This window comes from Columba livia, chromosome 2 (genome assembly GCF_036013475.1).
Source record: "Columba livia isolate bColLiv1 breed racing homer chromosome 2, bColLiv1.pat.W.v2, whole genome shotgun sequence".
NCBI lineage: Eukaryota > Metazoa > Chordata > Aves > Columbiformes > Columbidae > Columba > Columba livia.
The window spans coordinates 134,372,667-134,595,644 of NC_088603.1; the positions used below are offsets into that span (position 1 = coordinate 134,372,667).

The 222,978-nt window shown below is 37.7% G+C and overlaps 5 protein-coding genes across 34 annotated transcripts; 3 read left to right on the forward strand and 2 right to left on the reverse strand.

The window, feature by feature from the left end:
* Window positions 1-1,900: 1,900 nt before the first annotated feature.
* ATP6V0D2 (ATPase H+ transporting V0 subunit d2) lies at window positions 1,901-21,657 on the forward strand. Its single transcript, XM_005499467.4, has 8 exons — window positions 1,901-2,184; window positions 7,595-7,766; window positions 9,977-10,155; window positions 13,089-13,168; window positions 15,014-15,091; window positions 19,055-19,231; window positions 20,609-20,686; window positions 21,218-21,657. Exons 1-8 carry the CDS (start codon window positions 2,055-2,057, stop codon window positions 21,377-21,379), a joined length of 1,056 nt encoding a protein of 351 aa, XP_005499524.1. The 5' UTR covers window positions 1,901-2,054; the 3' UTR covers window positions 21,380-21,657.
* Window positions 21,658-43,646: 21,989 nt separating this feature from the next.
* WWP1 (WW domain containing E3 ubiquitin protein ligase 1) lies at window positions 43,647-101,066 on the forward strand. Of its 6 annotated transcripts, none has more exons than XM_065053910.1 (24): window positions 43,647-43,873; window positions 62,740-62,830; window positions 67,596-67,734; window positions 70,069-70,193; window positions 72,920-73,057; window positions 73,155-73,221; window positions 75,338-75,519; window positions 78,626-78,977; window positions 82,262-82,357; window positions 83,000-83,174; window positions 85,692-85,746; window positions 85,841-85,925; window positions 86,028-86,156; window positions 87,076-87,148; window positions 87,239-87,310; window positions 88,349-88,437; window positions 91,294-91,453; window positions 94,255-94,388; window positions 94,473-94,613; window positions 95,961-96,081; window positions 97,262-97,366; window positions 98,498-98,594; window positions 98,913-98,985; window positions 100,136-101,066. In XM_065053910.1, the coding sequence occupies exons 2-24, from the start codon at window positions 62,761-62,763 to the stop codon at window positions 100,233-100,235; spliced, it is 2,778 nt and encodes a 925-aa protein (XP_064909982.1). In that variant the 5' UTR covers window positions 43,647-43,873; window positions 62,740-62,760; the 3' UTR covers window positions 100,236-101,066. The 6 variants fall into 6 exon arrangements, with proteins under 6 accessions (XP_064909982.1, XP_064909983.1, XP_064909985.1 ...); XM_065053911.1 differs by having other exon boundaries at window positions 73,158-73,221; XM_065053913.1 differs by lacking the exons at window positions 72,920-73,057; window positions 73,155-73,221; window positions 75,338-75,519.
* Window positions 101,067-102,291: 1,225 nt separating this feature from the next.
* RMDN1 (regulator of microtubule dynamics 1) lies at window positions 102,292-118,113 on the reverse strand. 10 transcript variants are annotated; one of them, XR_010470656.1, is made up of 11 exons: window positions 117,577-118,113; window positions 116,775-116,886; window positions 114,059-114,146; window positions 112,159-112,318; window positions 111,404-111,493; window positions 110,709-110,764; window positions 108,561-108,648; window positions 107,355-107,385; window positions 105,324-105,457; window positions 103,843-104,002; window positions 102,292-103,271 (listed from the first exon to the last, which is right to left on the reverse strand). XR_010470656.1 is itself a non-coding variant. In XM_065053933.1 (10 exons), the coding sequence occupies exons 1-10, from the start codon at window positions 118,096-118,098 to the stop codon at window positions 103,233-103,235; spliced, it is 1,317 nt and encodes a 438-aa protein (XP_064910005.1). In that variant the 5' UTR covers window positions 118,099-118,113; the 3' UTR covers window positions 102,292-103,232. The 10 variants fall into 10 exon arrangements, 5 of the variants coding, with proteins under 5 accessions (XP_064910005.1, XP_064910004.1, XP_064910003.1 ...); XR_010470655.1 differs by having other exon boundaries at window positions 108,537-108,648; XR_010470658.1 differs by lacking the exon at window positions 108,561-108,648.
* Window positions 117,708-156,185, forward strand: CPNE3 (copine 3). 16 transcript variants are annotated; one of them, XM_065053917.1, is made up of 17 exons: window positions 117,708-117,849; window positions 124,284-124,423; window positions 125,001-125,180; window positions 126,343-126,417; window positions 126,872-126,943; window positions 127,704-127,787; window positions 129,353-129,442; window positions 132,887-132,985; window positions 135,666-135,752; window positions 136,354-136,413; window positions 137,340-137,473; window positions 137,921-137,975; window positions 138,063-138,114; window positions 138,748-138,881; window positions 141,077-141,313; window positions 154,629-154,739; window positions 155,672-156,185. In XM_065053917.1, the coding sequence occupies exons 2-17, from the start codon at window positions 124,292-124,294 to the stop codon at window positions 155,756-155,758; spliced, it is 1,689 nt and encodes a 562-aa protein (XP_064909989.1). In that variant the 5' UTR covers window positions 117,708-117,849; window positions 124,284-124,291; the 3' UTR covers window positions 155,759-156,185. The 16 variants fall into 16 exon arrangements, with proteins under 16 accessions (XP_064909989.1, XP_064909999.1, XP_064909988.1 ...); XM_065053916.1 differs by having other exon boundaries at window positions 117,713-117,857; window positions 124,282-124,423; XM_065053921.1 differs by having other exon boundaries at window positions 117,744-117,852; window positions 124,282-124,423.
* CNGB3 (cyclic nucleotide gated channel subunit beta 3) lies at window positions 148,580-212,078 on the reverse strand. Its single transcript, XM_065053936.1, has 18 exons — window positions 211,902-212,078; window positions 209,174-209,249; window positions 199,324-199,435; window positions 181,586-181,740; window positions 179,986-180,171; window positions 179,226-179,434; window positions 177,342-177,392; window positions 175,334-175,420; window positions 173,973-174,037; window positions 170,577-170,699; window positions 163,373-163,514; window positions 161,266-161,425; window positions 160,761-160,858; window positions 159,606-159,689; window positions 157,350-157,468; window positions 152,782-152,928; window positions 150,770-150,950; window positions 148,580-149,600 (listed from the first exon to the last, which is right to left on the reverse strand). Exons 1-18 carry the CDS (start codon window positions 212,052-212,054, stop codon window positions 149,358-149,360), a joined length of 2,391 nt encoding a protein of 796 aa, XP_064910008.1. The 5' UTR covers window positions 212,055-212,078; the 3' UTR covers window positions 148,580-149,357.
* Window positions 212,079-222,978: the final 10,900 nt, after the last annotated feature.

Below are 222,978 nucleotides of genomic sequence, written 5' to 3' on the forward strand. Positions count from 1 at the left end.
TCATCTGTCAATAAGGAAGTACTGGCAGTGGTCATGTATCCTGAAAAATCCCCTGGCTTTTGAAATGTCATCCACAAACTTATTCTGACAACTTCTGGCATGAGGAGCTGCTGAGCCCTGCTGGTATGCAAACTTGGGACACAAAACCAAATTGTTTGTCTTGGGGAGGGAGCTGTTTTATTTCTATTGTCTAATAGGCCTCATCTGTCTCATTCTTCTTTAGCTGGGTTAACTCTGCAGTGCTAAGAACTGGAAGCTTAATTTACAAGGAGCGAAGTTCAATACTCTAGGCACCATTTGAACTCTGAAGTAACTGCAGTTTGCATATCTGAGAATGTGATTTTTTATTTTTTTTTTTTCCCAAGGTCTAAATGCTGTCATTATTTCTGCTGCAGTCAGTTACAAGCATGACAATAACCAGCCTGAGACAATTTTAATTTGATCCCCAAGGTGCAGTAGTATTACTGCCTTTGCTGAGCCTGGCCTGACAGGTGGCTCATGGCTCATGGCCACTTCTTGCCCTTTGGAGGCTCCTGGCCAAGGAGGCAGCTAGCTGGTGACCTTCTCCCTAGAGGAGGTAGAGGGTGGCTACTTGGGCAGCAAACCCAGGCACCTCATACCTTGTTGTCTGGCCTACGAAGCCTTACCGTGGCCAGGAGTGAGGCAGTAGAGACAGGAATCATCTGGTGAGCACCAAGCTGTCACCAGTCTCTCTAGTCCCAGGATAGGGAACAGAGACTCATAGTCACAGCCTTATCCCCATGGCTGCCGAATCACAACTCTTACCGCAGCCACATTTCAGTGCAAGGGATCAATAGCAAAGCCAAGCTGCACGTCTTCTGCTGACACGATACACCAAACATTTTCGAAGCACTGAAAACTAAGTGCTGAGATGCAGATGGCACACAGCTGCTGTATTTTCTGTTACTGGTGTTGACCCTCCAACCAAGCAGCAGTCCTCAGACACCTCATTGCAACATTCCCGAGCTCCACTTAACTATGTGTCTAGATACCACCTAGTGTGCCATAAGGCTTGCCCTTCTAGAAAAGCTTGAAGGCATGTGTTGCATATGCCAGTGAATTTAGGGAGAAAAAGGACTTTTTGTGCTGATTGCAGAAACAGAGGCACTTTGAACTGTCAGCTTTGGGGCATCTAAATCTGAAAGGCAGCAGTCTTAACATTTCAGTATAAAAGTCACTGATAGATTTAGCAGTTTTGAGTTTAAATTGAATCAAAATCGGGAAGTCTTAAAAGGCTCTAAATACGCATTATTGAAATAGAGATTTATGTTTTTATAATTTTTATTTTTTAAGAGGAAAAATATGAATTATTTCCACATCTTAGAGAATTTAACCAGAGTATTTTCATTGGAACCTGGACAAACTATAGTCTTGAGTAAAGTTCCGGATACTCACTCCAAAGGCTAATGAAAGTCAAACCTTTCAAAGACCTTTCACCTATGGGCATGTTCTAATGTTCGCTGTAACTATTAGAAAAATCTTATGATTCCTATACATATTTATTGATAGAGATGTGCTGTAGAAAATATCCAGCAATCAAAAATGTTAAAAACCAAAAGGTATGTAGAGACACTAGAAAAAGTCCAAGTTTATTGAGCAGGCTCAACAGTCTAGTGCAGAAATATTTTTTCAATATGTATTCACAGATAACTTCCTGTTTATTTAAGAAATGCAAAAATGCTATCAAGCTTTGCAATATGCTTTCCCGTTTTCCAACAAGTACAGTGCAATCTTGCAAGCAATGGTTAAATCTTACACTTCCTTTTTGGCTTCTCTATCAACGATAATATGTTCATGTTCTGGCTCTAACAGGAGTGCGTTGGATTTGCTGGCTGGCTGTTGTGTAAGCATCAACTATATTGGAGCTACACTAGGAGTAAGAAACAGGAAGAAACCAGCTGGTGAAACACAATCATACGCTGGCAGGAAATATGTGACTATTTGTCACTCCTTCCCCAGAGAAGAAAAACAGTAGGTGGCAAATATTCAGTACCATCAAGTATCCAGCAGAGAGATTAAAACTCCTTTTCTCCATGCCGGGGTACTCAGAGTTTTACTTCAATGTGGACCATGGCTACTTGGAGGGTCTGGTCCGAGGCTTCAAAGCCGGGATCTTGACAAACGCAGACTATGTCAACTTAGCAGAGTGCGAGACACTAGAAGGTAAGTCTGCTGGTTTATTTTATTTAGGAAAAAATACTGTTTCTTAGACCTCTGAAGAAAGGAAGGTAAAAGACTAAAGTATTGAGAGCTTATCTTAAAAACAGAGATAAACCTGACACACTTTGAAGAACTGTTCTCATAATTAAGTTAATAGGTTCCATATAATTTACCCTAGGTTTGTACAGACTGTGATTTGCAAAGCAAGAGATGATGGGATTTTGTAGTTTACTGATAGAGTTTGGAAATCTCATCCACAGATTTCCTATGAAGGTCGATAACCTTCTCAAAGATTTTAACCTTGCTATAGAACTGTTCAGGTGTAGAAGTTTCATATCATTTCAGTTGGATAAAACAGTTCACAAAACCTTATTAAAAGGTTACCATTTGGCACTGAGTTTCTCTACAAAAGATATAATTTTAGTACTGTATTACTTCACAAGTTTTAGGGCAGTTGGGGACATTCTACTCACCAAGAGGAGAAAACTGGACTTCTCAAAGATAAAACTGAACTACTCTCAGGCTTAAGGGGAAAAAAAAAAAAAAAAAAGCAGCTTTTTTCAAGGTGACTTTGCCACAGCAATAAAGAGAACACAGGCTAGTTTCCAAAACAGCTTTCTGTGACCGAGACTGGTCACAGCCTGATGAAGACAGACTTGCACAAAGAATCATATGACACACCTATAGACTTCTGGCAGGAAAAAAATGCAACAGAAAAAAACCAAAACACCTTTCTAAAGGAACATAAAATTTATTTCCCTGACTCTAAATAAAAGCTATAATTGTACACTGAAATAATTTCTATAACATGCAGTATATTAGATTCATTTGGAAAAGGAACAAGGAGAAATAATAAGCTCCCTCTGTTTTAAACATTGTTTGCTTCATGTATGCAGTAACGGATTTTGTGAAACGAGCAGTGCAGAACCTGGTGATTCCCATATACAACCGAGTTTTGAGGCTATTAATATAATAACAACATACGTCTGGAAAAGGTTGAATGCCATTCATCTTGCAGGTTAAAACAGCTACATTTAATTAGATACATGTAGGTATTCACTTGTCAGCAGGATAAAGTTACAGTTAAAGAAGAGATTGTCAGTACAGCAAATGGGATCCAGAGACTATTCAGCTGAGTGCAGGTACCTACTTCAGCTGACAAGCTGGAGAGCTGTACCAGCTCTCCATTCCATACAATGGCAGTTTAGACACAGAGAACACATGTACACACTTACTCTGAGAATCAAAACCTATTCCTTATGTCAGCTGGGCAAAACCAACAGTTTCTGTAGCCTATTTGTACCAGCAGTTGTGATATATGTGACTTACACAATTAAATACACTTCCCTTTTTTATCTGTTAATCTATGTATCTTTCTCCATTGTAACATTTTCTACTTCTTTTAGACAGCGAACAGATTTCCACCGGTTATCTACCAAATGTATTATTTATAATGAAAATATGAGAAATATTACATTCATACCTGAGACTAAATAGACTTATCTCTATGCACATATAGGACGCTATAATATTGAACTTGCACCACAAGTGTACAGTGCACCAAAAATACAGACCCCTATTTCTAAAGTAAAAAATGCAGCTTTATGCATGCATTGTATCTTGTTTCCAATTAAAAGATCCAGCACGCGGATCTGTGCTATAGTACTATCACACTTGCCCAATAGTGCCTTCAGCTCATGTATTCACATTAAAAGGTAATAAATGTATCCCATTCTGTGGCATAGCACCAGACCACAAAAACTGGCCTAAGTAAAAAATATTATAAATATGCGAAAACAAACAAAGAGGAACAAAATCAAAACCACTCCAAGTAACACATAAACAGAATAAAAAAGATCTTTTAATTTCAAAGTGGTTTTTATATCTCTAGAAGGAAAACCATAATGTCAGTACAGAAGAACCACAAGAAAAACTGTAGGTTACTACTTTACATCTGCTTGGCAATCACGAAGTACAACAGTGAGAGGGAAAGAAAAAAGGGAGAATACAAATTGACATGATAACATTGTGTCCTGTCAATTCAGGGCCATACAGAGAGGAGAAGAGGCTTTCAGCTTAACTTGGACATCCTTTTGGGCTTGTTTGAATTATTATAACTTCCATGGAGCTTACTTGTGGAGTGCAACTCTGGCTGAAACCTCTGCTGCATGGCATGCTGCTAGTTTGGCCCAATGTCATCACCTGTTTCAGGGAAATGGGATCCCCAGAGAAACCCTGCTGACAGTCTTTGAGGAAGAATATGGGGAGGGAGGGGGTAAATTCAGTGCTTTATTCTTTTCTTGCTTTCTCGTGTGGTGGAAGGACTACTGCTCTCTACAAGGGGGACTAGCTCACAGAAGGAAAACCAGTCCAGCTCTGGTCCCACCAACATCGCTGAGATAAGTTCACACAAGTTGCCAGAGCCAGGACACTCCAGCAGGCAGTGGCTGAAATAACCGGTGGCAGCTGGCTACCAAAGTGAGGAGCCAGACAAGACACCATGTGCTTGGTGCCAAGAGACCAGGTCTTTGTTCAAGTTCTAGCAATGCTCCTTCTTTCTGATCAGCATTATTCCTGTCTTAACTGTGTTAATTTTAAACTAGTTTCCCTCTGCGCATTATTTCCCTTTAGACATACTGTTGTGTTTGTTTGCTGTTCCATTGTGAGTAAAATCATGTGATTTAAAATCACATTACTTAATGTCATACATTTCCTACATATGATTTTCTTGCATATAACTGTATGAGGAAATACATTACACGGATGGATGACAATAATACCAATAGCCAAAATACAGTAATTTTCTTTCCTAGGGATCTTGTGGACATGCTGAAAAGTTCAGGGTCTTGTGTAGGTCTCCAAGAGCCTGAGAAAAGGAGCAGCTACAATCACAAAGAAGTTTTGGTGAAAAGGAATGTCCAAAGTCCATGTAACACTCAGCCATCTACTCCTGCCAGGTCATCAGCTCACATTAGTATAATGGTAAAAGTGTCTGTGTTAGTCCCCAGGTCTTATTTATGCCAACAGCCAAGAGAAGACTATCATTTAAGACCAGCAGGGCAGTCTCCGAGCTGCACTGAGCTCTGTCATGGTGTGAACTCAGATCATTACATTCCTGGATGACTATTTTCTCAATTGTTTTGGCCAAGGCCATGAGATAGGGTTGAATATTGTTTCTTACATAGAATATGCCTGCTAGCATTTATTAAATTGTTTAGAAGAAATACTTCTCTAAAGTAGGCTGTGGAAGTGGTCATAAATCCAAAATTCCTGGGCATAGTATTTCTTGCATAACTTTTGAGAGCCAGGTGGAGCTATATAATGTGTTACAGCTAATATTTTTCATTACTTACTTTAGGGCATGGTTTCTGAAGCCACTCAGACAGACAGAGTATTGAGGAAGGTAACACAGTCTAGTCAAACTATTCTCAGTCAGTAGTTTTGGTTTCTGTTCATCTCATGATGATGTTAAACACATCTCAGAATGTTCAGTACTTGGGGCTGATATTTGGGTTTTGCAGTCTGCTTTAGGTCCTAAGCCCCTGAAAACCACTGTGTTCAGAATTCACTTAGGGAGTGTGACTCAAGGTAGGTATCAGTGGTTCATCTGAAACAGAATTGAGGAAAGCTGGCATTCAGCTCTCTGCATGTCATGAGGTAGTATTATCTGATCACACCATATGCCAAGTAGTTTTACCTTTGCAATAAAAAGAGTTTTCACATAAAATGTAGATGTGACATGAAAATATTAGTAATTTTTTTATAAGTCAGTTTACATACTTAAACTAATTTCTGGGCATAAATCTGCATTTTTACTTATATCTTAATATTTCTTACCTTTCTTACTTGAATTAAGTGGTTTTCCTTTTTCATATTATCTTTCTTCCTCCTGTGTGGAAACCTGTATTAAAACTACTACTACTTCCCGGTTTCTGACTCTGAACATTGAAAAACTTCTGCCTTCTTTTGTCAACGGTTTTGTGATGACCTATGTGGTTTTCAGAAGCAATTACTTTACAGTGGTAGTATAAATTCAGTCTGTTGCAGGACAATCTAGAGAAATGTTGACAGTTCCAGAGAACTAAGTGAGGCTGCCCTGTCCAAGGGTTTTTTGATGTAATGGGTAATGGGAGCTCGGGTGGCAGCCAACCTGCAGAGAAAACTCTGAGGGATATCTGTCTCAGGAAACTAGAGTCCTAGATGTAGGAGTCTGAATTCGCAATGTATTTTATTCATTCTTTTGCTTTACATCTCAGTGTAGGCAGCCTTATTACATTCTAAGGAAGTATATGCATGGGGAATTAAGAAACAGCAGCTGCCATACTGATAAATGCACACCTTGCTAACTGCATATTAACTTCCCTTACAGGTACACTTTCTTTTTTCAGTCAGTGGGAGTGTTGCTGTTTTTTTCAGATTTTATCTGGAAATCTAATCATTATGAATGCCCAAAACAAATATTTAATTTACAGTAGTTTTAATATAGCCTTTAAACATACTTAGGAAACATAGCAGGGGTTTTTCTAAAAGGAAATATTAAGCTGCTTTCAACACCAAGAACTGATTCAAATGTTTACTTTTGCCTCATGGTAGAAAATGCTGGGCAGAGGAAAATTATCAAATGAATTCTTTGATGCGACAAAAGCTTCTTTCAACTTTGTTGTTGTTGTCTAATTAACCTATTTTCCTCAGTTGTCAAGGTCAGGAGCTCAGATGGAATATGTCATGATAACCCAACTTTCTGGAACAGCTTCTTAGGATCTGGTAGCAGCAGCCATAAATCAGCCAAAGCCAAACCAGAAAGGCTGAGTGTGTAAATGTGCCCCTTCAACTGCTCCACGGCAGAAGCCATTTGGAGCCCTGAATCTGAGCCAGGCAGGATGTGTTCTCTTCTTCAGGCAGCCTGATAACATAAGATTATAGTCTTAGGTTACAGTCTGAGATGTAAATGCTTCATATGAAAATTTAATCTAAATAAAGATAAATGATGATTCTTATTGATGTATAACTGTCCACAGGAGTGCAGGAGACAAAACAACTGACCTATTATAATAGTGCAAATTAGTCAAAGAGAAATATTGAACAAACCTGAAAGGGAAGGGGCCTAGGACAACAGTAATTAACACTGTGCCCAGTGTGGCTGCAAATGAAAGCTGCTGGTGAAACTTCTGACAAAGGCATAGATTATTTGCGCTTTCCTATGGTATGCAGTAAGTCTTACTGGTAGAAGGCAGTACAAATTTGCATTAATTATGCATTTACTCTATATTAAACAATGCAAAAAACCTTTTCAATAGAGGATGATCACACCCTTGATATAAAAATATAATGTTAGAAATAATTTTTTAAAATTTGGTTTGTAAACAATATAATGTCAGTTTATTCTCATGATCTTCCTTGAATCTCATTCCAGATTTGAAGTTACATCTACAGACTACAGACTATGGCAACTTCCTGGCTAATGAAACTGGCCCTCTCACGATTTCCACCATTGATGATAAACTGAAAGCCAAACTTCTCACAGAATTTCATTACTTTAGAAACCATGCTTTTGAACCACTTGCCACTTTTCTGAATTTTATCACGTAAGTACTGTTACCACACAGCTTATATTATAGGCACAAAGCAAAAGCACAACTACAAGTTAAAACAGTGCAGATGCATTGTACTGGAATTTCTATTATGTTTCAAAAATGTCAAAATTACTTTGATACTGTAATATTTACATACTTTATTTGCTAATATATGTTCTGAAAATTTGTTTATGAAGAGCTGTTGCCTTTGCAACTACTTATTTTAAAGAATACAAGCAGGATTATTATTTTTTTTTTTTACAGTGGCAGGAGGAGCCGTAGAGTTTGAGAAAAATGGTTATTTTCTAATGTTATCCAAGCCAGAGAACTTGCAAAATATAACTTTGTGGGTATGACTAATGCAAGACGAGAAACTGGGGCTGTTTAGCCTGGAGAAAAGGAGGCTGAGGGGAGACCTTATCGCTCTCTACAACTACCTGAAAGGAGGTTGTAGCATGGAGGGTGTTGGTCTCTTCTGCCAAGTAACAAGCAACAGGACAAGAGCAAAGAGCCTCAAGTTGCATCAGGAAACATTTAGGTTGGATATTGGGAAAACTTTCTTCAATGAAAGGGTTGTCAGGCATTGGAACAGGCTGCCCAAGGACGTGGAGGAATCACCATCCCTGGAGGTGTTTAAAAGACATGTAGATGTGGTGCTTAGGGACATGGTTTAGGGGTGGACTTGGCAGTGACAAGTAACAGTTAGACTTCATGATCATAAAGGTCTTTTCCAACCAAAATACTTCTGATTCTATTACCAATTTTGTGATATACAGGGCAGTGACTTAATTCCCAGGCATGCAGCAAGTTCTAGAGTTTTTTGGAATAGGGAAAGACTACACATCATATACCTACCATACTTTTAATACCATTTGAACATTAAGAACGGAAGAACTTTATGTTGCAAGATACTTAAATCCAAGAGATGTTTGATGTCAGATGAAGCAGAAGTTCTTATCCCAATACAGTTATAAAAAGACAAAACTTTTGAATAAATACGTTTAAAAGGGATCTGCTTCATAACAGCATAACAACGTGTATTAGTGAAACACCACCAGGATATTTTACCTGTTTACTCCTGCTGATCTTATATTTTTAATATATTATAACAAGATCACTAGACTGTTCAGTTTACTTTCAAAGGAGTATTTTTATCATATCAGCAAAAGAGAGTAGATTTCTTTTCCAAGTGCAGTTTTAGGCTAAGATATCAACAGGACCTTAGAGACTGCCCTATGACAGCTGTGACCTAAGGCATATATTGTTTACATTATATGTGAAGATATATTATAAATGAAAATATTAAAATTATAGCAACCTTTTTCTCACACTGATTGACATGTCTGTGTACAAGTGTATGCACAAATTCTGCACACTGTTTTCTAGTAATGTAAACACTAATTTAAGATATTAACACAATTATTAAGTCATTGAACTACATTTCATCAGATACTTGAGCTCCCTCACAGATTTTGTGTGAGATCACATTAATCTCTATATGTCTCTAGCTGTGTTCTGAACCAACAATGCAAGCTGAAGACTGTAATCCTTGTTATAAGCAACCCACAGGAATAGTTTCCACATTTTCTAGTTATTGATAAGATTTTTATCAGCCTCTCTGACAGTAAGACAAGTAAGAAGCTTCTACAGAAAACTTCTACTGAAAACTTTTAGCAATGAAGAAGAAATCTGTGAGAACCTGTTCTTAGCTTCCTCATGGAAGAATGTTTAAAGATGTGTGAGAAGAAAGCCCTAAGACTGGTCCATCTGCATGAACTTTTAGTATCTAGCTTCCTACGCACTTCTCTGTCCAGCTGGTCTACAAGAAATAACAAAAACCAAAACTAGAGAAGTTGCTAGCTCAGGTGATTTACTTTTTGATACCATTCATTGTCACTTCTTACAGTGAATCTACATTTCACAACTGTTGTGGTTATCATATTCATGTTTCAGATTGCGCTTCTTTCAAACCGTCCCTTTCCCAAACTCAGTCGTGTTTAAAATCAGTACTGTGTGTTACCTACTTGCTATTTCAAAGCTTCTATTTGTTTTCAATAAATGAGACATTGATACAGAGAGAACATATAAACCTGCAAATACTGTGGTCATTTCTGACATTAGCATTATTAGTAATTTTCAAAATTCTTGGGTTTGTATTTTTTCAAAGGAAAGTTCATTATAAAGATAAGGTTCATTGCTTTTGCTTTTTCTTCCAAATATAGATACAGCTACATGATTGACAACGTAATTCTTTTAATAACTGGCACATTACATCAGCGGCCCATAGCTGAACTTGTTCCCAAGTGCCATCCACTGGGGAGTTTTGAGCAAATGGAAGCAGTCAGCATTGCCTCCAGCCCCACCGAGCTGTTCAATGCCATTTTGGTTGACACACCACTAGGTAGGAACACCAAATTATTTCTTATTTGCTTCCTGAAACTATTCATCCTGTATTCTTAAGGCTATCTCAGAGGGAATAACATGCTTTCTGCTGGATATGCTTTGTTTTGTTAACAAAAAACATGGAGTGTGGATCAAGCACTTTTGAAGTGGATTTTAGGACATTTTCTAGTAACATTTATTAACAGGTTCTATATCAACCTTGGGTAGCAGACACAAAGAAAACATTCTACTCAAGAAGTGTAATGGATATCTTTTGTACCCAAAGTAGCCACTGATTCAGAGCTTCTAGATTTTTATTTCAACAGCTGCATCTATAATTAAAAAATGTAAGAAATCTTGCCTATCTCCAGCTAAGGGTAAAGAAGAAGACAGTTACTAATGAATATTAGATGTTGTGGTAGAACCTGGATTCCCTCTTGGGCTTTGGGCATGATTCGAACACAGAATAAAAATCCTTATTTTGAAGAACTAAATCAAAAAGCAAACCAGTGAGGCTTGGGAATGTCACATTCTGCAATTGGGATGAAACTCTGCTTACTGTGCTGCAGCAGCCAACATGAACAAACAAAAGCTACCCAGCTGTGGGGCACCGCTGGGAAGGGTACTGAGAATAAAAGAGAACTGGATGGATTTAAGCATATATGAAACCACTGTGTGTTCTCGAGTACTGTGAGTGGGTTTGGGTTCTGCTTCTCCAGAAGACAATGTGGGCTGGCCCCAGACGGAAGCCAAACCCTCACTCAGCCTCCAGCAAGAAAAGGGGGGAAGAACAAGGGGGAAAAACAAGGAGCTTGTGGGTTGAGATCACTGACCACTTACTGCTGCAAGCAAAACAAATTAAACTTGGGGAAAATTGATTTATCTTTGATTAATACTTATGTATTTACTGATTCAGGCATTAGGAAACAAACAAACAAACAGAAAGAAACGAACATTTACATACTTTGGGGAAACACCTTTCCTCCCCCCTTTTCCACTGCTTCTCTCCAGGCTCCTCTCCTTTGCCCACTTGTTCTCACCACAGGTAACGCTCAGTCCCTGCGGAGAGGCAATGAGCAGTGCCAGGAAGAGATGGAGTTTACAGTCAGTGTGTGGTGGTTACACTCTGCTTCTCCTTCCTCCTCACACTTCCCTGCTCCACCGTGGGCTCTCCATGGGCTGTAGTTCCTGTCAGGAGTCTGCTCCAGTGTGGGTCCCAGCAGGGAGTACCTGCTCTGGCACAATTGAGCGGCTCCTCCTTTGCTGACCTTGGTGTTCCGTCTGCCGTTTCTCAAAGGGTTTTTTTCCCCCTCCTCCTCTCTGCATCCTGTGTTTTTTGCCCTTTCTTACATATATTTTCCCAGAGGTGCCACCTGCCTGGCTGGGGAGCTCAGTTGCGCCCTGTGGTGGGTCTGCTGGAGCTGGAACCAGCTGTGTCTGGCACAGGGCAGCCCCAGGCTCTCCTCACAGGAGCCGCTCTGCAGCTCCCGCTGCCAGCACCTGGGCACCCACACCCCATGCAGGGAAACCAGAGAAGGTCCAGAGCAGGACAGACAGTGTGAACAAGGAGATAGCGCTGCCACGTGCAGGCAGACTGAAAAGGCTGGACTGCAGTTTGGAGAGGACAAGGCTGAAGGGAAATGTGGACAGTGTTTGCAAAGTCCCGAGGGCAGTGGTTCGTCCACAGTGAGATACAAACTGTTGTTTACCAAGTCCTTTAGAAGACCAACCAATGATAAGACAAGTGGCAGTGGGTATAAACTGGAACACAGAAGGTTCCATTTAAATATGAGAAGAAACTTCTTCATGGTGAGGGTAACAGAGCACTGGAACAGGCTGCCCAGGGAGGTTGTGGAGTCTCCTACTCTGAAGACATTCAAAACCCGCCTGGGCACATTCCTGTGTAACCCCTGCTCTGGCAGGGGGATTGGACTAGATGATCTTCCGAGGTCCCTTCCAATCCCTAACAGTCTGTGATTCTGTGACCAAATCCCTGCAGAAAACTAATTTTAAACCAGGTGAAATAAAAGAGTCTTTCTACACAGCTGGTAGTAAATTTCCAGGAAGTTTTTTGCTAAACAACTTTGTAAAAGCAGAGAGTAGTTTCAGATCTTTAAAAATATGGGACAAATTCCTGTGCAATGAATCTACAAAGAGATACTAAAGGGAGCTGTCAGGGCTACAGCTTCCAATGTTCTTAATCCAAAATCCAAATTCTGAAAGAGTAGGGAGAAGACCACAAAACACAGACAGGCTCACGTGGCCTCTTTAAATACATCTTCCATTGCCACTGTTTGAGACAACATTCTCTGCTGCACAGCGCTGGTCTGCCCCGCTTGCATAGCTTAGGAACAGCGAAGGATTGGCATACTTGTATTAGTTATGAATATAGTATTTTTTAGCGATTCAGCTGCACAAATGAACTTCACCCTCTGCCTCTCTGTCCAAAAACTTGCTCTTTAGCCAGTCCTGCAGAGGACCTGGAAGCACAGATAGTCAAGGCCAAAGCTTGTGCCCCTGACTAGTTGCAACCCCCACTAGTTGCCTTTCCCCCACTAAAGAGAAAGAGGGAAAATAGGATTCTCCTTAACAGTTGCAGAATACCTGCATGATTTAAGACAAAAATTATCTTTCATGTTCCTCACTAGGAAATCTCCCTAATGCCCAAACCGTATACTTCAGAGGAGATTAGGGCTTTCATTAGCATTTCCCATCTGATTCTCTCTGGAGATGTGGACTCTGGCTGCAGCACTGATTGATTCCCTTCACAGCAGATTCTCATTAAAAAGGAGGGTCTAGGAGGTTAAAGGGAAAATCAAGAGGATTTCTCTTCCTTTCTTGTACAACAGAAACCTCAGATCCTTGCTCACACACTGGTGAATGGCAATAGACAAGAGATTTATATTATCAGCATGTAGATTTATACAGCAATATAATAAACTCTGCTTTCAGCTGCTTTCTTTCAAGACTGCTTGTCTGAAAACGACCTGGATGAAATGAACATTGAAATAATGCGCAACAAACTGTACAAGGCAAGTTCTTGCAACATAACTATAATACTTGGGGTTTTTCAAATTGTCTTGGAAAAGGAGGCTGGTATAATTAATCCTGTTTTATGGATGGGGAAACAGAAGCATGATGAGATAAAGCAAGCTGTCTAAGGTCACTTGGTTGATGACAAGTCCAGGAATCAAATCCAGCTCCTTTCATTTGTACTCGACTGTTTGGCGAGCATTCAAATTTTAGGTCTGCATCCAAATTCTAATTTAATATCTCATTAATGAAAATGCTTTAGATGTCAGGCTAATATCTGCATCCATTTGTTTATGAATAACTCAGTTATTCACCAAATGCCATGGAACTGTTAGCTCCTAAATGAACGTAGACAGGCTTTTGGCTAACATTTGTTTTTATTTATAAACTAGAGGTGTGATTTGGAAAGGTCTAACTGCTTTGCGTCTAGGTAACACTTTTTTTACTTAAGGGGTTTGTTTAATTTTCATTTTAAAATTATCTTTAGCATTGCTACAGCAAACTGCTGTAAAGATACGCATGTTAACATGTGCCTTGCATTTTCAAAGTACTTTACAAGTATTACCACACAAGTCAATACTTTTAGGATGGTTTATTTAAAGGCCATACATTTTTCATTCTATTAATGCTTCCTCCTGGCACATTCTCTCCAAATTCTTTGTTATCTTCATTTCACAGTGGATGCCCCAGACTGCAGGAAGTATTCTTACAGGGATCTGATCACACTAGGGGGAAAGAAAAAAATTCTTCTGTTTGCCTTTCAAATTATACTTATAAATTCCTGAGCCAATATTTGATTCTTAAACATTCTGCTACTTCCTCTCATTCAAAACAACATCAGTTATGCTAATGTAATTTTAATTATTTCACAGTACTACTAAACTAGACACTTATCCCATTTGATAACATACAGATTTTATTCCTATATCCATACATTTACACTTACTAAATCCATTCTTTTGTTTTTTCTTCTCACTCTTCTGAGTATCAAGGGATCATTCTGCAAACACTTGTAAATTATTAATAGATCCTTTCTTCTCTGCATCAGCTGTCAATGTGATCAATTCTGTTTCAGCTCTACTATCAGACAGCACTGTACAGAACCTAATGCATAATCCCATGCTGTAGATCCTCCTTGAGATGTCTCTACTAAGAATTCACTTACTTGCATTGTTAGTGACAGCTTCTTTTGACAAGATGGTGCGAAGTTGGTGCAAACACATTTTGATAACATAAATGTTCCCAGAGACAGTACTCTGGTGGATGGAGAGCTAAGGGAAACAACATCTCTGAGATATTTAGGGGCTTTCCTGCACAGGCATTTTGAAATGGGTGTGAAGGCCAGAATCCTTAATGGAACAGAGGACTCTGCAGACCAGTATTACAGAAGCTTTGTTTGCTGTTCTGTCCTAATCCAGGGTTTAGGCTAGAGCAGCAGGGATTAGTTTGTGTATCCTCATAGTGCTGGTGCAACAGCCGTGGCACATTCCCAAATCCCCTCCTCCACACTATAAAATCAGAGTTTCCATCAGCCATCTGCTTATTATGCAGTGGAAGGTCAATGGAGCTCAAGATGTTCCATCTTTAGAATGCAAAGAAAACATAATATTTGTCATATAACATTTTCGAAAACATTTCAACCCATGTTGTAGTAACAAGGCATTTGCATTTTAATATTTCAACTTTCAGTCCAGCAAAGTAATTAAGCACGTACTTGAATTTAAATTAATAGGTAGAATTATCAAAGTTGATGGAAGTGTTTAAAAATGAGGTTCATGACTATGTGCTGTTCTGGCCCAAGTCTTAAGTATAATTTAAAATATTTCTCTTCTTCTTTCATGTAGTCTTATCTTGAGGCATTTTATAAGTTTTGTGAAAAACAAGGTGGTACTACAGCAGAAATAATGAGACCTATTCTTGAGGTAAGAAAAATTCAGTCTTTGTACATAAAAGTACTCCATAATGTTTTCATTATTAGGTTACTTTCTTTTTTCCTGTTCCTTCTCTCTCCATTTGCAAAGTTACCTGCCAAATGTTTGCTTCTCCACTAAATAATCACTGTTTTTCTAAGATGTAGTGAAGACCTTATTCCAGGATGACTTTTACCTCTTGACTAGAGAAGCAGCCAGTCCATTACCAAGGAGGAGTTAGCCTCAGTTAATATTTTTCTATAACAGACAGCAGAACAAAATAAATGGTTCACTAATCTCAAACTGTTGCCCCTTAACATTTTTCTGCATTATGTATAAAAACCAAAAGGTGGATTGTTCTTACACCTCCTAGCTCAACATTAAATTTGAGATAGCTAAGGTCTGACATTACCATGTATTTACTAATCAATAATCTTTGAGCTTCATGGCACTGTTATGTTTGTTTATTCTCCTATTAAATAGAATAGTTGAAGTTAGAATTTAGTGACCTTTGGAAGTAGTGTCATACACAAAACTCCAACATACCGTGTTTTATTTTTTCTTAACTCAGAAAAGTTTAATATTTATTTTTCCCATTACATAAAAAAATTCCTAACGTCCTCCTCCCCAAAGCATGCCTGCAGCGTAGTGAATGATATTTTTGTATCTGTTATTGTAAAAGATGTAAAAGATGCAGAAATTTATACAATTTAGTTCTCAACATTCAGGTCCATTTTTTTTTTCACGTGGTTTGTCACAATTCTCTGCGGAGTTTGACAGCCAGATCACCCATTTGCTTCCACGAGTCTCTTCTTCTGAATAAGCAAAACTTACACTCTGGAAACTAAACAAAATTCACTGAGCTCTGATGATATTATGTGAAAAGTTTGCACTATAGGAGAGAGAAAATAACCATGGGAGCTCATCCCTAAAGAAAGAGTGAACCCAAATTATGTCTTATGGAACAATATCCTAAAAGGGAATGCAATTTCATATTTTATTTAACCCATTTATGTTCTAAAGAAAATATTCTTAGCCAAGTTAAACTGGACAGAATTTAAGTATTTCAACTATTATTTTCTGAAAAATAAAAATCAAGAGATTGGCTGGTGGGGGTAAACACATTTCCCACTGTTGATTCAGATTTTTCAGAAAGTTCATTTTTAGCTAAAAATTTATGCTGAGAGCAGACTACTTACAACACTAGCTTAAATATGTTGTAAAACTCTCTTAATGCCAGTGATAACAGTTCGGTCTGTTATAAGCTTCTTTAAAATCCCTACCTAACATCAATCATGTAGGAGAACAAACTTTTCTATAGCAGATTCAATTTTCTATAACATTTTAATGATCTGAAGACACACATAGAGCAGATTGCTAGTGGCTGAACTCACAAAAAGCCCAATTTTAATTATTCAAAACAATACTTGCTGTTTATTCTGTAATCTTATACGTAAGACTACTAACCTGATCCCATCAGAATGAGGCTGAGATATTTAGCTCCCCACCTCCTTGATCACCAGTCACAATACCAGCCTTCCACATTAAAAGCACTGACGATCTCTCTTCCACAATGGACAACAAACGTCGCATGTTTAACCCTGAATCTAGCAAGAAATGGCAGGACTGCACTGCGGCTGGTGCTGTGCCTGTTGTTAGGGCCATATGCTAATTCTGAGGTAGCTGACACACTACTTCAGTTTCCCAGGTGGAAACTGAAGCACTGGAACCTAAGTTGGGGAATGATCCATTAGAGAGTAATGTAGGGGAGAGGGACCTGGGGGTCCTGGTTGAGAGCAGGATGACCATGAGCCAGCACTGTGCCCTTGTGGCCAGGAAGGCCAATGGCATCCTGGGGTGTATTAGAAGGGGGATGGTTAGTAGGTCCAGAGAGGTTCTCCTTCCCCTCTACTCTGCCCTGGTGAAACTGCATCTGGAATATTGTGTCCAGTTCTGGGCCCCTCAGTTCCAGAAGGACAGGGAACTGCTGGAGAGAGTCCAGCGCAGGGCAACAAAGATGATTAAGGGAGTGGAGCATCTCCTTATCAGGAAAGACTGGGGGAGCTGGGTCTCTTTAGTTTGGAGAAGAGACTGAGGGATGACCTTATTAATGTTTACAAATATACAAAAGGTGAGTGTCATGAGGATGGAGCCAGGCTCTTTTTGGTGACAAACAATGGTAGGACAAGGGGCAATGGGTTTAAACTGGAACATAAGAGGTTCCACTTAAACTTGAGAAGAAACTTCTTCTTGATGAGGGTAACAGAACACTGGAACAGGCTGTCCAGGGAGGTTGTGGAGTCTTCTACTCTGGAGACATTCAAAACCCGCCTGGACACATTCCTGTGTAGCCTCATCTAGGTGTTCCTGCTCCGGCTGGGGGATTGGACTGGATGATCTTCCGAGGTCCCTTCCAGTCCCTAGCATTCTATGATTCTATGATTCTATGCACTTAGGAAATGCTTATCCTGGGACTCGACCTCTACCTGCAGCAAACGAATGGCCCAAGTCACCAAGTAACTGCCTTGTGGCTTTACTCACTGTGTGGAACCTCACGTGCCAATAATTAGATGGATTGAGAGTTCTTTATGGATGGGACTGATCCTGTGAAGTTTCTCAAATGGGGAGCCACCAGAAGTAGGCCCCAAACCTGCTGGCATACTTTTTTTTCCAACAAAATATTACAAATCTAACAGCTAGATTTTACATGGCTTTAACAAGTTCAAAAAATAAAGCATTTTTCCTTCCAAAACAGTTTCACTAGGGCTGATATACCTGTTCATATTAATGAGGCAAGAGAAATTTCACCCTGTTAGTCATTAGCTAGAAATCTTTTCAAGTACACTTATTTTCTTCTCATTATTTCTCTGTTGTTTATTCATTTCCCTTACTCTGAAGTCAGTGCCAGGGGGCAGCAGGGTCCCTGTTACACTGTGTTCCAACACACCGGAATAGGATCTATGAATATGTGCTTATCTGCTAAAGTTGTAGAACTGTGTTGCAACTGCAGACCTATTATTCAACAGAAAATAGTACCTTTCTGCTTAAACAGTTCAAAAATTCACAGCATGAGAAATTTTGTAAACTGCCTAAAATGTGCATATACTGTATACGCTTCACTTGGAAGATTTTCCTGCATAATCCCTGCAACTAGCAAGGGCTCTGCTGTTCTTACAACATGCAAGTAAATAATAAAGGACAGAAGAACAGATTTAAATCAGACAGAACTGAGTAACATTATTTTTATATACCATTACTTTTTTAATTCATACTGTAAGAATGGCAAGTGAAATTTTGCCTAGTACAAAAGAACAACCAGAGATCTAGATATTAGAATGACTTTCAGCCTACTGGTGCAGGGAAAACACAGATACTACAGCATCTAAACCTGGCAGAAGAAATATAGCCCTTGATTCCACATGTTAAAAATTAACTGCTATTTGAAACACTTGAAAAGTTTGACTTGGCAAGTAAATAGCCTCCTCTACCTTATTAAACTATCATTTTAAATACGCAAATTCAGAAACTATTATTTTTTTCATAATTCCCATTAGCCTTTACTCTCAACAGCACTCTGAGTTACCCCAGAGCAGTACTATTGATTCTTGGCCCTTTCCCATATTATTTATAGGAGTATTATTCCATAATTTCAGAAGGGTGTGTGATGAGATTTTTTGTTGTCAACGTCTGGGTAACTAGGGAAACGAGGAAGAAGCAGAGATGATATTTTTCAGTACAAAAATCACAGAAAAAAAAAGCTGTGCTTGCAAAACACCATTTGATTTTCTAGTTAAAGTTTAACAAGTAGTTGCAAATAAGGATTTACAATTTTTAAAATCAGGTGTTTCTAATGATCTGAAGCCCACCTTTTTTTAAGTTTCTATAGTTTAGCTTCCTGAAAATAAACATATCCTGGCCTTATTTTAGGATGAGATCTCTAATAACACCTCTTTATTCTTTGTTTTGCATACTAAGTTTGAGGCAGACAGACGTGCTTTTATCATCACCATCAATTCATTTGGCACTGAGCTGAGCAAAGATGACCGAGAGAAGCTGTATCCAACCTGTGGAAAACTGTATCCAGAAGGCTTACACCTGTTGGCCAATGCAGATGACTACGAGCAAGTGAAGGCTGTTGCAGATTGCTATGCGGTATGTAATCTAATTTCTTAAAACAAAAAGCCAAAATACAAATACTGAACATCTCTTGATGTCAGCAAACTTTTCAAGAGTATTCACATAAGATAAAAGCATTTCTGAGAGAGAAAAAAATCAGCAAAGGTACAAAAGAGGCTATAAAGATGTATATGGAATTAAAGGCCTTTGATATGAAGACATAAGATGTATTATTACCTTTTACAATACAAAGTTCCTCTCACAGTGATGTTTAAATATGACCAAATCACATTCTAGTAAACAAAACTTTTCTTACTTCATTAACCCTCCCCAAACTGAGTTTCACTTCACAGCTGCTCCCTCCAAGATTCTGGAGGAAAAGCATAAGTCATTTTAAAACGAGCTGACCAAACAATTCATGTCACAGGTGAGTGCAAACCTGATTTATTGCTAGTGTACCATCAGAATGTTGTTCTGAAAAATTTTCTCTAAATCACGGATTGAATCAAAGAAGTAGCTGAAGTTTTTAATACTGATGCTAATAGTGTTGTTATTAAAGATGAACCAATACTTGCTTTATGAACTAGCTGTGATACTCTGACTACCTGTAATATTTAAGTTACCTCCAAGTAGGTAAAGAAAACAAAATGATGTGTGGTCTACTGCTTTTCCCACAGAAGAAACAAAGCTGCAGATGCACATCTGTTCCTGTGCATAAGCAGAATGTTAGAAGCATGTGTCACTATGTCAGCGTGTTACAGAGCAAGTCTGTTCAAGTGATGGTGGGATAGTCAGATGAATTTGGGAACCATTGTACTAGACCTATACTGCACTGCTACTTTATAGGAAAAACAAAACAAGTACACAGAGAAGCAAATTACACAGAAATGTATGATGTAAGAAATGGAATCAAATGTATCTGTGCAGAATATTCCACAGGATGACATATCAGACTAATGGATTTAGATACAATATTAATGCAGATAAAGCAAATCCGGCTGACTACTGGAAATAAAATGAGCAGCCATGTGAGGATCAGAGTTCAGGGTCTTGGCTCCATTTACAGCTCTGGCTCTGACGGATGCTATTTGTACAAGAAGTTCAGTGCTCTCTGTCCAAAGGAGTGAAAGGTCATGTGTCATTCTACAATAAGTCTCTTTTAGTGCCTTTGGTAAATTACTTTAAGCTGTAGGAAGTGGCGGTAACAAATACAAGAACAAAAGTGATTTTTCTTTCTTTTGCTGACTATATGCTTTTAATTTTTGATTTGTGTAGAACTAGAATCTATACATGAGTTCTTCTATACAGAAAGATTGTTTAATGTAGATTAATTAATAAAGTAATGTCGGGTGTCTGTGCTACACAGAATGGAAAAGTACCTTATTTCCATCGAGTGGTTGTCTATGCTTTTAGGAATACAAGGCTGTGTTTGAAGGTGTAGGGAGTGGCACTGGAGAAAAGACATTGGAAGATGCATTTTTTGAACATGAGGTAAGAGCTTCTAACCTTAAAATATCCAAATGAAAGTTACCCACCTGGAATAACATTTAAAACAAGAATGAGGTATTAGGCTTTTGATTCTAGTATACTGCATCATTCAGCTTCATATTCAAGAACACAGTATTTCTATGGCTATCAACATTTGGCTGCATTAAATAGAGGAGATTTACCTTTTTAAATGAAATAAATCTCAGGATATTCTTCTGTAGACTAGTTATAGAACTGTCAGCCTTGATAGCCTATTCAAGAGCCATCTCACATAAACCACTTAATGAAATTTCTTTTGTATAGTCTTTGAAGAAGGTATTTCATCACTGTCCTTTACTTACCTTCAATGTTGCTATAGTCTATTACCAAAGTTAATCCAGAGATGACATTTCAATTATATCTATACTCAAAAGACTCCTAAATATAGTCATGGTTGCAAAGGTACGTAGAAATCTTGATCATAAAAGCAGTCTTACAAATCACATCTGCCTTCTTTAATAATTTATCATAACACTTGTTTCATCTTTTCCACAGGTAAAGCTGAATGTGCTTGCATTCAACAACCAGTTTCACTTCGGAGTATTCTATGCCTATGTAAAGTTAAAGGAACAAGAATGTAGGAATATTGTATGGATTGCTGAATGCATTTCTCAAAGACACAGAACAAAAATTAACAATTACATTCCAATTTTCTAAATCTGAGAATTTATAATCCTACAATGCCCAAAAATGATCCATTGTTTCATAGAAAAGAAGAAAAATCTTATTTCAAAAGCTAACTCTTATTAGATGTTTTAAATTGTATTAATGATCCTCCTTATATACACCAGTGTAAGAAAAAGTAATGTAATTAGAGATGCGAGTAGTTTATAAGGAAATATTTATGGGCTTATTCATAGTTTTTGATGACAGATTTGTTCCTCACTGTGTTGTTTTAATTTAATGGATCAATAAAAACTCCCTGTAAGGCCTCACATACCTACTCCTTCTCTTTTGTGGAAGCAAGCTTTATATCAATAATGTTTGAAAAGCTCTTTAATGGCTTAATTTTTAATTAATGGTTTTCTCAAAGGGACAACTAAAACACTACTTCTGTCTTACACTTATAGTCTTTTTCATGGCATACAAAATTGTATGAAGGACTCAATACACAAATAAGAGAGAAATTTTAGGGTTACTCTGAGATTCTCCTTAAGGAGATCTGCCTGAACCTTTCCAACCGCGACAGTTCTCTGCAGCTAAATGTAAATAAGTAACTTCATTTTAATGAAAAAGTTTTCCCGTATTCCTTTATGGTCACATGAGGAGCACCATACATTTCAAACAACGGGTGTCTGATCTGCTCCACAGCAATACAAATGTCTTCTCCCAGCACACCAAAGACACCATCTTCATGTAGGCTCCAGGAAGATTATGAAACTTGAATGAAAATACCAGCCAAGTCTGTATCGGTTTTGCATCAGACACAAACAACACCAGCTCTGAGCTATTTGAGGACCTGGCTAAGACTGGTAACTAAAAATAGAGCCAACAGTTGAAGCCAGATTGTAGCAGGACAAGATTAATTCTGCTGAAGAAAAAGGAAGGATTTTCAAAAGCAATCAACATTCTGCCTTCATACTCCATGAAAAAAGTGCCCTCTTATCTCTGAAAGAGGCCATAACTTAATTTTCTGCATGAGTCCTTAGTTTCAGGCTGCACAACAGCAAATTGCAATCTTCAACTGACTATGCCTCCAGTAATACGATACAGAAACAAAATCCATTTCCTGCTGAGTAGACAGAAGAATAAAATAAATCTGATGTCAACACCTCAGAGTTATGGAAAACATTCAGGCATCATGGTTTTAAGAACTGAGATATTTCTGTATAATATATACAAGTCCATACGCACACATACCTCAAAATTAGAAAATTTTACCATTTTTGCAGATAAAACCACACTTCCTAAATTATAAACATTGCAAAGGGTTCTATCCCAGATCATGTCATACTGATTTAATAGAGAATTAAGGAGATTTTTAATATTTTGCTTTACTGTGAATCATAGAGAATTACTTTAAAAACACTTTAAGAGAGTTTCCTTTAGAAATAATTCAGTAGGAATTTAGAAAAATTGACTAAAAAGAAATAAGTGTATCATAAAATAATACAACTCTTATCTCTATATTGAGGCTTCTTTGTTTAGTGGATCTAGTAATTCAGAAGAAAAAGAAAGAAAATAATTGAACTGTAAGATTTGTAGATTGCGATTTCATTTTGGCACGTGTAGATTCTTCCCTGCATTGCTTTTACTATCTTCCTTAATTTTACTTCTTAATTTGTATTCCCCAGTCTAATCTGTGACAAACACTTTCCAGTTCACACCCATATCACAAGCCATATCACAAACTGCAATATAGGGCCACATTCTCGAAAATTTGCATTTTTCTATATTTTTTAGTAATTGCATTTAAAAATTTTGCCGTGAGTGGAGGAACAGAAAAGTCATCTGCTCTGGGACACAGAAACTGAATTCATACAACTTAGCATAGTGCACAAATACTTCTTCTGTACTGATAAATCAAACCTCCCTACTAGAACAAAACGAATTAGCTGGATTTCTGCCAAGAATTTTCTGAAGTGATTTGAAGGGGAAAGAATCTGCTCTCCACCCTAAACCATTCTGTGCCAGGGAAGATATGCAGCTGTTATTGCTGCGGTCTCTGGATACTGTTGGCTCAGAACGAAATGAGCAGGAATTTCAGCTTACATGATTGTGTTGTCAGCAGAACTGGTCTCTAGACTATGGAAAGGACAGCAACAGTCCTGATTGATGCTTTTTTCAATTGATGCTTTTTTTCAAAACAACTTTCTAGATATTTGCCAACTAAGGACAGAATGTACTAGGCACCAATTATATTCAATTTAAGAATAAGCAAGAGAAGCAACAGACTAAGAAACTATTTAGGACTTTGAAGTTGCAAGTCCTCAAACACCTAACATTTTCTGTAAATAATATGATTTACATTACTCTCTTGTTAGTAAATTAGTCTCCATGGTGGTGTATAGATATATATACAAATATATATTAAAAATATGGTCATATATTCTCTCTAACAAGATCTTACAGTGGAATCCCAGATCACAGAATCACTACTACGAGCATCATTAACTTCTTAATTATAATGTCAGTTCATAGGATAGCGCACCATGAGGTGATGAGCTACTTTTCTTATTCTTCCTTACACCTCTGAAACAACAGGAACTTGTGTTCACACTTGTAAGTGGCTGCACCTATTCAGACAAATTTGTTCAATGTGATTATTCAGACTATGCCCTTTGACTGTGTCTTCCATCAGAGGTGAAAAGCAGGACCAGGAAAGAGCTTCTGGTGAACTCTGAGAGCTGTGAATCATCCCCATCGTTTGCTGTAGCTTAGGCTTGAAGTGGCTGCCGTCTGCTCTCAAACAGCAGAGCAGCAGAGAACTGTGGATGAACAGGGCTGAAGTGTTTCAAGCCCAGTCCCTCCTTCCTGCACAAAAGACAATTTGTGTCCATGTGAGGAACTGAAGATCTATTGAATGAATCATATCAGAACGTGGTCCTAAGACTAGCTCTGGACTCAGAGTCAGTTGACAACAGTAGACTCTCTTATTCTGGTTCTATCGATTCTAGCATGGCCTTCAAGTAGCACAAAAAAACAACCCAGTACCATACGTGGCTTATTCTGCACATTTATGGATATTAAAGCTTATATTGTACAACTTGATTGTCTTTCATACATGACAATAAGATGCTTTATGCTTTTACTAAGTATGCATAAATTACAGAGTATTTTTAACTCTTCAACAACTCAAGACCAAAACAGCAGATCCAAAGTATGTGAATGGAGTGATAGCTGGCAATCATTTGGATTTGCATCAGAATTATAAAGCTGTTAGCAAGAAGATCACTGTAATGATTTAAACAAGAGATAGGACAAAACCCAATGATGTGCTGTACAATTGGATTGCTTTACCAAAGACTGTGGAGAAATAGTGTAATATGAATCACAGAAAAAATAGATATGATAAATGACAATAATCCCCCTGAGGCAGCTAAAACAGTTTACATGACACAAAATCTCATCTCAAACGCACCGAAAATCACTCAATACATTGGGATATCTCCCAAATGATAAAGAGAAAATAAGAAATGGGATTTAAGAAACAGCAAGACAAACCTCTCAAAGAACCCATGTAAAAGTTTTCATATTGATGATACAAAGTGAGAAACATTTGACTGCTTGGAATCTATATTTATTGAGACTTCCAGTTTGAAAAAAAACCAACACAAAACAACCCACATAACTCAGCCGGCAGTGTTAATGCAAACATTCCAGATATGGAACACAGTCGCTGACAATCCCATCATAGTGTGCAAGCCAGAAATATGAACACCGTGTTTTCTATTTGTTTGGAACTTCTCCAGGAGTAAAAAGAAGAAAAACTAAATGCTCTGGAAGTATGCAAGAGATAACTGCAACAAATATAGGTCACAAGTCTACTGACAAGTGCATTTTTATTGCATAACTCATCTGTTAAAATGAAACTTCAAAGTTCTGTGTTGGTTGGAAGTTATAGGCCTGAAGCAATAACCTTAAAAAGTACAGTCTCGTAAGGAGGTGATTTTTGCAGAAATTCAGTTTTGGTTTTTTTGTGTGTGTATTTGTTTTGTGGTTTTGTTTTGTTTTACTCTGCCTTTGCAATTATTGTCTGTCATCAAATTACATAACCAGGGTGGCTCTCACCCTCGGGCATGGTGGAATCCCTTGTCACCGGTCCTTTAAAAAGCTTCTTTTTTTGCTGTCTTAATAGTGACATGTAGCAGCGGCATAATGCAGTGAAGAGGAAAATACAATACAAAACAGCACAGGTTATTTATTTTCAATAAAATACTAACAAGGTGAAATGAATGGTCACATTTTTGAAATGGAAGAAAATGGTCATTTCCACACAAAAGACCTTGTAACTTTGTTGCATGTGCCCCTTCTCACACTCAGCCCAGGTTGCTACCTGTTCTTCTCTGTCAGCTTTGGGACAGTGAGTGAAACCCTCACTGAGTTCTATTGTCCAGGTACAGAGATAGAGAACTCAGCAATGCTTTTAAGCATTACTTAACAAAAACAATCTATGGAAGTTCATTATGTGTTCTAACTTGCTACTTATAACATGTAACAGCAACTCAGACTAAGCTTGAAAAGGAGCAGGTAGAAGTTGCAAAGTCCTTGATAAGATAATGGCCATATTTTTTTGTTTTCCAGTCTGTAAAAACTAAATATTCTTGTTAGTATCATATTGAAAAGGCATACACTGTTTTGTGCCATATTGTTCTCTTAAACTTCTGCTTTGTTATATGCATAGATGTATAGACATATACATATGCATGGACTACCAAATTTTCTACTGAGTCACACACCAGCTAGAAACTGAGAGAGCCAACACCAGGCAAATCAATCTAAGACAAATTAAAAAATGTTGTTTCGCAACACTTTTTTTCCAATGAACATGTAAAGAACAATTGAAACATTTGAAAGATTTGTAATCACAGAATCACAGAATCACAGAATGTTAGGGGTTGGAAGGGACCTCGAAAGATCATCTTGTCCAATCCCCCTGCCAGAGCAGGAACACCTAGATGAGGTTACACAGGAATGAGTCCAAGTGGGTTTTGAATGTCTCCAGAGAAGGAGACTCCACAACCTCCCTGGGCAGCCTGTTCCAGTGTTTTGTTACCCTTACTGAGAAGAAGTTTCTTCTCATATTTAAGTGGAAACTCCTGTATTCCAGTTTGCACCCATTGCCCCTTGTCTTATCATTGGTTGTCACCGAGAAGAGCCTGGCTTCATCCTCGTGACACTCACCCTTTATATATTTGTAAACATTAATAAGGTCTCAGTCTCCTCCTCACTCTCCTCCTCAGTCCTCCTCAGTCTCCTCTTCTCCAAGCTAAAGAGACTCAGCTCCCTTAGCCTTTCCTCATAAGGGAGATGCTCCACTCCCTTAATCATCTTCCTTGCCCTGCGCTGGACTCTCTCCAGCAGTTCCCTGTCCTTCTGGAACTGAGGCGCCCAGAACTGGACGCAATATTCCAGGTGTGGTCTCACCAGGGCAGAGTAGAGGGGAAGGAGAACCTCTCTGGACCTACTAACCACCCCCCTTGTAATACACCCCAGGATGCCATTGGCCTTCCTGGCCACAAGGGCACAGTGCTGGCTCATGGTCATCCTGCTGTCCACCGGGACTCCCAGGTCCCTTTCCCCTACACTGCTCTCTAATAAGTCATTCCCCAGCTTATACTGGAACCTGGGTTGTTCCTGCCCAGGTGCAAGACTCTACAATTTCCCTTGTTATATTTCATTAAATTTTTCCCTGCCTAACTCTCCAGCCTGTCCAGGTCTTGCTGGATGGCAGCACAGCCTTCTGGCGTGTCAGCCACTCCTCCTAGCTTGGTGTCATCAGCAAACTTGCTGATAGTACACTTCTACTCCCTCATCCAAATTGTTGATGAATATATTGAATAATACAGGCCCCAGTACTGACCCCTGAGGCACTCCACTAGATACAGGCCTCCAATTAGACTCTGCCCCATTGACCATGACTCTCCGGCTTCTTCCCTTCAGCCAGTTCGCAGTCCACCTCACTACCTGATCCTCCAGACTGTATTCCCTCAGTTGAGCTGTGAGGATGCTGTGGGAGACTGTGTTAAATGCCTTACTGAAGTCAAGGTAGACCACATCCTCTGCCCTGCCATCATCTATCCACCTCGTTATATCTTCATAAAAGGCTATGAGGTTGGTCAAGCACAACTTCCCCTTGGTGAAGCCATGTTGACTGCCTCTAATGACCCTCTTATCCTTGATATGCCTTGAGATGGCACCAAGGATAAGTCATTACATTAGTTTCCCAGGGATGGATGTGAGGCTAAGCAAAGGAAACTTTTTGCATTTTCAACTACACTGATTAAGATCATTCCCTTCATACCATTCAGCACAAGAGGCAAATGAGAGCAATTAGATTACAGGCCTGACCTACACTCATAACAATTCTTTATACTTACAACAATACTTCAGTCAAGTTCACCTGAGCTCTATACCATTGTTGTTTACAACCTCTGACAGTGTTAACCAAAAAAACCCAAATAAGTTGGAGTATGGCAGAGTTTGGGACAAAAGCTGTCCTTTATCTGGACAAATCAAAAAACAAAGACAAGGAGGCCATATATTCTCTGGTCTTCATAAGGAAATTTGTTAAATTCCAAAAGCTGAAATTATTCTTTTTAAAATTCTCCCCCCTCAGCTAGAATTTTGATGCACATGGCTTAAGGAAATATATATATGTATATATATTTTATCAAAACATAGGATTGAACCATCATAACTGTTAACAAAACCGAAGTGTTTTATCTATCATCTGTTACATGAAGAGGGAGTACTAACACTGTTACAAATGTGCAGAAGCCCAAAGGAGCAAAAATAAAACAGATGAAGTTTATTTATAGCAAATATTATGACTTTCATAGACGTATGAAAACCACAAACAAATTCCAAATTACTCCAAACAATATGTTCTAAAATCAACTTATGGCACAAAATATTAACAAATGATTTAATAAAAGCATAGAAATACACCCAGTAAAAGGTACTGTAGATAATAGCCCACCTCTCTGCTCTTGCGCAAAAAAAATGACACTGATCCTACTGAATTCAGTGGGAACAGGATTAGAACCTCTGGGGTGAGTTGCTGTGTTCGTGTGAGTAGTATACACAAGGTTTATGAGAATAACCTCAACCTGTCTGTAAAGCTGCCCAGTGTAGCAGACTGCTGTACGGTGTCCTGCAGAAGCACTATGGTGTGAAGTAGTCAACCAGCACAAGCACTGTGCCCAGCACAGGGCACACAGCACTGAGCAGCTGACTGGAAAAGCTATCATTTTCTTAGAACCCTTAGAGGTATTGGTGTTGGTGGCTGCTGCTATCAACACCTTTGATCACACTTCTCTACCACTTCTCATTGGCAGGATACAGTAACTGAGAAGTTCTGCCAACACTATTATCACTATTTCCCTCCCTGGTCTTCATGAGCTACAATTAGGGCACTTGTGAGGAGGTGCATTTCAGTTCAGGATCAGAGATGTGACCACCTGACTAATTAAACAGACCTATTCAGTTTGGCATATACATTTGGGTCAGACTAGTTGATCTCCAGAGGTCCTTTCCAGCCCTAACCATACTGTGACTCTGTGATATTGAGAGCCAATCTCATGAACCATCCTCATCTTGCTCAATATAAGCACACAGACACCAAACAATGAAAGCCACTGAAACCAGTGAAAGCCACAGCTATTAAAGCATACTAGTAAAAGTGACTCCATAAAATCATGTCATGACTTCCATATCACAGCCTTATTTCTATCATTCTAATGCAAAGAGTCTATCATTTAAAGGTGTGAACTTTAATGTTTCTCTCTTAAAAAACAGTGGTAACAGTTTATAACCTCCACCATGAAACAGAGGCTATCAGTCTAAATGTGAACATATCAGTGTACCTTTTTCCTCCTATGGTTTTTAGATCAGTCCTTTCTATTGATTCATGACAAATAAGTTATAGTTTGTAGTTTATCTTAATCTCTCAGGACTTTATCATTACCAAAGCACAAGCCAAGTTTTGCATTACAACAAACCCTTGCCAAAAGTATTAACTCACTGATCAAAATGTTGGCCTTTCCAGTCAGAGCTACTCATTCCAATCACATGAGCACTAAATGCTATTTTATCTGTCTCTCAGCAAATCAAGTGCTTCATTGTATGAGCCTTCAAGAAGTGTGGGCCCGATCTTGAACAAACATTCTACCTAGCTGTCAGGTCTTGTCCTTGAAGTGGGCAGCTCCACATTTCTTGGAACTAAGTCAAAAAAAAAAAAAAAAAAAAAAATTAAGTTACCAAACCAGATTGCAACTATTCATTCAAGAACTTGGACTACTGTGAACTCTACAGCCCTGAACTGCATTTGAGACTCTGAAAGAAAATCACTGCTATGGGAAGATCCATATTGTTCTTCAATATCACCCAACAAATGGTATCAGACACGATTTGCCCCTACAGGAGAATTAAAGAGCACAGATTACTAGGCAAACTAAGCTCACTTGATGGTTCTACGGTTTAAAGGCAGAAAGTCAGGCAGTGAATTGCCATTTTGTGAGAAATAACAGACAGTAAATAAATGGCAGCTGAGAACAACAGAGAGACCTTCATTTTTGGGTGTAAAATATACAGATATTGTTTAATATCCCAGAGTATTTTTAAGCAAAACCCCTAACACTGTAGAGTTTACTGCACTTAGTGATAACTATGGCTATACACACTGGGAAGGGTGGGAACAAGAGTTTAAAGTAGCGACAACAACTAATGTTGAGGAAGACAATTCAATAAGCTAAATAGGTACCACCAAGGAGGTACAGGATCCACACATGTACAACCATAATCAGCATTACATTAATCATTATTAGGTTCAGTTTTAGCTGGCTGCTGCTTTTGTTTTAAATATTGAGATTAATAATATGGTGAACATACCTTCTGAGAGAAGGATAGAGGACAAAGTTGATCCAGCTCTCTGCCTTCTAACAGATTTAAACTACTGCAACAATTTTCTTCTACTTAGCCTCCATGTTCTTAGGTAATAAAAGTGATAATCTAGTTCCATATGAGTAATGATCCTCTGAAATGCTGTAGACAAAACATATTTACCAAACGAAACTTACTTGTATTCTAATGAAGTGATAGCAATTAAAATGTAGGAGCTTTCAAATATGTTCTACTCTTTGATTTTACTTACAAAATAGGTCAGGTAGGTAGCTATATAGGTATATTTTAATTGGTATTACAACGCCTATAGCTCTTAATCAAGATAATGAATCCCTTCACCCACTGTCAGAGTATACAATCCCAGAGCTAAAAACTGAATGACTGCCAAGTACATGGCCTCTTCACAGGGTGCCCTAACAAAAAGATTTATTTCAGCTCATGTGCTGTCTGGACAGCTTAAGCAACTCAAAGTGGATCCTGCAGACTGAGCGAAGAGATACATATTGCTGATCAACAGCAAATGCTGAGCGCAGGGCACAGCTATACTTCCCCGGAGCATAAGTGGGCTATCCAGTGCTGGAAGAGGAGGCTGCTCCCAACTACAGATGCCAACAACTGCATTAACTTATCAATTAAATCCCTCAGCAACCCTTGGGATTGGCCTCTGCTGCCAGAACCACTTATTTATCTATAGCCAACAGTGAAAGAGCTGAAATTAGTTTTGGCTTGCTGCTGAAGAACCCAGGCTCAATTAAATATCCTAACCTGAATAAGTTTAAGGCATGAACTCACAAGTCTGAGACACTGAAAAACAGCTGAAACTGGGCCCTGAAACCAACACATTTTAGGTCTCTAGACTTCTTGCAGATGTACAGAGTGACTCTGCATGACAGGAAATAACTTGGAATTGCACCAGCTCCTGCTCCTAAGTGAGTTCAAGCAAGACTTAGTAACTTGTTCAGACTGAGATAATATTGGGCAAAAGAGAGGCAGAAATCCAGCAAACCAACAGGAAAACTTTGAAATCAAGTGACAGGTGAATTTAGACATTTTGAAGAGTCAGAGACTGAATGAGGTTTGCTTGGAGCAATTTTAGAATCAATAGCTTCAAGCATGCCAGGATTCTGTTTTCAGTGCCAAAGTCCTAATTGGTTTAAGCCCTATAAACAAAACAGAGTGGAAAAATATTAACGCGTTAGTGCTGGCAGATCAAAGAACAGAGTGATTTCCCAAGGCCGCTTTGGCGAAAGACACAAGAACTGAGCACACATTTCTCAAGCCTTAGCCCAGCATTTCCATCAGAAGATTCTTTGTAAAAGATTTATTTCCCAAATAATCTCACCAATAGCGCACAGTTAACCTCCCCGAGAGTAGGTAAAATTATCATCAAAGAATAGCTACCCTGAAAAGACTCTCTGTTTTCTCTTTCATTGTGCTGAACAACCTAAACAAACTCAGTCTTTCCTTGTAGATCACATTTTCTAGATTGTCTGATAAAATCTGTTGGTTTGCTCTGGACTCTTTCCAATTAGTACACATCTTCTGAAGTGCACCAATTAAGATTAGCTTTGGGCACAGGACCAGGCACATTAACAAGAAAGATGATTATTAAAAAGCCTCTCAAAACATTTCAGTTTGTGCACTCATGAAGTACACAATATAAGTGAAAAGAAACATAAACAAAACCTTTCAGAAATATAAGTCTCCCAGAAGAGTTCTATCACCTACTCAAGGATGCTGGTAAACAAAGTCAGATTATTGCTCAGACAGTATTTGTATAATAGTCACAAAAAGAGCAAATAACTGACATTCTGGCAAAGTCACACAGCATCCAGAATGGGGACAATGATCTAATTCTGCTGAAAGAAAAATGGTTAGACAGTCTGTCTCTATGAAATCAGAAACTCAGAAATATACAGACCAATACTAAAACCTGTCATAAACCTGAAAAAGCAAAATTATGTAACATAATGGTACTCTGATACCAGTTCAGAACTGCCCAACTTTATAAAAATTTTGCTTGAAGACAGTATTGTATTTATCTCAAGTAATGTGTCTGAATGTGAGGGGGGAAAAAAAAGCTGTTTTTCAGGAAGTATTAGCCAACATATAGAAAGTTAACACTAACTGCAGTAGGATGATTTGTATAAGAGAAGCAGTAGTGCAGACCAAGTCATATTTTGTCCAAATGTGTTTGGGTGCAGCTTTTCCTTGTTAGGAAAAATGATGCTTTCATTCAGCTCAATGGCTTCTCTACCAGTAACATAGTAATTTATGAATCCTAACACAACTAATACCAAAACTTCAGGAAATAATCTATCAGTACCCTGTTACACCAACTTAATGGGGGTTTGGACAGTGCATGGTGCACGATATAGCTGCATGCCTGCTCTTCACAGTAAAGCAAAAACCAAACTTTTTTTTTTTGTCTTCTTAAAACAATAGCAAAGAATTTTTGCCTCCTCCCTGTTTTAGATACTCAGGTATTTATAGCCTATACAAAGACACAAGTTATCATTATCTATAATAACAAACACAATTAGGGTTGCTTTTTGTCACATTTACAATATCTTGTTTCCACTTTCTTCTAGGGTGAAAGCCATTTGAAATTAATTAATGACCTGCTACCAAGCTTTGTCTTACTCCCTTCCAAAAGCAGTGAAAAATTAAATTTATCATATTTTATGCCCTTGTTATCTCAAAGAGAATATTGTGTAAAAGCGAACTTAGAAATGTATGTAAAATAATGAAAGCATAAGACCTGATGAATTTAAAATAAACTAACCTCTCTGGCTTTTTAAAGCCTCGCTGGTTTTTGGAAGCTAGATGCTCAGGAATTCTACTACCTTGTCAGACAGAACTACATTAGTAAGAAAATGAGTCCTCTGGCAAAAACACAGAAAGAAAAAAAATCAGAGAAAAAAAATAAATATTAAAAGCAAAATTTAAAAAAACAAAACCACCCCGGCCACTGTTGCTGCACATCTTGATAACTTCTTATAGAAGACCTCGTGAAATTGTCAACATTTCATGCCACATCAGAAGAATTACAACCAGTCCGTTTACTGTCCAGGACTAAGTCAATTCGCATCCTCAGCATGTGAGTGACTGAACTCAATGGAAAAACTCCCCATGCAGAGTGACATTCCCTGATCCACTTTACACTTTCTCTACAATCTCCTAGCAGTGATTTTCATAAGTTGAGTGTTGGGTGTTGTGGTTTTTTGGTGTTTTGTGATTTTGTTTGTTTGTTTTAATTACAAGAGAAAAACAACAAAAATATTTTTGAAATTTAGAAGGCAGACTTTGAATTAAACCATGCAGAAAAATAATGTATTAAACTCTCACAGACCTTCCAGGACAGCAGTACAAGGAAACAGCCTTTTCATAACTGAAATACTGACAATGCTGAAGACCACAAGAGATTTTAATAACTGACCAACATGGGACAAAGAGTTAACTCCACTAACTAATGATTACAAAATAAACTCCTTCAAAAAGGTCACTTGATTTGAGTCTTCTGATTGGAGCCTATCCAGTTTTGTCAGTTACATTGGTTGCAATAAAACAGTGCTTGCAACTCAGTCTTGTTATCCATTATTAAAATGACATTAACATCCATTATTTTAATGATGTTATCCACCATTAAAAATTACAGTGAAACTTTAGAATCCTATTAAATATTAAAAAAATGTAACTTTTACACTAAACCTGTATGTTCAAGCTTTGCTTTTTTAAAGGAAAATATCTTCTCATCTCCATTACAATGTAATCCAGATTGACTGAAAATGTAATTACAACATCTTAGCTGTTGTCCAAGTCTTGCGTTTGCTGTTTGGCCACTCGTAGTGCAGGAAGCACAGCTGCTGAAAAAATAAAAGTAATACCTTGGAAACAGCAAATTCTAAGTATGTGGATCACTCGTATGCATAATGTTTTCGGAAAGAAATCTGATTCAATTACTACCAAGAGGCTAATGTAATTGAACAAGAACAGATTGCCATGGCTTTGCAGAAAGCCCAAACAGTTGTTTGCTATGAGCAATCTATTTCAGCATAATTCTGGATTATCTCTGCCTTAGAAGGGATATTACTTATGCAGAAATATATACACTTCCTTCTGCTTTTCTTATCATTTCCCTTTAAAATAGGGGCTAACCTTGAACCTTCATGAGTATATAAGATCACTTAGATGCAAGGCGAGTGACCATTAAAAAAATTACGGATCCAAATTCATATGGGTTCTCCCTTTGTTTCTATATGAATCTTTTACTCCTGTTTCATTGAGTTCAACTTCTATTAACATCACTCTCATTTATTTTCATTTTACTTTCATAAAATAAATACGAAAATAAACTTATATCCCAAGACAAATCAACAAAATTGGTCTGTGGCTTCTCTGAAAACAGCAAAGCTAGCTCTATGAAGTTAATGTGATACATCTTGGAAAAAAGGGGAGAAAATAAACAAACTTATATTTGAGAAATGGAAGTCAACCCTCTACTCCTGTATGTACTTTTTGATTTAATTCATAATAAAATCTATATCATTAGGGAACTTGGTCTTGCTAACTAACTTTTTAATATTATTATAGGGATTTAACAGAAGTTAGAATGTTTCAGCATTTTCAATTAAACTGTTATACATCAAAGCAATATTTGTCTTTTAATTCTAGACAGGAAAAATAACACACCTTAAAAAGAACTATAATGGTACATGTTTCATTGCCATATGCTATATATTGTTTCTCCCTCAGGAATAGTCAGAATCCTTAGCAGGAGTAATAGTAATAGTAGTAGTCGTAATAACAATAATAATAATGTATATGGACAGTAATTTTGCTGATTTGTGTTATTCCAAACAATCCATCTTCCATCACCTTTTTCTTTACAAACCTGCTTTCATTTTTCTCCTACCTGCCACCCTTTGAACATCAGAAAGCTGATGGGTAGTACTATTTTCTGAAAATAGGAACTATCCCTGAGGCCGTACTCATAAAGGAGACTTTTTGTGCACACTATCTCACATCAGTTCTGTAATTCACTCAGTGCCTGGTCGAGAGCCAAAGGAGAGGCCTACAGTTCACACACAGAGATGTGCAAGATAGGACTCACCCTTTAAAAACACAACAAAACAAATCTATTTGAGCTTATCTCCCACATCCATCTTCTACATACCTTTGCATATAGGAATCTATGCACTTGAAATTTCTGAGCTATATCTCTCTTCAAAGTCTTACATCAGATAGAGAAAGAGCTATAGAAAAATCTGTATTTTCTGAACTAAATGTCATGAGCTTTCACTCAGGGAAGAATCTCACATCCCTCCACTATACCACAAACAGCTGAGACTACAGCAGGAAATACTGACTTAGACTTCATTGAATTACTTGTGACATTGCCAACATTTGAGTGACCATGTCACAAACAGGCCCATCAAAGCAACCAATGTCACCTAGGTGAATGCAGAAGACAAAGGAAAGAGTATGTAAGAGCAGCTCTATTTCAAACATGTCTTGCAATTCCATCAATTTGTGCTAAAATTTTACATGTTAAATTGAATGTGCAGAACATGGAAGAAAAACTTCAACGCATTTTTAAATTAAAAAGCAACAGTATGCTGATTTCTACAGTTAACATGCAAGTGTTGTTCCATATTAATATGTAATTGGTTAAAACACTCCTGTATAAGTCATAAGAAAAAAAGTTTTTAAAATAGCAGTTTAAAAATATGAGTGCCTGCATGTAAGAATCCAAGAAATGTCAGGGGTAGGTCAGGAGAAAGCTGAGGTTCAAGATCTTCGTTTTTCCTAGAACAAAGGAAAGTCAAGTCAAGAGTTCTGCATAGAAATGCAACATGCCTGCCTTCTATCTTAAAGGAAGAGAGACCTCTCAGCTCTTAATTAACCACGAACATTATAACAACCACTGTAATATTAAGAGAAAAAATAAAGAGTTAAGTCTCAGAAAATACCAAGCTAAGATTCAGATTATTAGTTTTCCTGGTTAATGCTCAAAGCAAGAAAACACAAGAGTAACTTGCAGCTCAAACTGATGACTGACTGTGGTTCACTTAGGCCATGCTCTCACAAAGGATGAACATCCACTTGAGCATTTTCAGTTATGCTACCTAAATAGGGCAATAAAAGAAAAAGGACCTGTGGTCTCTAACAATAACCTTAATTCTCTGATTATAGTCTCTAGACCAGTCCATTCTCAACCTTTTTAACTGAAGGAACTCTTAACCTCTGGAAGGAAAACAAACTCAGAGATCATTTTGTGCTTACTGTGCTGAAGTAGACATAATGGCTTTCTTTTAGAGACAAATAAAAATAAAGATTAAAACCTTACCCTTATTTTTATTCTCCTCTTCCATTTTGCTTGTATGTATGGGAGCATATGGCTGTGTAGAAATTTCTGGTTTTGACTTGCTTTTTGAGCTCCCTTTTGATATTTTATTGGCCATCAATTATCCACAGACTATGGGCTGCATAGCATTGCTTTAGGTAGTGCTGCAATTAAATCACATCATTCAGTGAGTACTGGAACTAATGAAGCTTGGTCTCTTAAAGATTTGTTTTTCATGGTTGATTGGTGCCTAAGAATCCAAACTCCAGCTGAAGCCTTGTCTTATGGCAGGCATTTACAAGGGCTGCCTGGCTTACTGTTTACTCTTTCTCTCCCTGCTCCCCATTCTCCAGTGGTTAATAGTGAGCGATTTAATAATGTAGCTTTTTCTTTGTGTGTAGGCCTTCCAGGGAACATTTACAGAAGCTTTTTACTATACTCTGCCATCTATTTTCTCAAAGTTTGTAGGAATTTATCAGACTTTGTAAAACATGTTAGAAGTTGGCCACTGAATTCAAAAGTGTTATTATAGAGATGTAGGGGTAATTGGTCACTGAACACACACTCAGTAGATGTGTATCTTGCTTCCATATGAAGTGAGGCTAAAAGAATTCACCATATTCCAGCTTTCTTTTCCAAAACTCAGTTGTCCATTTATTGGGGAGAAAAAAATACAAAATCTTGCTACCTAAACATAAACAGAATGAAACAAACTGTTCCCCTCCCTTTACTTAAGTGCCCTCTCCATTTCTTATGCCTTCTAGACAATTCTTTCTTCCTTCAGCCCCAGACGGAGCTGCTATGCTCGCACACTCTCCTGATGCAAACCACTTCCTCCCACACACTGGGATCAGAGTCCCTCGCTCTCCATTACCTGTCTTCATACTCTGTGCCACACATCTAAGCCACACTCAGCCTCCTTATTATCTGCTCCCAACCTCACCCTGCCTCATCCCCGCTTCCCAGCCAGAAGTGCAGGCACGCTTCAAAACAGCAATCCTGCGTGCAGCAAGAGACTTCAAACAGTGGCTCAGCATTTATCTGCTAAAATTTCAAGAGAGAAGTGAATATACATTAATAAATGTCATGCTGTTGTCAGTGTGAAATCAGTACTTGATAAAAAAATAACTGTAGGCTTCATCTCCCTTTCAAATACATTCCAATAGGTTCATGTACAATCTGAATTTTCTGAGTTTAGAGATCTTCCAGTACCACACTTAAAACAAATGTTTTTGTTCATTACAACAGCAGATGAGATGTACTGGTTTGTAATTTTTTTTTTCCACAAAGTAAGACTTACATCCCGTGCTGCTGAGAGCGCACCAGAAATGACACCACTTTGACAAGTTGTTTTCATGGGTTTTTAGGATTTGGCACACAAATCTCTAGGTTTACATGCAAAAGTAATAAATGCATTGCTGATTCACCAGTACCTCAATACTTCTCCCAAGTAACAAGTGACAGGATGAGAGGAAATGGCCTCAAGTTGTGCCAGGGGAGGTTTAGATTGAACATTGGGAAAAGTTTATTCGTGGAAAGGGCTGTCAGGCACTGGAACAGGCTGCCCAGGGAAGTGGTGGAGTCACCATCCCTGGAGGTGTCTAAAAGATGTGTAGATGTGGCACTTAGGGACATGGTTTAGTGATAGTGCTAGGTTATGGCTGGACTCAATGATCTTGAGGGTGTCTTCCAACCAAAGTGATTCTACGATTCTAAGAATAGCATCTGAAAAGACGACAATGTCGAAGTATTGAAATAATTGTATTCTCAAAACACAGAGTCATATTGGAAGATGTTTGTACACAGCAAAATACATTTTATAGAACTGTCAGCAAAAGTCAATGGGCTTTAGCCCTCTCAATCATTTGCTCATCCTTTGAAGTTACAACTTTTGAAATAACACTTTTTGATCTAGGAAAAAGGTGTAGGAAGAAGATTCTCCTCATAATTCCAAATTTATAGAGAAAGAAACTAATATTGTATAAAACCAGAGCCATGCAATTTTACTGATTTCTACTAACTGGAGTCAAGACTTTGCAACTTGTCATTTTTGAATTTCTCCACAACGCTGTTAAAAAAACCTAATCATTTTAATGCAGACACCAAATCATTCCTAGGCGTCAAGTTAAATTAAGTGTGCCCAAGGTGATTACTGTATTACTGTTATGTATTATTTACACTGCTACATATGCAAAAATCCTCATGTTACAGACTAGAACCTTGTTGTGTCAAATATTGCATGCATGATAATAGAATGCATATCTCATAACTTAAATGAGATACAACATATGCACACCTCAGAGATGGGAGGAAATAGGAGACAGTAAATAACTGGAAGGTGCAGTACCCAAGTTCCTTAACCAGGGTAAAACTAGAAACTTCAAATTATACGTAGTAAAAACATTACTAAGGTAGGATTCTACTTAAGCATAACATAAAATAACCATATACCACCATAAGGACAAGCCACTGTCCCTTACTCATCATATAAATGAGGTATTTTGTAATGAGAATACATACTTCAGACGTAGTTTTACAGACACAACCATATATATGTATATAAATAAAACATACATGTAACTATATTCAGTCTGCCTTCTAGAACATAATAACCAGGGAATTAGAAAGAGAAATATGAGGAGACTGACAGAATGCCAACAGTGCAGACATTCTGTTGTTTCAGGCAGTGTTTATCATCCTGGAACAGGGACCAATATTGTGTATTGAAAAGCCATTGGTTTAAATGCCTGGACACTGTCGGGAAGAAGGACCAGAAACTAAAAGTTTCCAGCTGTTGTAGCTATGTTCCCTAATTGCTGAGTTGTCTGGCAATACTCTCTCATGCTACTTCAGCGTGCCTTTGTGAAGCTGCACAGAGCTGCCACAGGAGAGAGAATCCTAATCCCAAATCAAACAGCTCTTGTTGGTCATAGTCTGCCTCGAGGAGACTAGTGTGACACTAGGAGGGCACAGAACACAGGTTTTCTGGATGCCGAGTCCTCTAATCATTATGATATCATAGACCTGTTGATCACTGCTCCCATGTTTCCCTCTGCTTCTGTCCTTACAGCAATTTCTCTACTTTGTGCTGATTTGGGATTTTTTGTGTACTGGATATACCTGTAACTATGTCTCTCCGACCCACCCTGCCATGGAGGTGAGATGATCTACTGCCCACTGTCTGGTCCTCAAACAAACCAGGCATGAGTCAAGTACCAATTTGTTTGCTGCAATGAAGACATCACGTGCCCACTGCACATGCTTACAGACATTGAGTATATCCACTGGCAGGCTTGGGTGACTACATCTACAGGGTTTTGTGGCTTCTGCTCTTGAAGAGAGAAGAACTAAGTTCTACCTAAATCACACTTCAGGTGCCTAAATGCTTTTTTGAATATGGTCCAAAGAAGCTTATCCAAAAGTTTTCTTACTCTGTATGAATTTTGTAATAATAAATCTCCACATAAAAAATAATAATTCCCAGGGAAATCTTTACTTTCACTAGATACGGCTTTTTGGATTTTTCACAGTTGGAAGACTAGGGTTGCATAGGCAACCAACACAACCATTTGCATTTAAGACTTGTATGATAAAACTTTGCTTATTTCAAACAACGGAAACCACACATACAGACTAGTTCTACATGCCTTTGCTCAGGTAAAATCAGCTTGTATTTGAGTTTACTAAAGGCAGAAAGATTTGGTTTCAGCCTCATCTTTTACTACTGTGTTACTGTTAAGGAAGTTGAATTATTACACTTCACTTCTACTTTTCTACAGAGATTTTTAAACTATTCTGTAGCATGAGGGAATTATAGTTTAACATAAAGCTTTTGTAAGATATTTAAGAAATTAAAAAAGAGCAGAAATGCAAATAGATGGCATTGTATAGTAATTTTATGTGCTACTAGAGACATTAATTTATAGCTTTACTCATTCATTTCCTACTAAGATCTAGAAGAGTTATCCAGAAGTATAGTTTGAGCAAAACTACTGCTACTCACCTAGAGCTTCCAACTAAAGGCTAGCAGTGCTCACTGCCCATTCTCTGCACTAGTAACAATGACAAAAACACGCACTGAAACGGAATGGTACAATTCTAGCCAATGGACACTCCTGTCTTCTATAACCTAGATTTTGCAAAAAGCCCATCCTAAAATCCATGCTTATCAAACATACATTGATCAACTATACCAGAAAAGATCTATTAGTATCTAATGAAAACCTAGTGTATCCTGCAGTTTGTTTTAGTGACATGTATTCTGAATCTGAGTTCTCCAAAACTCTACTCACTTTGCAAGGAAAACAGGAAAAAAAAAAGTCTGAAATACACTCAAGGATATGCCATTAAAAACTTTCAATGGGCTCATAAATCACTATGTCAGGAATATTTTGTACAGATGCTACTTTTACATTTGTTTGAAATAAATCTTCATGCAGACTCTTTTGCAAAGTTCTAACTTTGATTGGTTTATGTTCTGATAAGTTTAGTGGCTTGTGAGACATTTCCTGAGGTTAACAGTGTATTTCAAGAGCAAAACTTGAATCAACGTGGCTACCAATCCTGCATTAATTCCTCCTGGCCTTGAGCACTGCATGCTAGAATCTGCAAGCTTTACTGGCCACAGCACAGTAAAAATAACGGGGGTTATCTGCAAAATGAAGAAAACTGTGTTTGTACTTTTTCACATACTTAACAAGTATAACTCTTGAGTATAACTTAAATGTTTTCAGCAAGTTTTCAGTGTATGGCTTCTAATTGTTATATATTTATTTATAACCTACTGTCCTAAAAGTAGTTGGAAAAATGCAAGAATCTTGAGGTTTTGTAAGACATTTAGAACCACAGTTGTGACATTAACAGACTTGTGACATTTTGCATTCATGAGTGTATCAAATGTCTTTTAAGAGGGAATAATACTTGGAATGTCACTGTTCCCCAGGGTGAGACAAATATATGACGAAGCTTGTTTTGAAACAGGGAGGAGACAAGCCAGAGAAGACTGTAACTTGTGTATTGTTTCAAGTCACTACACACTTTTCATACTTCATATGGCAAGAAAGAGGCACTTAGCAATTTTTTCACATATAAGCTATTAAGAAACATACTCATACTTTTCATGAAGTATCAGATTACTGATATTAGTAACAAGTAATGTCCAGGAATAAAGAAATTAATAACTTATGCGAAGAGCAGAGATTGAAATATTGCCATTTACACCTTTACCCACCCTTTGCTGCTGGGAATATACCGCATTCAGTCGAAAGTTCTTAAATATAAGTTTTCCCCATTAAAAAGTGTTCCTACCTGAAGGTACAGGTTTTTTTGTTTGTTTGTTTTTGTGGTGCCATGTTGTTCCCCCCCCCCCCTCCATTTCAACTAGATTGCTTTACATCAGATAAACAAAAAAGCACAAAAGAGAGATGGACCTTACTAGCATACTCTGGAAGTGCTACCAAAGGATTATTGAATTAGTCCCTTGGACTAATTACGTACCTAATTTTGGACAATCTCAGAACAAAAGCAGGACTGTAGTTTGAATGTCAGCTTAGTTGATGTACAGAAAACAGTATTTCTTGAATTCTGCAAATCAGATGGAAGACTGTAAACAGTCTTAATGCCCACGATGGATTTTGCAAGTGTACCGTTCACATGTTCTGTTACAACGGCTAACTGCAAATACTCAAACAGAGTTTTCAGGCACTTGTACTAGCATTACCAGCTAAGAGAAGACTAGTATTGTTTTCTTTCAGAAAAGTCTAATCTAAAATACTTTTGAACTACATATATTTCTTTCTTTTCCAAACTTGTAGTTTTACAATAGGTTTTCTATGAAGAATAGGTTGGAAAGCAGTGCTTTTAAGAGCTTCCTTTGTTTTCCTGAAGGAATTTACATGCCTAAATCAGATTGCTGGCCCTCATGTTGTTTTTTAAAAACAACAAAATACCAGACTTTGCTGGAAGTTGCTTCAGGGTCTCATACTGTAAGCTTTTGTTCCTTTCAATTAACAGTGGCGCTGGACTTTGAGACAAGCACTCAAAGGCCTTGTTTATGCACAAAAGCTCTTGCTACTGCTGCCTCTATGGCATTATATTGGATGGTAAGAAGCCAAAGCTTCATTAGTCTTCAACGTAAGGCACAACTTAATCCTCACGTTTGTGCATACAAGTACTTCTGGTATGTCAGTCTGTACGGAACGCCAATGCCCTTTTTAAGGGTGGGAAACGACACGCAGCCCCCTGCCCGCGGCGGGGCAGGTGTTCGTGCGCAGGAACCGGCGCTGCAGAGGCGGCCGGTCTGCCGCCCGTCCTCGTCAGCTGCTCCACCGCCGCCGCGGGGACCTGCCTCTGCCCCATGTCCGTGTGTCCCCCCAAGTGCGGGACAGCAGAAGTTACTCTGGGAGAGAGATCAGACAGCAGCGAAGGGGAACCAGCGGCACGGCCCCCCTGGCTCCGGAACGGGGCGACTGTTAGGGCGGCGGCGCAGTCTGCCGACAGGAGCCCTCCCTGCCTGCGCAGCCAGGGAGGGAGGCGGCTGGAGGAGACACCCCCCGCCTTTATCGCTTGCACACCACCCGGGTGTGCGGGCTGCCGGCGCCTCGGCCGTGGATCAGCTTTCTCGGGTGGGCAGTAACTGACACAAGCCTCCCTTATCCTGCCCACGCACGCTCTCCCCTACGGCCGGCGCCTCAGCTTTGGGCCCGGCCCCTCCTCCCCTTCCTCCGCAGAGGTTGATTCAGTCCGCTCAGCTCCTCTCCCCGCCACAACTCCCGAGTTGGTTCAACCCGGGGCAGGCGCTTAGGAATAAGCCCTGTCCCCTTTGAAGAGCGTCGGTTCAGGCTCCCCCTCTCCTTCCCACCGCCGCTGCGCACTGCCTGGCTCCGACTGGGCCCTCCCGCCCGGGCGGCGGCGACGGCGGCGGCAGCAGCAGCAGCTCCACAAGTTCCTGCTCCCCGTGCCCGGGGCGCGCGCGCGAGGCTGGCACGGCCGTTGGGGGCGCGCGGCGGGAGCGGCAGCGGCAGCAGCAGCAGCGGGAGCAGCAGCGGGAGCAGCGGGAGGGGAATTGTCGTGCCGGAGCCGCCGATGCCGCTGTGAGATGGCATCATCCTGCGCGGCGGCGGCGGCGGAGCGCGGCGCGGAGGGGTGAGGAGCCGCCGCGGCGGCGAGGAGGACGAGAAAAAGAAGAAAAAGGTGGGAGGAAGGAGAAGGAGGCGGCAGCAGCTGTGAGGCTGCGAGCCACGGTAAGGAAACAAAACAGGCTGTGCCGCAGCCGTCTCGCTTTGCGGTCTGGCCCGGCAGAGCCCGACCGGCCTGAGGAGAAAACGGCGACCGTTTTTCTCCCTCTTCGCCGCCGCTCGGTCGTGGGGAAGCGGGGGCGGCGAGGGCAGGGGGGTGGGCTCTGGACCGGTGCGAGCTGACCCTGTCACTGAGGGGCGGGGAGGAGGGGAATGGGCGTGGGGGCTAAAATGGCGAAGGGAGCTATAGGAGGGTCTCGGTCTCTCCAGCACTTCAGCTCGTCGCACCCCCTGGGCCCTGCTGTAGGGGATGGCGGCTGTTGCTTCTCCCCTTTCGCTGTCCCCGTTTGGTGACGGGAGGATTGCTGGGTTTCCCTGCCGTCTCCCTCCCTGGCTCATGTCTGGACAGGGCTGAGGGCCTCTCGGCCCACACCTGGCACGGGGAGGGGGTGTCGGGACTTGGGAGAGCCCGTGGAGGTGCGGGACGGGGTTGAAGGAGAGGGCGAGTGTCGCTGGTGTCCAGTGTCAGGCGAATAACCTTGTTTATTCCTGTCTGCGGCCTTTCGAGTGAGGGTGGCTGAGAGCTGAGTCCTGACCTGTGTCAATGCTGAGTGGATTGCAAGAGGCATTAGTGACTGGGAGTCAGCGAGGCAGTTCCAGGGCCGGCCCTTGCTTGGTTATCTGGGGGATCAAAGCAGAGGAGAAGGATATTGTTACGTTTCAGTTCACCTTCCTTTGGTGAAACAGGAGAGGGAGGAGGTGAAGAGCCGTTTCCTCACTACAATGAGCTGCTGTCACCCCTCACAATATGTGCAGTGTGCCTTCTCTCAAGAGGAGGGGGAGCACAGCAGGCTGGGAAGTCGTTACGGTTGTTGCTCAAGTTATACGTGTCTGCTAGTCTGTCTGGGTCCCCATAATGTGTGTTTTGCTGAGCAGGCTGTGAATTCAAGACCTCGAAAGACCTATTTATGTAATTTATCTTTGTTTATATTGTGGCAAAATGTTACAACTCAGTGGAAGTGTTTATTTACTTGTTTTTATTTGTGATGTCCTTTTTTTTTTTTTTTTTTTTTTGGAACAATACCAATTCCCATCCCAGTTTAACTAGGATAATCTAGCGCTGCTTCCAGAACTATAAATGTTTAAACTGTACATCCAAGAGAGAAAAGGACTTAACACTAACAATTTTAATGGGAGTTCTTCGGTGTTTGGGTGAAACTATAAAAAGAGCTTTTCATATTTCAGTTGTATTTTCACATGGCACCTGTGTCCTGTAGAAAATCATCAGAATATTTTGCATTAAAGAAACCCCAGGTTATGCAAGTTTAATAACATTGGCTTGCTAGATGATACTGAGTACAGGTGTCTGGCTTATATTTGGGCATATATGTGAAACACAGTATAGCCTTTGTAGTAATTAGACTGTCCCCTTAAAATTTGTATTCTAGTTTGATCCCATTGTGATATAGGAGCAAACTGAGTACTGGTGGGCTGTGATAATCCTTCACTAATTTGGGCTGTTGGGTGTTTCTTTCATTTTTGTATGCTGCTTTATCTGTGTCCATGTTGATCAATGTATAAACTGAATTATTCTCATTGATTTTAATACTAATAAAGATTAAAGAAATTCTACATAGAAAAAAAATCACATTTTTCATCCTTTTGAGAAAAATTTTAGAGTTGTAAAAGCACTGCTAGTTCTGTTGCTTTTCGTTTTCCTTCTTATCTTGCCATATAAAGTTGGAAATCTTGCTAAGCTGGAAATTGTGATAAGTTGGAATTTCTACTCAGTTTCCTGTTTTTTCTCTTAAAAGAATGTGTGTGGTGAAAGAGATTTCACCTGGTCTTTGGATACAAAGAAGAGTCGGGGGTAAGGAACTATGAGAGGAAGTTGGTATTGCATTCAGTTCATTCATGCTTCAGTATTCCTATGCCATTAAAACACTGGATTTGAAAACTAAGATACTGTAATAAAAAAAATAATTACCCAAGCTATGTTTATTATTTGGAAATGACTAGTATTTATGCACTTAGAGCAAACACTTGTTGATAGCTGTAAAGAAACACAACCTAAATCCGCCCCCCCCCAAGCCAAGTTCATCCTAGAATTTAGTTAGCTGAAATGTAGATAATTAAGTGAAAAGGCTTAGAGAAGGAGTGGATGGAGTGATAGGCAAAAAAAACCAAAAAACTTCCTGCAAACTGTGCTTTAAAGATTCTTGGAAGTTATTTTTGACTTGGTCAGAAAGACTTTCTTCATAAAAACTGAGCCAAAGGAGTGAAGTTACTGATAAACATGTCCTATCTTTTCAACTAGGTTAGTACTGCTCTTCTGCACAGTGTAATGTTCACTTCAATTAAAAAAAAATAAAAGAAGGCTTTCTAGCTCTGCATCAATTGCATAAAATTCAAAGTCATCAGAAAAGCAGCTGCTGTGTGCCTTCCTGTGTGAAAGTACATAAATTGGGGCAGGGTTCCTCAGTTTCTGTGGTAGTGTTGAATTAATCAAAATCCTGTTTTCTTTGCTGTACTAATTAAACTTGTTAACTAGAACTGCCAAACTCTTCCTTTGAATACTGAGTAAGGCAATGTGTAGTGGCATTCTTCAACATTGCTTTGGTATATGTACCAATGCAGATGTTAGGAGCTGGTTACACCCCAGTCCTTTAAAAGTTTGTTTTCGTTGCATCATGAGGCCAATTCCTTTCTCTGTAGGTGTCAGTTCAGATTTATCATAATTTGCTGATCTTCTGTAGTGACATAAAATAGTTACAGGTAAGGACCATTGGAAGTATCAGAGATCTCACCTCTCTTTACTTGAAGGAAAATTATATGGCTATAGAGAGAAGTCTCCTCTTCCTCATCAGCAGGAGTTAGAGTGTCCAGAAAAGGCATTCCAAAGGCTTGTAGAAAATATCAGATCTTATGAGTGGTGCACTCTCATGTTTTTTCCTACAGAACGGTGACATGGCATGGTTTTTGCTGAAAATTTACTACAATACCTTTTAAGAGGGAGTTTTTGTTTTTAAATGTTTTCTGTAAATAAAAAATTAAATGCTTCTTGGGGTATGTTTTAGCTGTGCTTGAGGACCTGATAGTTTAACCAGAAGCATGCTGAAGTTTAGTTCTGTTTTGCAACTATAGTGTTGCTTTACAGAGGAACATCAAAGATGCCAGGGAAGCTGTCAGAATTACAGTATATCGGAATTATTTACCTGTGAGGCTGCAGTGTGTTGATTTTAAATTTCTTAGCATTTCAGGGAAACCTTTATCCTCATATTACATGTCAGCCTTAGTAGCTACTATGCAGGTATGTAGTATGAAGCAATTAATCATTGCAGGTTTGCATGACTGTATACTGCTGTGGTTTTGATACAGCAGATATATGGCAAAACAACCTTTTTTTTTTTTTTTTTTTAATTTTAATTCCCTCTCCTCTTAGTCAGTGTTGAGGGTTTTGTAAGCTTGTAATCTAATGTATAGTTTGAAAGTTCAGTCTTGTCAAAAAAGTACTTTCAAAATCCTGTTTAAAGAGAATATGGATTTAAATTTAACTTGTAAGTTCTACTGACTTAAAAGAATAAACTAAAATTTACGTAGCTGGTTGTGTTACTTTATAATGGCTTTTGTCTAAAATAAGGTCTTTAATAAAAATTGGAGTGCAGCGTATGTTTTAAAAGGCAGATTACATTCTTGGGCTTTTGAAACTTTATTATTATTCACTGTTTTTCTTTTTGCTGGAATATGTTAGAGATGTTTATGTTCTGCTTTAAGTGACTGGAGTCTGAGCACACTTAAATGTAACTGTTTCAAAACCTGAAGATTTCTTAACATCCTCACTGTTAAGGATGTTAACTTGAAGTGATGTAACTGGTACAGCCAGTAGTATTTTGTAGTGAAATTCAGCCTCTGATGTCTAACACAAGGAATTATTCATTGGTTCAAATCACTTCAGAATAATTCTTTCAAATATAAGTGTCTGTTACTGAAAACAAAATAGGATGTTCTCTTGATTTGTCTTAGGTCTAAATGGTATTGAGAATACAAATGTATTTGTAACTGACCTTCCAAAGTAGTTCTAATGGCACAGAATTACTCCATCTACTTTTCTCTGTTAAGGTTTTAGAAAATCATTGTGGAGATGGAAGAAAACAATTTAAAAAATTATGAGAAGAGGATGTCACATTAAAAAAAAAAAAAAAAAAAACAGCAAAGTGATTTTGTTTTACACATTTAAGTATCTTCACCTTGCAGCCTGAAGTGGGCAGAAGAGAGCTCTTGGCTGTGCTGCTGTGAGTACAGACAAAAGTATAGAGAGTATGCTCTGTGGACGTTTCTAGTTACTGGGTTTCTAACTAAGATTTTTTTGTTATAAGCATTTAAACGGAGCAGAAGATTAGCATAAGAGTCCTTTAAAAGAGGAACAAATTAAGGATTTTATGTGTTCCTCGTAGGTGGGTGAAAAATATGAGAGAACTTTGGATAGTTGGTGCATTTCAAGATAGCTAGTGATTTCTCAGTGTAAATCAAATGAAAGGAGTAGTAGTTTTAGAATAGGGAAAAGTAAACAGGAAAGGCAAAATTCATAATCTGTAAAATTGCACAATATACTTGGGCATCAGAACTGAGAAAAAAGAACACATCTCTAGTTTTGAAACACAGGGCTCTGCTAGTTCTTGAGAAATTCAGTAAGTTGTGGTTTGTAAGCTTGAACTAAAACTGCTGAACAGATCAAGGTACAGTCATCTTAAAAACTGACCTTGTTTTTACTAACTGATATATTTGCATTAGCACTCTTTCATTTTCCTGTATACACAGTGACATTAAAGTATCTCTATGTAAACAAAACAGTTGAAAAGCAAAATAAGTGCTTAAGGGAAGCTAAATAGAAGATGAAGAGTAACAGGATTGCAAATCTTCCCTTTTCTCGTCATCTCAGGTTGGAAGTGTATAAGCTGCTTTTTCTAAAATTTCAGTTCCCTTCATTCTCGGCACTTTTTGTTTTCCACTTCCAGCTGCCTTCTTACACTGTTATCTTTTTAAAAATGGTCACTGTCTTACTGTAGTATCTGGAAAGATTTTGTGTTCGAAAAAAATGAAATAAAAAATGTATTTTGTGTTCTGGATGCAAATTACAAGGGTAGGAAAAAATAAATTAGTGTTGAAAAATATGATGGAAGACTGAAAATTGTGTGTCATTTCAAAAATAAAATAAATCTCTGACTCAATGCCTTGTGAGAGATTGCTGACAAAGCTATGTTGTCATGGGATAGTGAGTATTGTTAAGGGAATAGCTATGGGAAGAAAACTAGTTGGAGCCTTAGTTTGTAATATGACAAAAAGACTGCTACTAATGAACTGGCAAAATCTGTAGGTGGAGAAACTATTGAGTAATGGAGGTGGAAACTTCAGAGAGACATAACAGGGGCTAGTTTAGTATTTGGTAATGGGTACATTTTAGTGTTTACACAGGAGTTCTAAAGCATATTGGAAGGAGTAACTAGAACTATTCATCAAAATGGGCTGTAAATTAAGTATTTGGTAATAAGAGCCTGACATCATTGTGAATTACTCTATGAAAATGTCCCGTTAGGAATGGAATAAAAAAAAATGTTGGAATGTATTAAGAATATAACATAATAGCCTGCTTGCTATTTTTATATGAATTGCCTAAGTGAATTTGAAAACTGCTAAATGTTACCATTGTATGACAAGTGGTTCTGGGACTATGTGGAAACCTCCTAACTTCAGCTCTTTTACAAATGGACTGTTGTGTTTATTTGTTGTTTGTATTCCATCTTTCATCAGGAAAAAATAACTGATTCAGGAGTAAACTATTAGAATAGTACTGCTCCCGTGCAAATAAAATGGAAAATGTTGGGGTTTTTTAGCATGAAAAGAAGGGAGAAGAGGCCTCCAGCAGAGAACAACAGAACATTGACTAGAATTAGTAAATTTCAGCTTATGCTGAACAAGGAGATGTTAGACCACGCTTAGAAAAGTTGAGTAGGGTAGTCTATCAAGAAGTAATTTTTACAAGATTCAGTTGGGATTGGCTGATGTATGATTCAAAATAAGGAATAGATTGCTATACAGGCAAGGAGAAAATCCTTTGCTGTGTAATAGGAATTTTAATTGTACTTCAGTGCCTAAACTTGATGGTTAAATACTTCTTATGAGCAAGTTAGTGTACACAGCTCACTACAGCCTTTCTCAGCCTTTCTTGGTTTTTTATGTGGGTTTTTTTAAACTACTAGGCACAGCTTGTTTTCAGAGTTGGTTGATGTTTTTGTCTATTTTGAGTAAATCTATTATGCTGGTTGCTTCAATTTCAAAGCTTGGAAGGCCAAAAGAAATTAAAATAAATCTGTATTAGCAGAGATGTGCACTTTGGGCTTATTCTCCTACATGCTTAAAACTTTGTGTTTCAATCTCTCCCTGTTAATAGAGGGGAAGAAAGAACACTTTTCCAGATGTTTATTAACACTTCGCCCAGCTTAAAAGCTGATGGTTTCAAAGGTTGGTGTAGAAGATGTAGGAGTAGCATAAAGAATAAAACAGACAACGTCGTGATGCCACTGTTTATATCCACAGTGCTTTCCTATCTTGAGGGAATGCTTTGTTCATTTTTTAATCTTTTCCACTGTCCACCCTGTCTCAAAAGGCAGGTAGTAGAACTGGAGAAGGTGCAAAATAGGACAGCAAGGATTGACCAATTTATATGGAAGAATGACAGAATGACTAAGGATTCTTAATACTTTTCAAGCTGGAAGACCTGTGTGTTGACCATGTAATGCAAATGGAAGTTATATGGGTAAAGGATGCTAGAGATGTTTGTCTCTTTCTTCTTCTGTCTCTAGTATTGCCCTCAAAAGTTCCTTGAAAATCAACATGAATAAGGGAATAATTCTGAAAAGGTTGGATGACCTTTTCTGTGCTGTTTTTGTAGTCGCTTGGTTTCAAGGCACTGTTGCTCTCAAGCATTAGCTGTTATTGATTTTAGGTTATATAATTTAGTCTTTAGCTTTTCACCAGAAAGGATGCTGACCCTTGTGAGGGTATCTGCATTTCTCATGAACTCCATCTGTTCACCGAAATTAAAATAACTGATATTTCAAGCACTGTTTTACTGTAAAATTTAAGTAGTTTTCTTAGAGCCCATTGACTCATTTATAACATTGAGTTAATACAAAATGTATTGATGTGGTCCAATATTGATTCTTGAGAAGTCAAGCATTGGGCTTTTCTGTTAAGACTTGTGTTATTAATTTTCATGTGTTCAACTTGTCATTTTTGTGTAGTTAAATTCTGGAATCTGATTGATTCAGGTTAGAATTGTATTGGAAAATAATGAGTAGAATCAGGTAGCTCTTTGTTTTAAGTTTAAGAGGTGAGAATTTATCACCTGGAAGCCTTATTAAGGATCAGGTTGAATTCTTGAGCACTGTAGAGACAGAAGGGATATTTTTTTTAAAAATAAGTGACAGTGCTTGGGTGAGTGCTCTCAGGTAGTAATAGGTAAGTTCAGTGCAGTGTGTGATTTGAATTAGGACAGACATGTTTTAGTGTTATAACACTGCTGAGATTGACAGCTGGAAAGAGGCTTTCATAGCACATTTTAAAAAGCAAATATTCAGAGAAAAGAGAGTGAGAGCATGCAGTGAATTCTACTTATACCTCTTTGAGCTATTTTTTGAGATAGTTACTGAGGAGAGGTGGATCATGTCAAACCTCTTACTGATGAAAGATGTGCAAAGGCCCTTTCTACCACTTTAGCCCATAACACTGAATATAATAGTTTTTTCTTCCCCTTTTCTTTGAAATGTCATCTTCTACTGACTTATCAGAACAGTGGTGAGACTGGGAGACTATTTTGTTAGGCAGTATTAATGTATTTCCCATTATTGGTATTCTTTAATCATGGTTTCTTCATATCCCCATGAAAACAAGCGGAAAGGTGTAACAGAAACAGCACTCTTGGTTAATATCTTTAGTGTTGTTTTATATTCCTTTTGAATTTGTCAGTGTATTAATTTTGCTGTGACGGCAGTAGAGATGTGCTTAATGTAGTCATGGCTATTGTGACTAATAAGGTGCTGATGACAGGCGTGAATTCTTGTGAGTGGATTTTATAAGCTATCTGGGCACTCTTGGTGTGTGCTTAGGCTGCCTGCCTGTTCTGAAGCCAGTATTTCTCCATCTTCCATATTGTTAACGTAGAAATTATGTTTGATATGTAAGCACCTACATGAAAGTATAGTAAGGTTTTCTTTTTGAAGTGTAGGTGTACTAAAATCTGCCTGTATTTTAGAGATATATCTTAGTATGTTACTTTACATTGCTCTCGATCCAAGTATGATAAACAGTAATTTATACCAACCATTAGCATTATCCATAACAGAAGTCAATCTAGAGAGGCTAAAGACTAGTGTGTACTGGCATGTTATGTATTCTGGCAGACATGAAGGCTATTCAGTTGAATAATAAAATGAGGGAGAAAATATTCTTCCCTGATTTCTCGACACGTATCTTGGACTGTCAGCCTTTAACTACCGTTGTTCTGTTCAAGCAACTCGGAAGTTGTTTACTCCATTTTTTTTTCTCTGTGCATGTGATACTATCCGTAATACATGGAGAAGGCATTGTGATATGTTTCATTATTTGATATTGTGGTAGACCCTAGAAGCGTCATTGTGAGTAAGATTCGTGAGCAATGTGTACCCTAAATATTTTGCTGATAGGTTACTCTGTGAGCAGTAGTACTAGGCCTCATACAAATTCTTCTTACATCATCACAATCCTATTCTCCCTCTGCTGTTCTAGGTCTTTCTTTCTTGTAGTAAAAAAACACTATGCAGAGCTCCAGCTCAGACTGATTCAGAGCTGTGTCTGTGGTGATTGTGTAGCTTCTGAGCCAGGCAGCATGGGCAGCTCGAGTTCATGCTGCAGCCATTTGTACCTCCTGCATAACACTCTGATAAATATTTTTTTTAAAACTTATGTAGCTGTGCCATATTTTTTTTTTTCTTAGACCCTAATATGAGGCTGGCAATATGTTGTAGATGATGCATGGGTCAATAGTGCAGCATTGGAAAGTATGATCAGGAAATGTGTATGAAAAACAACAACAAAATGCAAAACAACAACCAAAAAACCCCCCAAAACCAAAGAATTAACAACAACAAAAAACCAAAACCAAACCCAACCAGAAAATGAAGTATTTTTTAATGTAGCTTGCTCTCCATGACAATATGAATGAACAAAGATTTATTTTCTGGGGTGAAGGGCTAGGAAGTGCATATAGGTTGGCTTAAGACCCTGTGGCCATCTTCAACAAGTATTGGTCCAGTGTTTTCTTTAGACCTCTTCTTACTATTAGTGCACTTAAAATAGACATTCTTGTTATCTGATACAGCACTGGCCTGTTCCAAAACTGATTGAGCTTTGGCCATTTGTGTCTTCTCCCTGCATAAATGAACCACAGCTCTCCAATCTTCCTGCGAAGCCTGACCTTGATTCCAGAGATTGTACAATTTCTTTTTCCTCTTGGGCTCCACGAGGAGTTCCCTATTCAGCCAAGCTGGTCTTCTGCTCTGCTTGCTTGACATACAGTGTACTGGAATTGCCTGCTCCTGTGGTTTTAAAAGGTGTTTCTTAAAAACTGGCCAGCACTTGTGGACTCCTGAGTCCTCAAAAGGAGATTCCCATGGTACTTGCCAAATAGCTCCCTGAATAACATTTGCTCTCTTGAAATTCAGGGTAGAAACTCTGCTGACCTTTTTTTCTCATTATAGAAAAAATTTTAAACTTGACAATTTTGTCATCACTGTGCCCAACACAGCCATCTACCATCACATTTCCCATGAATCCTTCTCTGTGCACTAGTAACAAGTCTAGGAGCATGTCTCCTAGTTGGCTCACTGAGTACTTGTGGCAAGAAGTTAGCTTCCATAAACTCCAAGGATTTCCCAGACTTACTGGTCATCACAGTATGATATTTCCAGTTGATGTCTGGGAAGCTGAAATCTCCAATAAGGACAAGGGCTGCCGATCCAGAGTTTTCTCCTAATTGCTTATAGAATAACTCATCAGTGCTTAGATCTTGGCTGGCCAATTGATGGTAGACACTCACTACATCTCCTTTGTTTTCCAGTCCCCTAATCCTCACCCAGATGCTCTCAACCACATCATCACTAACGGTAAGGGCTGTTCAATCAATTCCCCCCTTACATACAGTGCAGCTCCTCCACCTCACATGCCATGGGTATCCCTCCTGGACAGCCTGTAGCACTCCAGTCGCTGGACTCATTCCACCAAGTCTCTCTAATACCAGTGATATTATACCTCTGGGAACTGACCAGTGCTTCCAGTTCAAGACCTGTTCAGACAACGGTCTTAGATACGTAATTTAATGTTTAGGTTGCCCTTTGTGGAATCAGGAGTTGGACTCAATGGTTCCCCTGAGTCTCTTCAATCTCAGATGTTCTGTGATTTAACAAGAATGGCAGTTTGCTTTCCAGGTCAAGTCTGTAGGGCTGGCAACTAGGAACTTAGTTACAAAATATTTTCAGTGTATCATGGATGTTAAAGTATCTCTGGAGAAGCTGTTAGTTGTCAGGAAGAAATAATGGCTTGCCTTGCTGACAAGGCCTTATAGACCCTGAGGAGGAGACTGCTGAAGCTGAAATGCTTGTAATGTCAAAACAGATCCTAATGAAGCCACTGGTATATCTAGACACATGAGTATGTGCTGTGGGCTTGGTGAAAACATAAAAAATTAAATGCTACTCTCTCCCTTTTTTGGCTGGTCTGAAGATTCACTCCAAAAAGTATGTTGATGATAGCAGAAAGTATGAGGACTTTCTCATAGCTTTATTCTTCTTTGTTGTGTCAGAGTTGGATTTACTACTTAACGTTTTTGTTTGGTCCTTTTTCAGTCCTCTCAGCCTCAAGTAAATCCTTTATTTGGAGAATGCTTGTGAACTACTCATAGGTAAAGAACTGAAGGATATTGTCAGTTGAAAATGGTTTTGGTAGTGCTTTTTAGCTTAAACAGGAAGAAGCAAGACATTCTGCTGGCAGAAAAGGACCTGGGGGTTCTGGTGGTCACCAAGCTGAACATGAATCAGCAATGTGACTTTGTGGCAAAGAAGACGAGTGAGGTCTTGGGCTGCATTAGACAAAGAATTGTCAGCATGGTAAGGGAGGTGTTCCTTCCTTCTTATTCAGTGCTGGTGAAGCCACATCTGGAGTCCTGTGCCCAGTGCTGGGCTCCTCAGTACAAGAGGGACATGGACATATTGGAGAGAGTTCAACGAGCGGCCATGAAGAGGTCAGCACCTCTGAAGAAATGCTGAGAGAGCTGGAACTGGAGAGTTCAGCCTGGAGAAAACTCAGAGGGACCTCATCAATGTATATAAATACCTGAAGGGTAGGTGCAAAAAGGACAGATCTGGGCTCTTTTCAGTGGTGCCCAGTGACCAGCAGCAATGGGCACAAACTGAAACAAAGGAGATTTCCCTCTGAACATCAGGAAACACTTTTTCATTGTGAGATTGACTCAACACTGGCACAGCTTGCCCAGGTAGGTTGTGGAGTCTTCCACCTTGGAGATATTAGAAAGACGTCTGGACATAACCATGGCTCTAGGTGGCCCTGCTTGAGCAGGGATGTTGGACCAGACAACCTCCAGAGGTCTCCAACCTCAACCATTCTGTGACTTTGTGATTTGGTATTACAGAATCATAGACTTGTTTAGGTTGGGAAAGACCTTTAAGATCATCATATCCAACTGTTAACCTAGCACTGCCAAGTCCACCACTAAACCATGTTCATGACACATCTACATGTCTTTTAAATACCTCCAGAGGTGGTGATTCAGCCATTTCCCTGAGCAGTCTGTTTGACAACCCTTTGAGTGGAGAAGTTTTTCCCAATATCCAATCTCCTGGTGCAACTTGAGGCCATTTCCTCTTTTTCTGTCTCTTGATACATGGTAGAAGAGACGGACACCCACCACACTACAACCCCTTTCAGGTAGTTGTAGACAGCGATAAGGTCCCCCCAAGCGTCCTTTTCTCCAGGCTAAACAAACCCTGATCCTTTACCTGCTTCTTATGAGACTTGTGCTCCAGACCCTTCAGCAGCTTCATTGCCCTTCTCTGAACTCTCTCCAGCACCTCAGTGTGCCCAAAACTGAACACAGTATTTGGGGTGCAGCCTCACCAGTGCCAAGTACAGGGGTATGATTACTTCTCTAGTTCTGCTGACCATGCTATTTCTGATACAAGCCAGGATGCTGTTGGCCTTTTTGGCCACCTGGGCACACTGCTGGCTCATATTCAGCTGCCTGTCAAACAACACTCCCAGGTTCTTGTGACTGGCCGCCAACTGGATTTAACTCTACCACAAGTCTTTGAGCCTGGCCACCCAGCCAGTTTTTTACCCAGAAAAGAGTATGCCCATCCAAGCCATGAGCAGCCAGTTTCTCCAGAAGAATCCCGTGGGAAACAGTGCCAGATGCTTTACTAAAGTCCAGCTAAACAACATCCACAGCCTTTCCATCATCCATTAATGAGGTCACCTTGTCATAGGAGATGATGTTAGTCAAGCAAGACCATGCTGATTGGGCCTAATCACTTGAGTGTCCTGTAGATGCCATGTGATGGCACTCAAGATGATCTGCTCTATAACCTTCCTTGGCACTGAGGTTAGACTGACAGGCCTATAGTTCCCTGGCTCTTCCTTCCCACCTTTCTTGTAAAAGGGTGTCACATTTGCTGACCTTCAGTCAACTAGGACCTCCCAGTGAGCCAGGACTGCTGATAAATGATGAAACTTTTTTTTTTTTAATTGAATTTTATGGCAGTAGCCAGTTAAGTTTTAGGTGGGCTTTGGCCCTTATAATTTTCTCCCTGCATAACCTCATGATGTCCTTGTAGTCCTCCTGAGTTGCCTGCCCCTTCTTCCAAAGTTCATAAACTCTCTTCTTTTTCCAGAGTTCCATCAAAATTCTGTGTTCAACAAGGCTGGTCTTCTTCCCCTGTGATTTGTCTTTTGGTGCACAGGGACAGCCTGTTTCTGCACCTTTAAGATTTCCATCTTGAAGAATGTCCAGCCTTCTGAGACTCTTTTGCCCTTCAGAGCTCCCTCCAAAGGGACTTTGCCAACCAGGGTCCAAAACGGGCCAAAGTCTATTCCCCAGAAGTCCAAGGTAGGAGTTTTGTTGACCCCTCTACTTCACCAAGAACGGAAACTCTATCATTTCATGATCACTGTGCCAAATATGACCTCCAGCCATCACATCGCCCATAACTCCTCTGTTGTGAAACAACAGGTCTAGCGGGCACCTTCCCTAGTTGGCATTTTGAGATTTAGAAAAAAATTATTCACAGAGGTGTAAATTTATTGTTAACTACATTGTCTTCTATGAAACTGTTGATTCACATGAATTAGGAAATGATCCTTTGATTTCTGCAATAGAATACTGTGTCAGCCATCCTGTGGTTTTACTAGCATCTTATTTTGTCCTAATGGATCTGTAGTTACGCAAAATAATTTATAGAGCTGAAATAATACTAATTTTTAACATAATCTGTTTTAGGTGTTAATAAAGAGATTGTACTCTGGGTTGATGTAACAGTTATGTATGATGAGGATGGTTTGAACAGAAGTGTTATGATAATATGATCTTTATGTGGCTCTCGAGACTCTTTCTTAATTGATTTTTAATGTCCATACATGTTGAGGGGAGTGGGTTTGTATGTGTCAGTGAAATAGTTCTGAAAGTAAAGCTTCACTTCCTTTAGACCAATAATTTTTAACCTAGAAGTTGAATAGAAATGTAGTCATCTCATATTCAACGGTGGGTGGTACCTGTAGCCATTTTTGTAACTACAACATGGTGACTCTTATGTTGCTGCATGTAATCTTTTTAAGGTTATGTAGAGAAAACCTCAAAGGTTTTAACACTTAATCAACATGTTCAGTAGCCAAACGGGGCATTTATTTTGAGTAACAAAAAACAGGGCTTTAAGGCTGAGGGGAGAAAAAGTGTATGCATGATGCAAGAAAGCAGTTAACTAGTGCCCATAGGTCATAGTGCTCCCTTGCCGATGAATGGCTAGGGCTTGCATTATTTGAAATAAAACATTAAAATATTGTTTATGTAGAACAACCCAAAATCTTTCAGTGCTTCTTCACTACCTGTTTTTCTTTCTCAAATAGGCTTTCTTGCAAACTAGATCAAGAAAATACTGCTTTTGCTTTTGACAGCCCTCATTGTGAAAACTTTGCAATTCTCCTAATGAAAATCATCACTTCACTTTGTGTAATTGCCATACCGTTCTTTCCTTCACCAAGTTCAGACTTGCTTGGTTGAAATTTTGGTTATTTTTGGCCAGACGTAGTTTCTTCTGACTTGTAGAGACAGGAAGCTGTCAGTCCTTGAAACTTACTGTTTTTTAGTATTTGAAGAATTTCTAGTTGAAGAACTTTTAAAACTCTTTCTCAGTTTATGGAAAATTTTACTTCTAATAAAGTAAGAGAGTGATGGTATAATCCCAGCCTCGTGCAAGTCCGTCAGTCCCTCTGCTCTGTGACTTCTTTACTATTCCTGCTTAGTTTCATATAGTATATGCTTGGTCACTCTCTCTGCTGCAATCTTGCCCCCCAGAAACCTGTGATTTTTTTTGGGAATATGTATGTTAACACTATTCTTCTAATTCAGTAGCCTTTATTTTTGTTTTCTACGTGTTCCTGATATATTTATAGATAATGAGCAGATTTACTTCAGTCTTTATTAATTTCTAGACTGTTCTTTTGTTGTCTTTATTCTCCCAGTAGGGCTCTTCTTGTCCTATCCTTTTCTTGACTATGACAGTGAGTACTAACACCTTACACGAGGTCACTAATACTGTTTTTATCACTACTGTAAATGGTACATGTGATAAATAGGATTGTTGTCCTATGCTGTACTCACCCGCCACCCACGTGGCTGCATCATGGTAGTAATTTTCCTATCAAAGGCTCAGGGTCTAAGTGTTGGATTATGCTTCTCTTCTTCCATTGTACAGCAGTGTTTGTCATATACCCAGACCAGCCTTCAGGGAGTAATAGATATCCAAAGCTCTAGATAAGGTCCTTCATCTTGTACAATGTCACTTGGTGAACTTTTCTTCCTTAGGGCTTTGTTTACCTGGAAGAAAGACATGTTTGACTGGGATTGAGTGGGATTGAGTGTGCATCAGGCAGTGAAGACTTTTGTTTGTTGGTTTGTTTTCAATAAGACAGCTTTTTGGATCTTGAATGAAAGTTACAAACATCGTGATGTGAGCAGGCTCTCTCTTCTCCCTCCCAGGAGAACTAACGTGCATCAAGGCTGATTAGACAATAACCTATTAACTTCATTTACAAATTTCAGTAGCTGAGTTTGGATAGTTATTAATACAAGTAGAACAATAGGAGGAAAAACCCCAGTAAAAATAATAATAATTTGTCAGTTATAAAAGTATGTCTAAACTCATTTTTTTTTAATGTATGATTAGAAATAGATGGCAGATCTTGTTTTTTTGTTATGAATTTGAGTTAACTTGCCATGGAATTGATGGCATGTGTTGCTCCTTTGATGTCTTCTGTATCAGTGGCCTTCAAAGTGGGGTGTGCAAGACCATCCATTGACGTGTGGGAAGAAAATATTAGGATTTATGTTTTATCTGAAAAATAAGAAAAAAATTAAGCTCTGTTTAGGATACATATCGATGCTGGCATCTTCATTTGATCTGTATGTCAGATGCTTCCGTGTCATGTGTGGTTTGCGGGTGTCCTGAGGGCAGATCTGGTGTTCCACAATATGGGGGGGTTGGCAGACACAATAGCACCTTCACTTGTTCGTTCATTTTCAGTGTATTGCAAGGTGTGTAGTTTGTGTGCCTGGTTAGGTGGGATTATGAATTATAATATCTCATTTTGACTAAACTAACCCTCACAAAAATGGTCAAGTGGCTTAAAAAAAATCCTGCGAAGAGATAATGGATTGAAGGTAAAACAAATAATGTGCACACAAGTGAACAACAAGAACATGACAGAGCTGATACTTCTCCTACTCCTAGTATGAGCTCCTGGACAGCTGCATTACAAGGTAAAATCAGTGGCAATTAGATATGACAAGACATTGGCCAAAAATATCTGGGTTTATCAAGAAGGCTCTTTGAAATATGGATGTACATCTACTCTTGTTAAAGATGAACCTCACCCTAAGAGGATATTGTACCTGGAGATACCAGCTACTGATAATATGAAGCCATCACAATTAGCAAGGCATTTAAAAACTAAACATCCGGACCATGAAGACAAACCTCTACAGTTTTTTTCAGTCTTGCGATACTCAGTCCAGTACTTTACAAGATTTAGCTAAAGTTAATGATACATCTTTAGAAGCCTCTTTTAATATTTCTCAATAGCAAAAGATATAAAGCCACATACCATTGGAAAAACACTTGATCTTCCTGCAGCAGTAAAATTGTCTGAAATAATGCATGGAAAACAAAATGGTGACAAATTAAAATGCATTTCGTTGTTGGCAGATGCTGTTGGATGATGTCTGGAAAACACTGCCAAAAATTTGAAGAAATATATATTATAACAAATTATACAGTGTGAGCGGCTTACTATACAGCTGGCTGAAAGTATAGATGTGGTTAATGTGGCTCAGCTTATGGTAGTTGCTAGATTGATTCTGTGTTGATAATGAAATGTAAAGAAATACACAAAGAACTAAGTCACTAAGGAACGATGTACCAGAAAACACGCATTTTTAACAGTAAATAACTTCTTTAACTTTTTTTTTTTTTTTTTTTTTTTATGGAAAAACTATGCAAATATAACCACCGATTAAGTGCCTTCTTTGACTGAAATAGAGATTCCAGGGTAAGGTTGCAAGGAGAGCACCACACATGGAATTCATTCACTGCATCATGCATAGGCAAGCAACAAGGAAGTTGGAACCAGAAGTGCACAGTGCTGCAGGATGTCACCAATATGGTTAATTGTATGAAAACAAGAACTTTAAATAGTAGGATGTTTACAGTAATTTGTAATAGCATGGGGACTTAGAGGTTTGCTGGTTTATCACGGCAAAGTATGTAGAAGAATTGTAAAACTTAAAGATTAATTATGTGTTTTTTTTTCACAAAAATATGAGTGTTCTGAATTTGCTGACCTATAATGGTAAGCAGCTGTCAGGAGTATGCCAACTAACAGACATTTTCAAAAAAATAACCAACCTAATGTGTCAATTCAAGGTGAAGGTGACATTTTAACTATGAGCAAGAAGATGACCGCTTTTTGAAAGAAACTCGTGCTATGGAGAGAGCACTTTGAAAACAGATGTTTGGAAACCTTTCCATCATTATGTGATTTTGCTGCCAGCAGATATGTGTGTCATCTATAAAAACTTGTATCTGTATACTTAAACTTGGAAGCAGAATTTTTTCAGCTGTTTAAAAGTGTTCCAAATGAAGAGTTTCAGGAGGTTTTGAATACATTTGTTGAAAATTTAAGTATGCAACACCTTCCATTAGTTTGCAATAACAATGGATTGACATTGGAGGAGATGGAAATTTACTGGCCAAATTTCAAGAAAAACCTTTGCATAATTAGTGGATGGGGATGAAAAATGAATATCACAATTTAGTAAGTGCAGCCAGTGATGCACTTTCATTTGAATGTACATATCTTTGTAAATTGTCTTTTCTGGCTATGACTGCCATTAAAACCAAGTGTTGAACTGAATTTAGAATCAGGCTTTCAAATCACTGTATTACAAAGTGTTAAGCCAACATTTTAGAAATGATGAAGCATATTCAGTCACATGGCTCTCACAAAAAAACCCAATTTTTTTTTTTAGCAAGACCAAAAGTTTTATACTAATAAAAATTACATAAAAATACTGTTTATTTCATCTTTATCTCATACTTTCTAATTTCTGTTTTTATGTTTTATAATGTACTATATTAGTGCAGTGGTACTTAGACATAATTTATAAATAGGTATACATATATTGGGGTTCATACTCACATTTTTTGCTGATGTGCATGTTCAAAAAGATTTGGTGACAAATATTCAATAGTATTATTGATACCAGTTAATGTTCACATAATGTTTACATCATACAGATCATGGAAAACATTTTAAATGTACATAGTCTTTTCTCATGAAAAACAGTTGTCTGATAGAAACAGAGAATATTTCACTTCTAGTTTTGTGTCAGGAGGATGGGAGTAATGTTTGCATGTGCTTCAAGTGCAGGGATGCCCCAGCTGAGATCAGTCACCCTGTTTCAGTCACTGAATGATAAGATGGGATAGTCCTTGTAAAGTGCTTACTGTCTCAACAGATGAGGGAAGTGATTTGTGGGTAGACAAAACTGGTATAGAAAGCTGACTGCAAATCTAGGGATAGTATTCAAATGTTCTTTGTCCGAATCACTTCTGTTATTGCTTGAGTTTATTGTTCAGGGGACAGCTTGGTTTTTCAATCATGTAAGTGTTTCAGAGGTTTTGTTCATTTGAAGTTGTTGGTGCTTAGCTCGTCTAAAAATCAAACTATAAGCATATCTTCTGGAGACAGGAATATTGACATCACAGCTGATTCTTGTTTCTTGGTTTGCACAGTTCTAAACTATGTAAACAAATGCAAGTATTTAATTCCTTTTTTTTTTTTTTTTTTAAACTGGTGTTACAAAATAATGCAGTCTGCCATACGTAAGTAACATTTGGTAACTTACTAATTAGTTGAGCATTTTATTTAGTAGTTGTAACTAACATGCAGAGATAAGTACTTTTTAATAAGCTACCTTTGTGCTTTTCTTGTAGGCAAAAGCTTAAAACTCTGACATGGCCACAGCCTCACCAAGATCTGATACAAGTAACAACCATAATGGAAGATTACAGATGCAAGTAACAGGCAAGTAATGATGTGTATCATGGTGATTTTTATGGGAAAACATATTCTAAAAAAACAATCTTTGAAATGAATGTAAAATATGGATCAGTGTAGTTAATATTTTAATTAATAACCTGAATGTTACAGTAAAGAGTATGACTATAGTATATGTAGATGAATTGAAGCTAGTTAGAGGTTGTACAGTGAGTTAGGTAACGGTTAAATGATCTCCTCAAATTAGAATTAAAAAGAGATTCAGTACAACAGTAGGGACAAATGTAAAGAATTTTGCTTGGGAACAAATAATTTCTGGCAAAATTCTATAGAGGGAACATAGATTATTGAAATCGTACAAAGCACATGGGTGGTTGTAGTGAACCCCAAGCTGAAAATGGGTACAGTGTTATAGTAAAGCTGGAGAAGAACTAGAGGGGATCACAAAATTTGGCAGCCCTTCAAAAGATTAAGCTCTTTGTTTACATACCAGGTAAACATCTTTTGAGAATAACATAGGCGTTCAGTATTATCCTTAAGGCAGAAAGTTGTATTACACAGCCATATGGAATAATTTAGGTTAGAAGGGAAGTTCGGGGATTTCTTAGTCCACTGTTTTGCAGAAGGCAGGGCTGCCTTTGAAGTCTGATCAGGTTGCTCAGCAAATTGTCGAGTTGAATTTCGGGTATCTCAAAGACTGTAGATTACACAACTTTCCTGGGCAGCTGGTTCTGGTGATAAACCACATCACTGTGAAACTGTTTTCATTTTAATCCAATTGGAATTTACTATATTGTGTATTGCCTGCTTAATTTTTTCCTTTTGCTGCGCTGGTTCTCATAGTTTGAGGCAGAAATCAGCCATCGCACTATCTTCTAGAAGGGAAACACAGTGGACTGCAAGCAATTCTGGAAATTTCTGGTTGTGTTGGGGGCACCTTTTTCATTTTATCTTGAATTGACTATGTAGGCTAGGCATTCTGCTACTCGTGGGTAAGAACTGGTCAGGGGTGTGACAACTGGTGTCAGTCTGTGGTGCATTGACCCTGGCTGGATGCCACGTGCCCACCAAGCTGCTCTATCATTCCCCCTCCTCAACTGGACAGGGGAGAGAAAATATAATGAAACGCTCACGTGTCAAGATAAGGACAGGGAGATCACTCACTTGTTACCGTCATGGGCAAAACAAACTTGACTTAGGGAAAATTATTTTCATTTATTACCAATCAAATCAGAGTGGGATAATGAGAAATAAAAACTAAATCCTAAAACACCTTCCTGTCACCTCTCCCTTCTTCCCAGGCTCAACTTCACTCCTGATTTCTCTAGCTTCTCCCTGCCAGTGATGCAGGGAGTTGAGGAGAGCGGGTTGTAGTCGATTCATCACACATTGTCTCTGCTGCTCCTTTCTCCTCCAGGGGAGGACTCTTCACATTCTTGCGCTGTTCCAGCATAGGGTCCCTCCACAGGAGGCTGTCCTCCATTAACTTCTTCAATGTGAGTCCTCCCACAGACTGCAGTTCTTCACGAACTGCTGCAGTGTTGCTCCCTTCCATGGGGTGCCGTCCTTCAGGAACAGACTACTCCAGCACGGGTCTGCCATGGGGTCACAGGTCCTGCCAGCAAACCTGTTCCAGCCTGGGCTCCTTTCTCCATGGGGCCACAGGTCCTGCCAGGATCCTGCTCTAGTGTGGACTTCTACAGTGTCACATCCTCCTTTGGGCATCCACCTGCTCCAGTGTGGGGTCCTCCCCTGGCTGCAGGTGGATCTCTACTCCACTGTGGACTTCCATGGGCTGCAGGGGGACAGGCTGCCTCACCGTAGACTGCACCACAGGCTGCAGGGGAATCTCTTTGGTGCCTGGGGCACCTTCTCACCCTCCTTCCTCTCTTGCCTTGGTGTCTGCAGAGTTGTTTCTCTCACATGTTCTCATTCCTTTCTCCTGTTCCGCAGCAGTTTTTTCCCTTTCTCAAATATGTTATCTTAGAGGCACTACTACTTTCGCTGATGGGCTCAGCCTTGGCCAGCGGTGGGTCCATCGTGGAGCCAACTGGCTTTGGCTCTACCAGACATGGGGGAGGCTTCCAGCAGCTTCTCACAGCAGGCACCCCTGTACCCACCCCACTACCAAAACTTTGCCATACCAACCTGATACGCGGTCTTAGCTGCTCTTTCTGTGGGATGGCAGAACAGAACGAAGACTTGTAGCCTGAAGATAAACAAAATGCATCTAGGTAAACAAGTTTGATAGCTAATTATGACAGTGTTACAGTAGTTGAAAGTGCAAATGTTACCAGCAAGTAGTTAGTGTGGATAAATATATATACATATACATACATGTGCACACATACATTTATATGACTATTGTTTTACCATTGATAAATAACTTGAACTTTCCAGGGATCCTGAGAAGTCTGGGAACCCTGAAGTAAGAATTAGTGCATGAGCAAGAATATACAAAGGCTATCTTGAACAAAGTTTGACAAAAAAAAAAAAAAATTAAGATTAAAAACCCTGTATCTCAAGAAAGAAACGTCATGCTGCATGGCCCATAGATGAGAGAAGATAGATTGTTAGAGGGTCCCCCAAATGGATATTTTATCAATTAGATAAACTGATTAATGTTATACAAGGATGACATAACTTGATAACATGATGAATCATTGAAACTGGTAATAACTAGTAGCATAGATGAAGCCACCTCTAGACTGAATATATAACTGTAGTGAACTGAGTTACACAAATGTTCCGTTACTTCAGATCTGTGTATGCAGAAGTGATCATGTGATATCCTGTACTGTATTGCTCCTTATGTAACTAGTCTTGTATTTTTCTGGCACTGGAGCTTCTCTTGACTTGAAGAGATCTGGTTCAAGGATCAAAGTGGAAAAATCTGTACAATTTTTAGAATTACTTTTCTGAAGGTTTAGTTCCCTAACCAGTCTTTATTGCAAGATCAGAGGAACACTGGTGACACTACAGGGAATGAAGTGGGAGAGAGAGGAGTGTGGGACTGTAGTATTGCTGAGTTACATTGGTTTACACTCAGATTAGTTTATGCTGCTGTAGAATCTAGACTTATATTTCAAGAACTGTATTTTAAAAACACTTTTATAGAGGCAGTAAGTAATTTTATAGATAAGGAAATTCGTATGGAGTGGTAAGTGACTTGGTCAGATTTGGACAGTTACAGCATGTTGCTGACAAGTTTTGCCATCGGTATTTTTTTCAAATGTACTTGGCAAGATGTCTTGTCTTGTTAGTTCTTTTTGAAGTCTTTGCTAGTATTTGTTACTTCTGTTTTTTTTTAAAAGAAGTCCTAACCAAAAAGTGGTAGTAGTCTCCTTTCGTGCTTAGGGACTCAAAACTAAATAACTTCAAATGTAACAAGGTAAGAGGGGGGACTAAAGAGAAGCTTGAATATTGTGACTAAAGACCTATATGTTAACAAACGTTGTAGGTGCTTTTAGAAAACAAAATATGGAGGATAAAATGTGGAAGTAGTAAAGGTTGTTAAAGCTTAAAAACGTACCATGATTTCGGGTGAAAAAATACTTGTGTGGCATTATGTTTTTAGTCTTCTAAATTTAATCTTTCATTGTTATCAAGGCTGCAGTTCCCTTTTACAACATACGATGTATGACTTAGACTAGACTTTGCAAATAAAAGGGAGTTAAGTGCGTGCCCTTTAACTGAAATTCAGTAAAAGTCTGTGGGTAATATCTTTAAAATCTTGGATGGTTACATCCTACTATCTTATAAGTAACTAATGTATATGTCTTAGAATACTGTAATCCAGAAATACATGATGGAACCTTTTTTTTTTTGTCTTCCTTTCAGACAGTTTAGTTAACTTCCACTTATTTTTGAAATAGCAAGTACCATACAGAAAAGTAACAGGGAAAGATTATTTCAGCTTTGCTTTAGTTTGAAAGTGAAGGGAAAGAGAATCACACTGAAGTACAGGAGGAATGAGAGAGCCAGCAGGTAGGTACAGCTCTGAGTCCATCAGCATGGTCTTATGAAGACAACACCTGCCTGAAATAAAACTTAAAATGTTGTCAGCTAGGCTGCTGTTGGTCTTTATTGTGACTTCTTCAGCTGGATGAGGAAAGGGGAGAACAGATTTATGTTCAGGACACTGAGGACCTCAGCAGTGATTTGGAGATTCTTTGGTCACTTGCTATTTTTTAATTGTTGTATATTTAGCAGAAACTTTAAGTTCTTCTGCAAAGCTATTTAAATAGGGGAAATTTGAAACTTGATTTCTTACTTGTAACAAATTGATGTGTTAAACCACAAGTTGACCACATGGGTAATACTGGCAAGGAAATGAAGCTTTGCTATACAAGGACGTTTTGAAATAGGCCTCAACTGCATGTGCTTTCATAACTACATATAGTTAAAAAAAAAAATCTACCTGATAACCTCTCAGATATATCATACTTAGATATTTTTCAGTTAAGGGAAGAGTAGGAAGAGCAATGAGAAAAGAAGAAAGGAACTCACATGATTTTCAGTGTTTATCCTTAAAATAATTGTTGTGCTGTGTCTCCAAGCCATCCTGCCAGTACGTGGTGAAAAGAATATGTCATGTTTGTTTCAAATATCTGACAAAGTAGCTTTTGAAAATAAAAGCTACCATTTTAGCATTGACCTCTTTATGTTCAGCAGAAACAGAAAAGGTGAGGAACAACATTGCTATGCTCTGTTTCATACGTTGTGGAGGCAGTACATTTCCTGTTTTTCAGCAACTGTGTGCTGTTACAGATAAAGCAATGTATTTTATTAGTTTCTAGTGCCAAACTGAAACGGAAAAAGAATTGGTTTGGAACAACTTTCTACACGGAATTAACTGCAGATGGAGAAATTAAGAAAACAGCAAAATCAAGTAGTTCTTCAAATCCAAAATGGGATGAGCAGCTGACAGTGTAAGTAGATTTTTTTGGTTGTTTAATACTATTTATTAGGCAGACATTGCAGGCAAATATTTACTAAGCTTGGGTGCCTGCATAGTTTTCTGACTGCTTATGACTAAATGTAGACATATTATATTTATCTCAAATTATTTTTTTCTTCATTCTTACAGTATTTTGAGAATATTTTTTTTGTAGAAAGTGTTCCTTGCCTACAGTTTCTATACATGGTATACTCTTGATATTTGTTAGCACTGTGGGCTATTAAAGCTTAAGATGCCTCTCTAGAAGATGTTACTAATTGTAACCATGTCATTCTCAACTTTGAAAAAAATTTCAGCGGAGTGAATAGTATTTATGAGGAAGGTCACTTTTTCCTTTAAGTTTCCTAATGAAGGGATACACACAGGAAAACAGTTTATTGCAAAGTGACCTTGCAGTCTGTCCTAATATTTTACCATTTTAATCTTGTGATTTAATTTGGTTCAATTCTGCTACAGGTGTAGGTACACCTGAATAGGGTTCTATGAAGAACTGGCAATCTTACACTCTGCAATTGGCTAGAATGCATTATTATACAAGCAAGATTGTACTGTTTCATGTTTGGATCTGGAAACAGCAGAACTATTATCAAATGGCACTGAGCATGGGCCAGTATGTTTTACAGCATCTGACCTGTCTTTGTTCAGTAGCTGCCTTTATTATTAGTAGGAACCATGCCAGGTTCCTGTAACTGACAGAGCTGGAGACTGGGGAGTGGTGCAGCTTATGTAGCTTTGGGGAATTGTTTGCTTGGGTACACTTACTTGGTATGTACAGACCTGGGTTGAAGCAAGTAGGGTATTCCTGTGACACATTTCTCAATATTTCATGTTTAGTAGGGCTTAGTAGCCGTTTGCAGTACTGCAAAGGAGAATAATATAGTCTTGGACCTGGCAATGATTTCCAGGAGTTTTTACTAGCACAATTACAGATCTATCAGTATACTCACAGAAACTAGAGTTTCTCTTGAGGAGGCTGGTTTTATTTGGTGGGATTTGGTGAGCTGATAAAAATGAGGTAATTTGGGATGCACAGTACAGGCAAACAGACTCATTCCATCATCAGTCTTACTTAGGATCTTACTCTTATGTATATATGCAAGGTATTGTGGCCCCCTCTGGCTACTGGAATGATATAGTTGCTTCAGTTGCCCAGTCTATCTGAGGACAAGTGAACTCTGGCTTACCAAATTCCCCTCACTTCTAATGGGTCTGCATGAGCAAGAGCGATATATTCTCTGTCAGTAGGTGTTGTTTGTTTGTTTTAATTTTGTTTTTTAAGCTGGTCTTTTTGCAAGGCTTACATTAGAAGGCAGCCTGTTCAAAATGCAAAAATATATTTGCTCACTGGTTTCAGCAAAAGCGATCCATGTTGTTCAACATGTTCCAAGTGACTCTAAAGCGAGCCCTGTTTCTGGGAGGGTGGGGCTGTTTTTAGTATTGTTTTCATCAATGCTGATATAACTTTCTGTATTCAATAGTGACAGATATGTGGCCTCTGACTTTTTGCAGTATGGTCATCATACTCCAGTTTCACAGCCAGGAGCACTCTTGCAGTACTAGACCCTGTCCAAAAAACTTACTCTCCAGGACCTAGCATTGCTTCCCATTTTCCTTCTTGAGCAGGGGAGAGGTCACTGCCAAAGGTTATCATCATATTACTGTAATTGGGTCCTTTACCTTTCTGCTTCAGTCCAATTTTTACTTTAGCTTCATGATTTGATTTTGCCCTCTGATTGCTGTGAGCAGCAATGTTTTTTTTTTAATAAACCTGTGGATTCACAAATAATGTTTTATCAAAACTTTCATGGCAAACTGGCACCTATTACATGTGTTCTTCCTGCTTGCAAGTAGCTGATTGGTTGCTTTTTCATTTTTAAAAAAATATTTAATATTTTTCTTCCTAGTGACAGACAAATATACTTACTACCTTTTTCTCCACATTTAATAATTTGAGCTTTTAGTTAGAATTCTGGAATAGAGAGGAATAAGGGAAATGTATCTTTCATAAATATAGCCAAGTTTTATAGAACTGAGATCTGAGCTTAGTGTAGGTTATTTTGATACTCTTCAAATTCATTATGCTATCATAGTAATGCACTTTAAGTTTGATCTTAAGTATTAATATCATAGTGTTTGCAGTTCTTAGTTAAAAATTTCCCCTTGCAGCACAGAAACTTATTTCATTTAATTACTACCAAGAAATCCACTAAATTTGAGAAAGTGAATTAAGTTCAAATACTCCTAATAACAAAACCGAATACTTTAAAATCTGTATATATTTTTTTAAAATGTATTTTATGTGCAGGAATGTGACTCCACAGACTACGCTGGAATTTAGAGTGTGGAGCCATCACACTTTAAAAGCAGATGCTTTATTAGGAAGAGCCACTGTAGACTTGAGACAAGCTTTGGAAATACACAATAGAAAATGTAAGTTATCATGAAGGATATTTCGAGTGAAATAGAATTATTATTATTACTAATCTATATGTCAAACTGGCAACCAGACTACTAACTATATATGTAATTACAACTGATTTACAGTTGCTGTCTTTACTTGTCTCTTCTAGACATGTCTGTGCTATTGAGAGCAATTTAAATGGAACAATGGAATATCATAATTTTGAAACAAACATTAAAGTATGAGTTATGACAAATTAAGTAAAAGGGAAAGTGATTTAATACAATGCTTTGTGGCAAAATAATAACTAATTTGCTAGAAGATCTGTTTTATACTTGGTATAAAAAAGTCTAAACTTTCAGAAAAGCTGTTCATGTAATTTTTCATGTTCTTCTTCTGTGGAATCACTAGTAGAAAGGCTGGATTTTTTTCCCATCATAATTTATCTGCCCAGAGAGCAGTAGGAACCACTGGTTAGTGAAACAATTGGAAACTTCTTTTTAGTACATTAGTGATTGTTGTGTTCTATGTAACTGTTATTTTCATTGTCTTTAATGGAATTAAAAAGAGATCTTCTGTATCTAATTTGCCTTTTAATTTTTTTTTTTCATTAGTACAAGAAAATGGTGAATCCACACTTTAAATTCCACTCCAGAGTGGCAGTAGAATTCCAGCTAAACCAATCTTTAAAATTTCTCACAAGTTAGATAAACTAAAGAGCTCTGTTTAGGGAGGTGGGGGGAGGTGAGCTTTAGAAAAGCTTCATTTTTCTGGTACTTACAGAAAATTGAAACAGAATCCAAATTTGAGTGCAGTTTTTTTAAATTAAATTATAAAGATTCTGCCTAAGATTCCATAGTAAAACCAAAAAATTGCTTCTTTTTTTAAATAAGAAAAAGCAGTATCAGAAGAAACTGGCTTTTAATAATGATAGCCAAAAAATAGTTAATATTTTAACTATTCCTAACAAAATAGTAAATATTTTATTAGTCTCGATCCAGGGGATGTAGGATCCAACAAGTTAGCAAATTCTTTCAGGAAATAGTTGGCTGTGAGTTAGCTATACGTTGCACCAAAAGCAGTTTATGTGCAGTGTTTCTGATTTGGGCAAGTCAGCAGTTTGACACACGCTTGTTATCCAATAATTCAGTGTTAGGATAATCTGATTGGAATCCTTCAGTCATTCAGTTATTGAACACTTCTGTAAAATACTGCACTTGAAAGGTACTTTACTGAAGAAAATGTAAAGATGAAGTCCTCTAAATGCAGAAATTTCAGAATTAGTGCTGTTACTTTCTCCTGCTAAATACCACCAGTATTCGATTGCTGCCCATACCCCTCCCAGTTTTTTTGCCAGCTCAGCTGGAGTACAGCCACCTGCTGATCTGCTTTGGACAGATAACCTCTTAATATAACAGAAGCTAAACCAATCCCTCTTTGCAGAAATGATGAATTATAAATAAGTTAGTTTAACAGCTTGGTGATAGAGTTGTTTCTTCTTTGTCTTCTTTCAGGTAGTACCGTTTTCCAAAATGCAGATTGCTAAATCAATAATTCTGTAGACTTGGCAGCTTTGTGCTTGCTATGGCGATTTAAAGTACTTTGAAATCTGTGGTAATATAGCAGTGGGTGTCTGCTAGTAACTGCTGCCCAACTACACTGTTGAATCTGCTCTTTAAAGTTACAGCTTGGGAATATCTGGCAATAGCTTGTGGTAGCCTTCCCTGTTTCCATGTTTATTGTTCATTTATATTTGTTGAGAATGAAAAAAAATAAGGAAATGCTAGTTTAATACACAGAAGTGCACAGTGAGCTTTAACTTTAGCTTGGAATGCTGCCATATGGAGTGAAATATGGTGGTATATCTTGAAAAAGTAATCCTTCACTCTGACACCACAAATATGAAAAGGCCTTAACCATTTTAACCTGATGAATGTGAAGTCATAGCTGACTGGGTTTGGATTTATGACAGGTAGCTTTAACTACTGTACTAGTAACAGTTGATTTAGAGAGAATTACACAGTATTCACAGTGTGTTTTACCTCTGGATTATGTATGTCTCTCTACACATGTGTGCATTGCTTATCAGTCATATTGAAATCTTTTACTGCACCATGTACACCTTTTTTTATATATCACAATTATCTTGAAGTTTCTTTTGGTGAAAATAGTTTTTGATTTAAGTTTTGGTTGCTTGAGGTATCATCTGTTATTGCTTAATCCTTGGAGTTGGGATCAATGAAAATGTTAGTAAGGATTTACTAAAAATAATTTTAAATGAGGAAGTATTCTATGCAGTCTTTGCCTTTTTTTCTTCCTCAAAGTGTTGTTCTTTTCAGTGGTCTCTTAGAATTAGTTTTGGAAGATGATAGGAGGAAGTAACACAAGCTCTGGTTGTAGAATGAGGTTCCCTGTGACTTGCTATATTTGGGTGTGTAGTTCAGAAGTTGACTTTAAGCCTTCTCGTGTTATGTAAGTAGTGCATAATTTCAAAAGGGCTTAGTGGAAACAGCAAACCCGGGAAATCATTCACAACAAAGTGCTGAAACCACATGGATCTTATAGCATACCTATAGAACATAGGTTTTTCTGTGTTGATTTGAACCATCTGAACCTTTTTAACACTCAGTTTTGTACAACTGAATATGTGTCACATTTTCGTGCTGAAAGTCTCTTTTAATGTTGTTTAGAATTTAATGTTTCCTTTATCCCTTCTCTTCTTCTCTCCTCCTACCCACCCCAACTCCATTTTTAGTGGAGAAGGTGAAAGAACAGTTGAAACTCTCTTTGGAAAACAAGAGTGGCATGGTGCAAACAGGTGAACTCACAGTTGTGCTAGATGGTTTGGTTGTTGAACAAGAATCTCTTACAAATCTCAGTTCACCAGCAACCAGTAAGTTAAAGTAATTAAATCAGATGGTAATACTTTGATTAAGATTTCAAACAGATATAATAGAATATTTCTGTTGAATTTGTTTCTTACTGTTCAGTAGAAGTTCAGCAAAATGGCGAGGCTGTGCATGAAAGCAGAGATGCTTCAGCAGGAAGTACATCCAGGTTGGAATTTATTTTTGTGTTTTAAACTGTATGAAGCATATAGCAAATTTATCAGTTGAAATGTTTGGGTTATTTGTGTTTTAATTTTTTTGAAGGATTTTAATAGAATAGATTTTAACTGTCAAGCCCTAAATTATGTTACCACAGGTTAAAGAAACATTGCTTGTATGATAGTTATGTAATTTAGCTTGACAAGAGTGAATTATCTTCTTGCTCTGCTGATGGAGTCTACTCTCCACTACTTTATCATTGCCTCTTGGATGTTTAGCCCTCTGAACATAAAACTTAAACTGATTGGAAGTCTACTGAATGCTGCAGCAGAGATGAGGGGAACAGTGGTTAAGTGTGGTTTTGTGTATTTATTCCAATAATTTTCTTCTTCTGTTTAAGTACCATTTCTACTCGTGTCTACCTATTTGTTGCAACATACCCTCTGAATGGAAGGAAGAATTAGAAAAAGTCTAAATTACTTCCCCCTCACCCAGTTCCTTTTTAAGGTGGTGATCAGGAAGTTGTTTAAGAGACTTGTACTGAGTTTAGGAAGTAGTACTCAGAACAGAGAAAAAGGGTTTGCTTGCTTCAACCTGAAGAGGCAAAGAAAAGACTTTAGGATCAATTTAGAGCTTCATTCTTGGCTTCTCTACACCAGCTCAAGGACTGCCTGCAGAGAGCTAGGATTAGGTTGTTTGCACTCTCACCACTCAAACAGGTCAACATTCAGATCAGTTGAATGTTACTGGCCTGCTCATTTACCCTACAGTGAAACCCTTTCCATTTAAATTCTTGACACATCATGGACTGAAAAAAACAGAGTTGCTATGCAATTGAGTGTCAGGAAGACATTTGTCCTTGTATGCTCTACTTGATTCTTTTTTTGGATATATGGAGGTTTGTCTCTGTTCCCCCGTGGTTGCCTAGTATGATGGAGTGAGGGTAAAGAGTTACTTCTTATTTTTCTTTAGAAACGTTTGTGACTGTTGAAAGTGATTTGGAACACATCTGCATACCATTTTGAAACTTTAGTAACAATAATTTATTTTAATTCAAGTATTGTTGCTGGAGATGTGGCTTTTACTGGGATCTTGCTCTTGATGTTGGTATTTTGATTACAGGAGTTTTCCATACAATTATCCAGCAGCTTTGATTTACTGTTTTAAAATTAAGAGATGAAGAAAAGTTTTAAGGTAGCTTATGTGCATGTCATTAGGAAGCAAATAATGTTTGTAGTCTAGAGTTGAAAAGGGATAGAACTTTAATTCCGTTTATACTACTCCTTTGGAGTTGGGTAAGATAGCGTGGAAATGCTGCTTCTTCCTTTCTTATTCTTCAAAGTTGGACTTCTAACAATTCTCACATTTTTTGTCATCTGTTTAACTTGGTTTTAATTTTTAGCCTCTACTTCTTAAGAAGATGGAGAGTTAGCAATGAATGTAATTTTCACAATACTTGTCTCTGGTGGATAGCTTTAAGCATTTTGGGGTAGATTTAAGTGAAAACAGTGTAATTGAACAAGACCATTCACAAGCCCTTACAGTAGATTTATTTCCATGTGGCCTTATAAACACAGAGCTGCCTGTGTATATCTGTCCTTGTAATGTCCCATCCTGCCTATGTGCAGAGAAGCTCATCTTATTTTCCTTTTACTGAAGGAGAGTTTTGTTACTTTCATATGTTATAGTTAGAAGAATTTTTGGAGAAATGACAAACAGTACCAATTGTTCCACTTTCTTAATGAGAGAAAAAATGTTTTATTGCTCATAGCTGCTTTACAGAAGGTTCCTAAGGCAGTTTTGGAAGATGTGCCAGGTGCATCAGTCTGCCCAACTCAATTCTAATATGTCATTAGAAGTAAAAGATGGAGTGGAAATGGAAAATCTTCTCTGTTTTAAGTATCTGAAGTCCTCAAAACCAAAATTTTAGTTTTGTCCCTTAATTGTTATTGTCTTGCACTTGGCTGTTACTTAGGCTACAAACGTGGTGTTATAAGTTGTTGTGAATTTACTTCAGTTTCTTTATTTGTTTCTTTAGTGTGATTTAGTGTAGGGTTTGGTTTAGTTACATAACTGTTTAACATGTTGTTTGTAGTAAGCTAAAATGATCTCTTATTTTTACCAAGATCTGCTTGTGACATTTCTAATGGGATAGACAATCAAGTACCTTCCAACTCCGTAGTGCAGAATACTTTCTGTATAGAAGCTGTTAATGGAGACAGCACACCATCTCCTACTCATGTTGCAGCCAGACCCAAAAATACACCAGTACCAAAACCACTTGCAGCTCAGCCTGTCAACAGCACTGGTAAGAATGGGAGAGTTATGAGAACATGTTCCATAAGACTTTTTTATCTGGTTGAAATGTATCTGAAGTTGAGCCACTTTTCTATACAGTTTTGGTTGGATTTCAAAAATACTGAAAGGATGTTTCTGGGCTTGAATTTATAATCTTGTATGTCCACTTCTGTGAATTTTTCTGGAGTAGATCTATTCTTAAATGTACTAACTTTTGCACTTTCCCATCAGTTCTATGATGAAGAAATATGTAAAGCATCCAACATTTCCATTTCTGTGTCCCAGACAACTAAACTGTACTACTGATTGTCTGGAGGAAAAATCAGATTTCTTTCACAATTGATTTGACTGACTATAGTTAAAGTTTCTTTTGCTGTTAGATAAACCCAATTATTAGCGCTACCAAGGAGCTGTTGTGCTCTGGGTTGAGATGTGTTCCAGACTCTCCTTGCCTTCAATTTTTCCAAAAGGTATGCCTTTTCAAGACAGGTATTGGCAAATACTAAATTTAATTTTCCTCTTAAACATAAAAACTTTGATTATGACTACAAGTAAGATTAAGTACAGCAAAACAAATGAAAATAAAGTATTTTTTAATTTTTGTTCTTCTGGCAAAACTTTTCATCTAATAATGTCTGTGCTTTCTAAGCACTTTCTGCCTTTTCACAGCTGAGATTACAGTGATAGCAAAGGAAAAAGCCTTAAATAGAAATAGGCAAGCTGTTAATAAACAGTAGAACAGAGACTGTCAAACTTTCTGTAATAGAGTGGGAAGTGTGGGTATGGTGGGAAGATAGCAGAAACAATAATGAACTTGAAAAGATAATAATTAAATTAGGCCTTCTCTGAAGCTTTTGTGTGTGCAAATAACTTAAATTTCATTCCCCTCTCTTTTCAGTTGAAGTCCAGAGGGCATATATATTATTTAGGCATTGCTCCCTTTTTCTTCCATAGCAGAGAGATCTATTTGAAATCTGTATTAGGGTAGGGTAATTGCAAAAATAATTGATTTGTTCAAATAGTAATATTGATGAAATCTTCACTGAGTTTGCACTGAGGCACTCATATAACAGTTTTCCACTACTGTTCCAGTTGGAGACTTTTTTAAGGCAAGGCATAAAACAAGTCTCCAGCATTTGTTGATGACAAACTTTTTCCCCCCTCCAGTGTTCTGCTTAGCAGGATTGTAATTTCATGTGATGTTGCCAGAATTGCTGGTTTAGATCTAATTGGTGAGGTAATCAGCTGATGTAATGTTTTATAGATCTGTTTTGGAGATCAGCTTACTAAAAGAGCTGATGCTTTGTCAGTTATTTTGCTTCTAATTTTGTAATGTAATCCTATTCACTCTTTCATGTGGATGAATGAAAGTTTTTTTTCAATGAAAGCTGAAATTTCACTTTTTTTCCTGTTTAAATAAAATCGTTGCTAGTTAAAGCAAAAGTTTGAAGAAACTCTATCAGATTGTCTGTAGATATGATATTTTTAAATTCATGCTTTACATTTGCTTGCAATTGTAGGAAGTCTTGTCATGTCTTAATATAGGTAACCTGTCTTATGTGAGCTGGAAATAGTGATATATTACCCTGGAATAGTTGTGTTTCAAAAGCAATAACTTTACAGATTTTACAAATGCTGCTGCCAGTAAAATCATGCTTATCATTATGCATATCAAGAAAATATTTATGACCCTGTGGTAATTCCTTAAAGAAACTGACTTGCTAATTTAAATAAATTGCTGATGACTGTTCTATTGTTTGTAATTCTTTGACTTGCTTTTCTGACCATCTGAAAAAGCAAGAAATTCCTGACATTATATATATATTGCAAGTAGTAAGTAGAATCTAGCTATTTTTTATTTGTAAAAGCATTATACAGAATTAAATGAACTCTTCAAAATGATGGAACAGGATTTTATAGGTACTGGTTTAGGGTTAAATTTTGCAAATCTGTATTGATAAGGTTATAAGCGTAGAGCTATTGTACTGGCCTCAGTCCTTAGAATTGTAGGCTGATAGTGTGCAGTTAAAGAGAACATTACTGGTTCTACAAGTCTACACTGTGTATTATATTTAGTCTTGTAGAAAAATAGTTCCAACTCTAGTAGAGGTACAAGCTGATGAGTTTGAATAAAAATGTCACTGTTTTGTGTTGATTAGTAGTGGTGCAGAAAATGAAAGCTGTGAATGATGTTATGCTGCGTTTAGTAGGGCCTTGGCTTTTAGTGGGGGTCCTACTGGCTGCCATTCCTGATTTCGCTAAGGCCAGATGTTGTTGTCCTGAGATACCATTCTGTTAAGCTTTGCAGGTGATTGGTATTGATGTATTGTTGACCAAGTGGGCTTCAGAGTAATAAAGCCTTCTTAGCCCCTTTTTCCTGCTAAGTCCATGCCTGCTTTAAACCTTCAATGAAATTATGATTGCTTGAGTTGGACAACATTTGTATTGTTCTTTAAAAGACAGAAATGGATTTGATTCTTCTAGAATAATTTTCTTCAGTTATTGAACTACATAGATTATGTTAGCCAAATACTAATTTTTGTATTTTAATCCTGCTTTGGGAGGGGGATTTTTTTTTCTAAGTCACACACAGGTGTTTTGCTTCATTGTAGAGTTCTGTACCTCAGCTCTGAAAGGGTAATAAAAAAAAAATCACCTGTGTGAACTACCTCTTAGTTTTCCCTATTTCATGGAGTTATTTATCTCTTAATATTTTTCTTTCCTGTCATACTAATCAAGATTCTTTTTTGAACTTGATAGAAGTTCAGAGTTTCAAAGCAAATCAAGCAGTACTGTTTTCTAGTAAGCAGTTGGGTACCTTTTGCTAATCTCAAGATTAAGGTATAACATTAAATTGACCAAGATATGCGGAAACTAAGAAATTACCTTAGCAGGGAAGTATAGAGAATGCTTTGCAGACTGTAGGTTTTAATTACAGATTTGACTGAGGGAGGTACATTGCGACATTTTGTTATCTTAGACAAAAATGCTGCTTATAACATATAGGTGCGACTTAAACGTAATCCTTCCGTGTAGTTTACTCTAAAAGTTGGTAATTTGAAAAGTAAATCTCATCAGATTCTAATACACAAATGTTCTTACTTCCTATTTCTCAGTTAATGGCGAGTCATCTGCCTCTGCACCAGAAACTGGTAATTCTTCTGTCTCTGAGCCTCCAACAGGTTCAGTTGAAGCTCCCTCGTCTTCAGATTGCATTAACACTACAGAACCTCAGTCAACAACAGAAGCAACTGGTTGTTCTGAAAGCCACACTTCTGCATTACCTGGTGTGTCTGCTGAACTAGAACCTACAGTTGCAACAGACTGTGTGCAACCCAGTGCTAGAAACAGTACAGCAAATGCAGCAGATGCAGCAAAACCAAGGGAATCCTCCTCCACCTCAAGTGCATCTGCAGAACCTGTGAGACAGCAGCCTGGTAGTGCCAGTACAGAACCTTTGCCACCAGGGTATGTGGGCTTGAATTTAACGCTAAAATTATGTTTCATCTGAACGTGTATATAAAGAAACAAATGTAATTCTATACTGGGGTTGCCAGATGCAGGTCAGTTGACTGAGATGGGGTTATTTGATCTAAAATGTGGTTTGTGCTGCTGCTATAACTGATTTGCTGACATGGTATTGTGATCTGAATAGACAAACTCTTGGTCATTATGGACATGACGACTTTTCATTTGATATATTCAAACTTATTTGGGTCATAATCTTTTACTCCTTTGGTTCTTAAACTGTGAGAATGTAGTAGAGACCAAATACAGAGAACTAAAAATTAATAAAATAGTCTAGAAATACTTGTAGGTGCTTGCAGTGTGATGAGACCAGTAATGTTATAGATACACTTGAAATCTGTAATTTTTTTTTTTATCTCTGTGCTCAGAATAGCTAGAAACTTTTGATTCTTGTAGACTATTAGAAACCTCTTCTGTAGTCCTAAAGCTTAAATGCAAAATTAAAGATGTGCTTAAACATTAAATGAAAATATAGTACATACTCAAATATATATCTTAACATTAAGTGAAAGTATGTCTTCAGTAACTACCTGGAAACACTGACATTTCCTTAGTATTCTAAATTTTTAGTATTTTCTGAACGTAGAAATAATTTCTTAACTCGAAGTGTATGTACCTTGTGTCATTGTAGCTGATCTTTGAGGGGTCCTGTCTTTTACCTGCTCCCTCTGAAGGAGGTTCAGTAAATTATTGGTGACACTTGAGTTTCTGCAGTTGAATAAACATGAAAACAAGCATCTAAACAGATAGAAATATTGTATATATGTTGTTGGGAAAGAGTTACTTAGTTTTTAATTTTCAGATGCTTTGACAATGGAAGCTCTTTATAGGTGGGAATTCCTGTGGTCATCCCTGCTGTACACACACGTTTGCTTTTTAAATTAATTACAGGCTTTCCCATTGAGGACAAGGTCATGAATTCCAGGCATAGTGCACACTGTGGCCAAATGCATTTCTTCATCATTCCTCCCTGATCACATTTCCATGGTGTTTTTTTTATGGTTTGCTGCCACCCACCACCCCAAAATCTAATTGAATGTTCATTATGTTTAGCCCTGGTAATTCTGTACCATGCTGCTGCTCCTCCATATCTCCCAGTATCCTTAGCATTTAACGTCTTGAACTGCAGAAAGCATTTCGTAGGAGTTTTATAGATACTCTGTAATAGTAAGGAATTGCACATCAAATCCTGTGAGTAGCAGGCAAGGTGTTCTGCCTGTGTTTTTAGGAGCTAATAATTATGTATATATGAGAAATGAACATATATCTAATGCAAGCAAGGACTTCGACTTTTTGTCTGGTTTCTTTTATTGCATTTTGGCAGTTCTCAGCAGTATGAAATTTAAGTTGTTTGTAAAGTTTGGTCACAGAATCACAGAATGTTAGGGGTTGGAAGGGACCTTGGAAGATCATCTAGTCCAATCCCCCCCACCAGAGCAGGAACACCTAGATGAGGTTACACAGGAATGTGTCCAGGTGGGTTTTGAATGTCTCCAGAGAAGGAGACTCCACAACCTCCCTGGGCAGCCTGTTCCAGTGTTGTGTCACCCTCACTGAGAAGTTTCTTCTCATATTTAAGTGAAACCTTGTGTGTTCCAGTTTGCACCCATTGCCCCTTGTCTTATCATTGATTGTCACCGAGAAGAGCCTGGCTCCATCCTCGTGACACTCACCCTTTACATATTTATAAACATTAATGAGGTCTCCCCTCAGTCTGCTCTTCTCCAAGCTAGAGAGACCCAGTTCCCTCAGCCTTTCCTCTTAACAGAGATGCTCCACTCCCTTAATCACCTTTGTTGCCCTGTGCTGGACTCTCTCCAGCAGCTCCCTGTCCTTCTTGAACTGAGGGGCCCAGAACTGGACACAATATTCCACGTGTGGTCTCACCAGGGCAGAGTAGAGGGGAAGCAGGGCCTCTCTGGATCTACTAACCACCCCGCTTCTAACCCAGCCCAGGATGCCATTGGCCTTCCTGGCCATAAGGGCACAGTGCTGGCTCATGATCATCCTGCTGTCCACCAGGACCCCCAGGTCCCTTTCCCCTACACTGCTCTCTAATAGGTCATCTCCCAACTTATACTGGAACCTGGGGTTGTTCCTACCCAGATGCAAGACTCTACACTTGCCCGTGTTATATTTCGTTAAATTTTTCCCCACGCAACTCTCCAGCCTGTCCAGGTCCCGCTGGATGGCAGCACAGCCTTCTGGGGTGTCAGCCACTCCTCCCAGCTTGGTGTCATCAGCAAACTTGCTGATAGTGCACTCTATTCCCTCATCCAAGTAACTGATGAATATATGGAATAGTATTAGTCCCAGTACTGACCCTTGAGGCACTCCACTAGATACAGGCCTCCAACTGAACTCTGCCCCATTGACCACAACTCTCTGGCTTCTTTCCTTCAGTCAGTTCGCAGTCCACCTCACTACCCGATTGTCCAGACCACACTTCCTCAGTTTAGCTGTGAGGATGCTGTGGGAGACTCTGTCAAATGCTTTACCAGAATCAAGATAGACCACATCCACTTCTTTGCCATCATCTATCTACCTTGTTATGTCCTCATAAATGGCTATGCGGTTGGTGAAGCATTCCTTCCCCTTGGTGAAGCCATGTTGACTGCCCCCAATGATCCTTTTATCCTTTGGCCCTCTCTCCATGGTCAATGTAAGTCTGCTTTGCAACTAAAACTGAAGAAGTAATCCCCAGGGATATCAGAGGATTTACCAGGCTAGGAAACAGAAATGGAAAACCATCTGATGGTACACATCTCAGGTTCACTCTCAAAGATCCTGTTGTTTGTTGGATCTAGGAAACAGTGCTTCAAAATGTAAACTCCCTCTTGTTTTTGAGAGACACATTTACTCAGAAGCGCAAAGAATGCATCTCTAAGCACTTTTGGAATGAGGTTATTTTAGCATCCAGGCATTGAGCAGATAATTATTTGTCTTTGTTGTGAGATTACTTAGATAGAATTTTAAAACGGTTGTGAATATTGATGTGTGCTCATTTTATGTACGAAGTTCTTTAAATAAGTCTTTATGGTGACATCAGTTCAAGTAGGAAGTAACTGATAGGTATTCTAGTGTGAGTTTTCTTTGATATTTTAGAATGAGTTTTGCATCATAGTCTTTTCATTCAATACGAAGGTACTTCTTTGGCTTATTGAGAAATAAGCCCTAGGAAGTACTTTCTCTTTGACTTACGTGAAAGTCTTTCTGTCTTGAAGGTGGGAGCAAAGAAAGGATCCTCATGGTAGAACCTATTATGTTGATCACAACACACGAACAACAACATGGGAAAGACCACAGCCCTTACCTCCTGGGTAATGTAGATGTTTTTGATTTAAATATGATAAAGGTACTACGGTTTTGCTTATTTGTTTGGTACAGGAAAAATACTAGCTTTTTAAAACAGCTCGTTAGACCTGTTTTATACATCATATATTAATAAATTCTAGCTTTCATTTAATTTAGAATTATATCAATTGCAGCTATTTTATAGTAATGTTGGTACTGTATATTTTGCTTGTTCTGATCACTTGTTCAAATAGAGCAACTACATTACTTTTTTCTTCCTTTAAAACTTAAGCATTAAATAATGCACATTTGGCTACCTTTATTTAGGTGGCACTGCTAGGTTTAGGACACTGGTTCCAAACTTCATTTTTCCAGGCAGTGTTTTCTGTGAAGCCTGCCAACATTGCTTATGGTCACAGACATGTACAGAGTTAAAAATGAGGTGACAGAGAGCTGAGGATGCAATTGCTTGAGGGCTGTCTTTGCTCAATGTTATTGTCCTTTTATCAATAAAGTTGGGGAGTACTTTTGTGCACTTTAGAAATGAAAATAAAGCCTGTGACTCCAGTACTGAATTCAAGTACTGTCTAGGAATTTATCATGAAAAGAAAATTAGTTATGTAATATTACTGAAAAAATTAGCTCTTAACATTTGTGTTTCTTGAAAGCTGGGAAAGAAGAGTTGATGATCGTGGAAGAGTTTACTATGTGGACCACAACACGAGAACAACAACATGGCAGCGGCCAACAATGGAATCTGTCAGGAACTTTGAGCAGTGGCAATCTCAGCGGAATCAACTGCAGGGAGCTATGCAGCAGTTTAACCAACGATACCTCTATTCGGTAACTTTTACATAAAATTTAGAAATTAGTAGAGTGGTATAGGTGTACTTTTTGTTCTTTAACTTTTTCTAAAGTGATTTTATAACTATTAAACCACATGCATTGTGAGACATTTGGCATCAGTAATTCAGATTCTGATTCTGTTGAAAATGTGAACAAAAATTGTCCTTGGGGGCAAAAAGTACTTCCTTCCAAGTCTGTTCCCTAACTTGAGCCTTGTATACTGCATGATACTGAAGACTTTTAATTATAGTAGTAAGAGGTAAAACTAAAGCAGTCCATTAACTGAAAAGGAGAATATTATGAGTAGCTTCGAAGAGGATGTTTCTTGAGACACATTTTTTCCGTCCGTGGCTGCATAAATAGGATAGTTGCTTTTTCAGAGTTAAGAATGATGGTGCCTGCATGTCACTGTCACTCTAAACAGTCAATTTTAAGAATAGTGCTTGGTCTCTTAAAAAAAGGTCCAGTCCCAGAGACTTCATAAGTGATATGTAGCAAATCTGGAGTGTTCTAAGGAAGAAACCATTCAAGTACAAGTCTAAAACAGCGTCATTGGATTAGGACTTTGTGCATCCACAGACCTAACTTTGCTTTGAATTTGATGGACTTTATTCAGGTACCCCACTGAAGTAAAGGATGCTGCAGTATTCTTACGTTTAATAGTTCTCAGCGTCTCATTGTCTTAATTAGACATTGTATCTCATCACTAGCAATAGCAGAAACACACATTTTACACTGATTTTTCTTAACTGCTGGAGCTTTGCATCGAAGTCAGTTTATCTTATGGAATTAGAGTAAGGTAGAATGGTTGAGGTTGGAAGGAACCTCTGGAGGTCGTCTGGTCCAATCCCCTGCTCAAGCAGGACTGCCTAGAGCAGGCTGCCCAGGACCTTGTCCAGATGGCTTTTCAATATCTCTGAGGATGGAGACTCCACAGTCTCCCTGAGCAACCTGTATCAGAGCTTGGTCACCCTGACAGTGAAAAAGTGCTTCCTGATGTTCAGAGGGAACCTCCTGTGTTCCAGTGTGTGCCTGTTGCCTCTGGTCCTGTCACTGGACACCACTGGAAAGAGCCTGGCTTGGGGACAGGTGAATTAATACTTTTAATGAGTAAGATAATGTTTCGATTACATTGAACAGTAAAAACTAAGCTATCTGAAGGAAGAAGAATGGATAGGATATGGTTATTTTAGTTCCTTTTAATTTTACTTGAGTTCATATGTTGTACTCCTTTTGGTATTGAATCTGGCTCATCCCATGCCACTGCCTAGTGTTTCAGTGTGTTCTGTTAAATATCCATTAGCCAGCAGCCACACACAAATGCTTAGACCCTGTAAGAAGACCAGTTATTTGGCAGACAGCATTTTCAGTTGTGCATTATTCTTTATATATTCACCACACAGAAGTCTTTGGTTACAGGGTCATTGTGACTGTGCAGTTTGCAAAAGCAGAAAAGACTTAATTGCTTTTGCTGCTGAGGTAATAATTTTCTGCTCACATCTAGTAGCTGGTGGCTGGAACAAAGAGGCAGCTTGGTTTTAAGTGTAGCTATTGGCATTTTCTTCTGATCTTGCTATATTTCTGTTTCACAGGAAAAATATTGTAGCTTTTCTGCCTGAATTTTCTGTTGTAAACTCTTCAGTGGATTTGAGATTTTTGGATTGCATATCCTATTTAAAGCAGTATTAGTAGCAAGGTGATCCTTAAGATACTGTCTAGAAAATGTTGATTGGTTTCCGTAAAACAAAATTCCATTCTGCACAAAAACCCCCAACCAAAACCAAACCAAACAAACCATTTTAGTGTAAAAAAAAATTTGGGGGGGGGGAATGCTTTTAGTTATAAATCATACTATGGATCCTGCAGTTTGGGGGATTTCTACCTTTTACATTTTATTTTTCCCATGTTTTGTATTCTTGGGAGCTACTGTGGGACTTCTGCAAGGTTACAGTATGTTATGAGCTTAGTATGGTTTTACATAATAATTTAATCTGGGTTTTTTTTTGCTTTTACTGTATGTTGGTATAACTCCAACCATCCACATTTTTAATGAATGCAGCTGCTTTTGCAAAGAATGACAAAGTCTGAAAATAGCCAAACAGCCAGGGAAGATATCATGTATTGAGGAAGCAAAAAACCCTGTGTTGGCAGTAATCGCTGTGCTTGGAAATGTTTATTATGATAAAGCATGTTCTTAAGCAAGAACATTGTGCTTATCTGCTTATACGTGCTTCTGCAAAACTTCTATGAACTGTACATCTTGAAGACCGCTGACTCTCAAGTTCGCTATAGGAAGGAAAAGGGAGGGTGTGCTGGATTGGAAACAGTGGAGGCAAGAGCACAAATCATATCTTATTATAACACAATCTATGTTTCTTCACACAAACAGACTAAAAATGGCTTTTTTTTTTTTTTCTGGAGTGGATAGTGTTCAGAACTAGTGGTAATCTTAAAACATTGAGGAAATAAATAATAATATTTGGCCTAACTGTATGTCCTCCTGTTTTTAAATAGGCTTCAATGTTGTCAGCAGAAAATGATCCACTTGGGCCTTTACCACCAGGTTGGGGTAAGCTAATTAACTGTTGATTTCAGGAAGTGACAGTAACAGAAATGTGGAATGCAATTACTGTACAGTGTTTTTTCTCTTGTTTTTCCCCTAGAAAGGAGAGTGGATTCAAATGATAGGGTGTATTTTGTAAATCATAACACAAAAACAACACAGTGGGAAGATCCTCGAACTCAAGGGTAGGTGTGTATATTGACCGTGCAGTTAAAAAGATCTTGCTTAATTCTCATATGTCATGATATGGGGGGGGAAAAAAGCGCTGTCTGCGATTTCTTCTACAGTTTACAAAATGAAGACCCTCTTCCAGAGGGCTGGGAAATCCGTTATACCAGAGAAGGTGTCAGATACTTTGTTGACCATAATACAAGAACCACCACCTTCAATGATCCTCGTACTGGGAAATCTTCTGTGTAAGTGAGAAAATGTTTTTTAGCATTTTAATTTGTTTTAGTTTAATGATCCAGTCTTTTCATAGTAGGAAACAATCTATGAATCAAGCATTAAGTTATGAACAGATTGTTGTCTTGTAAATTTAATCTATTTTTAAGCTTTAGACGTCAGTTTATCTATGACATTGTTTGCTGTGTTGCTCTAAGGTTCAATAGTTTTTATACACTTTTCAAATACCAAGACTGTAATTGTTTTATAAATAGAGTGGGGAAGTGAGGTGAACATGAATATTGAACTAGTGTAACTAATAGTTAAATTTTTAAAGAAACAGCAAATTATTGTAATGAGTATTGCTTATAGTTATACACCTTCTAGCAACATCAATGTCTAAACAAAGTACTTCTAAACACTTTTCAACAATTTTACATGCAAAACTTTAAAAAAATGATTTAATCAGAAGTATTGACCCAATACTTCTGTGTCAGTTGTAAGGTCTTTTATGTAGGGTAGGGTTTACTTCTGCTGGTATGTTGATGCCTTTTAATTCAAAGAGCCTATAGAGTATTGTGCTAGAAATTCCTTCATAGTTCTACAAACAACTGAATTTATGAAGCCTAATTTGGCAGTAGCTGTCTTTCAGTGAAGGCAATAAATTAGAAGTCTCTTTAGTTGGCTTGCAGTTTTTACAAGAATGATAGGATTAGGAGTCCTCTAGACTTTCTTTTGAATTTGGTAAGCTGACTAGCATCTTAACCCCCAAAAATGGGGCGGGGCAGAAAGGAATGCTGTCTAACCAAACCATCTATTGCATTTTGTTTCTGGTCGTATCTTACAATAACGGTTTTTGTATATTTTTGAAATCCGCATGCTGTTGTTCAGCATTAAAAGTACTGTTTGGTGTCTGTATGGTTAATGTATCTCAAATATATTTCGTTACAGAAATAAAGGGCCACAGATTGCTTATGAGCGTAGCTTTAGATGGAAACTTGCTCATTTCCGTTACTTGTGTCAGGTACTGATTAAGTAATTATTTACTTTTTGAAATTGTTTGAATTTACATTTATGTGTGCTGCCTTTTAACATTATTGCCTTATGATTACAGTCCAATGCGCTGCCAAGTCATGTGAAAATCAATGTATCAAGACAGACTTTGTTTGAAGATTCCTTCCAGCAAGTAAGCCTACAAAGATTGTTGTGTTTGTTTATCAAAATAAAGCATAAGAACAAAAATGGTCATGGCCAGTTCAGACTAATGGTCCTTTAGACAGTCATCTTCCTCTGTTATTAACTAAAGGGGCATTCTTAGGGGAGACTGTAAGAACGGAAGTAATATATATAATACTTCTACCAAATGATCCTTCAGCTCCCACCTGTTTGCAATTTAAATGCTTTTTGAGCTTTATGTGATTTCTGGGTATTTAATAATCCTCAAGGTACTTCTGTCAGCTTGACTGTGCTTCTCTTCTGAACTTTTTGCATCTGCAGCATCCTGTGGTAAAGAGTTCCATAGCTTAACCACATTGCATACCATATTAACTTAACCACATTGGATTTGCTTTCCTGATCCTTGTGTGTGGTTATATACATTACAAAATGTTGTTTTCTCTGATTAAAACTGGTGTCCTGTTTGTCCTTCAAATGTTAAACCTGTGTAATTGAAACTTACAGTTCTTGGGCTGTTACCGTCTGCAGCCGTTGTATGTTCCTTCCTTCTTTCTTTGAACAATCAAAATTCTTGTCACTGTCACCACATAAAAGACCTCTTGGCAGAGATTCTCTATAGGTAAAAAAATACATTATTAATGAAAGTATATTACACTTATTTTGGATTGGAATAAATGACTTTTAGGTGATTTGCCTAAAACCAAAAATCTGTAACATGTCAAATGAAATGCCTTTTTGCCCGTTTTCCTTTAATGATAGAGATATACTTAAGATGTGTATAAGAACAGGGTGACCATATAGTGATACACTGTCCAGATGTGGTCTCCCTCTTGGTAGCAGTATGCTGCTCAAGGATTTTAAGTCCAAACTGGTGTTTTTGTGTGCAATCATTGACTGCATGATTTGTGAGTTAGTCTAATTCCGTGTCAAATCTGTGTAAACTTGACATATATGGCATTTCTGTATCAATTAAATCTGAATAAAAAAGAACAATTGTGTTGACAATGTATATTTTATAGCTTATTACAATTTTGGATTTTTTTCATAGATTATGGCATTAAAACCCTATGATTTGAGGAGAAGATTATATGTTATATTCAGAGGAGAAGAAGGATTGGATTATGGTGGCTTGGCAAGGTAAAAGAAATAAATTATTTTAAATACTTTTTATTTTTTATAGCACACTAACCTTGATTTCTAATGTCATTCTATTGGCAAAAAAGCTGGTTGCTTTTGCAGTCTGACCCTGGTTACCTCTTTAGCTCCCCTTAATGCATTAAAGAGGTGGAACTGGCAGCACTGGCTATTGTTATAGAGTGTAACCTTGCATTAGTGTAACTGTGTCTCAGTTGGTCAGTTCTTTGACAAAGATTGATGTTTAAATTGGTATTTTTTTATGTCTGTTAATTGCTCTAGACTGAGTTATTTCAGAAACTTTCTGTCAGAAAGTTCTACTTTCCTGAAAGTGGAGACTGTGGAAAAATAAAGTGGTTTGCTTATTTGGGAGACAACAAGCAAACACCAGACTGGGGCTGATATGAACAGAAAGGACCTAAACAAGAGGAGAGTAGCACAGGCAAGAAGCGACAGCAAACGAACAGACTAAGTAGGCTGTGCAGGAATGCGAAACAGCTGGACTACAAGAATCTAGAATCTGAGGTGGAACTCGGAGGCAAAAATCTGGTCACAGGAAAAACATAAACAAAGCGTGTTTTCTCTGTTGACCAAATAGAAGACAACCTCTGACTACTGCTGCCAGTGACTTGACTGAAATGTTGCTAGTAGGATGAAAATTTCAGTACTGCTGCAGCTCCAAGGTATTAGAAGTAGTCATAGGTAGTAGAATTATTCTTTTTGCCTGATTTAAAATGTAAAATAGTTCTCTTTTGGTTTTGTTCTGGTTCTGTGTATCTTGCTGTGTTAAAATGAAGTTAGTGAAAATGTGTAGGATTCGTAAGGAAGGAAGCTTGCTTCTGAATGTTGGGCTTCTTTAGATATGTAGGTGGTTGTGCTCCTGGATTACAATATCTGAAAACCTTTTGGGGGATGACTTCAGAGAGGAAACCAGTTTTTGCTTTGCCTGGGTTTTGTTTGCTTGGTGTCAATATCACGATGGCCGTAGGCAAGGGGATGAGGACCAGGAGAGTTCAAAGTAATCTGTTTCAGAGAAACAAAGTATTCCAAAGAAGTGATGTTAGAATAATTGAGCTGAAGTGTTAGTCACAGAAAATAGCAAAATAAATAATATATATTTTTTAAAAGTAGAATAATTTCATAGTTTTAGGAATAAGTCTTACTCAAGATTTTGTATGTTACGGTGAGAAGCAGCAAAGATCTCATTGTAACCTGAGCTGAGAATTCATTGAGAACATGGAATAAATGTTTGATTACTGACTTGATAATATAATACTGCATTAATACAAATAAAGCTGATGCACCTGATCTATCACGTCTCTCTCAGCCAATTAAACTCAGTGTTCTCTCCAGATTTTTACCTTGTGTTTAGCAGAACCCATCTGACACTGTGTCCTGTTGCTAGTTCTAGCTGTTGACATGAAAGATTCATTGCTTTTGCAAACTTGTTGATGACTGATATCTTCGATTCCTCCCTTTTTATCTGGCTTTGATCTAATTCAAGTGGCTATTAAATTTGATGCAGGGTTAAAATAATTGTCTCAGTGTAAAACTTGCGTAGAATGCTGTAAAGTATTCTCATACTTACTAAAGACACACAGAACCTCTTAGGGCAGGAGTAGTTATATTTATACAGTCCTAAAATTACATTTGGCCCTTCAAAGGCAACCACGAGGCTGATGTGGCCCCCAGAAAAAATGAGTCTGACACCCTTGCATTAGGGTTATTGTCTCCTGGCTGCCTTTCTCTGTTTGCTGTTTGTACTTGGCCTTTGGGTTGGAAGCGAGTTATCACAGTATCACAGTATGTTTGGGATTGGAAGGGACCTCAAAAGATCATCTAGTCCAATCCCCCAGTTGTAATGAATCATTATCCATGACTTGAGTTTCTTAGCACGGTTAAGAGAAACATGCCAGCAAACATCTAATTTCTATTTCCTGATGTCAGGTAAATATAGGGATAGAAAAGATACCTCTTAAATGTGACAGCTGAAAGGTGACAAGGATGGAATTCAGTCCCTGCAGTTATTATAGGATAGACTTTTAGCTTTTTTTTATAGCTTTTCACTAAGCTTGGTTGTTTAGTTCCAAGCACTCAGGCCCTGAAACAAAAAGCTCCTGAGTCTGTATGACTGCCTCTGAGGTCTCTGATTATATGCAAATTCTGTAAAGCAAAAAATATTCTAAAAATCAGCTGTTCTAACACTGAAATACCAGATTCTATTATTATTTCAGGTTAAACTGCATTGGAAACTGTGAAAGTGGTGAATAGCATGTATTAGTTAAACCTCAACAAAAAGTTTTCACATTGTTGTGTCCCGTGGGCTTAATTTGTTAAACCACACTACCTCAGTGTGTGCTCTGCTGACAGATTGGGAAAGCAAATATGTTATGCTGCGTTTTTTTGTTTGTTTGTTCTGTGTTACGTAAGGTTGTTTATAATAAACACTGCCCATGGAATAGTCTGTAATTTTTTTGAATAAAGATTTGAGTTTTATGCAGTAAAGCAGGCGTGAGGAGGATAAATACTGTATACTGGTTGAGGCAAGGACTCTGTATGCAAGAATGCTACTAACATGCAGCTAAAACCTGTGCTATGAGTATGTGTTCAAGGTCACAATCCTAACAATAGTTTCTAAACTTCGGAAACCATGACTTTCTAACATTGTTTATAATTATGATTTTTTGTATTTAAGAAGTATATAATGCCATATATTACTCTGTGATTCTATTACCACACTGTTTATATTATTCTTCTAAGTTTGCTTATATTTTGACCATTTTGCTAGCTACCTAAGGGAATGGTGATAAACATCTGTATTTGATGGTTTTTTTGTGTATACATGTGTTTTTTCCTTAGAGAATGGTTTTTCTTGCTTTCCCATGAAGTACTGAACCCTATGTACTGCCTATTTGAATATGCTGGCAAGAGCAACTATTGCCTGCAGATAAATCCAGCATCAACAATCAATCCTGACCATCTTTCATATTTCTGTTTCATTGGGCGCTTTATTGCCATGGTAGGTTAGATTTTTAAGGTTTTATTGTTTGCTGTAGCTATACATTTATTCCTGAACAGTGTTTGTTTTTACAGTTATTAAAGGTTATATTAATATCTTAGAAATGGAAGATTAAGCCACGTAAGGTTATTGAGCCAAAATATTCCTTGAGAATTAACTCTCTTACATGTGTTTCCTGGGATAGTGATAAAAGTTCATGATATTCAAGATAATATTTTATTTTTATCAATTGGGTGTGTGTGCTTCTGCAAACCACTGTTTGATGAGTGTCTGAATACTGATGCTCTGAAAAATGTGACTAGTATTTTGTGAAGAAGGCTTCTCAGTTAGATGTGGTATACCTTATTGTATTAGAAAAAAAAGAAGAGTTTGAAATGTTTTGCAGACACTATGAGCCTTAACTGAAACATACGTACATGGACACAAAGGTTGGATAATGAGGAGAGCAAGAACTGGCAGGGAACTGATTATCCGCCACCAGGGTTCACTTACACTAAAAGCTGCTGAGGCGTGTGGGATCATTTCCTCTTCTGGGATCACTAAGTCAGTTTTCTGTAGTGGACTCCTGCTCTGTCACATCTCGTTCCTCCCATGTAGTGATACAGTCATCTTTCCACATAATCATTGTGGTGTCTGTGGGTAGCCCTCAGCAGCATCCCTGAACATGGTGAACAGCAAAACCAAAAAGAGTAGATAAAAGTACATTTTGAGGTTGAAGAGACTGTCATCTTCTCTCCTATTGTTTAGGCTTTTTATATGAAATAAGTACAACCAAAGTGTAGCATGTATGGAAAAACACTTTTAGACTTCAAATAAATTAGGTTTGGGGGTTTACTTGGTTTTGCTTTTCTTATAGATACTTCTTGAGAAACAAATTTGTTCAGTTTTGATGATAACATCTCTGATTTCAAGGATTTTATGGCCAGGTTCCCCATTTCTGTGCCGCCATGAAAATTTATTTCATTGAGTTACAACTTTCAATAGGCTGCCAACTTTTTTATTTCTTTTAGAACCCTCAGCAAGCTATAGTGCCATATAGTGGGAAGATGTGATAAAGCCAATTAGTGCTAGAGCCAAATTCTGTTTATTTTAGTCAGTGAATTTTGATCTTGCACATAAAATAAATCCAAAATTGAAATCTTAGCTTTCAGAAAACTACTTCGTTAAAGTACAGATCATAGAATAGAACTTCATTAAAGTGTTTTATGTAATTAAAAGACAACCTTTTATTTCCTGAAGTATTTTTGTATTTTTATTTTAAATTCTCTAAGGGGTGCGGGTGCAGAGAGAGAGACCCTGTGTAACAGTGTCACTGTGGCCCATTGTAAGGTTTGAGTACGTTCATGGTTTGTAGTGGATGGTATTGCCTGCAGCACATCCCAGGGTACCTGCCAGTGGCTTGAAAGAGCTCAGGTAATAATGGAAATGGGAATAATTTTAAAGAGTCTAAATAGGCTTTTTAGGTGCAATTGTAGTTTTTGTTCTTCTCACAGTTCTAAAACAGTTGGGATTTCAGATCATAAAGACTTCTTTTGGTTTTAAGTACTGAAATAACCACAGACTGAAATGGGGCTAAACATAAAAAAATATGTATCTTACTTTGTAACAGAAAAGTATTAATTGAGGTTGGCCGAGGCAACCTTTATATTTTGCTGTAAGATTGTCATAGACATTAAATGAGATGATTGAAGAACCAAGTTTTGCAAAAAGCAGGAAATTGTATGGCTGGATGCTGCACTTGACATTTAATTTTTCCATTTCTATCAGCTTGCTCTCCCATGAGAAGTATAGGCTAGTTTAAAAATAACTACATGAACAAACAAATAAATAGCAGCCTCCGAGAGAACCTTTTTAAGCTCTCCCAAAGCAGAAGAAAATGCAAGCTAGAGAAAGCCCTTAGTGGGGAAACTAGAAAGTGGGGAAAAAGATGGAGCCTTGCCTTTTTCTGGAGGGAATAGGCTTCTATGGCTCTTCTGCTTATAGGATTTCAGCTCTAAGGAAAGGCAAGCAATTAATGCCATGCATAGCCTAGTTGAGGATGATTTTTAAGATGTATTTTAGTGAAGAAAGTGTAGCTGATAAGGAAAAAAATGTTTTCATAGTTATAGCTGTGCTCAGCTCTCAGATGCACTGAGTCAGTATCGAGGTGAACACTGTGTGTGTGATACTCTGCTTCAGTACTAGAAATTACCTTACACCCTCTGTACATGTGTGGTGAGACGAATGTGTCCATATTTTGCTTTTATTTTCAATTTCATTTTTGCAGCAGGAGGGAGGATCTCATTTCTCAGTTCTGTTACTCACCTATAGAAAATGTGATTCTCAGAGCTCTTTCCGAAGCAGTCCGTGGTTGTATTTTTAAACCTTTTTACCAGCTGCAGCAGCATTCTGTAAAGGGTGATTTTGCAGGATATATGTGTATAGTAAAAAATGGCAGTAGGATTCAAGTAGAATCAAATATTATGATCAAATGGGATCAAATAACACTCGTCTTATATATCTATTGACATAATAAAGAAGAAACCTAGTGATTTCCTCTTTTTTATAGACTTAATCCTTTTATGAAAAGCTTTTTCTAATAAAAAAAATTCTAATTTGTAATGTTAACATATATGTGGATAAATTCTGTCAATTAATAATTTTTTTTTCTTCCCATTTAATGTAATGTTTGGTTGTTTTAAAATACCAAGCCGCTACTGCTACATGGTGCTTTTTATTATTTGAAGGAGAAAGTCCAAAAATACTTCAATAATTCAGTAGTTCAATAAAAGCTAAACAGATTTGGTTTTTCTGTTCAACAGGCGTTGTTTCATGGGAAATTTATTGACACTGGTTTTTCTCTGCCTTTCTACAAACGAATGCTGAGCAAGAAACTTACTATTAAGGACCTAGAATCTATTGATACTGAATTTTACAACTCCTTAATTTGGATAAGGTTTGTAGATTATTTTCTTGTGTGTGAAGTTTTATGGATTTTTTTTTGTTTATATAGAAGTAATTGCATTTTTTTTTCTTTCAGGGATAATAACATTGAAGAATGTAACTTGGAAATGTACTTCTGTGTGGATATGGAGCTCTTAGGAAAAGTAACCTCACATGAGCTGAAGTCAGGAGGTTCAAATATCTTGGTAACTGAGGAGAACAAAGAAGAATATATTGGGTAGGAAGGTGTAAATGTTGACAAAAAAGTGTTCCATATTTCTTCTGTTGCTCTACTCTTTTTTTGACACAGTGCATGATTTTTTTTTTCCCTCCTATTACAATATAGTTCTTGTGACTATTCTTGAAATGATATCAATGATATCTAGGTACACTTTGCTATCTTGGTACACATGGTCTCTTGGTACATTTTGATCTCTCCTATTCCCCATTTCTCTCTTCCTCTATCTCCACTCTTTGCCCCACTCCAGAGGCAAAAAAACAGCCTGATAGACAGAAGATCAGAAGATGACCTCCCTTATTATTACATGTACTCGTAATGAGAGAACAGGTGACACTGAAAATGAGAAAACCTATTTTCAGTAACTTCAGGTAACCAGTGCAGGTGGAGGGAAGACATTTATTTGACAGAGGATTTCAAAATTGTTCAGAACTTTGCTGTCACTATGGAAACTGATTCAGGATAGTGGATAATATGGTGTGACTTAAACTACTTTTCTCTTTGTTCCGTTATGCTGCTCTTTCCTCCTTCTCTCTCACGGCCTTCATTTTTCTGAACCTGTTTTTCTGATCGATCTGTTCAGAGCAATCTCAAAAGCAGATTTTCACAGATCCTCTTCTGTGATACAGTGTATGTCCAGTGCTGCATATGAAGTTCCCACTTAAATTAGGAGTCTTCAGTTTCTCAGTGGAATAGTTTCTATAGTATATTTATTTCTTTATTTTATTCAGAAGTGGCTTGGCCATTTTAGTTGAAACTTAACAACTGTTACCTCTTTCTCCAAATCTCAGCACAAACCAGAAGCTAAAACCAGAAAATGACTGCTCTTTGTTGAAGCTGGAAATAGTCTTATGCTGGAAGTATTGGGCAATCATAGTTATAGGCATTATAAGCAACAGTATTTCTTATTATTCTCTGCCTACATAGTGTATTTTGCTCAAGAACAGAGTATTTTAAAATCACTGGAAATTTTTTTTCTGCCATTGAAACACTAGGTTTATGGATTTTTTGAGATAAAGCAAATTTTGCCATAACATAAGCATAATGCCTAAGTAGCATTATTTTCATGAAAAGGCTGCTGAATTTTGATCGTGAAAGGTTAATAATTTTTTTTTTAAAACTGGAATGGTAATCTTAGAATGTCTTGCTACTGTGACTTGTGTCTGGGTTTGGAGATTTGTGATATTAGTGTGGTAGGTCCCATATAGTCTATGGAATGATACAGTACTATATGTAAAATTGGAGGGAGTATTACCTCAGGGGAACAGACACACAATCATACATGTTTGAACTTCTTAATGTTGAGTGATAACTGATGTTTAATTGATGTTTATTTTTCCATCCCAGGCTAATGGCTGAGTGGCGATTTTCTCGGGGAGTTAGAGAACAAACCAAAGCTTTTCTGGATGGTTTTAATGAAGTTGTTCCTCTACAGTGGCTCCACTATTTTGATGAAAAGGAGCTGGAGGTGAGGTTTCTGTTCAACGTTTTTACCTTTTGCAAAGGTAATAGATACGGAATGATTACATGGATAGGTCAGCTTGAATCTCTCATCTGTGGCATGCTGTGTTTGACACCTTCTGGAACATGGAAAATTTAATAGGAGCAGTGGGCGTGAGTCATGGTGAAAAGCCAGTATCTCTATTGAACTGGTGTTTTGTCGTGTTCAGCAGTCCTGAATTCTAGACTCCACCTTCAGCATTCAAATATGCTTTGCAAGTTTTTGTGAAGGATAGGAGGTCAGAGACGGATATCTTAGTCATAGAAAACTTTTCCTTCTCTGGTAGATGGGTAGAATTACCTTGTAAGAGATGGCACAAAAGTTGGTTCTGATGTACAGTGATTGCTTAGTTTCACATTCATAGTCTAGGATAGGTTCTAGGGTTATTATACTGCAGGACAGAAAGCTGGAGGGACTAACAGTGTTTGAAACTGAATTGTGCAGATCCTGAATATGTAGCCCAAGAGCTGATAACAGGAATCGCTTGCATGCACCATGTTTATTTAACAATCAGCCTGAGCAGTGTTCACTTGTGATTTGGAGCAGGGATAAAAGGCTCTGTAGTGCTCGGCTTATTTATTTCTGTGGGACCTGCCAAAATTCCTTGTATATAATGACCGGTGTTCTGAAGTTAAATGGGAGTTTTTACTAAGCAAGCACTTTGATCTTCTTATTTAGTGTTCAGTTTTCTAGGACACTTTGCCTTTAGGACTTTAAGCTTTCATTGCCTCTTGTAATGAATGCTTTGAAGTCTTACACTTTGCAGTGTGTTTTAGCTTTACTAGCAGTAGCAGCAGTGTAGTAATCTTGGAATATGAGCAGGATTTTAATGGGAAAGGTAATATTCTGTTTAATAAAAAAAATTCTGTTATGGAAAAGGTATTTTATCATTGAATTATTAGTCAGAAGAAACTGAGTTTCTGGTATGCAGGCTTTCAGACCACTTAAATACATAAACAATTCTGGAGGAGTTCTGTAAACTTAGGATAAAGAAAGATCTAACTGTGGACTAAAATGAAAAAGTTACTAGTCTTTTTTTTGGAGCACGAACCTCCATTTTTGTTAGTGTGTCTCATACAAGATAAAAAATTAATGCTTAATTTATGAGTGTAGACGTATATTGTTAAGTAATCACTCTCTTTTCTAGGTTATGCTCTGTGGTATGCAAGAAGTTGATTTAGCAGACTGGCAGAGGAACACTGTTTATCGTCATTATACAAGGAATAGCAAGCAGATCATATGGTTCTGGCAGGTATGTTGAACAGTAAAATTTCTACCTTCTTTAGATTTTGGGTTGTTTTGTAACACGAATGATGTGTGGAGTGGAGGGATGCCTTCTGAACGAAGGTTCTTGCTGCTTCCTTCCTTTTTTCTTTCCAGAAAAGGAAAGGAGGATTAGGGAGCATACTGTAGGGTGGGAAGTGACAGACAGATACCTGCATTATACTTGGATGGTTGGGTCGTGAATAATTTTTCTATATCGAGTCCTTCTTATTGATTAAACAATGATAGAGGGTTTTTGTATTGTTAGCAGTGATCTAACTTCTAAATGTAGTACACCTGTATATCTGAAGTGCCACGTATTATTTATGATTATTGTTATATTAAATGTGCTGGTCTAGCACTGATTGATTATAACTCACATTTTAATGAAGTTAGCTAAGAATTATTTTTAGAAAAAAAACTCCAAAAATAATATACAGGCTCATAGTTTCTGTGAATTTCCCTAAAGAGAAATTACAGCTAGGCAGTTTTTGTCTTGTGATAAGTCACCACTTTAGAGATGCTTTTGACAAAGTTACAGTAAGAAAATGATGCAAATAATTTATTTCCTAGATCATTTATATTGCTAGAATAATGTACGGTCTGATTATATGATTTCTTTTAAAGAAGCTTGGTACTGAAAAAATCTTAACCAGAAGTTTAAGTAACTTGGATATAGTTTCAACATTTATAGAAAAAACATTAATCTTGTTATCCAGGTTTTTTTTGAGCCAAAATGCCAGTTCTATCGGTGCCCCCTCTCTTTTATTCCTCTTTCATTTCCCAGGGAATTTCCTCTCAAAGTGTTACAGCTGTTACAGGTGCTGTTTTCTCTCTCTGAGACACTCACATGGAGGGTTTACTTCAGTTTTGAGATCCCCAGAGCCTGTGGCATGGCTATTGCTGTGTTTAGTCAAAATGGCAATAGTCTTCATATAAAGCATTGGCATGATTCATGTTTCAGTGTAGAATAAAAAAGATAAAGATGCTTCTTATTTGGTGTTCCCAGCCTTCACATTTTGATAGTCAACAGTGCATATAATCTGAAATCACTGTCTTGTCCTTCCACCCCCAATTTTACTGAAATTGTTTGTTAAATAACTTGAATTTCTGTGCCTAGTTTGTAAAAGAAACAGACAACGAAGTTCGCATGCGGCTTCTGCAGTTTGTCACTGGCACTTGCAGATTACCACTGGGTGGATTTGCTGAACTCATGGGTAAGTAAAAGGTGACCAAAACTTTTATACTGTAACTGTTCCATTTGCAAATGAATCATGCTGAAAGTGCAAAGAGAGCAGGGGCTTCATGTACATCAGCGTGCATCTAGGAGGGATTTTTAGATCAGAAATCCTAAGAATATATCTATAAATGATGAGGAATTTAGCCCATTTGTATGAGAAGAATGTTCATGTAACATTGAGTAGCACTTAACAAGTGCTCTGCTGTATCTCAGTTCTATCTTATGTAATGTATATATCATGCGTGCTACTTAAAAGGAACATATTACACTTTTTTTTTTTTTAATCTTCCTCTAGGAAGCAATGGTCCTCAGAAATTCTGCATTGAAAAAGTTGGTAAGGAAACATGGTTACCAAGAAGTCACACTTGGTGAGTTGTTACATGTGAACTTTCTGTACCTTTAGTAATTCTCTCTTCTGGTCCTGCACTTACCAAATCAAATGAAATCTAATTTGAATCAGATCTCTATTTCCATCTTCAGCTTTTTTGATTGCTCTGACATGCCAGTATTGAAAACTTTTCTGTCTGCCCTGTTCTCAAATTTTGCTACTGCACTGTCTGCAGATCTGTCAGGAGGACAATATCATCCTTCTTGCATAGAACGGAGAGGTGTCTCCCTAATTCTTTCTTTTAGACAATATTAAATATTAGTAACTGAACAAAAATCATATTAGTATTAGGTATGTACAGTTATTAGATACACTTACTATGCAATAACATTATAAATGTATAGTCATGGGAGAAAGTAATGTGAAAGAAATCACAACAAATGTTGAAACCAAAGATGCTCAGCCAAGAATGCAGATAACTTCTCCCTGCCAGGCTTCAGACCTTTACTGTCTTGGCATTCCTGTGCCAAACTGGAACAACAGGTATATACTGTGTGCAAAGTGGGCACACCTTCCCTTGGCAACCTTGTGACAACACAATTAATCTACTTTTAAACTAATTCAAGGCATCCTTCATTTTACCATTTTCTCCTTTGGTGCTGTTTTTTCAAGTGATTATGGCAGGAGTTAAACCTCCCTCTTTGTCTAAGACGATTTTGAAGATGTGGAATGAAACAGAATTTCGGCAGAAGCCTTTTAGGGCAAAGCTTAGAGGGAAACGAAACAAAACACAATTATATCCAGGCATGTGTAGGAAGGAGAAAAATTCTTTTTTTTTCATGCTCTTGCTAGAATTTGGAGATGGATTAAGCTGGGATGACATTAAACTATATGGTGAACATCTCCTTTTCTGACTATTATAGTTCTCTTTATCTTGGGCTTTCTTTAGTCTTCAGAGGTTCTGGTTTTTATCTGATGTGATAAGTCTTTTGTTTCTTAACGTATTCCTCTCAAGTTTTGCCTGTTTTTACTGCTCATAGAAGTGTCAAGACAGTGAGATGCACTGATTGCTCTTTGTTTCTAATTGTTTGATCACAAGTTTTTTAACTTCTATTATGGCAGTTGAGTTCTGTAGCGTTTTACGTGGAATTTAGACATAAACCTAACATTTTTTCTTTTTTTCTGCTCAGTTTCAATCGTTTGGATTTGCCACCATATAAAAGCTACGAGCAACTGAAAGAGAAGCTGCTCTTTGCCATTGAAGAAACAGAGGGATTTGGTCAAGAGTAGAAGTAGCTTCTAGTCAAAAAGGAGATCTTGTGTAACAAAAGGCCCAGCCAACTAAAATTGCACACTTAATTGTATATAAGCTTTTTGTTCTGTACAGTGATCTTTCTGGAACTCTAAAAGTATAATTGTTCTCCGTTCTTCCACAAAGATATGCAAAACAGTTCAGCCTTTTCTACTTTTATTTATTGCCCTTACAAAAGACCAGAAAAACCCCTCATAAATTTTGAAAGCAGACAAGAGACTTATTTAAAATATATATTAAAAATATAAATATATATACTAATAGGCTCTAGTTTTATAGAGCTTTAAGTGTATGAAAAGTTGCAGCCATTTAAAAAGGCCTGGATTTGCTTTATCTTGGCTTTACTATTCAGAAAAAATGTTTAAACTGTTCTGTGTTCTCTCTGAAGAAACATCTCCAAGTTTGTTTTATTGCATGGCTGTTCTAAAAGGTGTTAAAGGCTTAGGCCAAACGTATCCTAAATATGTAGAAAGATGCTGCTGGTATTTGAGACGACAGAATATATTGTTCTGTCAGTTTAATTTTTTTAAATACGTAAATAGCTGATATATCCCTCTCTACTGATGTAGCCAAGGTCATGAATAAAGCCTTTACTACTTGCACAAGTCATGTACAATAAGATGAATGTGATTTAATGTTGAAAGAAATTGGTGCCACTGTTCTGACTTATTGTAGGAGCTGAACAGAATATTTTAATTCATTTGAGCAGCATTGAAATTTGTTTACATATTACCTTGGGTTATTACCACGAGGATGTTAGGTAATCTTAAAAGAGAAAATAATAATAAAAGAGAAACTATTACACATTCTCTTCTTGGTCTGGTGTCTTACAGGTTTCTTTTCTTTGTTTTTTCTTCCCCCTTTCAATCCACGATGTCCTTTTGCAGAGTATATTAATGTAAACTGAGATATAAGGGTATATAAAAGGTAATGTGAACTTTGCTGCTTTCTTTGATCATGCTCAGCAGTTATTTGATCTAGTAAACCCCAATAAAGTGAAAGTTACATAAGCTTTGCACAGATATATTCTTAAGTATTAAATACTCTCATTCCTCTTAAATTCTTACAGAAATTCAGATGTACCTGAATTAAATATGTCTAAAACCCGTCATTCATTTATGTAGGTCAAGTTTGTCCTAAGTGCACAATAATATAAAGCCATTTAAAAATTAGTTTTATTGGCATTGAGGGCATTTGCTGAACTGCGAATACGTGTTTAAAAAAAAACACACCATAAAATTTAATACCTTATTCTTGTGAATATTAAATGCTACTTTTAGCAAACCGTCCTTCCTTATTATACAGTAAAAACATGTTTAAAGTTACCATTTGTATTATGCTTTAAATAGTAACTGTGAATTTCATTACATTTAACTTATACAGAATTTTGTACACACATAAAAATGATTTCTTACAATGTGATTAAAAACACTCTGTAACATATCATATTGCACTGTTAAAAGTGTAGATGCAGAAAAAATAGCTATATCTGTTCATGTATCTTTCCAATACAGCAACTGAATTCTGCCAAAATTTTATTTTTCTACATACTGGATTCTTCTGCGGGTTTGTATTCAATATGCAGAGCTTATGTGGAGCTGTGAACCTGTACAGAACGTTGGCAACACCCGTAATGCTCTGGGCCCAAGAGATTGTGATCTTACAGGAACTTCTTGGAAGAGTTTCAAAAACTTCCCCCACTTTGAGGGCTTTTTGTACTTCACCAAATACCTTCTGCAAAACCATTTTCGTAAATATGGCACTAAATTAATTTCAAGTGCAAACCCACTTAAATTCTGACTTATGCTGGTTAGAATGGAGAAAGCTTTAAAAAAAAAATAAAAACCACAAAACCAAATGTGGAAAGGCTGGGCAACAGAAGTGCATGTGGCTTTCCTAAAAGACAATTAAGAGGGCTAAATGTCATAAACTTCATGAATTTGCACTAATGAATGACTTGGTGACCCACTACCAGCTGCTGAATTTTGTGAATCTGTGAGTAAGTGAACAAAACAATAATAAAAAAGACAGCACAAGAATGTACTTGCTTTATTGTTTTCCTAATTTTAGGTGTTTCTTAACTTCAATAGTTTGTCCTTAAAAAAAATACAACCTGAGAAAAAAACCCAACACAACAATTTGTTTCCTTTGGGGGAGGTGGGGAGGTGTGTGTACTGTGAATTTCAGTACTAACTGCATTGTTATCTTTTCTTTCCCCGTTTGCACTCCAGCTGTACTTGGACGCGGGGGAGGAAGACGGCAAGGGCTGGGGATCAGAGGGAACTGGTGAGATAACACTACCCGTGGTTCATGGTTTCTGTTTGTTACTGGAAGCAACTCACGTTGTCCAAACACCGAACAGTCTTCTCTTGGTACCTGGACAGGCTTTCTTGCAGGTGCTGTTTTCTGCAGCTGAAAAGGCACAGAAGATGCCTCTGCCACAAGGGCTACTGGAAGCAGTTTTGCATGTGGCAAATGTTTCTGTAGTGTATGAATGCAGAAAACTCGACGAATGTCTCTGGAACACTACATGTCATCCGCCCTGGGATTTCTGACATATCAAACTCTTCATTTTGATGATTTACCAATAGAAAAATAATTACTTCACCATAGTGGGGAAAAAAAAAATCTTCTAACTAGTTTGTGGTCTGAGGCTAGAATGAAAGCTCTAGATTGTATCTTGGCTGTGGATTTTTACTACTAACTTGGCATAGGTTTGGTTTGTTAGTCTGAGCAATTTTTGCCCTTCTTTACCTCTTCATATAGGTCCATGAAGCTCTTTATTCCCATGTAAATCAACAGACAGGATCACATGATGAAACATATCTTCCAACTGACAATTTAATTGAAGCATGATGGAGACAGCAAGTTTAGGCTGTACTTTTATTAACAGCTTCCATCAACCAAAGTAGTATTTGGGGTCTTCTTCCTATGCTGCTCAAACCTGAGGCACTGAATTCCCATTATCTTGTTTCTTATATAGAATTAAGCAACTCCAAAGCTTCTTTTTGTACCTGAAAGAAATGAATATAATAAAAGTGCCAGGTAGTTACAGGCACTTCTAGCAGAACTTACTATGCAAGCACCCAAATGTTTCACAGTTCTGTAAATTCAGAACCCTCCTAAGAGCAGTAAGTTTTCTTCCTGTAGTTCAAGATTTTCAACACATGAAACATGAATGGAAATAAAACCCCTTCAACCAGTGCCTTCACTGTAAATCACTTACTACATACAGTAGGTTTATTTGGGTTGAATGCAGATAAGCTCTTCATTTGCTGTAGTCCAATAGCAGCATGTAGTCAGTGGTCCTACATCTGACCATAACCAGCCAACCAAGGGTTTTCAAAATGCTGGACGTGGCTAAGGAAGTGTGAGAAGACTGTTTCTGAGTCTCTGTTTGTTTAGAAATTTCTGGCTAACGTCTAATAAAATTCAAATATGGCTCCTAACAGCTATATTGAAAAAACAAACAAACCCCAAGCAACAAACTTGTGGCCCTGAGAGAGCAAGCAGTGCAGACAATGTAAGCCAGATACCGCAGATATTAAGAGGTAAAAAATGTTTAGAAATCCTACTCATGCCTACCTCTGCCAAGGCAGAGACAAGAATTCCAATTTCTTTCCACAGGCCAGTTTCCTTCTTATTGGACTATCCAGCCTAGTGCCCAATGAATGTTGCATTTTACACATTCACTGAGGGAACAGAGAGAATTCCACCTCTCTCAGGTGAGCAGCTCTGGACTCCTCTAGGACACAAGGAAACAGATGTTTGTACCAGGAGCACTGCTGCAGCAGATAAGCAGTTTAACAACTTGGCTACTGCATATATATATATAAAAAAAAAATCACTCCCAAGGCCTTTTGTGTGGTTTCTAAAGAACAACAAGCTTTGTGATCACTGGCTTCACCTCTGCCTCTAGCTACTGCTGTAAGAAGAACTGACCATTCACATACATTCCTGCAAGCAGCCCTCCTTTAGGCTATTACATTCCTATACATTTTGCAAAGCACTGGAGGAACAGAACACTTACTCATAGTTCTACTGAAAGATGTTACTGAAGCAGCTTGCTTTTGGAAGAAACAGTTTGAGCATTACTAGAGCATCTATAGAGGAAACCCCGAGTACTGTTTTTGCTGAGGTGTGAAATGCAAAATCTTGGATATCAAAGTGTTTCTTACAATTAGGGCACTCAGAATGTCACAACACGTTTGTTTTTTTTCTCTAACAGTTAAAGCATGATCTCACACTGCAGTTTAATGCTAAGTGAATCAGAGATCAATCAAACATAAGAAAACTCAATTGGAAATCAGGCTTTGTTAGTCCTGATGTCAACAGGATTACTTATGACAGATAACTGCACCTGCTGTGGTTTATACTGAATACAGCATTAGGTCTGAACAAGTGTAATGGATTACAGTCCTGGACGTGCTCTCTATATGTTTAAGTAGTAAGGAGATGCCTACCCAGCAAAACCAGCATCCGTGAGAGCAGTTCAAAAGGGTCATTAAGTGCCTCGTGTCAGCTAGCAATAGAGATTTGCTGTCAAAGGTACGTTACTTCCATTTGTCTCAATTCAGATCATCTGCATCTCTCCCTCAGGGCCTGGAAGGACTGCAATGTCTGCAAGACTGCAATCTAGCAAGTTTTTGATACATCCATGCTTTTTTCTTCCTCTTGTTCATGTAGTTTTTAGCTCTTCCAATAGAATATTTGTACCTTTCCAGTTTTAGGTGTATGAAAAGTGAACCTGTGCTCACACTGACATAAGTTAGCTCAGGTGCCTGCCTTAACTTGAACACCACAGTTCAGGCTGGGTTGTTGTTAGGGCTACAAAAAACATCACAAAGAAGAAAGAACAATTCTCTATTAACAAAGTATTTCCACCTATTGTGTTCAGAGGTGGTTACAACATACTAGAATTTTTTGGCATCTGGCTGTGATCCTGGAGTACAAGTGCTGAACTACCAATTTATTGTCAGATAACTTCATAAAATATTCCACTGCCATGATGTCACACGTGTTAGTTACAGTATAGAATTGTACTGTTACAGTTCTTAACTCCCTACCTGTTTGTCCTCTTCTGTATGTGCTGGATAATCCTTCGCTTTACTTAACCACAGAAGTGCCAACTTTTTATTGTTTAACTTCAAGTATGTCTTCCCCAAATAGAGTAAATTTTTGCTGTAGAAATTTGGGTCTGCTGTATGGAGACAGGAGAAAAGCTTTGAATGATAATGAGCAGCATGCCATTAAAACCATGATACAGTGTCACAGCTGAAAAACTTATTTCAGAAAAGATTAATAGTATTTTTGCTTTGGATCAGAAGGAAGCAAATGTAAAACTTACATTTCCTAGATTTTGGTCTCAAAGACAGTTACATTAGCTAGCAGCTTGTTAATATATTAAATGAAACTAGATTCCTCACAAAGAGCAAAGTAGTGAGCTTAATGCGTAACAGCTTTGCTTTTCAAATTCTGTGCTTTTCTAGGCCCTGCAGGTGCAACAGGCAATGCAACCAGCTTAGTGAGTATTGGCAAAGAAATAACATGCATGTTTCCTAGCTTCTCACCATGCACACACGTACAGTAGCTTAGCTTTTGCTACACAGGAAGAAAACTTAAAACCACTGGTACCCACATTTCACTTAATTTTTAAGGAGGGATTTAAGAGTTGCTTTTATAAAGTTTGCTTTGGCTATCAAACAGTATTTAAGACTAGTGCTGCCCACTGTTCTTACTTATACCACAAGCTTTCTCTGCTGCTGGATCTAATGGCAGGATTCAAAATGCTGGTAATCCAATTTTGTACTTCTTGTGTGATAAATAAAAAAGTATGCAAAGATACGTAAATTCCTGGTTAAGAGCGTAGTTGGTAACTATAACAGAGGCTGACAGCAGCAGTACTGCCTGCTCCTGTCTCATCTTTTAGCAGGTGGACCCACTACCTGCTGTACTCCAGGGTATTCAATAGCTTCAATGAAAAGCTCCAACTATGCCCAAGATTGGCATATTACTCTATTAAAAATGGAGTAACATTACATGTACAAAGAAAGTAGATATGCAAATATGAACTATAATGATACTTTCAGAACACGCTGCACGCTACAACCTCCTTTCAGGTAGCCGTAGACAGCAATAAGGTCTCCTCCCCTCAGCCTCCTTTTCTCCAGGCTAAACAGCCCCAGCTCCCTCAGCTGCTCCTCATCAGACTTGTGCTCCAGGCCCCTCACCAGCTTCATTGCCCTTCTCTGAACTCTCTCCAGCACCTCAATGTCTTTCTTGTACTGAGGGGCCCAAAACCGAACATAGGATTTGAGGTGCAGCAAATTCCAGCAAGCAAAGTTCACAGCTGTGCAAAAGGATACAGAGCTTGCACCACTAACACCAGTCAAGAAAACCAGTAAAAGAAATTTATGTCAAATATAGGTAAATATATGGAGGTATTCTGGAGGCAAATTTTAAGATTAAGACCACCCCAGCTGCAATTGCACTGACAGCCAGGGGAAGATACACAATGAACTCTTCTTTAAACTCCAACAATACAACTATATACATATCTTTCACAGAACACTCTCTTCCTTTGTCTTTCTTTATCTTCCAGCTAGTCAGTTTTGCTTATAGCTTCCCTCTGGGACAAATAAAAGGTCCATAATTTCTTTTACATGTGGACAGTTTTACTGCCAGTTAGATGGGCACTCTGATCCAAGTACCTTCTGGAATAATAAAAAGTGTGCTTTCTCTGCTCTTCTATTTAGAATACAGAGGACTTTTGAACTTTAAGAAAATTTAGAAAAAGTGATATAAAATTCCCTTTTTTGCTTGCTTCCTCCACTGCATTCCAGTCAAATGCCTTGGGGAAGAGTACTTTGTACTAATAAAGGTACAAATTTCACTTTAACACTTATTCTGAAAAAAGACTCGCAATACACTCTAAGTGATAATAGCGATGAAACATTCCAGTTTAACAGTCTATTGTGTTGACTAGCACAAAAGGCTGATATGTTTATCAGCAGATGATCTGCTGTTACGAGAACACTAAAAGCTAGAGGTTTATTGCAAGTCATCAGTCAAAAAAAAAACCAAACCAGAAGTATTACCTTCCTCTGCCATATGGAAGTAACGCAGAGCCTGCAAAATATAAAGTTGTCTTCTTTAAAATGAAGAATAAACTGAACACAGTAGCCAAACTAAAGCTTTATGTACATGCTTAACCCAGCTGAAGGACTTCCTGTCCATGATCTTTCTTTCATTAATTCAGCATGCTACCTATGGGTCTTATTCAATGTACAATCAGATTTGACATCTTCTCAACAGAACTAGTACTTATTCAACTATTCCCCTGCCACCTTCTCCATAAGTACAGTATGTCGTATTTGCCAAATTGGATCATGTTTTTTCTGGTCTTTAAAATGTCAAGACCATTTTGAATTTTGTTTCTACCTTCCAGCATATCTACAGTTCCTTCCATCCAGTTCTCATGTATACATTCAATGAATGAAACAAATGTTATTATTTAGGTTATTATGTGGACAAATACTTCAGGGAGAACTGATTCCCACAGAGCACCAGCTGGTGCTTGAGGATAAACCTTTCCAAAATCCACACACACTTCTCAAGTACTTTTCCATCCTGAACATCAGAAATTTCAGTCCATTTCTACCTCTTCCTGATGTTACTACTGGGAAGGAGGATATTGCCAAAGACCTTAAAAGTGTGGGTGTATCTACAAAAGAGATTTTGTACTGAAACCGCAGAAGTCTTATCAGTATGGCTCAACTACAGATTCTGGGACACGTTTGCTTCTTCAGCCAGTTTAAGCATTGCAGAACTCAATGCTGGGACTGGCAGGATTCTGCAGTATTTGAAACTGTGTCTGACACTTTGTATTCTTTCAAGGGTAATTGTCAGCAAGACTTAAAATCTTGACATTCCATTAGAAAGTTTTATTTCTTTTTCAATCCGAGCTTAAACTGCTTTCTGTGTCACAGCAAGCAGCCTTGTGTAATTACTTGCTAGTGACTCCTGCCCCCACCACCTTAAAGAACAAAACATAGTGGGCCAGTTATTGGTCGATCTAAACAAACAAAGGTGATAACAGCTGCAGATAACAGCTGCAGCGAACTTTCCTATTACCAATTTAATGTCCCTCCCTCCCCATTATATTTTTTATTAATGACAGTTAAGGACTCCCAAGTCCATGTTTAATCCATAAGCAGAGGTCAGCTTTGTCAGGAAAATAAGTAGAAGACTATCAACAGCTTTGTGGGCGGAATAATAATCTGTGAAACATTTTCATATTGTACCTCTTCAAATGTGGAGGTTGGTGGTGTGGCAAATAGTGTTGCAGCTATTTTTCTTTGGTACCATGGCATTTCAGCAAAGGAGTAACACCTGGAGCAAAAGGAAACATTTGTGTACACCCTTCACATTTTCCTCGTTTCTAACATTCTCATATATTGGATGCGATAACTGTTGTGTCCAAGAGTCAAAACAACTCCAGCCACATGCAAGTTCCACAAGCAAGTTCTTAACAACTGTACAGCAAAACACCAAGATGTCTGAAGTTGCTGCATAGCTCTGCTAAAGAAGTTTTGATGTGTCTTTTAGTGGGAGCTGCTATTACATTATATGAAAGAAAATGCAGTTTTTAATGAAGAGACAGCTTTTGAGCTTGAATAGTTTTAACAACTCGTGTATTTGATATTGTTCTCACATATTTGCAAAACCAGGGCACAACTGAGTAACGTCATTGCCTTACCTCAAAATTACCTTGTTTTTCTCATTTATTAATATAAAGCAGATCTGCAGTACATTCCTGAAAGACTCTTATCTATAAGAATGAAAATAAACCCAAGAATCAAACTACTATGTTCTAGGCTAGGCCATTCTACACTGTTTTTTATCCACTGAATAACAAAGGTAATCAGTCACCAATCTTAGAGATGCTGAAAGGATTCAGCATTTGTTAAATATTTCAGATACAGAGAACATTCCAGGTGTAAACTTTAAACACTCTTCATTTTACTACCCTCCCACAATGAGTAGAAAAATATTCTTCACCGTGGAAAACAGAGCACTTGGGAAGAGGTGAAAAATAAATACATAAAATATGGAAGTGTTCAGAGGAGATGGGTGGCAGGGCATGGAATATCCAGGCTGAGTTGAAATTTAGCCATCAGATGTGCAGTATCAGAAATGCCTATAAAAGAGGTTCAACCCAGGATCGACTAGAAAGGAGAAAAATAGTCAAGAATTGGCTGATACCAAATTCCAGTTTCAGATGAAGACACTCTAAAATTCAATAATGTGTATATTTAAATATACAATATGGGGATAGTATAATGCCAAATGCAGTTATAATCTCCCATTTCTGATCATCTTTTCTTATTTTCCTTAGGAACAATGTCTTAAGCACTTTCCCGAACAGGCTTCCTATCTCAAAAGTGACTTTGAGGGTCATTTAGTTGGTGGCATACACTTCTGTTGAAAAATGTGGACTATTGCAATGGCTGAGTCATGTGGGAATCACAAGTGGATGCTGAAAAACTGAAGTAATTTTGTAAACTAGTAAAAAAAAATAAATCTGGAACAGCACATTGCAGTTTATTCTGATATTCAAAAGAATCCAGGAAAAAAATGAAAGAGAAAGCGGCTGTGGTTTTTAGTATTTTTTTTAAAGCTACAAATACATTGGCTTTATTTATTTTCAGTCTCTCAGACAGTAAAGATTTTCTGTAAAACAATGTAGTACCTTTGGTCTCTTTCAGACAAATAACCAGAAATGCTGCCTGGAGTCTCTCAGTAACACATAAAGATCTTGCTTTCAACCACCCCACTGCCACAGAATTCCCTGGTTAGTATGGAAAGTTGTACTTCCAGTCCCTTCGCCTGCTATGTAACAGTAATTCTTAGTACCAGTTTCACTGAGCTGTAAATTCTATTTCAGATATTTTTGTTACAGCATAATTATTTATAAGCTCCCTTTACTAAAATGTAACTTCTAAAATACAGTATCATGACAGATGATAATGGAAGTATTTTAGGAACACATCTCTTTCAATAGCTTTGCACAATACATAGACTGCACTGAGTTGCAGCAATCTCTGAAATTCAATGTAAATTCAGTGATTTGTCTCCTTTCATGTCAGTAGAACAAAATGAGTTATTATTCACATCTCTGATGTCTGCAATGGAAACATGTCTTCCAAATGAGCTTTTAATGGTTCCATACAGTAAAACAAATAAATCGAATGAAAAATTATTTTTCATCTTTCTGAACTGCGTAAGAACTACCAGCCAGACTTTTTCAAGGCATGGCGTCCTACATGTGTTCAATATGTTTTCACATTTGCATCAACTCATTCCAAGCATTTTTGCAATTCATGTAAGATGTTTTATATTCTGGCATTTTTCTTTACTACACGCTAACTTTTATTTGAAATACACCTTACCAAATGCCGATAAGATGAATTGTCGTTGCATCTTTTGGATTCAGTTCAACAGCTCTCTAGTGAGGGGGGAAAAAACACAAGATGTAATAAGTTGTTCTGCTACATTTGGATTAAAATACATTAAAAAAGTAGGCCTGTAATACTATTGTTCATTAAACCAGGTCAATGGTTCGTAGACTTTCAAGATGATACATTATTTATTCAGTGCACAACTGAATCGGCTCACCTCCAAAAAACTAAAGACACTGACAGATTTTTAAGTACTTCTGTTTAGTAGGTCATCAAGAGCTTCATGTGGGACTTGGCATGTTCACATTTTTATATAATTTCTGGTGATATAAAAACAGTAGCCCTTTATCTTCTCCAGTATTTGTTCTTCACTGCTATACAATCCACAGTTAAAAGGGTGGCCACACACTCATTTCTCAATAGCACAGTTATATTGCATCTAGTCCTAAGAGGTGTCAAAAGCACTTGGCTATTTCAAGGCTCTCTTTTACAGGGGTTTAGTTTACTGCAGGAGACCCTTTGTACTCCTTGTTTTGGGGGCATTCTGGACTATTACAATAACCCAAAAAATTAAGTATCACCAAGAAATTTGAACAGAAATACTCCTGGAAATTTTCGCAAAAGAATAGTTCACAACTCTCACACACTCTACCTACTGGACCCATTAATGCTTTCATATGCACTACCTCGAAGTGCTCTTTGATAATAAAGGCATTTCCAATTTTAGTCTTGATTCCTTCAAAATCTCCAACATCACTGAGGCAAATTCCATACCACTGTAATTCAAAGAACAAAAAGAAAACATTTAATAAAGCACTATAGTGCTTTATTAAATTACAGTAATTAAAAACAAACAAACAAAACAAAAACCAGCGGAACTGCCACCACCATTAAATGACAATAAGCAAGAAGCAGCTCAGGCTGCACCAGAGAAACACGCTCGTCTGCAAGCATAAGGGACTCGATCTCCTCTTCTTACCCGACACCAACACAACTGACTGCACTTTGTTACCTCTCTGCCTGTGAGAGAAGCAGCACAAAGAAAAAAAAAGGCACAGAACAAAGCCAGAGCCTGACATTTTTGCAGTGAAACTCTATAGAGCTATTAGCGTGCACAGAACAGCATGCGAAATGTGGGGCACGTACGACATTTTTTAGGCTACATTAGAGAAGGATGAGCTGATTACATCAGCTGTAATCAATCTAATTAGTCACCTCTTTCCATATTCCTGCACACATTTACCAGTTTCTGTTTCCTGTATACAGGAAATTTAGCTGCAAATGTCTGAACTCTGATCTTCCACGGAAGTTAGAAGTCTCACTCATTCTCAACTGCAAAGTGAAATTATGCTGAAGTTTGCCAAAACAGCGTAAGGACATTTGTTCCGGTTTCTACTGGCAGAAATCACAGAACGCATTTCAGTTATTTTGCTTGGCTCACCTTGTGTGCTGCAAAATTTGATTCATTCTTTTCAAGTGCCTTTTTTGTATACTCAAGGGCTTCATACGCCAGTTGTTTTCTCTGCTCTGCAGAAGTGCTGCTAAGCTGAGCAAGATCTCGTGATGCCCTCGCCAGCCGCCATAACAACTCTGCGTCATCACTAGTTACGAACAGAAACATAAACGTTTTAAAGCAATAATGGAAACAAATCAAGCAAAGTTCTTAAACCAGTCCTTCAAGACCTATCTCGGGTGGGCAATAATACAACAAAACGTGTGTCATTCTGTACAACCCAAAGGTAACAAAAAATAAAATCCCTCCATTATAGACTGTCTGACAATACCTTAGTTCTGCCATTCTGGTCTGTGAAGCAAACGCATCTGAAGGAAAGGACTTGGTTTTCTCAAAAAAAGATGCATATTGAGAAAACTGAACAGTACCACACCAGAAAGAAAACAAGAACTACTTCGTTCCTAGCTAGATGGTACTTTTTCCAGCATTCCACTGATTGGATAGTAATGTTTACTAGGAATGTTCAAAATATTATGGATCTTTTTCCCTATAATTTTATCTAAATAATGAAATTCTTCCTAGAGCAACAGTGAAAAAACATAGAATAGGAATACCATCACCACATAAAGCTGTAAATTTATATAGTTATTTATATCACTATACGAAATGGTGTGTGGTATGTTATAGCCAAAGATAAGAGATTTTAAGTTTTATTATTTTGTTAACATACTATTTTGAAACACTACTTGCACTTTACTAGACTTCTACCTAACTACCATTTTAATTTTGGCTTACTATTTTACTAGAGACTTTAATATTAAATTTTAATTTGAAAAGTCTTTCAGAGGTTCTGGCTGAGCCTTCCTCTCCTCCATTCAGTGGAATACTGAACTCAAAACTACCAGAAACCAAAAATATTTAAAAGCATACACAAGTAATTACTAAACTCAATATATCAATAAAAGCCAGTTTTCTTATCTGGAATAAAACTGAGTCACTGCTCATAGCACAGCAGTTCTGCTCTAATTAACACAGCAACACAGAACTAGCAGATTCAGTTTTCAGCCAAGTCACAAAAATATTAATTACTGCTACTGGAATCATTACTTGTCACAGAATAATAAGTATTGTTATAGACCTAGTAGCAAGTTAGCACCTTGCTTATGACACGGTATCTCTTACAGGCTAAGACCTTCATTTTAGCTTCCCAGGCATTATATTTGTGCCCCTGGCAAGAATGAGGGGGTGAGGGGTGGGGCAGGAAACAAACCAAAAAAACTTAAAACAATCTGAAAACTACTGAAAAGAACTGTTTATTTTTCCTCTAGAAATGTTCTAGGAGTGAGATGCCTTGTCTTCTCCAAAGCAACGGCCTCTTCAGTTTGCAATGCATTTTCTGCTTTTTCCTTAAGCAGCTTGTCCCACTTTGCTTATCAATAATGTTTTGTGCAGTTAAGACAGAACTACATGAGTAAATAACTTTTTTTGTTCAGACTCAAATCCTAACATCAGGCACATGAAAACAGAAAGAACAGCTGGTCAGCAATGAAAAAGAAATGAAACACTGACTCTCAAAAATTTTTCAAACAGATACTTTGATCTTTTAGTAATATGTAAACGTATGACGAGGTTTTGCATTGTATTTTAAAGGACTCTTAAAATAACAAAACAAGCAAAAACCCCTCCTTTGCAGGACTGAAAACCATGAGTGTTAACCCTCACCTTCTACAGCTACCAGTCCTTCCTTCATTCATTTTTCCATCAGGAGGAAAAAGAATCAAGTCGATGAAAGCAAGGTTTTGCAGCATACCACCAAGAGAACATTAATTGAAAAAATAGATACAGTAGAGCACAGAAGTCACAGCAATTTCTCAATGCAATCAAGTACCTATTTTTATGCTGAACCAGCAACCGATACAGCTTTTCAGTTTCTCCACTCCCATACAGGTAGTCTGCTTGCTCTATAACTTCTTCCACTTAAGAAGGAATTAAAATTGTGGAAACAGAAGAACAAATTACATGTAATTACAACATTATGGCACAAACAAAACATTTTAGAGCAAGACAACCTAGCTGATAGAAATTATGTAGTTCCATCATTCCAAACAACTTATATGCACAGCAGGATTGAACAAGCTACATTTACAACAAAAGAATAGGAAGAGTGATGAATACACACCTCTCTTGTGGAACTACAAAAGAGCTTTTAGCAACAGAGCTTTGGATGCTTCATGGATTTAACATTCAAAAGTGCCTTTCTCAATGCAGCAAACTACTAGAAGCAATTTGATTTCTTCGTAGTGGAAATGACAGAAAATTAAAAAAAAAAAAGAAAAATATGACTAGGAAAGCAACTGTAGTAGATATCTGAGGGTAATGAAGCCTCTTCATTACTTTCATTACTATACATACAGATTTAAAATATAATAATAATAATAATAAATTCCTCATTCTCAATATGGTTCCATAGTTTTGCCAGAATATGACTGCAGATTGAGTGGGTCCCATTATCTTCCTCAACAAGCCAAAACGAAACACTGCTCAAAGGTTTTCTGCTTGAAGTCTTTAAGATTTTCACAAACACAACTCTAAAAATATAGTTCGTCTACTGAAAACTTTAGGTGTTCAAGATACTAAAAGCAAGAATACTTTGAAAAATCAGAGTTGGCTTTCTAGGGTACCACTTTATGAACTAAGTGCCACTGTTCTTATGATACTTAAATTCTTTTTCTAGAGAACATTTAAAACGCTGTCAACAGAAATATGGGAGTATAATATTTCCACAACTGGTGGAATATGATAGTTTATAAATAAATGTAATATGTATATAGTACACAAAACAGCATTCCAGAAAAAGAAATATCAAACAATAAAGGCTTCAAACATGAGAACCGATTGAATTAGAAGGAAAAATACCCAAAAGGAAGCAGGTAGATAATTCTACTGAAGTACAGAACTGTACAGGAGGAGAACAAACTCCGAGCTTACTCTTCTGCCAATATTGAAACACAAAGAAATGAAAATAAATTGGAAAATAAAAAAAATTCAAAAGCCTTGTCTAGTTTGTTACAGAACTTATAGCTATGTTCGTTTTCTCTCTGGTATTACTCCTGGGTCTGTGATCAAACTTCTAAGTCCAAATATAAGCTCTACTCCCCTTCTTTGGAAAAATTGTGCTTATAAGCTTTCTTTTTCAAGTTATCTCCTGAATATGGTAGTCATGTTTCACAGCAGCACAGTTTTACTTGCAGAAGAAAAAAAACACAAAAGCCTTCTCTTCAACTTAAAAAGATTTTAGAATATAAATCACTGAAGATCAGGAGAGCATTCTAGATAATTTTTAATCCTGCCATCTCTAAATACCTTCCACCAACCATTGCAAAGATAAGATAAGATAACGGTCTACGTGGACTTTGGATTTTAGTGTCCAACATTAGCTTCATGGTACATTTCCAGTATTTCTCCAGTGAACTGTTAGGTTTGCCTGTTGAGACTCCCTGAACACTACTAGTGTATCTAATGACTAACTGCTTAGAACACACACTTCTGAACACATTTCCCACCAGGTGCTTTATGTAAATTATTGGACTTTTTAAGAGTATTTTTCAGGTATTTCATTTTTACTCTTATTTTCACCATTTCTACTACTAGCCTTGCGTAGACAGCACACTAACATTGCTATTCTTGGCATTGTAAATGCCAGATTCAAGTGAGAGCACTAAAAAAGACCAGAGCCAACTAAGTAGTGTTATTTATGGGAAATTTTCTTATTTGTGTACTGAATAGCTATCTTAAATTTATTCCGTGAAGCTTCTTCTACTACAGCAAATGAAACAGTTCCTTACCCATTCAAAAGTCTATTGTCCTAAGTTTTATTTCTACAAGCACAAACATCTAAAACGTTGTCTGAGACACGCAGAAACAAATAATCTAAAGTGACTACTACCTAATTTACACAGTAAGCACACATTTGAGTTAGACTCATTCTCCATTCAGTTAGACTTACTCTCAAAAACTCTTAATTTACCATGTGACAGACAAGTTCTAAGTCTTCCAGCTCCTCTCACAATCAGAATGCTTGCAGAGCATGTCTTCCAGTAGTGAGACTACCTTTATTCTGATCTTGAAAATGATAGTTTATCACTTGTTCTGTTCTTTTCTGGTAGGTAAAGCAAGGTTTTTCTTCCCCTTTTTCAGCGAAATGCAATCTCAGAGCTGTTCAACTAGGTTGAAAGGGAACAGCACTGTGCTCATATTGAAAATCTGAATTACAATTTCTAGAAAATGATTAAGGTTTGGTCTGAATCCCTAACTGAGCCACGTCTTTCTCGGAAAGAGTTATTTAAAGCTTAAGGAACAAGCTGGATATCACAGACCTTGTTATAACCTACACAGGATGAGCTACTAGATCTGCTTTCAGTCATGCTTGTTAAACTGCTACAAGACTACCCTGAAGCAATTCAAAAGCATCCCGCCAAGGAAGCACACTGCATGCAGTCGTGATGGAAAAAATTAAAAGCATTACACTACTTTCCTAAATCATTCTGCCACTAAAAATTTTCCCATTAAAATAACCTACGTACTGCAGAATTTGAAATAATTACCTTTGAAGCTTGCATGAACCTCAGCAAAGCCAGAAATCAGCTTGTGAGCTTCATAAACTAAAAAGGACCCTGCTGAGAGCACAACCCCCCTTTGAAGGCTTTTTCTAAGCACCTGCACGGGATCAGAAAACATGTATTAATAAACATCATTACGCTGAATTAAAAAAGTTTCTCTTGTTACTAACAACAGTTTTATTTCAGATTTCGAACAAAGGCTTTTCAAAGTTAAAACACTATGCCATCAGGAGGGTATTTTTTTTTCAACAGAGGCTCGTAATGGTGCTTTAAAATACAAACACAGCACTAGCCTGAAAATAAACCATAACTATGGAGCAAACAAGAGGTAAGAAGGAAACAAAATGCAAACTCGCCCTTTCCAAACGAGCACAGGGATGCCAACTTTTGCCAAAAGAAACCAGCCCTTCGCTAAGTCCGGCAGCGCCGGAGTCTCCACAGCTGCTCCCTCCACCGCCTCCCCCAGCGCCCGCCGGGCGGCCCCGGGCAGGTGAGCGGCGGGTACGCGACCGTGAGAAGCCCCTGACGGCGGCCGCGCTCCCGACGCCCTCAGAGAGGCAGCCCGGCTACCTCGCTCCCGCCGGCCCCGCGCCGGGCTCCGAGCCGCCCCCGGCCCCACGGGCCGCAAGTCGCGCCTCCCGCCTCCCGCCGGAGCAGCCTCCCCAGGCAGGCGGGGCCGCGGCAGAACGGTCGCGCCAGCACCAGCGCCGCCATGACAGCAGCCACCTCTAGCGAGCACCGGCACCGCCCTCCCCAGCGGAGGAACCGGTCCGTCCCTCAGCTTTACCCGGGCGGAGGGTGGAAACCGGAGCAACGACCGCCCGTTCCGCCCGCTGGCCCGCTGCCGCCCCGAGCGCCAGCCGTGGCGTGACCCCGGCACCCCGGCCACGCCTCGGCCCCGGCCAGGCCGCCAGCCCAGTGCGGGCGGGGGAGTGAGGGAGGCGGGCAGTCTGCGCATGCGCGCCTCTCTCGCGGCCGTCCCGGGCGGGGCGTGCCCGGTCAGCGTGGGCGTGGCCGCCGCGGGGCCAGGGTCGCAGGCGCGCTGTGCCCGGCCCGGCAGGTGAGCTGAGCTGAGCTGAGGTGCGGGGTCCGGCTGCGGGCTGCAGCGTGCAGCTGTGCGGGGTGGGGTGGGACGGGACGGGACGGGGCGTTGTCTGCGGGCGGGGCGGAGCAGAGCGCTCGGGGGCCCATCTCCTTTCCGTGCCTCAGGGGCGAGTCCTCCCCCCGTGCAGGGCGTGCGCCAACCCGTTTGCTGCGGGGTTCGCTCCCCCTCCGGCCCGGGGAGAAGGAGTTCATGTATCCCGCGCATCGTTCCTCTGGCTGCCGCCTCGTACGGTGAGAACCGTGCGGGGTGGGAGGCAGGGCCGGGCCGGGGCCGCCCCTCCCCGCTGCGGGCGACGGTTCGCGGCTGCCCCAACCGCCTCCTCTTGTGAAATGTCCCTTCGGGTGGCCGGGCCGCTCCCGCGCCCGGGACAGGCCGCGCTCTGCCGGGAGCCGGACACGAACTTGTGCAGGAATCGGTCGGCTGGTTCGCCGTCCCTCAGGTAGCCAAACTCGGTGAAGTTAAAAGGCTGTACCCGGAACGTTTAAATCCTGGGTGCCGGTCTCTGCGGTGGTGTAATGCGTCTCTGAAAAGTGCCCTCACCCTTTAGAAAGGAGGCTGTCAGATGTCATCATCATTCCTTAAAAAAACATACACTGTTCTTCCTGAGCTGCTGTTAGAGTGGGTTGTTGTATTTTCTTTCTTTACGGTTTCATGATATGTGTAAAACAAACCTTGACTGGTATGCGTGTTGTCATAATTTACTCTTCCACTAGGAAAAAAATGAAGGCTCTTCACTTTTGCTTCCATACGCATATCTTCAAAGTGCATTAAGTATTCTCAAGGTAATATGCACCGCCCCGCCTCCAAAACTTACATTTGTTTTCCTGAAAGTTCAAAAGATATTTCTGTGGTGGTAAAAAAAAAAAAAGTTTGTTTACTGAAAGTAATTAGAGTCAAACCTCATCCCAGATGTTTTTTTGTTTTCAGTTGAAGCTTTAGATTTTAACTTTATATATATATATAATCACAGATGTAAGATGTTTCAAAGGGTATGAAGAACACCAGCAAGCATTAGAAGAAAAAAAAAAAAGTAAGCAAGAAAGATGTGTAGAGGGGCAAGGGAAACCAGACAGAGTTGGGGTTTTCGTTTGGTTTTGGGTTTGTATTTTTTGTTTGTTTGGTATTTGTTTTTTTTTTTTGTTTGCTTTGTTTGGGAGGGTTTTTGTGTTTTGTTGTTGTTTTTTGGTTTGTTTTTTGTGCTTTTTTTTTCTTTCATTAATGGTGTTAGGGAGAATGCAGTGTTTTCCCAGCAACTATGTTTGTGTTAAATATCTCAGGATTGATCTATATAAATGCGTTATATGTGACTGTTAGACTAATTTTAGTTCAGCTGTTGAAAGCAAAAGTGCATTTCTGGTAGGTTGAGTAACTAAGCCATTATTAAATGTCATCTGCCAGAATTCCAAGGTAGCAGTGCTGTACCACGGTGTTTTTACAGCCTTGTGTTATGTTGAAGGTGTTACTGTTTCTCCAGAATTTAAGACTAGAGGGGAGCCATATTAGCTGCTTTGTACAAACAACAACAAAGATCCTTCTTTCAGGGGTAATACAACTAAAATCTCAACTCCACAGGTAGGCTAATGTTATTACTTGGGGTGGAGTTCAGTTTCTTTTTTGTCCTTTATTCTGATTTAGAGTCAGATGCTGTCATTACCATGGTTTCCTTTAGGGACAAAGTTAAGCAGTAAGATTTTATTTTTTTTTCTTTTTATTGTGTTTGTTTTTCAGTTAAAGTCAGGATCCTCTTATGACATAAATAATACACGGTTGAGTTAGTATTTGTAAGTATTAGTTTCTGTTAAACCCGACAAAGTTACTTCTGTTCTTGAATCGATTGGGCTAAGATTAATGATGGCCCCTTCTAGCATTGCATTTGAACTTGTGGGGCTTGTGGAAATGAGTAGACAGGAAGTAGAATTGTGGTGCTCTTTACTGTTTTATGTTTAATTTATTTGGTTTGTCTTGAATGTTTCTTTAGGTGAGATGCTGTTGCTCAGGTATTTAAAAATGGTATTATTAAGTATGTGGAGGATTTCTGAGTGTTGGAGTTTTGGGGCCGAGTTGCTGGGTCTGAGCTGTTGAAGACATAGCCTTAATGATTTGGATCGCTTGCTTCATACTTTCTTCTGTGGTTGAAAGAGGACTGTCTCCTGTAGATCCTTCCCATCCATCCCGTAGCTGGATTGAGTGCACATGTTCCCTCAGTGCTTTATCCAAGGCACAGTTAGGAGCCAGTTGAATTAGTTGTAGTGGTGGCAACTTGCTTCTGGTGCTTCTCACATCCAGGAGGGTTATTAGCAAGTCTTCATGGTAGGTGATTAGCATATGGCAATAATCTGATGATTCCAGGAAGCAGCGTGATTGCTCTGTGCCCATGTTCACAGCCACTGCCCAGATACATGCAGAGCATGTATGATGCCTTCCAGCACACTGAATGCAGAGCACAAGTAGCTGCTGCAGTACAGAATTCCAGGACAGCTGACTGGAGAGCTCTTCTTTGCCTATAGTAAGGTTTGAAATACATCTGGGCTATACTAAAGTGTAACTTTGTGATTGTTAGTTTGAAGTTAGTGTTATTTTTTATGCTGAGATGCAAAATGATATGCTGGACCATTGTGGGGTAGTGTTTTTATGTGTTTTTCTTAGGCAGCCTTTATCAGTGTAGGAAAACAGGTTTCTTAGGGCGTAAGCCACATTGGGAGCTTGTAAGCTGCTGATTTTGGTCTACTTACCTTACAGAACTATTATCTTATTGAAAAAAAAAAAATAATAGGACAAGAAAAAAGGAAATTTGGTCTTTGTTCTTAAAATGTTAAAGGGCTTTTCTTGCTGGACTTCTTAAATATCTAATTTATATTTTACTTTGTTTGCTAACAAAGGCTCCGAGTTTCCCTTAAATAATATTTACAGTGCCGCTGTCATGGACACATGAAACTGTTGGACAAGTTATGTATTTTGAGAGGAGCTGTAGTTCCTCAAAGGATATAAATTTGAGCTTGTTACTTTGATTGATATATGGGGATAACAGTTATCGGTTTTAATTTCCTTTCATTTCACGTTTTAACACTACTATTGAAGCTTTAGTGTTCTACCAAGAAACTCAGAGACAGACCTCTGAGTTATGTTAACCATGAACTCATTTTTAAGAACTGGTATTTGTAACCGTCAAGAGTTACAACATGCCAGACTTGAAATGGACTGTAGGAAGGATTAGTCTAAAACATGTGCTCACTTGCATCTTGTTGCTGCAGTAAAACACAGCAAGTTTTAGTGAGATACAAGTTTTTCTTTCTTCTGGATAATGTTAATTATGTAGAGTCAGTCAGTGGCTCTACACAGAGAAACTACAATGAAGAATACACCATTTAAGATACTATGTAAATTACATAATTGATAAATTGTTTTCTGTAAAGTAATTGACGTAAAAATACTTTGATAAAGCATATATGCAGGAAATACATTTTCTCTTTGATGAATCCTGTCTGCTTAAAAGAACTAAATTTTGAAGTCAGGAAATCTTAGTTTCTTAATTTTATTATTCAGGGCACAATATCTATCTTTTATAGTTTAGCTCACTTGGATCAAAACATCACCCAAAATGCTGAAAATCCTTTTGTGTGAGAAGGATGCGTTAAAGATATGCCTGAAGAGTGAACACACATATTCAGGAAAAAAAGGTCAATAGAAGGATATTTAGAAATGGGTTTTTCTAAGTCATCTTGTGAACAGGCATCCTAGAAGTCAAAATTAAGAGTTTCTGGTCTGTGCCGGGGGATTTTTTTTAAAGTAGAATTCCAATTATGTTCTTTGGTAATGTAACTTAATTTATTTCCATGTTGTCTGTCCAGGTTCATGGGAAATACTTAATAGTCCAAGAAAGATCAGACCACTTCTTGCATGTGGCACTTGCTTTTTCAGTCTGGCACATTTTACATAAAATGCTTAAGTGTAGCATTAAGGCGAAGATTAGCTGATCAGGAATAGACTTTATTAGCAAGTTCTGAAATGTTTCTCCTGCTTTTTCTGTGTCTGTCTGGGCCCTGAGGTAACTACAAAATATGGATTTTTGGTCTTAGTAGTTCACAGGAACTAGGAAATGTTCTGTGACAGCACAAGCTTACATTAGAGAAGGTTTGAGACTTGTGACCAAAGGCAGTGACACTAAAGCCAGCTATTCTAATAAAAAGGACTATTGAGCTGTCATCTGGCCCCACTCTGGTGTGCTTTACCTCACTTCATGGTATACCCTGCATGGAGGACAAACAGTTGATAGTTTGATAAAAGCAGAGGTTTTAATTGTATTTGGCCAATGGGGAGCATAGTTACTTTCATAACAATAACTAATTGAATAAATAAGTCTCTTGTTATGTGATGTAATTTCCTAGCAGTCAAGGCTCATCCCGCCAGAGACCAAACAATATCATCTGTCCATGTGAAGTTATTCCAGTGTTCCAAATGTGCAAGTAATCCAGTCATCTATCTAGAATATTGTGCAGGGGAGCAGCTTTTTTATTCTTCCTTTCTCTGTGTGTTAAAGGATGCTTTTTGCACAGCAACTCTTTTGCTAAATCTGCTCTTTTCCCACATTAGATGCATAGTGGGAGAGTCAGTGACATGTGGAGGAGGAGACGAAATGTGTCTCAATGCAAGTTTGAATTCTGTTGAATTTAGTGAAAACCCTTTCTACTTGCTGTTGCAGCATCGGTGGGTATTAAAGCATAATTTTGTTAGCAGAAAGTTGTTTTTCTGGAAACTGCAATTACGGAGTTGTGCACTGGTCTGCACTGGATTCTGTGGGCAAAGCCACTGACTGTTAATGAGCTCTGTCTGGCAGCCAGGAAAGCAATAGGGAATGGAAAATACCAGTATAAAAAGAGGACCAGAAAAAAGGGAGCAGACTACTTTTAAAAGGTACGCATTCCTAGCCTAAAAAACATTGGTTTAGAAACAATTTAAATACTTAGAACTTGGAGCTTCACTTCTTTCCTCAAGGACAGTGACTGAAACTTGGTTAAAGTCACGGGAGCAAGATACTCAAAGATGGAGTCATGTTTAGGTGTTTGGGAGGTGCAGGAGCATTTCCATTAATCTGACATTCTTCTTAACAATAATGGATGTTTAAGTGGCTCCTTTACAGATGATTTATATTTACTTCATTCTCCAAAAGGTCCATTTCTGAGATAGCAAGACAGAGGTGGAGAGTCAACATGTTAACTGTGTGTGTGGAATACAGGAAGCCTCAGGAAAATTCTCTCAGACCACAGTGTTTTCTTTCTCCTGTTTTCAGTTCATCGTTCTATTTCCCATCTTTCTTTTCCTTTTTACCTCTAAAAAAAGTTCTCCTGCAGCAAAAGTCATGTGAATGCAGTGAAAGGAAGAGAGATGGATTGGGTTAGGTATAGTTTCATATTCAAGTACACTATATGTGTATAATGCAAGTGAAGTGGCTAGAGAGAAGCAGATGCCTTCCTCATTCTGTTGACTGTCAAGGGCAATTGTACTGTAGAGGTTCACCTCCCGAAGAGGTGTTGGGAATAATCAACTGTATTCCCAAGGAGTATAATTATAGAGGGTTTTTTCTATACATAGAAAATAACTGCTGCTCAGACCTAATTAGACTTAGAAATAGATGTTATCCCAGAGTGGGGTTCATAATTGATAATGAAGTTGTCTCTGTAGTTTTCTAATATCTGCTCGCCTTTTCAGTTCCAGTGGAGAATGACTGAGATACTTAGGAGGAAATGTGAGAAAGCTTTCAGTTGTTCTTTTTTTAAATAAATCTCCAGAAAGAACACTTCCACCTAATTCTGGGTTGTTACTTGACTTCAGAGTTGTTTATCCTTATTATTTAAAATGGTAGTTGTTTTTTAGGATTTACTAAAGCATGATCACCTGTTCATCCATTAAGCTGCTTTTCCAATTCTGCCATCTTCATGGCTTCAGCATTTTGTTATAAAGATTTGGTGGAGGAGTATATCATATGATTTTTTTCCTTAGTCATTAAAATATTGTTAATATCTACATTATACGATACTGGAATTCATGTGCGTTTTACAAGATGTAATTTGAAGGTTGTGAAGTTTTATTGTCAGTAGTTCAAACCACCGTACTTTCTTTCTTGTGTATCCTGTTCCTCAAGCGTTCTAAGAAACCTGATCTTATGTGTGGATTTTGAAACAAAGTTTTACACCTATGCTACAAAGAATATGACAGTAATACAGTAACGTTGGTACATCATAAATCTTTAAATTTGCATTTGGAGCTTCAAATCTCTCTCCGGACAAGCTAATGATTCTAATGATCAGTCAGAGAATTAATGCATTGTGACAATCCCATTGTTTGCTTTATAGTCTATTTTTAAAATAATGATTTCTGTTGCTGCTTTCTAGATTAACAAATGGCGGCACAGTGTGTGACAAAGGTGGAGCTGACTATTTCCTGCACCAATCTCTTGGATAAAGATGTTGGATCCAAATCAGACCCGCTGTGTGTGCTTCTCCAGAACACAAGTGGTCAGCAGTGGTATGAGGTACAGTGTGATGCTTCTCCTAAATCTGCTAAAAACAGTCTAACTTGTTGGACCTTTTAAAACACTGTAGTGTACGATTTCATTAAAATATTTTAATTTTATGCCAGCACCTCTGAATACTTTTCTTTAAATTATATTACTTATACAGGTAGAATATTAATAATAGTTTTCTAATAAATTCTTACACCTGTCTGATGTTTAGCGGTTCCCCCAGCCATGTGTGGACCAACAGAAGAAGCCTTCCACATAAACACATAAAATATGCTTTTATAAATATAGCACTCCAAAACTAAGGTCTTATCCTGGATATGACATTTTACCATTTTTATGCTGGTCTTCTGTATGCAAGAGTAGATATTTCTCACCAGGAACAAAGAAAAACAGGTCCTCAAATATCTTTGACCTATAGCAGTGGATTTTGTAATACACTGTGGTCATTTATATTTCATGCAAGGTTTGTAGGAATATGTCTTTACCCTAAGAAGAACTTTTGAAAGTCTGTAATAGTATGTTGTTTGATTTGAGTACTTGTTTGGTTGGTGAAATATTGGATAAAGCGATATCTTTCTAAATGCAGGTTGATCGCACAGAAAGAGTTAAGAATTCCTTGAACCCAAAGTTTGCCAAGAAATTCCTAGTTGATTACTATTTTGAGCTTGTTCAGAAGTTTAAATTTGGAATATATGACATCGATAACAAAACTTTTGATCTGAGTGATGACGACTTCTTAGGAGAATTTGAGTGTACACTGGGACAAGTAAGTATGCAGCCTGATTTTCTTCAGAATTAAGAAAATATAAGTTAATGCAATTATTTTATCTTAAATTTATAACTATGTTGTATAGTAGGGGTACTTTTAAATTTAATAGGATTCCCTTCATTTGTTTTTTCAAGCCTCGGTTCAGTGTATATACATTTTATTTGCAAAAGGTCTTGAGATGATATCCTGAAATGTACTCTGAAATGGTAAATGTCTGGATTGCTGTCTGAAAGTAAGTGGACTGTCAGTGAGCAGAAAGTAGTAGTTGCTGTTTATTTACTCTGATACTCCTATTCTTATTTTTACGCTCTGTGGAAAGAGAATAGGTGTATAGCAACATGGGAGTGTTCCCAAGGGTCATGTTAACCTTGTAATTTGCTTTCCACTCAAGGCAAGCAGTGATTCTGGTTCTGCCTACTGTTGATTTCGCTTCCGTTTCCCTGTCAAATTCTGCTATTGGTGCTATCACAGTCAGGCAGCTTCTTTTTAACTTGTTCTTTCTGATAGATCCTTTGAAGGCATTTCTTCTCATGACAATCTTCTTGGGATTTTTCTTCCTTGTGTCTAAAGTCCTTTTATTTTAAGTGCATTATGAAGATGGAGGTGTTGGAAAATGAAATTCAGTAACAATTTAAAATTAATTATTCATTCTTAAAGTAAAGAAGGACCTGTAGAATGAGTTAGACATGCTTCTGGGAAAGCATTGCCTGAAGAGGATAAAATAAAATCAACTAGAAACAGTGCAGGGGGAGGCTGATGTTTGTTTGCATGACAGACATTGTGTTTGTACATCTGTTTGCTGAAGCCCTTTATAAAATGTAGCTTACATGTGTTTGAATGGTACATATGAAAAACTTCATAACAATTTGAGATTGAAACTTCAGGTGTTATGTTTGTCCATGTATGTGTATCATGTTACTATAAAACACTTTATTTCATATTGCTCCTGAAACTTTGCATCTGTTCATCTGCCTATGTATTTTAAAATTTTGAAGTATATCAGGTGTTACCTATTTATTTATAGGTGCTCAGGGGAAGTGAATGTAATGCTGTCATCTTCATGATGAAGGAAAAATTCCTAAAATTAAAATACCTCACTGTCTCATTCCTTCAAAAATTTGGGTTAATGACGCTTGATACTTAAATTTTGTCTTGGCAGATAGTTTCTAGCAGAACTCTAACAAAACCATTAGTACTTAAAAATGGCAGACCTGCTGGAAGAGGAAGTATTACGGTAAGACAATTAAGACAATAAATCTCTTCAGTGTTTATCCTTTAATATTTTAGGCGGATTTTTTTTTGTTTGTTAGTAGCTTGAACACAGTGTGTCTAAACTACGGCACTGCAAAAAGTATCTTGAAGCATTTTTTTCCCTCAATATTTCTTTGTCATCCAAAAGGGGAGCAGCCCACCGTCTGATTCTATAAGTTTAATTGCATCCATCAAAATAATTAGGGCATTGGATCTGCTACTATTTGGGCAGTATCTTTAATTGTCATTGTCATCACCTGGTGAATCCCAATGTCAAATCAAATTGTTCTTCCCTTCCCCCACCCAACTTTTAATGCTTCATTTGTGAGAAAACATGACTTTTTTAAATGGACCTGTCATAGGAGTGTTGTATATATAAGAAAACTATGTAGTTCCTGAATACAAAATGAGTTTTTTAATTTTCTTTGCCTGTCCAGATTACAGCAGAAGAAGTGAAGGATAACAGGGTGGTTATACTGGAAGTAGAAGCAAGGAAACTGGACAATAAGGTATTTAAGAACTTTCTGTCTCTTTGATAAAGTAGTAAAATCAGAATCTTGTCAAAGCAGGAAAAAACAAAATGTTTTTTCTTATTTTTTTCTGAAATAATTAAATCCATTAATATTTTTCTTACACAAAAAAGAAACTGAAGAAAAATTGCTTCAGAGTAACTTCATTGACTCTTTTGAAATGAAACATAACATGTTTCTAAATAAGAAAAGTGCATTGTAGGGATATTCTGTGAATAGCATGCTTCCATTTAAATGTAATATGCAATATTCAAACCAATGGATATACCAAATTATTAGTTCTTAGCGCTCTCAAATAAATGGTGAAGAGTGTACTTGGAGTGTATAAATCTGTTATGTTAAGTGTTTTTGGGCTTTTAAAACTTTTAAAAACAAACAAAAAAAAAGGATTTTTTTTTTTTTTTCCCGTTTGATTTAGTGGTGTTTTTTGAACTGGATGAAATCCTTAGTTTCCTAACTATCCGTCATAGTACTCTTTAGTATAAGTATTCTTTGGCTTGAACTGTCAGATATTACGTATGTGGACACTGCAGAAATTTTATCCTCAATTGACCGATATGCCCTGTTTTCTTCCACTCTTTCACAGGTTATAATATAGTCAGACTTTCATTTCTTCATCTAAAGCTTCGTGTTCCCTGATTATTTAGTGTTTTTGTTAATCTAAGTGTGTTTTAACTAGCTTTTAATAGAATTCATGCCACAGGCTGTTCTGGGATAATTACGTGTTCTTTAAATACAGGATTTTTTTGGAAAGTCAGATCCTTATCTGGAATTCCACAAGCAGACTGGAGATGGAAACTGGGTGATGGTTCACAGAACAGAGGTAGGATATTTTCAGTAAACAGCCTAGAGATTTAGGTTATTTGATTTGCAGTGTGTCACAGTGCCTGACAAGAATAAGAGAATGGTCTGGTAGTTGACATGCAGACCAGCTAGAAATCACCTCAGCTCTTCCGCTGATTTTTCTGATAGGATGAGAAGCCTGTCTTACTCTGATTTTTGTTTACGTCATCCTATTTTTAAAGGCAAAAACTTTTTCTTTTCCTTCCAAATATTGTGCACAGGGACGTGTGTCTCAGTGCTCCTCTGAGGTTAGAACTTGGGCGTTTCTGTGCCTATGTGGTCCTTATTTCAGTGTTACCTGGCTGTGCTGTTTGCTAATGAAGGTAATTATACCCAATGCTTGCACAGCAAGGGCAAGCCAAGGGTAGTGCTGAGTGAGGGGAAACGTGCAGCAGCAGCAGCAGCCGCCTTCCTTCCACCCAGGAGGAGGTTCCAAATGTCTCACAGTGGTGGAGGCTCAGGCTCTGGTCGCTGCTGAGATTCTGCGTGCAATCAGAGCGGTGACCGTGTTAATTTTGAAGCACAGATGTTGAAGAAGTACAAATCCTTTTTGTTTCAGATGTGTAAAACCTGTTTCTCTCATGAGGTAGTTCTTCTATGTAAAACATATCTTTTCTATGAGGATTACAGTTGTCTTCAATTGCAGTAATGGATCCAGAATTTACTGTTCCAGCCTGGAAATGTCTGGAGGATTAGATTTTTATGTTGCAGGTTTTAAAACCTTTTCATGTTATTAACTATTATTTACTGGTTTCATTTTCAAAAGAGAAATTTTTTTCTCTGCACTCCTACAGTGCTGGAAGTATAAGTGTTACTGTTACGAGTATGATTAAGTAAGTATTGCTTGTTACTTGCATTTTCTTGTGCCTTCTAAGATCATTATTTGGTGTATGGGTATATTACAGATACTTTCTAGTTAACAAATTCTGAAGATCCTTCAGTATTCTTAAATATCACTTATTGAGCATTCAGCTTGAGACACTGTGTGCAGCAGGGTCTTTCTTTTCCTTTGTGCATTGATTCTGCTTAACTATATAATGAATTTATTGAGGGAACATGTCCATAAGTAGAATGTCAGAATAAATATAAAGTGGAGTGAATTGCAATCTCTAGGGCACTGATATGTTAAGAAATTCTGGTGTAATCTTTTTCCATATCTTTTTGGTAAGTCACGCTTTTATATATATTTATGTGTATGTATATATGTCTGTGCTTTTTTTAAAAAAACCCAATACTTATGTAACAATAAAGAAATTTAACTTTTTGCAGTATAGGAGCTGAATGGTAAAGTAGATCATAGTGCAGTGTAGGAGGATAGGGAGTTGAAGGATGCCGTCTCTTTTGGGCAATAGTTCTGCATGTTAGGAATGTTTAGTTTGTTTATGTCCTGTATGTTTGGATTTGGATTGCAGGAAGGGAGTGACAGCAGCAGTAGTTAACTTAAAAAAATCATGGCGTGAGAGTATCACCAATTACAGTAACTACTTTCCACTCCTGTGAACAATACTTGTCTGACTCTGTTTGTTTGTTTGTTTGTTTTTACAGGTTATTAAAAACAACCTGAATCCTGTTTGGAGACCCTTCAAAATCTCTCTCAATTCTCTCTGTTACAGTGACATGGATAAGTCAATCAAGGTAGTGTATATGAAATGTGTGTATGAATCAACATGTGGAAAAAAGTAAGATATGTAATAAATGGGAGATATGCTATTCTAGTTATGGCCTCTTTTTTATTCTTATTTGAAAGTCACAGAAATATGCACGTGCTTTAGGAAAAAACAGTCTCAGGTTTGTGATGTGTTATCCAGTAAAAGATGGTCTTTAAAAGTCCGGGAAACCAGTTGATCATAAGTAGTTTTGAAATGTCCTCATTTAGATCATGCAGTTTTTAGTGTTGCATCAGCCATTATTGGTGGTGTTAAGATACTGTATAGTGAAGGATGCGTGGTAAAGGCTGCAGTATGCTTTGCTCTATGTTAAGGATCTTGTAATGTTTGGTTATGGGTGTAACAGGGAACACTAATTAAATTCTTGATATACTACCTGATACAATTAATTACGCTTAATAGACTAGCTGAGATAACAGATGTAGACCAGATATATGTTATGGATACTAGATGTAGCAACTTTTGTCCTCCAATGAAACTTGGTCAGAAAGTCAAGGTAACCTGTGAAGTGATAGTTTTACCAGGACTGTTTTTTAACTCTTTCTATCTTCAAATCTTACCTTGATTGAATTATGTTTAACTTCTACATGCTTTTCTTCAGGAATTCCCTTTAGGGGAAGTTAAACAACCAATCCAAGTGCCATTTATAAGCTATTATAAACATGTTAGGAACCTGGTACTTTAGCATTTAAGAAAAAAGCAAAAAAACAAACAAAACAAGCAAACAAAAAACCACAACCAAAATCAAATTAATCAAACCACTATACTTGCTGTTATTTCTCTAGGAAGGAAAAATAAGAGCATGATCTGCACGTGACAAGTTTTAGTCATATGACTTGAGGCAATACTGGAAAATGCTTAACAGCCACAGGGGTCTGGGTGTTAAAAGCACCTGTATAAATTTAAATACGTAATTATAGAGCTGACTAATGAACAACTTTACAAAACCAGAACTTGCTTCCTTTGTCGCTTCTGTGTTTTTTTCCTTCTCATTCCTTTCTGCTTCCCTTTTCCCCCAAATAACTGTGACAGCTCTTATTTTTCTGTAAATATATTTATTTTTTCCAGTAAACAGCCATACTAAAAGTATAGGCCATTTATTAAAATATTATCTATTAAGATGGAGTTATTCTCAGATCGGTCATCATTTTAATAAAGTCTGTTCTTTGGAATCTTACCTTAGAAGTGCAGTTTTATTTCCAGAGGAAACAGATTTTACTTGGAGTTGTTATGAACTTGCAGACAGATGGTAGGATTATGTCTTAACTTAGAAATCTGGGAGCTATCACTTCAAACATTAAAATGTAGACAGAATTGTATTATAATGTTGTTGAAGCATTAAACAACACTTTTAACAGTTTTATATGCGCACAGTTGCACACATAATGGGCTATTTGTTATAGTAAGTAAAAACACCAACTTTTCCATAATGAGTGGCTTTTCACCTGTTTAATGGCTTAGTTTGTGTATCCCCAGCAATGCACAAACCAAGTCAATTCTTTATCTTCCGGATTTACTGCTGTGTTCTGTGTGTGTTTGCAATCAGTGAGGTCTTTCTGTGTTGAAAATGTGAGTCTTTCGTCTGGAGCAAGCGTGCCTAGTTCTGCTGGGGAAAAATACATACATATGCAATTTTATCCTGTGGTTCCTTTGTGCTATTGCGTGTCCAGGAGAGCATACGTGGAATAAAAGAAATATTTCTGTCTTGCCTGCAGTAAGTATTGAAAATTGGCTTAGATGGGTCAAATATATTCAGCAAGACAAACTTTAATCCCTTTAAAATGGCAAAGAAATAACGGCTAACCGTGAACAGGTATCATAACTTTGGCTCAGGACATGTCTTCAGTTTTACATTTTAGGTACTGAAGCACTTGGCTGAGTATTTGATTGGCTTAATTTATGGCATTCAAAATAATTTTTACACAGCATCTGCCTTTAACTTTGGTCTGTTGGTACTGTGGCTGCTTGTATGAGATTTAAGTTGCTATTCAGTGCATGTGCATGCATTTTATTTATTTTTTGTGCATTCAAAATGTTAGAGTAGTGCAAACTGCAACATAGAGGTGTGTTCTGCACAGTGTAGAGCTTGTGATCTGCATATCACATTTTGTACTTGAACATTACTGTTTGCTTTCAGAAAGCTAATTCCTCTCAGAAGCTTAACTGTATTTGTTGTTTGCTTTACTTTGTTATTCCTAAATGAAGTGGGCAAGCAGTAATCTAAATTGTTTCTTGAATATAACATAGGATTTTTTCAGTCTGGAAAAACTGATGTGAAAATGGCTGTTCAGTTTAAGCCATATATATTCAGAAAAGTGTTTCTTGGAGTTTGTTTTGATTCCAAATAATAGAGGATGCCTACTTCGACTTTGTTATTGTTATTTTTTTATTATTATTTTAATTTGTTTTCTGTGATTTGATTAATTTAATTTAGCTAGCATGTCTCTGTTGCTAAACTGAAATAAAAATATCAGAAGTGGATGGAATTAGCATATGCTATTATAGATAAATACTGAGCTTTTTATCTAGAAAGGGAGTTGGGGCACATTCCTAAGTTGAGCTTTTTAAAAACAAAAATTGAGGACACTGTAAAGTAAGAGTGGTAAAATGATGCTCACTCAAACAGATAAGCTTTCAAACACACATGCAAAAATGTATTTTTCCCTTGTTCTGCCTTCTTTGGTGGATTGCTGTGTTAAAAGACGAATTTATTGTATAGTAAAACTTTGCCTTAAACACTGAATACAGGAAAAGAGGTATTTTAGTTGACATTCAGATCCATGAAGTGTGGGTCATAGTGACTGTTTAAATTTGCTAATCTTAAAAAAAGGATCAAGTCTTTTTTCTAGTTTTAGGGCTGAACCTTCATATACTTTTAAATTCTGAGTTAGTTTGAAGTTTAATAAAGTAATGTAAAAGTATTAATGTAACTCTTGTGATCACTGAATAGCCGATTTACCAAGTTTTTAGCTGGATGCTCAGAGATTGTTCAATTTCCTTAATACCTCTGAAAAACGAAGTCTCTTAATCTGTGAGGACAGAAAAAAAAATTACGGATTGTTTTCCTATTCTTCTTAACACCCCCTCACTCCTCAAACATAGTCCAGTATAATTGCTGTTACCTGCTCATGCAGGACCTGGCACTGCTCAGTATTCTTGTCTCTTCCTTTGCTTAAGTGGAAGATCTGATCTGAAACTGGGTATATTGACGTTTACCCAATCTTAATCTGTAATTTTTAGATGCAACTCTGTGCAGTTCTAAGACTGCAGTGTGAGAAAAATCTCCATGATATAAGAGACTTAAGTATGTTTTTGGACGTTCAGGTTTGCCTGAACAAGGAATGTCATTGCAGCATTTATTGCTTTTGTAGGGCCATTTCTGTTACTAACACTGAATAATGCTTCATTTTAGGTTGAGTGCTACGACTATGACAGTGATGGGTCTCATGATCTCATAGGAAGTTTTCAAACTACAATGTCAAAACTGAAGGAAGCGTCAAGGTCCTCACCTGTAAGTCTTGCACAGTCTGAACTGCCTGTGTGTCCTTGATAAGCTGATATACTCATTCTGGAGCAAAACTTATGTCACTTGTCTTGCAGCTTTTGAAGCTGAGTTAGGCTACACATTGACAATCTACTGTATTTTAAGCTGACTCAGCATTTATGTTATGCATCCACTTTCCTAGGATGAATATCTTGGTTACAGTTTTTAATATTACATATCTAAATACCCATCTGTCATCACAAATGAATTTCATTAATCATAACAATACAGAAATCAAAGAATTGGGAGTGTCAAAGACAGAATACAATACAAATGTCACCGCAGTTGAAAGGCAGATTTTACTAATGACTTTATTTCAAGTATGGCACTTATCAACTATCAGGTGTATTCTAGTGAATACGGAGAAAGTTGATGTTTATGCCCATGCATGAAAATGCAATTGAATGTGTTACCTTAGATGGCTCTTCTTTAGAGTGAAATAACCCTTCATGTTCTTAAGAACTGTAACAATTTGCAAACGTTTTAATAGGCAAGGTTAAATTTTGAAGAAGGTTAGTATAGCAACCTTAATGTAAAAGTGGTTTATGGTCATGTATGTTGTTAAAATCGTTTACCATTTTTTCCTTTGTTTCTGTAAAATCTGCAGAACAGCTCCTGCATTAATAATAACAATATAGTGAGTGCCTGCTTGTGCTTTTGTAACATCTTGAGTGTTCAGTTTGTACTTAATCCTTCAGAGCTGTTGAATATGAAGAGTCAGTCTTGACTATAGTGGTTTTCGATTGCTGCTTTGTGCCCTGACACGCTTGTCTTCCAGTTTCTGAATTCATTTTGAATTATGTACAGTTCTGTTTAATGCCTCTTAAGGTTTTATAATGCTTGTAAGGAATTTTGGACTCGTATGCATGTAATTCATATGCTGCCTAGTTGGAGCTCTTAGGTGTTTTTCTCTTTTTTTCCTAGATTTTCAGGGGCTAGATGGTGTCAGTTTAGCTTTCAATGCTGACAGTGATACTTATTATTGTAATTAAAGCATGAAAAAAAAACAGGACATGGAACAGGGGGATTTAGGAAAATCTTTTTTTACCTGCATTTTTAATGAAGGTTTTATGAATCTTTAAAAAAAGAGACATCTTGCTAAGTTGCACTTTTGTTATAGAGCAGTATTGTAAATTAGGCAAACCTAGCAGCTCTCTATGTTCACATTTTCAGGCACGTATTTTTCTAAGAACTGCGACAGGGAGCTCCTGTGCAGTGTGAAATGTGTTGTGTAAAGGCTCCGTGGGAATACAAATATCTGTTTTTGTTGTTCCCCTAGTAGGATAGCAGGTGCAGTCTCTTGTGAATTTAAAGAAAAGGTACTTTTAAGTTATAATCTGCTAGGTTGGGAAGTGCTTTAAGAAAGTTGGTTTCATGAGAACTGTGGCTGTACCTATTCTAAGTAACCTGTTGCTGTGTGAGTAAGATGAAGTGAAGATAAGAACCAACACAAATAATGTGCTTCAGGCTTCCTCTATTTTAACTAACCTGTAATCCTGCGTGATCTGATTAATTTGATAACACCTGTAAAATATTTCCACTGCACATTAGAATTTGTCTTTATGTATTCCACATGTGATCTTTAGTTACTCCCACAAGTCTGACATCAGCTGCACCTGTGGCAGATTTGGCACAACTTCTTTCAAGTTTACTTCAGGTGAAAGCGGGTGTGACTCTGTGTCCCTAGTTGCTGAAGAAGCTGATCTTATATAACTGGAGTGAAAGGGTGGCTTCTCACTCTCTGGAGAATTAGTGGTTTATTTTTTTTCCCCCCATCCTTTAAGGTGTATCTTCCCTTCATGCATGCTGCCAGTGTGCGCTGGTTGGAAGATTATAAAATATAGTTGAAATATTATACATCCCGTGTGTCCCATGGCCATTATTAGTGAGAACCTCACCAATTGACGTAGTACAATGAGACCCTGAAAGACAAAATCCATCAAATAGAAAGATGCTGATGGTGAAAAAGAGAAGGTGAAGAAGAGACATGCAGACTTCTTAGGTACTGGCCTTGTCTGTGCTTTTTTGCTTGAGATTAATTGCAAGATCACTTTTTAAAACTTACTTAACTTAAACCAAAGCAGCAGAACCTATTTCTGACACAGACACAGAAGGTGTGTCTGGAATATCTCCTCAGACTGCTTGTGCACCAGATATGTTGTGTGATGGCAGGAGCTGCTTAACCTGACGAGCTGGTGATTGCACTTGGAGGTTAAGATATTGGCTTAGTTGATGAAGCCTCAACAACTGAGTCTGGAAAGATGAAAAATAAACCTTTTCTTTTGTATATTACTGCCATGGCTGCTGGAAACAGTGAAGCTTTGCCTGAATCACTCTCTCTTTACCAAAGAGAAGGTTGTTAGGAGGATTCTCAGAGGGAACATGGTACAGGATTTCTTTGTCTGGTTGAAATGCAATTGTCTAAACAAACATTTTTGTAAGCCTTTGGGTGGGAGAGGATGTCTGTCTTGATAATGAGGTTTTTCTTGCTGATTTTGGGCAGACTGGGTTTAATTTTGTTTAAAAGTGAAACAAACTGCATTTTTAATAGCAGCCCAAAGTATCAATCCTAGAATAAAGAATTTTTAAATTTGTTGCATAAATAATATTTATAGTGCTTCTGTTGAATTTGTTTGCCTGCATGCAGGTAGAATTTGAGTGCATCAATGAAAAGAAAAGACAGAAGAAAAAAAACTATAAAAACTCTGGCATTGTGAGCGTTAAGCACTGTGAGGTCAGTAATATATTCTGGCATGACTGTTTTTTAAGTGTTTCGGCATAACAGTTGTCTTCTAGTATGCTTTTACCCTCAAACTGTAAGAAACTTTGAAATGCGTGGAAGTTCCAGATAAAGTAAATATTTAAGGGCTCTGATTCCTATGAGGAGACAGATTGACAGCTGAATCATGTGTCTGTCCTCCCGCCTCCTCACTTTCTCTTGAAGATGCCATCTACATGGCAAAGGTCTCTTACCATTTGTAAGGCCATTCCTGAACCTCTGCATTTCCCATCTCACCATTTTATGGTACATTAAAATCTGGTAAGTCTGTCATAATATGTTGTTTTATAAATGATAGTGCTTTTGGAGCTGCTTCGTTGCCTGCCTGTAATTTTGTGACAGGCCTGATTCTGAAGCACTGAGCGTGTGATAGCACATGCTGCAGATATCCTCACTGCAGTGGGTGGGTGGGGTATCTATACAGTAAAAGAAGTGCTTTACTGTCTTGTCTTGGGGTAAAGATAACAAATCTGGAACCTCAAAAATTGCTGCAATAATACTGTTTTTCTCCCATTAAGAAAAGAAGTTAATTTTTGTTTTTAATTTCCATTTTTAGATCATAGTAGAATGTACATTCCTTGATTACATCATGGGTGGGTGTCAGCTGAATTTCACAGTAAGTTAAGTTGTTTATATAAAGTAGCTTTTGAGTTTTATAACAAACTGAAGTATATAATTGATTGCATGTGCTCTTGATTTGATTGTTTGTTTATTTGTTTTTGTTCTTTAGCATGGAAGGGAGGAAGCCATTGTGCCAGAGTCCATCTAGTTTGTTTAGGAAACATAATTTTCTTTACTCGTAGCACAAAGTTCTGAACCCATAGTTATATTTGTTAGGAACTAGCTGAGCTGTGTGGATGAAAGACCAACGAGAAATTTACAGATCTCTGATTTATTTCAAGTTTCCTTTCCATAAGAACTTTTTTTTTTCCTTCTTTCTTCCTCTGACCAAAGATTTCACTTTTGCACTTGATGGTGTTTTTCAAGGCCCTTTGCTTAATGAAAGCAACAAATAAAGAATCATATGGGTTGGGACCCTTAAGTTATATGATTTGTGAACCAAGTGCAGCACAAATAACAGTAAGATGTCTTTACCCCAGCAATATGCCTCATCACCAAAGCAGAGAAGACCCGTTGGCTCAGAGATGGATCTATCACTAGGGTTTCTGTAGTGCTCGCTGGTTGTATGTCTGAGAGGAAAGATGTGTATGGCAAGATACAGGGTGAAATTAATTTGACAGTTGTTGGAGAGCTGCTGTGAATGGTAACTGAAAGTAAACATAGTGAAAACCTGACAGATGAAAGTAATTTCAGTCCTTCTGAGAGATGCAGAACTTCTGCTGGTTTTATAGTGGCATTGTTGTAAGCGTGTTAATACTCAAGAAACCTGCATCTAAGCATTGTGCCCGATAGATTTGTATATGTCCTGTTAATGCCGAGTTTACAACTCATCCATCCATGATTTTCTCTCTGGCTTTGCCAGAGATAAGAAGCATAATCTTACCTCTAACAGTGATGTGATATAAATATTGCATTTGACAGGTGGGGATAGATTTTACAGGCTCCAACGGAGACCCTCGCTCTCCAGACTCTCTGCATTACCTGAGCCCTAATGGAGTTAATGAATACCTAACAGCCATTTGGTCTGTGGGAATGGTCATTCAGGATTATGATACGTAAGTTCTAGATTTTTGTTTAAATATTTTTTTATATATGTATAGATTTCTCTGGTAGTTTCTTAAACCAGTGTTGAAGATGCCAACAGATACATTGGAATGAAACTTCTGAGCTGAAATGCAGAGTTAAAAAGGACTTTGTAGTTACTGCACAATCACAACCAGAAGCTTATGTTTACAGCAGACAAGCAAGGCTTTTCATCTGTGCTGTAAAGAGCAGCATTAATTTAAATAAATGCTTGCATTCTTGCCAACTGGGTGTTAAAGACTGGTTTTGGTTCTAGAGACAATTACAGGAGGGAACTTCTATTTAATTTTGCCTTTTAGTGCTTAATAAGCATCATTTTTACTGATCAAAAGCAGCACTAATTAGCTAAACTTACTGAACTCTATAACAGCTTTTAAAGAAAGTCACTTACTTCATTTTCTCAAAATTGCCTTTTTTAGAGATAAGATGTTTCCAGCCTTTGGATTTGGTGCACAAATTCCTCCTTCCTTTCAGGTAATGGAATATGTAAATGCACAACTCAAAACACTTCAAAAGGAGATTGTGTATACAGTCCTGACTATGTCTTCTGTGTTTTGACAGGTGTCACATGAATTCCCAATAAATTTTAACCCATCAAACCCATTCTGTAATGGTAAGTCTGAGAAAGTGACACCAGACCTAGAGAATGAAATGTCTAAAGTGAAGGGATAAAAACACTTGAAAGGTGAACTGTGAAGCATGTTGTTCTAATTAAATAATGAGTTTAGCTGTGTAGCAGGAAACAATTTTATAACCATTTTCTTAGTTATTAAGAATAGCATTTGGTCTCTCTTCTGTAACAGTTTGTGAAAAAAGTGTTTTAAACAGCCAGGGCACAGCAGAGGAGAGCTGTGAACAGTTCCCTCGTGTTGTCAAACCTCTTAATTCTACTTCGCTGCAGGTGTGGGGTGGTCTGGTTTGAGTGCAAATCTTCTAGTGCCTGTTCAGTGTGGCCTCTCTGATCACACTACGAACTGCCACAAGCATCCAGCGGGAGAGAACTGTTATAATTCAGCTACATGCACTTAAGTATATGGTAATTGGCTTTTCTGTTTGCAAAAAGCCAAGCATGTTAAGCATGGGTGTTTAGCACTGGTCAAGCTGAAGGCCTCCATTGCTCATGTGTAATTTTTTTTAATCATGGTTAATTTTAATTCTATTCATCATCTCTTTAAACACATGATATATACAGTGTTCTAGGAAGATCAGGTGTGAAAAATTAATATGATCTATTTGTGTTCTCTAGGAATCCAAGGCATCGTTGATGCGTATCGGGCTTGTCTTCCTCAAGTAAAGTTATATGGGCCAACAAATTTTTCTCCGATTATAAATCATGTGGCAAGATTTGCTGCTGCAGCTACACAACAGCAAACAGCATCTGTAAGTTCTTTATGGTAGTGTGTGTATTTTTCTTACTTTTTTTTCCCCTTCTAGTTTATAAATATTATTTTTCTCTTTTAAGCCTATAAGTATAGTTGTTTAAACAGTTAGCCATGTACCTTGTGGATTGGTGTTTGGTACCCGCAAAACGAGATAAAAGCTAACTGATTTTTGCAGATTGTACATAACAATTTTCTCCCAAACTAACTAAATAAACTCTTTGGATTTGAAGTATCAACTTAAAAATACATGGCACCTTTATAGTATCTTCTGTTCAAAGTTATTACAGTGCTATAAAGGTATTAGCATCTAATTTTATCCTTTGCATGTAGGAGAGTGATTTTATCTCACCTGGGAAAAATACTAGAACTTGTTTCATGTCAGATAGTTGAGAGAGCGAATTAAGTAAGGCAACAAAGAAATGGAGGATATAGCTCCGTGACTCCTCAGTACTAACATAGACAACTGTCTGTACTATAAAGCTTCAAGTGCTGTATGTGCTGTGCCCTCCTCCCTGTTAAAATTGTATGTGTGAGTTGTTGAGCTTATTAAGAAATAGGAAGTCTGAAGAGCAAGTCTTGAGTATCAAATCATTTAGATAATAATCCATGTGAGATCAGCAGATCCGAAGCCATAAATACCCTAAATCATTGATGACAGCAGATACTGGTATCTCAGAGGTCGTGTAAAATCAGAAAATAAAATCAGTTATTTTTGCATACAAATGTACCTGTGCAAACCAATTTGGAAAAGAGTTATGGATTTTCATATGCCAAGAGGTTTGTAAGGTTTTGCCTTGGTAGTCTTTCAGTAGCAACTGTCATCAATATGTATTATGAAAGCAGCAAAACTTTTGTACTTTTTTTTTTTTTTTTCTGAGAGTGCAATATCCCTAGCAAGAGATTGATTTTTATTGCCTGAAAGAATATATTGGAGAAAGTTCACTGGCTTGGCATTTAAGGCATATTGTAGATACTTTAGGTTGGCTTTCAGTTTTGGAGTTGTTTTTTTTCCGGTATGGGGGAAGTATAAGAAGAGAGAAATAAATCCAGTGTGATGTGCTGTCGTCCTGCCGTTCGTAGCCTTCTCTGATCACAGTTGCTGTGTAGACATTTTTGTTGAAGTGGGGAAATGGAGTGGTGGGAAGCAATGAGAAAAGGAGATAAGGGAAAACCAATTATTTTGGAGGCAGATAAGGGAAGATGGGAAGCAAAGTACTGAAGAGGAAGACTTCTAAGAATACTGGTAGTACCTTTGGAACTTCAATTTGTGCTTGCCAGTAATCATCTGAAATGAACAAACTGAGAGAAGACCTGAAGTCTGAAAAGTGTTTGATAGTTTCTGAACTTTGTATTTCTACCTTGTTCTTGATACTTCAATCCAGAACAGAGGCTAAGATGCCAGCTTTTAGAAGCCCTAGCATTATAGTGGAAGTAACTCAAGTGGTACTTGAATAAATTACCAAAATACTGCAAAATGGTCTCGGATGCCTTGGTAATTAACCTCATAAAGCAGCTAGAAAACATGCTTAAAGGAATTTGAAAATGGTCATGATGTTTTTTTGGCAAAAAATGTGGTTTTGTCTATATTTAGGATCTTAGGAAGACACTGAAAAAATGAAAGCCGGTTTCATTACCCTTGGTAGCACACTCTTTGTTGATCTGCTCTTAACTGAATGAAGCGAAGGGCAGCATTTCATAAAGGTATTGGTAGACTAGAAAGGAAACACGAGTTTCACAGGTAGCAGAGAGAGAGAATTAAGGTAACAAAGAAATGGAGGATATAGCTCCCGTCACCTTGGTACCAGCCTCTGTCCAGATCCTCAATAAATCTTTCCTTGTCCAAAACCTCAATAAACTGCCTTCTATCCTAGGATAAATACTCAGAAGATAGGTTAACTGTTGGTTTGTCTGGGGCTTTTGGAGAGAGGGAGGGTGATGCCATCGAGTTTTTGGGAGGTGGCTGTTTAAAGGTGACTTCTTTTAAAAGATTGATGATGTCTGCCTTATAAATTTATTTGGACTGTACAGATGAAGCCTGGCCACAACTTAAATGTTTGATTGTAAAATTCAGTGAGTGCATTGAACGTGCTCAAAGTGACAACAGTGTGTAGTCTGTATGTTCATTTTTTTACATGTACGTACCTACATGTTTTCTATTTCTTTGTCATAGCACAGTGTTTATTGTCTTGACAGCAATACTTTATACTTCTGATCATAACGGATGGTGTGATAACAGACCTTGATCAAACTCGAACTGCTATAGTTAATGCTTCAAAATTGCCCATGTCCATTATAATTGTTGGTGTTGGAGGAGCAGACTTTGATGCTATGGAGTTTCTTGATGGTGACAATGGAGTCCTTAGGTCCTCATCGGGAGAACCAGCTGTCAGAGACATTGTCCAGTTTGTGCCATTCAGAAAGTTTCAAAATGTAAGTAATCTTAATGGTGTGATTAATAAATATTGTAGAGGCATGCTGGGTTTGCTAGGATATCCTACTTACAGTCCTAAGCTTTGCAGTGTCTCCAAAATGAATTCTGAGAATTTTTTTGTCAAATGATAAAAAAAATACTTCACATTAGGTGAGCCGACTCATGTTTAAAAAGAGTCTGTTTTTGGTTTGAGTGCTGCATTTCTGACATGTTGCTGCAGGGGAATGATGTTTGTAAATTTCCCTCAGACTTGATTACACGAATGTGGTTTTCATTTGGGAAGAAGAACTTACTGTGCTTTTGTTCTTATGGAAAAGTGCTTTTTATTGTGGATGCCCATTTGTACGTGTGGTTTAGTCTCACATTTTAGAGCAGGGGTAAAATTCAAGACTAAATCACAGAGGTCGTAATCAGTAGAAGCCGTGTGTGAGCACAGTAGTGGTGATAGTTTTCATTTTCATTAAAGCAAATAGACCAAAAAAACCCCAGGCAGTGAAAGAATGGAGTCCTGATTTTTTTGCTGCAGAACCTAATAAAATATGCACAGGCTAATATAGTCTGACCTTTAAATATTGTATCACTGGAAAAAGTTGATTCAGAAAAATGCTCAGGATGGGGAATGTAAGATCAATATTTTTATTTCCATCTGTCAAAGTTGTATTGCAAGGTGACAAACAACTGTGGCAGATGCTCACTGTTACCCCTTCACTCACCCGCCCCTTAGATAGGAAAAAGTGATAAGGAGGAAGGAAGAGAGACTTCAAGTTGGAAAGGTTTTAAAGGCTTTACTAATGTTACTAATAAATAGAGAAAATGATACAAAATATACAAACCCAGTCCTGAATGTCTGGGGTGAAGTAGCGTTTAACCCCTCTGGCACAGAGCTGGTGTCGCTCCAGCAGCTGCAGCGTCTCAGGCCTTGGATCACAGGCGTGACTGGCAGGATCCTCTTAAGATGCGGGCCATGGTCAAAGAGAGCAAGACCCTCGTGATCTCTCTCTTTTGTAGGCTGTATGATGCATATGGGATGGAATAGTCAGTTGGTCAGTTTTAGTCACCTGTTCTGTCCACCCGGCCTTGCAAATATGTCCAGTTATCAGTTAACTTTGGTTATCATAGTAATAAATCTAAACATGAGCTTCTTCTGCATTCCTTTGGTCATCTGACCAGCTCTGGAGCACAGTGTCTGAAAAACATGCATTTACTTAGAAGAAAAGTGCAGTTACTTAGGAGGTACTTAGAAGAACTTAGCTGAAAGGAAAATTCACTTAAAAGAGAACTGGTCTTGTTTTTAACAAAACCAGGACACCATTGCAATATATTCTAATTTCGTTTTGTTTCTTAGTATTAACCCTGTTACTAATACTCCTATACCTTCTTATTTTGCTCTGTATTTTTATGTTTACTTTTGATACAAGTTCTTTGTCTAATCTCAGAGCAACTCAGGCAAACTGAAAGGAGGAAGGAGAGCAAAATCAGTACAGAATATGCTTACTGAATAATGTGCTTGGATGTGGATTAACTAAGGTCAATATTCAGTATAAAATTATATATTCAAATGCTTTCAGTTTCTGGAAGAAGAGGTGCTTTTTTTCTTCATTGATACTTAGACTTTCAGTAAAAACAGTATCTCTGGGAGAGCTGCTCTGTAGCAGGGCAGATATTGTGGATGAGAATTGGTTTGCAGATGCTGAGACAAGCCCCTGAAGGGTCACCTTAGGCAGATAGTGGAAGTGTGTTTACCTGGCTGAACTGCAACATCTGCCCTCTGTGTGTATTTCATATGACAAAAGGTATCTTCAGACATGGCAAACCCTTTGCACACCCAGATCCTGTTCCTGCAGCGGAACACGGCAGACAGCTGGTGCCTGGGAATGGGAATGAGATGGTGAAGATGTCAGGGAAGGATCCGTCTGCACCACAAGGGCACTGAGTAAATTCCTCTGTAAAATGTCAGACTTTAAATTGGCCTAGTAGAGGATGTGCTTGTTACCCATCTTAGGATCTCTGTTAACAGTTGGTGGAAACTGAAACTCGATGTTCTTTTTTTATAAGTCTCCCAAAGAAGCTCTGGCGCAGTGTGTCCTGGCAGAAGTCCCTCAGCAAGTGGTGAACTACTTCAGCACCTACAAACTGCAGCCTCCCAGGAATCCTGCTGCAAAGTGAATGGGCTGAGCAGGGCAGCCAAGACTTCGTGCTTGCTTTCCTTGCTTATCTACTGACTTTGGTTCTTGAGATGCTTCTGTCTACATGTATGCACACACCACTGTATGGTCATGTCTGTTAGCTTTTTGCCTGCAAAACACTTTGCCAAGTGTGCCTTTCAAGGGCCATAATTGTTATTGTGTTGATATTTGATGTCCATTTGAGAGACGGTGCTTACATGGATGCATTTTATTTTGAAGAGGGGGAAAAAAAAGAGGTTGAATATGCAGAGAGAAGAGGGGAAACAGCTGGAAGGGGAGCAGCTGCCTGTTTGATGAATATGGCCAGTGGGAGTGTTCAGTTACTTTTGTGGGGATCAACACCAGGGACTGTGGTTTCTCAGTGATCATAAAATGAGCCAGAAATGAAAAAGAGGGTGTGTCCCCACCAAGCAGATAAAAGTTTATATGTACTTCAATGAATCTGCAATACTTGAGACATCCGTGTCTATTAAGCCACCATAGGACAATTTTGTCACAGGAGTTTCAGAATGAGCCGAGGGCCAGAACAGAATGCAGGGCCCCTCCTTGCGTGCCTGTGTCACGTTTGCCACCTCAGTGCCTTTAGCCAGTGCCTGGGATTGAGGCTGTGTGAACACGAGCCAACAAGTCGTTAAAGTATATACTCTTTTATAGAGAGCAGTCCCTTAAGGTAGTAGAGGAATAACTAGTGTGAATCAAGATAAACCTCTAACATCTCAGAAAAATACTCTTAGCCTTTGAGGACTGTAAAGGCTGTAAGGTGTGCTTTGGTGTGTACTGTGCTGGAAAGCAGAATGTCCACATTTTATTGTGGTTTAGTTGTTTTTTTTTTCCATAAACCAGCCATGACTATTGATCTTTAAAGGGCATTTTGTGAAGTGGGAATGTACTTTCCAGGTAAAAAGGTTTTGTCTGAAGATTTTCAAGCAAAGACAGATCTTGAAAGTGCTACCCAATTTATATTGGTTTTGTCATATTTTGAATCATGCTTCTTTTTCATGAGCTCACTAATGAAAAGTGCCTGCAAAAATGCAATCTTGCTTTTTCCCTCCCGGTAGGGAGACATAAGAAAGTCTATAAGCTCTAATCCTGTAATCAGGTTTCATTTCCCTGGGGCAAATAATTTCTGTTCTGTTTTCTTGGCTCAAGCTTTTTATTCACCGTTTACAGGAAGTGTAAATCATGTTGTGTTGCTTAGTGGAAAGATGAAGCGTTCTTGTCTCCCAGCTGCATGCGGCTTTGAGGATCAATTCTGATCCTGTTAGTTCATGTAACATAGGTGGATGTAAAGGTCTCATTTATCACTTCCAAAATGCCCATCCTGAACGTTAATTTTGCAGTTTCACGTTTGAATTGGTTTAGTGTTAGACATCCGACTGATCTGATTTTGGATGGTCTAGTTGTAACATGTCAGAACAGAATGGACTAACACTAAATTTATCATCCTTGAGTGCTCCAGATGGCACCAGCTCATAGTATATATGACCTCTTTAGTTGCTGGAGCTGCTCTTTCTTTTTTTTTTCCATACAGATACAACCCTGTCAAAAATCTGAATTCACATAAACATTGGTGGATGAGAGATATATGTATTGAGATTGTCTTATACATCCTGTAAAAAAAGATATGTTGTAGACAGCTGACTAGTTGTCAGTCATGCCTGTATGTGTTATTCTCCACTCCATTTTCCTTGGTGGAAGGGCTTCCTAAATAGTTTCAGTAGTGGAATACTAAGGAAGAGATTTTTGTTTCATATTAAGCCAAGTTCTTTCTTTTTTGAAATCTAATTGATTTGCTTCATTATATAAAAATATACAGTCATCTTTTTATCAGTGTAGTACAAGTGTGTAACTATATATAAAATTATGATGAAGTGTCATGCCAAATATGCAACACAAAATATAAAGATCAAGGAAGTAGTTATAATGAACCTAAATCACACTGCTGCACATTGATATTGTATGATTTTTGGAACAGTAAACTGTTTCACAGCTACTTGCTCCATGTACAGAGATAACTGGATGCGGTATTAGTGCTTGTCAAGGTTCACTGATGTGGATGAGTACTACTGATAGGAGTACAGGATACTACTGAAGTTCCTCTGAGCTGTCTGCCTCAAGTATAGCGCTGCATTGGAGTTCATTTACCAATTCTGTTTTAAGTTGCCATGGAAGTGCATTTAAATGCATTTAAGTATGTTAATAGGTATCATTTTAAATATCTGCAGCATATAAAATACATAAACCCTTTTGTTCGTGTTCTGTGTGTTGACAGTAGAGAATTCATGATCATTTGTTGTAAAAGTGCCACTATGTTACTCAAGCTTAGGGAATTAAGCAGCATAACGACACCTTCTTCTCCATGTGCCCTGTTCTGTGTAAAATAAAAGCGTTTCAGACCTGACAGCAGCAAGAATAATTTTCCCAGTATAAGTTCTCTTAGAGGTGCACAGCAAACAGCTTGTGGGGAAATTTGGAACCTTCCAGGTTAGGCTGGAGCAACATTCTGAGGAATGCAGCAGATTGTGAGTCGAGAGGGAGGGGAGTTATTTTGTTGCTTTGCCATTTTTTGTTTGTTTATTTTTACATGTTAAAAATGCCTTATTAGTTTGAGGGTGACAAAGCAAAATACTGTCAATTCGTTGGAAAGTGAATGTGCTTGTAGGTCACTGGCACCACCTTGTGATAAAAATGATGTACAGCAGTTTTTATAATCAGATGCTTTTTGCCATTTAATAGTTGTAATATATACGTATGTACAGCAGAGAAATAACCTGTAATAAGAATTTTTTTTACTTTCCTATGTATTTCAGTTCTGATGGAGCTAACTGATTTACTACGCCTATGCATTAAAAATATAATTTCAGTATACTATTTTTGCATTGTTCTTTTGTATTAAGCGTTCTCTGTATCATGCCAAGTGCTGCTTTTGCAGTTCCACTGATGAGTATTCCACAAGCTGAACAGCTCAGATTTGCAAGTGTTATCAGATGAGAGGAAAAATACTTATTCGCTCCGTGGTTTTGAATGTGGAGGGTATATTTCATTAAACATCTCAAAATGGCTTTTAGCAAGAAGATAACGCTGAAGTTGGACAGTTTCAGCAGTGAGTGTTTCATGTTCTTTGGCATTTTAGAGCTCTCCTGTGCATGCTATTCATACAATTATTATCAGGTTTTCCCAAACTTTTCTTTCGAACAGCATTTTAAATAGAGAGCCATGGAGATTTGTTTATTTTTAGTTTTCAAGTACTTTGTCTTACTCCACCCTTCAATTTCTTTACATTCAAGTGTAGTCAAGTCTGAGATGCTTTACTTGGAAAAGGAGATGCTAGAGACAAGCATTGCAGCAGAGTGTGATGCTGTACAGAACCTGAGGGAGCTTTGCTACTGGAAGTTGTGTCTTCTAAGTGCTCCAGAGTAATTCAGTCGACATCTCCACTGGTCAGGAATCATCAGGGTAAAATTAGTTCCTGAAAGGATTTACTACATCTTACATCTTGACCTTTCTTGTGTCATTCTTTCTGGTGAAAACCTTATAAATACTTGCAATGTGGATTCCTGGACCCTTCCCGCCCCTGCCTACCCCTAAAAATGGAGGAATTCTGGGAAGGGAAAAATCCTCCAACAACAGAAAACCAGGATATCAGAGAAAACCAGATGGATGTTACCTCTGTGTGGCCATGATCTTCTGGAAACACTGACATTTCTGCTCTTTCGTTTTGGGTCTAAGAACTCGAGAGCTGTGCATAATTTGGTAATTTAGCAGACAGAACTGACAGGCTGATCCTGAGCTGTTAATTGCTGTAGCAAAGCAGCAACTCGTGGGATGCTCTGTCGCTGCAGTGTGATGCTGCTGCGGTCTCAGCCCTTACTTTGTAATTTACGTCAGTGAGTGACGGATGAACTTAAATATGCCAACAGTGAAAACATTTGAAGTTATGTTGGTAGCATTTGTGTAGGCCGAAGGGGACTGGATGTGTTGCAGTGGGAGTGTGCTTTACTCATTCATACAAAAATCTTAAAATAGGGGGGTTTATGGGTTTTTCTTCCCTCCTCTGTAATGTTTTAACAACTCTCTCTCTCTCAAAAAGAGGTTAGAACAATATATATTGTAATAAATACATAGATCATTATTATTTGCAGAAGGCCTCATTTGTGAAGCATTTCTATAATATTTCTAATATTGAGATTTTTGGATGTGCAGTAGATACATAATTTTTTATAACGCTTCTTACTTTCTCCCTCTGTTGTGACATGCTTTTTTCTTACAAATCAATTAACAAGTAACAAAAAAATAAAGACGGTTCTTCCTACATAGCAATTGAATCTTGACCTCACTGCTAATGTGACAAAACTTTCTTTTTGAAAGAGATTTGGGGATTTGTCATGTCAGAGGATGTGTGGAATATGCAGCATCTAGAATTCAATAACCTCGCTTTTACTCAGGCAAAGCTCCCACTGATTCAGGTTGGGCTGCCACTTTGGCCTGTGATGAGAGAAGTTCAAAGGCTTGAAGAGCAGGCCTGCAGAATGCGTAGCCTGCGGGACCAAATACAGCCCGCAAAGTGAATTGTTTAATTTTGGCACGGTGCCTGCCTTGGTTGGCTGGTCAGCTGAGCAGCTGTGAAGCCTGCCCTTAGCATTTCTTGGCTTGGCCTCTGCATAATGGTTTTAGTTCCCAGAACTGTACATCCTGTGAGGAGTGAAAGTGAATAGGGAGAGAGAGGAGGCGCAAACCCGTGGAAGTGAAAAAATTGATAATTAAGCTTAAAACACAGCTTCAGTCTTTTGTTTAGTATTGCATCCCTTTCTGTGCTGAGTCAACACGCAAGGCTGACGGTGTGGGAGCTCCTTGTCAGGGAGCTGTGGCACTGGGAAAGGCTTTACTTCAGTTCACAGGTGGGATGTGGCTCAGCCCCGGTGATGAACGGGGCTCACCTTGCACCATCAATCGAGGTCTATGATGAAGGTGAAGAACTGGAGCATTGGTTGAAGGTATCCACCACAGAGACAGAAAGCGTGAGTCTTGCTTTTTGTACAACAGCCTTTAGTTTTGAAGTGGCTAGTGTCAACTGCTTGCTCTTCCGAGAGCATTATTAATGCCCAACCCCTTGAGAAGATCAAATGTGTAAGTCAGCAGCCCAAAGTTAAAGGTCACCCCTGGGGCTGGGGGCGGTGAACATCCAAGTCTTTGCCATGGTTATTCACCAGGGTCGAAGACACTGGAGTAGATTCTCGTGCTTTCAAAAGGCTGGCAATAATGCTCCAATCCTCTTCCCCCTTTTGTATTTTGTGGTTTTGATCTTTTGACAATGGTTTCGTTTTGTAACCCTCTGTCCAAGCTAAAACTGAGCCACCCTGATCACAAAGGCAGGTCGTTTATTAGAAGTATAACGGGAGGAGAGAGAAGCATCGAGAGAAAGTTGAGTAACTTCAGCAATAGTAGGGCAGTAACAAGAAAAAGGATAATGATGGGAAACCAGAAAAGAAAATAGAAAAGAATGCATACAAAAGTTAGAAGTAAATTGAGCAACAGGAACAGCAATAAGAAAGTGAGGATAAACAGGAGAGGCAGGAACAAGACAGAGTAAAAGAAAAAGGAGAGCATGGGTTAAACAAGAAACAAGTGGTCCTAAAATATTGTCTGAGCTCTAATTCCTATTACAGCAGAAGCTCCGTTAAGGGGTAGTTATATAAATAATTTGTCCGGTTGTCTCAGGAGAGGAGGAAGTGGGGGTTGAAGGTAGATTTTTCTCTTGAGTAGTCTCTACTTTTAATCTTTTGTACCCAAAAGCAAAGCCACACTAGATCTCTGAATTCAGCAAGACAATAGATGGGGCCACAGCCCAAAGCACCATCTATGTATTTTTTTTCTCTTTAACTTCCACTTTAAGGATCTCTCCTTCTCCTGCTCTGGGGGATGGAGACATACTAATGATCAGAGACTCTTTACTGGTTCCTCTTTGCATAACTGCAGGTGGTTTAGGTTTAGCATCTGCATTTGGCTCTTCCTTTTGTGCAGGTGGGGGTGCAGATGTGGCCGCTGGCTCCACGGATTTCTTCTCTTCTTTAGGCTTTTTCTCTGCTTCAGCTTGAGTTTCCTAGAAACAAGAAGTTACGTGTTTTCCAATGCTGCAGAAGAAATTCAGGAAGTATTTCTATTCCGTAACATGCAGTGGAAAGGCACAGCATGGACACTGTGATGAATGGTAGGCAACCTAGGTAAATTTGCGTTTAGGTGCTGAAAATCAGTTTCTAAATGAAAAATGCCATTTCAGAATCAGAATGTCAACATAAGACCTGGTAAAAGCTTGTGGATAGTAATAGTATCTGCTTATAAATACAGCAGGATGAAACAAGCGCATTTTGGGGCACACAACCCTTCCTTAGGTCTTGCCTTGATTCATATACTTAGACTAGTATAGAAAGGAAAAGTGTTCTGTAAATCTTGACGTATTGCCCAGTGCCCCGGTTCTTTGGCCAAGCCTATTTGCTATGAAGTTCACAAATACACATTAAGTTGAGCAATGTTTCTGGTCCAATCATAAAGTTATATCATTTGTGTAAGCAAAGTTCCTTGTTTAACTTAAAAAAATAAATGAAAACAGTGCCAGTTCAGTTATAGAGACAGAATTCTGCTGCTTTTGGGTAAATATGTAGAAGTGAGCAGATTCTTCTTAGCATTTCTCAGAATGCAGTATACTGTGGGAATTATTTTTCATCAACTAAAATAATAATTTTCTCATAAATGCAGTATATTAGAGATTTAATCAGTTTTAGCTGTGTGGGCTAAACTTTAAATTTTGTCTTCAGGATTTGTGACACCCAAAGATATGACTTTGAATTGGAAAGTTCATTGTGTGCTTGAGTCAGCTGGATCAGATTATTTTGTTAGGATATTTCTGTATTTACTGTTGCTTACATGAAATTAAAAGGTCAGATGCCATTAGGGTCTTTGTAAAGTCTATTTTATCCTTACTCACTTTGAGGATTTTTGCTTGCTTGCTTTTTTCATTACTTTTTCTTTGCTTTTGTTTTCTCTGCTCAGCATAGAGTCCAGATCCAGGGAGATTTGAGCCAAATTTTAAAATTAGTATTTACAGAGATTCCGTACAGTGATTATATCTCAGCTGCTGGGAGTGGGAGTTTTGGCTGTTGATTGCAGTAAGGCTATATTTTCATCTACTCTATTTCCCCAGCCCCTCCCTGTATCTTTCCTGTTTCACTCTTCAGCACCTGGAATTATCTGCTCTCTTTGCTGTGGCATTACCTGGGTGTCTTGCTCTCTCTTCAGCTGCAGCAGCCTAGTAAGGCCGTCTCTTCCTTTACCTCCAAGCATCGCTTTAAACAACTTTGGAGTTTCCTGTTTCTGCGTAAATAGACCAGCCAAACCCCGAGGTTGTTGCACTGGTGGTCCTGGAGCAGGTTTCCCCTTCTCCTTCAGCAGCACCCTGGAGACAGGAAGGAATGAGAACATGTGGCAGGGCCGTGTAAGTGAGCAAAGTTCCTGCAAAGCTAAAATGTCGCATTCATGGATGAAAATCTGGCAAAATTTCCAGGGAATTTTTTTATTCCAGGTCCAGTGACAAGAGCAAAGCTGGAAAGGGTAAAGGGTAAGGGTTTTACCCTGGGCTCTGGTAGAGCTGGGGTCTACTGTTGTAATTTGGTGTTAGAATCATAGAATCTTTTAGGTTGGAAAAGACCTGAAGATAATAGAGTCCAACCATTACCTAGCACTGCCAAGTCCACCACTAAACTATGTCCCTAAGCACCACATCTACATGTACCTCCAGGGATGGTGACTCAACCCCTTCCCTGTTCCAATGCCTGACAACCCTTTCCATGAAGAATTTTTTCCTAATATCAAATCTAAACTTCCCCTGGCACAACTTGAGGCCATATCCTCTTGTCCTACAGCTTGTTACTTGGGAGAAGAGACCAACATTCTCCACGCTACAACCTCTTTTCAGGTAGTTGCAGACAGCAATAAGGTCTCCCCTCAGCCTCCTTTTCCTCAGGCTAAACAGCCCCAGCTCCCTCAGTCGCTCCTCATAAGACTTGTGCTGCAGACCCCTCACTAGCTTTGTTGCCCTTCTCTGAACTCTCTCCAGCACCTCAATGTCTTTCTTGTACTGTGGGGCCCAAAACTGAACACAGGATTTGAGGTTTGGCCTCACCAGTGCAGAGTACAGGGCAATGATCCCTCCCCTTGTCCCGCTGGCCACACTATTCCTGATACAAGCCAGGATGCTGTTGGCCTTTTTTGACACCTGAGCATGCTGCTGTCTCGTAATCAGCCAGCTGTTGACCAACACACTCAGGTCCTTTTCCACTGGGCAGCTTTTCAGCCACTCTTCCCTGAGCATATAGTGCTGCCTAGGGTTGTTGTGACCCAGGTGCAGGACCGAGCACTTGTCCTTGTTCAACCTCATACAACAGGAGTTGTCCATTGGTCCAGCCAGTCCAGATTCCTCTGTAAAGTGTTCCTATCCTCCAGCAGATCAACACTCCCACCCAATTTGGTGTCATCTGCAAAGTTACTGAGGGTGCACTCAATCCCCGTATCCAGATCCCTGATAAAGAGATTAAACAGAACTGGCCCCAATACTGAGCCCTGGGGAGCAACACTTGTGACTGGCTGCCAAGTGGATTTGAGTCTTTGGGCCCAGCCATCCAGCCAGTTTTTTACCCAGCAGAGAGCATTCCCATCCAAGGCATGAGCAGCCAGTCACCCGTATCCTTCAGAATAAACAAGTGCAGGCTGAAATTAAGGTATTGCAAAGCAGATGAGGGTTTTATAAGGGGAGAAGCAGTGAGAAGGAGGATGGCTGCCTTATACCTGAGGTGGAAGCGTCTTACCTGGCCTTCAGGATGCAAATTCAGCATTAGTTGTCAATTTGGAGTCTAGCTGATGGCTTGTGAAATAAACAGTTTACCAAACTAAGTCATTATGTCCTTATCTGACATCTGTCCTGTGGATTCTTTCTTGACTATGTAAAGAGTTCTGATACACATCTCCATCTCCTGTCTTGTTACCTTAAATACAATGGAGAAGGCAACTACATTCAGGACTTCATTCTTCTTACCACATTTCCACAAGCCTTGGAATCCCTGCCAAGATTATGGCTTCCACTAACTACTACCAGGCAAATCTGTCCTCTAAATAAAAATGTGTTTACATTAGTTACTCTTCCAAGAAAGGAACACTAATCTGTCCAGAAGCCACAACTCTCCATTCTGCACATAAATAATGTGATTTAAAAACTGTTATTAGGGACATACTTTGCTTTCTTCATGAGAAGTTTTTCTGAGTCAGGATAGTGCACCAAGATTTCATTGAGTGTTTTCTTGTCCAGAATGAAAAGGTTGGCAAAACCATGAGCCACCACATTGGCAGTCCTTCGATTTCCTCCACCTGCAGCTAATAAGCTGGAATGAAAATAAACATGATAAGTCACACTGTTACTTGCCCTAGTGAGGAATCTCTTTGCTGATGGTTCTCCATTTAAATAATCGTAAAGTTCGCTTATGTACTCAACTTTCTATCTGATGTTCTGTGAAGGCTCTTTGCAGCTGGAATTAGAAATATCTTCTTGCCTCAGGAAGGCAGATTGTCACTGCTGGTCAGGAGGATGGAGAGGCAAAGGACTGTGAAAGGTCTTGCTAGACAGAGACTTTTCTCCCAAGAGGCGCCCACTGCAAGGACTGCATTTGTTTTAGTCCTCATGTGAACTTGGCATTTCCTCAGTTTTATTGTTGAAAATGATTTACATCAGAAGCAGAGTAGCACAAGAGCATTATTATTGAAAGAGTTATTTACAATGAATGAATGATTCCCCAAGAATTTTAATTTTCTCAAGCGAGTAAATTCTGTGGGGCTCTGTTTTTCATTTTTCTCACATAGCACATCTCATGTTTGAATGTTGGCAAGTTGAAAGATAGGGATTAGGAAGGTCTTTCAAGCTGACAGTTACAAATGTGTCCGCCAGAGAAAGAAGGCTATTTTGTTTCGAAAGTAAGGCATTAGGCCAGTTTAGCAAGCAGAAGTTGGCCATAGGAAGGATATCCACTTGAAAATTAGATGTTGTACAAGTAAAAATTAAATTGTTCCTCTCACATTAAGAAGAGATCACTTCTCAGCTGTAGTTTTAAGCAAGAGAAGTTGCATTTTGCTCTTAGTTGTAAAATTGCTTTATTACTGTACTCAAGGAGATTCACCCTAAAAATCTGTCCCTTAAATGTTTCCCAGTAAGTTAATAGTTATAGAGAATATTAGTAACCTCTAAATTTAATAGTGATTAAGAAAGGATACTATGGACCCTATAAAACATGAATTAATACTTATCCTAAATATTAATCAAGGATATATAAATATTGGTTTTCATACTAAATATATTTATATAACATACTATAAATATTAGACAATACAAATAATATATTTGACTTACAAAGGATAGTATGAGACCTCTGCAACGGTGTGTAGAAGGCTATTTTTACACATGCACACACACACAGTTTTTCTGCAACCCAAGATATCAATCAATATATGAACTCAAGCTGAAAATGCAGTGTATAGTCTTCTTTTAAACAATTCTGCACAATTCCTCAGATAGAAGAAAACTATTTGCACAATAAGAAAAGCAGATAACAAAAGCTGCAAACAGCTTTGAGTTGTGATGAATCACTTCTCAACAAGTCATTGAACAATCATTTTCAGGCTTTCCTAAGAGAAAGCTCATTTTATCAAGGCAGACTAGGACTAAAGAGATCAACTTTTTCATTATGGTGATGATGTGAGCTGAATTTTACAAGGCAGTCCTTCCTCAAACAGAATGACTATGGACAGCTTTATGAACTTCATGATTGAATCTGCTTTGGCTGGTGTGCTAGTTACACGATAGACGAATTTTTAAAAAATAATTACATTTGTCTTGCAATGGTTCTTGATAATGTAATATCTATATTAATAGAGAAAATTGCTTTTTTTGCCTTTCAGTTTTTACTCCAATTGTTAGACTGAAATGTGGTGATGTTAATATGATAACTTTGAGTTCTTAACGCTAGAAAATTTAATTTAGAGGTATAAAGTTTTGAAAGCGATGACTCAGCTTATCAATTATTTTTTTTAGCTGACATTCATTGAAATTAGCAGATTGATCCAGGGAATGGCGTGTGCATCAGCTGAACGTGCAGGGTTGTGGTGGCTCAGCTGGGCTCCTGTGTACATATGGAGAGAACTGGTAAGTCAGGAAAGGGAAACAGCACCTTGCTTTTGAGCAGGATGTCAAAGACCAAAGAGCAGAGTTCACTGAACAGCAGCTGCTGTGGCAAATCCTGGGACAAAGTGGAAAATGAAGTCTTTCACAAAGCTAAATACTCCCTTTAGTGTTGATTTTTTTAAATAAAAGTTCAAGTTACAAAATCACTGAGTGGCTAAAGCTAATACCAAACGTTTAGAGATCTTCCTGTCAAAAATTTACATATAATTGAGAAGTGGTTTAATTCTTCCAGAATTACCATTTTCTGATAGGAAGTTTTTCTAGTGAAATATCAGTAAATGGATTAAGGAGGACATCTGGCTTAAAGTGTAAATTTCTCTGGGCTAATGAAGTGATGTGTTATAGATGAATTTCTCTCTCAATTGTCTGTGCAGACAGGTTCTCATTAAGACAGCAATCTGTTTGCCGCTGGTTCTGAGATTATTTTGCTTCCCCAAACTGATATTATCTACACAGGAAAGTAGTAATGAGGGTAAGATGTTAATTGGAAGGCAACTGCTATTACTTCATCTGTTTCTGTAATAATTTTCAAGGATGAAATTGGCAAAGGATTTGTCTTGCGTTCTAGTATAATTCAGGCACATTTTTTGAAATAAACATCTTTTGTTTTCTTCAGCTCCTTTGTCCTCAGAGACTCTTTAAACATCATTTACATGCATTTTGAACAGAGTGAGATTAAATAGCAAGTGTCTTATAAATCACGTAGTTTTACCACTTGGAATGAAGCTGGCATATTTCTCTAAATACATTTTGAATCAGAAATTAGGAGGAAGTCAGTCTAATATAAGGTGATAACCATGCTATGAATAGTGAGGGGAAAACTTGGATGTGCTAAATGAAGCAATATTTCATCCATTGAAGAATATATTTTTTCATTTTCTTCTGCTATACAGTGTTCAGAAGACCTTGACAAAGCGTACATAAAGAGGTGCTGTACAAGCTCATTATTTTCTAACACTTCTCTACAAGGAAGAGGGTGAATCTCTACTGATACACTTAGTGCTTAATTTCTTTGCTTTTCTTCAATTTTGGAGATGTCTGCCAGTTGCTGTGTATTTTCTCCTTGAGTTTATCCGCTGCCTGTCATTTATATGCGAATTACATGTGTCTGAACTGTTACGCTGCTGCAGTAGGTCAATGATGAACAAAATGGGACTGGAAGTGAAGGATTATAGCATTGCTGAGAGTTTTACTGGCTATACTGGCAATTATGTGAAGAGCAACACATATTGGGAAATGCATCTTTAATGGTTGTGTAGTTCTCATGTGGAAACAAGTGCTCATCTGTATTAGATCAGTAGTTTGAAAATACCCATCCTTGTTTTAAAACCAATCCTTATAATTTCTCAGTTTAAAAAACAAAGTCCTAGCTCCAAATACAAGACTAATAAATAATTGAAAACTGTGTGTCTGTTGCATACCTGGGCTGCTGTAGCTTTTTCTTTTATCTTTTCATTATTCAGCCTGTACTGAAAAGCAGTGCATTCTTAGCTTTTCCACATAACTTGCAATACAGTATTTTGGTTTGAGGCTTTGCTCAGGTATTATATTGTTACACAGAGAAATACCTTTCAAATAACCTGCTCTCAGAGAGCTAATATAATTTCACTTTCCCACTCCATGAAAAGTCTCTATCTATGGGATGTATCAGGTGTTTCCCACTGGAGGTCTAAGCAAGTTCTGTATGCACATCGCTGGACAAATGGGAATGTGTTCACTACCACAAAGGGAGACACAAGTAGAAGATGAATGTAACCCTGGCACAGAGCTGATTACTGCTTTTCAAAAGGCAGATTAAAGCTACCAGCAAGAGGATTAACAATAACAGGGAGACAGCTGGAAGAAGTCAAGAATCTGGTTTGTCACCTGCAGCAGCGCATGTATTTTATTACTTTTGCTCAGTCCAACCTCTGCAGGAGATGTAGTACCTAAAATCTAGCACTTGGTTGGCTAATTGGGGAAAATGGCACGTAAGAGTTAATGGATTTTGCATAGCAACCACATGGAGAATATGAAAAATGTTTGTAGTCATCAGAGAAAAATACTGTCCAGATGAACTTACACCCAAAAAACTGATCTGTCCATTTTGAATGCTCTTAAACAAATACATTTTCAAATGTGAATGACTGATTTTTGTCAACTTAGTCCCTACTTCAGCTCCTGGACCAGTCTTATTTGCTATTCTAGATTTTTTGATGAATATTAATTATAATTTTTACCATCTGCTCTGTAAGGACACGTAGTCTAACTGTACAGGCAATAAAATGCATTTGCTCTTGCTGTATTGCAGACGTCAGAACATGAAGATGTGTTAGATTTTTTAAAATCTGTCTGTTTATCCCTGTGTACATTGCCCAAAACTCTGGTCTTGGATCTTGCTGGATTAGTCTCTGATGCTTCACTTGGATTTTCCTTCACTGACCTGTATCTCCTTGCTCAGTGTCCTCTAACGTGATCCTACCAGCTTTCTAGGCTTCCATAGTAGCTGTTGTGCGTACCACAGAGAAGTTGAACAATGATTCTTTATTTGATCAGTTCTAAAGAATGTGTTAGAAATAGCGATGGACCTACCTGATCTCCCCAAATACAGCTCCTGCTCTGAGTGTGACCAGAACTTTTGTACCATCAGGGCCTCCAAGGACTTGAACTTCACCCTGTTTGATGATGTACATCTCTCTGCCAATCTCTCCCTGGGAACACAAACACATAAAGATCTAATGTTTTAGCCTGGCAGTGATTTTTTTGTTAGAATAATCTGACAAACTCTTCGTTTATGTTTCCTCTTTCCTATACGTAGGTTTACTTATACTATGGAGAAACGAATGTTTGCAGTACTTTTCCTAGCACTGAGCACAAGTGCAAGGACTGACTCTGGCAGACATAATTGTGATGTGGGACAATATTTGAACAGGAGTAAGACTGTCCAGGACAGCCTGGAAAAAGAAGACTAAATAATAGTCAGGGTCATAGTAGTCAATTCCATCAGCTGTTCTGGGGGAAACTGAAGTACTTCAGCAGCATATTTTATAACAAGTGCAAAAAGGCCCATGCTTCATGGTCTAAAAAGCTTCAGTTTTTACACTGTTTTTACTGTTTCTAATAATCAGTTACATAATTTAAAAGGAAAATAAGAATAAAAAGTCATTCAAAACTTTGTCTAGTTTTCTGTAAATCACTAGATGGTTTAAGAGAATATTAGTTGATTTATTATCCTCCACATGATCTACTAGGATTCAAAGCATGACATTGGTATATTCAATAAAAGGCAGTCAAACTGGAGTGATATAATGCACTTCACAAACGTGGCCATAACAGTCTTTGCATCATCTCAGTAGACAAGCGAATAGATATTTTTCTACTCATGCAGCTGGAGTGACTGAGGCAAAGAAGAAATTTCATTTTAAGAGTGAAAAGGCAACAGGAACAAAGCCAGAACTGAAAATGTATGGCTTGTATTTCCTGTCCCTTCGCTTGTGCCTACAAGCCTGGATGTTGGATCTCCTCGATAAAGTACGGTGAGGCCAACATACATCCAAGGAGGAGGTGGTTCCAACAGGGTTTTATTCCCGACTACACGTTACAGCATTGATGGGACTGCTACGATTGTTGGCCACATAGTAGATCCATACAAGTGAAAGGCCTTTTAGCTCTGAATCCAGCCAGAACAAATTGATATTTCAGTTTCTCACAATCCATTCTTGTTGAGATCTGCTTGTGTCTGACTGCAGTATCAAGACCTTGAATCTGTAATTGTCATTTTTTATCTCTGTTGTGGCAGAGTCCCGGCCGTAGTCTAAGATCCCTTCACACTGTGCATCGTACAAGCAAACACACCAAACTATTCTTCCACCCTTCCCAACCAAAAGTAATTCTGGGACTGATCTTTGAAGGGACACACCTGATCCTTCAGTGCCTTCACAAATGTTTAAACCTCCTACACTGTGGGCTCAATGGGACTAACTCAGCATTTGGGAAGAGAAGCATACGCTTAACACTTGGAGGAACTAGGACCTTAGTGAACGTGCTGGACCAGAACTGCTGAAGACATGTTAAGAGGTTCTGATGGTCACTTCTGGATGTGGTATGAACTGTGGGTCAATTGCCAGAATGGTAACAGTACTGATACTTCAGCCTCCCCTATGCTGTAATTACATCCAACACTGCCTGTAAATATTTTACATGTCTTCTGAAAAGACTTGGGCTCACCTGGTCAGCAGCTGAGCTGTCTACTTGTGTTACTCTAAGGCCATGTTTGATCAAACACTACGAGAAGACAGGCTTCTCTGCTGAGGGACAGTGTGACAGCATTCAGCTCCAAGTCTGGAGATGGCTCAAAGCTGTGCCTGAAGGTCAAACAAGATCAAATCCTGCTGGGAGGAGCAGTATGGGGTGCAGTGTGTTTTCTACATTCTTTGGTAATTCCACTTAAGAGTTTCTGAATACATGAATGAGGCACATACAAAGTATTGTAGAATGAGATCTGCACACTAGGTTTCTATGTATATATGTATAAAAATTAAGCTTGCTCCATTTTAAATGTTAAAACTTCATGTTGTATCATCAGATAAGCCATATTTACATGAAGTACTTTCCCATATTAATGTAATTTTATGTTTGATAGTATAAGTAATGAAATCCATATTGTCTTGTTCTAGGTTGAATCTTGAGAGCACATTTGTTATTATTACACAGAATACCTTAATAACTTTTATGCTATCTAATTCACTCGGGATTAATTTTATTTAAAAGACACTGTTGACCCACATCTGAACTCTTTTTATAAACTACATGCTATAATTATTATTTGAAAGAGACAACAATTCTCACCTTTTTGCAGACAAAATCACCAGGTAAATACACAATGGATTTCAACCTTAGCAGCATGTCATATATCATCTGGGTATCGCACCCCTGTTAAAATAATTAGAAATGTTGGCTCTATTAATTCAGTAACACGAGTGATTATTGGTGCTTACACTGGGCCAACACATGAATGATCCAGGGATCCTTAAGTAGAATGCAAACACAAAACATCATCAAGATCAGCTTTTACAGCAGAGAAAAGGCTGAAAGAATTGTTATTTCAGATACTTATAAAGTTTCCTTCGGGTTAAACACCTCTTTGTGGTTTGTTTTGTTTTGTTTTTTTAAAAGTAAGCTTCTGTACATCTAATTTTGCAGTGGAAGCTCAGTTAGTGCTACATTCATAGTCTCGTGTTTGCTCTTTACTGATCAGGGGAAAAAATAGCAGATCATGTTAAATGTTGGTATGAATCGATGAATTTCATGCCTTCAGCAAATGTGTCAGAACGCATTCAGAATGTAATGTTTACGCAGAGATATCACGATTTTTTATTTTGCAATTATCCAAAAAAACAAATTAGCTTTGAGGTTACAGTATATCAACACTACTTCTAAAAATGCTTTGTTTCCTTGGTTTTGTTGCCAAAAATCTAACCTTAACCACCACATTCAAATTGTACCTCTGGAAAATTATCATGATAACAAATAGAAGGTTTCTTTGCACAAAAAGTCACTAAAATGTAGCATTCGCTACCTCAGAGTTATGTTGCCAGAACACACAGCATTAGTGATCTCTCAGGCAGCGCTGGGTGGGCTACAGTAAGGCAAGGTGAACCATATTAAAAATTGCATTCTTCTATGTCGGACTCTTGAAGTTAGTTATACTCTGAAATCACTTACAGCCTGACCATAACATCAGCTTTAATATATAGATATAACAGGACTGTGTTTAATCTAATTTACTCCTTTTCTTTTTTTTAGTCTCTGCTTTGACAAAAAAAACTCCAAGGGCAGGCACTTTGCTTTGTCCTGAAATGTCTTCACTGACTAAAACATTTCTTAGACTTATTTTGCCTTGCATATTAACACATTTGTTCTTAAGTGTTGCAAAATGCACAATACAAGGTTTCTGTCTAAGGAATACCACTCATTTCTGCATTCTCCTGTGAAACTACTTGCTTTGAATAAGTCAACTTTATTGACAATGGCAAAGTTCACGTCAATTGCAATGGCTAATTGCATTTTGGTTGGCATCTGCTCCAGTAATTCTGATTCATCTGTAAAAGAAAAAAAAAAAGCAAACTGTTAGTTAGAAAATGTAAAGGTAGAATGAAAGAATATCCATAAAAAATGAGCATTGTGCAGAAAAATAACTTAATGGAGCTATTCTAGCATTTATTATTTCAAATGAAGAAGCTACTAATATGGTTTTACTAAGATATTATCTTCTAAGTTACACATCCTGTCTAAAGTTATAACTAGAACATTATATAAATCAATAGAATTTGTGAAGTAGTAAGCATGGTACTGCTTTGCAGTTCTTCTGTTTTCTGAAGTAAATTGAATACCCTGCTCTCCTCATATGCAATTCAGAAAAGCAGAAATGTGAATTACACCCTACATCTGTATCTGTACGACCCCTCGCACTTGGAGTTGCTGTGTAACTAGAATTGGAAAGCCTTACCCAGCATTCCCTGGGAGTCCCATGTGTACTCATACCAGGTTCGAACACGATTTTGGACAACTTTTGGAATAGAGTAAGTGTTCATATAGGAGACAGTGTTATCCATACAGGAACGGTAGTAGTTCTGTCCTGCTGTAGCTGCTCCAATGACATCCCTCATCTGCAAACATCAGTTGTTGTTACTACACATTTCAGCAAAAATAGTCCTGATTTTAATATCTTGTCAACAGTGTATAAAAAGAATAAACCACTTGTTTGCAAAATCACTGATCAATTATACATTCAGCTGCATGTTTTCAATAGGTACTTCATTCACTTTTTAAGAAGCAGTACAGATTTAATCTAATTGTGTTGGAAAAATCTCTATGATTTTAAAGAAATCATTTGTGGATTTTAGCTTATTTTTCTGTCTCATATTTCTGGACGTGGATGAAAAATATAGGTAATGCTTTTCTTAAAAATCCGTAATAAAGCTACTCTGCATTTGGTGTGCAATGCAAGTCAGAAGTGATGCAAATTGGGCTAAATTTGTGTGATAACATCAGGCGGCACATCTAGAATTGAAATCCCACCATTGTTTAAATATTTAAGAGAATCTAGATCAGTCCTAAAAATACATTTTGAGCTGAAATGGGACCTTGGAGATTTTAATGCAGGAACATCGTTTAACATTCCAACACAAGTAAAATTTAGTTTTTAGAAAGTGAATGAGTTAATGTTCATATATATTCATTCTTCAAAAGCATAACTATACACACAGATTTTGTATAATGGCTTCATATTGCAGTGGCCAAGTGTGCTGATGGGATGAATTCTGCTTTTTATTACAGAGGTGCAATTGATTGCAGTAGGAATAACAATTTTTAGGTAAGTGGGCTAAACCAGGAATAGTGCAGTAGCCTTAAGAGCTCTTTGTAAACAGGAATGATGACAAATTGCAATGAAACTGTGTGTTAAAATTTAAGGTTTGAGTCTGCAAATGACAACAAATGGCTACAAAAACTAAGCTGCAAAATGTTCTTCAGCAATGATGCTTTCATTGACAGTTATAACAATTTAGGAAAAAAATACAAATATACAAACTCTGAATATAGTTGAATTCAATAGTTTTCCAGAAGAAATATTTTATATGAACTACTTTCTCTTAATTTGTGTAATTCTTGTTTATGGATGAGTTTTAAATCCTATAGGCAAGAGTCTGTTTCATGATGGTTATTTCTTGTGCTGCTAAACAAAACCAGACATATAGAATTTTTCAGTATTTGATTGAACTTTTCCAATCTTGTATTCAAAATAAAAATTACATTTTAGTTTTCTTTTTTTTTTTTTTTTTTTCTTCTTCATATTTCTTCCAGTATCAAGCATGTAGCAATCAAAAGGTCTGGGATGATTTCTACAGGAGTCTGATAAGACAGAGTCTCACATAGAAACAATGACATTGGTTTTTCTGTAGGCAAGGTATTTTAAAAACCTATGGATCTAAAGCCCAAGTTTAATGGTTACAAGCCTGAAATATTTCAGTTATACTGATCTTTAAATATATCTGATTTGCTGTGTGAAGGGCTTTTTTTTCCCTTTTTTTAGTCTCCTGCCAAATGAGAACCAAGAGAAATAGAAAACAGTCGATTTTCAGGTTAACGAATATATTGTAATTTATGGAAGAGAGCAGAATCCTACTTTGACAGGATAATGGGATTTCCATTAACAGTATTCTATTGACAGTAATATCGAGTGTGACTTATTCAATAATTTGTACATATTAATATCATACCTACAATTATAATGTTACATCAGATTTAACAGTATAATGTGAATGCTAAGGAACTGTCTCCTTGGCTATGGGGAAGAAGGAATTATATGCAGTTTCAAGAATCATCCATGTCCTGCAGAGTGCTGAGTTTAAATCGGCTTGTGTGAAAAAGGACTACGAAACTGGGAAGTAATTAAACATGTGTTTGTCAGTAGAGTAAGTACAAGTAACAGTTAAATAGAGGGACGTTCAGATGGAAGCTCAACTTTTTCCCAGAATTAAACTCCATTAAACTGTATATATTATTGCTACATTACAAGGAACTGAACGTATCTAGTTAATGATTTTTTGAGTTACCTGACCAATTAAGCTGGAGAAGACAAAGACACCCAAGAAAAAATTCAGCAGTTGAAAAACTATCTCAAACAGAGTTTGTGGTTCTGGAAGGCCACCGATAGTGATTAAAGTACGAACTGCCCAGTAGTAACATCTTAGGTACCTGTGGATACAGACAGCATTTTTGTTACAGACTGTAGGTACTTATGCGGTTGAAGTTAAGCATATGCCTACCTGCGTTGGGCCTTTCAATGATGCTTTTCAATCCAGAAGACCTTCAGCAATTTCTGTGAAGGGTTATGATTTTACAAATGATACAGTTACGTGAATTGGATTGAGCTGAATATTCTCACTGACAGCAAACTAAGAATATCTGGGAAATGCAGCAGTTGCTGTTCTTCAGTAACTCTTTGCAGCGTTAGAGAAGACTTCTGTGACAAATTGCCAAGGTGGACACTACAGCATTAGAAAACTACCAGTGAAGACGCCATGATGTTAAAAGCAGTGTAAGTGTTAGAGACTTCCCAGAGTTTACCTAGAATCACAGAAGCACAGAATGTCCTGAGTTGGAAGGGACCCACAAGGATCACCAAGTTCAACTCCTGTCCCTGCATCTGACAACCCCACAGTTCACACTATGTGTCTGAGGGCGTTGTCCAGTCTCTTCTTGAATAGTGAATATTGACTATACCTGTAGCATACTAGGAGCACACACATCTGAAGGTCTCTTCCATGGCTTCACTTGATGACACCAGTGTGAGGCCTTATGATGGGCATGACAAATGCAGTGTTGTTCTTCTTATGTCCATTAATTTTCCTACCCCTTTAACACACTGGTCTTCTTCCCACTCTGCTTCTGAGCATCTTTCATTGGCTCTGCCTCCTGGGTTATGTCAAAAAGAAGTTACATGTTTCCACAAGCTGTGTGTTCATCCATCTTGTCCAAGCCACTTCACTTACTCAGCACTGAAAGGCTGACTTGACTTGTCCTAGTGGGTAGCCTCCACTACCCCTTCTGTCACCTTAACAAACACTTTCTTGCCTTCTTCAGTACTTTCCCTCATGCCTGGGAAGAACTATCCATCAATGGCTAGTGCCCTTCAAGACTTTTCTCAGAGCTCTCTTGATCTAGAAACCAAATATAGCAGTGAGCAATGGTCAGTCACTGACTCTGCTTCAATATACAGATTATATTGACTCCTTCACAGTATCTCTCTGCTGTCTGTCGTTCCTCACACCTGAAGTGTGAGCTCTTTGAACAAATACTTTTTGTTCTGTTCGTACTGCCCTTTTTGTACAGCCTTATGCATGACAAAGCCTGTTGCATTGAATCTGTATATTTCTATTATTATGATAACAAAAGTCTGTGAAAACAACAAAGGACCAAGACAGAATTATTATTTTTTTTTAATTTTGTGAGGATACTCATACTATTTCTCTTAAAAAATACATATTTATATAAAATGTCTTGGCATCTCTAAGATTCTGTTTTAAATTTCATTCTAGAACATGGTACCATTAGTAATGCAGCAGCCCCCACACTGTGCAGTGGAGATTAATTAGTTCAAATCAGTGTCATGAATGTGCTGTCATTTCCTTATTTTCTGATCTACCAAGTAATTGGTTTAGGAAAATTTTTAAAAACCTTCTATTAATTAGAATTTGACTTCCTATGTTTCTGTACGATCAGACTTCAGCTTCACTCCTGATTAGGAGTTGAAGTTTGTTTTCCTTAATTGGACAATAAAATTTTCTGTTCTTTCATCTGTGGCTATTGCTTTTAAAGCAATGAACATTCCTTCTATTTGTTGAATTATATTGAGTTTGAAATAAACAAAAAAAAATAACAAGCACTGAATAAATATTTTTGGAGTTGTTTGTTTTGAAATAGACAGTATTGCATGCATCTTCTCATGCCTACCCTGAATCTGAGGCCACGTCATCTGCTTGCAGACTTCAGGTATACATTTTAATTTGGTGGCCTCCACTTTTAAACTCTGATGTTATTAAGATATGACCTGCACTCCTATTAATTAATGGTCCATGTAACAATACAATTGAAGGGTCAGTTTTGTGCGAATATGAGAAAATAAGCTAAAAATAACAACCAATTCCAATGAGAGTTTTTATTTGAATCACTTAAAGGTGTTTCCAAATCTATGACCTAAAATTTCAGGCTTTACCAAGCCATCAGTTTTTGCTTTTCATTACAAAGTCATCTTTTTCTTGGTTGCAGATTAATGATATGCAGCAACAATGATCACTTTTGCCATAGTTTTCTACTTTCAGGTTTTAACAGCCAGAACTGTCTGTTTTCATTCAGAGTCCTTAAGTGAAAAAATTCATTTAATGGCTGCCATCATATCATTTTTCCTTGTTAGGGCTGCAAAATGAACAGCTGGATTACATCATTATAATATTTTCACTTGAGCTCAAAAAAAATCATCACCTATGCATGCTTCTAATACAGTATGCGTAAGTAGCAGCTTTCTCTTAGACTTCTGTAGCATAAATAAATAGTAAAAAAGGCCTCACATCTGTTTTGAAATAATTGAAGATTTAAGCATAAAATGATGTCTCTAGCTCGTCTGAGAGGAATTATCATATAAAGCATATTAATATCATATTCCTTTGCCATAACTGAGAATGTTGTAGTGCTTGAAATATGCATAATTTATTAATGTAAAAATAAAGACATTAACATTACTTCTGTGCTAGTTACTATAGGAAACAAAAGTAATTATCCAGCTCCCTCACCCCCAATGGTCTTGGATGCCAAGCTTGCTAAGACTACCATGATAGACAAGATAATGTCCATTCTGGGCATGTCTACAAATAATGAAAGCAGATCCTCAAAGCAGTTTAGGGGGTCACATTCTTTGCAGTGTTGTATATTCGAAATGTGAGAGATTTTTTTCAGATCTGCCCATCCCTTTCTGAAGATGTAGTTAATACAGTACATCCTTCGGTAATTTTACTTCAAAAGAAACTTTCTGCTGGCAAAGTCATATAATATTCATTATCTCTTAGGCACAGGTTTTATATTTTCTCCATTGACACATTTTATTGTTTTTATTTTAATCTGAAATGAAAGTTAGACAGTTGAAACATAAAGCAGCTTTTTTTTCTTTTTTTTTCCCCTAAGAAAGGGAGAAATGAGATTGTAAATTTTGTTTAAGGAAAGCCAGAAAAAAACAGACTCCCATTTCAACAGTATTAGCAGCTGTGCTTCCTACGAGCTAGTGCCTGGAAACCATCATTGCTCACTATACAGCTTGCTAGCCTGCTATAAAATGACTGCTGAAGCAAACAACATGAGACAAGAAAGGGATTTTCCCTCTGCACAACACAGATTATGTTTATCCTTCAGGCAAACTACTAGATTTTTAAAGTAAATCCTAGGTATAAAAACATTCAGAAACACTGCAAATAAGATACCTTATAATATTATGCCTTTTTTTTTTTCATAGAAATCTATTTCAGAATACACTAAACTTCTTACATGATTTTGATTAATAAGGATAAAACAAATCTTTGTGCATGTGGCTATCAGATTTTAAGGTAGTACGCACACATTCATTTCTGCCCAGGGAAGCATTATTTTCGGGCTGTCACATTTGACTCCTCTCAGATTATAACCAGGATGGGTTTCAGAAAAGAAGTGACCTTTATAAACTGGTATTCTAATGACCTCATTCTTGCTACCTCTTTTTTTTGAGTGACTTTTTTATCAGATGGCTGTGGGTATGATGATCTGAGACAGAATGGTGTAAACCAGGAAGCTTTTGTCTAAAAAGTGTGGCTGCAAGTAGCAGGTCTGAAAGCACGAGGTCTGCCATGAGTTGGGTTGTGCACTCACAGATTGAAGGTGCAGAACTGGCACTGCATAGCAAGCACTGTGAGAAGCAGAGTTGTTCTAGGCATGTACAGTGACCATTTCCTGGGACTTTCAGATATCTGCTAAGTTTTTGCCCGGAACAGGAAGGCAGCAAGCCATACAGAAACATCAGTGGGATGAAAATAGATGTCTTGATTAATAAATATGCTGGAGGTTTTTGCAGACTACTTGCAAACAGCAGAATATACTATGAGCAAAGTGGAAAGATTTGTTTTGCCTAAATTTAATGCTGACCTGGGGAGTTTGCATGGGAATTTCAGCTCCCTAGTTTTAGTTTCCTTGATGGGCGGTGGTGAGAGAGACAGATACTTCCATGGGACAATTCAGAACAATGACATTACATACCTGCCTTGAATCCCTTTCTAGAGAATTTTTCCATTTTCTTGAGGAATTAGGGGCATCGATCTCTAACTTAGGTAATTACATTAGATTGTAAATAACACATAGTTCAAATTGTTCACTTAGCTGTAATTAAGAGACCTTTTTGACATTCTGCTTCCATGGTTACCATGGCTCTACACTATGGTGTTCTATCAGGGATGCTATCCTGCTGTGTTAGGAGAGACTGAGGTCTGTCTGCCTAATTATACCAAGCTCATGAGTGCAGATTTAATCCTGGGAACATCTTGTGTGGCTAATTTGGGTGCACTGAAGGGGGGTAAAGTTGACTGCCTTTGACTGCACCTCAGGTCAAAGGCTTTGGTTGAAGGCTGCCATGCAAAAGACCTCAGATCTTGAATTGGCACTACCACTTTAGAGTCTGGACATGATCTGGAAAACAAAACAGCTAGCAGAAATTTGCAAAAACAGCTACTTTGATGTTTGAGCGCTATGTACAGCTGTTATAAACTGAAGTCCAACAGTTAGTGTGCCTGCTGAGGAACGTATAAATAATCAAATTGATAAGAGAATCTGTTGTCTGTGTATTCTTTTTAGCCTGGAATGGAAAAAAGAAAATGATCCTAGAAATGTTGACATTTTTAAGAACTGGTATGGCCATAACTAGCAACACTTTACAGACACAGCAGGAATTCTACATAAAATATTCATGCCACTAAATCAGAGCCAGATCATTTGCTTTGGGTCAGTGTAATCTGAGACTACTGGAATTTGGATTAATTTGTCAAAATTCTTATTGTTGCCTTTTTTTTTAATTAGCTAAGAAGCTATATTTGTCCTACCTTCTTTCTGAATGTGGTCCCATTGTATATGAGAGCAATGGTGTATTTTTCTTCTAATATTGGCAACTCTGACCGCTATGTGAAAGGAAATTACATCTACACTGCTGTGCCATAATATATACTGCAGTTCTGGTTACTTTTTCTGACAGATTTTTCCAGGACTTTTCTTAATTCCTGCTTTCCGAAGAAATTAATATACTTAGAAGTATCTTGTCTGGTATGTTTAAATTCACATTGCATCTCCAATAATAACTAATGTTCACGCAATGCCTCTTTGTCAAAAATCCCCAAACATTCAACAATCAGATAATATGTCATGCTTGATTCTCTAAGGTGATGACTATCCCATACAGAAGGCATTTGCTGTGAAGTGGGATACCAAGCTGTACTTTACGAAATGCCGCCCAACATGGGATACTCTTTGGGGTTCTGTGTACATGGGACCATATAATCCAGTACAAGTTAGACACAGGCAAAAGAATAAAGTCATACGTTCACAACCGATATCAGCATCAGGTAGATTAATGGCTTAATGAGGTATGGATATATTCTAGTCGGCATTTTATTTCAGAATCTCAGTATAATTCAGACCTTGAATTATCAGTTTATTGCTATAGTTTACAAAAAATTCTGCCCTAAATCCCATGTGATTTCAGTGTGATGTCACTTGAGAAGTGTTTTTGTCTCCTCATGAAAAGGACATCACAAAATATTAAAAAAACTGAGTGTTGCCTCTGGGCACAACTGCATTGTCTGTGATCAAGCTAGAAAATAATTTCCACCAATTGTTTCCCTGAGTGAAACGTAAAATATTCTTGCTCATGAAAAAAAGAAAGACTTTCTTGCCTGTTCTCTAGGCTGTTCTGAAGAAGCATTAAAATCTTGAAGACTGAGTAAGCGCTCTACTTTTGGAGTTTTCATATTGCTTAGTCTCAGTACCTTATTTTAAATCATGAGTCAAGTATTCCCAAGATTGACTTCAATAAAAATATCTATAATGGAAATTCTTTCTACATTTTTTGTCAGATTTCTGGAAGCCTTGATCCTGCAAATAAATACCTCTGTATAACTTCACTTACATAAGTGGTCCCACTGAGCTCTGTGAGCCTGCTCGCACGTGTCTGACTCCAGTATTGAGCTGTGTATTTTACTGGTGTGTGGAAACTTCAGCCATGTCATATTTTTTTTTGAGTGAGAGAACCCTAATTATAAAAAAAATCAATGCTGCTTTACAGCAAGTGTGTTTTACTCTCAAAGGCTAGAAAAGACCTTACCCTTCAAGACAGTGAATTCACACCAAACTCGTGAAGTCTAACAAAATTACAAGCAAGAGAAGCAAGTCTACAAGAGAAATGTGAAAAGTTGCTTACAGGGTGATTTATGACAGCAGTAGTGCACTATATGTGGTTTTGCAAAGAATGTAATTAATGAACAAATTTAGCTTCTGCAGCTTTAGCTATATTATGTATCTGAATCTACTGGATACATTTTAAGTAACTACACACAAAATATATTATGACTTTGCTGTTTTCTCTTGCTGCCTCTCCATCATTTTAATGAACGTCCATTTCATGACACTCAGCCTGTCGCTGTCACAAGGAGTTTGTGGAAAACTCTGCCAATATCCAGTCCGTCCCACTGAAGACACTGCCACATGTTTAAACATGACCTTCTCAAAACATCAGAGAAAGCGGGTGGAATTTTTTCAGACTAATGACCATGGTGTTTAGAGGGATTAAAATGTTGGATTTTAATGACACAGTGCTATGTGGCAGAAAAGAAATCTGTGCCTCTGATTCCTTTGAGGAATTGTTCTGCAATGCTTCAAACGGTTCCCATGTGCGTATGCAATCAGTAAGTTTAATTTATGACCCTCGTTGCTTTCTTAATGTTTAATTAAGTTACTGCTTAGCACTGACTCATAAACCTATAAAAGCTGAAAGTGGTAAACTGAATATTCACTGCACCTGCCTTCCAAATATGTGTTGGTAATGAAAACTGCTAATCAGAAGTCATGCTGCTAAAAGTTTGCTATCCAAGCTCTTGTAAAGTAAGGGCACACGCAGCATGCAAAGGCATGGGGGCCGGGGGGGATGCAGGAAGGAGCAAAATCAACAAAAATCTCTTGCAAGAGAAAAGGACTTACATGTTTCCTTTGCCATCGTACACCCATCTAGTGCTGCCAAGTCCTTCATAGTCTGAAGCCCAATAATACACACAGGCATTAATGTGCAAGATAAACAGCAGGTATCCAGTTGTTCGAATGACCCTATAAAAGTCAACAGATTCCTGTAAAACAACTTACTTTTTTCCTTCCTTTTAATATGGAACCCATAGCTTTTTTTCATTAAAAAATATTTATATTAGGTGTCCACTAAGCAGTTCCTCACCTGTATTGACTCTGTTAAAAAAAATAGCTGGCAGTTACCCATCTCTCACGTTTGTCCAAGGTCAAATAAATATCTTTCCCAGAATCTTTGACACAGGGTAATTCCTAAATTATGGTTCCCTGAGGACTTTATAATCAGTTTCTTTAATTGGCTATGAATATTTACAGAAATTTGAAGTTATAATAATGAGGCTAGGGGTTAATGTGTTTGCCAAACTGTTCAAGATAGGCTCTAAACTTGTTAATCAAAGCCAAGAACTGTCTGAGGTCAGAAATGAACTGCTTTACCACAGCTGTGCAAGGAAGTTTGCAGCAGGTCCACTACTTAATATGATTTAGTGGCTACAGCAGGAGTTACATCATTCCTAATCCCCATTCTTATGATTATGACCAGTTCTTTGAAGAACACCAATGAATTACTTCATCACCAAGCAGCTTTCTGTTTAATACGATAATGCCCTCATTTGCCTTTCCGTGCCATTAAGCAATCTACCTATATGTACTCTTCTTCTTGAGGATGTTGACAAATGAATGCCACTTGTCCACTTAAATGTTGGTGTGCTTCCAGGACAGCTCTGTTTAGGGTTGCAATCTGTTGAGAGCAGCAGATAAGTTCATTTGATCTACTCAAATTGCAATATTTACCATACTGGTCTTGTGCACAAGTTTGAATCCACACAAGTGGGCTCCTGAGGTCTGAGTAAAGGTTCTGGAAGCTTTTGCTGCAATATATATTATATTTTTCTAGGCATGTATTGAATCTGCCACAATAAGATGTAGTAACTTTTGCTAGCTCTGTTCCTACAAACTCAAACTAATGAGTTTGAGAAGAGAATCCACCCAGGCACGTACACTTGCTGTGTAGAATTTTCTTTGACATTATGCAGTTAATTCGTGCCTTATTGCTCAAACGGTGACCGTACCAGGATCTCAGATGAAATAACATTACTATATTCAAATAAAATACTGTAGTTTGCACAAACAGCCTGTCTTTTTTAGATTTTAGCTCCCATTTGTACTCTTTTTCTGTATAATTAACTCTCTTCTCCATTTGTAATTTTCTTTCCTCTACTGCCTTTGGCCAGCCAATTAAAAGATCTCTGCCATATAAATGTTTTTTACCAATTAACACCTCAAAAATTGAGAATCAGTGTTTTCTGAAGTATGTTTTAAAGCATTGTATTAGGGCATGGCATGACACATTTAGTAAGTGTTCTTGCTAATGCAAAATATGACATTTTGGTAACACAGTATGCAAGGCATTTTTTTTTATACCACAAACTTTAGCAATGCACTGATGGGAAAGCTTATCAATAATAAAGCATCAATACTGCTAACCTTATATATGCTGAGCAATATTGAAGTCCATGTGCTTTACCTCTGTTTTTCTGTGTATGAGGTAGGTAACGAATTCAATTTGTAATATTTACATTCTGCAGTTTACATTCTGCAAGTGATTTAATATTGGAAAATGTGAGTGAGCCTGTGACCAGGAGCATTTCTAAATGAGCACCTTAGCTGTTTTTTTGACAAACAAATCAACATCACATCCTTCAAAGCTGGGGTAGTTTGAAGATATACACATTCTCAAATTTCCCTTGAAACAACTATTTCCCATTCCATACTTTCATACAGTGTGAAACTCTTCCCCTTGCAAAACTGCCTATTTGAGTGAAAAAGGGTTTGCTAATTTGTTCCCATTTCCTTGAAGTCCGTATACACACAACATTTTTGTTACATACAAACTAATTACTTGATTCAAATGCATCTATATTAAAAATCTGTATCTCCCAGTACTCACTGCAATAGGAGATACAGAAAAGTCATTGAATCATGACTCCAAAGCAAATGACATAACGGATGTAATATGGAAAATAATTAATTTTAAAAGTTCTCAACATTAAAAAAGTTAAAAAATACAAAAAAAGCAGAAGAAAATAATTCTTTTTAGTGAGATTAGAAATTAGAGATGGTAGGGAGGAAGTGATTCAGAAAGTGAAAAGCAATTTCTTCATCGTGTGGGAATTCAGAGAAACCTTCTCTTTTACCAAAAAGATTTTTTTTTTTTCAAAAAAAGAAAAATAAAACAAACCCACAAAAGACTCTTCAGTAGGTGAAAGGAGAGGGTCATATAAGAATGAGCTTTGTGGAGGTCAACATCTCAAAAATAACAGAACTTTCAAACTTGTAAATTTTATTTCACAGTCATGTGAAAATATGACAGAGATGATTTTTCAACCTCCTTTTCAAATTTAACTGGTTTCTAAATCTCATAAAATATGGTATTTGCAATGTATAAGTACCAAGTATACCATTTAAGTCCAATAATCTCTGAAACAGAATAAGATGGTAAACAACAGATTCTCATTCGTGCTCAGCAGCACACAGGAACAATACATGGCCCAAACTGGAACAGGGCAACAAAAACTGTTGGCTTAGCAATTGCACAGGATAAACTAAGTCTGATGACACTGACAGTAGGTGACAATAATGGTGAAACAGTAGATGGGTTCATTGGGTCTTAGCAGCATCACTGACTGGCTGATGGGCCTATGAAACTTGCCATACACATGTCCATGGAATGACTGAGTTGAATCCAACATTCTTCTAATCAGTGCAGAAGGTGAGAACATAGTGCAGTGGACAACAGTTATAATCACAATTTGAGATCTGTGCTGAATTGATTTCCATTCCAAGTTTAGTCAATGCAGTGGAGGATCAAGTTTCTGTATATGCCAGGTTCATGGTGAGAGCATGTTTGAAGAAAAATGTTGACACAGGCTCAAGTTCATGGCTCTTATTAAGTAAAAATAAACAGCTGCTGAGGATTTGGCACTGCTATTAGCAGCCTAAAGAAACCCTTCTTTAGTTCTTCCACTAAAGAAGCTTCTGATCTGATCTGCTAAATCTTAACAGGAGCCTCAGTTTTGCCTGAACCAGGGCAGCTGAACTGAGCTAGATTCCATATGTGAGTGAAGCTTTACATTTATTATTCTAATGATTACAATAAAAACAAATATTTTAAAAAGTCTTAAATTGAACAGTTAAAGATGTATCATATTCTATCCAGTACTTCATTGACAACCCATGAAATCAAATGAAATGCTTTCTGTGCCAAGCTTTGCATGCTACCAGAGTTTAATAAGCACATACCTGTAGATGTATGCTTTGTCCAGGATAGCTTCCAAACGATCATTAAACTCAAAGAATGTGTTGTGCTGAATGTAAAACAAATGAAAGGAATCTAATCACTATTCTTCACCACACGTCTTTTTCTAATAGTACTGACATTAGTCCACATACGCATTTTGAAAATAATGGCTTTTTCAGTAGACTTTATTTAAACATTTAACTGTAAGTTGAACTGCAAAGCAAAGATGAAAATTGAGTTAAACAGTGTTTCTGGTGTTGAGTATCCCATTAATCTGATTACAGAAATAGCCTTGCTGTTTAGGTCAGACTACTGCAGATGAACAACTTCTGATTCCTCAGACATATGTAATTGCTTGGGCATCTTTATCAGACAGAATAACACACATAAAAATCCATTTTTACTATTTCTGAAATTCCAGTAATTCTCAGTAAGTGATGATGTATGTCAACCACCACATACTAGATGATACCGTGTGATAATAATTGATGCTGTCTTGAATTCCTCCCGTTAATTATTTGTAATTTGCCTTTAGTGATAGCCCTTAATATTTTAGTGTAACTTTTTTCTTTGTTTTTGTCTAATACATGTCTGTTTGCCTAGTATAAGGTGCTGTTTAACTTTTCATTATGTCATATTGTTTTGGTTCTGATTTATGGAATTTTTAAGTTTTGTTGAAAACTGAAGGGAAGAGCACCCTCATTCTATTATCAGAGTTCTTGTTTCCCCTCCAACTTTAAAATGAAAGCCAATTTCTCATCAACATATTGCTTGTGTGAAGGGGAAAGTATTTAGCCAGAGCGGCCTGCTGGGTACCATGAAGTATAGGGAGAGGGCTGTTGTCTAATCTCTTCTCAGCCCCTTAATTGCACAACTCCAGATGTCTTTGGAATGAGTAACGGAAGTGGGTGTATGCTTGTTAAATATGCTGTGTATAGGTTATGTTGTCCTTAAAATTGCCTCCCTTGCTTTTAAGCACCTGACATTAACAACAGAAGGGGAAAATACATTGGCATTAATTAGGGATCTTAAATTATTTTTTTAATGTTTGAAAACTAAACAGGTAATTAAAGGTTAATCTAATTTAAATAATGGAAACAAACCAGCCTTAATCACAACACACCTTTTAAAAGTAGGAAATGATAAAGTCAGAAGAAAAATAAGAGAGTAAGGGCTTAATTTGGCTAGATTATATCTTGTACTTTTATTTTTTTTTTGTTTTGTTTACTGATGTTGTAGTTTACCTGAAGATATTGTCTGCTTTTTATATTTCATATTCCTAAATGTTATAAACAACTTTCCATTGGGTTGTAAAAACATTTATGTGTGGTAACTAACACACATACACTAACACAGATCTTACCTTTAGCATCCTATTTGCTCTAAATGCTGGGTTAAATCCAAAGAAGAAGTATAAAACTTCAAACGGCAACACTGATATCACATCGAGCTGTTGAAGAGCAAAGAGGTCAATGTAAACTTCACAATAATCGTAACACATTTACTTGCTGTCAAAAACCTACTTAGATGGAATCATGCTGGAGTATACTATTATATTTGAACTGTCAGCATGGTAGGTCTGTAACTTCCAAGTACTGGGAGGCAAGATTATCTCTTTGAAAACAACAACAGCTTTGCTCTGCGCTGCTTTTAAATCCCACATGCAAGAGATTTTCATCTGTTTCATGGGGATTATTAACAGCACCTCAGCTATTTGATTACCGATACATTCTGTTATTTCAGTTATAGTCCTGACAATACTAAAATGGTAGGCACGTGGCTGGTGAGTGGAGGTGAGGACTTCACAAGCACTTTGTAGCAGTCTTATGGCTTTTAAAACCAGGCTGCCTAAAGCAATCTGGGGAAACATGATGAATTAGACTCCTTGCTTGCAACCTGCAGGAGCCATGTGTTCCAAACAACAGATTCATCATAGGATAGGTTTGGATTTTTTTTTTTTTCCAGTAGATGTTGTCCCTTTTTTTTTTAATATTTAGATGCTTCTGCTTCCCATATCACTAAGATTTTCAACATCTCCCTGCAGTACATCAGCTCTGTGATTATTATTCTTATCTGCCTACTTTATTATTTCCAAGAATTCTTTGGAAAGAAGGAAAGATATGGCAAACTAGGCTTTGCCTTTTAAAAAACCTTGTGATGCCTTGCTTTGTTGCTGATATCGGGGATAAAAGAGGGATGTGGAACTGTAGGCTTCGTCTCACTGTGTTCAGAAATGCCTTTTGCCTGAGACACATAACTTGTGTTGGCAGCAACTAACCTGCAGCACTGACCTTTTATTCCATGTCAGTAAGATGCAGTTAATACCTGAACTCTGAAAAAAACAAAGCTAACCAAAAAATTGACTGAAGAGAATCAGCCTTTAAGGGCTTCTCTCCCTCTCTCAGAGACATCTAAGAGGAGGCAAAATTTAATCAGAAGTGCTTTAATATCAGAATCTGTTAATTAGTACTTAATCATATGCCAAATTCCCAGATTATATCTATATCTTTCATGTGGTGAGAACACTCAACTCTCATTAGTTCCTGCAGAAGCCAAAAGCACTAAACATGCTGCAGGTGTGAACTTAAAATAAAACCATACATATCCACTTAGTTCTCCTGCTGTAAGTTTGACTCTGTCCTACTCACTTGCCTGTACAGTGAATATCCTGCGATTTTGGATAGCTTAACCTCAAGTATGTAAGCAGTGATATCACAGTTACTGAGACAAATTTAACTCTGAAACAAAGCAGGTGCAAAAGTATTTACAGAAAAGGAGGGAGCAATAACTGAGCTTTCAGAGGTGTGGGCCCAGTGTCACAGAACTGCATGTGTATCAGCAATACAACAGACTATATATAATCTGTTGGCAAAAACAGTATTTAGAAACAAAATGAATGTTTTTTTCTAAATCAAATGCATCTTTGTTTTTACAAAGTGTAATGAGCATCAAAATCTTATTTTGAATTTTTACTTACTTGTGTGAGTGGTGACCTATTCAGTACCATGCATAAGAGTTTTCTGCATAGAGTCATCTTCTAACTTCAAGGCTTTTCATTTTGTTTAAGGAATCTCTGGCAAGCTGTGCTATTGTCTTTCAGCGTCAAATGTGTCAAACCAGAGAATTTTATGAATTCTATTTCATTAAGCTATTACTATTCAGAATTAATATTTGTAATTACATTCAGAATTCTTCTGTTTTACAGCTAAACATTGTTTATGCAGATGGCAATCTTCAGCTGATGAGCTGAAAGCCAATGCTTTCTGGCAATGTTCTTAAACTAACACTGTTTTAAAGTGAATAAAAAAAATCCTGTGCAATCCTACAACCAGAACTTGCATATTGACGTCAGTAACACAGGATCTGCTTACCCGAAATTTCATAGAGCTGTGGTAGAATTTCTTCATTTCTACTCTGTCTGACTACAGTGATAATGAAAGGAGAAAAAGGCATAGTCAAGAACAGAATATCAAGAATGATCCTCTGCTACTTGACAATAATAAAAATAATATTCTGATTGTAAGTATGATGTCAGTTATATTACTGGTGCTCTAAAAGTGTGAGTGGGGAAATATATCTGTAGGAAGAAGTATTACTTTTATTAGATCGTTTTACATTAGACCAGGTTTTATTAGACATACTTGAAAAAATAAGGTCTGGCTGTTGGTCTAGCAAAACCTGTTACTTTTTTCCCACAAGTCTTCCCTCTCAAGACATCTGTACCTGTTGGTGCTTCATCCAAACCCCTTCAGTTTCAGGACCAAAGTCTCCATTTGACTTTAGTAGTTCCAAGAAAAATGCAAAGAATGTTTCTTATGATGCTGAACAAAATTAGCTCTTTGACAGCTAGCATTAAAATGCTAGTGTTATTAGCATTATAATAATCAACATTGCATTCATTAGTAATTATTAGCTATTTATTTTTATGTTTCTCTCCATGGGGACTGATGCTAATACCTTAATAAGAAAGAGTAATCACAACTTTCTAAAGAATGTATCTATTATTATACTTTCTCTATTTATACCAGGGACACTTTAAAAATAGCTTTAAAATCTTAAGGATATTTCCATGCCTACTTTTCACTATTACCAGTTTAAGCATTAAACCAGATGCAGGAGATCAGGCAGTAGATGATCTCTCCATGCACTAAAATCTCTGAATTTTACCAACAACGTCAACAGAAATACAAAGTAAGCTTCCTACATTAGACTTTTAACCTTATTCATAAAACTTGAGTTTTGTAGGATTTAGGCAAGATTGCCAGTTACTTAGTGTCTTGGCATGGAAAAATACATTACACTGCACTGCATTTAATATCTATCCAAAATATATTTGCACAGTTTTATCTGAGATTCTTCTGTAAAGGAATCGGTAATGTCTTGTGTGCACAATGTGTAAAATTTTATGTAAAATCACAGAACTTAAGCTAGTTCCAAATTACATTTGTGGATATATAATTTTTAATTTTCTGTCTGTTGAGTACAGTAGTGTCACACTGAAGTTATCTAAACTCATTTTTTCCCACATTAGGTTTTCTTCTATAAGAAGTTAAAGAATAAAAAGTGGGGAAGTTTTGAAAGAAAAGTTAATGTTCTAGATGTCCTTTTGATATGATAAGGTCAAGCTTTTACCTTTTTTCAGATACTTGCTTAGAGTCTTATTTTGCATTTTTCTATAAAAAGATAACACAAAAATAGTAGGAAGAAGCAAAATTGAATATACATATTTTCCCAAAACAAAATATCTCAAATAAATTATTTTCCTGAAATTACATGGATTTGCTCTGATTTTGGCAAAAAACCCACAATCTCACAATCTGTAAAAAACCATCCTTTCCAGCTGTAGCAGAAGATGCATGGTTTTCAGCTGTGATTCTTGCACAAGATGAATAGAAAGCTGAAAGTTTCACACAAACACACAAACTCATGCGTGTATGAGTACATAGTCATATAATCACTGATTTCAGTGAAGCTGCACTAGTTTTCTTCTGGTGAGAAAGAGCTTTATGCCTTTTCTGACTGCTTTTACTTTCAAATCTGTTTTTTTGAGGTTGTAGACAATGGATACATTTTCTTCTTCCAGTATAGGATAAAGGAAGGTCAGTGAAGAAGAACATAGGTATCCTTTGGTAAATAAGAAAATGTTACATAGATTTGACACAGCAGGAAAAAAATGTGTCAGTTTAGAGGGAATTTCTATAGTGTACTTTAACTCACAACTACTTACCCATGGAAATCCTACTTCCAATACTTACTATTATATCTCCACCTTTTAAAAATTGCACTCGAGGCTGGAAAACCAGTAAGTCACACAGATAGCAGATATCACAAATGATGTCGATGGTAACCCAATATACTGTATTACTTGGGGTTTGGTATGGAAACACAAAGCGAAGGGGAATAAACCAGCAATTCCAATTATAGGCGATTGTCACAAGCATGAGCCATGCTACGTAACGGCGATCTGAAAGAAAAAACATTGAAGGTACAGGCATGAACTTAGGATCTTTTCTCATTCTTTTAGACATATTTATTCTACTGCAATTTCTGGGACTGTTTCTGCCCAGAGCAATCTACCATTCTCCCTTTTTCAACGGCACAGGTTACTAAAGTTATATAGATTGGAACTAGGAGTCACACAAAGAGTTTGCAAAATAGAGATCATATAGAACTTAATAATGCATGTGAATAAACTTGATATATTTTGCATGCTGCTGGTGTATGTTATTACTGAGTAAAGAATTATTTGGCCCTAAAATGGGACAAATTTGACATCAAGAGTTAGAAGACCAGGGCTTTAATTGTGGTTGGTTTGCCTACCAGCTTTGTGCATACCGTCTTTACAGCTGTTGTCACTTTTCATGTCTTTTACCTGTTTGGAATACATTTTCTTTAGGGCAGGATCTCTGAGTTGCAAACTGGAATGTGGATCTTATAGTTGCTCACAGGTATTAGGTAACACGAGGTGACTTCAGTACTCCTTTACCCCATTCAATTGCGTAGTTTTTAATTTACCTGTGTATGAGTCTATGCTGTCTGGTAGTTTCAGGTACTGCATGTATTTTTTCAGTGGAGGTTTTTTGAATTTACAGCACAGCATATCACAGTAATGATCCTCCTCTGGCTTTGCTTCTGCATCTTCTTTCTTTTCTTCTTTCTTTTCTTCTTTTGGTGGGGGTGGAGGCTTCTTCTTTGATGGTGCTAGCCACATTGAATACCACGTAGAATGCCAAAGGATGACATTTTAATAAAGGCTCAATTAGTACACTCTGTTTGAACATGTACAAAAGCCTTATCATGTTAAAAACTCTTCTAAAAACACCTGTCAGTGACTAAAGCTGCAGTTCATTATAATACTGAATGCATTAGAAAACAGATTGGCGAATAAAATCTCCACCGTTATAATCAGGTACATCTTCCATCAAGAACAGGGCACTTCATGTTACAGAGTGCAACATATATATTGCTGTTTTCCTTGGACAGTGCCCACAAGTAATGACATAAAAGACTGACAAGAAATAGATAATTCATAATTCAGCATTCATTAATGCAACTGGGCATTTGTCTTTACATGACTGTTGCATGCCGTTAGGATGGAGATAAGAAAAGTTGTCTGTGCCGTGGGCTGATCTCTCGCCTCTCTTGAGAACTAATGCGCAAGATGCAGCAGGTGAAACTGATGTGAAGGCTGTGGGTTTGCATGTTTCTGGCCTTACAGAAGGCTTGTGGCACTCGTTTGAGCCCAGTTCTTCCATATTTGGGCCTGATAATTTTAACCACACATTTGTCCCATTAATTCTGGTGGCTTTACCTCCGAGTAGCATACACAGTCGCAGCCATAAACTGGCAAACGGGATCTATAATGATTTAGGATATAAGTGTTTGTAAGTTCTACAAAGAGAACAAAAGAGGTAAATGAGCAAAGAAACCTTTTTGTAAAGTAATTCCTTTATCAGCTGGTGTAGTTTATAATACTTCAGGCACTATTTTTTCCAGCTTATTAAAAAACAGTTAAGCAATAAACAGTGTATAAAAAAGTAAAAATATAACATCACCACACTCAATTCTTTGTGAAAAGGAAAAAAAAAAGCCAAACCTTGCTCTTAAGGGGAATATCATATTGGGTTTATGTTTCATATTTTGTCAAAAATAAATGTTTAATTTCAGATGATTTTGCTCTATTTGAAGCATGTACTTAGAGTCCTCAGTGTATCTGGAAGATTGCTGCCATGGCAAAAATTTTATTTACTTTTACCTAGCATTTCTAATCTCAGAATGACTAATATCTACCCATAAGAAATGTATGTTTCTTCATATGTTTCAGATTTCTCCCCATATCTGAGAACTACTTTCAGATACATAAAACTGCTAGACATTGTCCAAGACTTTTTCCCCAAATCCATTAGTGATGCAGTTCGAAGGCAGCTCATACCTAAGGATCTGGTTTATTGTAGACTAATGAGGATAAATTGACTACAATGGCACAAACTTATTGATTTCAGTGGGTAAATGCATACACTTACCTGAAAATTTTATCACAGTACTTTTCTGTTTCCACAAAATAATTTTCTTCTTTTAACTCAACAAATGCACAGCTATTTTTGGAGTTACTTACAAGCCGTGGGACTTCCTTCAGGGGAGGACAGCACTGGGTCTTTCAACTTTTCCTTATAGACTGTTGCCCTTTCCCGCAGTTTTTTGACGATCTCTTGAAGCTGGGCATCAGCATACTCATTTCTTTGTAAACCTGAAGGTGCTGGCTTCTCCCTGCTAATTAAAACAAAAAGAAATAAGCTTCATGTACTGGAAAGCACTGGAAGGAAATGGTGCTAATTCTACTTCTGAGCACAAGTCAGACCTAAAGACTTGATCTTTATTGGCCGCAGTGCTTATTCATATCACTTAATTCATGGTAAGTGGGCACCTAAGTTAACACTCCTGCTTATGTCAACTGATGTTGCTGGCTACATATGCAGCAGTGCACGTATTTCAGGCAGAGGAGGTCCTGTACCCTGTGCTTTGTGTAGCCCACTACACAAATGGCTTCCCACTGCTGCTTTTCACCAAGTTCTACTGTGGCCATGGAAGGTCTAGAGCTTATCTTGTGGGTTACCTAATATATAAGGCATGCTCTTACCATCTGTGCATAAAAATGTGCTCATAGTTATAGTGGTGGTATCTTAACAATGACAAGACATCATTACTAAATGAAAGACTGAGATGTGCAGGTAGGGGAGGAGAGACTATGTTTATTTTCTGCTTCCTAATCTTGGGAGAATTGATTTAATCTCATTTTTGCAACAGATATCAGCTAATATGATGTTAAAATAAATGCATATTTTACCAAGTAGAAGCAAGGCAATTGTGTTCCTGCTGCAGCTGCTTTCTTCCCATTAAGAAGTTCCCACTGCTTGTTTATTTGTAGTCACAGTAACACCAAGCTGATATTCCAGTACTCACAGCATTTCTTCAAACCTGAGGACCATTTGTTTTCAAATACCTGTACTCTCACCTTCTGCACCAAAACTAATGCTTTTAATAGGATCTATGCATACTCTGCAGTCAGTTAGAAGCTCTGCCTGAAGGTATTTCTTGATCAGATCTTTTGAAATTTCATCCTCGATTACTGTGGGTGTTTTGGAGCACCATCCAGCTGGCAGCTGGACCATGCATTTGGACTTCCTCTATGTACAGACCAAGATATGAGATTTATGCTGCATCCTAGACTCAGTACTTCTCAGCTGGTGTCACACATTGGTGTCACAGCTGGCTGGAAATGGCTGTGACTGGCACAGGGCAGCTTGATGCCCCCTCCCACACAGGTCACAGCTAGCACCCCTGTATCAAAAGCCTGACAGATGTGCTTAATACAGGGAGCACAGCAGAGAATTGTTCTTTCTTGTCAGCTTTTCAGCTCTGTCCCAAATACCATGGAGATGTGGATGTTACAGGAAGAAACAGGACAAGAATGAGGCGCATCTGAAATTTCCAAATTCTTGAGAAGACCTTCGCAAAGATGAATAGAGGGAAAGTGATGTGACAGCATCTTGAGTAGGGAAGAAATTAAAAGCACTCCGAAGTGATCATTGAATAAAGACCATGTCTCTTCAAGACCTAAGCCTACTTTGAATTTTCTAACAGAAGGAGCTGTGACTAAAAAGGAGAGTGGGATGCGTGTAGCTTTTTGAGAAACACCCTTTTCTGGAGACACAACATATATCACGGTGCCCAACGAAGTACAATTAAAGGATGTGAAAATTATTCAACAATAAAATCATTTGATAAAATGGAGATAGGCTGTTAAAAGCAGAAGAAGCAGAAGTCTGGAAGTATGTGGTTATCACTTCTCTAATTTAAGTCTTCTGTAGTGTCTATTTCTTAAAACTCCCTGGACAGGAGATTAATCAAACAGTTCTGATATACCTTGTAATCTCATCACAGTTCCTTTTGTGTCACATATTCCCTTTGCTCAGGCCATCTGCAGTGTAATTAATTCCTTTCTTGTTTTGAGCTAGCATGTCACAATTAGTTTTTCAGTTTCTGTGCAAAGAATTTCAAATTATTCTTACCCTTTGCTGTTGCTGTGTTTGCCCAGGGCATTAGCTATCTTACAGTAAAATACACTTATCACTAGTGTCATGCCAAAGGCCCCTTCTATCTGCTTTTGAGGGATAAGTTATAAAATGCACAGGATTTTCTTATTATTTCACAACCTTTCCAATAAAAGTTTAAGTCTTCTCTATAATAAAATTGGTGCTCTATCATTGCAGTTTAGCCCAAAGGAACCACATTGTTTTTTTGGTACTGATTAGAAACTATGTGAATTTGTTTTAAAGTTCTTTGCCCCACAGTTGATGAGAAATTGATTTTCTTTGCCCTACTTCTCATTTGGTTTGCATTATGTCCTCTATTATTTTCTAGTAATGAAATGCTTACTTTAAATTTTCTCTGGTTAATACAGATGGAGGAGGCTGCATGTTGAATACTGCTGATTTGAAAATGTGTACTGTACCTTTGTGTGGAGGTGCACTCTAAATTGCCTTAGCTCATGAATTCTGCTCAAACTTCACTCCATCTCTTGCGTTAGGTGGTGCTTTGCCATGAGTGAGTGCCACCAGTGTCCTGCAGCTGCCCCTCACTGCATGCAGCATTCTTGGTGGAGATTATGGTCTGGCTCAGCAACTCCTGACTGGCCTGAGATAATTTCCCCAGCAGAGCTGAGGTGTTTTGCTCTTTTTCTCCTCTCTTTTTTGTTTGGTGATGCTTCTTTCACTAGATATGTGCTATTTCATGTAGTAAACCTTTTATTAACTCTATTCATATATGTTTTATAAATTCATATACATAAACACGTAGCTGTCAGCAGAACATGACAGCTGGCAGGGACAAGATAATAGGCCAGAAACCCTGCTAAGATAATTCTCCTTAAAGAGACCACATTTAATAATCTTAATTTATCCATCATACAATATTGCCATATATTCTGGTTCTGGTTTACTACCCCTCAGACTTTCAGACCTTGTGCCTGTGAGAAAGGTTAGTTTGACTTATGTTTTTAAAATGCTCTGTTAAGGAGATAATGCCTCATTTTGAATCCATAATTATACTTATTCTCACCTCGCAGTTACATTTACAGACTGTTTTGATTTTATACCAGGCTCTTTTCAGTTTTATTCTCTCTATGAAAGCTCTCAGAGGGTGACTGAACGTGTTGATATCAATCAGTTCCTGCTTTGTCTCTTCCTGTGCCATACAGCTGAATAGTTTGTGCCACACAGGGACAGATCAGCACAGTTGGAGATAGATCCGCTGTGTTACTAACACACGGCTTAGCTGGGCAGAAAGATGCTTTGCCTTTGGATTCCCATGCTGAGCTGTGCTGAGTGCTAGGATTTGTCTCTAAGCTGATATGTTATTCTTTAAGAAAATTTATCTCTGACCTTATAGAATCATGAAATAGTTTGGATTGGAAGGGACCTTTAAAGTTCATCTAGTCCAACTTTTGTGCAATATATTACAATAGGCCTAGATCTATATTAGTTACTACACGATGTAGTCCTTTGCAGAGTGGAAATGTTTATTTCCTGCAGAAGTAGCATTTTCACATGGCCTAGGAAATGAAAACGTCAGGACCACAACTCATGTACTGTGCACAGAGTTTTGTTATTACCTCAAATATATTTTGTTTGACATTAACAACATATATAAAAACAGAAGTATAACAATAGTGTAGTTTTCTTACATTTTCAATTTGTAGATTTTGTCTTCTGAACTTGCAGGTTTTAACTTGTTTGTTGAGTCAATCAAATTACTGTGCCTTAATTCTCCCCATGCCAGGAGAAAAGATTTAGACACCTATAGCATAGTGGAAGAAAATGGCCCTGAAAGACCAAGCTATGCAAATACTATGTTGAGTGTGCTAACGTATGTAGCATCTGTTAAGTACTGTGACTTTGAAGTTTTCTGTGTTAAGAGTTCAAACAAAACAGAGATCAAAAAATGCAATAGCTTATTTCAGAACAAATAAAGTTTACCCTTTTCTAAGTTACAATCTAGAGTTTAATTCTTTCTTGCTTTTTGGCCATGAATACCAAATACCTGAGTTCAGTTTCATCTTCTCTCTACCAGGTGACCTCTGAGAAAATGCATTTCATAAATGCATGCCGCTGCCTGAAAAAAATCCATACCACTTCTTGCTGATTTCGGTTATAACCCTTCTTCTTGCAGTACTTAAGAAACTTTCTCCTGTCTACCAGGAAATAAAATTCTTGATCTTGCAATAGAACTTTTAATGCATTTATTGAGCACTGACATTATGATTTATGATCATATTTGCAATCTCTGCCTTGAAAAAATAATTTATTGTCTTGAATAAATTGTGGAGAATCTCTATATTCAAATGAACAATTTTCAGAAGGATATGACAAGGCATAGCTATACAAATGTCCACAAAACATAGCTGAGAAAGATTTCAGTGAGATAGAAAGATTTAGTTTTAGGTATCATGAAAGATATTGATTTAAAAACACATTCTCAATTTCTGCTGATAGTCCCAGTGTGGGCAAATGTTACAGAAAACAGAAACTTCTATCTGCCCTCAGTCTAAGCTCACACATCGTGAATGACTAGGAAACCTAAAGTTTCTCTGTAACAGAAAAAAAATGTTAGTCATCTGCTTGGTACAGGAACAGGGGTATTCCAAAAAGCTAACTTTAGCTATTCTGATTATGTTTTCTTTATAGTCATTAGGAGGCTTCTCTGAGGAGAGTTTCTAAGATAGGTTTCCTCTCTGAATTGCCCATGAAAGGAGGCCATCCTTCTCCTTTACCTGCACAGGAAGCTGATGGAGTTTTAGGAGTGAGATTTGATATTTTCTTTAATGATGTTGGTACAAAATGCAGTAGTTTGCTAATGATAGGACATTGGATTTGGAAGATCAAAAAGTAAGATTGATTCCTATATAGGAAAAATTGAATTATTTAGACTGAATAGTAGAAATAAGAACAAATCTAATGCTACATAATGAAGACATGCATTTAGAAACAAATAATAAGAATTTATTTTGTAAATGGTGGGATCATCACTTGCAGATGACAAAAGGATAAATATCCAAGTGTTTTAGTTGACAACAGGGTGTCTATGAGCCATACTGTAATCTGGCTGTGAAAAACGCTGGTGCAAATGTAACCCTAGAATGCATTTGACATAGTGCCAGTGAACAAAATGTTAATATTGGTATATAAGCCAGTGATGAGAGTTATTCTGACCAGCTATACTAAAAAGGTGAGTTCATATAAGAAACTGTGTGAAGTTTCTAAGAATGATCAATGCTACTGTGAACCTGGCATTAAAAAGGAGAGCAAAACAGTTAGAGAGAGAATAGGATCGTTGCCCATAAATTCAAATTTTGGTGGAGAACCATGTAGAAAAAAGCAGTATTTGAGCTGAGGAACAGTATTTTAATAAGAAGAAATGTGAATAGAAACACCACAAATTAGTATGAGTTAAAGGTCTAAAGAAAGTTTGTTAATTTTTAAAAACTGATACTAGACAACCTTCTAATATGAGTGAATAGCAGTTGAAGTATGACAGACTTCAAGAATATATAAGCTGAGATCATGAAGACTATAGTAGGCAGTGATTCCCAAGAATGTAAGAGAATGGATGCAGCAGAACAGGAAATCCTTTTCAGCAAAGAAAGTAGTAACATATAAAGATCTGGAAAGTGAATAATAGACTCAACTTGTATAGACAGCACTGGGTCCACTGCAATAAAATCTCAACAGCTCAAGTGCTAAGAAAGTGAGTTTCTAAGGTAAATATCTTATCTTGAAGTCCTGAAACAAACTGTTGACATGTTAGATCCCATGGAATTTCAAAAAGCTCTTAATTACATTTTTATTTTAGTTAGCAGTCTTGAAACAAGTATCTTCCTCTGCCCCAAAATCTCTTCTGTTAAGAGGGAATGTGTCTGAGGGAGATCCATCTTTAATGAGCCAGATGATGATGTCTTTCTCTATTTGCTGCATGTTTTGAAATGCTGGCAGTATGTTAACTTCAATAAAAAAAGAATAAAGTCTATTTTTATTTTCATTCTATTTTAGGATTGGGTTCTTCTTCACAATACAATTTGAATTTGCACTGATGTTACTTTTGTCCTACTATCTATTTTATTGCATATTTCATTAGTTTAAACATAGTGATATAATAATATTCGGGTTGCTTTTAGTTATATATAGAAGCAAGAACAGGCCATAAGCATTAATAAGCTTTATGTCGATACCATGTAAATAAAATTTTCCATTGGAATTCATTACTTTTCCTCAGTTCAGAGTCTTTGTATAGAAATTATGCTCAATTTGGCCCCAAGAAAATGTTCTGGAAATGAAATGCATAGATCATCCATTTCCCAGATCTCTAGTTGTATTCATACAGCGAACTGGATATAGAAACATCAATGTTCAAGGTAGCCACAGTCTTTCAGAGTTACATACAGACAGTGGACTCAGAACAAACTTCTTGATGCAGTGTAGACTGAAATCTAGTCATTTAGGTTGCATGTCATTCCTCCTGTTTAGTACAAAGCCTTGTCACAGCAGCTTCTTTGACAATCCGCCCAGTTATTCAATCACAACTGACTGTGAATCCTCTAATCTTCTTTATAATACTCTCTAAGGAGAAGTCTGTCTCAGTGCTGAACACATGCAACTCTCACTGAGGTACCAGATTAAAATGTGAATAAGATTTTATTTTAATTAGTGATTTTGCTGTATTAACTATGCAAAAGTAATCAGGATGAATATTGAAATCATCAATTAAATTTGAAAATTCACCTTTCTTTAATGTCACTGGTGATATAAAATTCTTTAGTGGCACTATGCTATAAAAAATAAGGGCAGCATAATTTCTGACACTAATTGCTTTAGAATGAAGTATAATACTCTAAGAAAGTACCATATGATAATAAGTGAGGCAGTCCAGCTTCACTTATTTCCTTATCTGCTGCTGTTGTGTCATTGGGGATTTCTTATCTGTAAGTGATTAAATCTGTCTGGGGCATCTGTCGCTAATCAGGAACTTTTAAAGATATTTCTTATCCTATACACATAACATCTGTTACATTCGAACACATTTAAATGCAGACTCATAACTTATTTATGTAACCATATAATAATTTATGCCTAAGGAAAACCAAGTCTTAATCAGAATAGGATCCAGTGCTGTACATCCCTTTTCAAACTCTTTATTCTTCAGTTTTTATTAATATGCAGGGAATAAAAAAACAAAATGAAAGCACTACATTTCCCATAGTGAATTTTTTAAAAATTTGCAATAAAATGTCTCAAATTTGAAAAAAGTAATTTTCAATACATGCATTTCTTATCTGTTTTGTACAGATCCTAAAAAATTCACACAAGCATAGGACTGCAGAGAACTTCGAGGCATCAGGTAATCCCATTCAAAGCAAAATGAAGTATACCTGTGCCATTCCATACAGATTCTTGTCTAACCTGTTCTTAAATATGCCTAGTGATAACTGTTGCAGAATCTTCCCAGAAGAATTTATTCTAGTACTTCACTAGCCTCATTGTAGGAATTTTTCTCAACATAAATCTCTTTCAACACACTTTGTCCTATCCACTGTGAACATGGGATAAAATGAATAGTCCCTTTTATCTTACTTTTTGGCTGTTTGAACATTTTCTATTTAATTTTAATTTCATTTTCTATTACAGTTTTTGCGGTTGCTTTGTTTTGTTTTTGTTTTTGTTTTTGTTTTCCCAAAGGAAAAATATTTGGGAGAAGGGTAAAATTGTATGATGACTAAGAATATGAGTTAATTTTATAATTTTCAGTGCACAGAGGCGTGAATAGCTGAATTAGAATCTTTTAGCTGAAACATGCTTCAAGAAGCTTTAGTTCAACTAGAAAGGGTAAAAATATAAGAGAAGGGAATGGTGGTGTAGATTCAGCTTGTGCAGCAACTGAAGTTGCTCTGCTGTTGGGAACCCTCGGCAGACTTTCACAATGTACTGAAATTCATGCCACATACTATTGTTGCCTATGCCAATTATATAAAATTAGTTTGGTGCAACCAACTGTGATGCAATTCTGCCTTCGTTTGGTAAACTGCTATACAGCCACTTATTCAGGAATTCAGTTCGTGTAGCTTTCTTAGTATCACAAAGAAACTTGGTGAGAGAGAGAAGGAACCTGTTCCTCTGAGGTGACTTTCAATTCCTTCCCCCTCTGCAGGCTCCTGCCACATTCTTTTTCAAATTCAGAAACAAAGGAGGGAAGTTCCCTGTAGACACATTATCACCACGCATCTCCTCTTGAGCGACACTTATCCAGGGAACTGAATAAGACTGGGCTGCCACCCAGACCCTTTTTACTTCTCATTTGATCCTCATATTAATATCTCCGCCCAGAACTGTTTCCTCTGTTCTTCTCTTATGCTGCACAAAATGTGACGTTTTAATTGTAAATAACTAATTTTTGGAACATGAGTAAATAACTGGAGACAGGGTATTTTAATGATAAATATTGGACATGATTAATTATAGACATGGATACTTACACTAGTCATGAAATAATAATCAATTTTTCTTTACTAAATGATAAGAAGCATTATGTCTTAGATTTATTTGTCTCTTAGATTTATGAAGAAAGCCACTGATATATTTGCAATTGTTTGGTGCAATTATATTATACACACTGGTGTACCTGTCACAACGCTTTGCTTTTTTACCCACAGTTGACCCAATAGATAATAGCAGAGAGAATATTTTTAATCAATAATTGTTTCTTCTTTCACTAAAAAAGGTATCATCTTCTTACTTTGAAAAATACTAGGTCAATGGAGGATTTACAGAAAATTATTTTAATTAACAAAATAAATCAGTGGCAAAGTATGACAAACTTTACCCTATTCTAAACAAAGAATTTCTCCCATTTACACAGTCAGAAATAAATATATATGAATAGTGTGAATATATAATTTAAGATATTGCCAGGAATGAAAAAAACACAAGAAAACAAGGAACATTTCAGTCTGTATGATGACATTGCTCTCCCTTTACTTTTTCATTTAGTCTTCAGGGAAAAACTTCCCAATTTGCTACTTTTTAACTTCAGGCTACCTACTTGATTGTTGTGCAGAGTGAATGGCATTAAATAGCATGGGTAACTGCATCCTGCAGAATGGATAGATTTTAAAGGCTGTAGGAAAGTACATCTTAACAATGATTACAGCAAGTTTAATCCATTTTGGTACAGGCAACACACCTTCACCTTTTTATTTAATTTGCAGGTTCTCAATTTAGCCCTTGCAGAAATTCAAATCCAAGCACTAAAAGTGACAAGCTCTGAAAGAAAGATCTAGGCAGGAGGAATATAAGTGCTAAGAAAAGTATTTTGATTTTTTTTTTAATGTGTTAATATCCTTTCAGTCAGGCTTACAAAATAGATGCATTCCATCTGTTTACAGTTTCAAGTAATGCAGTGGTTAGCTGAAAACAATTAAGGAAAGCTTTAGTCTCTTTATAAAATGCACTTGTAACTGTTTAAACTGGGATTTGTCAGGAGTGCCCAGCATTGGCCTAGTTTTACTTTATCTCAAGTAGGCTGCAGCTTAGATGCAGAAGTGTCATCTTTTTTGGTCCCTGGTGTTCCTACAGCAATCAAGGATTACTTGAGACTCTGCAGAGGGTTGATACTGGGTCTGTTTCACCAGTGTGCTGAGATTTAGTACTTGTGATAGGACATAGTTTCTCTAAGATGCATCTGCTTGGTGAATTGATGTGTTACAAGTACTGGATAGCAAGCACTAATAAGTACGGTAATTTTCTTGGTCGAGGTAATTGAGCTAAATGAGGTGCATTACTCACTAAGAACATGCTACCAGCAGGAGTTCTCTTTATTAACCTGGCTATGCACCACATAGCAAATTACTTCTTAATCTTTGGTTGTTTTGTTATCTTTCGTTATTTTTTTTTTTTGCTGTTGGCCAAAATAGAGAGGAAAAAAATCTCCTCTATGGGCCTAACGAGGACTGGTATAGCCTACTAGGTAATAGGATGTGGCTATGAAAAAAAGGCAAACTACGAGCCCAAAACTCAATCTTCCTGAACCACCTGCACTCGTATGGTGGTTTGCAACACTGGACCTCCTTTTTTTGAAAATGTTGAAAGCTGGTTTTGAAAAGCAGAATGAGAAGAGTGTGTTTACTGGGTTGGAATGTTAAACATATTTTGTATAATTTTAAAATTTCTTTAAAATTTCTTTAGTGCATTTTATATGAACATGTTTCGTTTATGACACCTAGATTCTGAAGGTGGCATATAAGATGTAATTTTTTGTTCCTCTCTAAACATAACTCAAAATATGTAAGATCTTGAGGTGAAATCTAAAAGCACCTGAAGTCCCAGTAACCAACTGCATTTTTTTTTCTTTGCGTACTCTTGGGTATGCAGCCTGTGAATACATACTGTCATTTTACACAGCATTTTGCAGAGTAGGGTTCATGATCTTGACTTGGGTTTCACAGTACTGTCTTAGTATAAATAGTACATTGTAATCACCTTGGTAATCTGGGAAGATGAAACACTCTTACAATTTTAGCCAGGCTTAAAGGCTTTCAAAAGACACAGAGGAGAGAAGAGGTCATTGAAGCTCTTTGTATCCCTTCATTTTCTCTGATCTATGCTCTCAGATGCTTTGTTTACCATTCTTTCATACTTTTTCTAGGACTTGCTTCTTTGTCTCGTCCCCTGATGCCAGGCATCCATTAACTACTTGCTCGCTAGGCATCTGTCTCCTCTCTTCTCTTACATGCCAAATACAGTCCTCTTCACCAGCTACCACACACCACAGGCTCTGTGCTGTTTCCCAGCCTTCAGTGTAGGATCATACAAAGGTCTCACATTTGCCTCTCCTGCGTCTCCTTTGTGATCATCTAAATTGTGGTTTTTTGTTTGTTTGTTTGTTTGTTTTTCTACATGTCGAGTTCAAAACAGTATCCTCACAAAGGATGTTTTCAATTTATCTGGTGTATAAATGGCTACATTCCTCTGCAGAGCAAGGTGGTCAGTAGACCTTTGGTTTCAGTGGTGGCTGTAGAGCTTGGCCCACAGCTACAACTCCTCTGCGTGGCAGGTGTGGCTCTGCCTGGGCCTGACCACGGGCCCCACAGATCCTGACCCACACCCACAGCCTGACATCCCACCTGGCCCCAGCCCACCCCTGTGCAGCTGCCCTGGGTCATGTCTGACCCCAGATCCCCTCACCAGGCACTGGCTGCCTTCCCCTCTCTGCCCCGGACCTGCCTTGTCACCACAGACTTGCCTGGGCATGAAATGCTTGTGTTGTGTTTCAAAAAAGCGCAGGATTGTGCATGTACATATGTGTTTTTATGAACCCTCCCCATCAGAATCCAATCTCAACATATTATAAAGACTGCAATGATGTTTGGTGCTCATTCCTTTTTAATAAGGTTCCACTGTCTTCTATTAGAGTGCAAATTAGGTTCTGAGTGTTTTTCTGTTTCCTCATTTCTTGCTGTGAAGAGGCAGCACAGTCTTCACCCTCCCTCCTAGAGATTATTATTATTCAGCAAATAGCTATTCATGGAAATTACCTATTGTTCTGTTACATTAACATTAAAGATGGAGGGAAGAAACAATATATTGGCAGATAGGGCTGACTTGTGTGCAATCCTATCAAAGCCATTAGGAAACAGACATTAAAAGTTTCAGTCAGCCATCATTCAGCACCTTGGCACATCAGCCATTCTTGTGTGTCTCTTTTTCAGACATAGTGTTCCAGTGGCTGAGACCAGTGCTGTGTGTCTCTGCTGTTTATTAATGTCCATCACCGTGTACTGCTGTATTTTACAAATGAGAAAATGCTTAGAAGGAAAGCCAAAAATATACCTTTTTTTTTTTTTTTTGTGGATAAACTTTTCCTATGGGAATTTTCAGGAGTAAATGCAGTATTTATCAAAGCTGTCATTCACTCAGTAAGAGAAAAAAATTATTTTTTCTTTCAGAGAAAGTTCAAAAAATTATTTTCCTATTAATAGATAATACAGGCTGTGCCGCACCATGAGTAAAAAGGTACTCTAATCAGCTGAACTGGAAGAAGGACACAGCTGGTGCACAGTCTTGCAAACTGTCATACATATAAGTAGTCTTACTGATTTCAGATAAGTTAATTACACCAGTGTAATGTTCACAAAGCAATATTATCTAATATTTTAAAATTTAAAGTCCTTCCTTGGAAGCTCATTACCTTCCCCTGAATTTACTATGTGGAGAGACAGAGGTCTGACATAAATGAAAAGTGTGCTGTTTCAAACAGAATAACTGCCTCCTTCCCTCTTGCTTACTATATGTATCTGAGCCTGCACAGATGCATTTTAAAAAATTAAAAGTCACAGTAACATGAAAGTTGTGGTGCTCTGGATATATATGGGTTGTGAACAGATATATATCCACAAACCTTAATTTATTATATATCTTACAGTCTATGGGCATACTGATGATTTCTTACTGTGCAGATCAAGTGACTTTTTATTAAACTTTGACTCCTGGAGGATGAGTAGTATAAGAAGATAGTCTAAGTCAAAACATAGTACCAGGACCCTGAGTACACCAACAGGCCTTACTGGCCCTTAGCAGCCTCCAGTGAGACTTCCACCCACACCCTCTGCCCACAGACCTGGGTTGTGTCCATTTAAGCTCAGGCCTTAGTCACTGCCTGAGCCATGTCTAGGTGTGTTTAGATTCAGTTCTGTCTCTGGTCTTGTCTCCTGCATGAACTTTCGAGTCTTGCCTTCAGTCCTGACTCCGACCTGTCTTTTTGATCCTGACTGGACTTCCTGGATGGACTCTAAAGCTGGTTCATCACTTTTCCTTGTTGATGGACCCTGTTACTAGGATCCTACTCTGCTTGCTGTGTTTAGACCCTGTGGGACTGCATCTTGTTGGTAAGGACATTACTTATGCTGGTGTTACTCTTGGCTCCCATCTCCCCTTCCCTCAGGAAGCAGCTGGCCCTTGCTTCTACCTGAATACAGCTGGAAAAATCTGAAATTCCAGTTAAGAAAATTCTACCAACCATTTCACCAACCTTGATTTCATTCAACCCACTAACTTATGTTCCTTTCCATAACATTACTATAGGATCATAGAATAGTTTGGTTTGGAAGAGACTAGTCGAATTCCTCTGCCATGCACAGGGACATCTTCCACTAGATCAGGTTGCCCCATCCAACCTGATCTGCACACTTCCAAGGATGGGGCATCCATACTTCTCTTGGAAAATAGTGTCTCACCACCCTCGTAAAAAAAAAGAAAAAACCTGTTCCTTAGATCTAATCTAAATCTAGCCCCTATTAGTTTAAAACCATTATCGCTTGTCGTGTCACTTCAGACCCTGGAAAAAAGTCTCTCTGTCTTTCAAATAAGCCCATCTTAGATATTGAAAAGCTGCAGTAAGGTTTCCCTGGAGCCTTCTCTTCTCTGGGCTGAACAATCCCAACTCTCTTAGCCTTTCTTCATAGGAGACATGTTCCAGCCCTCTGACCATTTTTTTGGTTCTCCTCTGGACCTGCTGTAACAGGTCCATGCCTTTATTTTACAGGGAACCCCAGCGCTGGAGTTAGTATGCCAGATGGGGTTGCACCAGAGCAGAGCAGAGGGGTAGAATCACCTCCTCTGACCTGCTGGCCACACTTCTCTTGGTGCAGCTCATAATATGGTTGGCTTTCTGGGCTGCAAGTTCACATTGCCAGCTCATAGCTAATTTTTCATCCACCAGTATCTCCAAGTCCTTCTCAGCAGGGCTGCTCTCAATTCATTCGTCACATAGCCTGTACTGATATTGGTGATTGCCCTGACCCATGTGCAGGACCTCTCCCTTGGCCTTCTTGAACTTGATCAGATTCATATGGACCTACTACTCAAGCCTGTCAAGAGCCCTCTTGATGACATCCCTTCACTCCAGTGAATCAACTGCACCACTCATCTTGGTGTCATCTGCAAACTTGCACCGTCTATGTCATTAATAAAGATATTGAATAGTGTTTATCCCAATACAGACCCTCAATGGATACTACTTTTTAATAATCTCCATTTGGACATTATCCAAATGTAGAGCAAATAGTGACAGGGAAAACTCCTGGAAAAGGGACTCTCAGTTGACTATTCTGTCAAATTGTATGAACAGTCCTTGGTATGGTTTTGACTAGTCAAACTAGCACAAACTAGCAAATAATTCCCAGATATGGGAATACACAGAAATTAGCATTAAGCCAAGATAATTCACAACTGACACTTCTTCAGGAGGCCTTTTGTATTGTTCTAGCTGGCCTCAGTGGTAGAGAGTGATTTGAGTATGTTTCATTTACTGCTATTTTTCTAGACTACGTATATCTATGTGACTCAAATTTTCAATATGCATACATATTTATGTAGCTTTTATCATGTGACAAAGGCAGTTGATTCCCTAAAAATATTCTAGTGAGTAAACCTGAACACATAGACTCAGTAAGGTAGTGACCTTGATCAAGGATGGTATCTGAACAAATTCCCATGAGTCTTCAGAGGCAATGGATTATATTCTCTCAAAGGCAGATTTTCAAAATGGTTGTCCCTCCAGCTCTTTAAGTCATATGATAGATTTGTTTAGTTTAGTTTCATACCGATGCAATGACACCAGCACCATGCCTTCCAAGCTCTACTGCAGAATTTAGTGGGTAACTTGTTTTGCCAGTAGAATTTACCAGTGTCTTACTGTATTTTAAGAAGCTGTTGCTCAAATTAGACTGACTAGATATATCTGGGTGCACACATGACAGTGAGTCAGAACAACTCTGAGAAGAGAATGTTTAACATAAACATTTTGAATTTCCTTTTAACAGACAGAGTTTGTCTTCTACTAATAAGTAACGTACCCCTTTGTTTCATAAACATATTGTAATTAAGTTAACCATGGTTATGGGATTTACCAGTGGAACTGTAAGCGTCTAATAACATATCTTACAATGACATAAAAGGAGATGCTTTATCTAACTTTTCATTGTTGACCTACTGATTCACATTCAAATTACCAAGTTATAAATAACATTTCTAGTCAGTCTCATCAGAGTTGTTTTTAAGTGCACATATTATTTTATAGAGGCATATGCATTAGTATTTTGCTTGATTATTCCTTGTCACTGCGGTACAAAGTCTGTCTTGGTGAAGGAGAGGAAATAGATATCTTCTCTATAAATTAAATAACTCCATGTCAGGGAAGACTTTTGCTTTATGTCATCAGGATAATGGAAATAATAGAAGGCAAAAGCAAGCAGGAGGAGCTTTTATACTGTTCTGGACTGAGTGTATCCATTATTTTCCACTCAAAGGGTTCTCAGCAGGCTGGGGGAACACGAAGCTTAGCAAAGGTAAGTGCAAGTTTCCACACCTGGAATGGAAAAACCCCATGCAAGAGCAAAGTCTTGGAGATGACTAGGAAACAGCTTTGCACAAAGGGATCTGGGCGTTCTGATGGACAACAAATTGAATATGAATCCACAGTGTGTTCTTGAAGCAATGACAGCTAACTACATCCTATGCTTTAAATAATCATAGCCATCTGATTGAGAGGGAGAGGTTATTTCCTTCTGTGTGACGTTAATAAGGTTGGATCTGTATCCAGCTGCAGTCTCCCCTGTACATGAAAGGCACTGACCACATGGTGCAACACTACCAGAGAGCTATTAAGATGACTGGAGAATTGAGCACAGGGTATATGAGGAAATGCTGAGAAAGCTGTGTTTGTGTAGACTGGATATGGAAAGCTGAGAAGATGGAGGTAATCACAGTGTTCCACTGCCCAATGAGTGGTTGTAGAGAACATGGATCCAGACTGTACTTGGAGGTACACAGCAAAAAGATGAGAGGCAACAGAAGCAAATCAGAGACAAGGAAAATTAATTATATGTAGGGTATTAATTTTCATAATAAGGGTGGTCAAACAGTGGACCAGATTGCCCAGAAAATCTGTGGAAATTTCATTCTTGGAGACATAAATCTGCAATTATACTGAACAAAGTTCTGGGCAACCTGATCTAACTTGGAAGCTGGGTCTAGCCTCTAAATTTGTCCTTCTCTTACCAGGAGTTTTGACCTCATTGTGTCTGAAGCAGCCTTACAACTGGAGCTGTTATATGAAACTGTTTAATGTCTTCTTCAGTGACACAGACAGTGGCACTGCATGTACCATCAGCAAGCTTGTGGATCACACCAAGGCCATCCAGAGGGACCTGGACAAGCTCAAGAAGTGGGCCTATGCAAAACTCATGAGGTTCAGCAAGGCCAAGTGCAAGGTCCTGCACCTGGGTTGAACCAGCCACTGGTATCAATGTAGGCTGGGGGATGAAGGGATTGAGAGCAGCCCTGCCAAGAAGGACTTGAGGGTACTGGTGAATGAAAGACTGGACATGAGCTCACAACATGCGCTTGCAGCCCAGAAGGCAAATTTTACCCTGGGCTGCATCAAAAGGAGTGTGACCAGCGGGTTGAGGGAGATGATTTTGCCTCTCTGCTCTGGTGAGATACTGGCGGATGAAAAATTAGCTATGAGCTGGCAATGTGAACTTGTGGCTCAGAAAGCCAACCATATTACAAGTTGCATAAGGAGAAGTGTGGCCAGCAGGTCAGAGGAGGCGATTCTGTCCCTCTACTCTACCACCTGGAGTCCTGCATCTAGCTCTGGGTCCTTCAACATAAGAAGGACATGGACCTGTTGGAGGAGGTCCAGAGGAGGCCATAAAAATCATCAGAGGGCTGGAACACCTCTGCTGTGAGAACAGGCTGAGAGAGTTGGGGTTGGTCAGCCTGGACAAGAGAAGGCTCTGAGAGCTTATTGTGGCCTTCCAATATTTAAAGGGAATTTATAAGAAAGATGGGAACAGACTTTTTAGCAGGGCCTGTTGTGATAGGACAAGGCATAATGGTTTTTAACTGAAAGAGGGGAGATTTAGACTGGACATGAGGATGAAACTTTTTACACTGAGGGTGGTGAAACACAGGCACAGGTTGCCCATAGAGGTGGTAGATGCTCCATCCCTGGAGATGTTCAAGGCCAGGCTGGATGGGGCTCTGAGCAACCTCATCTAGGTGATGTCTCTGCTTATGGCAGAGGGTTTAGACTAGATGACCTTTAAAGAATTCTATGCTTCTATGGATCTATGCCTCTGTAATTAATGTATACTCTTCCAAGATTATTGTTTGCTAGACTTCATATTTATTTATATTACACAGTCAAAACAAACAGCTACCTAAGCTTTTTCCAAAGGTTCAATGACCATAGATTTTCCCCTGAAGCACCATTACCATTCAATTTATTTCTCACTTCTCAGGAAGAGACAGTCCTAATCCTCTGTTTGTGGAGACCAGTGCTTATTTAATGACATAACTCAGCAAAAAAACGTGTAGGGAAAAAAGCTTTTAAGCCAGAATGATGTGAAAAACATTCCAGTAATTCAGGGCAACATCATGGAACTCACTCCTTTGCCGAGGTAGAGTAATAGTAGCTGAGCAGCAGCATTGTTAGAATTGGTATATAAGTGTAGTTGAGCAAATCCTTCTCCTCATTCCTGCAATTTAGGATGACATACACAACAAACTATCAAAAGCACATACAAAATGAATGCCTCACAGATATGGTTGCCTTAGAATTGAAATACAGCTCTTTAGATCCTTAAAGGACAAGGAGGACTTTTAAAGAACTGAAATATGGCACACAGAGATGTTAAGTCAGGATGTCAGGAAAAAAGCCTCACATTTTAAAATTGAATTTACTCACTTAGCATCTTCTTTTCCATCATTGAGTTGATGCTGTTCCTGCTGAGTTGTGTTAGCTGGTTCAGTTGACTTTTCAGTTTTTGAAGGCTCAGGTGCTTTCGCTGGTACTGTATCTAGAAAAAAGTTTTTAATTTTTTAATACTAATTTTTAAAGAATTATGATAATACTTTTGGAGGAATTATGACTTGGCTGCCATTATTTCTTCAGTGAACAAGCACTACACGACACTGATTCTGGCACCTGACTTTCAAGAATTTCCTGCATAAATCTACTTCAACGCCGGCTGTATAGAACATGTTTATAATTAGCATACCTTGTAGAATATAAAACCAATTTGTAGTTTTTAAACTACATGCATCTGTAACCAGCTCAAGAATGGTCAATACAGAGTTCTTCCCTATGTATAAGCAACAAGAACTCATGCAGTATGATAAAATTTTAGTGTGTGCTTATTTTAAAAAAATACGTAGAGGACAGAAAGATCTGTCCAGAAATGCCTTGCGCAATACAGGAAGAAAAATGAAGAGTTACTTATTTGCTTGAGCATAGCAAATTCTAATGGCATCATTCATACTCCAGGGTTTGAATTGCTTTAAATCTTGTTGCTTCAGCTGCCATGACAGTCCTGTTTGTTGCTGAGTAAATTATGATTGCAATATATCAATAAGTATATGAGTATGTAGAATTTGTCTTATCCATTTTTTTTTTTTTCAGTTTTTTAAAACAAGTTTAAGTGGGAAGCTTGTAGAGTTTGGAAAAAAATATATGCAAATTGTATACTCTCTTGCCATTTAAGTGGCCTCATGTGTTTAGTTTTTACAATTAGTCCTATATCTTTATTTTAAATTTTCATGCTGAAAAATAACTTGAAAGCTCTCACATCAGTCTGACACTTTGCATAAAGAAAGAACAAACTCATCCTTCATAAATACTTTAAGTAATATGATTATAGAGGAAGAGCTTGGCAGCAAAACATCATAGCAAATAAATCAGGACCCTGTTATATATGCTGTATTTTAATTTCGAGACAACTCAAAGAAAATCAAACCTGGAGTATTTTGGATAGATAATGTAAGAAAAGTTTTCTGATAGTTGATCTCCATATTTAGAGAGTTGTTATTCATTTCAAGGAGATAAAGGCAGTTACAACAGTAAACTCTTAAGCTGTTCAGCTGGAAGGTGTTTGCTTGAAATGACATTTAAACAAAACCTAGTGAGGGACAGTGGCTAGGTTTGTTTACAGCACTTGATAAACCAGACTATCTTCCTGTCACCACTTATTCTGCTTTGGGATCACATTTTCTCCCAGGTGTCTATTAAGAACATATACAATGTTTCTTGAGCTGTCAGAATTTTACTGGATGGACAATTGATTACAGGACCAGTGGACCATTTCTAGTGTTTTTTCTTAGCATTTAGTTTAAGAAGCAAGAATGCCCTGTGTGATCCCTGCTATTCTTGCAGGAATTATTTTCTTAAAGAGAATCAAATACAAGACTTCAACAGTGGTATCTGTGGATGCCAAAAATACTCAAGCCAGAGTCAGAGAAGGAACTGAAGAGAAGTCAAAGAAATCCGTGTTCCCCAATGGGCTGGTCAACTGGGTTTTGCCTTAGCAAGCTTAGGGGTTAATTTTCAAACGGTCACTTGGAATAATGTAGCACTACTGAGTACGAAGAAAGAGTCTGCAGGATTTGTGTTACTTATCACCTGTAAGCTGGGAAGATTTTTGTGAGGAATTCCATTTAAAACTGTCATTTGATTGGATTTATGGCTTACATTGATAACAGTATCTTTCTCACTTAGTGGAAATGCACATTATAATTTCCTTTCTGCAGCAGTTAGTATTGCAGTACTATCTTGAGGAAAAGTCTGTTGAAAATATAACACTAGGGAATTTTTAATCTTACCTGAAGGATCTGCCAGGGAATTTTCAAGTTACAGAATAGCACACATTCTCCAAAGAAGACTGTTGCTGTCCCTGTCTCCAGGAAGATTAAAGGAAGGATGAAAAGGTTTCTTACCATTTGATTACAGTGGTTCAAAATGCTTTTCTGGGAGTTTCGGTCATATTTTTTTTTTTTTTTTTAAGAAGGAGGAATTTTAAAATGGTTCAGACTTCTAGCACAGTATATACATTCTCAGAGTGAAAGAAGATTTATTTCTCCTATGTATTCCATGGACATCCTTTGCAAGAAAATCACAGAGGAACTACAGTTACAGAAAATAAAAGGGTTTTGGACCTATTTATAATTGACTAATTTTTTGTTCTTGCTACTGAACCTTAATATGTCAAAATTCTCTTTAACCCTTTCCCCGGGGGATCTCTACAAATGGTGCTATTGACTCTGTGCTTTACTTGGCACACAGTCATCCTCCTGTGGTTTTGTGGTCAACATGACGTGATGTAGAAAAGAAGATACAAGAGCCAAAAATTTCAGCACTTGCTGTGGTTTCTGTTTCCTTCTGAATTCATGGTTTGTAGTTTCCCAGTTCTCCCTGCCCTGACCCCTCCAACCAAAAAGTCATGTACCTAAGACTGAAAGCAAGGCTAATCTCAACATTTCTGTAATGATCTCACTTCGGGAATTTTCTTTGTTGTAGTAATTATGCCACGTTATATCTGTAGTAGCAGAGGATAGAAACTGATAGGAACAATTAGAAGAATGAAATGGCGCTGTAGGCCTGGCACCCAGGCTATAGCTGTTTGGGGCAGCTGTATTTCAAACCAGGTCTAGTGGGATCCTCTGAAATGAATGACTGTCACCAGCTTGAGTAAAATAGGTTTACTTAGAGAGTGCTTCTTTTGGTTTAGTTTTATTCTAAAGGAATTCAGTCATGCATTCCTAGAGTTTTTTTGGTGAAAAAACAGAACACAGTGGGGCAAAATCAGGAGATCAGTTTCAGAAGAGCATTCTTAATTTGAAATAAAATGCCCATGGAGACACACTATTTAGAGTAACACACTCATGAATAAAACAATCAATCTCTGGAGTGACAACATGTGTATGGGAAGGGAAGACCAAAAAGTAAAAAACATACAGTGCTTACACATAAGCATCCCATTGCAGAAGGATAATGGTTTCTCAGTCTGCTAGATACTCTCAAGGTACTCAGTCTGAAGTCTGAACCCACACCAAATGTTAAATGCTGACTGGACTCAGACTGGTGGAAAATACTGTAATCCCACAAATATTCCAAACTTCACAGGGTTTTAGAGTTCATAAATCTCCAGAAGCAGCACCGGGATTATTTTCATTTTGATTAGGATATCACAGCCTAGCACTACTGCCAGATGTGTGTCAAGCTTTAGTTGTTTCTGTCTGTGTGAAATTGTGAGGGCTGTGTGTGTAGTCATGTTTTAAAAAAAAAACTAGTCACTTTTTACTCCTTAAATCTCACTCATACCCCTCTGACTTACGAGACCAGCTCCAAAGAAAAGCTTGTAAGAACAAGGTGGTAGTTGTTTGAGGGAGCATTTAGGATGCAACAATTAGTTTCAAGAATAAATAATGACTCATCAGGTAGGTGGCAAGGCTTACAGGACAATAAATAAATCTTCTGTTGTTTTGACATTATTTTGGTCATGGTAAAGAAAATATGAATGAGAAAAAGGAGGCAAAATTATGCTAAGGCACCAACATCTAAAGTAAATTTCGAAACAGACATCCACTCTTACTAAACAAAATAAGGGATCTGAGTTTTCCTAAATGATTTTCATCCACATTATCTTGGAATGTAACTAGGTAAAGCCACCAACATATTAGTAGTGGGAGTTGTGGAATGCATCCCACTGGTGTCTAAGTATTTTAGATCTGAGCAAGTAGGCTCTTTTCTCCCCTCTGACCTCTGCTTCTATCCATGCAAATGGCAGTGGAAGGCTTAGGCACAGAAAATAAAGCATTTTGTGCTGTGGAGACCATCGACCTTTCTGGTTATTCAGTATCAGAAGGTGTGCCTCAGGAGCAGCTAGCCAATCTGAAGAGAGCTTCTTCCAGAAAGTAATAAAACTTAAATCTCTCAGTTACTAGGCTGGCTTTAAAATTTCTGTTTCTTGGATCATTCCATAGCTGTAATACTGGCCTTTAGCTTCACAAATGTATTATCCCTATTGCAACAAGTGAAGAGAACAAAAATGTCAAATAAAAGATTAGTTTTTAGTGATAAAGATATGAATAAATGTCAGCAGCTACATAGTAGCAGTTAAATGTATTTCTGAGAACAGAACAGAAAAAGTACTTCTGCTTTGCCATACTTCAGAAAGGGGAAGGCTTTCTGCCCCAAAATTCCCAGCCAGCTCCATTGCCCTGCACTGACAAGTCTGACCATTCTCTTATCTATGTTTCCCCTCCCATTTCTGGACTAGTTGGGTGAATGTGAAGTTAGAAATTTTAATACCTAGCAGTTACTTGTGGTCCTCATATAAAAAGCAAAGGTTTCCCTGGGCTTATTATTTTGGTTGTACAAAAGCACATCTTAGCACAACTTGGTCTCGTCTGATATAGTCTCGGTTCATACTGAATCCACAATATATTGTTTTACAGGACCATTTACAAAACCTTGACTCACTTGTATATTTTTATTTGGTGGAAGCACTAATTCCATCACAACAACAACCTAGTACAGTGTGTATTTTATATTAATTAAATATATTGTCGAATACTTAATTCTACTGCTAACTTCTTAGTGACTTTTACAAAAAAATATAGGCATGTTAAAATAAACTGATGCTTAAAAATACTATATTATCTCAATAGTGTCATACCAAATATAGAGTTGTGAAGATGTCAAGAAAAATAAACACACAGGAATCCCATGGACATAGAAGAGCTCTGACATTATAGAATACATACCTTTGTGACTTCACATGCGTTATTTTTTTTTTCTTTACAAATGCTTCATGCAGGGAAAAACAGTTCAGGAAGTAAGTTAAATTGAAAAGTAAGTTGCATTTGAAGTAAGTTAACTCTCAACTTCAGTGGCTAACAAAAGTATTATAAAAAGTTTGTTTTCCATGTAAAGAAATAAAGACTGTATGAAGAAGCTGGGTTTATTTTCCTGGTATTTAGCCCTGTCAATCATGTGAAAAATGAAGATCTGAAATGAATTAAAAGTCTTCACCTCAGCAGTAGTGTTAGCAAGCTGATTAAACATATTCAAGTTCTTGGTAATCTTTAAAAAATACATTTTATGGGAATAATAGCTGCCTGTTGACTGAGTTCCAGTGAAGAATGTAAAGGATAAGAAGACAAGGAATAAGATTATTATTTTAAAATCTCTTTGCATTGACAGGTGTGGTTCATTGAGCTGCAGTATATTATATCAAAATGCTGTACTTGATTTGTACTTTTTGAAATACAAACCAGTTATTTAACCCTGGATTTTGAGGTGCAAGGGGATAGGTTTTGTAAAGCAGCTTAAAAATCAGATTCATAACAGGCCAAAAGCAGGTTTTAGCTGTGAAATTTCACATTTAATTCAAATCTCCCTTCTCAGGGGCTTAAAACTCGATTGTAGTCCATCTACAGTAAGTTGATGCTTAATTAGCAGAAATTAGCTGCAGTTTCATGGCAACAGGATTTTGGTGCCCTCAATAAATACATCTGCTTTATTTCTGTCTACAGGAAGAGGGAGTGACCATCTTTTGTATAGCAGCTATTGATCAAAGCTTTCCTCTCAGAAGATGAAATCTTGGCTCTAGGCCTTTTTATTTGTGATAAGGTTAACTATCTGTTATGAGAATTATATTTTCCTTTTTTAGAAGATTAAACAAAGTTGTAACATAAATACATACTGAAATCAAAGTTCTTCATTCCTCCTAAAAGACTAGTGTTTCAATTAACTTCTAGGTTAGTTCCAGGCTCCATGTTGTACTCTCTGCTTTCAGAATTCACAGTTTTTTTCTATTCTGCATGATCACCCAGCAATTAGGAAGGCCACAGAATTTTCTCTCACATCTCTCTAGTCCAGACTTTATTTGATTAATTAGGGAACTCTACTGCAGTGTGAGAGTTATGGATTTGAGCTCTCTTATTACGAAAGTGTGGAGGTAAACCAGTTACACTATCTTGTGAAAGGTGGCAGCCTTCACCAGCTTCTTTTCCACATTTAGTGGAAAAGTGAATGTTCCTTGAGTACCTAAATACCAGAGTACTCACTAGGAGAGAGGCTGGAGTGGACTGAAATGACTTTTGAGCACCCTGCACCCCTTCTGTTGAGGTGCTGTGTGTTCAGGGATGCTGATTTTTATTTTATTTTATTTTATTTTATTTTATTTTATTTTATTTTATTTTATATTATTATTATTATTATTATTATTATTATTATTATTATTATTATTATTATTATTATTATTATTATTATTATTATTATTATTATTATTATTATTATTATTATTATTATTTTAATACTGACTGCTCCAGTGGGGAGGTTGGACTAGATGATCTTTCGAAGTCCCTTCCAATCCCTAACATTCTGTGATTCTGTGATTCTATGACTGTCTGGGCTTCTCACTTACAATATAGATTTCCTGACTCTGTCAAAAGCACCAAAATATCATGCGCTATAGAATTGCACTTGCATTTAATAATGGCCAGGTATATAATCTTTTATATATCCTCTGGGTACTTTCCAAAGCATCTAGACTCTGAAGATACTAAATAGCACTGAAAATTAATATGGTAATCTGCCAGATGGGAGGTTCCATCTACTTTATGATCCAGAGGGGCAAATGTAGCATGTGCAGAAGTACCTATGATAGTTTCAGTCTAGCTTTCTCACTCAGGTACTACCAGGAACAAAACTATATCAATATGGACTTTAGTAAAAGATATATAAACATGTCTGTGAATCTGGAAAATATCATTGAGGCACTTGTTGATTTAGTAGAAATAGGAAAACAAAAAAACAGAATATTGGAAACAGGCCAGTTTTTAGTGAGGGAAAAGTGAGAAGGAGTTGAGGACAGACTTCAGAAGAACAGTACTTCAGTGTGGTGCTGAGAGTGTTTAGAGAAAGGGATGAGTCAAAGAGAATCATACTGGAAGGATCTGCTAGGAGCGTGAAAAGTATTGTGATACAGAGAACAATAATGCAGACACTAGCTAGTAGGTAGAGGCTGGATGTTGCCTTCTAAATAGCAGAACCACCAACAGAGCCATTGAACAATAGTTGTAAAACAAGTGAAGCATTTATATAGCCAGCCAGTTACAGGAGATGATAAATGAGGTGAATCTGAACTGAAGAAGTAACTCCATGGTCTCTGGGTGGAAAAGTGAGGCTGGCCTCAAGCTGTTCACAAGAAGGTCTAGAGGAAGACTCCTGCAAAACTTGATGAACTGTAATGAGGTGAATCACACTTGATTAAGTATATAAAGAAATGCAGGGAAAAATAACTTAAAAAATGAATCCATTATGGAACAAACTGACCAAACACAGAGAACTAATTAGAAAGTGAACTAATTATGCAGAGAATTAATCACAAAGCAAGCTAGTGAGAGAGAGGGCAACTGAGGAGGTGGAAATGAAGCAATGAGTAGCCTACAAAGAAGCCAAAAGTTCCAGGTGTTGCTGAGGAATGTACATAACAAAGTTTTAACAAAACAAGCTCCAATTTTGCCTCCTGTTGAGTTCTCATCTGTGCTGGGACTGTCGTGCTGCCTTGTGAAGTGCTAAGAGAAAGGGAGAAGGTGATGGCTGGATTTGGCCATGTGAGAAGAAAGGTGTGAAGACAAGATCAACTCAGTCTATTGTTTCATGTTTCAAGACTATGGAGCTGCAAAATGGGACTGTGATTAGAGGCTTTACTGGTCTATTTTATTCTGGTTATACCAGAGAAACTAATAAGAGATCTTGGAAAGGATTTTCTCTAAGTAGTTTTAACTTCTCCATTTAACTGATCTCCCTTAACTAGCATTGGTTGAGCCCTGGCCATGCTTTTAATAATTCTCTCTGAATTTGTACACACACTGCAAAACACTTTCTCTTGTCTCTTGTTCTTTGCTTACCGCAGACATTCTTATTTTCTTCTTCTAGCAGCTGTCTACATGGTTTTAGGTCTGATATACAGTTCATCAAGTTTTGCAGGAGTCTTCCTCTAGACCTTCTTGTGAACAGCTTGAGGCCAGCCTCACTTTTCCACCCAGAGACCATGGAGTTACTTCTTCAGTTCAGATGGTGAGGGCTTTAGGTACAGGGTGCTGGAATTCATAAGCTTCTCCTGAGGTGTCATATCTGTGTGAGTTCTCTGGCTTGTATAGCTGTTGTCTATCTAAATCCTTAATACCCACATGCAAAAGGAGGAACTGTCTTGTGACTGTTTGAAAATGAGACTTGAAGCACCTTCCAGAAAACTACAGATTTAAAAAAAACCCAAACAAAAATGGAGACTAACTATCTTATTATATTTTCCTAAAGTCATTGATGAGGTAGTTCCTTCTATAACACCATTTTAAAATATATTTTAGAAAGGATAAAAAAGAGTAGTTTAGTATTCCAAAATACAGATTCATGAATTACATTAATTTGTAAAATTAGATCAGATTTTGGATGGAAACAAACAAATTTTCTATAATGATACTTCATTCTGTTGAGCGATAGTATCTGTGATTTAATATTGCTAAAAAGCCATGAAACATCAGATTTTTTCCCCATTGTTGGCTTATTGCTTAATTCATGTCAGATTTAGTTTTCCCTTATTTAGTGCTACATCCATTATATAGAAAGATAGTTACATTAAATGCTCTTTGTTTAAAGTTTCATTATATGAGGAAAAGAATTGTGATACTTGCTAGAGTACACAAAGCACAAGGATTATGCAAGTTTCCTTGTAGTCTTTTTTATTCCAGTTGCTCCTCTCTACCTAAATCATCTTTATCACAGGAAACTGAAGATTTCTCAGTCTTTGCTTTGTTGTTCAAGTGGAATGAACCTGAATTGTTCTCTTGAAGAAAAAGCATGAGATGACAGGAAAGCTGAGCCTGATGTTTTTGTCTGGTGCTGGAGGATGGAAGAAAGCTGCACTACTGATGCTGTGAGAGAGGGAAAAGGGGATATGGGCAACAATAGTTACTACTTCACCCATCCTGAGCCTCTATTTTGGTAATTCCTGCAGCCATCATTCTGGCTATGGTATAAGCAAAACATGTTGGCTACTGGAAGGTGGACAGAATAGCCATAACCAGCTGCCACTGTATTCAGCAACCAGCTGCTTAGGCAAATATTTGCCTTGTAGTACTGCCCTGAGCTCTATGCTCTGATGTTCTAGTCCTGGATGTCTTCTGAATTCTTCTGAATGGTGGTGGCAAATCACTTTTAATGGCATTGCTTGTTTCTTTTTTTTTTTTTTTTTAAATATTATTTGTTTGTTTACTTTTTTTGAAAAAGTTTTGAATGGCTGTTAAACAAAAGATTCGAATGTCAGATAGTTTACTCTGTCTCATCTTTGTAGTTTTTTAATACATATGAGAAGTATACACAAAAGATCCATTATGCATATGCAGTTTTCTTTCTTGAGCTACTAAATACCCTTATTTTAAAGTAAGGTTTCTAAGAAGTCAGTGTATGCTAAGAGGAAATAAAGAGGAAATAGACAAGTGGACAAGTTCATGAAGGGGCTGTGTGCTTGAAAGCCTGTAACCTTTTATTATTGTTGGATAGTGCTCGTATTTCTGTAGCAAATCATTGGTTTGAGGTCAATGGGAATTCAGAGTTCTTAACTTCTCTATAAATAAAAAATAAGATCAGCACCTGGCAGAGCATTTGGAAGAACGATATTATTTACAACCCTATATAGTGTATATATATTTTGTCCAGATAATCTTTGAATACTCATAAATAGCTTATTACTGACCTTGCTGCTTTGCTATAGGTTCTTCTTTCTTATTGGCCTCTGCTTTCTGTGGTTCATCTGTTTTCTTATTTTCACCCTTAAAAAAATCAAACAGGATTAGAAACTGTAGATGTTTGTTGTTGAGAATGATAAGGATGGTTTGATGGCTGCAGCTTTCTCCTAGGAATTTAGTTAAGTCGAGACACACTAAGCCTTTTTCCTGGGTGTTCTCTGTGTGTTCTTGGACAAGGTTCACAAAAGGACTTGGATGCTGAAATAAAAAACTGTTGTCTTCACATCTGCTGTGAAAACCCAGTTACTTGGCCTGGGATTCTGCTGCTGCCTGTTCCCAAAGCCTCCTTCTCATTGTCAAGGCTGACTTGTTCAGTGCTGCCACTTACAAGGCAGTCTGAATCTCTGAATTAGTCTTCTTCCTCAGCCTTCTGCTGGGCTAATAGACCTGGTATGTTTTGAGCTACCTTACCACAGTGACATATCTCAGTCTTTACAAAATACAGAGACAGTATCAATTTTCACTGCAAAAAATTAACTTTGTCCCACACTTACTGGACTGGATCCGTGAACCAAGTTCTCATGTATGTATACCTGGGTTCATCTTGGCTTTGACAGGGTGGCCCTTGGAGGAAGGAGGGAGAAATACACGTGGAGTCTTAGGTGTTCACAATACTTTGTAACAGTGTAGTGCTAATCAAACCCATGAGCATTTTTATCCCAGATAGATTAATTTGCCTGGTGTTTCTCATGCTCACTAACAGAGAAAGATATAAGTATAAGCATTTGGAAAGTTATTTGACTGTAGGAGATTTCAGGTCTTCATGTACTTTTCTTCCCCTCTCCAAACTCAGTGATCTTCTCTTTGAGTTTCTGAGATTAATTTGAGAGTTGTCTTTTCCTATGAAAGTATTTGTTTTTTCCCCATCTGCTTTTATAAAGAGAATCTGACACTTAAGTTCTAATGTACATATATATAAAAATGGAATTAGATATTTTGTATATATATAAATGAAAATTGAAAGCCAAATCAACCTCTCTGCATACTGGAGATACTTGTGTGATGTTTTGTTGTAAAGGTTGTTTTCTTTATTTCAGGCTTTCTCCTAATAGCATAGCAAAAGAACATTAGTGTGAGAATAGTGCTCTACAGTTACCAGATTCTATGTTAATTTCTTCATTTCTCTCAAGATGGTATCTTCTTGCAGACAGAAAATGTCTTGATCCTTGACCCCTTCATCTGCCTCCATCTTAACAGTATCCATAATAGTGGAGGCTGATAGTGATATGATCTGAGTGCTGAGCTGATGTACGGAATTATTCTGGTGAAAAGAATAATCCACATCTCTAGGGAAATCTAAATATATATTTTTTCCCTAGAGCAGTTTGCCAAGTGAGGTATCAGGCTGCACAGAAATAAGCTGCTGAGATTCGAGATTTTTCTTCTTTTAAGACAATGTTTTATTGACCCAAGAAAACAGATGTGCAGAACTTTAAAAGAAGCATGAATGATACTTCGCCTGTAGATCTGCAGCATATTAAATTTATTGAACATAGACACTTTTGCTGTTTTGTGTGGATGGCAGTATGGATATGCCTGTACATCAAACAATTGTTTTTTGCACATTTATAATGACAAGTGAAATTTGAGTTGTAGTTGGGCTGGATTATGCTTTACCTCTTCTTGAAGTTGTTCGAACCTACGATCTTCAAGAAAAGCATCAGTTATAGGAAATTATTTGATTTTATGAACATTTATGTTTTTATCACTATTATGTGCAACCGTAAAATTTATGGAACCTTGTATGTGAAAATCAAGGCTCCCAGAAGTTAAGTCAGAGTCCGTGTATATGCTTGACTGTTGTAAATAAGTTAAAAGACTCCGCTTAGTTAAAATTAACTTTATAATGGTGGAGTTTCAATTGTTTCATTAAGCATGAATTCAGATTAATAGCTCAGGCTAATACTAAAGAACTTATTTCACTTTCCTAATTATTTGATGAAACTCTAAATTGTTGTCATTTTGCATTGTAAAGTTTTGATTAGGTGAGGCTGGAAAAAACAAAATACTTTAGGACATTATCATGAAAAGATAAAAATTCAAATGTAACAAGTGAAAGAGTATCTAACCTCTGTCTCATTTTAAAACTATTCCATTAATTAAAATAAAAAGTATGAATTAACTTCTACAGTAAAGAACTACTAACTAAAAAACATAAACTGTATACTAATATGACTTACAGAAGTTATATTAGTAAAATTAAGCCAAATAAAATACTTCTTAAAAAAGCTACTAAATTACTTTGCCTTTCCAACAGTTATCAGGAAGCAGGCTAATATATACCTGTATGCCATTCCAATATTCAGAAAGGATATACTGACATTTTCTGCCAGCAGGGAACAAGATGAAGAGGGAAACATCAACACATCAAAAGCAGCCATACCAGTATTTCTAATTCTCCATTTGCAATGCTGATCAAGACCTCTCATAAGCTTACACTATTTCAGGTTAGCCCTATCTGGAAAGCAATGTGCAAAAGGAGGAAATCTGTTTTTTTCATAAAGAAAACGTGGGAAAGATAAGGGGAATAAAGGCATTTGCTTGATTTTATTAAATAAAGATTGATACCATGAGCAATAAGTATATTTGAAAATCTAACCTTTGGCATTTATTTACATGAATACTTTCTAAACAAAGGTAATATTATTGAGTCTATACCAAATGATAAATCTATACCTGGCCTGTAGATGCTTTGGGTGGAGGAGGGACATCTTCATTCTTGCAGTCTGCTTCCGCGGGTGATAATTTTGGTCTAGAAAATACTGCTCTTAGTTTTTTAAACATCTTGTCCACCCAGCTCTCCTGAAGCCTCTCTAACTCTTTTACCATGAACAGGTATATAGCACATGTTTTCTTGCCATCAGTAATCAGGCCAATTAGACACTTAATCAGGTTTAGGTCTGATTAATGCCTTAAAGAAATTCCTTGCACAGTCTGTTTCAGTGACAGCTTTTTCTCACTGTTCGTGCTTTTGTTTTATGCTGTAGACTAAGCTATTTCTAGTCTTGACAGATACGCTACATATAGACTCAACTGTGAACACATTCTGATTACAATAAATCAGTGTCTAATCTTTTATCTGTTGGATATTAAGCATTCAGCTTATATATAGAAACAAAATTTTAAGTCCTAAAGACACCTGTGGCTTAACCAGGAAATGAAAAACATTAATTGTCCAATAATCACCAGCTACCTAGTAGATTACATTAGAGCTGAAGAGGTTTAAATTCTTTGCAGTCCTGAACCTTTAAAAGTGTGGTTTTTTTTTTTTTGTTTTTTTTTTTGAGTGAATGACACTAAAAGGTCTGTTGAGGTTTGGTTTAGCAAGTTTATACCTGGTTTTATTCCCCCCCCCTTCTTGGTTTAATTATGGAAATAATTTCATCCTTGTTTCTCCAATGTATTTACAGACAATACTATTTTATGCAGAGTCTTAGCTACAATTTTGGAAAGGTTATATTTTAGTTGAATGTCCTACAAATTAGTAAAATATGGATGTTGATACAGTTTATAGTTAGGACATAATGTTAAGATTCTATAGGCTATGGATCATCCTATATAAAATCAAGCATAGATTAGTTTGAAGGTGAAACTCAATTTCAGATAACTGTAGTGCCATGTTAATTCAGCCTCTCTTAACAAGGATCTTCACAACTTACTTGTCTCTCCTTGTCCTTAATTTCACTTTAGTTATTACAAGTCTATGCCTTTACTTTAAGCTCTAAATTTGAGCTAACAGCTTATAATTGATTTGTGCTGGTCATCAGGTTATCAAGAAATGCAGAATCATACTCCTTTGAGTTATTTCCATAATTATGTATGTAGTGATTATATTGAAGTATTGAAAATCTCCCAGTGGCTGCCTCCTTGGGGCTTCTGTTGTCTGGCAAGAACAGTTTCTAATCCTTTTCTACAACAGTAGTAACTGTAAGAATGAACCAACAGTTTTTATAGTTTGCAAGCCTTTATCCTACATTGACACTCATGAGGCAGACCTAGGGATAGTTGGCCAGACTTCAGTCTTGTAACCGGGAACCCCCCCGCATACATGACTTCATAGTTGTCAGATGCAGCAAGAGCTTGGAACCTCCTTTTTTATTAAAGTCTATGTTCTGGTTTACTTTAAAAGCAACACTATTCTTGCTAATGCTTCAGACCGTGTTTAAGTTTAGTGTTCGAATGATTAAATTATAAATTAATATCTAAAGTATTTTCACTTATTTACGCAGGCCTGGACAAAAGGTAGCTTCTTTTGGATGTGAAATTCTGCCTTCATGCTGTTTTTACATCAGCTAATAACAGCAAAGAAACAAGTTAGTTCTTCCTCTACTATGTAAAATCTTAGCAGATTAAATTGGCTGATGCAGAAAAATTTAATCAATTGCCATATACAAACTCTACCTGCAGACTGAGCCTTTTTGGAGCAATTGTTTTTTCATTATAAAAAATAAATTCTTCATTACTGAATTTTTTTAAAAAAGGTACTTTCATTCTTTGTTTATTAGAAACGGTAAAGTTTTACATAGAGCATAATACAATGAAAATATACAGCATATATTAAAGGAAAATATGTATCTCTCTTAAGAATTTCTGCAAGATTATGCACATTTGTCTTTCAAAAAATTCCAAGCAACAACATGTCTTAATTATTTTTTTTTTTAATCATTATAGTGTTTATGCTTGCTTTAATGTATAATTAAAAGGCATGAAAATGAATGTTACAGAGCTTAAAAGGAAAGTGCCTTTGGGAACCTGTTAATAACTATTGACATCAGCAGTTAATGAATGTTATATTGGTTTAGACTGTGACTAATTCAATAAATGCTTGAAACCCCTTCATCTGATGTAATTTTGTAACTAACAAGCAGACCACAATAAATGTAATATTTTGATACCAATAGAGGTACAAGTTTGCCTCCTAACCCTGGTAAGATGATTAATCTGCTTCAATATTTCATTTATCTATGTACTATGTCTATTTATTTTTATCAGGTCCTGAACATGCTAAAAGCACTTCAGCTAATTGAATATTGTGATGCACTGTTAAGTAAGAAGATTAAGAGTACAGCAGCAAAGCAGATAGCCTGTATCCAGTTAGCTTCTTAGCTACATTGGCTTTGACCAGTGCTTACTATATTTTGGATTTATGGTAAACCCTACAGTGTACAAGGATTTCAAGCCTGTCTCGTACATTCTCTTGATACAGGTGGAATACTTCCTATATTTATTAATAAGGTACCCCCTTTCCCACTTTTTTCATTCAAGAAAATGTTGCTCCTCCATTTAAAAATTTGTCATATTCATCAGTTTTCCAAACTTCTGATAACGTTTTTCTTTGAGGTTTTTTCTTTTAACCCAAAGTATATTTGAAACAAGGCACTCACAGTCTTGATATTATTTTCTAAAATTGTGCAAGAGATTTTTCATCATGAAATATAACAGATGTCTTAGAAACAGAGGTAATTTAAATTCTGCATGTTTTATTATTTATAGTATCTGCTAAAACAATTGGTAGGACTCTTTTCCACCACCCCATTTGAACCTGTATTAAAGAGTGCGTTATTTCTTTTTCTAAATAATTAGAATAGTTGCTAATGAGATTCCTTTTTCCAGAACCATTCTTGGAGGTGTTTGTTTGGCTGTGTACATTTTTTTTTTTTGACCTGGTACTTGTTATAAAATGCTTTAAAGTCCTATGAGCTCATATTTAACTACCAGTGTATTTAATAAGCATAAAGTGAATTCTAAGGACTGCTTTGCATTCCTCAACAGGCAAGTGTCTTTGCTCCAGTTGTTTGAATGTACAGATCAATACATGTCCTCTAAAGTGTTTATTTTTGTATTATATCAGCTGTAGTGTGTTAAAAAGATCAAAGCCTGAGTTTCACTTGTACTCAGATCTTTCCACAGTGCAAAATGTAATGTGCAGAGGATTTTCATAGGTATCTTTCTTCAGTTTCTCTCTGTGATTCAGGGATCTTGACAGATGCGAGTAGTACATCTTTCTTTAGAGCTCTCTAATAGTAGGCACACAGAAGACTAATCTAGCATTTACCATAATTTTTCCTCTGCACAGTGTAAGATTTTACAATTTTGTCCATTTTTGTGGATTAACAAAAGTCATAGTACTAAGTTATCTGTCATCCTTAATTCTGAGGACTTTTTTTTCCCCTCAGAAATAAAGGTGGTTCTGGAGCTCAGATTTTTCATATCTACTCATTGTCTCTTTTTTAAACTCAGGTGATACTATCATTTAACTAATTATACCATAATAAAGAAAATTAATCCATGCTTTTAATAGAAATCTGTCTCCTTAATCATATTGTCAAAGTCATGGCCAGCTGTATGCATTATAACTGTAGCATTCAGTGAGGTATCTTTAGAAATAACAAAGGTTACTTAAAAGATCACTCTTTACTGTTTCAATTATAGCTAATTTTGCACTGATTCATAAGTATTTTCTTCTGTTGCATTTTGTACACTGGCACAAACACACCAAAGTCAGCTTCTGCATCCTAAATTTGAGGCAGTAGTGGGTCTTACGGTCTGGAGGAATCTGGAAATACAAAATAATCTTGGTTGTTTTGGCCTTCAAGGAATGAAGACTGATTTTTACTTTCAAATTCAGTTTGATATGTCAAATCCAATTAACAGGATTTGTTCAGTTTGCAAGAAAAAACAGATGGGAACTTCTGTGGGAATAGGCTGGAAAAGACAGGGTGCTGATATTTCCTATTCCTTTTTACATTTTTCTATATAAAATTACTTGGTTAAGGTAGGAGTTGTATCCTAAAGACTCATTTTCTGGAGCCTTCACCAGATCCTGGCTAGCTCTGAGTGTGATACTATCATCATGCCATAATGTGATGGGCGGGTTGGAGGAGGTGACAAAACTGACTGTCAGCCTGCCAAGATGATGGTGGTTGATACCGCCTCGAGCTAGTGACCTTTTTTGATGAAAGTAACATGTGACTCAAAGGAATGGGGCATAAGACAGAAGAAAAATGTAATTCCACTTATGTTCAGTTATGCCATTGTTTTGCAGCCATAATAAAAGGTGAGGAGAGGTTCTTGTCTACTAGCAGAAAGTACTTCTCTCACTTCCCTTACCATGTCTGGCTTTTTATTTTTTTCCCCCTCTCTGTCTTTTTGCTTCTTGTTTTTGCTTGTATTTCTTATGTGCCCTTATGAGCAGAATTTCTTCAGCAACAGTGTGTTACTGCCTAAAATGTGACTCATCACATGAGAAAGCTTTATCAACCAGGGTAGTGCTCAAAATTCTCTCTCACTTAAGTGAATATCCAAAATAAATCTCTGGACCTCAGGGTAAAAAGGAACAGCCCCTCCAGAAAGGTGGTTGTGAGACCTACCTGGAGGAGTCTCAGCCATGGGCTAGGTCACTGGAAGAATTAGGCTTCCAGCAGCCCCTCCTGGAAGACTACATAATCTCGAACTGGCAGTGTAGGCTCTCCTCACTACCCTGGTTGGTAAGCAGTGCTGATTTGAAATGTGTAAGAAGTCATCTTTGTGCTAGAAGCAAACCACCCCAAAAGAAGTGCTCTCATGCCACATGTAGTAATTTAGTAATTATACTTTATACTACTAAGGCCATAGTCCCCTTTCCCTTCCCATTTTTCATACGTCTCCATGGAGAAGTCCAGATTGCTACAGAAAGGAAGAGATTCTCTGCTATGTCCTTTAGATGGGAAACTGCCTGGAAGTGATCTGCGGATAGTTCCCAGGAGAAGGCCTCTGTGTGTGAGCCACTTCTAAGGAGACAGGAGTTGTTAAAAATGTGAAGTTCAAGTGCTAGAGTTTCTTAAAATACATGAGATGAACTCCAACATCATCATGTATTGCTACTATTTTTATGAATAAGTACTGCAGCTGTTTACAGTAGGGAAGTTGACACGGGGTGCTCTGCTGAATGTCTTCAGTAGGAAACCCCAGCAAGAAGATAGGGAGGGCAGACAACCTTTCCTTTTGAAAGGGCTCACTCCTGGACTGGAACCTGTATTCCAGCATGGAGCTGCATGAGCTGGCTGTGCCACATTTAAAAAAAAAAATTTACTGAAAACCACTGGACAAGTTATCTGTTTGTTTGTTTGTTTGCTTGTTTTGGTTTGTTTTGTTTTCCCTGCCGGAAAGTTATTTTCATCAAGAGTTTGAAAATAAGTCACTTAGGTAAAATTCCCTCAAATGTTAGTAAGATCAGCAAGATAATCTCTGAACCATGCAAGCACACACTGAAATAGTAGGTTGCTGAAAATCTCAATAAAATGCCAAGATTCCAAAAAAAGATGTGGTTCTGCTGCTTTGTTTTCTAACCTTGTAAAATAGCAGTGACCTAGAATGCATCTTGCTGTTAAAAAATTTTAATATTTTTTTTAATAAAAAGATACTGTGATATTGGTTTCAGAACCACTACTTTACATATAGCTTTATACTCAAAGCTAGAATGTAGGTCCCTGCATTCATGTAAGTCTCTAGTCACTGCATTAATGTGATTTCACATGACTGGCTGGTTCTGCTTACTTTCTAACTGCTAGTCATTGTTTCTTTTATGTAGAATAGCCATGGAGAACAAGGATGGTAGTACTTATAGTTATGGAGTGGTAGAAAGGAACTGCATTCACTTAAATAAAATTGTAAGAAAACATCAGGTGAGTCTAGCATTCATATGTGTGAGAACATCAGGAAAAGGAAACTTTGATCTACCTGAAAAGCAGAGAAATTCTTGAACCATGACTGAATCTCAAATTTTGTAAGGTTTAGGCCTAGAGCCTGTTTGGTTTTGGAGCTCTAAACCATTAAATGTGAGGTGAAAGGCAGACTCTATTTAAAAAAAAATAAAATACGTTTTTCCTGTCTAAAAAATACTAGAATAAGTATCTATTGTTAAGAATGTTTTCAATATATAATCACATTCTTGGTACTTGGTGTCTGACCAACGTCCTCTCAACATTCCAGTTATGTTCTCTTATGGGAGCAAGAGGGGGAAAGACTTAGAGAAGGAAATATTTTTATTTTGTTTACACTGAAAAACAACTGAAGGTGATCAGAATAGAGCTGGACTTTCATGTTTAAAATCTGTGGGCTTTTGAAGCTTCCCTTTTTAATAAAATTGAGACATTTAAGAAACAGAAGTAAATGTGATTACTTAAGTGATGCAGACTACTTTACTTCTCACTTATTTTAGTTACAGAAGCTTGACATACTTTCTGTAAAAGAGACTGGGGAGATGAACACATGGCTTAGTTTGGATGAAAAAGGACCAAGAGGTGCAAGAAAGGCACCCGTGGGGAAGAGCAAAAATAAGTGTGGAGGAAAAACATCTGTGGCCACTGCTTTCCTATACACTTTTGTAAGTGAATGATTATTGTGGGGAGGGGAAGAAGAAAGGGTGATGCATTTAGGGTGTTTCATGCCAATGATATTAACATTTGTGTAATGTTAACACTTCTATCTGAGGGAAATGGAAATAGGAATTTGGTTATAAATTGTGTCTCTTCTGGAAAGCTGAAATTCACTGTGTAATCAAAAGAAAGAAAGCTCTCAGAAGTGTTTAATGTATTCCGCTAAACCAATCATATTTTCTACGTACCCTCAGAGCATCCTCTTCCCACTGCAAAGATACTGAGCCTCATATTTTTTGCTAATGTAAATATTTAAAGCATGCCACCAACACAAGCTATCTAATCTAATTAACAACATAGCAACAAACTGAGAACTGAGCACTGCACAGACAGTGGCTTAGTGGAGAAAAAACGTCTTTAAAAAAAAACCTCTTTGAATATGGAGTTAATTTGATATGGTTGATAAAACACTGCATTGGGACTTGCCCCAGTTTCAACCAGTCCATCCAACTTTTACAATTTTCCTTTGTGTATTTTCCTCTACTAAAAAGTAGAGTTGTAGTTACTGTCTGATGAGGGTTTCACTGCCATGCATGGATTGAGACCAATATAGTTGCTTTTGATTCTAATACATCTTTGTGCTTTTGCAGTTATGATGAATGCCAAATTTGTTGTTTGAATGGGGAAACCTCTGGTGGAAGGGACAGTAATTCTTATTTTTTAATCCAGCACCAAAGGTACTTCTAATGCAAATTAACAGCCCTGTTCACTCTGATGAGGTAGTGTGTTACAAAAAACAGATGTTGGGAAAACATTCACTTTTTGTGTAAATAGCTTGGTTAAAAAAAGTAGTGCCTAGCATCATTAACTTCTTCAGCACACTCTGTTGGCTTCTGTTTCTTTTCTCACGTTCTTTCAAAAGAGAGAAGTGAGAATATTTTAATGCAGCTCTCTAGTGTGTTGTGTCCTAAGCTTAAATACAGGACCTGGCTTTGGTGCTGACAAAAAGGGATTAATATTCACAGTTCCCACTCTTCTGGAATACTAGGTTGACCTTTTGTAGAGATGAAAAAAAACTATTCTCAACATGTCCTGTTGGATCAGTGTAGCTGTATAGATTATAACTCAAAGATTAACTGAAACACAAAAAAAAAGGAGAACAAGAGCAAGGGTTAGCCCCGCACTTCCATTCTTTGGAAAGAGCAGAGCAGGATGGTAGCTTCTGCCGTAAAGACAGGAAATTTTCAGCAAATAATTTAATTTTGACTTACAACATAAAGTAGGTGAAACCTGTAGGAGTGAAAATCAAAAGGAAAATGCTTCGAATAAGCCTGGCCTGTATAGTACTCATGACTTTTTTGGTCTGCACTTCATGGGAGTCTGGTGTCAATGATCTGATTTGATTTAGCAACTAATTTGATTCAGTAACAAAAAGTACAAGAGTAGTAACTCTATGAGCAAGTCATGCTCCACTTCTTGCTTCTTCTGGACCTCTCACTTGCAAATAAAACATTGACTATACTTCTGGTAGCACGTGATCAGCCCTAAGAGGAGCTGTAGAGGCTAGTATTTCACCATTAAGAGGCACTCCCACTAAGCAGTGAGATAAGTTTAAAAAGAAGAGCACCTCATGGCAAAAAATAAGTCCTTTGTTGATTTGGCTGACCTACTATATTCACTTGATATTTGCAGGTAGGAGTTTACTTATGTCCAGGTAATGCTGCAAAGAATTCATGTTCCCTTTTTACTTCGATTTTTCAGGGAAACGTGAATGAAAATTTGTTCTTCCATTTGCAAATTTTAAATTTATATATTGTTATTAGCACATGCTCTCCTAATTAAAAATAATAATTCTAATTCTGACTCTTCTACCCTGTGGATGGGAAAATACTACATCATTCATTTGAGCCCTGCTAACCCCGATGATATTTTTAAACTTAACTGATTTATTTTCATTTTAGTTGACTGTCTCTTTAACCTCAGTATTCCAACCCCTCCATAAAAGCATCTTTCTTTACTTTTAAGGTTACCTCTATTCAGCTGTCACATAATTTAAGGAGAAGAGTAATTTAACCTTCTCTGACTCAAGGTACTGAAATTAGCCTGTGCCCATTTGAAATACCAGTCTGTCTCCTGTATCCCCACATAACAGTGGTGTGATTCTTCTATACATACAACAGCTGTGAGACAGTTATTTACATTACTGATTCTTCTACTTGCCATCAGCTACTGTGCTTTGATTCTGGGTTGCTTAAATATGTGTATATGGCTAGCTTCTAAAAAAGGTAAATTCCTTCACTGAATTTGTGAGGGAAAAGAAATTAATTTGATGGAATTATTTCATCAATTTGATGGAATTATGGCCATAAGTCTTTGGAAGATATGTCTTAAGTGTTAGGAGTTATACTTGCATGTTCTCACACTCTGAAGTATTGTGTGCTGGAGATAAACCTAGATAAAAAGAGATTCTAAAGGTGATATAAAACACTTGGTGGTAAGATGCAATAAAATATTTGCTTTTTATGCTCACTAGTGCTGGAAGTCTACTTCTGTTTAATGAGGAAAAAAGCCTCACAGAGCACCTGAAGAGTTTAAAGGAGTGGTTAAAATAGGGCTTTCCTCCTCCCATCCTGCAGTAGACTTTGCTAATGTATTTGATATCATCTCAGGTTTAAGTTTGTTCTTTGAACAATGAAAGTTTTAGCAGTGTAGGAAAAGAGATTTATTTAGTATTTAAAATCTCAATCAGTGCTGTAAAAGCTGGAAAGAAGACATTTCCTTTCTGTTATGGAGCTAGCTTGGTTATGGTTCTCACTGCTCCCAAACTACCATTTCTTATTCAGATAAAATATGACTTTTTTCTCTCCCCAGTCATTAATCAAAAGCACTGGTAAGTTTGTGATTAAGCAGTTTATGAAGAGCAGTAAATTTTATCAGGGGAAGCAGAAGATTTATGTCTGGATTTAAAATTATGTTTTTTTCCAGAGTCATAAAATGGCAGACCAATAGTCCGGTTTCCTTCAGAGGAAATAGCAGAAAAGTTCTTAGTTACAGTTTTCCAGTTTATTATTACATGGATGTTCGGTCTTTAGCAAAGACCCCCTATTTTTAAGGGAATCTAACCAATGTAGATGGCAAAGCACTATGAGCTCCTGGATAACCCTGTTATTCTACATCCTTCTATGTGCATGTGTATAAGCATGGAGGATGTCATCTGCTCACACCTCCAGCTACCTTGGTCTTCTGCATCCTCAACCCCTGTGTATCTTGAGAAACATGTTTCTTTGGTAGTTTAGCAAAACTTCCTCCATTTTCACACTCAACATAATGTCAACCAAAAAAGCCCATGAATCTCGTTATCAGCCATATAGTTATTAATTTTTACTTGTATAATCATGCAAAGTTCATTTCTTCCTCATTTACATTCTGCAAAATGTCTCTTAAAGCTTCTGATTTCCCTCTTCAGCTTTTCCAAAACCACTGAAAATTATATTTTTCCTTAGGCGTTTTATGTTGAATCCTACTATGCCAACACCAGAGAATGCTGAGATCCGTTATCAATTTTTTGTGAGACCACTAGACTTCTCTTGCTTCTTTATTCAGTGATTCAGTGCTGTGTCCTGCTTAAAATCAAGCTAGATGTTACAACAGGTCTCCTTCATCTGCTTCCTGACTCTAATTTATTTTCTCTTAAGCTTCTATAATCTCTTCTCTGTTGCTCTGCCAAGTCTGTCATAGAGAAAGGAGCCCATACAAGCTGATGGTGATGCTTTTTGGGATCCTTGGTGTTCTATTAGCAAAAGCAGTGGCAACTTCTAATGGTCAGTGGAGATTCTTGCACCACTAATGTACAAAGGTGTTGGAGAAGAACTTTGTTTAGGCCAAACAAGGGATGACAGTGGTTCATCAGATATGTTTTTTCTGCTTGTTGACCAAAAGTAGATATTAAGGTAATGAGTTAAAGAGTCCTGCTGTTTACCAGTACACACATTTAGCAGTTTTGAATATAACATTAAATCCCCTATAAAAGATTGGGTTTTGTAGCTTCATGCATCCTTTTCATACCATTAAATTAGAAAGGTTCTGCTCTTTGGCAAGAGCTAAGTTCTAGATCTACAAAGGACTTTCATTGCTTACTTCCCTTTAAAGTCAATAAATACTAAACTACCATTACAATATAAGGCACGCGTAAATACCTTTTGTGAATGTAATGCTGAATGCTCATGGTAATTTACAACCAAACAGTATAGATTGTGACTCTCCTGCTGCAGTCTCTACCCTCCTGATGGAGAGTACTTAAAACTGTTCATGTATTAATTTATTTTAGTAGATAAACGTACAAGAAGAGGCCTATTGTGTCATCAGGTCTTACTTCCCTATTACAGTTGGTACATATG

Excerpts from the sequence above, each read along its gene's own strand:
- ATP6V0D2 (XM_005499467.4), top strand. The coding sequence starts at position 2,055 with ATGCCGGGGTACTCAGAGTTTTACTTCAATGTGGACCATGGCTACTTG. Across the intron at positions 7,767-9,976 it reads ACTTTTCTGAATTTTATCAC|ATACAGCTACATGATTGACA; the intron begins GTAAGTACTGTT and ends TTCCAAATATAG. Across the intron at positions 13,169-15,013 it reads TGCGCAACAAACTGTACAAG|TCTTATCTTGAGGCATTTTA; the intron begins GCAAGTTCTTGC and ends TCTTTCATGTAG.
- WWP1 (XM_065053910.1), top strand. The coding sequence starts at position 62,761 with ATGGCCACAGCCTCACCAAGATCTGATACAAGTAACAACCATAATGGA. Across the intron at positions 91,454-94,254 it reads TTGGGCGCTTTATTGCCATG|GCGTTGTTTCATGGGAAATT; the intron begins GTAGGTTAGATT and ends TCTGTTCAACAG. Across the intron at positions 98,986-100,135 it reads TTACCAAGAAGTCACACTTG|TTTCAATCGTTTGGATTTGC; the intron begins GTGAGTTGTTAC and ends TTTTCTGCTCAG.
- RMDN1 (XM_065053931.1), bottom strand. The coding sequence starts at position 118,098 with ATGCGCGGGATACATGAACTCCTTCTCCCCGGGCCGGAGGGGGAGCGA. Across the intron at positions 112,319-114,058 it reads CTGGTTCAGCATAAAAATAG|TGATGACGCAGAGTTGTTAT; the intron begins GTACTTGATTGC and ends GTTCGTAACTAG. Across the intron at positions 110,765-111,403 it reads TTATCAAAGAGCACTTCGAG|AGAGCTGTTGAACTGAATCC; the intron begins GTAGTGCATATG and ends CCCCCTCACTAG.
- CPNE3 (XM_065053917.1), top strand. The coding sequence starts at position 124,292 with ATGGCGGCACAGTGTGTGACAAAGGTGGAGCTGACTATTTCCTGCACC. Across the intron at positions 137,474-137,920 it reads GTCATTCAGGATTATGATAC|AGATAAGATGTTTCCAGCCT; the intron begins GTAAGTTCTAGA and ends TGCCTTTTTTAG. Across the intron at positions 141,314-154,628 it reads CATTCAGAAAGTTTCAAAAT|CTGACATTCATTGAAATTAG; the intron begins GTAAGTAATCTT and ends TATTTTTTTTAG.
- CNGB3 (XM_065053936.1), bottom strand. The coding sequence starts at position 212,054 with ATGGTAAAAGAGTTAGAGAGGCTTCAGGAGAGCTGGGTGGACAAGATG. Across the intron at positions 179,435-179,985 it reads CAGCATAGACTCATACACAG|ATCGCCGTTACGTAGCATGG; the intron begins GTAAATTAAAAA and ends TTTTTCTTTCAG. Across the intron at positions 152,929-157,349 it reads GCTGTATTTGGGGAGATCAG|CTTATTAGCTGCAGGTGGAG; the intron begins GTAGGTCCATCG and ends TTTTCATTCCAG.